General features: G+C 40.8%; 2 protein-coding genes, 2 long non-coding RNA genes and 1 other non-coding gene across 8 annotated transcripts; all 5 read right to left on the bottom strand.

Moving 5' to 3' along the window:
• Positions 1-11,302: 11,302 nt before the first annotated feature.
• Positions 11,303-17,585, bottom strand: LOC134470940 (uncharacterized). Its single transcript, XR_010040209.1, has 2 exons — positions 11,638-17,585; positions 11,303-11,551 (listed from the first exon to the last, which is right to left on the bottom strand). It is a non-coding gene; the product is annotated as an uncharacterized LOC134470940 (long non-coding RNA).
• Positions 17,586-90,395: 72,810 nt separating this feature from the next.
• On the bottom strand, positions 90,396-107,572 carry LOC134470939 (uncharacterized). Its single transcript, XR_010040208.1, has 2 exons — positions 107,224-107,572; positions 90,396-91,018 (listed from the first exon to the last, which is right to left on the bottom strand). It is a non-coding gene; the product is annotated as an uncharacterized LOC134470939 (long non-coding RNA).
• A 46,497-nt stretch (positions 107,573-154,069) lies between these two features.
• On the bottom strand, positions 154,070-252,448 carry Ttc17 (tetratricopeptide repeat domain 17). 3 transcript variants are annotated; one of them, XM_003465213.5, is made up of 25 exons: positions 252,254-252,448; positions 236,338-236,427; positions 234,993-235,162; positions 234,255-234,366; positions 233,873-234,004; positions 229,649-229,758; positions 228,953-229,097; positions 228,418-228,557; positions 225,868-226,028; positions 223,459-223,571; positions 221,476-221,622; positions 220,036-220,151; positions 219,714-219,879; positions 218,489-218,566; positions 218,132-218,356; positions 214,950-215,136; positions 199,310-199,480; positions 187,159-187,418; positions 186,276-186,429; positions 181,949-182,069; positions 179,744-179,903; positions 178,783-178,866; positions 158,649-158,768; positions 156,613-156,767; positions 154,070-155,163 (listed from the first exon to the last, which is right to left on the bottom strand). In XM_003465213.5, exons 1-25 carry the CDS (start codon positions 252,410-252,412, stop codon positions 155,121-155,123), a joined length of 3,519 nt encoding a protein of 1,172 aa, XP_003465261.3. In that variant the 5' UTR covers positions 252,413-252,448; the 3' UTR covers positions 154,070-155,120. The 3 variants fall into 3 exon arrangements, with proteins under 3 accessions (XP_003465261.3, XP_005001616.2, XP_013002869.2); XM_005001559.4 differs by having other exon boundaries at positions 156,624-156,767; XM_013147415.3 differs by lacking the exons at positions 154,070-155,163; positions 156,613-156,767; positions 158,649-158,768; ... (1 more) ...; positions 179,744-179,903; positions 181,949-182,069 and adding an exon at positions 183,173-183,766 and having other exon boundaries at positions 252,254-252,447.
• On the bottom strand, positions 242,267-242,373 carry LOC111755518 (U6 spliceosomal RNA). Its single transcript, XR_002790072.1, has one exon. It is a non-coding gene; the product is annotated as a U6 spliceosomal RNA (small nuclear RNA).
• Positions 252,449-254,649: 2,201 nt separating the features above from the next.
• Api5 (apoptosis inhibitor 5) lies at positions 254,650-278,461 on the bottom strand. 2 transcript variants are annotated; one of them, XM_005001557.4, is made up of 14 exons: positions 278,248-278,461; positions 272,978-273,139; positions 271,744-271,837; positions 271,158-271,223; positions 270,557-270,708; positions 269,081-269,287; positions 268,398-268,502; positions 267,213-267,302; positions 266,062-266,243; positions 264,934-265,027; positions 264,452-264,508; positions 262,355-262,431; positions 261,657-261,793; positions 254,650-256,659 (listed from the first exon to the last, which is right to left on the bottom strand). In XM_005001557.4, the coding sequence occupies exons 1-14, from the start codon at positions 278,314-278,316 to the stop codon at positions 256,577-256,579; spliced, it is 1,575 nt and encodes a 524-aa protein (XP_005001614.1). In that variant the 5' UTR covers positions 278,317-278,461; the 3' UTR covers positions 254,650-256,576. The 2 variants fall into 2 exon arrangements, with proteins under 2 accessions (XP_005001614.1, XP_003465235.1); XM_003465187.5 differs by having other exon boundaries at positions 254,650-256,654.
• Positions 278,462-288,358: the final 9,897 nt, after the last annotated feature.

Raw genomic sequence — 288,358 nt, 5'->3', positions numbered from 1 at the left:
CCCTAACCCCCTCTTTCTGCTTTTGGCCGCCTTGAGGTAAACATCTTTTTTCTTCCCTTCCACCATGATTTTTGTGCTTTGCAGCCACCCAACAATGCACTGAACCCTCTGAAACTATAAGCTAAAATAAATTTTTCCTTCTTTTAATTTGCAAGTATCAGATAGTGTATTTTGTCTCAGCAATGGGAAAGTGACTAATAGAGCCATATTTGTATTAGATACATTCAGGAGAGGAAAAAAAAAGCAGAAGTACAATTTCAATAGCTCTTTGATACCAGTCATTTGGAAATAAAACTTTAAAACTAAGATTTAGTTAGGGAGAAACAAATTTTGTTAAGACACAAGTAATTTACACTTCTGTTTCCTATTTCCAACCTACATACTGAATCTTTGATATTTATCCTTCAGAATTATCTTATGGAAACTTATTTTGTTTTACGTTTATATTATATTAATGAGACAAGTGAACACTTAACAGAGGTCTCTTTTTGGTCTGATTTGAAGGAAGATCAAAATGTTCAACTGTATTATTTTCATAACCTTTTTATAAATAAGCGGCTTCTTCATTTCATGAATGAGTTTGTGTAGCGGTTTTGTTTGCTGTGCAGTATTGGGATTGAACCAAGAGCGTTTGCACTGAGTCACATCCTCAGCTCTTTGGAAAATTTATTTTAACACAGGGTCTTGCTAAGATGCCCAGGCCAACTGTGGACTTGCCATAACCTTCTGCCTCAGCCTCCTGGATTGCTGTGGTTATGAGTGTCTGTCACCACACACAACATTTGTTTTTCAGTACTGAGAATCAGTTCTAGGGGCTTACACACACTAATCAAAGGCTCTATCACGGAGCTACTGCCCTCTCCCCAGGAATATTTAATCACTTAAATGAGAATGTTAAAAGACTCATCTTCCTAGTATATTTGAAATTATGTTCATGGCCTATTAGGCCAACTTGGAATATTTCTTATTCATAAAATATATTCAGTAAACTGGGCCTAACATAAAAGACCCTACTTATAGAAATCCAATTCACTGAAAGTTTATACAGAAAACACTTGTCCGCAATATTATAATTTCCTAATGTATTATCCTGGAGAAAAACCAGGGCATTTGGTACCATGTCCCTAAAACAGAGTACCATGTTTTTTTTTTTTTTTTTTTTCCTAAGACTCTCACCAAGTCAAAGGAGTCTAAGTAGAAGGGACTGGAATGTCTGAGTAAGCATTGTCTGAAGAACTTTGGGAACAGGGCAAACCAGTGTAGGAGATACCTTCCTGCTGCATGCTAAGCTAGTTGTTCTTTGGGGTGTTGGTCATACAATGTAAAAAGAGCTAACAATCACTCGTCTGTATAGTTTAATCCATAACCACTCCTGCATACAATAACCTAGCAGCTGCTGAGAAATTTATCCAACTGACAACAACTAAACCTGCCAGGTGATTTTTTTTTTTTGAGATAGGGTCTTATTATGTAGTGCAGGCTGGCCTCTAACTCACAGTGAACCTCTTGCCTCAGTCTCCTGAGCGCTGAGATACAAGCATGCACCCTTACATCTGGCCAGGTATTGTTAACTGATACGACTTTCTCTCATACTTGGCTGCATGGCACTGTGAATCTTGTACGAGGACGTACCTGGAATTTTTCCAGGAACTGCTACTGGAACTCTGTGCTTCTTCTGGGCCCTTCTCTGATAACAAGTTACAATGAAGATTTTACTTCCTTTTGTTGAGCCTTAATAACCTTATCTCTCACAGAAGCCATCACTACCTGTGAGTTTTTTATTTGATTTTTTAGAAACCTACTCTACTGCCCCAGGACAAAGGGCCCTGGACAAGACTTTAAGTATATAAGAAATATGGGAATCCATAAAACAAATTCAAGCAAATATCTAAGAGAAATTCCATTGCAAGTATTAACAGAGATTAAGCCAATGTGAGAACAGGATCTCAGATATAAAAGACAGGCTCGCAGTTCGTTATCATGAAAAGAAAGATTTTTTTTTTTTGAAAATAGCAAGGGATCATGAGAAATCAATCCAGCAGCTGCTAGATGAGACAAAGAAGAACAAGATTGATTGAAGTCAATAAAAAAGCAGGACATAGCACAAATGATTTTTTTCTCTTTTTTTATCGGTACCGGGGATTGAACTCATGACTGCCTGCTTGCAAGGCAGGTGCTTATGCCACTGAGCTAAATCCCCAGCCAGCACAAATGATTTTTTAAAAAACATTTTCACAAACATCGTAACAGAAAACTGTAGTAGAGAAAAAGAATTTGACACACAGATAAGTGAGGCATATAGAACTCTTAAGTAGCCACAATCAAAAAAAAAAAAAATCTACAGCCAGGCATATCATAGTCAACATTCAAGAAATTCAGTAGAATCTTAAAAGCTGTTAGAGATAAGAAACAAATAACCTATAAAGGAAAGCCCATAATAATCACAGCCAGCTTCTAGCACAAACTCTCAGGTGAAGGAGAGCTTGGAGTGAAGTGTTTCAAATTCTAAAAGAAAACAACCTTCAGGAGCCAGGGATCTAGCTCAGCAGCACAAGTGCCTGCCCGGAAAGAGCAAGGTTGTGAGTTTGAGCCCCAGTACTAAAAAAAAAAGAAAAAAAGAAAAAGAAAACAACTTCCAACCCAGATTTATGTATCCCATAAAACTATCTTTCAAAACTGATGGAGAAATAACATACTTCCATAAAAAAGAACATCTGAGGAAATTTATGACCACCAAACCAGCACTACAAAATGTTTTGAAGGACATTCTAGAAAGAGATAACAAGGACTTCAACTCCATGAACCCCAACAGAAGGAATCCAACAAGCAAAGCAAACAGTTAAACAGAGTGAGGGGGGAAAGAGAAGGAGACAACAACAGGAAAATAACATGACAAGGATAAATCAATACATATCAGGTACACATCAATACACCAATGTTAATGGTTTCAGTTCACCAATCAAAGACATACACTAGCAGAATGCATCAAGAAGCAATATCCAACAATATGCTGCATACAAGAAACACATTTAATTCAAAAAGAAATTCATAGACTGAAATTTAAAGGATGGAAAATAATACTCCATGTAGCAGAAGCAATATTCTCAAATTCATTTCTGGAAGCAAGCATTACTCTGGTACAAAAACTGGAAAAGTACCCAAGTAAGAAGGAGAGTTATAGGCCAATCTACCTAATGAACATAGATGCAAAAATCCTCAATAAGATACTGGTAAACAGAATGCAGTGAATCATCAAGGTTATATGCCATAACCAAGTGGAGTTCATACCAGGGATGCAGGATGGTTCAACATATGTAAATCAATAAATGTAATATACAATATTAACAGAGGCCATAAGTAAAAACTGTGTGATCATCTCAATAGAAGAAAAAGCTTTTGACAAAGTCCAGCACCCATTCGTGACAAGACAAAAACCCTTAAAAAGGAAGAACCAATATAGTGAACGTGGCCATAATTCCAAAACTGTTACACAGATTTAATGCAATTCTGATAAAAATTCCAATAGAATATCTCACAGAATTAGAGATAACAATCATCCTAAAATTCATCTGGGGCCAGAAGAGACCTAGAAAGGAAAGGCAATACTGGACAACAAAGGCAAGGGTGCAGGCATCACAATCCTAGACTTGAAATTATACCATAAAGCTACTGTGATAAAAACAGTATGGTACTGGAAAGAAAAGTCCCAAAGGTCAATGGAACAGGTTATAAGATGAAAAAACAACTCCAGACATACTAACACACTTACCTTTAACAAAGGTGTCAAACACACTCACAAGAAAAAAGATAGTCTTTTTAATAAAATGGTGCTGGAAAAACTAGCTTTGTACATGCTAAAGATTAAAATTGGACCCACATCTTTCACCATGCACTAAACTAAATTCCAAATTGATTAAAGATCTAAATATTAAAACAGAAACGTTAAGTCTGCTGGATAGATAAGACTCTTGAAAACATTTGTGTAGGTAAAGATCTTACAAATAAAACACCGATTGCACAGGAACTATCACAAAGAAACAACTGGGATTTTATCTTATGAAAAAGCTTGCACAATAAGAGAAGCCACCAAAAGAGTGAAGAGACAACCTAGAATGTGGAAAAAATGATTGCCAGCTGTTCCTCAGACAATGGATTACTATCAAGAACATATAAAGAACTAAAAAAAATCGATCTCAAATTTAAATACCCAATCTAAAAATAAGCATCTGAGATGAATACACACTTCCCAGATGAAGAGATACAAATAGCAAATAAATATGTGAAAAAATGCTCAGAATCACTGGTCATTCAAGACTTGCAAATTAAAACACTTCAACCTGGAAAGAATGGCTATTATAAAGAAGTCAACCAATAACAAATGCTGGAGGAGCTGTCAGGAAAAAGGAAAACTTCTCCATTGTTGGTAATTGTGTTGACTGGGGCAACCACTGTGGAAATCAGCATAGAGATTCTTCAGAAAACTAGGATTGTAGTTTCCATTTGATCCAGTTTTTCCCCTTCTGGGTATCTTCCCAAAAGAATTAAAAACATCATACCACAGAGATAGGTGTGTTCCTATATGTATAGCAAAACAATTTGTAACAGCTAGATCCTGGAAACAACCCAAATCAACTGAGGAATGGATAAAAAAAAATGGTCTTTTTATACAATAGAGTACTACTAAGTCATAAAGACAGATAGATTGGAGACGTTTATAGGTGAGTGGCTGAAACTCCAGACCATACTCATAAATGAAATAAACCAGATGTGTAAACATTATATTGTCTCCCTTGTGTGAGAGGCTGAAATAGTAAACAAGATCCAAAATGTACAACAGATGTTATAAAATGGGCAGAAGCTTCAAAAGGAAAAAGAAACCAGGATGGAGCAATGGAGGAAAGAAGGGAAAAGCAAAAGGAAACAAACAAAACCCTATATATAATATATATAAGTAGATAGATAGTTATACTGCTAATTTCTCTTAGGTCATTGAAAACAATTTCTCTTAGTTCACTGAAACGATGGTTTGTGCTAATTTGCTTGGACAATTAAATGTCAATTATCTTATGCTCTGAGTAACTAATTTAAAGATAACAATATACAATGCATTAATCATTATAACCCTCTAATGATCTTGTTTTGAAATTTTATATTTTTTCTCTTTACAGAAAAAAAGGTCCTCAGCTTGGGCTTTTGTGTATATTGGCCTTTATTCCACAGGGTAGGTAAAATCCCCATTTACAGTAAAAAAGAAATGATGAACTTGACTTACCTTGTTTCTAAAAAAAAAACAGCAAAAAGAAACTCTTTGGTTTATATGTGAGGCCCTGTGTTGATCCCCAGCACCTCAAAACAAAAAAATATCTTACTTTGTTTCTTCGTGTATGCGGGCGTGTGTGTGGTGCTGGTGTACAGAACCCAAGGGCCCACACGTGTTAGCTAAGTGGTGAGAAAATGGTACAGCCCTTTCGGAAAACAGTTTGATAGCTTCTAAAAGCCACATCAGAGCCACATAATTTCAGCCATTTGCCCTGAGGAGAAAGCATCATTGTGGTACTAGATTTTCAAATGAGCACGTTACCACAGAAATCTCACTTAACTCATTCTCAACAAGCTAGTGAGTTATTTTCAGTTTCTTAACTGCTAGTCTAAGAATAAAAATTAAAACTACAGTGTGTAGTATATTATAACCTGCCTTTTTTACTTAAAATATTAAGCACCTTTCCAAGTCACAATTCCTATGTAATTGTTACTGCTTTGGCAGATTTCATGCACAAGTACATCATAGATTTAAACAATATGCCATTCCTGGTTTTTTTAGCTACTATAAATAATGCTGAAATGCACATGCTTATGCAAGTATTGTAGGTATATTAAATTCTTTCATATTAAATTCTTAGAAGTACACTTAGTGGGTTAAAAGGCATGAGCACTTTTTAAAAGGTTGTTTCATTGAAGGACAAGTTACATGTCACAAACCTTAAGTGTAGCGTTGAGTGATTTTTGTGTTTTGTTTGTTCGAGATAGGATCTCACTATGCTGACAGAGCTGATCTCGAGTGATCTTTCTGCCTCAGCCTCCAAATTGCCTGGGCCTACAGGTATGAGCTGCCCCTTCCATCTTTGTTCAATGACTGTTTATAAATGTATGCAATTGTGTTATTACCACAATCAAGATATACAACACCTCGATCATCTCCGAGTTTCTTCATCCCTTTACATTCCGTGCCCTCTCTCACTCCATTTAGCATAATCACTGACTCTGCTAGTTTTACCTGTATAGAAATGCACATACATTAAACCAACATGTAGTTGTGTCTGACTTTTCACTGACCACAATACCTTTGAGATGAATCAGTGGTCATATAGGTTGGTATTCTATTCCTTGTTATTGAGCAGTTTTTGATTGGTTATCAGTTCTTCTGTTAACAGATATTTGGGTTCTTTCCAATATTTTTACTATTATAAATAAAGGATAAGGACATTCATAAACAACTCTGTGTGAAAAAAAAAAAAGCTTTTTCCCCCTTCTATAAGTAACCCTGAGAAGCAGAATAATGCGTTATAAGCTATACTTGATTTTATGAGAAATTAAACTGTTTTCCAAAGTGGCTGTACCTTTTAATTCTTATTGGTCCACATTTACACCACTGCTTGGTATGATTATTCTTTTCATCTAGTTGATATGTACCGGTATGTCAATCTAGCTTTCATGAATATTATTTATTTTTTCCAGTTAGAAGTATTATTTAGCATTTAACTAGCATTATTTTTATTGTAAAAAGTTAAATCAAAATAAGCGTCTTTCTATGTGCTTATCTGAAGTTAGTTCATGGGGTGTCTGTTCAAATCGTGAACACAGTCTGCTTTGGAGGCTTATCAAGGAAAGAGGCCAATCTAACAAAGCATTTGCTTTCTATTTTTTTTCTTTTTTCCCCTTTTTTGTTTTTTGTGACAGGGTGTCACTATTTAACTCAAGCTGGCCTCATACTTGCAATGATCCTCTTACAGCCTTTTAAGTGCTGGGTTTACAGACATGTGCCACCACACTTAGCTAACTCACTCTTTTAATAGATTGTTTTATATTTATTTTTTGATTCTTTTTTTTTTTTTTTTGTCTTTTTCGTACCAGGGATCGAACTCAAGACCACACACTTGCAAGGCAGGCGCTTATGCCGCTGAGCTAAATCCCCAGCCCCTATATTTATTTTTTAATCATTGCGTTGTAAGAGTTAATTCTCCCAGAGGAATATTCTTCATCAGATATCTTGCAATTATTGTTTTCCCCTAGTTTGTTCCTAAGCCTTCTTCTTTCTTTCTGACAGTGCTCAAGAATCCAACCTAGGGGGGCTGGGGATTTAGCTCAGCGGCATAAGCACCTGCCTTGCAAGCATGTGGTTGTGAGTTCAACCCCCGGTACCAATTAAAAAAAAAATAAAAAGAATCCAATCCAGGGCTTTGGTCATGGAAGACAAATACTGTCCCACCGGGCCACAGCCCCAGTTCTAATGCTTAATAGTGCTATCTTGATTAGAAGTTTTTAATCATGTTAAATTTATTATTATTTTATGGTTCCTGCATTTTGTATCTTACATGAGACATCTTTGTGTTACCTAAGATTAGATTCTCCTTGCTTTCTTCAAGATTTTTATTTTACTTTGGAGTTTTTGCTTTTTTTTTTTTTTAATCGGTACTGGGGATCAAACTCACGACTGCCTGCTTGCAAGGCAGGTGCTTATTCTGCTCAGCTAAATCCCCAGCCCCTTTAGTTTTCAGTTTTAGCTCTTATGTTTAGGTTTAGGACTCATTTTGAGTTAAAGTTGGCCTATGTGTGGGATAAGACAAAGGAAAAGATATTTCTTCATATATGGATATCCAACTGTTCTAGCATCAGTTGTTGAAGATATTCTATGACTTATCTTGATATTTTACTAAAAATCCCTTGATGATACATTTGAACATCTCTATTTTATTGTGCCCTTTTAAATTATGTATTTATCATGATGTAAAAATCACACTGAATTTTTTTTTTTTTTTTTTGCCTTTTCCTTCCTTCTTTCTTTCCTTCCTTCCTTTCTTTCAGACAGGATTTTACCAGGTAGTTCCATATGCCTTAAACTCACTATGAAGTCCAGGCCAGCCTAAGTTCATGGCGATCCTCTTGCATACATGTCCTGAGTGCTGGGATTACAAATATGAACCATTTGGCTTAACTGCTTATGTTTTAAGTCTTATACCCAGGTAGTCCACTGCTCCAATTTTGTTCTCTTTGTACATTGGATCTTTTTCATTTCCATACAAATTTTAGAATCAAGTGGTATTTTCATTTGGATCACATTGAGTCAATATAATTTGTAATCTTAACAGTATTGACACTTTCAATCCATGAAAATGATACAGATCTCATTGTTTGGGTATTTAGTTTTTGCAGCAGGTTTATAGTTTCAGGGTACAGGTCATGCACATGACTGCTTAGATGTATCCTTGGTGTTTTATATTTACTGATGTCCATTCAAACGGTTTTGGTTTCTTAATTTCAATTTAGAATTGTTGCTGGGACATGAGTATTTTTAAGGAATCTGATACTGTCTTCTATAAAGTCATACCATTTTACATATCCAACAAATGATGGGATGGTTTGACTACACTTTTATAATGATGTCATTTAAAATGTTTTTCTCTGTATCTGCTCTAACATCCCTAAGCATGGTGTGTATTTTGGTAATCTCTGTAGTTATTTGACAGACTATTTCTGATTTCATTTTTTCCAGAGCTTCATTCAATTGCTTTGTTGTTTCCACTTCAGAGAGACCTGGTGGAAGCTTTCGGATTATCCAATGTCATTGCCTCCTAGGTTTATCTTTGGTGAACTGGATGTCTGGAGTTACATCTTGTTAAAGTGTCTTCTCATTTCTTTTCTTTTAAATTTAACTTCTGAGGTGATGCTTATAAATTGCTTTATTGGTGGTACTTAGGACACTTAGGTGATGATTGCATCTCTGAGGTAGCTTCCAGGTATAGCTGGTTTTTGAGTTTTGAGTCTGTTAAACATCTTACCTCTTGGGTTTGTTGGAAATGAGCTGTTGCTCATTTGGCCTAATGCCTGGTTCTTGGGCACTGTGCCACAGTATTTTCTGTGACCTTTAGTTAATCTCAGTTCTGGATTATCAGGGCCAACAGCTATTTAGAACAATTATGTCAATTTTGGCTATAGTAGTACTAATAGCATGAAATACAGCCTATAAAACAAACTGAGCTAACCCATAATTTGCAACTTTTAACCGTATGAACTAGATTTGTGATTATATAACAAAATGTAAAACAAACCAGATAATTATATGCAATATATAAATCTGTAATATGTAAAAATTTCCCCCAGGATTAAAATTTAAAATGGATTTAGGAAAAAATAGAGAAGTGGAAGAAAAAAGATTAGATTAGTGGAAAAAAGATTAGAAATAAGGTTGGAGGATAAAGGAGGCTCATGCCAACTTGGGGAAACTGGTGCAGAAGATTGAAGGAAAAGAGATGGAAGAGATAAAAGGAAGACCAGAATGGAACCACTTTCACATTCATATATAAACAATGAAGAAGAAAGAGAAAAGAAAAACAAAAAAACCCATCAACAAACAAAACAAAAAACAAATAGTTCACTTCCAGGATTCCCGCTGGGTTAACTAGTAGACAGCCTGTGGAGAGAGTCCCGAATCGTGCTGCTCTATCCCAGCAAGGCAGCAGGTGCTTTACAGTGGAGCAGTAGATGAACTTATTGGGCCTGTCCTGAGACCAGACTCATTGAGCTCATCACAATCCAGGTAATTTCCACGGGTCTGCACCCAACTAGGATCTCCTAGAGAAAGTCAGCAGCAGTTCTGGTTCCAGGATTCTATGGTTCACCCCCAAAATGGCTCCCAGCTAATCGCTCTCTCCCGCAGGACTGAATCCTTTCCACTAACAGCCAGCCAGTGCAGTCCTCCAGGTTTGCCTCTTTCCTCCACCACCGTGTATTTCTGCAGAGGCCTCTGGGGTCATCAGCCATCACTGTCATCGTGACCATGTGTCCCCAGGTCCCAATAGCTCCTCTTGCATAGTGAGTCCAGATCAGGAGAAGGCACCAACAGCTACCTCCACATACTTGGTGGGAAGTTTTTCCTTTTACTCTCTGCGGGCTTCAGTTTGCACCTCAGATTGTTCCTGGGTCCAGGGAACCCACTTCTTTCCTTCTTGTCTTCCTCACGATGCTGTATTCCAGCATCTGTATGGTCACTCTCAGAGAGGCTGTTTTCTCTGCTGCTTACCACTCCACATCTTCCTGGAAGTCTCTATAAACCTCTAAAATACTTATTCTTAAGTGTGGCAGACTTAAAAGATAGTTCTGTTCTTCCAATTTACTTGAGAAATAATCTTCTCTTCTTGGAAAAGAAATATTGTTGGACCTCCAGCACAGAATTTGGTCAACTGTATTTTTTTGATTTACAGCACACTCGTAATACAGCACACTGTCATCTTGTGGTCGTTTCTCTCATTCTCCACTGCTATTCTCTATGAACCCTTGTAACCATTCCAAGGTGTTCAACACACTGCTTGATCATTTCTTTGCAAAACATCTTTGTATGTTTTAAATTTATACCCATAGTATTGAGTTAAAGGTTCTATTTGTTTTTATTAAACACTAATTTTAAAATGTCTTGTGTTGTGGACATACACAATTCTTTGCTTCTATATTCTACATGTGCACACCAGATTTTACTTGATTTCCCATGATGGATACTAAGTTGGATCCAAGCCTCTGCCATCAAAAATGTGTCATTTGCATATTTCTTTATAAACTTAAGATTTCCAGAGGTCACTTATCCAGGAAAATTTGATTTCTATATCCTTTTAACTAATATTGTCCTCCAGAATGGTTCTACCACTTTATACTCTCACCAGTAATGTACAAAAGGTTCCTATCTCTTTGACCCCACTACTTGGTATCATCCACCTTTCTAATTTTTGTTAGTGTATTGAGTTTTGTTATTGTTTTAATCTGAATTCTTTCTTCTGATTACCACTAAGTTTGAACATTGTCTTTTTATGTTATTAGCTTGTAAAATTTACTCCTCTAAAAAGTGTTTATTACCTCGGCAAACTTTTCTATTGTGTGTGTGTGTGCATGCTGTGTGATCAAGTTAAATTGCTAGTTACTGGTCAAATTTAGACACAGACATGCAAATATGTTCTCTCTTACTAATATTTAATATATGAACATTTCCCCCAGTATTTGTTTTAGTTACTTACATAACAAATCACCCCAAACCTCAGAAGTTTACAAAAAACACTTTATTTTGCTCTCAATTTTATGGACCAGATACTGGGAAGGGTTTCTGGATGGCTTATATGACTTACAACAACAACTAAGGCAGCTGGGGCAGAAACACTCATTTCCCAAGTTACTTATCCATCTACTTCCCACTTAAATGTCTTCTCATCCTCCAGAGCATCTTCATCTGACTTTGGTTTCTTTCAACATCATGATTTCAAAGTAACTGCATTTCTTACATCGTGATTGCCTTCCAGAGGAAAAAGCAGAAGTTGTGAGGCCAGTTAAGGGCAAGACCCAGAACTGGCACACTATATAGTCAGCTTTTCATCATACCTGACATAATACCTGATACCCACAACCTGAAGGAGAGGTTTACTTTAGCTCTTGGTTTCAGAGGATTCAGTTCATGGTCAGCCTTCTCCGTGGCAGGAACATCACAACAGAGGAGCTTGGCAAAGGAAAGTATTTCACCTCATAGTGGTTGAAAAGCAGAGCAGGGGATCAGTGCCAGAGAGGAACAGGCCAGGGTCCACATATAGTACTCAATGTCACCCCTCCAGTGACCTACCCAGACACAACCAGTCAAGGCTTAACCCAATCAAGTCGACATCCCAGTGAACAGCCATACACATCATCACATTCCTTTGGTTATAACAGATTCAAAGAAGCAGAGTCACCTATCTACCTATCTTATATTTGGTACTGTGGATAGAATCCAGAGCCTAGAGAATGTTCTGTGCATGCTCTACCACTGAACTAAAAACCCAGCCTGTGACTTCATCTTTTGATCATAGAGTGACGTCACATTGCAGAAAGGCATATTGAGCTAGGGGAAGATGCTTTAACCATATTTGGAAAATATATTATTTATTGTCATTTTAATTTTTTACTTTTATAAATAGCACAAACATTCACTGTGCCTGTCCATCTTTTTCTTGTGATTTATAAAAACTGTATCACATACCTATATTTCTATGTATTTTCATATTTTAAGTTTTAGAATACTTTCTCCTCAAATAGAAGAACATAACAGAAGTCAGTTTCATGTTAATTTACTAACACTGAACCACATTCCCAGCTTATCTTCATCTTAACTCACTGGTACAATAGGCACAGGAGGCTCCATAGTACAACAGATGGTGCAGCGGACTCCTCGTGCAATGGGTACTCTTTGCCCTCTCTAAACAGTACCTACTCTGTATTTTTGGTCAGTACCAGAAGGATTAAATTGGCCACTCTTTTAATACAACTTTATTGAAAATATGTGGTTCTCTCTACAAAAAGAAAAAAAAATCTCATGTTTTATTTTTAAATTTTTGAGACAGAGTCTCACTATGTAGCTCAGGTTGGCCTTGAATTCACTGTACTCCTCTTGCCTCAGCCTCCCAAGTACTAGGATTATAGGAATGTGCCACCACTTTCTGGTGAAAAACAGACTTAGTTTAAAAAAAAGAAAAAAGAAAAACAAAAAACTGTAAAAATGGCTTGCAAATATTTTCTAGATTAGTCAACACAGTTTTCTCCTATTCTTTTATGTGCATTAGAGGACTTCTTACATTATCATAATAAAGTTTTCACAGTATATTTTATAACTATGTCTGAAAAGCAAGAAATGCTTTTCACATTCCTTTGGAAAAGGACAAATCATGTATCTTTTTCACTAATGAAACCCTGTCAATAACAGAAAAGTAAATCATAGTCAAATTTTTAGGCCACATTCTGCCAGTTTGTGGTGAAATTCAGGAAAGTTATATGCAGTCAAATGTAGTGGCACATGCCTGTAATTCCAGCCATCAGAAGGCTTAGACAGTAAGAGTTCAAGAGTCCAACCTGGTCAACTCAGTGAAACCCTATTTTAAAATAAAAAAAAAAATTTATAAAAAGGGGAGAACCACTTGATCAATGAAAATCATTTTCAAAAACTGAAACAATGTGAAATCTTTTCTAGCAGAAATAAAAATGTATAAATTCTAGAACCACACAAATACAGTAAGGGAAAATGTTGAATAACAAAAACAAAAATAAGGCAGAAGACAAAATGCTTTCAAGACTTTTGTGGGGAGCCGTTAATGCTGGAAACTGAACACAATGTTCAGGGCGGGCATGGCCAGGTACAGCTGACCCAAGAACAAAGAGCCAAACCAAAGGGCAAGATAAGGCCAAAGCTGAGGACACCTGGCTCCAACCCCAATTAACAAGGTACGAGACTGTAGCTGCACACATTTTACTCCTGTAGTGAGTCAACCTGGAGACTTTCTCCTAAAATAGTTCTCCTAAATTAACATAGTCTGCTACTTGGAAAAGTCCTCGAACCACTCGTAAGGTCCTATGTTTTCCACTCTAACCCTTTCCTTGTTTGAAAACTAAATAAATACGGGCACCCTGAGACACTTCTTGTCTCAGCCCCCAGAGTCTCAAACTCTGCTAGAGGGTTTTGAGCCTTCTGGAGCCCTAGACTCATACCACTTGTCTCATTTATTTAAGCTTTTGCTGTATACTGGTTGGGAGACTGAGGATCTTGGCTAGGTCCCCAGTAGATTTTGAAGTGTTAAAATATAGACTCTCTGCTATCATATGCATATGATCCCACTTTCTTCCAATATAAATTAATTAATAGCTTTGAGTCTGCACTTAGTATTTTGAAATAGATCCTTTGTCCTGCCCATACAAATTATATAATAAATAATATGGCTTTAAAAAATAGGGCTCAGGAGATCAGCAATAATGTATTGTCCTGGAAATGCATGTAGGTTGAATCAAGAAATAAGAATCATCATTGAAAGGTATAGAAATTTAAAAACACCTTATCCTTTTCTGCTAGAAACCTTATTATTTTTTGGGAAGGTGGAGGATTGGAGATAAAAGTAATGTAGTATAATACCAAAAGTAAAAAAACCACGCGTGAATGTACAAATTACAATAAACAATTGTTCCTCTTCAAATAATGTAAGTGAAAAATAAAGATAAGATTCTAAATGGGGTTGCACATGGCACTGCATACCTGTACAAATCCCAGCACTTTGGGAGGATGAGGTGAGAGGATAGCTATGAATTCAAGGCCAGCCCGAATTACTTAGTGAGACCTGTCTCCAAAACAAAAACAAAACATTCTAAATGGGTAATGTGGTGTCCTGTTATGCAGTTATGAACATTAAATTAACTGTCAATTTGACTGGCTTTGGAGTTGCCTAGAAAATACCAAAGCACATTTCTAACTGTGTCTGGGTCGTGAAGGTGTGATCTTGAGGTCTGTATCTGGTTCCTGCCCCTTTTCTTGCTGGTGCTATTTCCTTCTGCTGCTTCCTAGCCACATGAACAAAGCAGTTCGATCCACCATGATCCTTCTGCCTTGGAACCAGTCAGCCACAGAGCAAATCTTCTGAAATCCCAAGCCAAAACAAACCTCTCCTCCTTTAAATTGTAGTTATCAGGTATTTTGTATCAGCAAGAGGAAAGCTGACCAATACAGTTTTACCATTCACAAATGCTCACAGATGCAGAAATACAGGAATAAGAGCTGTTTACTCTCAAGGATGGGACTAGTTACGTACAAGAAAACAAGAGATTAGAAAGGATCTGAGTAAAGGCTACAAACATTTCTACTGGAATCCCTCTTTAGTGTCTCTGTATTTTGGCTATAGTCTAAAAGTAAAACCACTTTTTTAGCATCTTCCAAATCCTATTTGGAAGTAAGTTTGCAATTCTTTATTAGAATAAACATTAAGACCAAAACTTTCAAATACTAGAACCATAAAACTGTTATGCCTTGATTAAGAAAATTATCCTTTAGTGTTCTATCGCACTGAAAAGTATTTCAGTGAGATAGAATTATGTTACGCACAACATAAGTTTCAAAGAGAAACTTTGATGTGTTTTTGGCACATCTATCAAATACGTATATATAATCTTAGGAATCATGTTCTCCAGAAAACAAACGGACCACATTATATTTTTTTTTCCTCAAACAACTCCTGTTGTCTTCGTTTATTACAAAAAAAATTTCACTTCAGTAACAGAACTAAAGATAGAAGTAGAAAGCAGAGTACCAAACAGGTCTCAGACATTAAATAATGGAATTCTTGGGTGCAAAGCGTCATTGCATGGCAGAGAAATGTGTCTACTTACATAAATGTCCACATAGGTGCAAATGCAAAGACCAGTTTATCTCTAAACTTACCAAGGTACCCTTCTTGTCTCAAAACAGCTCCAGGACACTTTAATAAGCTGTTTGTTTTAATTAACTCAAGTGAGAAATCACTTGGAAATGAAAGATGTATGCAGCTTCTTTCCAACTAAATGAACACTGGTTGTGGCTGATTGTGAATGATTCTACAATCTACAAATATAGACATTCAGCCCTCCTAAGATTAAAAAAAAAAAGTTCACTAGAATGGCATTTTGCCACATCACCAAAAAATAACAAAAATGAGTAGAATGGAGTCTTCATAATAAACTTATCAATCTTTTTAAACTGGCAAATGAGTTAATATTTTAAGATGAATTAGAGTTTTCATGAGTTATCCTTCAAGTTATGCAGACAAGATCTCGAGCATAGAAGTAAGGCAGGACTGATGCAACAGCACACACTGGCAGAAAAACTGCAACTGAAGTTGTGTAGACAGGCTAGGCCAGGTGCTAGCCTGTTTGGCAATCTGATATGATCTTCATATTGTAATGTAGGCCAAAGGAAAGAAAATGCATTCCTGAGAGCTAACAAGCCAATCAATATCAGATTATCGACCTGAAGCCAAAACTTTCAGCAGAATCACATGTACAAATCTAACAGCTTTGTTCTTTTCTCTACCACAATTACATTCTCAAGTCCTAAGCAAACCCAAAGATAACATCTATGAAAACCTCACTCATTATACACATCAAAGAGCTTTTTAATAATATATGAAAGCAGTCTAACATAATGAGAATGAAAGTTCTATATCCTCTAAAGTACCAAAAAAAAAAAAAATACAGTATTTTCCCACTTTTCCTATAAACCATTGTGTTATGCGGTTGCCTATTAAAACTGATGGCTGAGTATCAAACCCTGTATTGGACCTTAATTCACATCCCTTATTTCATCAAACTTGAGGGTAAAACTTTTCTAACACCAGCTCTATTTTCAGGGGTGAAAAAAGCTTACAATAATGTCTGAAAAATGACTTTTTATTACCAGTTATGCCTAAAGTTACACAGACAACACTCAAGATCATAAAAATACGGGGAGAATTTATGGAACAGTACATAGTCTCAGAAACACTGAGACCAAATGTGTATGAACAAGTAACACAGTTAAGACAGGTACTGACATACCCAGTAATTTGCTGGTACCCTGAGAATCTGATATATGCAATTACATGTCACATTTTGCCTCAAATATGCAAAGGGTACCCAACACCATTCAAAGAGTCCAATACACAGAGGAACCCTATAAGCCAAGAGTAAGGTAACAAAGGTAAACAGCAAACGTGATTTCCATAAAAATAAAAAAGCAAGTTTCATAGCATCAGGGAAGCAAATGGGTTTGCTACCTAAAACTAAAGATACCTGTGATTCTGACATTTTACATACAGTTTTGCACATGTATATTTCTAAAAAACCACTACCAAACACTCCTCCAGAAGCTCCAAAAAGTATAAGAACTCACTCAAATTAACAGAAAAGGATTTCACAAACGGGAACTGCTTGACACTGCCTCCCACAATTAGCAAACTAGAGCAAAGTTCGCCACATGCAAAAGAAAGCCAACCACACCTTCAGACACACTTATAACTCATGCAAACACTCCAAAACACACACATAACACCCAGGACACGGTGTACAGCTCTAATTAAGTTCCACTAAACCCAAGAAAAGGAACCCAATGGGTCGTGAGCACCAACTACTGACAAAACCAGATGCTCTAAGCACAGGACACAAGTCACATCAACACAAAGTACACACACACACACACACACAAACCCGGGTATTGGCCACCCCGATACTGCAAAGGCGGCCAGCCAGGCCGCCAGGGTCCAGCCGGCTAAGACCCCTCACCGAGCCCACAGACGCCACAGGCCCCCTGCTCGATGGACCGACAGCTGGTTTCAATATTAACCTCTCAAGCCGCTCGCCCATCTCCCTGGGACACAATTTACAGGGCCTCGACAGCCTGGGGGCTTTGGTGGCCCTCTGACACCACAGACAGCCCCCAAGACTCCCCAAAAAGCAGAAACCCATAACTCCATGCCTCCACGGCGGCCATCACGGCCAGAAAGCGGACTTTTTACGACAACTCCCACAATTCCCGCGGCCTACAACTCCCAGCGTCCACCGGGCGGTGCCACAGTTAACCCTGTCGTGGCGAGCCCTGCACTCTTCCTACTCCTAAAGCCAAACTGTTGCATTTACTTTCACCCGCACTATCCGAAACTAACTTAGGACGTTTTGTCAAACAGTTATAGTTACGATATCTCGCCTCCTTGCCTTATCACACAAGCAACTTCAGATACATAAAAAATTATCCTTGACAGAGTACTAGTTGTTAATCTCCAGAGAACTCTTCACAGTATCAAATGTTTACCATTTAAGGGGTACTTTTAGGTTTAATTTCATTTTCCCCTTCCCCTTTATAATTTTCCCACATTTTTCTAAATTATTATAGCCCAGAAAGCCTTGTTCTTAACACCACTAATTTAAATGTTTTCTAAGTTCTGAGAATCATCAAAAAAGACTATCCTGTAACAGCCCAACAATACTTGACATCTCTCTTATTTTATAAGTTAAATTCTTTGAATTATATTGAATTGAAAAATTCATGCGATTCTAAATAAGTCCTAATAAAACATTTAATTATGGGCAATATATTTTTTCAGTTTCCAATTCAATTTTTTTAGGAGAAAATCCTGTTTGACCAATAACAGACTTTGCTTTCCCTTTGACTCTCTCGATAGAGATAATCAAAAATACCATACATTGATACTTTATTCCTTCCTGATTTCAAAATTCCGACAAATAACAAATGCAGACACATTTTAATAACAGTCAAAAGATAAATTGAGAGTTTATTTTTTCAAAAAACTGCACAATTACATATTTCATTCATGAGTCAATTCTTTTAAAGTCTTTCTCATTTTAATTAAAAATGAGGCATTTAAAATGTATTTCTCTTAAATATTTTGCCCATAATTTCACTAAAGATCAACAAACATTTTTAGATATCAGATACCATCAATATAAGTTCAATGTCCAAAATTTATACAAAAATTGTAACATACCCTGACATACAACTGACTGACAGACAAAACAATTGTTTGGTATTTGATGTATGCACTAAAATAACTACAGTTTTCCTAAAGTATATGCGGTTTTAACCGCAGCCAAATATAACATAAAATGTTCACAATATCTGATTTTTCCACAGAAACATTTTGCCATTTGAAAGGGCAATCAAAATATATCATGAACTCCAAATCACAAAACTCAGAAAACCAACAGTAAAACAAAAGCCCAAAGAATGATTGGAGATAATGTCCCTAATAAAATTCTACAAAATTCTATTTTAAGTGTGTCCCTTAATGTTACAGACAGCTTACTGTTAAAATTTTTATCTTGTAAACTACAGTGAGAAAAATCCCCCATCATTTTTTCTCATTTGTCATAAACAGTTTCATAGACAATTAAGAAAAATGCTTCACCCCAAGATATAACAATTACATATCCATATAAATATGGAATTTTAGTTCATTATCTTATTTTAGCTGCTGTATTTTTCTAATTTTCACTTAGCACTTTTAGTTAGCATCTGGGAAGGCAAAGTTGCATTTTTCTCTCTATTTTTAATAGTTATTAAAATATAGAAATACGTATATATTTTATATATTATTCTCTTGGTTTAAAATATATGATTCATATGGAAGGGTAAAAATAAGTCAGAAAGGAAATCTATCTCATATACTGTTTTTATTACATGCTTACAATTCTCTTCTCAGTACTATGAAATTATATTTTCCATTAACAGGTTAGTATGTTTTTCTCTTATTTTTACCATCAAAATAAAAGATTTAAAATTGATATATTAAATATTTTATATTAAAATGTTGGAAATAGCTTCATAATTTTTTCAGCTTAACATAATTCTTAGACTGCTAAGAAGGAATTCTAATTTTGAAGTTTGATATACCCTAACTAAATAATTTAAGTAAGTTTTAACTGATATGCTTAATATTAATATAAATGCTTTCATAAGAAGAAAACTAATTTATTCTAGAAATGAATTCTCCAAATTCATGCCAAAACATTAGTATTTTCTCCTAAAGCTTTTCGATTCCATTTTATCAGATGAATTTTAATGTGTATTTTTTAAGAACTTAAATTCTTTACTAAGATTTTTTTTAAATATCCAAAGGTAACTATTAATATATTTAAAATGAGGAGAAATCTTGTGTACTTTGAAATTATATACTTGTCAATAGAAGACGAGCTTGGCAATCTATTTCCTTTTCCAAATGTGGTACTGGTGACAATGTCAGAATGTCCAAATTTCTATATTTAAAAAAAAATCTATGTACAATTTCTGTAACTATTTCTTTTATTCTTTTAATTTATATTTAAAAGCATCTTAAAATGCTTGTCAAGACATATAAAATGCATTTTTAGTTTTTATTCTTTAAAATATCTGATTTCTATATATGTAACTTATACTACTCATGAAAGCAAACTTCACTGAAAGAATTGTTGCCAAAAATAGAATGAGTTGTTAACATTATGCTATATTCAAAAAGCTAGTGTGTCTTGTCTTATATTACCAACATAACATAATTACCAAAAACTGAAAAGAGATCACACACAAAGTATAAGTTCTTGCCTGATTAAACAAATTATTTTTATTTACATTCTGACCCTACAAAACAATAATTTCCCAGCATGTGAGTATAGCCCATAGTTTAAATTTCTCTGTTACAGCTCAAATCTTAATTAACTTTAATTCATAGCCTGCTGTTAAAGAAATGATTAGTCTTTTAAATTTAGCAAAAGAATCTCCTTTTTATTATCATACTGGTTTACATTTATGTTTCTGAATATTTTAAATGTCAAAAAAAATCCCTTTTTTCTGAGTTTGCTAAGTATTGTTTTAAAAACTTTGCATCAGAAGTTTAACTTTCATTTTAATTGTATATGTCTTAACTACTCAAAAAAATGGATCATGAAAATCCTATTATATTAGTCTATAGAAAGTGCAAAAAGATCTGTCTCATATCTTACCAAAAAATCTTTAAAAAATATTTCTATCTAATTTGTTTTATTTAACTTAAAAATCCTGCTTTTCCTCATCTTCATAAAGTTTGTATCAGTTAAGTTTAGCAAAATTTAAGTATCTGCTATTTCTTTCCTCTAACTGAAATATTTTCTTTTAAACATATGGATAAATAGAAAACATTTTCTTACCTAAAGAAGAAAATCCAATTTTTAAAAAATCTCCAAAGAGGAAACAGAAGACTCTTGAAATTTCTTCAGACGATGAAATCACAGTTTCCTGTAGGATAAAAAAGAAAGAAAGAAAGACCACAGTAAGTGAGCATGATAATTTCTATTCTATGAAAAATCACAATGAAATGATGAATATTTCAATTTTTGAGCCTTAATTTTAGATAGCAAGGCTTTAATATAATCCAATCAAGTTAATGCTGCCAATTTAAAAATCCGGTTTTCAATTTTGTCTCAAGACTATCCCAGGATAGTAATTGCCTAAATCTTTACTTGTCTTGCATTAATTCTGCCACTGACACATCATGGTGGTCTTATTTATGATTCAGTTGGGTCAGCGCTTTCACTAGATTGAAGTTATTAACAATTAGATGTTTTCTGATAGGCAATAATGCCTGTTTAATACATAGACTACATATATATGTTTAATATATATATTTTAAATCTTAAAGTTCAAATAAAAATGTAAACTAAAAAAATCAAATCCTAAAATTTCAAACTTTTAAAAGCCCTGTCTAGCTTCAAATCAATTTCTTCAAAAAGAGATATTAGTAACATTATATACTCTAAGATAAAAATACTAAATACCCTAAGCCAGAGTGTGATTTAGGCTGAATTTTTAAAAACAATTATCCTGCTTCTCCGTCTCCCTCTTTCTGCCCGCAATTTTCTATTTTAATGCAGGTGTGCATTCATTAGCTCACCTGCTTCTCTCCAGGGAAAAATTAGCTGTTTGGGAAACCTGTAGATACCTACATGTTCCCTCCGTTTCCTGGAGGGATGCTATGCCAAACCCTGGAGCTGGAAATTAGTATTATGCTTTTTTTCTTCCCAAGTTCCTTATCTTACACCTATTTTCTAATTCTTCCATCTGTGTGACTCTACCGTACCCCACTTAATTTTTTTTCCCATAACAGACTAATAAGATTTACCTGACATTCTTCTCCCCAACACTTGAGAACGTTTTCTGGTTTGGTTTTAGTTCTCGGTTTTGATATATAACCATGGTTCAGCTAAGATTATCTCTACCATACACCAGAATTAAGCAATATTCCCTCCTCAGTAAAGGATTTACAGACTTTCATTTTTCAGACCCTATGAATTTCTTGTTCACCAGGTATTATCATATTTGGGGTTCTGTGTGGATGGATGAATAGAACCACAAGAAAGAATCTGAACCATTGATACAACCCCTCATGTCAGTGAAGATTTCTTGCTCAGAACATCAATAAGAACTTTAGAGCAACACAGGACCTGTAAAATCCATATGCACAGACACGAAAAAATTCCTCTCCTGTATGTCACTTTCGGTGACCTTTGATTATCTAAGCCATTTTTCCCAAAGGATCTGACCTTTATGATACAAATAATTTTGCAAGTGCAAAGCAGAGGTTTCTTTTTATTTAAGAGTAGAGGAGTTGATCCCTTACAGACTCAATCAATTTCTGGGGGGCGATCAGCAGGACCCACCAAGCCTCTACCCCGACCAGAAGCTTGAATTCTGCCTGTCCTATTGCTTTGTCACATGTTTCCGGGGCCTGAAGATAAGCACACAACCACAACCACACTGTGTCTGCCTCAGTTTCTTCTAATTGGATTCCATCAAGCAATACAGCAGGGCTGCATGCAGTAAAAGCGGTCAAGTGAGGTAGACTGGAAGGGCAAAAAGAAAATAGACTTAATCGAAGATGGCAATCGTTTTCAGCTCTAGCCACGTTCCCACCACCTTTGATCCAACATTGGAGGTGGTCCGAGTCCTTAGGAATGGTTGAGGGGTACAACATGGAAAGTTTCCAGTATACCCACACCTTACAACAGCCCACACGGTAATATGGTATAAGAGGTAAGTGCAATGTTTTTAAATTAAAAATGCCAAAGTAAAAGCCTCTTTCTAAAATACTCACAGACATGGTAGGTGAAAGGTGCTACACAGAACAATACATAAGTGGGGACAGGGCCATTAAGTTATCTTATATTTGCTCATCCTCTGTGTTCTTGGCTTCACTTTCTCCATGAAACAGACAAACCAGGGATGTAGACTTCCACACTCGTTCTCATCCAGAGCCCCAGTGCTATTGTCATTGGGGAACAAGCACAGTGGGGAGTCTTTAAACTCTTTAGAAAGACTCCCTCCAACCCAGCGCTGGCGGGGAAATTGTAAAGGAAACTCAGTGAAGCATTTTCAGTGTTCTGAAAGAGGATTCCTGCCCTTTCCCCCAGTCAGAACCCCATGCCAAATTAATCGGACTCGTTAGCTCTGATTGAGACACTCGGTTAAAAGCAAATACTAAGCATAAACTTAGTTCTAAGTGATTATTCAAAAAGCCAAGATTTATTCATCCTAAACAGTAACAGATTAACATTCACTGCTGATCAGGTTCAACACCAGCTGTAAGTGGATTCTTAACTGCCAATGTCACCAAGTTCTCTCCCAAACTCAATCTGAAGGAACGAGAATTTTCTTAATCATTAACTTTTATTTATTTTTTTCAACTTTTAAACATAAACTACAAATTCAATCTAAGACTATGTAGCATAAAATTAGATTCTTTTTCTCTCCCGTCTTGCCTCTTTCTTTTCATCTCTTTTTAAATTAATTTGGGAAAATTCACTACCTTTCCACTCTACTTTCTCGATTAGGCACCACTGTAAAATAGAAGGACTCTCTGCTTTCCCCTCATGCTCTGTAAACACCCCACGGGCTTCCCTGATTTCACTGTACTGCAATCCTGGCCAATTTCACTGAGCTGTATCCTCACAGAAATGTAAAATGTAAAATGAGGGGGTTGTACCGGACAATCTCTCAGGTCCCATTTAGCTCTAGCATTCTATATGTGTCCATGATGATCCACAGAAACTGGAATATTTCCATGGAAGCACCCACATTTGGACCTCATTTCTATATGTGTTACTGCTGTCTGTCTCTGTGTTTCCTCCCCCTCCCAAACACTGAAAAGCTGCATTCTGACTAATGCCACAGACGCTAAATCTCCTGTAGCTTCACCAGTGTACCCTCAAGCACACACATAGAGCCACAGGGCAGCTTTACTAATTATACCTCATTGATTCATGGAATGCCAGACATTGAAATATAAGCCCACCCCACCCAGGATGGTATTTGCATGTTCCTTTCCCTCTTACATGTTATTTAAATATCACACCTTTAAAGGACACTCTAAAAAATACACCTATAATAAACTGCATCTGTGCAGTTTATGGACACTATTGCTGTCAACATTTTTGTTGAATTATAATTTAATGTCCATTTTTCTGGACTAAGGTTCCCCTCGTCTCTACTTTTTCAATCTAATTCATTTCTCTTTTCCCCACCAGTCGTCCAGTTTCACTGATGACAATAACTTCATTTTTTTCTACAAAGACCGTCACTCTCACCAGCACCTTTTTCAGACCCAACTGAACAGTTTTTAATTCTTCTGTAAAAAATTTCTTCTCAAAAAACCCAATAAGGACAGCTTAGTTACTTTTGTCTCCTCATCCTCATCTTTCTTTATTAACTGCCACATTTACTGAGATTGTCCTAGACAATAGACAAGGTTTCAGCACTACACAGCTGACCTAATGACCTTACAATGCAAATTCTATTATGATCTCTATTGGACAGACAAAGAGATTGAGGCAAACAGAAGTTAAGCCACTCACGCAAGGTGTGTTCGATCGACTGAACGATCCAGTCTGAAACATCACACTTTGAGCACAGAGCTGGGATCCTTAATCACCATATGCATTTAATCCCAGATTAAATGATTCTCATGATCCTCACCTCCAGAACTCTCTGATTATAAAGAACACCTTTACTTCAGAACATCTAGTCTCCTGTTGATGGACTAGCATAATAAGAATATCAACACAGTTGCTGTGAAGATAAGTAAATGTAATATAAAACATACATGACAGTGCCAAGCACAGAGCAAAAAATTTAAGAGTCAACATATTCCTCAATAGGGGTCTCTCAATTGGCACATGAAAAAAAAATCACTTGATAGCTGCTAAAAAAATAAACTAGGAATAAGAACTAGAATTAATGCACCCTTCTTGAAAAACATACCTATTATTAATGTAATAACACCTTTAGAGACATAATTAAATTTTAAGACTTTAAACTATCCCATGTGTTGTGTTTTTTTCCCGTCTCTTATTTTGCACTACAGGGGATTGAATCCAGGCCTTCTGCACTACTACTAAGCTGCACCCTGAGCTCTTTTTAATTTGAGACAGAGTCTCACTAAGTTGCCCAGGCTGAACTGGAACTTGTGATGTTTCTGCCGTGACCTCCCCAGTAGCTACGTCTGGCTCCCTGGCTTGTATTTTCTAGTCCAGGACTTTATGGAAGTACTGTCCTTTTCTTGCCAAAAGGTAAATTTCAAGGATTCGAGGGCTCTGGATTGGCTTGCTCTATTTCTTCTAACATCACTCCAGCTTTGCTACCGGTAGATCACTAGTTTGGTTAAAGCAAGTAGTAACAAAAGCCTCAGACCTATAATATCACCTCCATGTTCAGTATGGGTCTTAAGTCTTTTCCAACTGCAATTTTGATTTAGTGAGACCAGTGTCTTACCAGAGGCTTGCTATTGCAAAATAAACCCATTTTATATTTATTAACTAGAAAATAGATAGGTGTCCAGAAAGATACAACTCCTTTGTAGTACAAATAAAGGTAAGTGAGGCTGGGGATTTAGCTCAGCGGCATAAGCGCCTGCCTTGCAAGCAGGCAGTCACGAGTTCGATCCCCGGTACCAATAAAAAGGAAAAAGACAAAAACACAAACAAACAAAAAAACAAATAAAGGTAAGCTTGAAAGGGTTATACAAACGCTTTTTTTTTCTTTTGTTGTTGTAGGTCCTTCTGTGGGTATAGTTTGCACTGTGTCACTGAACTATACCCCACCTCAATATAGCAGATTGGGGCAGGCATCTGTGTACAGCAAGAAATCAAAAGACCTAAAACAACACTCTTGAGACTGGCTTCTGCATCCCAGAATATTACATACAAATAACTCTTTAATATTGAAAGTATATATATATATATATATATATATTTGGTCTTTTTCCTTTTTATCGGTACCGGGGATCGAACTCACGACTGCCTGCTTCCAAGGCAGGCGCTTATGCCGCTGAGCTAAACCCCCAGCCCCGAAAGTATATTTTCTTTCTGTGGCTTCATGGCAGTAAATAAACACATAATTTGCAATTAACAAATGCAAATTTTACATGTCAAAAAGTATAGCATTCCTAAGATTGTACATAGCTCTACAGTGATAACTACTAAAAAATAAAAAAAGTGTTTTAAAGAAACACATTGATCTAGTAATTCAAAAAAAGATTAAAATCTAATAAGCCCAGCCTAGTTTATGTTTTTATAGCTATGAATCTAAACAATAAGGACATTTTCCTACATAACCATGATGGTATCATCACATCTACAAAATTAAAAAATAATTCTCTAGTATCCAGGACATATTTTGATTTTTTCATTCGGAATCTAATTTACCTGATATTATCTGTCTCTGCTCTGTCATCAGTTGCAGTACACATGTGTTTTTAAATCAAAGTCACCTTTAAAGTGGCTAATTCCAGGCAATTCTGTTGAGGAATCAGTGCCCTTGCGGAGCTGCTCTGAACCAATTTTCTGCTGGACCAACATGCACCATCCAAACTTGCTCTTATGCCTGTTGAAGACCTCACTTTAAATCAAATATTGCTGAGAGAAAAGAGACACTATGGTAGCTACTGTTTCGTCGGGTTGTCTTGTGGTGAAACACTATGTTGCTTAAATTGTTCTGTTCTGACGTGTGTTGTTATGTCCTCTTTTATCTTAATCTTTCTTTAAAATAAAAGTAAAAAAAATATTGTTGAGAATGGGATAAAAGATGGTATGGAATCCCATGAAGATATTTTCCCTCAATAATCTTTGCTTTCTGTGGAAAGCAAAGAATGTACAAAAAGGAGATCACAAAACCTAAATAAGTCACATGCTTTAAAACGGGGTTGTTTTGCCTAATGGTTCAATATGGGTCATGTAACCAAACCATACAAAATATAAAAGGGGTCATATTCTACACAGTCACATTCACGGAGGCTCAAAGGAAAAATCTATTTTACCTTTAATCATTGAGTTAATTCAATAAGAGTGGAATTGTTACAGCTCGTGTGGGTAAGGATGGGGAGGTTGTTTGGAGTTAGGATAAGGGAGGATAATGTGACATGAATTTTAAGCCACGTTCAACCAGAGACACTAAAGTGAAACATCCTTTGTCCTTTTGCAGGGAACAATCAGAAGAATAGGGAAATTGGATAATGTAAGTTTATCTTTTCTCTTTGGTTCCATCTGTAAATTTTGCTTCTCTGACTTTGTCTCTGTCTCTGCCTCTCTCCCCACCCCCCGCCCCATTTCCTTTTTAAAAATACTAAAGCCCCCTATGTATGACTCTCTCAAAAACTGACGGGACAAGGGAAGTCAGGTAAGGCTTTGCCGTCGCTGTCACTTGGAGCTGGGTCAAGGCTGTCCTTCCACGCCATTTAGGGTGAAAACTGTGGGGACAACGCAGCAACGTCCTTTCTCAACCTCTGCCTTCAGTCCTTCCCTGTCCCCCGGATTCCGAAGCCCATGTTAAAATGTGTACTGTGTTGCTGTTTTAAATCGCAAGCATACTGATTTACATATCACTGAATTAAAGAGACACAAATTTTATTTAATTTTTTTCACCCAAGTAAAACTGTATGGGGAAAGATAGATACTTCCTTTCATTAAACCAAAGCATTCCACATTATGCTTTTCTATTTTTTTTTACATTTTAAACAAGGGAACTATAATAGAAGTATGAGGTAGGGAACATTTATGCTAATAATGTCAGAATGAAGTGAGAATGTCATAAACTCTCAGATGTATATGCAACTCCTTTACAAACCTCGTTCTAAGAGACTGTTTCATGCATAAATGTGCACATACAAAAATGTACATGTAGAAATCTTACATTTCTACATACGATAATTTACCTGAAAATTATATATCAATTCAAAGGGACCAACCCCCAAGATAGAGTCAAAGAACAGCAGAATCCGAATAAAATAAGAAAAATTAAGAAATAAACAAGTTAGTTGTTAGCTGTTTCTCTTTGCCACTGTCTTAAATAAAGCTTTTAAGCCAAGAAATTTGGCAAATAAGCAAGGAATAAAGAAGATAAAAACCAGGAAGTCTAGTCCAGACTGATGACATCTGTTTTAGACCCACCCAGCATAAGAGCAGATAGATAGGCAGGCTGTGCAGTGTGCCTTCTGATACCTTAGTGGGATACCACAGTGGATACCTCAATGGGGTGCCCCCATGGGATGCCACAAGAAACAACACCCCTACCCTGACCTATACATACACACTACAGAAAACTAAGTGCCTCACAGGGAATGGATTTTTAAGTGCCTTTAAAAATAAAATTTACAGTATAAACAGCTCTGATTATGCCATCTTTATAGATATTCTGCTGTTCATGAAACAGAGTATCAGGAGCATCATTTATGCAGTTAATAAATACTTATTGATTACCTCTACATGCCTGGCACTAAAAATATTGATCTTAAAGTTGAAAGAGTCCTTAGAGATCTCAAACTCAATTCATTTGCTCTATAGATGAAGACAAGAGAAATAATCTTACTACCCAAAGACACATGGATTGCTGAATTGGTTGTTTTTTTTAAACAGGTCAGGAAGATCTCAAAAGAGGAAACTACCAAGTAGTAATCAGGCTCGTGACAGACAATAGCTACCCAAACTAAAAGGTGACAAACTGTGCTTTCTGACAACTTTTCAGATGGAAAGGACCAGTGATTTGTCGACACACACACACACATACACACACACACACACACACACACAGAGAGAGAGAGAGAGAGAGAGAGAGAGAGAGAGAGAGAGAGAGAGAGAGAGAGAGAGAGATATCCTCCCAACTCGGAATGGTCTTGAGAAGAAGATGAGACTAGAAAAGACTGGAATCCTGGCAGTAGGAAGCAGAGGCTGCTCGAGACCTAATCCAAACCACAACTCAGAAAAAATGACTGGCTCATTAGAGTTAAGTGTAAATATAAGACCCCTAGGGTGATTAGTTTCTATGTAAATCCATAGTTCATTGCAACATACAGCTGCAGAAATTCTTTAGGTCAAAACAGCTAAGGGGTTAATAAAGAATAATTCTTAAAATAAAAAATGGAGGGAAAATAAGAGAGTAAAATCAGGGGGGAAAGTCTATCTTTTTTCCTCAGTTCATCCTGTCTCCTGATATGGGACCTTATCTTCTCCCAGCATGAGCTTTTACAGTCTCCTCTTAGAGACGGCTCAAAAGGAAACCATTAGAACTGACCATACTCTAAACAACTTAAAAGATGTCTTTAGGGAGTTTGGGGAGAAATGTTCGGTACATCTTCTACCAACATTGAGGTCTCTTGCTAAAATACTTATAAAGAGTTTGAGATCCCTTACTTTGTGCCTGTTTGTTCAAAATATCTTAGAGACATTTTTCTTGGCCAAACTATTCACCATTGCTTTCCGGTGGCTCTGAGTCCTGTGTTCAAGAAAGCAAGAGCCCCAAAAATATAATTTTGAAAGACAAAAGTACATTTAAAAAAAAAAGAAATCTAACTAGACTATTAAGATTCCATTTTTAAGGCCAAGGCTGCAATAAAGATTACATATTAATTGAGGCTGTAAAAACACAATCATCTTGAACTTTCATCTTTCTAATTCTTTTATGCAATTTGCCTCTCCCCTAACCATTTTCTGCCCCATTTGATTTTTCAAAGGTGATAAGCTTTACAAAAAAACAGAAGTTGAAACGGTTAAATATCCAACCTTCTCCCACAGTTTAATCTGTGGCAAGCTAATTTAGTGTTGGGTGGTGATTAAAGAGGCTCTCAAATATACCTGGGGGCACTGGGGCTTGTTATGTTCTGGAGTATCTTCTAGGACAATACCCCTAAAATGTCAGAGCAAAAAAGCTAGATGTGATGGTGTATTCCTATAATTCCAGCCCTTGGGAGGCTGAGGTAGGAAGAGAACCACAAGTTTGAGGCCAGTAGAGGATGCGTAGTGAGTTCAAATCCAGCCTGGATTACATATCTCAGAACCAAACCAAACCATACCAAAACAATAGCAAACATAAATGTAGGGTACTAATCTGAGCACCTAGGATATAAAGGGGCACCCTACAATTTCCCTCTTCCAGTATGGCTTTGTTCTTCTCTGTCTTGTCACTGGCAGACACCTCCCCTAAAACTCATCATCTCAAAACATAAGTTGTTAAAGCTCCAATAGGATATAGAGACCATCTAGTACAATTTTGTATTTTGTAGACAAGAAGACTGAGATCCAGAGAAAGGACGCCATTTGCCCCAAACCATATAACCAACAGGCTGCAGATCCAGGATATTTGTCTACCCTATCAATTTGATAGTTTTACCTTCCCCCAAAATTACCCAAATGTCCTCTCATTCAGTACCATAACATAACCTTTGAAGGAGATAGAGCACTTGTTCCATTTCCCAGATAAAGAAATTAGTACAAAAATCTGTACCAAGAGTCACTGCCAGATCCAGAATCAAAGTCAGGTGCCCTGACATGGAGGCAGATGTTGGTCCATCTGGTGTCTGAAAACAAGACCCATATAGCACCTGAACAGGGGCTTCCCCAGACAGACTCCATCAACTCTGAGAATGGACTCAGTGTCTCCACTTCCACAGTAAATATCAGGATTTTTCTTTCGTGTCATGACAAGCAATAAAACAAAACAGGCATGTTGTTTGGAGATCAAACTAAATACAAACATTTAACCTTGAAAAAAAACGTAATTCCAACACTGCATCCTTTTCACTTAACAGTTCACAAAAAAGGAGAAAGGTATCAATTTCTAAGTTCCTGTCTGGACCTAACATTATTTTTTCCTGCGGCTGAAGTCCAGTCCCATGGATTTCCCTATTTAATAATGATCATTCAATACAGTAAAGAAGTAGCAGTAACCAGTGATTCACCAAATGAAATCAGTGCAAAATACCCACTGAGCCTGTGACCAAGAAGTATGTCTCCAGGATACCTGAGGAGGGGATTTCAGCAGGAAGTCTATATCACCTGCATGAGAAGGATTCACAAAGCTTTGAATAATTTATCACTGGACATTTCTAACTACAACCATCAGCATTTGTGTTGGTTATAAGTTATTCAATACATTTAATGCTTAGAAACAGAGAAAATTCAACAAATATGAATGGCAAACAAAAATATAATAGTAGATTTCCAAAAGTACATTCAGAGATAATAAATCCATCCTAATCCTGTCATGAATATCACAGGGAGCAACAACTTGAATATCAAGTCCTTATAGAGGACCCTGTTAGAATCATGCAACCCTAGTCATATGGGAAATTGTAACAAAAAATGAGAATTATATTTTTTAGAACTCTGTTTAATATGCTCAATGAAAAGGGGATCTAGCTATTACTGATAGGTTTTGTCAGAATTGATAATTAGTCCTTTCCACATTCTGCAGACAGACAGGAAAAAGATGAAATTTCAGATATAACAACCTTGGGTAAGTAAACTTCCAAATCCACCAACATGGGGGAAAAAACTGGTAAGGGTGGGATCATGTTTGACCAAATAACTATTTTATATCAATTATAGACATAGACCTAGAAGCTGGGTGAAATGTGGTTATAAGATTAATGATTTATCAGTGAGGATAAAGTAACATTCTTAAATCATTTTATTATCTAGCCAATAACCTTTGACTCAGTGGTCAAATGATGATACCAATGATGTAAACAACAAGGATTGTTTGAAAATTATTTAGATGAATCTTAGACCTTTTAAAAATATTTTTAGTTAATGTATAATTTGCTAGTAATAATTGTACTATACAATGGACTATTTTTATATTAGCTTTTAAAAGAGATGTTTGGAACAGCTTTATCCACAGCATAGTAGATTAGTTAGATCCATAAGTAGAATAAACACATCAGATCTAATGTATGTTATTATGCTTTTATATATTCATTTATTTCTCCTTTCTTTATTCATGGCTATAATGCAGGATTTAAGAAAGAGATTTAGAAAGTGAACAGAGTTAAGCAGACTACCTCTTCTCTGGCCAAATCTAAATTAGGACACAATGTTTTTAGGTAGCCTGAAAAACTTGGTAAGGGTACAGTGGTCTTCTTGTCTATTTTTAACATTTATATTTGCTCAATCTCTTTCGGGGTAGCTGATTCATTTTCTACCGGTAAGCTGCGAGTCCATGCTTGTCTGAGTGCCTGACAAATCTTGAGAACTAAAAATGCTTTTAAAAATTATAGTTAATAGTGAAAGTAATCATGACCAGAGAGTTTAATGTTTCTGAGGATTTTTGGATAACATTTGGACAGCAAAAGAGATATTGTCTATAGTTGTCAAGGAAGCACCCATAACGATGCCATTGAGAATGCTTAAATTAAATTTTTTATTTGGGGTAGGTTACAAATAGAAAGTTCTTCAGCAATGGAATATTACTATAAAAAAAGGAAGTTGATAGAAAAAAAAGAAAAAAAATTTGTTTCTTTTAGAAAACTTCATTGGGATAGGGTCCAATTTCTTTATAGTCATTTAAAAAATCACTATGTTGTATTTAGTTTATTGGGCATGTTGAAAAATATTTTAAAATATAGTTTTATATTTCTTATAGGCATTTGGATTAAAAATGATGTCTTAAAGTAAAAATGTAAGGAGCAGCATTGAGAGTATTAAAATAATATTATTTACATTAAAAGTAGCAAAGAAAAAATTTTGCCAGTGAATTTAAATTTTTTCTAATAATATTATTTTAACATAAATTTTTTATAGTATTGTGCAGAATCAAAGACTTAGTCATGATCAAGATGTTAAAGATTAGTATATATCAGAATTCTTCAATTAAAATCCAAAGACTATCATATGGAATATCTGAAAATTTATTTTGAAAATAAATATAATTTAATTGCTATGTCTTCACTGATATTAGCAACTACTTTAAGAGACTGGAACACAGATTTCTTCAATACTATGAAGTTCTTACAAAATTAATTTAAAATTATGTTAGCAGATTTAACATTATTTTTAAATGGTTTAATGTATCTGGCAAATGTATAACAGCAAACAATAAAATAGTAAAATGCCATTTTAGTTTTCATCTATGGCTTTTATTTAATAAAATATCACTACAAGTTTTTTATTAAATCATGTCACTATTAGGTTAACGCATAAACATATTTTTTTCTTAACTGTAATTCATCATAGTTTTTTTTTAAATGAAGGGTTAATCATTTCAATATTTAGGTAAGAAATTCAGGTGATAGTAAGAAGTTTCTCTATTTTTGCTACTGTCTATAAAGCTCTATAGTAAAACTTCATAATCAGTGGTTGTTTTGTACCTTCATAATACCAGACGTCTGGACAGAGATTTTAAAATGCTGCCTGGGTGATGCCTAAGAAGTGGATGTTTGTAAACATCAGACAAAGCTGAGTCAGATAACTTATTAACACATTCTAAAACTGTCTCTCCTTAACTTTCAAAAACTGAGATAAATTAATTAATAAAATAAATGCAGCTACACAGCTATAGATTTGAAGGTTCTAAAACTGTACTGAAATTTTCTTTGCTTTGATTCTTCCTGTAATAGTTCTGATTTTCTGTGTAATCTTTTTTTAACCCCATAATATATGTGGTATTTATTTTTCTTTAGCTTATTAAGCTACGATTTCGAGCTATGTTTGGAGTTACATTTTGCATCAGAACTGTAACTGGCTGCAGCTGTTTCATTTAAGTCTGAGAGTTGGCAAGATGCAAAATTTATAGAGTATCATTGTTTTCTCAAAAAATGTTAGTGAAGATATTATGGTTTGAGGATTAAAATAAAAACATTCTTTTACCTAAAACTATTGGTTCAGCAACTTTAAAAAAAAATAAGATGTAGTAAGTTTACTGTGCAACACAGTTTCTGTTTCTTAGTAGTTCGTTTTATGTATGTAAAAACCAAATATGCTTTATTCTTTTATTATTTTTCAAAACCAACAAATAAATGTGTGTCAAATTTTAAATTTTAGACTCTGTTTAGAATTTATAAACAAATTGAAATAAATATGAAGGTACAAAAATTTGAGTAACAAGATACCAAATTGCTTAAATGGTTAGAATTGAAAGTAAAATTTTGTTATTCTGCTTTGTAAATCTAACAAGGGTCTCAGTAAAATAATTTCTAAAATTTTGTGTTTGTTAAAATTGGCTTTAGTTTTATCAAATGTTTTAAGATAATATTTCTATGCAGAATCCATACTTTTCCATTGTCTTACAAATGCTGAATTTTAAAAACTCTATTAAAAAATTAAAAGTTAAAAATTTAAGTAATCAATACCTTTTTAGTTTGCTTTTTATGAAAATGAAAGTTTATGAAATAAAATAACTAGTGAAATTTGCTCATCTTTTTAATAATATAAATAGCTGTATACTATCAAATATCAAGATTTAAGCTGTTTTTAAAACTACAAGTAGGGTTAACTATTTACAATAATTTTATTCCTAACTAAATACATTTATCAACTAGAAATATTTCATGCTAAAATTAAGATAATAAGAATATTTTCTTTCATAATAATTTGTTATGAAAGAAAATAAATAATCACATTGTTTTCCTATCATATCTTATGTTGAATGATAAGCCAAAATTGTTTGTTTTGATCTTCTTAATATTTTTATGAACCTGAAACCCAGAAAATCAAATAGGAAGAAAAGCCTAAACTTATAAGGGATTTCTACAGTGATCAAGTTCCCCTCAAGAAAATACTCCTAATTGGCAAAAACTTAAAACAACATACTTTACAAGAATAACATAATCCTTGTATAATTTGGTTATTTTTTAAAAGGAGGTTTATATGAATAATATTTAAACAATATATACTGTAGATACCTTTTAAAGCCTTATGTATTTTTAATTGCTATGCTTTTTTTGTGGTTATATCCAGAACTATGGTATATGATTCTCTTCAAAGTATTTCAACTATTATGAGTGCTTTGGTTTAGATGTGCCAAGTTAACAGCAAAACAACAAATATACTACTCATAAAAGATTTTAAAAAGTTCACATAAACATGTGGTAAAATGTCTTGTAAGTTTATAATATATTACAAAAGATTCTGTAAGAACATTTAGACATACCTGCTTTGTTTCTGAACTGTAAATCAATTGCCAGATTATATTTAGAAATACTTAAAATTTAGTTTTTAAGAATCTAGATACATTTTCCAAGTTGAGTTATTCTAGAATTATCCATTTTTACTTTAATTCATTCAGGTTTTTATTGTTCAATAATTTTTAAGAATGCCATTAGATCAGCATTTAGTAACTATAGTTAGTATGCTGCCACAGGCTTTATAAAAGTCCTCACTTAAGATCTCAAAATATTTAAATAAGCCATTTTGAAAATATTTTCAAATGCTACAGAATTGCAAAAAGAAGTTCTGAAAGCTGAATTTGTAGAAAAGTTAATTTTTAATTTATTTTCTTTTTTTTTGTATTTTGTCTAATTTCATAATGTTTAAGCTTTTGTGCATAGATAAGAGCCATTTCATGGCTGGTATTTGGAAATATTGTTTTGATAAATATTTGTGTTTTTGGAGAACTGTCCTTTAAAGTTTTAGTGTGCCTAAGTGTTTCTTTAAGGTAGTACTAAAAGTTAATATGATTCTATGGATGTATTCCACAAATCTTTATTTGAAGAACAAATGAAAATAAATTTTGACTTACTTCTTGTACTTCTTTAGCTGTTTCTGGTTTAAATAGTATGCTTCTAATTTTCTACTATGATGTATAGCAGGGTTTTGCAGCATTAATTCTGGCATGAATGCATTTCAAATTTTACTTTAAATATCTGATACATATCGTGGGCTATCAGTCTGTCTGACATTTGACTCAAAATTTGCAACTCACTTTAGTTTTTATCTATTTACTTTTAAAAGTTAAAAAATATGTCTCCATAATGGGTTTTCAAAATAGTTTCAAAAGGTCATCTATCTTGAACTGAATTTCTAAACCTTAATAATGTTATAGCTCGACTGTTATTTGAGCACTTATCAGTGACTACCCTGCATGTCCGAAGTACACAGGTAGCACTCTTGCCCTTATTTGAATTGTGTAATTTGCAAGACTATACAAGTACCGCATCATCTATATCATGAGGCATCAGAGTTTATAGCTAGCTTAATGGGTCTGTTTCTCTTTTGTTAAATCTTGTCATCTCGTCTGAAAAAGAAAGGTACTTCGAAGGTTAGTCTTCAGAAAACTGTTTTTTGAGGGGAGAAAAGGGAGTCATTATTAATGTAACATTTGTGTATCCTTTTTAAAAGAACTTTATATTTTCTTAAAAAGGGATTTTCCAGACTTTTACTTTTTTCCTTTAAATTATACATATTTCATTGAGGTTGAATGAGAGAGAGAGAGACATAGAGAGAGAGAGAGAGAGAGACAGAGAGAGAGACAGAGAGAGAGACAGAGAGAGACAGAGAGACAGAGAGAAGAGAGAGAGAGAGACAGAGGGAGAGAGAGAGAGAAATGTCCATGGAATTTCTCCACGATTCAAATCCTGTGATCCTCTTCAGACTCCCAGGGTGAAGAGCAATTATCCAGTGAATTGAGCTGGGAAGACAAACAATCCATACAGCTCGGACTCCCCAAATCTTTTTTTTTTTTTTTTTTTTTGTTAGGGAAGAGATTTTTTTCTTTAAATTATCTGAATAATTGCTTGAAATCTTCAGTTCAATTTGCATGTCTAGACAGGTACTGAACAAGTCTCGGAAGGACTGTGATTCTGAAACTGCATTTTTTAAAAAAATTGTATTTTGAATTGTAATTCTTATTATCTTCCACATGTAACCTCACTGATATATCTGAGATCTTCCAGAAATCTTGTGACATTTTAAGCAGTTATGATTCAGAAATATGTGTATATGTTTCACAACTTACCAAGGATATCCTGCCCTCTTTCAAAAACCCATCACAGAGCTTCTAAATTATGAATTTATATGCAGGAAAATGTCAGTTACCATCTTCTTTTTCCCCTAGTTTCCATGAACAAATAAAAGTGGTTTGTTTTCATTGTACAGAAAAAATAAAAAATAAAATATCTGTATTTTGTTAAAAACAGCATTGCTGAATTAGTACTTAAAGATAATTCTTTTTCGAAAAGAAAGTGATGTAGAAATGACTTAACTTGTTAAACATAGGATTTGTTCAATTATATTTGCTAAAATCCTTTAAAGAATTTAATGGTCATTTCACAACACAAAAATTAAAGATTGTCTTCTAAAAATTGTATTGCATGAGAAATATGTAAAACAAAACAAAATTAAAACCATCTAAAATCCAAAGTTTTATTTGTTATTTTCCCAAATTGGGTAATGACACCTAGAAAGAGTTAAAAATATGATTGCATCAGAAACTCCAATATGTCAGTTTATTATTTCAACTGCTATTATTATTATACTGTTAAAAGACTTGAATGGACTCCTTCATTTTCAGTCATTTTAAATAAATTACATTTTCTTTCTCCAGAGTAAAATCTGGAAAATAAAACTTTAACTACATGATCTAAATGGCATACATCCATTTGAATTTTATTAATTGAGCTTACAACATTCCTTGAATAATATTATTTTTCCTTTTTGCTGTTGCTCTAACAACAACAAAAGGCCCCCAAATGCTGTGAGACATGCTTTTTGGTGTCACAAATGGGGGCCATCTTAACTATTAAATACGTTCAACTAATCCAAAGAGGCAAAAAAGTCAAAGTAAACAAGATTTTGATCATAAATCTGGTAGAAATGTAGAAATCCCAATGTTAAACTTCATGAGTGCCTTCTGATTTTTTTTAATGAGTACTTTTTGAAACTGGCCTTTTCTTTAGCCATCAATGAAGGCTCACTTGAATGTATTCTTATAATTCCTGGCAAAAATATTTCCCAAGAAGATTAATTTTTCATTCCTCAAGTGATGATTCCTTAATCATACTCTCTCTTTTTATTTTTTCCAAGATTTGTGAGTGAACCCTAAGCCTTCACACTGAACTATATCCCTAGACTTTCTTTTAAAAAAAATTAGTTATTTTGTAAAATAAATTTATTGGTACAGTAAACTAAGCTAAATCCCCAACCCTTAAAAAAATTTTTTGGAAGACCAAATCCCACTCAGAAAAAAAAAATCTCCGTCAGTTGCCAGGGTGAACTTGAACTTGTGCTTCTCCTGCATCAGCCTTTCAGAGTGCTGGGATTACAGACATGCACCACAGTGCCTAGATTCTTTTCTTCTTAAAACGTATGATCTAAAATAAATTCTCAATCATGTTCCATGATGCAATGGAAGTGAGATCTAACTTGACATAGCAAAACTGACCTCTGAGCAACTGGGGGCCACAGGGCCCTAGGAAAGTCAGCAGGAGCCAGTAGGGACATAAACAGTGAAATTTTCTGTCCCCCAGATGGACAGAACATTCAGTGCCTTGTCTGCCTGTCCCTTCCCAGAGGAATCTGCCTCCATACTGCTCTCTCTAAGGACAGGACTCTTGCAGTTTTACAAAGTCACCTGAAAATGATAAGGGTGTGAACCTCTTCCAACTTCGGGACGAACAGGGAAAGGCTAGAGCACCAGCTGCATAACTGATCCTAAAATTCAGCCATTTAACAGGCCCCAGCTTCGGTTTTCAGGAGAGAAGTTTTTGCAACTCAGTAGAGATCAGCTAAAAACTATGAGTACGGAGTCCATTCTGTTCATGTTCTGGTGCAGCCCCAATTTCAGAAGATGTTATTCTTTTCAATAAAAACAAATCATTAACCATACATTAAATGTGATACAAATTTATAACTGAAAGATTTTCTTTTTTTCACTAACAGACTTTTAGTTCAGTACTAGTCAGATGAACTATCCCCATTTGTAGTTAGGAAATTATTCACCATTAAATGTAAAGATTTGAAAAAGATTTCTTTATAAGGGACATAAAGATGAACTTTAAGTTTTCAGTCCCTTTGCAAAAGGTTATTCTATAGACACCTTTTCCATAATAGAATATACTCAGCAATACAGTCCCTTTGCTATTGACCTAGCTGTTATTTACATTCATATTTGTCTGTGCAACCCTACATGACCCATCGGTTTATCAAGCCCCTTTAGTGCTGTGGAACCAGAATGAGGCAAGTCAGTTGCTGGATGCTGTTGGAGGTGTGGCTGCCCAGGATGCTCCACGCAGTTGGTGCACGGAGCCCCAGCCTCCAGCTGAGGGCTGGAAGGTTCTGCTGGATACCCGGGTGCAGCCAATGGAAAGCAGGCAGGAAAGGACCTCTGCCTTCTCTCGTGCTTCATCCACCACCTGTCAAAAGAATTCTGACCAGAGGAGACAAGTGCATGGAGTGGAAGCCCATTGCTAAGCATGGACTTAGCGTGAGAAACTCATGAACAAAAACACATTTTGGTTTTGTTTCTCAAACATTTAGGTTTTAATACACTGTTGAGAAAGGGCATATGACAGATAAGTCTTCTGAAATTTATCATGGTTTTGGATTTTTGTTTGAATTGTGGGGTTTTTTTTTGTTTTGTTTTTGTCTTTTTGAAACAGGGTCTTGCTCAGTAGTTCAGGTTGGTCTTGAGCACACTTTGTAGCCCAGGCTGGGTTTCCAATTTGCACTGATCCTGCAGATTCAGCCTCCCAAATGATGGGATTACAGGCATGTGCCACACCTGGCTTGTTCTTCACTTTAAATCTATAAAGCATTTTGACTACTGTTTCTAAATGTAATGTTTATAAGGGCCTCAAACTTTGATTTAGAAATACAAAAATAAATTAGTATTGTGCATGCTTTATAATGGCAGAGATTTAAAAAACATTATGTCTGTGTTTCATACAACCTGGTCTCTTATGCCCTACGAGTAAACAAACAATACCTCCCAGATTTTTAGATATTCACGTTCTTGTTCCTGGTTTGTCAGGGCTGGTCTTCTATAGAATGAACTCCATACCTTAAACATTTAAACTTGAATATTTTCACATTTAACTTAAATGTATATTGGCTTAGAGAAATGGACTGTGGAATGGCTCTCCATTCCTGCCTTACTTATGTTAATGTAACATATTTAATATTTTGATGTGGCAGACACTGTCAAGAAAACAAATGTATTTAGAAAATTCTAAGTTAGTTTACATAGAACTGGTGACCTCTAGTTTACAAGTATTTAGGTGTACTTTCCCATTGTCATGACACGTAAATTTTTCTGTTTTCCATAATTTTTTATGATTTCCTTTTTTAAAAAAGTGATCTCATTCTAATAATTACCACAGTTTACATGTACATGTGACTTAGATCTTTTATAAAGGTTATGTCTTTTGACCTCCACAGTGTTAAGGGTGATGTTATTAAGACACATTTCAGCGCTCAGAGATCAGACTCCCTTGTGAGACTGAAAAGAATCTGAACCTGTAGTTTTCTAGTTGTATATCCTTACCACGCTTCATAGCCTTTCTGGGCCTCAGTTTCTTCATCTATAAAATAGGGATGATGATGTTTAATCCATGGGATTGTTGTAAGGTTTAAATGAATGAAAGGCTGAGTATAACAAATGCTCAAAAGGTGTTGATATTTAAAGGGAAGGTAAATAAAACTTGGAGACTGGACAGGCTTTTTCCTGCTGACTTCAAAGCCCAGGATACAGCCCTCTCTCATTGTGTTTGCAGTGCTCCGGCCTTATAGCGTGACTCAGCATTGTTTCTAACTACCTTCATACTGATCAAACACAAAAGCACTTTTCCCTTTTAACCAGTGGATTTCAAAACTTTCCGTAGATGCCTTCATGAAAGTCAATGGGCAAGGGAGCCATGTTGTGCTCCAGGAAAATGCAAAAAGGTTCAAAAGGCAAATAAAAGCAAATCACTGAGCAAAAACATTTGACAAAGATGAGCTTTAGTACTAGCTCACTACCCTAAGCAGGAAGCTTTCCAAGAAGCCAATTGTTAAGGTAGGATTGAGGAAAAGTCTCAGGGTCTTTCCACCAACATATTAGCTTTGTTGTTAAATGGACATTCTCAGTCCACATACCCCAGCTATTTTGATGGTTTCAGAGAAAAAAAAAAAAGCACCGCTTGAATGAATGCGAAGGGTCCAGGAACTTACAGAATACTATACTATCAAATCATCATCCATATGTATTTTCTTCTCCATCTGTTGAGGAAGTTTGAAGTTAAATTTATCGTGGTACTATATGGTCCTTCGAGTTTTCCAATGAAGTTTTCTCCCTGAATTCTAGGTGGGGTTGTTCTCAGAAACAAATTCCCTTTTTACCTCTGGGCATCTTTGCTACATATGTGCCTTCTGAGTCACTTCAGTTTAATTAATTTATTTACCTTTTGGCTGCATTCAACACACGTTTAAGCCTTTCTGACATTCATGTGGTGTATATCATAATCAAAGGCACTAAAATATGGTCCTCTGTTTTTAACCTTGGAGCAAATAACATTGCAGCTCAGAAGTTTTTTCCTAGGCCCCTTAGCCCTGAACCATGACTTCTGGATGACTTCTAGTCCTGGGATCTTCAGAAACTGATGGTGATGTTTGACACTTTCAAGTTTAGCATTGACCCCATGGAACTTTACAAGCAGTGTGCAAAGAGAGCAATAGGCCGCTTTATTTTTGAAAGAACTAAAAAAGGAAACAGAGTCAGTAATCAACTGGATCTTTGGTAAGACATATTGAGTTATTATTATTACTGTCAGTGAGTCTCAAAATCACAGTTGTCAAATGTTTAATCAAAAATCTATAGTCCAAAGTGGCTCAATTTCTTTGGTGCAGTGTTAGTTGGGAGAGATTTTTAACACATACATCATACAGTATTTCTTGGTTTTGTAGGAGGCATAAGTTGTCAGGCACAATCTGAAATTCTTCATGAAACAAACAAAACCCCAGCATCACAGTTTGAGATTCTTCTTCAACCAGCATCAGGAAAATAAAAAATTCTAACCCAGGATCTCTGAAGAAAGCACACATTTTCATGGGGGGGGGTGATGAACATAAACAAAGTCAAATCTATCTTGGTGTTATCAATCTTAGAGGAAAATTCCCTGGAACTTATGCATCGCTTTAGAGACTTTCTTCAGCAGGGGATGCCTTCCGAAAGAAGAAAGAAAAATAACAATTATAATAACAGCTCAGTTAATTGCAGAACTGTGCTTGATGAGGAAAAAAAGGCACTAGTTTTCTTATCCCAAAATGGGTCCAGGTCTTCTCAGTAAACAAGATGCGATGTCCCTAAATAGGAACTTGCCTATTTTGTTTCATAAATTATAATGTCTAGTGTAGTTGCTTTACATACGAGAAATAAAACATGGCCTCCAAAGTAGGTGGCCCCACCATATATAAAGATTCTTAGGGCAATGGCTCACTAATCAGGACCTTGCAGACAGAGGAGGGAAGTGGCAGTGGCGTCTCCTGTCTGTGAAGACTTCAGATTTTAGGACCTGGGATGGTTCCTGCAGCACCTGTCCTTGAAGTCCACAGTTGCTGCAAGGGGTCGTGCTGGCATGACTTCTGCCCCAATTCATTGCGGTCTGCCTGCCGTGTGCTGGGTGACTCAGGGGCTCGGTTTTGGCACACGCAGTCTTTCCCTTCTGAATCTCAAAGGCAGTTTCATTCGACAGCCACTGAATTGAGTAGTTCATGACTCAGGGAACAACTGCATAGTGGCCAAAGAGAAATGATCCTGCTGTAATAACAACCTGCAGTCTGCTAGCTCTTTCCTCTCCGAAATCTCATAGATCTCAGGAAGAGCACATCCCAGGGAAATCTCAACTTTTAGGTAAAAAAGAGAAAACAAAAATTTTATGGAGAGCCAGTTCATATCTTCATCCTTATCTGCCCTCCTAATGTCACCCCCAATGCAGAAGTAGGATGAAGCTGAATGTCTCTTAGTGCGAAATATTGGGGAAGTATTTTTTTTTCCAGTAAATGCTTACATCACGAAAAAGATGTGGGTCACCCCCACCATCATCTGGTTTCCTAAGAAGTTCAGGTTGAGAAACCAGGCACTGAAAATCATCCTGAGTCACTCATCAACTTTTATCCATACTTGGATGTCATTTGTGCCTCAAAAGAGAGCACTGATGACTGAAGTTAACAAATAGAAGACGCTGACAGAGCCCAATGTGAAAAGCCCACGGACCCACAGAAGGCCTGTGTCTTCCACTTTCAAGCATCTTTTGCCAGCACCAGCTCTCAGTGAGGATTTTTGTAGTTCAGCAAAACTTACGATGGTATTTTTTTTTAAATTTTGCACAGGGGAGTGGTCCAGGGGACAACAAATGAACAAATAAAAAACAGAAAATAAAAATAGTAGTCAGAAAACACGTAATAAATTTTGATCTGGTATTGTAACTCAGTGATAGATGCATGAATGCAAAGTCCTGGCATTCGTCTCCAACACCATTAATAAAATAAAATAAAATAAAATGTTAAACTTTTGGAATAAGGCTTGACTATGCTAAACATCTAAAATTTTAGCTCATATTGTGAGTTAAGTTTTTTAAGTTTTTAAGTAGAACATCATTTGAAAAAAATAAAGGTTCTGACCATTCCATCATACCTTTCTACTTTTATATTTGTTCAATTTCTCTTTTTTCCCTTCTCATATACATTTTTTCTCTCCCTCTATTTTTTCCTGTCCCTGAACACACACACACACACACACACACACACACACACACACGCACATGCACATACACACACAGAAATAAATTTATAAAAGTACACAAATATATTTACATGAAAATCATGTAAAAATACCTGGAATTATTATGCACAATATTTTGACCATGTTCTTGGCCTATAAAAAAATGCATCTAACTTCATGTGTCATTTTGGAGAAATCCCATTTTTCAAAGACAAAATGATGGCCATCTAAAATGGAGATGGATAAACCCTTGGAAATGTATTCTTCAGTTGTACTAGTGGCTTCCACTGCCAGCCATGATGAAATAATTAACACCAGACTACTGCTGTAAACAAATATAAAACTGATGCAGATGTTTTCAAAGGTTAGCAAATAGAGAAAGAATGCAAGCACTGTGAAAAGGAAACACACAATGTCAGCCCACAATCACCCTGAAGTTTCTGCCTGGAAGACTTTTTGGGCTACAGTGCAAAAGTGGGAACTTAATCGGCTGACGACGATCTTGCTGAGTCATGAGGTAGAAAGGAGAATTTAGACTGGATGAAGTAGCTGGAATTTGGATAGTGGATACTGGACAGAAGGAGTTGTCCAGTGAGAGAGCTCCAGAAATGTGCACTGAGATCTCCATGAGCTGAGGATGCAGCTCACGGAGGAGTGCTTGTTTAGCATAAGTAAGTCCCGGGGTTCAATCCCCAGCACTGCCAAAAAAAGGAATAAGTGTTTCTGTGAATATTTAACTGCACACTATATTGCTCATGTTCAAGGAAAGATTGTGAGCTGCAGCATAGATGAAATACTAAAAAGTTGTAAGCTGAACATTTTCCAGAGAATTCCCAGAACTAGGAAGCACCAGAGATCTGAGCAACCAGTAAAAAGAGATCATAAAAGCAAGATCTTAAAAGTAAAGCTAGCTTAGCTTTAGAATAAGAGCAAAATTCTCCCTCAGAAACTTTAAAAACAAGCCAGGAATCATGGCCCATACCTGTAACCCCAGCATGAAGAGACTGAGGCAGGGGGATCACAAATTCAAGGACAGTCTGGGCTATGTAGCAAGCTCAAGTCCAGTCTGAACTACACAGGGACACCTTTCCTCCAAAAATAAGCAAACAAGCAGAAAACAAACAAAGCAAAATTTAAAAATCTATAAAAGCAAGCCCCAAAAGGATCAAGCTATTTGTGAGTAGATGAATTACCTTGCAGGAGGAAACAAGATATTTTTCAGAACAGCTTTGCAGCAAGTGTAGCCAACATAGAATTCACACTGCCCGGTGTACAATAAAAAACATCACTGGCTATGTAGAGACAGAAAAAATGTGACCTAAACACGGAGAAAATGGTCAAATAATCTAGAAATAGCAGAGATATCAGGATTTATTGACAAGGATTTTAAATCATGTAAAGAGTTTAAAGAAAAAAATTAGACAAAACAGGTGAATGGATGAAGAATCTCAGTACAGAACTAGCAGCTATACAGAGTCAAATGGAAATTCTAAAAGTAAGAATTATGATGCCTAAACTTAAAAATATATGGAATGGGGTGAATATCAGATTGTACACTGCAAAAGAAGTGATCAAAGAATTGAAACAGTAGATACATCTCAGAGAAGGTAGGGACATTAAAAGTGGTTTATTCGGGTCTAACTGAAATTCCAGAAGCAAAGGAAAATTGAGTCAGAAAAAGTAAAGACTGTTTCTAAACATCCGATAAAAAATGTTAATCCACAAATCTAAAAAACTCAACAAATTTTAAGAAGCAAAAACCATACTTACTTACATTGTAGTCAGATTTTTGGAATCTAAATATAAGTAGAAAAATCTTTTTGGTGGGGGTAACAGGTATCAAACTCATAACCTTGTGCTTTCCAGGCAGGCAACTTATGCCACTGAGCTAAATCCCCAGTCCTAAGTAGAAAAATCTTTGAAATAGGGTCACATATAGAAGAACAAAACTAAAAATACAGGTGATTTTTCATCAAAAACAATGAAAGCTAGAAGACAATGGAAAGTCATCATGAGAATACTAAAGGAAAAAAATTGTCAATTGAGAACCATAGCCAGTGAAAATCAACTTCAAAAAAGGCAAATATTGACCATTTTAAAGATCTGAGATAATGCAGCACCAGCAGATCTGCAGTACAAGAAATGTTAAAAAGAATTTCGAATTGAAAAAAATATGCATACAAAGGATTGAGGAACATCAAATAAACATGTGAGTGTCCTAAAAAGTAATTATGTAAGAGTGTGATTTACAATACATACAGAAGTAAAATACAGGAAAACATATTGTAAAATTCTTTTTTTTTTTTTTTTTGAGACAGAGTTTCACTATGTAGTTGTAGTTCAGGCTGGCCTTGAACTCACTTTGCAGCCCAAGCTGGCCTCGAATTTACAGCAATCCTTTTGCCTCAGACTCCCAAATTCTGGGATTATAGGCATGCACCACCACATTCGGCCTGTAAAATTCTTAACTTTTTTTTTTTTTTTTTTAATCGGTACCGGGGATCGGACTCACGACGCCTGCTTGCAAGGCAGGTGCTTATGCCGCTGAGCTAAATCCCCAGCCCCTGCTTAGAGGAGCCTCTTTCTTGATCACACAATTTAAAGTGAACGCATACCCTGTCCTACTTTCTAACTCCCTGTCTCTTGAGCCATTTCATTTTCCTTTATGCAATCTATATTGTTCTTACTTATGCACTGGCCGCCTCCTCCTCCACCAGACTCATGGACCCATACAGAATTAAGGGAAGGGGGGCTTTTAAAGGCAGTGTCATTTGAACCTGACTTGGAAGGATGGGTAAAACATGAGATTACTCTTACAGTATAAGTAGAAAAATACAAAATATTTAGGATCCCATCTATGTATTTTTGTAAATACAAAATACAAAAGCACAGGAAAATACAAAATATTTGGGATCCCATCTATGTATTTTTAAGGTGGGTTTACTTTTCTGATACCTTGTTATTAATGGTGGTGGTCTTTTTTTTTTTTTAAAAAGATATTTAAGTTCTTTGACCAATTAAAAATATCACAGGGTGTGTGCATGTATTCTTTTAGGTCTCAGGAATAAAACAGGCTGGATTCATGGTGTGAACTACTATATATCAAATAAGCAGTCTGTATGTGAATAACAGTGAGCCAAATGCACTAAGTTTTAGGAAAAACTAAATTTTAAACCCTTAGAACATGGAACTTTCTTAATGAATTTCCGAGAAAATGTGCTCCTGTCTGCCAGGTGGCAATCTCTGGAAATGCTGTAAGTATGCCCACAGGAGGAAAAGCAAAATGCTCATGTGGAAGCCCTTAAATATTCCCCAGGCATTATCTACAGAAGAGAGACAGGAGTGGGTGCTTATCCAGTGTGTTCTTGCAGCTTCATGCATACGTTCTACAGACACATACAGCAGTGGAAAACAAATACACTTCTTGGTGGTCAAGAATAAAATTTAAATATGCCAAGAATAAAAGTTCCCAAGGATTTCCCCTGCTGTTCACGGCCCTCCCAAAATTGCCTTGTAACTTCTCCTTTCGTGATGTGGAACCCAACTTTAACGAGCCCCAACCATATACCAGTATCGCATTTATCAAAGAGAGTGAGATAAGCATTACGATCTCCATTTTGCATATGAGAAAACTGAGATTCAGGCCACTTCACTAGCAAGTGTTAGAGCCAGAATCTGAACCCGTATATTCTGGTTCATTTAGGCCTGTTCCATATAACGTGCACCTTGTGCTTTTTATGTAATTCCTAAAACTCCTACTGAGCTTGTTTCAATCTGAAACAAATATTGACTAGAAGTCAGCCACATTCCATTATGTCTGTGTATCTGTCTACTTACCACCTAACTCTTAATAACAATAATCGTTGATCACTGATTATGTGTCAGTCACCTTGTGCATCAGATCCTGTGGATATGTGTGAGTAGATGTTTATGATATCCTTGGTTTCAAAGATCTTGGAGGGGATGAGGAGCTCCCAGTTTTATGCTGGATATCTGTGACATCAAACGTCTTTTTAAAAATCTGTTCTCTATCTGAATTGATCAAGCTGAGATATATGGGAGCAAACCAAGTGGCAAAAAGGGACAGAGAGGCGTAAGGGACCCTTTAGGGAAAAAGATTGAGAAAACCACGGTCCAAATTTTTCCTCGTAACAATCAGAAGGCATGACTCTCTTTCTATCCTTCACTACCATCCTTGCAGAAAGGAACAGATAATAGCATGAACTGAGCCACTGCAGGCCTGGATTTATTCTTTCTGGATCTTGTTTTCTTCACGGACAAATAATTCCTGTTCAGAGTCTGTATCAGAGTTGCTAGAGGATCACATAAAAATCTCGATGGAAGCTTCGTGGTAAAAACTTTCTCACGTTTACAAAGGAGGAAACTAGTTCCAGAGCAGGAGAAAGCAATTTGCTTAATCAGTCAGGGGTGGTTAGAGCAGGTCCGAGATTGGAGTCCATTTCTCTTGGTCAAGTTGGGGATCTTCTTTACCAGCAGGGACTACAGGAGGTTAAATATGTGTTCAATTGCACCAACTCTAGCTTTTATAGGTAAAGTTTTCCAAACTTTCCAAACCTCAAGGGGAGTTGCGCTTACGTCAATTTTGAGATTCTAAACTCAGAGGTTCCCTGCAAGGCAGTAAGGGGAAATATTATTTATTCCCATTTTACTGTTGAAGAAAACAAGACTCATGGAAATTCTAAGATTTTCAGAGGCAGCAGAGATAGAGGATTGACTCAGGTGTTTCACTTCAATGCAAACCCTCATGACCCCTACACCCTGAGCTTGGGGCAGGCACAGCCAGGCAGTATCACACAAAACCTGCTCTTGAGGCTTCAGAGTATGAGCAAGAACTTACACATTGGACTATGTCTGGAAACGAGATATCCCTCAATCGAAGGACTTTTCCATTTAGCTGAAGCAGTTCCACTTATGCAATCCTCTTTCTTCCTTAACTCTCAGTTAACTGCTTTTCATATGCTTTCTAAAGAGCTTCACTATTTGGAGCAACTTTTCTGAAAGACAATTTGGCAGTGATTTCAGTCTAAGAAATAATTAAGGGTGATTACAAAGACTTAGCTACAAATATTTTCGTTGCTGTATTACCCATGATCTCCAAAAAATCTTTTTTGTTTTAGATTGAATTTTTTCCAACACTAAAGAATAGTTAAATACAATTGTGATGAATGCATATAATGTAGTTCTTTTCAGCCATCTGAAACCTAGTATGGGGCTGGGGGGAGAGCTCTGCAGTAGCGTGAGTGCTTAGCATGTGTGAGGCCCTGGGTTTGATCCCTAGCACCAAAAACTGTGGTAGCAAAAGGCAAGACTGTTTTCACTCTTGTAAATGAAAGGTTGTTTTAAAGCAAACAAAACTATTCACAGTATCACACACTGAGATGCTCTTTGTGAATGATAGTGTGATGGGTATTTTTCTTCTCTTTGATCCAACGTATTTCATAATGCTTTCCCAATGCAAGGGTATCGTTTTTAAAATCAAGAAAGTATTACTCTTATTTCTCTAAGTGCATTCCTTTTTCTTCAAAGGTACAAAGTTACATCACTCCATCTCCCAATGGCTGACCATCAGGACAAACCCTGGGCCACATACTAACAACACAGTGCAACGTTCAGAGTTTGTTTCCACTACGTTATGGAGGTGCATAGCACTATACTCTCTGAACTCTCATGAGTTCTTGTATCTTATATTTTTTCTCTCTGGTATTTCAAAACCAGTTTTTTTTTTCTTTTTCTTTTTTGTTACTGGGGCTTGAACTCATGACTTCATGCTTCCCCAGCAAGAGCTTGAGCCACTGAGCTAAATCCCTGGCCCTCAAAACCAGTTTTCATCTTGTCAGCATCATTAGTGGCCCCCAACTTGCACTCACAGCTTGTCATCTGAAGGGAACAGGGAAAAGATAATCAAAATTATAATCAGGGGCCAGAGATGCAGCTTAGTGGCACAGTGCCTGCCTGGCAAGCGTGAAGTCCTCAGTTCAATTCCGGGTATTAAAAAAAAAATGTAATCAATCATAAAAGAAATGTTTGTGAAAGTCATCAAGAAAGTAAGTAACACTATTAAATAATGCAGTTATTATTGCACAATATGCTATATTTACATTACTGTGCTCAGTTGCTCGTCTGTGAGATATAGTCACAGTGCCCACATCTTATGGTTGTTGTAAAGATCACATAAATTATGTTTGGTGGGCTGGGGATTTAGCTCAGCAGCATAAGCACCTGCCTTGCAAGCAGGTGGTCGTGAGTTCGATCCCTGGTACTGATAAAAAAAAATTATGTTTGATGAAGCGCCTAAACCAGTGTCTGGTAAGTATTAATAATGAATTTTTTTAAAAGAAAATAATATTGGGGGAAAATAAAAGCCCATCGTTTTGAATTGCAACAATACAGCTTTCATGGGTTAAGTGCTTGGCATTCCTTGGACATTCTTTGGCAATCTCTTTTCTCTTTTTGGAGACTTTTCTGGTTTCATTGTTCTCCAAACTTTTATACCAGATGGCATTAAATCACACACGCACGCACACGCGTATACACACACAGTGTGACACTGAAGCCAGCCCTTCCATCATCCTGCTTCTGCTCTCCGTTCTATGACCCCCTGTACTCTCATGTTTAAAATTCACAAAAAGAAGCAAGATAATTTAGGGTGTGATATCCCACCCCAGACGTTTTCATGGAAAAGCAAAAACATCAACAGAGTAATAACTGACATAATATGTACCATGCATTAAACATGCTCACTCCTATCTGGCCTGAGCATTAGGTCATCTAACTTCCTCCACGATCATCTGAGGCACAGAGTACTGTTGTTCCTATTTTGCAGATGCAGAAAGCAGGCCGGAAGAAGCTAAACATTGTGCCCGACATCACACAGAAACCACTCACACCAACTGCCAGAGCAATGTTCGGAAAGCACGTGCTTTTTGGGCCATCCTCTGGTAAAGTGAGTGCATGTGATTCCCTAGAAGAGGCTCAGACAAGAATGTGTATTGGTTACTTGGCCTCAAACGGGAAGGTTCTGGTGATTCCAGTTGGACTTCTCCTGTTCACACTGAACACTGGCTATCCTAGGTGGGCTGAAGAACCAAAGGGAATATGGGAAATGTCCCTAGGGACCCTTGCTTAGTGTTCTGGCTTGGAGACAGAAGTCCTGAGTATGGTTCCATCTCCCGATCCTTCATTGCTAGTGGGTACCGTGATCTGATTTAAGCTCTTTATCAGGTTCCTTATACTCAAAGCGGAGACAGTGACAACTGAACCCGCTGCACTGGTTGTTTGAGAAAGTATCTTATGAAATCTTTGTGAACCACATAGATACAAATAGGATGATTGTTTACTGGGGAAAAAATCCTCTGGCTGTTCCTCAGCTATAGTTGTGTGGTGATCATTGATAGCATTTTCAAAAAGTAACCTTTTTGGCCATGACAGTGACTGCAACCCAGAGAATGTCATAGTTGGGCTGCTTTTAAGAGTGCTTATGCCTGAGTGTAGAACTACACAGCTGGAAGGAAGGAAAACTCTATGACTTTAGTGAGTAAAAGAGTACAGCTCAAGGTCAAGCTCAGGGGTAGAAAGGTTCAGCAACACTCAGATAGACAATGGGCTGGCCCCCTAATATAAAAATTAAAGGGGCTAAAAAAAACATACGAAGCATCTTGAGAAGGGGAAAGGTGAAAAAAAGCCTAAAAAAAAGAAGGCAGAGGTCATTGTTAATAGTGTATCAGGATTTAAAAGTCACAGTAGTCTTATTGCTCTGTTTAGTTTGATTTTATTTTGTTCTGGTCTGTCCATTCATATCAGATTTGAGGACACAGACATCTAACCCAAAAATAGCAGGTTATACCATGGTAACTATCCTTAACTTCCTATTAACTTAAACTGAAACCCTATATTGCTTACATTGTTTTACTATGATTGATCTTATTTGAATCTAGTTTGTTAGACTGCGGTTTTGCCTTGACTGATTTTATTCCAATTTGGTGTGTTTGATAGTGTCAAGTCTAAAAGTAGAGGCAACTACTCTGAAGATGACAAGATGTAAAAGATATCCATCCCAGTTTTTATCATTAACTGCTCTCAAGTCCTATAGTGTTTTCAAAGTTGTGTTTTTATAAAAATAGCTGTGTAATACTATGCTTAACTATATTAAGCCTGATGATGTGGACAAGTCTGTTGAAAATAACAAGAGAAAGTATAGTAACTACGGTAGTCACCTAATATTGTGGTTGTATGTGTCTTTTTCATTGCATGTTTTTCTAGGAATTTGTTTTGCTGTCTTGTTATGATTTGTTTTTCCCTATAATACAGAGAGGATAGATATACATGTAGAAATTCACACATGGGAAGAATTTTTTAAACTATTTGTGGGAACAGATTATATAATGCAAGATGTAATGAACAGATACTCTGAAATAGAAGACACTAAGAAACCCAATGCTAATTCTGTAGCATTATGATACAAAATCTAGCAATACTATTATTCACTGTTCAGAGTGATATTAGTCTAGTCTCTTAAGTTCAGTTTCAGCATACGTAAAGATAAGGACAGCTACTTTGAAGAGAATGAGGGACACTATGGTAGTCATTACTGTCTTCTCCAATGTCAGATCTTGAAGGCCTAAAAAGCCTTCATCATCCTGTAATGATTTGATTAGTTCTATAATATGCGGTATGTATTTAATGCGTGTGAAGATGGGGACAACTTTTTGGAAAAAAACTAGAGACAATAAGATAGATAGTGAAAAAGACAAAAAAAAATTAAAAAAAAAAAAAGATAGATAGTGAAGATCTCCAGTGGACTTGCTTTGAAATCTGTATTTCTTTAAAGTGTTTCTTTTTGAACTGTTTTGTTCTGTTTTGATATGTTTAATCTTACCCTCTTTAAGATAAAAAACAAGTGTGTAGGACCAATAACCATATTACTAAGTTTCTGTTGGATCGTTGAGCAGAACTGTTGGCAGTGTCATTATTTGAATGACACTTTACATATTTTAATTTTGTAACATGAACAACTATTTCTAAGATGACAATATGTAACTTATCAACTGATGATTTCTTACTGTTTATTTTTCTGTAATTCTGTATTATTTCTACCTTCTTTTTTTTTTCTCCATGGTTTTTTTTGTTTGTTTCTTTCACTTTAAATTAAAAAAAATGTAATGGTAAAAAAAAAAGAGTGCTTATGCCTGGAGTCAGATTCCATCAGGATGGAGCCTCCCTATCTTCAAAGCACCTGGTCTGCAGAAATGTGCTTGAATTTTGCAATAATGGGCAGAGCTAGGCTTCAGAAAGATCTTCTTCACTAAGTAGGCTTAATTGTTTAAGTACTGCTCCTTTCATGGGAGCTCCCTTAATGGACATCTTTAACAATATAAAGCACAATTTGTAATAGCTAAATCTTGGAAACAACCAAAATGCCCATCAACTGCAGAGCGGATGAAAAAGATGTGGTATTTTTATACAGTGGAATATTACTCAGCTATAAAAAGGATGATCTTGAGGCCTTCATACTGAAATGGAGGCAACTTGAGACTATCCTCATTAGTGAAATAAATAATCATATTTATAAATATCACATTGTGTTTCTAGTGTAAAAAGTAATAAGAACTGTAGGAGTAATAAAACCCAAAATGTGTAATTGCTATTGTAATAAGAGAGGAAAAGAAAGTGCTCTAAAGGATATAACTGCATGTATGTTTAAGTGTGTAAAATTGATGACCATATTACTAAGTTTTTGTTGGGTCATTGAGCGGAACATTTTTGCAGTCTCACTGTTTGAATATCCACTTTGTATGCTTTAATTTTGTAACTTGAACAACTATTTCTAAGATGATAGTATGTAATTTATCAACTAGTGATTTCTTAGTGTTTTTTTTTTTAAAATCCTGCCTTATTGCTATCCTTTTTTCTGTCTTGCTTTTTTTCTCTTTAAATAAAATTTTAAAAAATATAAGGGGTCTTTGTGTCTTGAATATCTCTGGAAGTGGCCAGAGGCAGAGATGAAAGTCACTGGACGAAGCTAGAGTTTGGATGTCAAGTGTCCCCCAGTGATTCCTGCGGAGGCAGTAGCAGATGGTGTGGGCCAGCCATGGAGACAGGGCACTTTATAAGAGATCCTTAAATTGTTGGAGGCTTGCTTGCCCTTGAAGGAGATGGTGGGATCCCAGCCTCTTCCTATTTCTTTTTTGTTTCCTGGACATGGGAGTAGTGACTTTTAACACCACACACTACACAGCACTGCCATCGGACATGGCCACTGGTGGCCAAAGCAATGGGTCCAACCAATCCTGGACAGCAGCTTTCAAAATCTGAGCTAAATTAATCTTTCACAAGTTAATTACTACAGGTATTTCATTATAATCTTGGGAAGTGGATATAACTTACATTCCTCTCAATGTTCTAGCACCAAAGTCCTTTGCTTAGTGTTGTCACTCAGAGCTTAGGGATCTATCGTCATTAGACCAGCAGTGCTCCCAACACTACCATTGAACCATCTAACTTCTCTGTTATATTTTCAAGCACAGTCTCCAAAGAACCCAGGCCCATTTTTACATACTTCAGTATAGTTTCTGCAGGAAGGTCTCTGATTCTTACCGATGGTAATAAACACCTCAAATTTGTACACTGTTTTATATTCTCTGTTTTTAGATCTCAGAGCGCTGATTATTATATGGATAGATAATTATTATGGTCCATATTTTACAGAACACATGACAGAAATAAAGATATTTAGCAAGCTGCCTGACGTATTACTGCTTGTTAGTAGCTGGTTCATGGATCCAGAATATTTTCTACACCTCCCAGAAAAACATCCGCTTTCATTTCATGGACTACCTAAGACAATAAAAGAATGAGAAGGGACAGAGAATTCCCGATCAGTGCTCACACAGCTATTTATCTGATTTACCCCAGAAATTCCAGGGAATTGTCTGTAATCGAGATTTGCTTTCCTGTCACAAGACTTTCTCCCCATCCTGACCACAGAAAAACTGGCCAAGCATTATGCACCCTCTCTCAGGATCCTCCAGCAGCTCCACACAGCAAATCTTGGAATTCCTTGCAATTACTCGGAGAGATGACCTAACTCTAGGAAGCCCAAATTTCCATTCTTCTTTAACACTCAGAACTAGTAGCAGCCTTCTTCTATGTAGCTTGACTTTTAATAAAAAAATGTAACATTGTATCATTGTAGAATACATCGCAAGCATAAAGATGGTATTACAATGTTTTCCATTTTAAACAACTTTCAATTCACACATAAGAAGTAGAAGGAAGATCACATAAATATATTCAAAACTAGGAAACACAAATTCTTCTTGAAGTATGAGCTGGTACACATCCAAGATGCAGGAGGTTTTGGAATCATGGTGTTCGACTAACTCAATAGAAAAATCCTGTATTCGGTACCATAATGGATAATGATAGAAACCTTAGCTTTAACTATTTTCCCCATTTTGTGTTTCAATTTTTGACACCATTATGTTATTAACAATAGCAGCTGCTTTCAAATTACTTTTGGGCCTTTAAAAAAATAAAAGCGCATTAAAATCACAAAAATAAGCTGAAGCACACAATTTTCAGACAGGCGGACATTGACAAATAACAAAATTTCATAATAGTAACTCAATAAAATGGGCTTTCCCCATATCAACCCATTAGTACTATTTTAACATTGTCTTCCTTTATAAACTAAAGGATACCTAATTTAATTAAAGGTTATTTGCCCAGAAACTTTTGAGCATTACAAAATTCAACCAGTCTAGGCCAAAATAAATACTTGTCTATGTAGGATCAATTTCTAATAGTTCAAAAGAAGAGAAATGAGAAATTACTCAATATTCAGAATTATGATTTATTTAAAAATAATACATAATTTTTCATGTACAATACATATTATAAGATATATCTGGGAATTAATAAGGTTAATGAAACATGTTGAATTGTTACAATTCAAAATAAGCCTATGTTACATAATGATGAATTTTAAACACAAAAGTTCTATGTTATTTCATTTATTTCAAACATTTCTTAAACAGCATAGCAATTTTTAAATGTTGATCACCAAATTGTTAGGTTGGTACATCAGTAATATGTATTCTTCTGTAATAACAGATTATGTCTATAATTTAAGAGGCAAATTTGGATTATAAATTCTTATGTAACTTTACCACTGAGCTAGGAATAAGTATGGAAAAAATTGGTCTGATTTTCTGAGGAAATTTTTTTTATTAGAAATGAGATATTGTAATAAAGTTTTATATAAACTTCATATAACAACTAAGGCAGTGATTACACGGAACACACACACAAAAACAAAAAGTCAATCAGCTAAAACCAAAACCAAAGTAAAATAGAATAAAAGCAAAATAAGGTTTTGTTTTTTGAGATTAAGCCACGGAATTTCAATGTATAAGCAATAATCATTCTCAATTTGTTACCTGTCGTGTAAAACATTTTTCTTCAAGCTGCCCAACAAATCTGCACTTAGAAAACCACTGCTCCCCTGTATCCGTTCTCCTAGTCAGGATGAATTTTTCTCAGATCAACATAATTCCTTTATGATTTTGATAAGAGTTTAAAAATGCAACACCTTAGAAAGGTAAACTGGTTGGAGACCACATATTTTAAAAAATAAAATTACAACTTAATTTTTAATAGCAAAGTTAATAAAATAAACCAAGTCACATTTATGCAGCACTTTTTCATTCAAAAAGATAGCAACATTCACCAAACTAAGACTGGCTTCAGCCATTACTGATGTGTGTTGACTCCTGCAGAAAAAATATGGAATCTGATTAACAACAAAATATAAGTTTTCAGGAACTGTTGTCCTTCTGGACCACGAAACTAAAAATAAAATAAAACAAAATAAGTCTCAAGAAAAAAAAATGTTAACTTGGAGTGGCTTGTAGACAACGTGCCTTAAATTCCCTGAACTAGCATTCTGGAATTCCAGACAAGTTGTACTGCTGGTGGTGGGCACAACATGTTGTATGATCTCACGCCCAGCTCACTATGGCTGGGAAGCAGGAGCCTCTCAGAGGTTTGGATGGCGGGAATCTTGTCTCTGCAATGGAACAATCTACCCAGGGTTGCCCTGTGGATCTGACCTTTCACAGTAACCCTCTAACGCAATGAACCTAAAGACCGAGTCAAAGAGGAAATCACCATTTCTGCTTTTCAGGGGAACGCAGGTCAGGACTCAAACCTCTAATCTGATCCAGTCTGTGTCCCTTTGCGTCTCCCCATAGAAACCCACAAGGACCACAACCAAGTTGATACAGCTGGACCACATACATTAACTCAAATTGACACAGAGATTTTCACAGTTTCCTGGCCTTATCTATTGCCCTCCAGCCTTATAAATGGCTTTAACATAAAAACACCCGAGGCTTGTCTTTCATTCATTTGCTCAGTTATTCAGCGAACAGTACTGAGTGATGCTCCCAGCTAGCTGCTGCAGACCCCGAGGACACGGTAGGAGGAGGGACTGATGAAGCCCCCACTGCAGAAAATTTACGTTTTTCCTTGTGTTGTCTCCCCATCCACACTGGGAATACCACACTAAATTCACTAATCATAAACGGGTTAAATTTGTGTGTGTGCTGGATCAGCACAAGGAATTCACATGCCCCTTTGTTCTACAGTGCTGTTGTGTTTTTAAAGACCTTACACCCTGAGGTGCCTCTTCACAGAAACAGAAACGGGTGCTAGAGGGGGCCAGGGATATGAACTTCATGTTTATACACCCAGGTGTTATTTCACTAGTAACAAAGAGCATGTGTCCATTTTCTGACTAAACACATTTCAAGGGATGAAAGTTATTTTAGACCATCCTATCCCTCCCTCGATATTCTCCAGAAAAAGAAGCAAAATGACAGTGAAGAAGGCCCAGAAAAAAGATCCAGCATCAAGCAGCAGGAATAGCATTGCCCCACAGAAATGCCTTCCCGAACACCAGAGGCAGCAAGAACCAAGTTCACCAGAAGGGACCCACCAGGAAAGTGGGGCGTGGTGGGAACACTAAGGCTCAGAAGAGGCCACTGAGAGATGAAACTGGCTCTGTGCTAGACTTGGGCAGCAGTGGGCCAGGGCTCCCAGCTGCTCCTGAATCCTCGACAGCTCTGGTAAGTCAAGCCAGTCCTGAGGATTCTCACTAAAAATGCCAAAGCCTTGGAGAAGCAAATGGTGAAGAAGCTTTAGGGGTTTCTTCTTCACAGGGAGGTAGTGGAAGGCTGATGATAGAAACAGAAGTGTATAAGGAGACTGACTCTGGCAGAGCTAAAGAGCACAGAGCTGTGGCCCAAACGGCATGAGTTTTAAGCCTGATGTCATCTGTCCACCAGAGAGGACCCCCAAACCTCTGAAGGTGGGGTAGCACCCACGCTGCCCACCATAGGTGAGTCCTCCTCTGTTCTCTTGCCTTCAGGCTATATAAAAAGTCAGACAGATCTTAAACTGTAGAGCCTAAGAAGAAACAGATTCTACTGGGGGAAGGAGGATGTCCCTCACACCATAAAAGTAAATAGATAGAAAATACAATATGAATCGAACTGCCAAGATATGCTCAGAATAAGAAACTGACACCAATGCATCTATGTGCAACAGATACACACACACACACACACACACAAATACTGCAAGCAAAAAACATAAATAACGTCAAATAAAATTCAAGAAATAAAAGAAAAATTCTTCACATATGCATTTAACTAAATAATTTAAAAAGGAAATAGCAAATCAGAGGCAACAAATGGATGCCAAACAGTATCATTAAAAAAATTTTTTTTGTGGTACCAGGGATCGAACTCATGACCTCGCACTTGCCAGGCAGGCACTTATGCCGCTGAGCTAAATCCCCAGCTCAATATCATTAAAAATTAACAAATAAATAAAAATATCAAAGGATAGAGTAAATATAGCATAAAATACAGCACATATAAAAGAAATAACAGAAATATAGTAAAAAGAAATAGCAAGTATATAATAAAGAATAAGTGTGGTATAAAAGACAATATCTCAGCCTTTGGGAGGCTGAGGCAGGAGGATTGCTGTGGGAGCTATAAAGGGAGTTCGAGGCCAGCCTGACTGCACTGCACAGTGAAACTCTGTTTCAAAATGACAAAAAAAAAAAAAAAAGACAAAACAGTCACAAGCTTATGGATTCAAAATTTGTGCAAACGAAAGAAAAATAAATCAAATCAAGGAAAAGGCAACAAACATGATGGATAAAGATTATTATAATAATAATTTCAAAGTATTATACTCAACAAATAAGGTGGAAAAAAGTATTAAATGAACTAGCACAAGAAAATTTGCCTTTGAAATAGTAGCACAATTTTAAGCAGTGCTTCTTATGTACCAGGCCCTGTTTTAATCACTTTACTTATATCAACTCACATTATCCCAACAGCCCTTAAAGTGTGCCTAATAATTATTTGCATTTTTACAAGTGAAGAATATGAAACACAAAGAAAGAACTTGCTGACTCCTAAAGCAAATACCAGGTAGAACAGACCATGCCTTGTAAAGGAGGCACCTGGAATTCTAGAAATATAAAACTGTAATGCTCATAGCTTCAAATAGAACTCCATGGATTCAAAGTACTTTCTAGATATTCCATCAGAAAATGTAAATCACCAGCAACAGGAACGAATCAGGCTGACAGCCTTCTTCACAATAACGTTCAGTGCCAGAAACACAAAGGCAAGAGGACTACGTCCCTCTTCTAAAATACCGTGTGACCCGAGAGCAGTATTGCTATTCAGACATAAAGGCAGCAAATAAAAAAGAACTCAGTGAAACAGCACCAATGAGCTATTTTAGAAAGAAAAAAAAGTGTTTGCCAAGAAATCCAGCCAATTAAACAAATAAATCCAAATAAAGAATTTGATGAAAAAAATGGTTAAAGAATATAGTAAAAGAATATATTAGGCGATAACTCTGAAGTATAGCCATATGAAAAAATAGAAATGATACACAGCTTGATATAGTACAAACAAAAATAATATAATCAAATGGCAATAATAAAATGACTTGTGATATAACAGTAAACATTGAAAAAGGGGAGAAGCGGGTGGGAGGAGAATAAATTGCATAGCAGAGAGTAACTCAGTACAGTACTGCCTAAAGCAGAATTATTTAGGGGAAAAAATAATGACCACAAGCTCTTAACACATTTCCTAATCTCTCCATAGCCTTTGAAGGAATATTTTATAAAGTGATATCTCCTGTGATAAAGAAAATCTTATTTGAAGTTTAGTAATTTCTTCAAACCTTTTTTCTCTCTTGAATTAAATGTAATTATTTTGTTTGAAGCTGGTAGGTTAAGTGTGATCTCATTTTGTTTGTATCAGAGTAATAATATCACATCTATTAGCCACGCATGAGCATGTACCCACTCACCCATCATTCTATTTATATCTTCCTAGAAGCTATTATTAGATTATTATGTATTATTATAAATTATTAGAAGCATCCTAAACTATTTTTAACAGTAAAAATACAGCAGGTTTTTGAGATGGAGACTCATGATGTATGTAGCTCAGACTGTTCTCGAACTCACTTGTAGTCTAGGCTGCCTTGAATTTGTGAGGACCTCCTGCCTTAACTGCCCAAGTTCTGAGATTACAGGTGTGTACCATCACACCCAGCCTAATAAAATGATTCTTGTATAAATAAAAATCATAGATTGGAGAGAAGCACGAGACTTTTTAAAATTTCTTTTTTTATGTTATGGACAAAGAGAGAGAGAGAAAATTAAATACTAAAAGTCACACATGTTGTGATTCAAACCAACATTTATTCTAGTCTAGGTATTCTGATCTCCCAGTTGAAATTCAAGTGTGAAAAAGAGAACAGAAAGTTTATTTCAAAAATTAGGAGCTGGTGATATAACTTAGTAATAGAGAGCTTGCCTAGCATGTGCAAGGCCTTACGTTTGATCCCAGCACCAAAAAAACAAAACTGACATCTAATCCTTCATTGAGAAATAATAATTATTACCACCAGGTGACTAGCATTCCAGACAGTTTTTTTTTAATTCAGATATGATACTTAGGGGATGGATAGAGAGTTGTTCAGATAGAAATATTTAACATGGAATGAGAGTATATGTGCCATTTTCTAACAGAAAGATTCTGTTTAATTCCAAAAGTATGGTTCAGTATTGCCCAAAGTGATGTAAGAAACCAATGTCTGCGCTGGCAATCCTGTAAACTCTGGTTTTCCATTTCTGTTGAGGATCAGTATCCGGAAGTGTACCTGCTTCTCTGACACATGCACTCAATTGGGTCCATGTGCATCTACAGTATTACAGACTCCTCACCGCACACGTACATCTGGTCTACCTGCCTGGAGGGCTTACACCTCTAAGGTCTGACTGAGTCTTTTCTGTGCCTGGCTTGTTACAGTCCCCTCCGACATAGAAGCCTAACACAGAGACAGCAGAGCAAAGAACTGAGATACGTGTGTGATAAAAGTTTCCAAATGAAGTGCAGTTGCAGTCCAGAGGACCAAGGCAGGAAGAGGACTGGGGACAATGGTGTAAGTCACAGGAGAGCAGAGGGAGCACAGGCAGGCACAGGGTCCAAGAAAACGAAACACAAACAGAAGAGAGCTGCAGGAGGGAGACACAGGAATGGAAGAAGGGTCTGGTTTCCACTCTGAGGTCCATAATGATCCTTTCCTATTGGGGAAGGAGGTTCTAGTTTATCTAGGCAAGGGTTCAAAAGGATCACGAATGACTCCAAGGCTGGACACATAATACACAACTGAAGGTCATGACACTGGGTATTAGAAGGTCCTTCTTTCTTCCATCTATTTTCCAATCAGGATGGACACTTCACAGCATACAAGATGACAAGATGCTTAAAATCTTGGCTGAGTTTTTTGGAGAGGACTGATCAGTAGTTGGTACCTAGAATCCTATAGAGAAGCCCAACTAAAATCTCGACTTGCTCAGATCACTTCTGGCCACGTGAATCATGTCATCATCCTACTTGAATTTTTTTTTAACCTCAACGTGTGAGAATGGATCTCAAGCATTGTCACAACACGTCTGACTCCCCTTGAAGCAATTACAAAAAAACTGGACATCTTTCTTAATGACCAGGACTAACCTGAGCCACCTGAAGCCTTCTGGCCCTGTCTTCTTACCCTTCTAAACCACTTTAGTATTATCACCAGAGATAGTTTTAACTCTTCTGGTTGAAAGCCTTCAGTGTCTCTAAAGCGTTGGAAAATTAGCACATAACCCTTTGCTCAGAATTCAAGTCTCTCGACAATCTGGCACCTAAGGATCCTTGTGACTTTCTTTTCTTCTTCATTATAGCCATCAGCCAATGTTCCCATCATGACACATTTCCCAGAATTTTCAGTATAAATCATGCACCCAGCATGCCACACCTTTATTGTTGAGTTCCCATGCCAGACATCCCCTTAGTCATTATCTATGAAAGCGCCACTCATTTTACAAAGCAGAGCTCACACACTCCTCACCCCCTGAGCTCCCATCCTTCATTTCAGAGATGCAGGACTTGCTTGGATCTGTAGTTAGTCCCTAATTCATTTCACCATGAGTTAGCTGCTGTTAAAGATCTGTCTTGATTTAAATCTGTCCTTAAGGTGATAGAGAAATGAATCTTTACTGAACATCTTCTGGGAGGGGTGTGTGTGTGTGTGTGTGTGTGTGTGTGTGTGTGTGTGTGTGTACCAGATACTCTTTAGGCATTATTTAATTGATTCTGGGTTGCTAATATGTAGCCGAATGCTCCATATATTTCACATCTCATGCATGTTGTATTATTCTATGAAGAGATGGGAGACAGAATGCTGAACTTCTGCAGGTGAGAGGTCATCAAAGTATCTCTCTCTTTGATGACAGAAATAAGAAAAAGTTAAACTAATCAATCCAGTTGAATGGTACCAAAAAGTGTATGACAGACGATTCTTTTTATACTTTTCAATAGCCTCTCTTAGAAAAATGCCTTAGTCACAAAAACGACATCATCTTTTTTTTCTGCTTGTTTTGTTTACCCTACCCAGGATTTCAATAACCCTTCTCCAGGACCCTGCTCAGAAAGAGACTTCCTCAGGGCATATGGCTCTAACCCTGGACTAGCCGTGAATTTTCTAACTCTGCGGACCTTAGCAAAGATGGCCTCCCTCATACTGGCTCAGTTTTCCAGGGAGTCTGGGAGTCTAGGCTGAATGGTCTTCCTAGCAGGTCTATAAAAATCGTAAGATTCTATATTGAATGAGTATATATAAAAGGGTTTGGGCACGGGCTCATTCTTCACACCAATCTGCAAACACTGATGTAAGATTGTGTAAACAGGGCAGTGCACTCAGAGTTTCTGTGCATGTTTTTGGTGTGTGCTGTGGGAGGAGATCAGGGATACTGCATTATCAAGAATTGTTGATGGGGGAACTGGGGATTTAACTGAGCGGCATAAGCAACTGCCTTGCAAGCTGGCGGTCGTGAGTTCGATCTCCAGTACCGATAAAGAAAAAGAAAAAGAGAGAAAAAAAGAATTGCTGATGGGGATGCAGCTCAGTGGCAGAGCACTTGGTTAGCACGGTACAAGGCCCTGGGTTCAGTCTTTGGCACTTACAAAACATTTCGTTTTTCACTTATTCTAATGAATACCTAACTAGTAAAAATATTGTTTGATTATCCACCACCAAGGGTTATCATTTTTTTTATTGTTGTTGATAAGAAATTTGTGAAGTTAATTTTAAATGCATTCGTCTTACAGTTGAAGATCTCTTAGAAATTCACAGATCTAGAGACTTAAGGGAAAATGGCAATTTGGTAAGCAGCAGCAAAGTAGCCTCTCTCAGAATCAAAACCCAGACATTAGAATAGACAACTTGGCACAGGAAAGGAGGGAGGTGGATCCCTAGGACCCCAGAAGGATCTAAAGGGAGAATTAGTATTACTCTCATATCAAAACTAGAGAAGAATGCAGTCAAAGAAGAGAACAACAGGCCGATTTTTACATAGATATAAAAATTCTCAATAAAACACTGAAAACTACGGTACTCTGAAAAAGGAGATCAAAGAGGACATCAGAAAATAGAAAGATAGGCGCTGGGGATTTAGTTCAGCGGCATAAGCACCTGCCTTGCAAGCAGGTGGTTGTGAGTTCGATCCCCAGTACCGATAAAAAAAAAAAAATAGAAAGATATCCCTTGTTCTTGGATAAGTAGAACCAATATACTGAAAATGGCCATACTTCCAGAATTGTTATATGGATTTAATGCAATCCTGATCCAAATACCAGTAGTATATCTCACAGAACTAAACAAAACAATTCTAAATTTTGTTTGGAACCAGAAAAGACCTAGAATAGCAAAAGCAATTCTGTGCCACAAAAGGCAAGTCGGGGGGCATCACAAAATTATACTACAAAACTACCGTGATAAAAGCAGCATAGTACTGGCAGGAATAAGCAAATGAACAAACAAGCAAATAAATAAAAAACAAACCCAAGGATCAGTGGAACAGAATAGAAGAGGCAAAAATAGCCTGAAACACACTCAGCTATCTTTTCTTTGACAAAAGGACCGAACACCTTCCCTGGAAGAAAGATAGCCTCTTTAATAAATAGTGCTGGGATGGTTGACTTTTCACATACTAAAGATTAAGCCTACACTCATGTCTCTCACCACGTACTAAACTAAAATCAAAATAAGTCAAAGATCTAAATATTAAAACAGAAACATTTAGTCTGCTGGAAGATAAAATAGATAAAACTCTCGAAGACAGGTGTAGGCAAAGACTCTGAGCAAAACCCCAATTACACAGAAATATTACAAAGAATCAACAAGTTGGGTCTTATCATATTAAAAAGTTTTTGTATCACCAACAGAGTAAAGGGAGAACTCACAGAATGGGAAAAAATTTACCACCTATTCCTCAGACAAAGTGCTAATATCTAGAGTACATAGAGGACTCAGAAAATCAGACATTCCAAATTTAAGTACCCAGTCCAAAAATAGGCATCTGAAATGAATACACTCTTCTCAAATGAAGACGTACAAACAGTAAATGAATATATGAAAAAATGTTCAACATCATTGGTTATTCAAGAGATGAAAATTAAAACAACACTGAGATTCCATCGTACTCCCGAAAGAATGGCTATGATCTATAAACCAACCAATAACAAATGCTGGTGGGGTGTGGGCACAAAGGAAGCCTTCTCCCCTGGGGTGGGAGTGTGGTCTAGTGCAACCACTGTGGAATTCCGTGTGGAGATTTCTCAAAAATCTAGGATTACAGGTCCATGTGGTCCAGTTATTATCCTTCTTGGTATCTCTGAAAAGAGTTAGAAGCGTCATACCACAGTGATATATACACACTTTGTTCATACAGCACAATTTGTAACAGCTAAGTCTTGGACACAGCCTAGATGCTCATCAATGAACAGCTAAAGAAAATGTGGTTTTTGTGTACAATGGAGTACTACCCTGCCATAAAGAAGATTAAACCTGAGACATTTTAGGTAAATGGGTGCACTTTGAGATCATACTTTCAAGTGAAATAAATCCAACACATGTTTAAATATTGCGTTGTTTCCCTTGTGTGAGAAGCCAAAGGGTAACTAAGGAACAAAATGGGTAATAGATCTTGGGAAGTAGGAAGAAAATGTTCAAATTGGAAGAGGGACATGGAAGGGACAAGGGGAAGCGATGGAAGGGAAGAGGTAACATAGAATATAGAAGGGAAAAATAGAAACAAAGCTTTTGTAAATAAAGGACGAAGAGTTAAAGTGAGGGGAGAGGAATGGGTGAAAACAGAAAGGTCAGGCTATGTCATGTACAGGTACAAATTCCCTATGATGAATGGGATCATTATGTATGTCAAAAGTGTATCAATTAAATTACATTTTAAAAAACTTCACAGATCTATGGAGTACAGTGATGAGCATTAGCAAGTAAGTTCTCATGTCCCTCTAATGTCTAATGAGCCAGAAAGAGATATATTCTGTTGGATAAATCAATGAACAAATCAGTAGGGTTGAATCAACTTCTGGAGGAGCAAGGAATCAGATAAGAGCTGATTTCAGTCAGATAATGATGAAGTTTTACTGCTTACTAGCTGATCTGAATTTAACTACTGTTTGGAAACTATCAGTCCAGACTAAACCTGCCTTCAGGTTTAGTCTCGGGTAAAAAGACTCAGGTTATACACAGGCTTATGCATTGACACATTGAAACAAACTCCATTTAGGGGTTTCCATTAAAAATGCGACACCCTTCAGCTTGATGTTGGTGGAACCCACCACAGACGTCCAAGCTCTCTAGGTACCGAGTCTTTTGACCCTTCTGCTGCCTCTGAGAACCAAGAGCAACCCAGGGACTTCCGCACTGTTAGAGGCAGGGTCACCTTAGTTTACATCCAAGGTTGGTAAATGCTACTGTTTCACCAAGAGTGTTTAACTGGTGCCGTATGAGAACAGATGTCAAATGTAGGCATACCATAGTGGTCCCGAGAAAATGGCTCTGGCTACAGAAGGATTATTAATTTACTATAAATACAAGGTATTTGTCTATGGGGGGGGGAATCAAACAAGAAAAGAAAAACAGGAGGCAAAGAGTCTATTCTGGTCAGGTGCTTTGGCAGGGTGGAGGCAGGATTTATATCATGGAATTCTGGAGAAAAAGAAAATATTGAGAAAGGAAAAAATAAAAAACAACAAATAACTAATGTGCTCCACAGGGCCAGCTATATTTTTAATGCAAACATAAAACATGAGTGCTCTTTTAAAATACTGACCATCCAGCTGAATATGATCAGTTCATAAACTGCTTTTCATTTGCTTGTTTCTTTTGGTGGTGCTGGGGCTGGTACCCAATGCCAGACATGCTGGGAAAGTATTTTACTACTGAACTGCATGCATAGTCCCTAGTTTATTAGATCTTAGAAGATAGAACTAATAACCAGACTGCAAGCTTTGAGATCAATGTTATCCTATCAGTATAATTTTTAGAACGAAAAAGAGATAACCAAACTGGTCAACAAAATTTTGAGCAAAAAATTCAATAGAATATTCTTAAGATTCAGTTTCCTCAGAAAATGGAGAGGGCTATTTGAAAAGTATTTTTCACTATTTTAAATGCTTTTGTTATAAGTCAAATATATATTTTTATTTGCTAAAGTTGGTTCTCCAAAGAACATTTTCCTTCAAATTTTCAGCGTATTAACAAAATGGAAACAATCTGAAATCCTGAGATATTTCTGTAGAAATTGCTAGAAAATTTTTTTCCTGAAAGAAAAGCTCTCCCCAATATTTTATTTTTTTTCATTCAGGACATTTAAAAATGATTAATATTTTTAAAGGTTTCTGTAATTATAGGGCAATTAAGCTTTTAAAAAGTTAGCTATCTTTATGACTCAGAAGACCCTTCGTCCAATTATTTGGGTGAAAGATGCTTTGACCTTTTCCTATCCCAATCCTTTTCCTAGATTGGAGGGAGGAAGAAAAGCCTTTTTCTAGAGACACTAATTTGTATATTTACCAAAATATGGTGGCAATTTTAATAGCAGTGAAAATTTAAATATATCTAATGTAGCAATTAAAAATACTTCTTGTGCATAAAATTTAGATTTATATACAAGCATTTCTAGAAAAAGACAGTGGCAAGAGATTTCATTTGATACTTATACTATATGTTCAGATCTACCTCAAATAGTCCTCTAAATTTAATATCCTATAGTCAAATTTTTCCTCCTCCTCTTTTGTCTCTCCTTTTTATTTTTATATTTTAATTGAAAATATTCTGGAGTTTGTTTTCTTGTTTGGCCTTTTGCAACACCATTTAATAAAAACTTATCAATAAATGATAAAGATTATAACATGAAAAGTTATAATTCTATTACTGTTTACCTTCCAAGGATGCCAAGATAGTTTGCAAAGATAAAATCAGTTTTCTTTCTCTTTTCACAGGATGTGAAAAACTTGGCAATTACAAGTTTTTAAACATGACACTGATGCTAAAGCATTCTAGATGGTGCCTGTCCTAGGTCATAGTTAGTGTTTTCTTATATTCTGGATATTAAAATTTTATTTAAAGATATTTTGGTTTAGGCACAGTTCTGTAATCAGCCTTTTTAAGGAGAAAAAAAATGGTTCTGAGGTTTACTTCAGATTTGTGGGTAACTTACTTTTAAAAGAAAGGCTATCCCATGTCAAAAATATTGCCAATGTTCAATTTATTTATGTGCTCAATAGGCTTCACTCTGGTCTTAAATTAAACTTCAGGAATGTGTATCTTCTAGATTCTGGTCAGCCTGAATCAGTCTGGACTATATTTTTATATCAGGTTATTTCCAGATATAAATAGGTAAGTGTGAATTTCTAGGTGGAAAAGATAAGCTAGGATCTTTGCACATACACACTAGTATGTGTGTGCACATGTATGCTGTGTCGCAAACTAAAAAACAGCCTTTGTGAAATTAACAGCAGCAAACAGGCCAATGCTGAGCACGTGATGTCAGGGCTTTTACCACATCACTGATCTAAGATGTGGGAATAAGCTTCCTACATCTCTCCTTACTCTGGCCTCTCTGAGCTACTTCCTGTCTGGTGACATATTTCTCCCTCATCCACTGACGAACGTCTGAGATCACAGCCTCCTTCTATACTCAGTAACTATACATTGGCCTTTAAGAGTAGTACATGACATAAAAAAAAAATTCTGACCCCTTAAAAGAGAAAGAAGGATAAATAAAAACCAACTTCCGGTCCTGTCATACTATTTCCCTTAAAAAATAATCATAAGCCATATTTTCTTCATAAGGATGAATATTAATAGCCAACAGGGAGAATGGAAAAATACTGTATATAAGGAAAGACTGCACCCCAGATTGTGCCTTTCTGCTCAGAAAAATAGCAGTGAGGAAGAAGCAAGCAATTGTATGATGGATTTCACCATTTCTATCACTTCATGTCTCATCGATTCTCTTCTAAGGCAGAAAACATTTACATGCAACAGGTGGGGAGCACAGTGAAAGACATACAAAGCACAGATTTATGAAATTTGGGAGGGGAAATTAATTTGGAGCAGTTCTGAGATCTGGATTTTTATATTATTTCTTAAAAAATATTTGCTTGTTGGAATTATAATTATGTCTGGGTTTGTTTTTATAAAATTAATTAATTCATAATATGAGCCTTCAAGCAACTGTCAGAATTTACCATTTAAATTTATGATGAGGCTATTATCATTTAAAAAAAACAAAAAAATTTGCCAAAAAGCAAAGCAATGAATAGTCACTATTTAATGTCACATATAACTCCTTTATAAATATAAATATCATAATAAAACAACTGTTTTGATATGCTATCTTGTCTATAAATTTTATAATCTATAAATATATACTGAAAGGGAAAATAGAGATGAAATCAACCTAGTGCTAAAACATGAACTCTTAAAAAATTCTAGTGCTTAAAAAATTATGCCCTGTTTAAAATTGTATCTGGAGAAATATTTTATCAAGAACTATTTTTCTAACAAAAAATTTCCTAAACAAAAAATTTCTAACAAAAAATATCTTATTTTCAAATTAAGGAATGAATTTAAATAGTGGAAAGTAGCACAAACTCCCAGACAAACATATTAATGAATTATCAAATGACTGTGAAGAGTTATATTTTCTTTGTGTCATATGAAAAATAACATTTTATAGTCATAAATAAAATCTTCTTAAATATCTGAGTTGTGATTAAATGATGCTCTTTACTGAGATACATTATCTTTAGCATTGTATAAGTTGACTATACAGAAAATAAACATACAAAAATGAAACATAAAATTTCATTTTGAAGCTCAGATTAGCTGAAAGGCAGATAACTGAGAAACAAGATTTTTAAATTCTAAAATGAAAAAAAAATAATTGTATGGTTCTCATTTGAAAAGGGTTTCTGTCTTCTAAAAGATTTTCTTTCTCCCAGAATGTTAAAGCATCATTTAAAAAATTAGGCTAACAGCTAATTCTCAAAAAAACAATAAGCTTGCATTTGTATTTTTAAAATCTCATTTGTCTGCTAGTTGGAGTGATAGTCACTGTTTTCATTACTGTTTCATATTTAGAGGCAGCTGTTTCTTGTGTAAAAGTACCTGAGACAGCTCATTTTTTCTGAACAAATTTCCTAAGGAATAGCATTGGGAGGGAAATATCTACGTTTGGAGGGTTTTATAAACCTGTAAATACAGAAAAACACTGGATTAAGTTTCTACTTATATGACAGCTTAAACTGTTTCCTTGCAAGTTTGTTTTATAAACAATATTGAGCAAATTTTAATTCAGCAAACCCTCAATAAAATGTTGTCTTTCTTTTCAATATTTATTATAAATGACAGTTTTCTACTCCTTTACCTATCTATATTTAAAAAAATTTTTTTACTTACATGTAAAGATATTCACTGGCTGAAAACTGTTTTTTTTATTTCCTGTTATTTAAATATTATTTCATTAAATGTGATGTTAAGATCCAGAGTTAAACGAAAGGATAAAGTTTGGGTGGCTGTATCTAATTTATCTCTGCCTTTCAAATTAATTTACAGGTTGCTAATTTCCTTACTGACCCTTAGTCAGCTGAGAATGGCAAGATTTTCCAGACTATTTCATTTGGGTTCATACAAAGAACCCCCACCTATATCATGCACCCCTTTTGCTTTCTTTCTGGTCTCTGGCCCTTATCTAACTATTCTCCTTCCAGGGGAGAGGAGACCCCTCACTATAAATGGTGAAATTACTTTTTTCTTGATTTTTTTTTTAAATCAAGTCTAAATTCTAGGTTTTAAAGATGAATTGCCTCCGGGGAGTCGTTTCTTGTCAGTTTTAAAAGTTCATGTTTTAAGGTTCACTGTGGAGTAACTCACAGCCTTCTGACCCACCAGAATCTACTGTACAGAAGCCAGGAAGCCCTGAGCGTTTCCTGCCGTTTCATCCCCATTTGTTGGGCTCCATCCAAGTGCCCAGCCATACTGGATTGTTTGTAGGCACCCCTGACTCTAGACTCCAACTTTATGCTCACTATTCTGCTTCTTTATTGGAAACTTGAACTCCTCCAACCCTCCAGGACTCTCTCCAGCCCCCAGCCTTCAGGCCCTGTCTTAATAGTCATGGTTAATACTAGCTTGAGTCTGTACTCCAACCTGAGCTCCAGACTGTGTGTTTACCAACATCTCATTTCATCTTCCCAACATCCTTATGAAACAGATATTTACAGTATCCTCAATTTACAGGCAAGGAAACAGACTCCGAGATGTAACTTGCTCAGGGACAAGCCACCAATCGAGAGGCCCCTGGCAGAAAAAGTCTCACTGGTCTTCAAAGGCCCATTGCACTAGACCATTAGTTTCCCTGCTTCTCAGACTAGGCTACCTTCATCCTCCTCCTGCAGGTTACAAAGAAGAGACACCATCACTCTTCGGGCTGATACGTGTCCCTGAGCTGCTGTTTATGCTTTTTAAACAGGAAAAGAAAGAAATGTCACTGAGTAGAAGCAATGGACAAGGGGTACAAAAGTTAAAATATGGACGGGACTATGGAGGAGCTTCCAATGTCTATGAAAAAATGGGAGAAAAAACAAAAACAAAAACCACCTTCCTGCTCAGCTGTGCTTATCAGGTTTGAGGTTCAGTGGTGGACCTGACCCCTTTTTGTAGTATTTCTCAGAAAAGCTAGAGATTCCATGGCTTCTTATATAATCACCCCTGAGCTTTGCAGTCAGGACTTCAGAAAGAAATGCCTGCTGGACGACATGAACGGATCAACAGGAGAAGAGCAAAGATGCTGACGATGAGGAAGGAGACCCTAATCTAATGAAAAGACTCCGAAGACAACGTGACATCAGAAGAGGGGAAGAAGGGAGATATGACATGCATAAAAAAGAAAGGGGTGGTGTCATTTATGAGGGCAGAATGTCACCCATTTTTGCCCCTTCTATTTTTCCTCTATTCTTTCCTTCATTGAAATTGCCTAAACTCAGTAAACTCAGAACCAGATACAAGCTAAAAATCCAAGGTGAATGCCAAGAGTCTTAAGTGAATCCTTTTGTTTCCTGATCAAAGAGTGAGAGAAAAAAAGATATTTGCAAAAACAATCGGGATTAAATCCAGTAGATTTAAAAAAAAAATACCATGAAAGCAAGGAATTAAAAGGGAGAAATGAAACTAGAAAGAGATAATCTTTGTATAGGGACTTACAAGGTAGGAAGAAAGATTTTCGATTCAGTCCTCCTGATTTGCTCCCAGCTGGGTAATCCTCAGCACTGGCAGGCTATGGGGCAAATGGACAGATGCTTCCAGAAAAGATTATCTTTTATCTGTCACTCTGGGAATAGCTCTAGTCCTATGGCTGCTGATTCTGTGATCTAAGCCTTGTATGACATTACTGTATCTGTCCCGCAGGAAAAAAGTCTAGCCATAAGTATAGGAACCATCATACTATTTTCTGAGCCCTGACTAGGTTCAGAGCACTTTCTCGCATAATCTCATTTAATCCCAGTCAAGATGACATGGCAGAAGGTGTTAGTATTATTAGTCCCATTTTACAGATGAGAGCCTGAAACAGACCACTTTGTATTTGTATGGATTTTCCTGTACTTTAACCCGAGCAGCAGCAGCCTGCTGCTTTCTTGCTAAAGCAGAGATCCACATCCTTCCCCCTATCCTCCACGATCTGACACAAAGCTTTTGTGACTTCAGGTCTTCATCTGTCTCTTTCAGAGACAGGCCCCCTCCCTTCCAAGGTCACCTCTTCCCCGCCCCCCATTACATCACTGCATCAGCGTCCCAATCAGTATGGCAGTCACTGAAAGCCCACTTTCCTTGAATGAAAATCATAACCCTTAAAGGACTTGGCTCATTTTGAGGAAAAACTCTCAGAGTACTAGACACAGGGGAAGAAAAAAAAAACCAGCTGAAAGATTGAGAAGCAGGAGGAGACCTCCCCATGTCTGGGTTGAGCCATTAGGACTTCCATTTCCGCCCCCTGGGGACCTAAGAGACCAAGCAGCCATCAAGCCGCCTACTGTGCTTCCAGGAAGTCCTCCGGCCACCCAGCCCCCAGGGCCAGAAAGGGCCTTGACCTTCCTTCCCAAGGAATCCTGGCCTACAGTCAAAAGCCCCTGAGGATCTACATTTGTGCTAGGAGCCCGGGGACTGTGACCTTACACTGTCCGGTTCTAACAACACAAGCCTTCTTGCCTCCACTAAACCAAGAACTCCTAACCTAGAAGATGGGTTGTTCCTTAGGAATTCTGCAGGACCAGTCTGGGTTTGATCATCAAGCTTCTCACATGTTCTGACCCTCAATTCCCCATCTGCCTTGTCTCTCAGTTATTAGTAGGCTGTTCGGGAATATAGCTCAACAGCACAGTGCCTGCCTGGCGAGAGCAAGGTCATAAGTTTGATTCCTGCTATCAGGAAGAAAAAAAAAATGAGCCACAATTAAAATGTAACAAGAGCTATTGGAAGGGAAAATATCCCCCAAAAGAATCACTAAAAACCAAGAATTGGTCACATGCCTTAAATTTCAGATCTTAATATTGCAAAATGTAGGCGTAGGCCAGATGAAAAAAAATAGTAAATAAAGGTTTGTGGAGACTAGGGAGGTCATACATTTCTTAAATTATTTAATTAATTTAATTTTTTTTTTGAGACAGAGTCTCACTATGTATTTCAGGATGGCCTCGAACTAACTGTGTAGCCAGCCTTGACCTTGAAGCAATCCTCCTGCCTCAGCCTCCTGGAATTACAGGTGTGGACCTTCACATCTACCCCTTAAATTATTTTAAAAATGTTTAGGTTTTCTTTTTCCCCCTGTTTTGCTGGAGAGCAAGTCCATAGCATCCCTTAGACTATGCAAGGGAAACTAATTTGTCTCCAAGGCCTACAATGAGGCCTGGCACATAGTATAGGGGCTCAGTGGACATTTGTTGAATAAACACTCAACGTTCATTGAGTAAATGCATGAACAGAAGGGCCTGAGCTTCCAGCAGTACTTTATAGAGGCCCGCTGGGGATATAACTGGCTTCTTCAACTTCATAAACTCAAGAAGTCAAAATGGGGTAGAACTAGCTCTTTCAATTCTTTGCATGGTTAGTTGCTTTTGTTTTGTTTTTAAGTCTGTTGTGCTTTTACCCCATTTTATTCTTCTTCCTCTGGACCTGCCTCTCTCTCCTCTCTCTCTCTCTCTCTCTCTCTCTCTCTCTCTCTCTCTCTCTCTCTCTTTCTCTCTCTCTCTCTCTCTCTCTCTTTGAGACAGAATTCTGCTATGTGGTTCAGGTTGGCCTTGAACTAATATGATCCTCCTGCCTCAGCCTCCCAAGTGCTGGATTACCAGCATGTACCACTACACTCAGCTCTTAACCTGTCTCTGTTTAAGTAGAAGAATAAATCTTATTTCCTAGTTAGAGGTTGCCAGTAAATCCACCTCCCAAAGAGGTGGTGGGAAAATTATTCCAGTGGAAAAGGCCGCTGGAGTAACTCATTTGTGAAGCCCCGGAGCAGGGCTATCCTCCCACATTCTGAGGACATGATTACATTAAGTGGCCATCCTTGGTGAGGGAATGCAAAGCAGAAACAGTGAAGTTAGATCCAGGGGCTGGCAGTATGTCTGAAGCTTCTTTAAACCGGAAGCTAAACTGACTGTGCCAAGCAGCCATCCCACCAGCAGGCGTTCTACAGCATGCTCAAAAGTGTACCAGAGGGCCAAGGATCTGCAGATCTGCCTTGGTGCAAGGCTTCTGAAGGTTCTTTTTGTGTTTTGTAGCACTAGGGATCGCACCCAGGGCTTCATGCATACCATACAAGTGTTCTACCTCTGAGTGACACCCCCAGCCTGGCTTCTGGCTTATAAAGGAGATCCTGAGAGAATTCAAACTGGGCCATCCTACCCTCTTTCCAACTCACAATGAAGCCCAGCATGAAAAGGATGCTAGTGAAATTACTACCCATAAGAGAAGACAAGAGAGAGAGAGAGAGAGAGAGAGAGAGAGAGAGAGAGAGAGACCTGTGCCTTGTAGACTTGCTTCCAGCTAGCTAGCAGAGGTTTAGAAAGAGACGACTTGGGGTGTCTATGACACAGCAAGTTTCTAGTGCTGATGACTTTCTCAGCAGCCCAAGCAATCAGGAGGCCTTGAGGTCCAGGCAGAGTGGAGGGGAGAGAAGAGAGGGCCCTGCTTACCCTTCTAGTGATGGTGAAGCCCCAGAATGTTGCTTGCTAGCAGAACAGACTTTTTGTAAACACTTCTTAAAACCCTGACACCCCAGAGGCAAGTCATTTTGGATAGGAATCTGTTATACCACCCTGGACTGTGTTTATGAATTGCCTTTGTTATTTGGTAATGATAGGAAATATTTAGTGAATAAGCAAAAATAAAACAAAAACAAAACTCAGAATAGACAATAGACAATGTCTATCTGGGTTGGAGCCTATGTTGTGCGATCTTGGTAAAAATCACTTAACCTCTCCTAACCTGGTTCTTGACTTATAAAACAAAGAGATTGGTATATAGGCATATACTCTATGATTCTTTCCAGCATGCTACTTATTACATCTAAACGTGATGATTACCCCATTCATGGATGCTTTAGATATAATTAGAAGAGATTATCCCTTAAGCAAGAAAATCATCCCTTTCCATTATTATTTTCCTAGATTTCTTTGCAATGCAATTAAAATACCAATGCTTGGGAGGAAGGGGGAGGTCTTAAGACTCCTGGAATTAACAAAACACGATTGTCCCAAGACACATGCTGTAAACTTCAGATCCCTATATCCAAGGGATGGGGGTTAAAAGAAAGTCACAGCCAATCCAACAACCCAACAGCCATGGTGAGAATTATAGAAGACCAAAAGCCATTATTAGCTGAGTTCTGCTCTCAAGATACAAAAGCCTTTAAAATATCCACGAGACAATCATTGAACTAACACAGCAAACAGGTCTGTGACATAATCATCAAAAGACTTTCCCAGTTCTGCCATGAGCTTAGAGTTTCCCTCTAGGATTTCTGACAGCTTTCCATGTTTGGCTCCTCTGATATACAAGAGCAGCCAGGTGGTTTGGTTCCTCCTTTCCTCACAAACCAGACAGGCCTAGAGTCTCAAAATTCTCAGCCAAAGCACTGAACTGAATTCTCCAGTAAGAACCACAGGACGACTCTGAAGCCCTGCAAGGGAGCTAAGCAAAACCTCTGCAGCAAGTGACCTTGCTGGGTAACAGGAAATGTATGTGCATTTAGGTGTGTACCCCTCAAAAAAATAAGCTAAAACTTTTCCTATCCACCCTATGCTGAGCCCATTAGGGAGAGTAACTGAGCTCAGCTCAAGACCTCCTTCATGTTACACCTCCCTGGGGTCTTAGAGGCTTGGAAATGGCCAGAAAGTAGAGGTGGAGAGGGAACTCTGAGTCCCATTAGTAAGGCCTGAGCTCTGTGGGCCTGAGGCCTGGGAGCTTCCAGATCCCAAAATGCCACCAGGGGGCCCAGGCCTGGAGGGGAAAGGGAGCCCACTTCAAGCCATGTTCTGTCTTTCTCTTTAACTTCTATGAGCATCTTTTGCCAAAGGCTCAGCCTTCTATAACTAAGCCTTATAACTAAGCCTACAACAAGAACTAAGCCTTCTATAATGTAGGAACATATTGGAACCCTAGCTTCCCTGGGTCTCATCATCCAGTAAGTAACATGTGGAAGCCCCTTGAGGCTGCCCATGCAAAGAGGCCAGGGGCTGAGTCTCTTTGCACTCACCTGGGATTGCTGAGCTCATTGGTTCAAGCTCTTCCACTTCTGTGACCTCTGAAGACAGTCACCTCTTAGGCAGACCTCTGGGAATAGTACAAGCTGACCACCTACAAGCAAGAAGATGGACATGGTTACTCTGCTGGCTTGGAAGGAGCAGAGGAGAAGTTGGGGGCTGGGGCATTTTGCAAAACACAAGGCTTGGAGAGGCCAAAGGAAAGGGACAGGGCAGAGGGAGTGATCAAGGCGGGGTGCTGATGCCAGAGGAGAGTTTCTCAGAGGTGCCCACACAGCTTCCCATTTAAGAATTCCCCAGGACAGAGAAGAGGGAAGAGGGTCCTGGTCTGAGTTTGTAACAATCTGCCTAGAACTTTAAAAGCAATCCTGGCCTTTGCGTCCAACCTGAGATAGACAAGGCAGAGGGATTTAAAGCAACAGAAGCAAGAGGACAAGGTGTGTGGGGGTGCTGTCTCCAGACCCTGGGAGGTGGGGGGAGAAGCTGGTGCTGGGTTACATCTGGAGGAGCAAACAAAGTGGGCTGGAGAAAGTGGGCACGAGGACCATCTCGCCTGGCTGGGCTGCCTGCCTCTCTGGGCCAGGAAGGGTGACCTGGAGCTCCCAGGAGGGGCTTCTGTGGTCTCTTCACCCCTTTGGGTCTCCAGAGATGACCACTCATCTTGCTTTTTAACACAGGCAGAACTTCAGCCAGTTGGCTGGGCCTGGGGGACTAGGTTTTCCCAGCAGCTTTCCCAATACTTCCTGCCCCCCTGAGGAGAAGTAGATTAGGGTGAGGAGGGGTCCCGAGGATGTCCCCTCTCCTACAGGACCCCCAGAGGCTGGCATCAGACATAAGGGCAGGCAAGTTTCCATCAGGCCCCTGGCTCACTAGGTGAGGTGACTTTTTCAGATCTGAGAGTGCTTTGGCATTTTGAGAGTTCACGAGGATCAGTACCCCCACTGCACCCCGTGCCCCTTGGGGTTCCTTCTGTAAAGGCAAATGGAGGAATAAGGGGCGATCAGACCCCACTGGCCTCTAGCTGCCTGCCATGAGCGCCCTAAGGATGGAAGGCAGGACAGACACAAGAAGCTACAGAAAAGCCAGTGATCTTCACTTGTGCAGAAGGAAAAGGAGGAGGGGTCCTTTCCTCCAATCCCACCAGAATCAGAGACCCCTCTCCGAGAGTCCGCAGCCCCGACCTAAAGCGAGCAGCCCCAGCCCAGGCGCACAGCCGCACGGCCGCAGCCTCGGCAGCACCAGCCGCTTCCTGCAGGCAGCAACAGTTGTCAGGCTGAGGCGAGGCAGGCGAGGCGAAGCGAGGGCTCGCTCTAGTGCCGCACGAAGCCGGCTCCGGCGGGGCGCTCCTGGGCCCTGGAGCCCCAGTCCCACACCTAGCCTGGGTGGGAGAGATGAGGGGGCTGGGGGCACAAGCACCCCAGAGCAGCCTGCGCTCGGGTCGCTCCCGCCCTTCTGCACGAGCTCACTTATCTTAGGTCACCTCTATCCCAAATCAGAGGAAGGTTGAGGCTTTTGGAGACAGAAGGGCTTTCTGGCTGGGGAAAGGAGGGGGGATGTAGGAAGCAAAAGACAAAAGAGGAGAGGAAGGGACACAGGGTGAAGCTATTTTTACTCCAACGTGGCTTTTTCTGCCTCTCTTTCCGCAGGGCTATCGCTCCACCGACGGCCCCAGGTGAGAGGCAGGAGGAAAATCCCCTAGAGCTTTTCCTCCTCCTCGGGCTGCTGTGCAGATCTTAGGAACTCTTTTACTCTTTCAGAAAATGCCTTCGGGGAGAGAAAATCTCCTTTATCTGGGGAGGAGGGCCCTGATTTATCCCTGGAGCTTTCAGTCCTCGCCTTCGGTGCCTTCTCACGGGCTGAGCTAGCTCGGATTGCCTCTGTCCAGCACTGTCGCACTCCGGAGCCCTTTCTGGTTGCGAGAGGACAGAGCCCGGTGTGCGAGAAACCCACAGGGGAATGAAGGTGGGCGTTTTGCTTGTTGGAAGAAACCGGTGGCTGAGGTGCGGGGGAAATTCAGGCCCTCCCCAAAAATGCCAGGCTTTGCAGCCCTCGGGGTCTGGACCTTCGCTTCCTTAGACCCATGCTCTGTCCATCCCCATGCCTGTGGGCAGCCTTGTGTGTCTGTGTGTCCTTCGGGCCCAGTCCCTAAGGGCAAGGGCGTCTAGCAGTGTTTCTAGCTGGCGAAGGGCACGGGGCGCAAAACGTGTGGAAGGCCTGATTTGTGCCACTTGTAACCGAAGCGGTCACGACTGCAATGAGCGGAGGGGGGGAAAGGGGACCCACAGACGCTCCCCACTCCTGTAGCTCTGCCTGCATCCCCAGGACCAGGAGCCTCGAGAGGCCAGGATGGGACTGCTTTTCCTGCTAAGCTGCAGAGCCGGGCACAACTGCAGCTCTAAAGCGCCGTCCCCGCGGGGATTTCCCCGCTGTAAGCCCGTTTTACCCTCTTCGGTGCCACTTAGTTTTGAAAAAGGGGAGATAGGGAGGGGAAGACTGGAGCTTGTAAAACGCCTCCAAAATAGCGTGGAAGCGGGCGCGGGAGGAAGACTCCGGCGAGCGGGCGGTGCCCGGTGTTTCCCTCTTTTTCGGAGCTACCGGCTACCGGCTCACCGGCTCGCCTTGCCTGCCTGCGGGTGTTGCGCACCGGGACAGGGGAAGGCGAGGGCCTCCTGCCCCTCCCTCAAGGGCTTCCCCACCCCCATATTGCAGAGTCTGATCCATCAGGGTCAAAAAAAAAAAAAAAAAAAGACTGTAAAATGTCCTGTGTCCTAAACTGATTCATATTCCAGGTTCCGAGTTGTTCCTAGGACTGTGCTGTGCCCCCTACTCTTGCAGTGTATGAATGGGGTTATTCGGGATGTGGGGAGGGGGCGGGGGGAACAACACAAGTTCTGTAAACTTTTATTGCATTTTAGCTTCTTCCCACTTGTCCGCATATCCACGCACCCCACCCGGTGCAATTCCCCCCTGTGACACAAAGTCGATTAAAAAGTTGGGGGCGGGGGACCCACGCTCAGGGACAGTGGGTGACCCGCGCCTCGGGGAGCGCAGAAAGGACTGGAGGAAGAGGACTGAGTCTTCCGTGGCGAGCGGGGGGTGGGGGTGCTGGGGGAGAAGTCTCGGACGCAGCCGCTTCGGGGAGGTGCGGGCTTCGGCGATAGCTCGCTCGCTCGCTCGCTCGCTCTCTGGTGGCTGCCGCGTTCTCGACGAGAGCGCCCTCCGCGAATGCTTTTTGGGGTAAGGGCTTCCGGCTATTGAGTTATGTACAGCAAGCCCAGACCGCAAAAAGATTCGCGAAGGGCAGTGTCTGCCGGCTTCTCCGGTCCGCCGCCGCCGCCGCCTCCAGCCCAGGCTGTCTCCGAACCCCGGCGCCCAGCGCGCTCCATCGCGCTCGGCTCCCCACCCCGCGCGCGCCCCTCCTCGCGCCCCCAGCCGGGCCCTCTTCTTCTCCGGGCAGCCGTGATCCCCCAACTCAGCCCCGCGGAGCCGAGAAGGAGGCGTGTGGAGGACGAGAAGGGGAGCTCGGAGGGGGGACCCGGGATCCCGGAGCCCAGCCTCCACCCCTCTCCGTCGCCCCAGCACTCTGAGGCTCCCTGCTTGTCTGTCCTATCACCCCCACTGTCCTATCGGGCTCCTGCCAGCCCTGGCTGCAAGGTCGCGGATCTCCGAACAGGTACAGTTCGGATTCCCCCCCGAATCCCCTCTTATCCCTCCTATTCCCCCAGCAGAGGTTCCAGCCGTGACTACAGGCGCTGCGTAAAGAGAAAAACTCCCCCAGAGCACTAAATAAATACAGACGAGGCCGCCAGCTGATTGGTGTGGACTAAAATCGTCACTCACCAATCAGAAGACAGCTCACATTTCCCTTTTTTTTTTTTTTTCAGAAGGGGGAGGGAGAAAAAATATTTCCATTTCTAATTATTCAACAAAACCTAGACTGGAACGCGTTAAAACATTGTTGTTGCAAAAAAAGCTCTGCAGGAACCCCCCCACCCACTCTCACATCTCCTGTTCCAGCCTAGAGGAGGGGATGGCGCCATAGACTGGGAAAGGGGGGTTGAAGAGAGCGACCTCTTCTAACGGGACCCAAGCCAGAAGGTCCAGACGGAAAATGACAGTCAGAGATGAACATAAACCCAAACTCCACTCTAATCGCCCCATTTCTAGAAAATGAGACTGTCTCAGCCCCCTCCCCGCCAAAGTTCTGAATGTTCAATAAGGGTGAAGCTGGTCCCCCCCCATCCCCCCTGAAACCCTTCCAGACGTCGGGTGTCCAGTGGCCCATTTGCCTCGGGTACCCTTCCATCGCTGCAGCACTCCCCTCCCTACCCATTCTGCAGGATGTTGGGGGATCAACAAGGAGTAAGCCCGTCTTTGACAGCCAGCTCCCACAACGACGGGAGATTCACGTCTGCAGAAGTGAAGAGGAGGAGGGACAGGAGCCTAGAGAGAAAGGAGCGAGGAAGACACCCCATCGCCCGCCAGGGTTCCCCTTCTTTCCTCTGGGCCTCCTCCATCACCCCTTGTACCCAAACTTTGAAGGGTTGCTCTCTTCTTTCCAGCGCAGCGCACCCCTTCCCCGTCCTCTCTCGCCCCGCCCCCATTAGTGCCTAAGGTGTGAGCAAAGAGCCCTTGGACTGTGGGCCTCCCCAGCCCTCCAGTGGGAAAAACGTAAACCCTGGGTACGATCTTGCAAAGGCTGCAAGAACTTAGGGGGAAAAGTTGCCTTGTTTTTTTTTTTTTTTTTTTTTTTTTCCCACCCTGGAATCGACGTGCAGGCGGGGGGCGCGCGCGCGCACAAACACACGCCCTTGCCCAGCATTCCCAGGATTAAAAAAAAAAAGAAGAAGAAGAAGAAACGAAAAAAGAAAAGACTCTAGATGTTGGAGTTGCCGTCTACAAGTCCCGGTCCGCCCACCCCCTCAGCCCATCCAACACCCTTCTTCAGTTCTGCGACCCACCCACTGCAGCCCCTCGGCGCTGCTCCCACCGACAGACGCAAGCACACACCCTCTGCGCGCCGGCGCGCCCGCCCGCCAAGTCTTGGGGACCCCGGGCGCCTGGGGGAAAAAAAGTTCTGCTCAGCCAATCAGTGAGCCTGCGGACCACCAGGCGGCCAGGACTCCAAAGCCCCTACTGCTTACCTGGGTCCCGGAGGCCGGGGAGCGCGCCGGTCCCGTCTGCGCCTCTGCGCCGCAGCCGGCTGCAAGGAGCCCTCTCCGGCCGGCCCGCTCCCCTCCCTGCCCCCCACGGGTGTTTGCCCAGCGGCAAGCGGGCTCTTCCAGGTAAGTATATAAGTTACTGTACTGTGTGGGAGGGTCACGATCTTGGTAATTGCTGCTTCCCGAGCTTAACCCCTGCGCTCCTGCCTTCCTCCAACTTGTTGAGGACTCGTCGGGCAGCGGGAGAGCGAGCGAGCGAGCGCATCGGAGGGAGCGCGGGGCGGGAGGGGGGAGAGAGGTGCGCCGGGCAGCGAGGGGACCGCGAGACAGCGAGCCGCGGAGTTCGGGTGCCCCCCTGGCAGCGGTTTTCATTGGATAGGTCTTCCCCCCACCCTCGTCCCCCCCTGGTTTTGTCCCCCCCGCTTCGTCTCCCATGTAGGGGACGTCTCCAGGCGAAGTCACGATTCCTTCTCAGTTCGGAATGAACTGTGACTAGAGCCATGACGCAGCCAGCGCGCATTACTCACTTTTTGCAGTCACGACTTGGGAATCCGTGCTGGTTCCAACCAAAATCACACTGCTACCATTGAATTATTTAATAGGATCCAGTTCGGGGGAGGGGGGCTAAACTTGTGCATGGTGCCAAGCAAACGGGAGGGGGAGGGGAGGGTGCAGTGGAGGGAAATAAGGACGGGGTAGGGGTCCCTCTGTCTCCTGCACGACCCTTGCAACCCCATCACCACCAGCAGGCTCCACGTGTTGCAAGTGCTTTATTGCACTCCCTCCGCTCCCCACCGCGACGCTCCCCCAACTCCCAGCTATTCCCATTGCCAATGTGGCAGAATTTGTAAACACGACCACGCAACTTGCGGGACCGAGAGGAGTGAGGCTCGGGAAAGCCGAGGAATAGGTCCCTTTGAATGAGGAGGAGGCTGAGGGGTGGGCCGAGAGGCTGAGTTGTTAAGACAAAGTGTAGGTCGCAGCGTTATTTGTGTTTTTTTTCTACCACATCAGTTAACGGCCCTTGTTACTATTAGGAGTTGACGAATACTCAGCCTCTACAAGGGAGCTTTTCAGAAAGGGACAGCTTCGAACCTAAAAATAATTCGACCCACCCTCTTCTACCCACTAGGGCTTCGACCCAGCCTGCAGGTCAGGTCGCTAAAGCCTGGGGCTGCTACCACGTAGACAGTGTAGAGAGTACCTCGTCTGCCCTTCTCTACCTCCTGAAGGCTTGCTCACCGATACTTACCTTTAAAAAAAATTCTGTATATAAAATATCCCTACATGCACACAAGCTTACTGCAGATCTGCAAAAGTGCTTCATTTCCCCCCCTGCCTGCAGCCCACCCTTGTGGGCCAGTCTGAGGACGCACTTTCATTATCTCTCTGGAGTTAATCAGTAGGAATGTCTTTGTGTGCGCGTGACACTCATCCCCTCTCGCCTCTGATAACCTTCCTCCCTCCTCACCTGTCTGGCTACAGGTTCAGCCAAGTGTCTGGAGCTGATTGCAATGAGTCTCACTCTGGGCCGAGCCCACGACCCTCAGAGGGTTGATGCCCTGCACCCCATAACGTGTGTTAACTTGGGAAATACCCCTACCCAATTTTCCTCGGAGCTGGTTTGCAACCCTTTGGCTTTCAGGCACCCAGGCGATGTTCCCAAGCCTGGATTCTCTGCGCATGGCGCCTGCGACTCCTGTGCTTTGGCTTCTAATTCACGCATTCTACCAAGTCATCTTAGGGCTTCTAGGACCAGGATGCAAAGGAAGTGGGAATAATAAGAAAAAAAAAAAAAGATCTATGATACACATCTCTCCACACCTCCCAGGAATTGAGGAATGGGGGAGACACATGAAGTGGGAGGGGATGCGGGCCCGAAAAAAGCAACCTATAGTCTCTTCTTTTGAGATTCACCATCACCAGGGAAAAATCTTTCAAACTCACTGGCGGGAAGGTGTGGGAGCCTGAGAATGGAGACCCAGACAGTGCCCAGACTCTGCGGGGAAAGACGGCGAGCCACTGGCCTGCCGTTCCTGGAGCGCTGGGCCTTGGCTCATCCTCGAATCTAGCACTTCGCTCCCTCTCCTTTAAATTTTTCCCCCTCTCTCCTTCCCACTCACCCCTCCTTTCCCCAAAGCTCTCACCGAAGTCACGACTATCCCCTTTGAACATCCTTAACTCCCTCCTCGCCGGATCCCTCTCCGGCATCCAGGGCGGGGCCAACCGCTGCTGGCGCCACCCCCGCCCCCTAGCGCTGGGAACGGTACTCGCAGAGGGCCGAGGAATTTTCAGCACCTATCTTCCGTGGACAGCGACCAAGTCCTGGGCCAGCCTAGACCGAGGTCTCGGTCCTTGGGTTCCCAACCCGAGCAAGCCCAGAGGTTTGTGAAAGGAACCGGCATTTCCCACTCTCTCTACCTCCCCAGCCCCATGCAATTTTGATCTGTATTGCACTGCCTCCGTTAATTTCGCGGAGAGATGGCCCGTTAAGTCGTGTCTGGCCACCTTTTAACACAGGGAAAGCGGGGAGGGGAGGGGCAGTGGGGAGAACCGAGCTCAACAGCGCCGACCCATAACGATAGAGTTGCAGCCGCTATTGATTCAGAGATTTGTCCGGGTGATTCCCGGCTCTGCAAGAATTCCCTCTCTCCGTTCCTTTGCATGCAGCCCCAAATTCATTATATTTACGTATATAAACACAGCTACACCCTCACCCCTACTTAGTTTCCTCTTCTTTAGAAAGGGGTAAAAAGACAGCAAAAAGAAAAAAAACCCAAAACAAAACAAAACAAAAAACCCGGAGCATGCACAAAGTAAGCATCAGCTCATACTTACAGTCTGCGGCATGCACATGACATAATATTACTTACCTAAACGGGAACTCCTTAATAGAGAGAAAGAGAAACATAGGGGGAGGGAGCAGAAAGTGGATGAAGAGAGGAGAGAGGAAAGGAAAAATCCAACAATTAATTTCCAGACATAGTTGGGGGGTGGGGAATGCGGTGATGTCCAGGTTTTCTTCCACCCGCGCTGGCTTTTTACCTCAGTACAGCCCTCGGTCTATTTCTGGAACACGATCAAACCCTGATGCTATTTTTAGCAAGTACTGAAAAAACCTCCACACACAAAGGCATTTCGCTGGAACGCTGCGTCCAAAACATTAAATGTGCATTAAATTCCCCTTCCCCACTTTCCCCGGCACCTCCAGACTCACTTGCATTACCGCAGAGGGTGTTTTTCAAGGTAGAAAAATACCCAAATATTTCTTATATTCTCCCTCCCTCCCGTTCACTCCCGCCTGTCTCTGCCTGTTGCAAGCTCCTTGCAGTCTTCCCCGGCAGAGCAGAAGGCGTTGGAGTGGTTGTATTCTTAGAGCTGCACGTCTCCATTGACCAGATTCCCCAGTGCTGGGGAAAGGGGGTTGCTTAGCCCCTTTCCTCCAGGAGCTCCCCAGGAAAGCTCTGGAGTCTAATGTTAACCACGATGGAGATTCCCAAAGGAAGGGGGGAAAAATCATCCGTACCCTTCCCACGTTTCCCACCCACGCTTTGCCAAATCGCGTGGTGTTTGCAACACACCGCCTTTGGAAATATATATTTTGAAAGCTGTGTGTGTGTGTGTGTGTGTGTGTGTGTGTGTGTGTTTTGCGTTCTAGTAATTCACTACGAGGGGGCTGGAGAAAACAGACTCATGAAGACAGCGCGGAGCAGCCGCCTTGAGTCTCCTTCGCCGGCCTGCGTCAGTCATCAGCCACTGACGTCACGTGCAGATTCTCCTCTTCGGTGGGTCTGGCTCCACCGAGAGGAGGCTTTCTGCTCGGAGACAGCGCTTTGTGCTCGGCGCAGCCACTGAGCGGGCGCGGCGGCCGGCCGAGGGGGGCGCCACCCCAGGCTGGAGCCGGGCAGCTGCTCACTGCAGCCTGGCTCGCGCTGGGCGCGCGGGGCCCGAGGGGCGTGCCCAGCAGGGACAGCCCCCTCCCCAAACGCCACCCGCCGCCCCGGGCGAAGGCGAACTCGGCCGGGCGCGGACTCCGGCGCGCGTCCTCTCCCCGCCCTTTCGCATCTGGCCACTGTAGCAGAGACAGCCGCGGCTGTAACTCGGATTAATTCTGCGTGTTTGTCGGGCACATAGCCCCGGCTCCGCGAGTGACGCAAATAACAGATTCTAGGCTCCCGCTCTCGCTCGCTCTCTCCTGCGCCCTCTTCCTCCCTCCCTTTTTCTTTTTCCCTCTTGTTTCCTGCGCCCACGCATCCTGCTCGGTCTCCCACGGAATCAACCAGCTACAGCTTCGGAGAGAGCAATCATCCGGGTTACAGACAGAGACGGACAGACTCCCAGAGCAGGGACAAATCAACCTGCAATTAAAACATACATGGACACAGTCTTTTGCAAGTGACCAGCAGCCGTTTGGGGGCGCCCTTGTCTGGGGGTAGGGCTCACAAACCCGCCAGCTCCAAGGAGGCCTTAAGAGGGGAGGGTCAGAGCTGGCTGCGGCAGTTTCTCCCTCTCCTCGCAGGCGAGGAGGAAACCCACCTCTATAAATACCCAAATGGCAGGGTATTATCGAATGAACAACTTTATTTCAATGGGAGGAGGAAGTGGAGGAGGAAATTCAACAAAGACTGCAAATGCTACCTCCAGCGACATTATCAGGCCTTTTAAGGCAAGGTGACGGTTTACCCTTTCTCCCTCTCCAAGACCAGGGGATCTTTTTTTCTTCTTCTTAAAATAACATCCCTGAAAAATGAGCTTAATGGATGAGTGCTATTTTAAGCCAAATCGTCGCTTGTTTCATGAGGGTGACAAAAGTCTCTGTACGTGTGTCTCAGGGTGTGTGATGTGTGTGTGAGTCTGAATCGGAGGTGGTCGGCAGGAGAAATGCCACACCTCAGCATGACAAAGGGGTTTATCAGCTGATGGGTGATGGAGGTGGGAAGGGTTCTTGCAGACTGGAAGAGCTGAACAAAATTACATGCACACAAATCATCTTCCCCGAATGTACCCAGCATCCCTCCATCTGGCATGACCTTTGCCCTTGGGGGGGCAGGGCAGAAGGCAGGGAGTAATATACTTACTCCCTGAGACAGGCATGATCTGTCTCATTTCTTAACCCTAATTAACAGCTTTCCCCGTCAATGGTTTTCCTGAATGCTGATAGACAATATCCTGAAGTTACCACCAGAATTTGGGGCACAAGGCCTGGGAGAGAAGGATCCCGAAGCTCAGCCTGTGTCATCTCCCTTTTCGGGCCTTTTGTGACTTGCCTTAGAGATTCTGGTTTAAGCTTAAGCTGTCCAGTCTCAGTTTCTGTCTGTGGCTTAAGCTGTGACTGCTACGGGGAGACAGAGGACGTCCGCTCAGGGTGGAGGGCACCCTCTGGCAGCCGTCAGCAGTGGTTTATTTTTAGCTCTATGAATGCATGCATGCTTGCATGCGAGAAAGCTGCTGCAGAGGGGCGTGAGCAGTTAGGAGAAATATCAATGAGAGGGAGGCGCTGAAGATGGCTTATCACATGGGGTCATCAGATGGCACCAGGAGACAGGAAATGCCGCCAGGCAGGGTTTCAGTGAAGTCTTCTTGGATTGATGAGAATGTCAGGCTAAACATGTCTTTAAAGAGTAAGTTTGTTTTTAGGTGTGCAGCTAGATGTGTGTACACATTAATTCATGGATGTGGGCACAGTCACAGAAACTGTGTAGGTTTCTATGTGGAATTACATGAACTGCAAAGAGAGGCAACTTACAGGCAATAAAGGTGCCTGTTTTCTATACTAGTCTGTATATATGGTGGTTTGGTGCTGTGGCGTCTGATGTTCAGACCAAGGCAGGCTCATTCATGATCCTGGACAGCTTTCAGCAAACCCTGAATACGATAGATCTTGAAAGGTCAGAATGAGTGCAGGCTCTGCCCGTTTTAACTGTGAGAGAAGAAACAAACATTATGCTAAGCTAATCCCAGTTTGGTGGACTCAGCGTCTCTGCTCTTCCCTCCCAGAAGAGGGCGCCTGTCTGCCTTGTTCCTGTCTTGCAACAGTAATCAAGAGGACTGCCCAGGTGGAATAAGCAAGGCTGAGGAGCTCAGTAAGCTAGAAAGTTAGTCCTCCAAAGCCAGCATCTCCATTGCCCCTACTCCTCAGCCAGGCCCTTTGGGGCTCCAGGATGGAGCTGGTGACCCTGGTTTCCCAAGAGGTACCACTCTCCTTTGTTCAGGGCTGTGGTACCCATTCCCTGTCTGAGCAATCAAACCAAAGACTGAGGGAATTAATAGACTGCCATGGAATCTGTCCAAGATGCAAACCGCCTTCTGCACTGCCAGCCCATCCCTGAGCATCTCAAGCATGATCAGGACTTCTTTCCCCAAGGCTCCCTTTAGAGGGCTTGTGCACAGCAGGCTCTTTGTCACATAGTCCTCGAAAAGAACCAAGCCTCCTGTCTTTTAGGGTTGGTAAAGCCAAAAACCATCCTGCCTATGTCTATTGTCTCCTCCCCACACACCAAGAAAAATGTCATTAGGTAAAGAATTGGATTTGCAAGAGGAAATAAACCTAACACTCAGGGAAAAACATCTATCCAGGGGAGTCTATCAGGAAGGAAATTCAGGAAGGGATTTCTCTAAAAATGTCTTCAGTGGGGAAGAGCAGAACTGGGTTGGGCTAAGGAAAGGAGAGAGAAGAAACTGGCAGCTTTGAGAACCAACTAACTATATTCTGTACAGTGTGCTGGATATTTTTACATAAATGACCTTATTGAATCATTAAGGCAACTGGATAGGTGCCGTTATGTTATAATATGGGACAGGTACCTACTCCATAGGCTCATGGAGCACACGAATCACTCCCACAACATTAGTCATTACTGTTTCCATTTTAGAGCTCAGGGGATAGAGATCAGAAAGTGCAAATGACTTGTCTAAAAGTCTTGGAGCTTAAAGATAGAAGACTAAGGATACAATCAGATTCATTGCTACGTGTCTCCAACATTCATGTCCATATCCTTTCATCACGTTTGGGCTTTTCCCATCTATGCTTATCAGTAATCAAGTTCTATCTGCCACCATTTGCAGTTGGAGGTGTCTGGGACTTTCTCAGCAATAACCTAAAGAATGAAAGTAAATGATTTATTTCTGCTAAGGAGATCTGTAGCTGATTGACACCACCCTACTCCCCCCTACTCCCATGCATGACTACCTGCCTATGAAAAGAGATCCCTCAATCCTATTCCAAGGAAGACAGGCACCTACTGGCCAGAATAGCCTTCTAAGAAAGTCTTCCTAAGGTAGAACAGCACATCTGCTCCTTGAGTTGTCTTGTCATCCCTAGGAAGCTCTTCTTCACTCCTAAAAACTGGCATCCCTGATCATTTTCTTGGTTCTGAAAGTTTAAAAAAGGCTGAGCCATTAGTCCAGTGCAGGGAGGTAAACCACAGCATGCACAATACAAGCTATTCCACCATCCCCTGCCTCTGTTAAATACAAGTTTTCATCACTTACCCTGATCAAGAGTCTTGGGAATATATTTAGTCTTTGAAATTGCTTCTTAGAGCCCAAATTATTCGGAGACACTTGGATGCTTGAGGGAAATGACAGGAATTCCACTCCCCTCCCCCAGTTTTGGTTGCTGTAAGGCCTTAAAAGTCTCAATTCTATTAACCAGAAGGTAGTTACATCGTTTGACTGCAGAACAGGTAAGACAATATTTGCTGTTTGCACAACTTAATTGTCAAGGGGGACAATGCCTTCATCCCTGCTTTAAGCCATTCTAACTGCTGGACACCTTAGAAAACCATATGCTAGGTCCTCCCATGCCTTGCTGATGAAAGGCACATTTGGGAGAATGAGGACCAGAGGGTTATTCGGGAATATCTAGAGTAGGTCTCATGGTGGGGATCTAAGCAAAGACAGGGAAGCCAGAGCAAGCACATGATAGGGGGCAGAGGCCGAGGATAAAGGCTAGGGTGGGGCTCAGGAAGCCAGCGTACTTTAACTTTAGCAGAGGCCAAACAGCAAGGTGTCAGAGTTGAAAAAGCATGCATCATAGGGAGAAAAGAACGGGGAGGTATGTTTAGAGATACTTCCATGACTTTAGCTAAATTTAATCTTGCACTTGATAATTGTCTACCTTATCTGAATTCGGGCTGAAGATGGCTCAGTCACAGATTGATTCTTGGGGATCTAATAGGTCTGAATTAGCAGAACTTTATATTCATTCATAGGTAAAGCAGTTTTACAATTAGCTTCCAATCTACTAAGCTTGGATTGCACGTTTGGGAGGTGAAGAGTAAAGACTGGGGATGTATTTCAATAACCCCAGACCAATAAGTATAGGCTATGGAACAGAGAATAAGGACCAAATAACACATTTGTTGTATTGGCCAGGTTTTTTTTTCCTTCTTGGGAAGGTTATTAGTTAAATAATGAATTGGATCTGAAACCTATTAAAATTCACATGTGGAAACTCAGCATCTTCCATCAGTCCTAAAGGCATAAAGGAAAGGGGAGGTGTACTTTCTAGGTAAACTGGGTTTTCAGAAAGCCATACTCTTGTAGTTTAAAAAAAATATTTTTAAGAGGGTACAATGGTCTCACTAAACCCTAATTTGATCAATCCCTTGAGTCTGTTTTGCTTTTGTAGAGCTCTGGATTAACACTGTGTGGCTGGAACTAACATTTATAGCTGGGCTGGAGACTCCTGGAGAGCACATGGTCAACAGGAACCAATCTAGGACACAGCTGAGGGCCTTACCAGGGTGGACCCACTCATCAGCACTGGGTTTCTGAGATTGCTACAAATCACCGAGACAGTGCTGGCTAATGTCACTTACCTCACCGTGCAGGAGCCTGTGGCTCAGGACCCGTGAAGAAAAGCCTTGGGTCCCAAATGGAAATGTTTAGAGTGAAGCCATTGCAATGTGGTAGAATGAAATGCAAATTTAATTGGAGAAAAAAAAATCTAGATGATTCCATTCTGTATTGGGGAGCATACAATTCTGAGGCTCTCTCTCTCTCCTCCTCGCTGCCCCCACCTTCTCAATCGGTCCCAAAAGTCATGAATAAGTTTTTTCACTGTATCTGAGCGGGACTAGGGGATTCCTGATCTTTCCATCGGTTCTCAATAACATCACACTCAGATATACCTGGGGTCCCTTCTTTGAGTGTGACTGCTGTGGCAGAGTATCTTGTCACTTCATTTTGGAAGAAGTAGGATTTGCTGTGGCTGACCTGACCAGGGGCTTAGTCTGGCACCAGGCAGAGGTGGAGGAAGGGAAATTAATGGTAGCCATCTGGATAAAACTCATAGGGAAACTTGCCAAAGAGAGACCAAAGCCATTTCCCAGGGAGAGGCATCTCAAAGAAGGAGCTGAGGGATGGTGACGGAAAAAGTGATGCTCAGGAGGGGATATTATGGCAAGGGTTAACAGGAAGATGAACGTGAGCAGCGACATTGCAGAAAGCAGGAGGCAAAGGATGACATGTGTCCTGGGTGTGTGAGGACTGCCTTGAAAACTCATCTGGTCTCCTCTCGGTCGTTGGCGCGCCTACAATAAGCAAGAGGAAAGGGACACGGTGTCAGCAATCCACATTCCATCACTTGTGATTCCTTGTGAGTGTTTTGTTCCAGGCTGCCCCTCCCCTCTTTCAGACACATTTTTTAGCTTTCTAGAGATGGGAAGAATGTGAGAGGCAGATGGTCAAGGCTGCAACTGGGTGAAGGGGTGGTCAGCCTTTACCTGTAAATGGCCAAATATCAGTTTGCTCCCAATTAGCTCATCTGCATCAATTATTCATGAAGAAGTCACATTCCTAGCCACGTGGAGTTTGTGGTATTAACAGGTTAAACCAGAAAGAGCTGTTTGCACCAGTAGCTGAAAGCCATCATGTTATATCATGGGCAAATATTTTTAATGAGCCACTGTTTAGAAAAATGTCAACCCCACAAATCACTCAGAAGGTACTGTAGGGGCCAGGGATATAGCTCAGGGGCCCAGTGCCTGCCTGGCAAGTGCAATGTCCTACTTTGATTCCCAGTAAAAAATAAAACGAAAAAAGAAGACCTTATAGGAAGGCAGCTTCTGTTGTCTGTGTTACCATCAATAGGTCTCATTCTGATCCCTTTATGACCTCATTCTGCCTATAGGGAAATAGAAGCCAATAGGAAGCTCTGAATGGGAACAGAAGAACTGGGTAATATCCATTGTCCCATTGCGTTCCTCTAGAGACATGTTGGCAGTGAATGTGGAAACCAGCCAACCTCTCACTCAAAGTCAAAATAGGCACCTATTACTTGCCTATTACCCATTACCAATGTGGAAAAACCAATGTGGAATTGCTGGGTGCACTGTAAAGGTTTATAACTTTACACAGTACCAATGAGTTAAAGAAACATTTGGTATTCTCCCAAAGACGTAACTCTAAAATGTACACTGGCAAGAGACTGACCTTAAAAAGAGACCACCCTTAGTAATTTCTAATTCCCAAATGGCTCAATATCAAGGTAGTTTAGTTATTAACCAACCCCAGGCAGAGGAAAAAGTAATTCAAGAAAGGATCTGCATGGCCAACAAAGAAGTGACTTTATAGTTTTCATTAACTAGCATTAAAAAGCACAATTTAGACCTCCCTTCCAGCCACCATAACCACAAAGTCAGAATTTAAGCCCAGAGTGACAGTTCTGGTCTGGATACTGCCAATAGCCCCTAACCAAAATCTGGAGCAAGTCACTCCATATCTTACATTTCAACCCATAAAGTGTATGTGGCTGCCTGCCCTACCTCTCTCATAGGACTTCACCTTTGAAAGACAGGTGTGAACATGTTCTACAAACCTGGGAAGCCCTCACCTCTGCAGTGGAAGGCATCGTAGTCACTATGCTGGTTACCTTGCTGTCTGCAGTCTGGGGGTCACGTTGGTGCACCTGGAGTGAGCTCTGTCATCTAATTTATTGCCTCGTGGGCTTGTTTTCCTAAAGCAGGGCTAAAACACTCTGGAATCCGGGAAGTTTGTGGAGCAGTCTCAGACCCAGTCCAGGCCTATTTATGTTAGGTGCTGAGGAAAGTTCTCCTCCTCATCTCACTTTGACCTGTGGCTCTTGCTTCTCTGAATTCTGGCTCAGAAGAACCCTAAGAATGATGATGGTCACTAAGGGCCAATGGATACTAGCCCTTACTCAAGCTCTGCAAGATGCCTCATTTGCAAAACCCAGCCACAAGGGCCGATGGTGACTGGTAAATGCAACACTGCAAATAAAATGCTTAGTAGTGTGTTGGCATTCACTAAACATCAGCTGAAATTATGAAGGGGGCAGAAGAAACCAGCCTCTACTGTTTCATCTTCCTATTTATTGCTCCAGGATTCCTCTTTTTCTCCTTGCTTTCAAGTACCACGACTAAGAAGCTCATAGGCTTCAAATACCCATAGGGCAGGGTGGAATGACTGCCATGGGATTTCTACAAAAGAGCCAGTAGAGGGAGCTCCTGAGTAACATTGTTCTCTAGTCCATGATTCTTTCAATTCTGAAAAAAAAAAAAAAAAACAAAAACCAAAAACACCCTGCCCAGAGGTCAGGGCTTTTTCTCCACCGCTCCATCGGCGACATTTCATTTAGAGAAAACCAGAGCCCTCAGGACCTAGTCCTGCTTTCAGACAGCCTATGAGTTCTTCTTTAACTTTAGAGACATCATGAGACTCAACTCTTGGGCTCCATGTGCAACCTGGAATAGAAGAGATAGTTCCTAGAGAGTGGATCCAGGAGATCTGGGGCTGTTTTAAAGCTAATACTTTTCTAGTCCTTGGAATTTTGAATATGTTCTGGTTTTCTAGCAAATTGTTGTCTCACAAATGTCCTAGATTCCCAGCCACTTAGAAGTTTTACTATAAATTTGTTACAAAGACATCATGGAGTCTGGACATCCCTCCTTCCCTAAAATTATTTTTATCAATGTCGTTGTGTATTCTACTTAGTAGCAGCAATGTACAAGAAACAGTCCTTTCTTGTTCCCAGGAACCTTTAAAAGATGGGCCTGGAGGGCTGGGGATTTAGCTCAGCGGCATAACCGCCTGCCTTTCAAGCAGGCAGTCGTGAGTTCGATACCTGGTACTGATAAAAAGGAAAAAGAAAAAAAAAAAAAAAAAAAGATGGGCCTGGATTCCCTCTGAGACAAAAGATCCAAAATGACTGCCAAAGGTGGCAAGATGGACTCTACGGGGGCTCTCTGGCAGGCCTTTCCAAGGTTCTTCCCTCCTCAGATTCCTCAGGTCAGCAAGTTGGTTGGCCTATTGGGCACAAACCTCCCCTGCCTCCACCCCTTCATACTCACTCATTTTCTGGCTCATAGTTAATCAATGCAATAGCCCAAGAGATGATAAGAGATCTTTCTTACAGTTAACATGTGCTCACTGTCTGGTTTTGAGTAGCAGGGGCCTCATTTCTCTTAGTGAACCCAAGAGGCTCTGCACTTCACCTATTTACAGCATGATACATAGCTCAGAAGGAACCCAGAATAGACAAAGCTTGTCATCCATGAAAGTTAAAAACATTCAGTGAAAGTTCTTCTCTTTTCTGCCTATGTGATATCAAGAATAGCAATCCTTATTGAGTATTCACTAATCTTCAGGTGCTAAGCTATACACTGGTAGGCATACATTGCCCTATCCAACTCTTACGACAATCCAGCGAAACAGTTTCTGAAGCATGGAGAGGTTAGATGACTTGCCTAAAGTTAATCAGCTGTTAGGCATAGTAACCGGTAACCTGAAATACAGGGCAACCTCTCTCTGGGCCCTGATCTGTTCTCTAGAATAGATAGTAGTGGAATGCCCTTCAGTGTTGGAAGAGATTTCCGAAGGTCAGAGAAACCGACAGAGTGAGACTCACCATATAAACTCTAAACCAGGACCTGGGGCAGCACCTGATATCCCTCCTTACTCCCATCATCTCATTTCCATAGGACAGGCACAGCTTATCTCAGGAGAAGGAGCTCACCACCAAGATGAAGTATTTTGCCTCCTTCTTCCACTCAGGTGATCTCCGAGTTACCTGACTAAGGGACCCAGAATAATGGGACTCATTATGTTTTTGGAAAGTGCATTGGATTTTCATAATCTGAAAATGAGCTGGAAAAATGACAGCTGGGCCCTAGTTCCAGAATAGAATTCTTTAGGTCATTTATCTTAAAGGGAAACACTCTCTAGGAACTGCCACCAAGGGCTAGATAATGGGTATTATCAGTAGTGACCAAGTCACTGCTTGTGACTTTGCTGGGCCCTGTTCACCCACCCCTGATTAAGGGTCAGAGTGGAATCACTTCTGGCTAAGGGTAAGTAGACCCCTTCAGTATAGAGTTTCAGACCAGTATAGAGGAAGCAGAGCTGCATAGCTAACATCATGAAAAACACATATCCTTAATCACAGCTGACAAAGACTCTGACTTCAGTCCTCCGGTGAGCTGGGCTGTCCAACTCACCCTCCACTTCCTGAAGTCAACAGACAGAACTGCCTAGTAATTACAGGTGCCATTGATCTCATACCATTGACTATAAATAAGAAAAGTCTCAAGAATCAGGCTCTTGGGACTGGGGATTTAGCTCAGCGGCATAAGCACCTGCCTTGCAAGCAGGCAGTCGTGAGTTCCATCCCCAGTACCGATAAAAAGGAAAAAGAAAAAAAAAAAAAAAAAGAATCAGACTCTTGCCCACCACGGTCTGTTGTCTCATCTCTGCAGACGGCACCAAATGGTTTCTATCTGAAATGTGAAGTGCTTCATGATTTTGCACATTATCCCTGTGCAGACCCCATACTAATCTTACTTTTAGTATATATGCTGCTGCAACAAGCGTAAGTTCCAAATGTTTTTGTGCTATTTGGGGATTGAGCCCAGGGCCTTCACACTGAGCTACTGCAACAGCAAGCAGAAACACTGAAATGACATCCAGGATTTGGAAGCAGATTTACTTTACGTTGATAGGTACCAGTCAGGATCATCCCCAAAATATCAGGCCCTAATCTTTGGTGGTCTAGGGCTTATATGGGATAAGCAAACAGGATGTACTCAGCAGAATGGCTTGTCAATTGGGGATTGACTTATACATGTGCATCACAGTGACCAGATGTTCATTAGAGACAGAAGCAACCAGAACTGGAATAGTAACAATTACCTGGGCAACTAAGAACCTGAAGTGTGCTGGCGTGGCAGGTGGCGGGGTGCAGAAATTCTCTGTTACATTTCCCCACTCTTTTTGTTTCCCCAGCAAATCCTTGCTGGGCATGTTATATGTGATCTTCTGTGACAAGCCCCAATTAGAAGGGGTGAGTGATCCTAAGATGGGCCCTAGTCAAGCTCCCCAAGATTGTCTTATTACAGAGTTTCCCTAAATTGTTTTTAGGAAGAGACATAATTCAGGCCTGTCTGTTCTGTAACATTATTCTGACAAGGAAGTTAACCTGATCTAGAAGAGTGTCCAATGTGCCTTGCATGCTCATAAAATCTTGGTCAAGTGTTTGACTGATTGTTCTATTCTCTTGGGACAATCATCTATACAATTTAAGGCATAAAACAGCTAGCAGGGGCCAGTGAAGCAGGGACTAGGGTAAGCAGCCTAAAAAGACACAAAAATCAAGGACAATAGATACGGAGTAATTCTATTAACTGTGTTCTCAAGCTTCAGCCATGCGTGGACTGGTCAGCATCCAGAGTGACCAGAGCAGGGCTTTGAGTGCATCTTCTCTTCAGAGTGAACTGGTCTGGTCCAGGTAAACTTTTTAAGCGAATCTAAAGCTGGATGTAGGCCTGTTGCAGGTCAGTGACAAAGACACTAAATCCTGAGCTGGCTTCAGGGGTACAGGTACCAGTGCTTGGCTTGGGTTTGTAGAACATACAGAGGGGGCAGGTCTGGCTGTGTGTTGTGGAAGATTTCCAAACAGCAGCTGGAAGCAACAGCAGGAAAGCTTTGGCCAAAATAACTTTGTCCAATGTGACCACAGCACACCTAGCCCATCCTAACAGAGCTACTGCCATCTGTAAACAGGGCGTGCTCAGCTTCTATCAGGGGGTTTGTTTTTTAAGTCTGACCAGCTTGAGAACAGTTTATCAGACAGTGCCAGGCAGTCATGGTTTGTTGGGCCCAGCTCTATGGGCAGGCACATGGTGGAATTTAGTGGTTTTATCACCATAAGAGTCAGGTCAGGATTTTTGCATAAGAGTCCTTGGTAGTGGGTAAGATCCAACATAGCATGTCACACAGTTAGGTCTTGGCTTAGGTGAGCTTGTCGGCTTTCTTTATCAGAAGGACAGCGGCTATTAGAGTGTGGAGGCGAAGGGGAAGGAAGCCCTCAGTGACTGGATCCAAGTATTTGCACAAGTGGGCCACTGGGCACCCCCACGGATTGATGGATGAGTAAACATCATTGCTTTTGTGAACTCAAGGATCCAGAGTCCGTAGACACCAACAGCTTGAAGAAGTTTGCAGTTTCCTTTTTGTGACCAGTTTCTGCCAGATAATATAGCAGAGTTTTTGTGGCTTTCCAGTGGGGAGCTGGGATATCATTAATCAGAAGTACTTTTTAAAAGAAGAAACAAGTTTTTGAACTTCTGAGAGATTGAGTCCTGTTGAGTTGGCTTTTGAGTCCAGAGGTCTTTGCAAAGAGAGGCTGCTGATGGGAGCCAACCAAAGGTAGAAGAATGTATTCTTTAGGCCCAGGTGTACCAGCAGGCTATGGGTGGCAAGAGATTGAGGCAACATTTACAGAGGGCAATCTAGGTGGCACTGGAAGCTCAGAGATCTTTACAGGCAGGAGAGGTATATTTCAGCAGTTTGACAATCTATAAACATTTCATGGTTTTGAAACCTCTGGATGTATGGTTTAATCTCTAGCTGAGTATCTCATGGCTTGGGATATCGTTTGATGTAGCTGTGGGGGGGTTGCCCCAGGATGCAACAGTGACAGAATTGTGGAGCTGGAACAGAGAAATAAGCTGTCTCAGAGTGGCCAAATCTGTTGCCAGAACCTCCCTGAAAATAGTGAGTTTCCAAACCTTGGCAACTGGGTAACAGTCCAAAAGGAGTGTGTAGGTTGGGAATCACAGAATGTAAGGTGATGGCTGTGTTTTTGATGGCACAGATTGTCCAAGGTGATTAACAGTCTATCAGGCTGATGAGAGGCGGGATTCCTGTTTGTGTTTCCTATGACACTTTACAGCCAAGGGGGAGAGAGACACAGTGAGGCAGCATGGTTGATGGTCAGGCCTGGAAATGAGTCTTTAATTTATACCTGTGATAGCAGAGGTTTTAGAACTTCAGGATTGTAGTTATCTGTCTCAGGCTGAGGCAGGCATCATCTGTCTTTTTGGGAACAATCAGAATTGAAAGTGCAGGGTTAAATGAGAGTGAGGCTGACTGGCTTGGTGCAAAGAAGATAGTTGTTTCTAACTTGAAGAGATGAGGGACTGGTTTATGCAGGAGATGTCCTCTCAGGCTGCAAGTTTGTGCCTGGAAGAAGGATCAAGAGGCAAGGGCCCTGGTTACACTGATGATGGTACTATGGGCTTCCAGTGGCCCAGCTGAAGAAGAGGACCTGGTCTGGCCTAGTCTGAGCCTGTCAGACCAATAAAAGGATTGTGGTCTGATTCAGACTGAAGTTTTTGAGGGTTCTTATATTTTAATCTGAAAGGGCATTTATTTTTTAGTATGTATAGTCTTTATAACTCATAACCAGAGGGTTTGATTGTCTATCAGGCTGGATTTTCTTATGGATGTCAGGTGCTTTTTTTTTTAAAATCAGGTTTCTGGTCGATGGGCTTTTTGTCCTCCTTTTTGATATCTCTGAGAAGCACTTGACTGAGTTATTTCTAGGCAAGGTGACCATTGGGAAATGCCATGGCAATTCATTCATCAGGGCTGACAGTCCAAGTTTTTCTGTCAAAATGTGGAACTCAGAAGGAATTGCTGTCATCTCAGGTGGGTGTTAGATGACTCCATCTGACCAAGATAGGTATGTCTCTGGAGGGTGTGTGTGTGTGTGTCTGAATGCAGGCAATTAACTGGAACCAGTTCAACTGGCTGAAAGTAGAATAGTCAGGAATGGGGGTGAACCCATAGGTGTGGGCTGCAACTTTGGTGGCCAACAACAGTGCTAAGGCAGGATTCTCAGGAAGAATGAGCTTTTTTTTTTAAGATGCAGGGAGAAGTTTGGTTTCATTTTTAATTCTGTAAAAGCCCTTTCTCCTGCAGTCAGGAACTGTGGGTTTTAACTAATTAGTTCCCATTCTGGCTCCCTATGGTGTATGTTGTGTATCATTGAATAATGATGCAACAGACAAAAGGCAGGTGCCCCTCTGAGAGAGATATCATTCAGATGCCTCCCTAGCCATGCCCCTTATGGGAACTTGGGTGCAACTTAGCTAAGGAGGGTGTGAGGCCTCCATTATCTTTTGCCATGGAAGTGCAAGTTGGGGCTCAATCAGTCACAGCAACCAGTGCTTTCCAGTCTTGGCGCACACATGGAGCAGCCTATTGCTTACACTGACAGGTCCACTCAAACAGTCATTCAGCAGATCCTCAGAGCTTAAACATTCCAACCTCCCTTCCCTTGAGGGTGGATTTAATTAATAAGAGTTGATCAAGCTCTTTTTCTGCTCAAACTAAGCAGGGCTAACAGACTGACTAACTAGAGCAACCCAGGGTCTTATCAGAATCCAGCAGGCAGGCAGATGAAAGACAGACAGACAGACAGATTGCATCTTCTTCCCTTTGGGGTCTGATGTGAGCCACTCAAGCAGGGAGCCAGGAATCCTCCTCCAGACCTCTGAGAGGACTTGTGAAATCTCGAGGGTGTGCCTTCCCATTAGGACCTGGAGAAGTTCTTGTGACATCCTTGAGGGTCACAACTGGTGACCAAAGAGGTCAGCAGGGTTGATTTTCCCAGAGTCAGCAGATGCAATGGCAAGCAGAAACACCAAAACAACATCCAAGTTTCAGAGGCAGATTTATTTTACAACAATGGACACTGATTTGGATCATTCCCAAAATATCAGGCCCTGATTTCAGGTAGTCCAGGACTTACTTTGGATAAGCAAGCAGGAAGTACAGAGGCAGAATGGCTTGTCAGTTAGGGATTGGTTCATACAGTGTGCATCATAGTGACCAGCTGTTTCTAAGAGACAGGAGCAACCAGAACTGGAACAGGAACCATTATTTGGGCAACTAGCAAACTAAAGTATACTGGCTGGGGGTGACATTTTCTATTACACTACCTCCCCAGCTATGCTTGTCCTTGCAATCCTCCTGCCTCAGGGGTGCATCACCACACATGGCTAGCACCAAATGTTTCAAATCATACATTATCTTGCCGCTTTAGGCTATCAGTATTAGCAAATATGTGGGCTGAAATTTATTTGAAATAATGTCAGGTTACAAATCAAATCATGGCTTTGTCTTGCATTGTAAATCACGGGAATTACTAAAGTTTTGATAGGATCAGGGGTCATGCATAGGATGGGTTAATTACGATCAGGGATTTGTAGTCAAGGTTACTTTCAGGCTCTGATAAGAATATACCAAATCCTTAGCATGACTCAGTATTCATAATTTTGAAATGCTCAAGATATGAGTGGTTAATGTTTTGAACATCTGACAGTTTATAAGCCAGTAAGTTAATAAAAAGTAAGAGAAACCTTCTTGATTTGGTGGTGGTTATTGAAGAAATTTTAAAGGGAGGATTATGGATACTTTGCTCTTCTCATCCTTAATGTTTGTCTCCTTGAACGATTTGTGTTTTCTAAGTCTGCATAAACAGTATAGGAAAGGACGTAGAACAAAGTAGCCTATAAGTGCTTTGGAATCCTATGCCTGGCCCCACATAGGATAAATTAAAGTTACTCCCTGACAATCAAGTCTTCTCTTGCTCTACATTTCTTAATCCCCAAGATACGGTGGTTCAGGTGAATCCTGTAGTTTTGGAACTCAGGCACCCTAACATAATGAGCCCATTCCATGGGCTTTCTAATGGGATGAATTGACATATATTCTGATTTCTTCCCGGATACTAACAGGGATCTCTGGAACTAAGAATGTTTGGATTTTAATGGCTAGAGCTTGTTCTTTCCCATCTGGCACGTCAATTAGCATGCTCACATAAAGTCATGGGTGAAAGGGCTCCTGATGGAAGGGGACAAAGACAGAGAAATCTGGAAAAGGGAGCCTCTAGCTGGGAATGGCGACACACATCCATAACCCCAACCCGGGAGTCTAAGGCAGGAGGATCTTAAATTTTAGGATGGAATGGACAACTTGGCGAGAACTTGTCTCTGAAAAAGGAATAGGGTAGGCAGCTGGGAGGCAGCTCAGTGAAAGGCCCCAATTTCAATTTCCAGTGCTGCAAACACAAAAACAAAGCCATACCACCATCAGTAACAAAAAGGAACCCTATGGTGGGATATTGATCAAATAAGGCCATTATAATTGTGAAAGAACCCAGGGTTGGTAAAAGTCTCACCAAAAGAAGATTATAGACTACTAAAGGCATCTTTTACCTTCTGATTGTTGGCAAGTGGGATGCATATCTAATTTATCATTGGCTCCTCAGTATATGTCTGCTATCTAGAGGATCATACATAATTTTTTATCGTGTTCCCTTTTTTTTTTTTTTTTTTTTTTTTTTTTTTTTTTGCAGCTATAGGGACCAGGTAAGGCATTTCTTTCTTGTGTTCTTCTTTAGAGAATGAAGTTTCAGTGACTGGATCTGGATCAAAAGTAAATAGTCATACTTGCCTCCTAGGAATTCATGAGGAGTTCTCATAAAGTCTAAGGAGAACTTGGAACATCTGCTTCAGTACAGTGAACACCCATTTTCACCTCTAGGCTCTCGTGACTCAAATACAGACAAATGCCATTGCACAAGTGGTCCTGACTCGTGCTAAGCATTGACTGGGTCCTTTTCTCCTCATCTCTAGATGCCTCCTCTTTCAAGGTTGGTGCTACCAGGATAAAAGGGCAAATAGATTTTAAGTTGAGATGAAAGCTCCACGGAAGTTACCCTGGCCTTTCCTTGCTTGGCAGTCAATGACAAGCAATTCCTTTGGCTTTCAGCAGAGAATGAGAAAGACAGAAGACTCTAGCCTGATCTCCCAAGACAAGCCCCAGTATGTGTAGAAAGGGCTAGGAGCTCCTCTACTAGCTTCAGAAAAGGAAAAGTCTACACAGGCAAGAAAGTCACAAGGTAGAAATGCCACCCTACAGCATGCCTCATGAGAAGATATTCCCAAGTCACTTTTCTAAGTTTCCTGAGCTCACAAATGGCCAGACGCATAATAACGCACATAACTATAAAACTAAAAACAGTATATTAGACACTTGGTATGTGAGCCAAGCAATGTCTAAACATAACAATGAATCATCATCAAAAAACCTTTGAGCTAGGTACCCATTTCAATTGTCAAGAAATGCAGGCTTAGGATGTTTAAATGACTTATCAGAGGCCACATAAACAACAAAGTACAGAAATTTGAACCAAGATCTGTTAGGCTGCAAAGCCTCAACTATTCACCAGTGTGTTTGGGACACTGTCCAGCCTACACAACAGGAAAAAGAAGGTGAAATTAAAAGACATATAAAAGGAAATTTAGTATCTGTCTCTACATATGCCTAAGAATGCTTTCCATGAGATATCTCATTTCATCCTCACAATAACCCTGTGGGGTGATGATATTGTGAATTATATTTTGTATTATAATGTGAGTATTTCCATTGCTCAGGTGAAGTAAGTAGGTGAAGAAGCTAAGTGATTTACCCAAGATCATGCACCTACTTGATGGCTTAAACCTATGTAGTCGATGCCACATCCATGGCCTTCTTGCTATAACACATTGTCACCATAATGGTACATATTTATAGTCAGCTGTCACTTATCAATCACCTATCATGGGTCAAACACTGCTAGACTCATTCATAAACAGTATATAATAAGTAAATGATGGGTTTTTCTAGTCCACTAAAGACTAATTCCCTCTCCTCTTTTCCTAGGTACTTTCAATAGTTTAGACCAATATTTCACAAAAGAGTTTTACTGTCAGGGGCTGAGGGTTTAGCTCAGCGGCATAAGCACCTGCCTTGCAAGCAGGCGGTCATGAGTTCGATCCCAGGTACCGATAAAAATGAAAAAGACAAAAAACAAACAAACAAAAAAGAGTTTTACTGTCGCCCAAAGGATGAGACCAAAAAGGAAGCTAGAATGAGGCTGAAAAACACAACTCTCAAAGTCCCTGAGCCAATGCTAGAGGGTCAATAGTGTCTTCAGTTTCTAAGTTGGATTCGTTTTTAACACTATCTTACTCCCCTTTAGTTCACCTCACATCTCTAGCTTTGTTCCTGAAAGCGTAAGGAGGAGGAAGGCAGTTGATGTACGAAGAAAAATTCATTTTTTATTGGGGCCCATCAGCTGTTAGGACTGTCTTCCCTTTGAGCCTCAAGCCCTACTGCTTAATTTCACTATCCACTGGATTCACCAGCAAAGGAATTTCTGAGACCCTGTCATTCTGGACTAGGAGATCCATGGACAGGCTTCAGAACATGGTGGAATAAGTAATAATTAATAAACACTAAATCAGTGGCACAACCATTCCTGGAGCAGGCAGAGTATAAGGAGAGATCAGGCACGGTTTCTCCTTAATGGAATCAAGTTGGAATGTGATACAGGATTAGAGTGAATGCTTCATCTCCAAGCCCTGGCTATAACACAAGGTATCACTGGACACAGAAAAGATCCACAGATGAATTCACTCCTCCAAGGAAGTGGTGAACTTCTCAGAATGGGATACAACAGCCCCAGTGTGTCAGTAAAGGCAATGGTGACATTTTCTGCCCTATAAGGAATTATTCATTTGATAAAAAAAGATGAATGATAGGGTTCCTTGTTACATCTCACCTCTCTTGCCCAGGCAAGCTTTGATAAAGGGGTGAAATGTATCTTTACACATGGTGTCCTGTGCTCAGAAGAGCTGTGTGCTTGGTTTAACAATGTACTGTCATTATCTTGAAATTTTTAAAATAATTTTGCCTTTGAACTTGTGTTTTGTAAGCAAAATCTATAGGACAAGGGGGAGTGAGCAGAGATGAGCCCGATGCATGCCCACCTTTTCATGGTGTCCTATGTGTTGCGTGGATACAGAGTAATATAGGAGCTCAGTGAGACTCAAGACAAGCACACTGTAAATCTGCGATTGAGGACATGGGGACACGGCAGTACCGCGACGTCATGCCTCCTGTCGGGCAGGATGCTCTGAATGCAGAACGGCAGTGGGTCTCTAAACAACACTAGTGACCAAAGAACGCTAGCCCATTGCTTCTCAGACATTCACATTCCCTGTGTGTGCCACCTGCCTATGTAATGCTAAAAATGGTGCCAAAGAAGAAAAGGAAAAAAGAGCAACCCGTGGCTCCTTTCTTTCAGATTTTTTTCCTACTCAACAGCAAGCAGGTTGAGAGTGTCAGTGGAGTGTACTGGGATCAAGAAGTGAAATAAACATAGTTGAGTTGGTTTTATTCAAGATCTCCATTGTTCTGGCATGAATGAAGTAACTACGCACATATGACTTCTTGGTTGTATAATTTCCGTGACTCTGCAAATGAGTTCAATGTGTTTATATCTTCATTTAAAATTGGTGTCATGCAGTATAAAGATGAATAGTGAAATTCATGCTACTAATAAGAATTTAATTTTTATTTAGGATGACATTCAACAGCAAATAAGGAATACCAGGACATGTCTACAGAGAGATTATGGGTGAAGGAAGGTTTTACATTGCAGTGCCTTTAACGGCACTTTCTTCTGCCTCCTACATTTTCTTTGTGCTGGGCCCCACAAATTATGTAGTTGGCCCTGCGTCTGCCCTTATTTTCCTTTTGGGAAACAGAAGAGAAGCATCAGGGATCATTCATGGTGATGGCGAGAAGTTGGGCTTCATTCTTCTCATGAATGGGTGGACCTCTGCTTGGAGTGATGCTTTCCAACGTCGTGTGCAGGGGCGACTGACACTCCTGAATGAGTATGAGGAAACCCAAGGCAAATTCAGGTTCACCACATACACTCAGGGACGCCAGATCCACCCCTAAAACTGGATGTGGCACCTTTGGACTTGACGGAAGAGGAAAGAGGTCCACTTCCTCACATATTGCTCGTGAGCTCACGTGTGGAAAGAATCCTGGGCGTATGCTTGAGTATGGTTGTGGTCTCTGCACACGTCTATGCATGGACTCTAGACGTATGTGTCTGCATAGAACAATAGTCTGGGCATGGAAGAACGCTAGACAGATGGATTTCAAGGGGCTGGTTGATGGGCATGGAACATCTTTAGCAAGAAAAATGTGGTAAAGAGTAGACACTGGTTGAGTGTCCTACAGGAACTTGGTCCTCAGAGACCACAGCTGAGGAGAGAGACTGATGGATCCCTGGATCCCTGTCTGTCATATACTGTAAGGCTGAGTTTCACCATTTTTTTTCTGGTAACCACTATCCTCTCCTTATATGAAAAGGAAACAAATAGCCATTGACATGCTAATGGAAACAAGTTTCTTCTGAGAAAAGCAATGGTGACCTTCATGTATTCTGGGCTGTGAAAGATTATCCTTCCCTTCCTCTACTGGTCAAAAAATGACGGACAGGTCCCTTAACCAAGACCCTACATAATGTGGGCAATGGGTGCTGGGCATGCTGGCATGGCTTTCCTCCACACCAGCAGGGCCCAGAGGCTGCAGTCCCCCTCAGTTCTGCTTCTTCAGCTCAGTAAGGACTGCAAGCTTAGATGCCAGCCTGCACCTGTCTCACCTCCCATTTCTGGGTCAGTCCTCCTGGCCTTTTGGTTATCACAGCTCTGGAGGTCATGGCAATGGTCTAAATTCCAAACATCCTCCAAATATCCCACCTTCCCTGCTGCAAGAGACTCCATTCTTAGGCTCATTTGGTGACCCAGCCACCCCCCCAGGAGCCCCCCCCAACTTCCTCCTCTTAATTACCCCAGGTGGGATAATTACCCCCCCCCCAGTGGTCTTCTCTACTACCAACCCAGGCCAAAGACCCCTTGGCTTTTATCTTCCCCCATATTTCCAAAGTAACCAGACATTCAGATGGCAGCCCCATGTCTATTTAAAGACCGCGAGGGTATTCCGCCCCCACCCACACACACACACTTGCGTTCCACATCCCACAAGTGGCTGCTCCTCAGCGTGAAGGTGATTCAGCTTTCCTAGAACATCGTTTGCAGGGTGGGGGTGATGGATACAATACTACAGCTGAGACTGCTGCTTGCTTCCCTCTGTTTAAAAAAAAATCCTGCTCTCAGACACATGGAATTCCCATTGATGAGGTCTGGCCAACAGCAGGCACTGCCTTTTCCTCATTAAACATAAAGCTCAGGGTGAACACTGCGGGGGCGGGAGAAGGGATGAGGACACCTTTTAGCCTTTTCGGTGCTCTGGACGATTTGAACTCTGATCCCCAAGGTCAAATGGCTGATGTTCAAAAGCCTCCTCCTCTGCTCCCCCCTACTCTTTCCTCCAAGCTCTTTCCCAACAAAGAATGAATCTCTGCCACACACAATAAAGCCCTGGTGGATTTACCCAGATTAGAAAACCCCTTGAAGTCGCTGTCAAAACTAATCTTCTCAGGAGAAACACTTGTTGATAACCACTTGGCTTTGTACAACAGCAGGAAAGACCAGGCAGGCAGGAAAACCTGGCCTCTCTGACCCCCTCCCCTTCCCCCCATCTCCACAGGACACCAGCACCAGACACCCATAACCTCACAGCACATCCACCCCACAGCACTCCTTGCAAGACCTGCTTCCTGCTCTGCTTGGGGGTTTGGGCTCCCCCATCTCAACACAGGCTCCCCAAGCAGAGAGGCCAACTTTGCGGCTTCCCAGACGGGCAGGAACCTGGCCAGACTCCAGCCTTCCCTCCTCCCCAGCTGCCCCCGCGGTTTAACCCTTCGCCCTGCAGGGCCAGCCTCTCTGGTCTTCTGCAAACTTTGCCAGGCGGTTTCTTCCACACACCCGGCCCTGAGAAATCAGGCATACAGATTTCCCTCTACAGGTGGTTGGGAGCTGTAGCAATTTTTGCTCTTGCAATGCAAATGGTTTTGTTATTTTTTAAAATTCCATTTTACTCACTAATAAGGTTTTTAACAAACATATGTAGCTTTATACCCCCTAAAGACTTACCATTTTCTCCAAACAGTGAGAAAAGAGAAGATGAAATTCTCTAGGCAAGAAATAATGCCACTAGCATCACCACCACCGTGCCCTGACTCTATTCCCCCTAGGCATCCCCCACACTTTGTTCTGACTTCATGAATCCTTTTCTGAACTCAATTTTCATGTGCAAAATAACGACAAGAATGAAGACCCTTAATCAATGAAGATCAATCCCAAATACGACCAGGTGGAAGAACAGAATCCCCCCCACTACAGAATCCCCCCACCCTCCCAGCCCTGCAGCACAGAACACTCCAAGCGGGAGGCAACCCCACAATTCACACCTAGCGCTGTCCAACTGGCATGCTCCTGCAAAAACCACACACACAGGACCCCAGGAAAGTGTGCCGGAGAAGTCCAAGCAATTTGTGCAAATATTATTGTTCCATGAAAAAGAGAGTAATCATGGCCAGTCACACAGATCGACTCCTCCAAACATTCAGCAACTGACATCATAAACTTTGCAGAAAGCCAAACACAAGACAGTGCACGGAATAACCTACCTTGGCGAGCTCCTTCACTTTTTGTGCAAATGTTTTCCCCTCCGCATGCTTTACACAGATTTCTAGGGAAATTTGGAAGGACTGCTGAGGGGGTGGGAGAGGTGAGGGAATGAGGGTAATATAAATAAGGAAGCATTTTAAATGCACCACGCAAAAAAGCTCGGGATTTCACGTTATGTGTCTACACTCTTCCCGGAGCAAAGCAAAACAGTTCGTTCAGTGCCAGACTTGGAGGGAGAAGGAGAGAGTGGGAGGGGAGAGAGGGAGGGAAGAGCGGGAGGGGGAGAGAAAGAAAGAGGGTGGGGGGTTGCTGAGAGAGAGAGAGAGAGAGAGAGAGAGAGAGAGAGAGAGAGAGAGAGAGGAGAGGAGCAGTGTGGAGGGAGGGAGCGAGGGAGAGAGAGAGAAAGAGAAAGAGGGAAGGAGGAGAGAGGAGGCAGCCCCCCTCCCACGCTCCCACCCCCACACATTCAGGCACCTCCTGAGTAACTGATCAGAGCAAAGAACTCATCACCCACGTTCGAAAACCCGATCAGGGACTAAGTCCCCAGTGCACACACGCTCTGCATCTATTTATAGACACACCCTGATGTTATGCATTGCGTTCTCAACGTAAATGTGTGTGTGTGTGTGTGTGTGTGTGTGTGCATGCAGATTACATACGGTGCTTTTGACAGTTTTTTTTTTTTTTCTTGTACCGCAGTGTGACTGATTATATCGGTTTGGATTTTTTCTTTCTTTCTTTCTTCTTCTTTTTTTTTTTTTTTTTTTGCATCAAGAGAATATGCACCAGTTTTGAAGATGCTTTGGAAAATGGTGGGGGTCTCAGTGCTTACAAAACCCTGGGTTTTTTTCCCCCTGCAAAGCTGGGATATTTGCAGAGTTGGGGCTGTTTGGAAAGGCTCCAGCTCTGGCTTGGTGTAGCACGCCCAGTTCCAGCAGTGTGTGCTATTGACCTGCATTGACGTCAGTGCGTCATTAGGTCTCCCTTAGAAACACTGACTTTCAAAAATAGTATCAAATTAATTCAGTTGGAGCCTGGTGAAGAAAGGCTACTAGCTAGAATCAGCCATAAAACTCCAGAATTTTCAGCCCTGGATCTTTCTTTTTTCTAGGAGCCAAATAGAAATCAGATTGTATGGAAAATGCCATTGATGAGATTTTTTTTTTTTCTTAAGAAAAGGGACCAAATTAGATTGCAAAACCCAGAACTGCCTCTTTTTTTTCCCATTCCCCTCTTTTTTTCTGATCTAAAAATAACTCCCTGCTTGAGCTGACTGCGGTATCTTTTGTGTTGCAGCCCTCTGTTTTTAGCAGTCTGGCCCCAGGGAAGGGTAGAACACAAGTAAAGACACTGATCTATTGATATTTGCAAAGCCAGGAATTAATTTTAATAAAACAGGTGTGTCTTATTGTGGTGGTGGGCATTGCAGTGGAAGGCGCCATGGGAGACATTTTTGCCATTCACACCTTCCTGGCTTCATTTTTTTCCGATTCAGTTTTTTCAAAGACATAATTCCCACCCCACGTGTCTCACGTGGCCTCTGACCAGCACATGCAACCCCCATTCATACAAACACAGAGCGGCGGTGCATTCACACTTAGCGGAGACGGTACATTCATAAGCTAGGGCTCTGGGATGTTCTGCTTCCCATGGCTGCTTGGCAGAGAAGGCACAGCAGCCCCCTAAAATGACTGGATGAATGAGGATGAATCTGGAGGACTTAACATATGCAGTCTGATGATTAGATTGCAATATTAAGATCTGCATTTATTAAAAATCTTTTTTATGGGCGGGGAGCACAGAACTAACAGTGTAGTCTGAATCAGCCTATTTTACACGCATGCATTTTCTATATGCCTACAATATACATGTGGATATAGAGCGATTTCCCCATGGCAGCAAATTAGGTAATGTACGTCACTTTCAGATCTTGGGGGGAGGGTCTTAATTTTTTTCTATTTTTAGAGGATGCAGCTGATCATTGTCTTATGGTCTGTTTCCCACATTTCTTACTTCTAGGTCCTCTCTCCTTGTCTCAACATCCCCTAAGGGGCTGAACTTGTGTTTTGGGGTGATTTAAAGAATTTGATTTCTTTCTCTGAACTGTATGGTCCTTGGCCTGGGCTGAGACAGCTAATGAGGGGACTAATTAGCACCATTGTGTACAGAGGCCCTTACAGATGACAAGGGGGTATGGGAGGGCTATGGGCAGATGAGGAGAGCCCAAATGCATTTAGCATTTAATTCATATGACTTAAAATTAAAGTCAACCTGGGGCTGGAAATGCAGTTCAGTTGGCATAGTGTTTGCCCAATATGTACAAAGCACCTGGGTTTGATTCCCAACACTACAAAAAAAAAAAGGTACTCGATCAGATTTTTAAATTTGTAACCATCCAATAATTTTTGCATATTATCATTTTGTGAAAGAATGAGGCCCTTTTATCCATTCACTAAAATCTGATTGGGAAAAGACAAAAGGTAAGATCATGTGGATCTCCACACCTCACAGAGACGGAGCATATCAAATCCCACCATGTCGGGCTAGACAGTCTGGAGATGGATGTCAGAGACAATCATGTGCCAGCTACTACCTACCTGGCCCTTGCTCAGCCCTGGCGAGGCACTGAGGGCCACTTGGTCGGTGGTGGTGCTAGAGTTTATCTAAGGACAACCGCTGGTGACTAGAGGTGACTTCAGATGATGACTGCCTGGCGTCTCCCATTGTCTTTCTCCCTTTCTCTCTGGGGTTTCAGGGAGAACAAGGCAGTGACCTGTGGTTCCTGTTGTTACCCCAGAAAGAGCAGCACCAAATGGAGGTGCTATAAGAAAATTAAGTCTTCTCCTTCCCAGCCCCCAAGCTGATACTCAGAGATTTTGTAATAATGACACTGATCTGTAGATGCTTCTAACCATCCAGGTATCTGCAAACCACTATCCCAGTTTACGAGGGCTCCCCTACACCCTCATCACAAATGCATTCATTTATAGACGCTACAGTCACTCACGTACCTGCACACAAACACACTCATTCATCTTTTAGCCACAACTCCAGCCACACATTCAACTGCGAAGGCTGCACAAGTGTGCACAGTAGGAACATGCCTTCAGAAGGCTGCATTTGTACTCCTTTCCCCCTACACACACACACACACACACACACACACACACACACACATACACACACTCACTCACTCTTTGTGCTGCTTTTTTTAAAATTTCTGCCATTCACACAGGCAAATCTCTAGCTTGCATCAAAACCCACTGACCTTCCTCCATGATCAGATCACAGACAGGATGCCCAAACATTAGCAGTAATGCAAACGCTTAGGTGGGTGAGGTGGGCCAGTTCTTTTGATGCCCTGGTTTTCACAGAAGGCCAAAGGAGGGACTTGCAGTGTGATTCAAGAATGCACTGTCCTTTGGGGAGAGCTGACAGCAGTGGTTGGCAGTCAGGTGCCACAGGAGCCAGGACTCTGCATTCTGGGACCTTGGGAAGCCTTGGTTAGTCTATACGGTGCAGAGGATGGCAAGCTGGGCATTCTCCAGGTGCCCTTTAGACCCTCCCTGTACCTTCCCCGCCTGTTCTGTGCCTTTGGAGGTCGACCTCTAGGCACTGTATCAGCAGACCATCTTAATCTCTGCCTAAGCTAATGGTGGGGGGTATGGCAGGGAGGTCCACAGACAGCAGAATACCACAAAAGGATATTCTCCTGTCTCCCTCTTGGTCAAGTGAGAGGTCATCTGTGGCCATGTCTCTCTACTAAAAGCACAGCCTCTGTCAAGCGGCTCTCTTGTATAGCTATGGCTCTCTCCAAACTGTGTGTGTGTGTGTGTGTGTGTGTGTGTGTGTGTGTGTGTATGTGCACGTGTGTGTGTGTGTGTGTGTATGCACGCATGTATACCTACACCTAGACCCATGATCTTCAAATCCCCTATATCTGCAGAATCCTTAAGCAGGACAAAAGTCCACACATATCCTTGATGCCTACGGGCTAGTCTCCCCCTAAATTTCCCATGAAAATCCTGGGAAAGTACTGTATATTTTCTGACATAAGCCAAGGGGACCTTTTTAAGTTAATTACAGGAAATCACAAAACACATGCTGGTGGGGGTTTCACGTGTGGTGAGCAGGTAACGAGAACCTATTTACCTGTTTACCAGCTTTGTTATCACGGGGGAGGTATCTAATTTCTCTTATCCTTGGTTTCCACCTCTGCAAAATGAGAATAATCATCATATAATAATAGCACCCTACTCTGAGACCTGTTAAGAGGACTGATGAGATGAGGCATGGGGAAGTAACCCATAATGTACAGTAGCTCCCTAACTACTACTGGTAGCACTATCAGTAAGCTTTCAGTGTTTAGAACATGATCAAAAGTAAGATATGAAGATACATATTCATATTATGACCGAAGGTACATACACACAGTTGAAAAATAACAGTCTTAAAACCTGCAATGAACTCAGATATTTCCTTATCTACTTTACTTCATTAAAACATGTCGGTTATAACCCATCAACAGATATCCACTGCGGAGAAATAGTTAGCTGGTACATCTCCCAAAGGTCAGCAGTCATCTACCGGCGGGTAACAGACCACGTAAAGACCACTTCCTGATGTCTTTCAAACAGCTAGGTTTTTGTTTCACTGGTTTTGGTTCCTCAGAGTCATTCTTGGTCCTAAAATACTAAATGGCAGATAATTCACACATTTTATGTTGTGAGCAATGTTAGCTTAAAGCCTTACCTAGCATTATAACTTCTATACTAGATTTAAAGCCAGCTAACTTTTTCAATACCTCCCTCACTCTATTCCATCAGATCAAAGTCCACCCCTATTTGGCTGAAGTCTCTACTTCAGATCCCAAACATGCTGCTGTACTTGTCATGCTAATAAATCTTTCTGCCTGGATCAGTCATCTTTGGGTCTTTTTTTAACATTTTTTTTTTTTTATTGGTACTGAGGATCAAACTCATGACCACGCGCTTGCAAGGCAGGTGCTTATGCCGCTGAGCTATATCCCCAGCCCTCATCTCTGGGTCTTAAGGCAACCAAATAATGGCTTTTGAGGTGACTGATCTCTAAGGGCGCCTTTGCCACTATGGTTCTTCCCATGCAACACAGGCCATCCTCTTTGACCCAGGCAGCCATCTCCTCTGTACTGAGTTTCCAAGTTTCTTCTGTAGAACCTTGTCATTTTCTTCTGTCCACTTAAAAATCCTAGCATTGGGTCTTGGTTTCCTGGCCTAGGGAACTGTCTTCTTAGCCTGGAACCTCAAGAGGCACGGAACACCGTGAGAAAACTCTTCAGACAGGAGATGCCTGTGTTTCTGTTGGTTTCTCTTCCCTTCGCCTACGGCCTCATCCATCCCACTAAGGGCAATTCCAATTTGGCCACCCAGCTGGCCAAAGACTTGCCTTTGTTCTATCTCCTTAAAAATCTAAAAATCTTTTATCTGAGAAGTAGAGATATTAAATCAACCAAACCGACAAAAAATATTGAAATACTTATTTTCTTCTGTAACACAGTATAAAAGCTAATAATAATAACCAAAACACAGAACCACGGCATTTCAAATTCTTCTACTCTTAGAGATTTATTCTGCTCAATGGCAAGGGGTCTGAATTTCCTCAGTGTGTGGGCTCCTTTTATCTGCTCAGTTAACTTTCTTTCAACTCTGTACTACTTTCAAATTCTCCTTCACAATAAGTCTAGACCTGACTCTAATTCTATCCAGCTGACCATGCACCCTTATGGCTGTATAGGCGTCGATGCTCTTCACCTCTCCTTCCCGCTTTACCCTCTTTTTCTCTGCCCACTATTGGCTCTTGCAACCATTAACTTTTTTTTTTTTTTTTTTTTTTGGCGGTACCGGGGATTGAACTCACAATCTTGTGCTTGCCAGGCAGGCTCTTATGCTACTGAGCCAAATCCCCATCCCGCACCCATTAACTTTTTCCTAAACCAGAACTTCAGCTGGCCTCTGTCCTTCCCTTCTAGGATGTGATAGGAATAATGTGTTATTCACTTCATATTCCTTTCTAACTTTTCCCAAATTAAAAATGCCTGGGTTTTAGCCACCCTCAAGTCCCAGTTCAACCTCCAGTCTGTCCCCTGCCAGAAAGCTTCCTTTCTGCCTTCTCTCAACTGTAACGCTATACTGTTAAAACAACAGAAACAGATCTCTTATAAGAGATCTCTATTATGATTCACTTCAAAAAAAGTACAATGGTACACCTTAGAGAGATAATTGTCTTATACATTTCGTCTATTTGTCTACCTCTGAATCTGTGTTTATAATAATCTCCTTGTACAAGGGAAACTACCAGACAAGACTCTCTCCATGGCTGAAACTGCAGTGGCCTGAACTAGTGTGCTTTGGTTTCTCCACAATGGGTAGTTTCTCTAGTCCTCCCCCTCCCAGGCTCTTCAATCCTCAAGATCAGTGGAAAATATTGTTTATTCATGAACGGTAAAATGTAAAACATATCTGCATCGGATGACAGAGGCCATAGGGTGGCCGCCTCCACCCATGGCAATAACGACAGAGACTGCACTCCAAACTCCAAGCCTTTATCAAGTAAATATGGAAAATAAAATTAAACTAAAATAAAATGTCAATGCCGGGGAAAGCACTGCCAAAAAGATACAGATGTTAAAGGGGGTGGTGGTAGATCTAAGCTGAGACTGAGTTCAAGCTGGAATCTAAACCCAAGTTGATAAAGATGTGTCAAACTAAGAGCCAAATGTCAGGCACTAAAAAGTGGCACTGGGTCTACCCCGACTCCTGGCAAATAACAAGGTAAGACTGAGTCGAGTCTTAGGGTGCCAGTCTCCTGGCCTCCCACAACAAGGTAATGAGAGCTATTAAGAAAATATCTTAACTGATTGGTAAATTTACCCTAAGTTCCATGGTTTAAGTTAATATTTTTGTCTGATCAATGTGCGTAGAACACTTTTATAAGAAAATAAACAGGTTGGGAATGATTTTTCAACTACAATTACAGGGTTAACTTTTTGTTGGTTTCTGTGTGTGCTAAGATAATTTGTCATTCAAGGTCACATAAAGTCAGCCTTAGCTAAAAGGTAACATCTTTGCTCTTCTTTCTCCTTTCGGCTGGTATTGAAATAATTTACTGTTCAAGGTTACTTAAAAGTCTGATATTTGGCCAGCTCTAATGAAAATGTACATCTGCAGTTAACTCGGAGATAAAAATGTACCAGGAACGTTTCAAAATCCAAAAAGCTACTACAGTAAGCTTGTTACAAAACAAAACGAAATAGTAAAGAAGACCAAAAAATTTCAAAACTAGGAGATCCAGGTATGTCAAAAGTATGAGATGAGGTTTATAAAAAGCAATATGCTTGGTTGTTTTATTCTCCTTCTTGTTGGTTTGGTTAAGCCTAAAATCTATTATTTTTAAACATCTTTGTTTAAGGGGGGGGCTGTGATATTAACTCTAAGTCATCAATCACTTTTCCTCCAGAGCGGGACCAGAAAGATCAAAAGCCAGAACAGCATTCCAGGAATGAGGGGTAATAATAAATGATGATTAATTAACAATGCCTTCAGGACAAGAGGAGGTATAAAAAAGCAGGAAAGCTGTCAAAATAAAAATGAAGTCACTTGTGTCAACCCTACCAAGAGATAAATAGAGCTGAGAGAGTATAAGGAAGGGTTCTTATCCCTAAGTGATGATTTTAACCATCACAAAAGATACGACTTGGGTCTGGGCTTCAAACTCTTCTTGGTAAAAATAGCTGACAATGATTATTCTTTTTTTTGTCTTTTTTCCTTTTTATCGGTACCAGGGATCGAACTCACGACTGCCTGCTTGCAAGGCAGGCGCTTATGCCGCTGAGCTAAATCCCCAGCCCCTGACAATGATTATTCTTAAGTAATTCTCTTTGGTCTATGTTTATGCAACTCTTTTGTCAGTTTATTCCTTTCAGATTCCTACAGTTCTCAGTAACAGGCCTCAACACCCAGAGTAGGCTCTAAGCTCAAAGTCACCTCTGATGATCAACAAACTCAAGAAAAGGGCTCCAATGATGTCCCTACTCCGCCGAAAGCAGTTACAGATGTGACCAGTCCATCCTTCGTCAATGAGTTGTATTTGCTGATTCATCAGGAAAAACATGGTAACAAAAGGGTCAAAATTCCCAGCACACAAATTTTTTATAACGCTTTTCTGCCCGGCACTTACTGGAGAGCTATAAAACACTACATTAATGGGGATTAAAAATAGCACAAGATAAAAGTAAATACAAAAACCATCCTTTCCTCCCATGAGCTAAAGGATCAGACAGATTATCCCCAGACCTTGGAACTGGTCCAACTGTCCCCACTCCAAGGCCAACTCCAATCTGTCCTTTCCCAGTGTACTGGGATTTGCTGCTGACAGCCGACTAGGCCCTAGTTCTAAAGCTTCTGGGACTTCCATCACAAAACAGAACCCAGGGCTCTCTAAGGGTAGCAGGTAAGCTGATCTCTTTTTCTTTTGGATATGGGAACAATGCATTTGGCTTTACAGAAATACACAGGACTTTTAGTTTTTTCCTCTGTCTCTATTAAGGGGGTCGACGGCCTCATTGCCAAATCACACTCTGTACCAAGCCTTGCCTTGTACCTTAAAGAGTTTCTACACATTCCTTTCTAGCACCCTCAATCTGTCCCTTCCCATTAACTGCACAAGACAGACTTTCAAAATCACACTCCACCACTGTTCCCCAGTGCTCCCCAACCTTAGCTCCTCATTTTTCTCAGCCTGCCCTTCTCCCCTGATGGCGATTACATACTTTACTTCCCATTCTACTCGGTAAGTCAGCTCCATTGTATGGAACACAAAAATTTCCCCAGTCGCTTCTCATCGCAATCCCGTCAGCATCACCCTCCACGATCTCATCTCCTTCTCTACCAAGGCATCGTATCTCCTTAACCCATGGGCCATATGGGGACTCTGGCCCACACTCTCCAAACTCTTCTCTGCCCAGCTTCTTAAACTCACCAGTTCTCCTTCCAACACTGCTGTCCTCAGCATAAAAAACCAAATGGAACCTATTATCTAGTCCAGAACCTACACTTGATCAATGACCCTCCCTACCCATCATCCCTCTGGTGCCTAATCCACACCAGATTGTTTCCTCGATCCCAGCAGATACCTCTCATTTTATACTTCTTGATTTCAAAGCTACTTTTCCCCCTGTCCTTCCTGATTCAAGTTTCCCAAATACTTTTACCTTTACAAAGACAGATCCTGACACTGAAGGCTCCCAACAACTCCCAACTGTCCTTTCTCAGGGATTCTGCAACAGGTCATATGACTTTAGATATAAACACTAGCCAGAGCTGTCCTTGTCACTTACCCTAATTCCCAATTACTTTATCCAATATGTTGATGATATTTTATTGTATGTATTTTATTGTACAAATTTTTCTGAATTTGTGCATAGCAGACCCTGCTCAATTAATTTCCTAGCAGCAAAGAGATATGGGTGTCTCCAGACAAGGGCCAGTTCTTTCAGACTGAGGTTACCTACCTTGGACTTCACATCACCCCTACCATTACGGAATCACACAGGACTTCAAAACACTCATCTCTCGGATTCTCTTACCCCAGTCAAAATCTGATCTCATTTCCTTTTTGGAGCTCACTAATGAATTACTTCAGTGGTAGGTCTCAAAGTTTGGTGTCATAGCTAAATCCCTATAGGAGGCCTCCTTGGGTGGCCCCAGTCACCTCTTTCTTCCCTTCTGTCTTCTGCTTCCAACCAACTCAAGTTGGCTTTTGTTGCTGTACCAACATTCAACTGACCTGACCCCAATGATCCTTTCCACATATATGTAAATGCTAAAAAGGGATTCGCTTTTGGGCTCCTAGCTCAATTTCCTAACAAAAGAAATATAGCCTATAGCCTACTTCCCAAAACAAGATGGTCTTAGGGCACCCAAGCTGTCTCTGCATTTTAGTGGTAGCAGTTCTACTTATATAAACCTCCAAGTTCATTAATTCTAACGTATTACAGTCTATGCGTCTCATTCTTTACAGCCTATACTGACTCACCAAACTCATGCTACGAACCCAAGGACATGAGTAGATCTCTGACCCACTGCCCTCCAACAGGTCCACATCCCAGCCTGCTCACCCATTGCGTCAGCCCATTCATACTGCTATATGGACAGCTCTTTGTTCTTGGCAATACTTCGCTACCAGCTCATCCTCTTTCAAAGACTACCTTCCACCACTCTACCTACTTGGCCAACTTTTGCAATACTTTGCTAAAACTTCCCTGCAAAATCCTAGTAACAATCTCACTCCTTTCGCAGTTCCTCCAGGAGACAGGGTCTACCTCTAACCCATTCACCCCAACCCTTACAACTAAATGCCAGGGACCCTATACAGTTATCCTTATCACACAAGCAGCCACAAAACTTTGGGTCTTCCCTCTTAAATCTATTCCTCCAGACTAAAACTTGTCTCACTCCCCTCCAATTTAACTCCACTTATTCCACAAGGTAAAAATGCATGCTCCTGACTTCAACATATCCCTGATTTACAGCCATTTGAAAAAAAAAACTGATCAACAGGATCAAATTGACAAACCATAAGCCAACCCATGAGCAGTCTATGACCTAATTCTGCTATTCCTCAAAGACTATCAACTAGGGACTCCACAGTTCTCTCCTGATAACCTCTTGGCCAGAATAGAGGCCCTTCTATAACACTGGGCCTCAATTCCTCCAGCTTCAAACTCACCAACATCTACACACTCTTCCTTACCCACCTCTTCTTTTTCTCATTAACCTTAGCCCCTATAAAAGTCTACCTCTAGGGGCTGGAGGTTTAGCTCAGTGGTATAAGCTGCCTGCCTTGCAAACAGGCAGTCATGAGTTCAATCCCCAGTACTGATAACAAAAAAATAAAAGTTTACCTCTAGCCCAACATTGGAATTTATTTATTGTTTTTTTGAGAAAGGGTCTCAGGGCTGGGGATTTAGCTCAGCAGCTCAAGTGCTTGCCTGGTAAGTGTGAGGTTGTGAGTTTGATCCCAGGTACAAAAACAAAACAAAACAAAACAAAAAACAAAAAAAAGGAATCAAGACAGGGTCTCACTGCTGGCCTTGGGTTCACTTTGAAGCCCAGGCCAATCTTGAACTTGCAATGATCCTCCTGTCTCAGCCTCATGAGTGCTGTACAGAACTGTACCACCACACCTGGCATAGCCCAGCATTTATAATACCCTTCAGTCCTCCTTCAGCCATTTAAAGTACAAATTCCTCTCTGGCCCAAAATTGCCAGCTATGCCTATCTCTACCACCATCAGCTTACATGACAGTTCCAAATCTGCCTGGATAAACACTTGGATACAACTTGCTCAACAAAAGACTCAGTTCTCACCTTTAAAAATCAGACCAACATCCTCCTTAAATCATAGCCAACAGCCTTGGCAGACAGATCCACCCAACTCTTTCACATATTTCACTAACTTGACTACCCACCAATTACCAGTCCGTAACTCTTGGTATTTACTTCTTATGTCAAGCCTCTCTCTACATTTGCCATGAGCCAGCATTCAAAAATCCCTGGGACTCAAAACAACCACCCATCACTGTTGAGAGCCCCAAGACTATCAGTCTGTTTAGGTCAATTATGAGACAAATAAAAGTCCACTCAACCCCTCCTTTTCTCGGACCACACACAATCTCCATCTCGCACCCCAGCCAGTCAAAGGTAAGCCCTTTAGACTTTCTCATGGGCTCTCATTAACACTTCACTCACAGGTTCATGGCCATCTGCCTCCCAGAACCAGTGTCTCACAGTGCTTAGGCTTCATCGTGATTTCTATGTTGTCACCTTGCTTCATCTCATCATATGGGCAGTGTATTGTCTCTCACGGGTGAGGATATTTTGTGTGACACCAAATTCACATAACTTTATTATAGTACATTGTTATAATTGTTCCACTGTTCTTAATATTTATCATGCCTCACTTATAAACTGTATATATAGGATGGTAGATATGCATAGGACAAATCATAGTACATACAGGGGTATTATCTCTGGCTTCAGATATCCACTGGGGATCTGGGAAAATGGCCCCATGTAAAAGGACTACGATAGTTGTGGTAAGAAGGCGTGGGAGTCAGGTGGGAATGCTCTTTTCACCTCATAATCTGAAATTCACTTGGCAAGCATCTGAGTGGACTTGTGTGTAAGGAAGGAGGACTTGGAGAAGGAAACCGTGGTGTGTCCTCACAGAAATCATGGCTTAGTAACTTAGTTAAAATTCCCTTATTTGTTCATTTAATGAACCGAGCAAACAAGACAGAAATTCACGACCTCACAAAGCACACTTTCTCATGGAAGTGACACATAATAAATAATAATTCGATGAACATAATATCTTCTGTTAGTGTAACAGCACTGCAGAAACAGTAAAGAAATGGAGAGCGATTGGTAGGAAAGTCCAGTCTAGAGAAGGTAGTCAGTGAAGAGTTCTCTGAGGGGAAACTGGCTAGAGACAGGAATGAAGTGAAGGAGCCATATAAATTCTTACATTTCAGTAAGACAGGCCAGTAAGCACAAAAGCTGCAATCAGAAATGACCTTAGAATATTCTGGAAACACAAAGAAAGCCAGAGTGGCCACAGCTTCGTGAGCAAGGCAGAGTAGGATGTTTCTGAGAGGTAGGTGGCATCAGAGGATGTGGGGTGCGACCATTACACCAAGTCTGGACATAGGTTTGGATGTGTTGGGTTTGAACAGGAGAGGGATGTGACCTTGACTGGTTTTACAGAACCATGTGCGTTGTTGTATGGAGAACTGAGTGACAAGAGCAAGGGGGCAGTGCCAGAGCTGCCCAGGAGGCTATCAGAGGGGCCCCGACCAGAGATGACAGTGACTGGAATAGGTCGACACTGATGAGCCTGTTGGCTCACTGATGGAGGCAGAGACAAGCGGCCAGACAGCAGTACCTGCACGGAAGGCCGAAGCTTCTTCTGATCCACAACACAGTGCAGAACGTGAGGTGCCAGGATAGCGTACACAACATTGTGGGAACTCAGATGAAAATCACATCTGCTGGGGGATGAGCTTGGCACTGGAGTTGTGTTTTCAAGGATGAGTGGGCAGAAATGCTGAGGACATTCCAAAGAAAGGGAAGAGCATGTGAACGTAGTCACAAAAGGGGGCCACAGAGGGCACAGAAGGTTGCTTTCCTATGTGGATATAGCAGGCCTGAAAGGGCGGCTAGGAGATCAGCCTGGATGGGTAGGTTTGGGATAAATCACAAGGGGCCTGGAGTGCCACACTACAGTTTGGGTGATGGAGAGTTACTGTGTGTTTCTAACAAGGGTGCTCAGAATTAGACTGAGAGCAGAACTTTAGAGGTTACTGGGCACCCAACGGCTGCAGGAGAACCTTGACGCCTGGGCTTTGGGCCTCAGTAGACTGCTTGGTCAAACAGATCACCGTCCCTACCTCACTCTGAAGCCTGTTCCAAACCAACCATTTGTCTGACCAGTGGGATGGCCATAAGCTGCCCTTCCCTCAGCCTCTGGTCATCCAGTGCTTCCAACTAAAGCTCCTGCCCAGCTATGCAATCCCCCCACGCCCTCTTCTCTGGCTCTTGGGCCTCTATTGCTCTCTCCCTCCTATCAAAGCCCTTGTCTACACCACTCGTGTTGGTCTTAACCTCAATTACTGGCATTTCCCTAAGTGTGTATTTTTCTAAGAATATAAGACTCTTCCTATGAAATTTCCTATGAAACAAATTCTTCTGGGTTAGGGACCTTCGCTGGCTTTCCTTTTATTGTCCCCAAGGTGTCTGGCACTGGACAGTCCTTCAATTATGCTGATCATTTCTATACCTAACTGTGCTAGGTTCCAGAGCCAAGTAGCTCCTGGAGAGCCAAGGATAGAAAGCCAGAGGTCCAGACAGACTGACATCTGGTCGCATAGTCTAAGGGGACTCACATCCCTGGCCTGGATGCTCTTCCCAGTTTCGCTCAGCCATCTCAGAAATGAATGCACTAAGGTTAGGACATAGGTAGATTGTGCCTTGTGTAGAACTCTCCTAATAGCACCTTGTTCTCCTAGAGATACCCACACTCATGTAAACGCACTAACACCAGGCTTCCCTTTAGGGCCTGGGTCACATTAGGGTCCTCTGTGAACTCCACACCCTGGAACCCACCAAGGCTTGGGCACTGGCCTGACAGGTGGCCTCCCTGGCTCTCCTCAATCCAAGCCCCGTGGGACAACATTGTTGGCCTTTCACAGAGAGATGTTACCATTATTAGGAGTTTAGGCTCTGGAGTCTGCATTCCAGGCGGACCCCTATTTCCCCAATTCACCAGCCAAGGTAAACAGCAATCAGTGGACATGCAAGCTTTCGGATGTACCAGCAAGATGGTATGGACCTCCTGGTACCTGACACCTGGCACAAAATCAGTCACTTAAGGACATATCGCAAAGCCACAGATACGGGCTCTTTCTGTCTTGTTGCTGTGGAGACTCAGTTTGCCAATTGGCCTGGCATCCGCCTCCACTCCTCAAATCTTTCCCCAGTCTGCCATTCCCGTGAGGAGGACCGAGCGGGCAAGGCAAAGAACTCCGTGACCCAGGAAGCACGAATACAACTGAAATCAAGCTCTGTGCCAGGCCCAGGATCCCAAAGACAGAACCTTTGACCCATGGGCACCCACGGTCTGGTCGGTGCTCGGGGAGGGGCAACCAGGTCACCTGTGCAGTGCTAAGACTGAACAATGCGGTGGGGAGCCCCATACTCCCGATTTCGAAAGCCCCTCTCCCCAAGCTCAGGTCTACACCCTATCTTCCTGCAGAGCTGCGGTCCCTTTGCTCTGCCGCCTCTTTGTGCAGTGCAGAGTTGGTGAGGTGGATGGAGGGAGCCCTCCTTGCACCCAGCCTGCCCACCTGTCCCCACATCCAGGCCATCGCAGAGCTCAACGCATTGCCCCCTAACTGCAGAGTACAGAAAAGCCCGGTCCAAGGCGGCTCGGTTGACACAAACTTTTCGGGCTGCAGCCCACCCCCACTGGGGAAGCCAAGCGCGCCGCCGCGGAGGTGGTGGCGTCACGCGGGCGGCACGTGGACTTGCGCTGCGGGCACGTGAGGGGGCGGGGCCGACGCCTAGGATCCCCTCTCCCGCTGCCTACGTAGCTGCGCAGCGGCTGTGGCCCTCTCGCCCCCTCCCCCGCCGCCACTCCGCTCCCGCGCAGCTGCGTTCGCCAACCCCGCCCCGCCCCCACCCCAAAGCTCCCCCGCGGGGCGACCGCGGATCCCGGAGCTGGCGGGGGCGGGGGCTGAGCAGCAGGCGGGGGTGGGGCTGCGGGGTCTCCAGCCGTCCCTGGGAAGCCTCTTGCCCAGGGTCTCTGGGGACTGCTGTTTCAGGTGTGGGGTGCGGGCGGGTGCAGGCAAGGGCAGCGTGCAGTGGCGCGCGAGGCCACTGCCCCGCCGCCCACGCGCGCGTGCTCTCCCGGCGCGGAGGTGTCCTGCGCGCGCTGCTGCTCCGCTGAGCTCGTGACTCTGCTTCGTGCTGGCAGCGTTCCGCAGCGTGCACCGGGGGACGGGGGCGGGGTGGCTCTGAGCCAGCCCCAGGAGCAGGTCCACCTCCGGCCCGTCGGGCTCTGGGGCACCCCACTCACTAGCCCCTCACCACCCGGAGCTGGCTTCCCAAGCCAAGTCATCCCCTGTCCGCCACCAAGGTCCTGCCCTGGCTCTCCATCCTGCACCAAGCTGCTCCCCAAGGCATCTTCAGTGTTCATCTTTTCTGGAGTCCCCTCTCCCCAGCCCCTTCTCCGTATCCACGCAGCGGTGGGCAGCAGATGGGTGTGGTAGGGGGGGACAGGGCAGCACGCACACACGTCCACGTTACCCATTCTAGGAACGCCTTGGAACAAGGCAGTGGAAAAACAAACAGGAACTGTGGAGCAGGATGAGATGGAGCCAAAACATAGGCCGTTTCCACCCTGTCTGGATTGGTCACACAGCATGTGGTGTCTCTGGGGTAAATATTGTGGTTCGGATCAGCGCAGCACCCAAAAGACGCCTGCTGCCCCTGGTAAGGGCAGGATGGCCTGGTTCGGGCGCTGACCCCCGGGATGCAGTGTCTCTGACGCAGGGTGTGAGATAAGGCAGTGTGTGTTGGACACACAGAGAGGTAGGGTGAGAAAGTAAATATTATGAAAAGCGTGAGATGCTGCCCTCAAGACATCAGACCTAATGCGCACTGTGATGCAATTCCCAGCCCTCGAGGGTGGCTGCCCACTACGGCCCTAGCCTGGGGTTGATTTGAGGTGTAGCCCAGAGGGACCCAGGGCCCTCTCTTCTAGCAGGCTGTCGCCTAGACTGAAATCTTTCCAGGAGAAAGTCTACAGGGCCAGGCATCAGAGAATGTCCCGAGAATTCCACGTGCCGACAGTAGAAGCCGCTTGTATGGTGGACCTGGAGAGGCCTGGAAGCTGCCTTGCCAGCAGCCTCTGTTGCCATCACGGAGGAGTTTGAGTGCGTGGCCCAGGGTTTCCTGCCCGCTCCTCTGCTGCCCTACAGTGGGTATGTTGAGTCTGGTGGCTTCACAGAGCTTCTGCTTCTGTGCCAAACTGATGTCGCAGTGTTTCATAAGGTTTACAAACAACTTGTTTTTGGACTTAATTTTGTCACTCACTGTGTCAACTTTCTGGGGCCTTTGAGAGTCATGGCCGCTTGGATCTTAGCAGCCAAACTCCTTTGTGACCTGGCCAAGAATGGCTGTGTCCCCCCCCCCCCCTTCACTCTCTCTTGCTTTAGGTGTCAGCTGTGGAATGAGAGCTGTCTTGGCCATGATGTGACCATGACAGTGACCCCTCAAGTGCTACAAAGCAGGAACAAGTTACTGAGTCCTGAACCACTAGTTGAATCTTCCACTGTCACTTGGCTTTTCCTGCATGGTATCTTAAGGGCCTGGTGTGTACTCCCCACTCTTTCCTGATGCCCTGGGGTTCCAGAGCTGCCTCGGGAAAGTCTGTTAATAGGTGAATTAGTCGGAAAGCAGCCATGCTGAAAGAGTTGGAGTTCTTGGGAATTGACCAAAAATCCAACCTGAATGATTTAACGTGGCTTTTTTTTTTTTTTTTTTTTTTTTTTTTTTTTTTTTTAAAGCACGTAACTGAAAGGCCTATAGGGCAGGTTCAACTTCAGGCATGGCTTCATATAGAGGCTTAAGGTAGACACCTGGCATCTCTCTCTCCTATGTGTATGATCTCTTCTTTCCTGTGGGTGTGCTCCAGGCTGCAGAACCTCCAATCTTACGTCCTCCCAGACATCTAATAGGAAGGAGGATCTGGGCCTCTCTGGCCTTCACAGCAGCAGCTTCACCGGGCACAGGACTCTCCTGCACCGATTCTGGTGATCACAGGGTAAGCTTCATTGTTTCTCCTCCCAATGTGTGGGGTGCATACGGTGTCTCAGCTTCAGGCTGGTCCAGGTGGTCTGAGTTTGGTTCCAGAGTATGGATTGGGTTTGGGACTGTTTTCTGTCACTCTTCAAACAAGAGCCATCTGCACTAAGTCTGATGCACGGTGGGAGCATGTGGGAGGGGCAGAAAAACCACCCTGCACTTAGCTCTGCCTCTGCTCCTCTGACCTAAAAAAAGGTCACATGGCCAAGTCCAGCATCACTGAGGCTGAGAAGTATGTGGAGAAATAGTCCATTTATCACAGTGTCACACAAGGCGAGATCAGCAACAGGATTGGAAGGGGCTGCTTCAAATTTCCCCATGTCTGCCTGGCTACGGCTTTATTCACAACTGCCCCATGACCACGTGGATGTGCATAGAAAAGGCCTGTGGAGTACGAGACACGGCAACTGGTTTCGTCCTCCATAATTTCCCCTTACGCTGCCTCCAGCCTTCGGGCCTCCTTCAGAATTCCCTGTGCCAACTGTGTGTGATTCATGTTGCCTGTCTTTGAAGCTGGGAGGGGTGATCTGGGAGCCATGCTGGTGGGTGTGGATACCAAGTGAGTGCCCACCTGTCTGGAATGCTGCAGAAGGCATTCCTGCTGTGTGTGGGAGACTGGATACGATGAGATTTCTTTTTGAGGTTCTTTCCACTCCAAGATGCTCTGATTCTAGGTATCCTGTCTCAGTGTCTTGTATTTTAGGGTACAGGAGTTGTCCTGACAATCTTTGGTTTCTTTGCTCCCAGTAACCTCAATCTGGGACCCATCTGGGACATAAGACTGCTGTAGGTGCCTATACCCAGAAAACCCCCACATCTGTCTTCCTTAAGGAGACCCAAGAGTATGGGAACCAAACCAGAAGACAGCAAGTTTCTTCCTGTTGCTTACCTTTTCCTCTGGTCAGCCTCAGCTGGGTGAGTCATCCTGGAAAAATCTACCACAAAAAATAATCAACACACACACACACACAAATTCCAAAGGAGAAAAGGAAAGAAGGCGCTCTCAGCCACAGGAAGATCTGCTTAGTGTCTAACTTGACTCTCTGAGCCAGTGACTATGGCCATCTTTTCCTGCTTTGTCATCATCTTTCACATCTGGCCTATGGCACCACCCATCTCTACTGTCAGGGTTATGGGCACCTCTTCACTTGGTGGCTCCAGAAGAAAGGGCTGGTATTTTTTTCACATCTATAAACAATTATTGAATGAATGGGAGAGTAGCAAGCCCTGCAGTGGTTGGAGGGTTGCATTTGGAACCAAACCATCCGGGTTCTGGCTTTGTCATTTTCTAGGTGTGTGACCTCAAACAACTTATTTAGCCTATCTTATCCCTGGTCTCCTTCTCTGTAAACCGTAGCCAGAATGGAACTGCTCACAGAGGGTTTTCGTAAGAGTGAGTGAATTCTTCTGCTTAGGATAGTCTGCAACAGATGTGTTCAATAAATGTTGGCTATTATTATCCTTACTTTGAGATGAACAAGTTAGCCACTGTCTTCAAATAACTCAGACTGCGGGGAAAAAAAATGGCCCTGGCCACATGGGAGGATACAACTGTTCAGTTGTAAGATGGCAGGGAGGTGTGGGTGGCTATGGGAATACCAGGAAAGTTACAAGGAAGAATTTTAAGACAAGCTAGATCTTCCTGAGAATTACAGTTTATAAAAAAAATTAGTAAATAATGAACCCCTCCATCTCAGAAGCACTCTGCAAATCCTCAGTACGCCTATGTCTGGGATGGGAAGAGCAGCATTTGCAGGTGAGTGGTCCACTGGCCAGATCTTGCCTGCAAAGTTTTGTTTGGATAACAGTGTGTTTTAAAAAAATTTCAACAGGGGGCTGGGGATTTAGCTCAGCAGGCATAAGCGCCTGCCTTGCAAGCAGGCAGTCGTGAGTTCGATCCCCAGTACCGATTTAAAAAAAATTTTTTTCAACAAGTCAGCCAACAGATGAGGAGATTTTTGCTTCACAATCTAGACTTCTGACTTTTGTATTTGTCTTGTGCAGAATTAAACCACCTGGCAACCTTGAGCCCACAACCCTGCATATCGTTAGTGGGTTGAGCTGTGACTACACCCTAAAGCTAGAGCTCGTTGTAAATGTGGGCGCGTCTTATATGTGCTTCTGGGGCCACTGCTCTTGCTATGGAACTCACCTGGCTTCCTGCGGTTTTCAGTTGGCAGCATTTATCACAAAGGATTTGAATGGTGTGTCCTCCTAGGCTTTGTTAGAGGGGGTCACCCTTGGGATACGCTGATCCAAGGTGAACTTACTCCTCACTGTGAGAGCCTGTTCCGTGTCCTTGGGGACACCACGAGAACCCTGGCCTGGGGTCACTTGGTCAACAGGCCCTGCATATCTGCTCAGTGCTGATCCTTGTGGTCCATACTAGGAAATACATATACTGATGCAGGTTATCTGTGTTATCTCCATAGCATGCAGATACCGGGTGTGTAGTCAATCTACATAATATAACATCTACCATTTTAAGTGTACAAATTAATTGTATTAAGGCCTTTCACAGTACTGAACACCCATAGACTGTTTTCATCCCTCCCTGTGTACCTGCTAAACATTACCTCCCACTTCCCCTTTCTGTCAGTCCCAATAATGTCCATGCTGTTTTCTGTTTTTATGAAATCCTAGAAACTTCGTATAAAAAGATCATAATATTTGTCCTTTTGTGTCTGGCTTATTTCTGTTGTACCACATGTAGAGTTTGACTCCCTTTGTCGACTGAATAATACTCCATTGTATGAATGCACCACATTTCCCTTCTCCGTTCACTGTGGATGAACACCTGGGTTGTTCCCACCTCTGGCTGCTGCAAATGATGCTTCTGAGAACATGAACAAGTGTCCCCTAGACGCCTGCTTTCCATTCTTTTGGGTGTATGTGTTCCTGCCGTATTTTAATTTAAATTAAATATCCAACTTCTGGCATGTTCTTCTCAGGGCCCCCTAAAGAGGAAAGAGCACCTAAGGCTTCCCTTTTACAGAAGCAAAATTTTACAGATGCAGAATCAAGTGGCAGATCGAAGATGGAAATGAGACCCAGAAGCGGGCCGTCTCCAAGGACCAAGGTCGTGCCTGTTGTCAGTGATGCATCTCGAGGACAGGTGACCAGCAATGCAGTCTGTATATTTGGTAAGAATAAATGAAATCTTTTTGTACTTTACACTCTACCAGAGCCTTCTGTGTGGCCTCCTGGTGTCTGTGGCTTTTATTCATCTCTTTTCCGAAATCCCTTTCCTGTCTAATAGACACATCCTTGCCCATGGGAACCGGACAAACTACTGACCCTAGTCCACGTCTTAAATTGTAATGGCCCCAGCTTCAGCCAGGTCTTTGCTTTCCAAAATGCTGCCTGGAGCCTCAGAAGACAGACACACCTGTCCCCAAGAGAGTCAGAACTTCCCCCGGGGCTCCTGGCTGCTGTGAGAAACGGGATGGCAGCAAGAGGGGGTGCTTGAACACTTTGGGGGGCTATTTGGTCAGAAAATGTCACCTGAGCAGGCTGCTTGACCCCAGTCCTCTTATCCTGGTTGGCTGTGGTGTGTGGGAAATTCAGGAACCTCAACTCAAATTCCCCTTTGTTTAAAAGTGAGACAAATTTAATTTTAATGGAGTGGTTAAAATGCTGCTACTGGGAACGTGCCTCATGGACTTAGCAGCTGGTGGAGAAAATGGGGGCCCTGAAGGGGACACCCTACTCCCTCTACAAAGCCTCCACTGCTGAGAGGAGGTTAAGGGTGTGGCTTACAGCGTCAGGGGTCCTTTGTCCACAGCTTTGTGCTTACCCAACAATAACAATAAGAGCTGTCACTAAGGCACAGCCAGCATGCAGGAGGCTCCGGGATGGGGATGTCTCCCATTTGCGGGGGCCAGAAAGCAAGTGGCGATGAGAGAGAACACACTCAAGGCATCTGTTCCACGCTGTCCCCCACTGGGTCGGGTTTGTGTTTCAGCGTCACAGGGGAAATTCCTTTGGCTCTATGGTGCAGGATAGAGATGCTGAGATTCAAGGATTGGTAGGGAGAGTAGAGGAAGGCTTGTGTAGGTTTGGGGGTGTTGGGGAGAGGGAGACAGAGAGAATGAATATGAATCTGTCTCTCCAGAGCCCAGCTGAAGACAAACCACTACTCCTCTCGAAGTGGACAGGGCGGAGGAGAGGGAGCCGAAACAGGGAGGTGGCATCCCACGGGCAGCAGAGGGTTAACTGCAGGCACCCAAGGACGTCAGAGGAGTCCTTGTCTGTGGCTTAGATGGAGAGCTTTTATCCCTCCTTATTTTTCCTGATGCCTTTGCTTTTATTGTTTTGATTTTGAGATTTTTTTCCTCTTTAATGTTTAAAATATTTAGAGGGGATTAAAAAACAATTCATGCCAGTGAAGGAACAGAAAAGCAAGCAGGCCTGAAGGCAGGGTGTTGGGAGCACCCCTTGGGAGTCCCTGGTTCAGAGGAAGAGCAGGGCAGTCACCTTATCTGAGTCCCCTCCATCCCCTCTGGACCCTTGAATCCACAGCACTGCCACCTGGACACTAGGGCTTCTTGCTGGGATCCCCTTTCATGGATGCTGCTATGAGGATAGAGACAGTGACATCTCCCAGGGGTGCTCCTCGAGAACACAGCAACCTCTGGAATAGCCACCCAAGCCTCTGCTGGGCTGGGGGACAGGACACTCCCTCTCCCTCCTGGCTGACCCAGTGATGGCCTAAGATGAGGACTCGACCTCTTTACTGTCCTAGTGAGGCATAGCGACTGCAGCTGCCACCAGGGAGGATGGAGGAGAATGAGGTTAGGGGAATGGTGAGGAGGTGTAGCATGGGAGGGTACAGTGACATGTTTGAGCTGCTACATTGCTCAGAGCTGCAGCTGTTTTATAAAAGGCGATGCTGTAACCTGGGGAGGGAGGACACATTCAGCCTGTGGCCACATGGGTCAGAATTCTGCATAGCCAGTGTGCTCCATGTCAGAACTAGCTGGACGGACGCAAAGGTGCCAAGCACTAAGGTCAAGTGAGAGGAAGGTGAGACAGAACCCGAGTGTGACACTTCAGAGCCGGACACTGAGACACATCCACCGAACCCCAGAGATGGAAAAGAGCTCTGAGGTGTCTGCTCTCCCAGAGCAAGGGCAGGAATTGTGTTGGTGTCTGTCCCTGAAACAGATACTTCCTGTCCACATGTGTGCTTTGGGTCCCAGGGAGATGACTGGGGAGTGGGGAGTGTTTACATGGAGTACTTCATGACTCCAAAGCCCTGGGAAGCTGCAGAAATGGCAGGCGATGGGTTGGATACTCAGAAGACAGGACCAAGGAGCATTTGTTTCTCTTACTTATTTTGCAGGACTGGGAATTTAATCCAGAGATTTCACATGGAGCTACATTCCCAGCCCTTTTTCTTGTTTTTAAAATTATGGGACAAAGTCTTGTTAAATTGCCAAATTGTTCAGGCTGGGCTCAAACTCAGATGCTGCTGCTCAGCCTCCTGGAATGCTGGGAGTAACAGATGCAATGCCACTGTACCTGGCTGCTTCTCTCTTTTCTACTCCTATTGAAACAAATCTAAAAGAGAGAACAGGCCGTGTAAGTGGCCAGGTAGTATTGCAAGACCAGAGCTGAGAATTCTGTACGAGGACTTACATGATATAGAGTGGACTTCCCACCAGGGACAGGATATCTGAAGGGGCTCATGACCATGGCGATTGATAGAAAAATCTTCCATCTGCGCAGCATAACTGTAGGAGAGACTTCAAACAGAAGCCTATCATCAGTGAAGCAGAGAAGCATGAAGCTCTCAGTAACGGTGGAGGGTGTCAGATTTGGGCAGGAAGCCTTTGCTTTCTCCTGGAGCTCCTCTCCTCATTCACTTCCTCTCTGCATCCTGGAAGCTGACCTTCGTGGGCCCATCAGCTGGCTCTAGTCTCCTGGCTTCCACTGGTTTCAGCCACGCAGTGGAATGGATGAGACTGAAAGGTAAAGAGAGAACAGAGTTGTGATACTTATTTTTGGGCGCCCTCTCTTCCGGGTCTGCAGCCTTCAAATCAGCAGCTCTTGGCAGGCAATGGTGGACCCTAGCAGCTCTCTTTGGTTCTGACATCCACCCCTTTCCGTGCATCCCCACTGCGCTCAGCCCGTCCCTTGCTGGCTTCCCTTAACCCTACTCACAGCACTTCACCAACTCCTTCACCAAACTGTCCTCACTCTCCCCATCTGGGAGAGTCTGCTTCCTGCTGGGACCCTGAGCAGCAAGGTAACCTCAGAAGCAAAAAAAAAAAAAAAAAAAAAAAAAAAATGGAAATGGTAACAAGGCTGATGATCATAAAGTCATCAGGAGTCTTGTTTGGATGAGATGTGAGACATGAGTTTTATGCTCATCCAAATAAATTGGTTGGGTTTTACCGGGGTAAGGAATAGAACTCAGTTTCATTTACTGAAAGAAATTTTAATTGAGTATGTACTTTATGTTATACACTGTGGTGGGGACTGACAAGTGGGGGGGGACAAGCATCCAATCCTCCTGCCGTTTTCAATCTGGGGTGGGAATAAACATCAATCCCCCAACCACATATATAAACGCGTGGCTAGGGATGTTACTGGATAGCGAGGCCTGTGGTGTCTCTTTCCAGGTTCTTGGTGTTCCAAATAAAGAATGAGAAAGACAGGTAGAAAAGGCAACGAAGGTGTGTATTTATTAGAAGAAAAGATGTACATCCTACAGAGTGAGAGTGGGCTGGTAAAAAGGCTCAGAGTGGCCCCAACCTGGACAACATAAAGAAAAGGGGACTTTTATATTCAGCATTCCTGGACTGGCTTCTTTCTCATGCAAATTAGTCATTCAGGCAGTTGTCCTATCAAAAACTCACTTGTCCCACTGCCAGATTTAAACTGCCCTATTGAAAGACCTGCTTGGCTTCCCACCAAATATAAATGAAAGACAGGAACGGTGCCTTTTGATTGGTTGTGCCCACATGTAAATGAAGGATTGAAAATAGCATCTTCTGATTGGTCCTGTGAACAGCATCAGATTCAAATGAAGGATGGAAAATAGCACTTTTCTGATTGGTACTCAGTACTCAGCTTTAAGCCTGACATCATGTGGGGCCCCATGTTTGGTGCAAGTTCTCTCATTTCAAAAACTATCTCGTTCAACTTGTTAGCCTTGTGTTTTTATTACTTTTGACCCATTCCATCCAGTTAGTTGTCTGGTTTGCCCCAGTCCTGATCTCCGATCTCGAAATCTTGGCAAGATAAAGTCAAATTTCTCTGAGAGTGGATGTTCTTAGAGAACGTGGAAGGTCAGGAAAAGGTTGGAGGAGGAAATAACAGTGAGTTTAGCCAGGTGACAGCAATGGAGCTTAGCCCAAAAGAGCATGGTCATCAGAGGCGCTGAGGCACAACAGTTTTACCGAGGTGTCTGGTGAATCTAGCAGAGGCTTGTGCTGTGGAGATTTGGCTTTGTGTGTTAAGAGGAGGTGTTTCGGAGCTTTGAGCAGGAGAGTAGGGTGATTTAATGTTATGGAAGTTGGTGGTAGTACGATGGGGAGCTCTGGTGGGCACGAAAGGAGAAACAAATAACATTGCTGTGTTAGGTACTGAGCCCCGTGTGGTTCACGCAATGTGCCGATTTTCTTGTCCAGGAAATCTAAATCCAACTGGGAGGCAAGACAGCACCTGGGCTCATGTGCACAGCCATTAGGTGCACCGTTCTGTCGTCAACCTGCAGTGAATTAAATAACAATAATAATAAATAAAATTTATTATTATTTTGCAGGGCCTTCTCACTGAGTTATATCCCTAGGCCCTCCTTAAAAGTATTTTTTTAAAAATGTTGAGATAGGATCTTGCTAAATTGTTCTGGCTGGGCTTGAACTTGTGATCCTTCTGTCTTAGCCTCCCAGAGTGATTACAGGTATGCACCACTGTGCATGGCTCAATTTTCTTTTTTTTTGAACACTGTCTTAATGAATGATTTTTGTCTCCCAATAGGTCATATTGCAAGTAAAGTCCTGGATTAAGACTCCAACATATCTGTTTCTAGGGGACATGATTCAAACCATAAAGATTGATAAATGAAACTCAAGTAAAACTGAAGTGCTCTGTCTACACCAGGCACACTGTTAAGTGTGGCTTTGGTCTTGAAGGAACCCTGAAGTGCTAAACACGTCACACAGGGAAGGGGGCTTGGAGAGATATGTTTTGCCTCCCTGACACCCCGACATGTGATAGTGTGATGCAGAATTAGAGCTAAGTTCTGAGTAAGTGAACCGGAGAGGTGACACAAAGAAAGTGTGTTCAGCTGTCCTGAGAGGGCCAGGGAAATGCTAGTTGGAGGAGGTGATGAGCTGAGTCTCAGGAATGATGATGGAAGGCCAGGTGGAGGGGCAGGAAGGGACATCTGTGGGGTGACAGCTTTTCTGTGTGTCAATGCACACGGTCTTTTGGATTGCCTGGGCTGCACTGAGCAAAGAGGAATTGTCTTGGACCATGTACAGAATACACAACAGAGTGTATGTGAGTAACAAAACGTCCTTTATTTCTTATGATTGTCTTACATTATTTTATGAAATTACAAAGGAGGCCCAAGTTTAATAATTAAGAAAATTTACACATCTGCTTAATGACAGTAAGTGGCAATCTTCATAGATATATGCACATAAGGAGGTTGAAATGCTCTTAATGGGAATCACTGGATTTTCCTGGTCAAGCTGCACAAGTGCACGTAACATCTGATATGCAGGAGTCTTGATTCCACTGAGTGTGTGTGGGGCAGAGTTGTCTCTGTGCCCCCTCCCACATGCCTTCCACTGTCACCTATGTGTTCTGTGTTAAAAATTTATGGTGGGGCCACATTATTAGCTGTCCAGGGCTGCATGTGGCCTACTGACACAGGCTGGACCCACCTGAAAGACTTTCAGGGTCAGTGGAAGGAGATGAGTTTAGAGAAGCCAGATCATGAAGTGCCTTGTGTCTAGGACATGGAATGTGAACTCCTGAAAACTTTGTCAGGTGTGAGAGTGGAGAAGGATCATGTAGGAGATTTAAGGGAGAGGGCGACATGATAAGATGTGCTGTTTGAATGGAGAATGGATTGAAGGGGTCGTGAAGTGAGGGAGAGAGACTGGTGATTGGGCAGAGGGAGAGAGAGAGACAGAGAGAGGGGAAGGGAAAAGAGAGGAAGAGGGATGGGACAGAGAGAGAGGGAGGAGGAGAGAGAGAGAGAACAGAGCGTTGAACCAGTAGGGGTGAAGGGGGCATTACAGCACATATGTGATGGAACCGAAATCTGCTGGTGACAGTTTGGTTGTGAGAGACAGAAGAGAGGGAAACTTGAAATGATTCCTGGATATGTAGTCTGTGTGTCTGAGTTGGCAATGGTGGCTGTCACGGCACAGTTACATAAGGGAATGTGTAGATGTCGGGAGATGAGTTCTGTTCTGGACTTGTTCAGATTGAGATGTCTGTGGGACCTCTAGGTGGAAAATAATGTCAAACGTTATTGGACATAAGAGTTGAAACTTATTGAAAAAGTAGAAAGCCATTGGATGGATAGTCTGAGAGAGGTCTGGGTTAGAGATGCATACCTGGAAGATGTCAGTAGTTGAAGCCATGAAGTTGTAGGAAGTCATTTAAAGCAAAGCATTACAGTGGAAAAAACGAGGTCCAAGGGACAGAACTTTGAGGACCTGAGCATGGTATGTGTGCATGGAAAGAGGACTCTCCAAAGTTGACTGAAAAAACCAATCAGAACTTTCTGGAGAAAGACCTGGGCATATATTGTCATAAAGGTCTTGGGATGGGGAATTAACACTGTCAGATGCTCAAACAGATCAAAGAAGAAAAATACTGGAAAAGATCCTTTGAGTTTGGCTATAAGGTGGTGATTGCTTATGTCAATGAGATCACTTTCAGTGGAGTGAGAAAATTAACACTAAATTGGATGGGTAGAGGAACGAATGGAAGGGCAGGGAGTGTGGATGATTCTCTTGGAAAGCTTAGTGGTGACTCTAATTAAAGTGGGCAAACAATATTGAAGTTGTACTGCTTTCTTGTTGCTGGGACAAAATACTTGACACTTGAGACTCATAGGAGGGTAGGTTTATTTGGCTCATGGTTTCAGAGGTTTCAGTCCATGGTCAGCTGGTTCCAAAGCAGAAGCATCATAGTAGAAAGATGTGGTGCACCAAGCACCTCAATTCATGGCGGCTGGGGCTTCCAGAGCACCAGAAGTGTACCAGAAAGGAGGAGTATCAGATAAGGTCACCGAGGTCCTGCTTCTAGGACTCATCTATAGATATTCAGAAGTGTGCCTTGCTAGTCTTCTAGGGTCTCTCAAGACAAGAAGTTAATTTGTTTTCTTTTCATGCAGAGGTCTTACCTCTGTTTCTATAGTGAATGAGCAGAGTAACAAGAGGAAAAGGTCTATGATACCCCAGGTAAGGAAGCATTTATAGAAATGAGAAAGGATGAGAGCCAAAGCAAAGATGGATGTTAACTGTGCAGGAAAGACAGACGTAATGGTGGTGGTGGGTCCAGAGATGTTAGGTGGATTGGCAGGAACTTGATGTGTGTTTTCCCCCAAAGGGTGAGAAATGAGTTCATTTCTTGGGAGGAAGATGAGAGGTTTCTGGATAGGATAGAAGAACACTTGAAAAGGAGGTTTATTATTCAAGTTCAGTTGCATATCATCCATTATAGTTCCTTTAAGCAGAAAGGATATATCTATTCAAACACTGAACACTAGCACTGAAAATATATATTCCAACCAAATATTCAGGGCTTTGAGAAATATCTGCAGGGTGGATATGCATTATATGCATTTATTTGGCCCACTACGAAGTAGTTTGGGCTCAAACTCCATTTATTTCCTGATTCCTGTTAATTCCCACTCAACCCACGCCAGGGGATTTGCACTAGCTCTGAGTTAGTAATAAGCCCCCAGGAGTCTGGTATTTTTCTCTTGTCAGCATGCAGTCACTTCACTAAATGACCATCATTCCTTTGGGGGAAAACAGGGAGATTTACAGTATAAACTTGCAATGCCCTATCCTGGCGAGTACAGTTTTTCTCTATACCTGACCTAGTCTGGGGAACGTAATGAAAACTTATGCCTTTCTGATGTCCTCAGACTCTTGGTCAGCTCTCTAGTGCTCTAGAATTTTTTTTTTTCAGGCCAATAGGACCTTAATAAGGTAACCCATACACTTTAGTTCCTGGTAACCATGATCGAAGATCTTCACATGCCAATCTATTCTATCACCTCCATGCTGTCTTCTATCCCACTTTATTTGTGGTCACTAAGTGTTACTACATGACCAGTGCTGGGACCTCATTAAGTTTGTTAAAACGCAGGAACATATTTCAGTAGCAGAATTTTCTATCATCGTCTCCGGTAATCACACACTATCCTACGACTGTGTACCTTTGACAAGGGCTGATACCCTCCCTTTCCTCCCATCCATTCTTCCCCCCGGCTTTTGAGTCTTGAATTGTGAATTTAAAGCCCTGAACTTATTACTGTATTACTTTAAACTCTCCTGGAGGGCTAGAAGCAGCCAACCTTCTTTAAAGTTTACACAGTCTTCAGGGATGGACCCCATGTAGGAGCCCCAGAGTCACATCAGTGAGGAACCTTGGGTTGGAGGAGGTTCTGTGGACTGGTCAAATGTAGAGGAATGGAGGTGGGTGGTGGTATCAGTGGATGGCCTGGTTTTATAAGGAGGATGTGCTCGCAGAAGAGCCAGAAGTGGTATAGGAAGCCACGAAATACTCCAATTCTTCTCACCTTCTGCACAGAGGCAAAGGGTGACTTGCATTAGGGAGCTTTGTGAGCCATTGAGCACACCAAAGCATTAACCAAAGAACCCTTGCAGAACACATAGCCAGCACTCAGTAAATGTCAGCCCTGGTTATTATGAAAGTAAGGGATCAGTGAAAGGAACAGGAGATGGTTGATGAGGAGGACAGGAGAGGCAGCTCCATAAGGGTGCACGGTAGGAACAGCACGGACTGGTATCTTCCAACACGGGTCAGTGGGGGTGGGACTGTGTTCTCTGCCCTGAGAGGCCTTGAGGGAGGGGTCAGAAAGGCTGCAGTTTTTGGGGTAAGGCAGTCATCAGTTTAGATCTTGGCTGCACCCCTCCCACTGTGAGACCTGGGGAAAGTCACTTTATCTTCAACTGTCCAGGATTGATGAAGGGTCCTCCCTCCCTCTCCTCCTCTCTTTCCTTTTTTACCTGCCCCACAACCTGCCCACACCCCCCTTCTCTGTTTTTTGGTGACAGGTTCATCAGCATATAATTCACGTGCCATATAAGTTGTCAATTTTAATTGGACAGTTCAGTGGTTTTGAGGGTATTTGTGTAAGTGCGATCATCACTACAATCAATTATTAAACATGTTCACCACCTCAAAGACAAAACAGTCTCTTCCCATATCCTCTTAGCCCTTACCCCACCTCCATTACCCCTGGCCCTAGGAAACCACCTATGTACTTTCTGTCTCTATACGTTTACCTATTTGGGGCATTTCATATAAATAAATGAGAGTGCATAATAAGAAAATTCCTTTCTTATACTGCTTTTATTTTAGCTGCAATAATACTTCAACAGAGGAGTGAGGCAGGCAGTCAGGCACTAGTAACAGGTTGTGTGCCTGTGTGGTGTGTGTGTGTGTGTGTGTGTGTGTGTGTGTGTGTGTGTTGGGGAGGGAAAGCAAGAACTGGAGACTCAGATCTTCCTTCCTCCGTGCATAATGCTATCCTGCTTGTTTTTCCTCTTATAACGTGCTTAGAAGCAAAAATGTCAAAAGCCAACCAACAGCAGAATCCAGGAGGCGGCTAGTGAGTCACCGCAGTGGCTGAGGCCCCGCTGAGCATCGCACAAAGCTTGGCTGGGGAATCTCTGCCCTTGGGGTCCCCCTCTGGAGGGGAGACCAGGTGACTGTGTGGAGTGCCTTGTGGAGACTCTAGGAAGAGACAAGCAGGGCTGATCTGGATGAGGCAGGTGGGCAGCAGAGAGGACATGTGACAGGGGAGCCCACAGCACCGATATCATTATTAAAGCACAGGATCAGTGGAAGGGTAGAGGACCAGACAGAGGACTGCACAAGGAGATCATCCAGGGGCCCCAACCTGCCCTCTATGGCGCTTTGTGACCTTGTAGGGAGAGGCAGGACTCATTTGTGTGTTTTAAACTGTTGGTGGCACAGAGCAGCCTCCCCAGGTGGCCTTAGGTGGCTGTCACACGCCAGTCCCTGGGTAAGATCCAGTGGCCCACCAAGAACAGCTTCTCCCTTTCTCTTCCAAACCTTTTAAATCAAAGAGAAAGAATCCACGTGGTTCCCACATGGTCCTATCTCCCACCTTGCTTCTGCCTGCTAATTCTCCTGGTAAATAAAAAGAGTGGGTCTCAGAATCGGGGGCAGCGACTTTATCTCCTTAGAATTTCACAACATAGTTTGGTTTGTGATGAGTCTGTTTTATGATATAAAATATATGATAATGAGGTCGAGTTTTCACTTTACGTTTTTCAGGGTTTAGGCTGTGTAAGGGGAAACCTCAGTTGACTCACGGTGGGTGGTGTGCAAATATAGGTGAAGATAGATCTAGTCAGGGCAGGAAACTACCAACAGCAGGCAAAATTGGAGCTGGATGGTTTCATGGGGAATTTCAGGTCAGGTGGTTTGTGACTCAGAACATGGCATGGAAACCGGCCTTCAGAGCTTCTGGCTTTGGGGCAGTGACAGGCTGGACTGTAGGACTATGGCTCTCCCAGCACCTGGACCACAGCTCTCATCCCTCCTCTCTCCAGCCCAGGCTCAGAACGAGATATCTGTCGTATGTCCTCAGAGCCCATCGCCGGTGCCCGTCACACAGAAATCCTTGGTGCTTATTGACCAAGTATGTGAATGAATGAAGCAGGGAATGAATGAGCGAGCTGCGGTCTTCAGGTACAATACACTCAGTAACCACGCGGAACGGGCACTCATTCATCGCAACACTTAGCAAGCTGCTGCAGTGGGCAAGACACCCTGCCCTGGCTTCCTTGTCAGGGTGTTATTTTGGTCAATGATCCACTCACTGAACACAGCAATACTCAGGATGCTACTCAGTGGTGAGGATGTGGAGCCAGGTGGACCTGAGACCGGATCTTGCCTGTGACACTGCTTCCCCAGGCGCCAGGGGTTTTAATAACATTTAACTTGCAAGGTGGTTCGGAGTCACCTCAGCAGATGCTGTTGAACAAACAGGAGAGCCAGAGTGAGAGAAGAAGTGAATGGGGTTGGCACTGTAGCCCCAGCCCTGGCAGGGCACAGCTGGGCTTCTCTCCCATAGCTGAGGACTGGCCTGTCGGCTGAAACTGTGTAACCGAATGGAAATGGAACAGACTGGGAGAAAACCAGAGACTGAGGGAAATCCTCTCCCCCAGTGGATCCTCAGGCTTGTGGCTGGGCTCTTGTGCAGCTGATCCAGCAACACGTTGCCTGCTCCTGGACTGCAGAGTGTCCCCCCCCTTCCCTTCCCCCTCTGGCATGTGGGCAGTGTGATGTTGGCATGGTGACCGGTCAGCCTCTCCCCCCCTTCTGCATCCTAAGGTGACAAAGAGGCCTCCAGGAGTAGAATGGGGCCCTGCCGGTTCCTCCAGTTCAAGAATGGTAGGGAGAGCTGGGTCCAGGAGCTGAGGGGCCTGGCGCTAGGGAACAATGGAGCTGTTGCCCTGGCAACCGAGCAAGTCCGCTCCCTGGGCCTCCAGGCTGAGTCTGGGAAGAGGTGTCCTTAGGAGGAGGGGAGCAGAGGGGGGTGTGTGCTGCTCTTCCAGCTGTCTGGGCCCCAGTAGAGTGGCAGAAGGCCCCTTTCCAGAGAAGCTGATGGGTCCAGAGGCACTGGGGGAATCAGGGGTGGAGACCCTGCCGTAGCCAAGGAGGATCTTCCTCCCTGGGCTGGCTTAGAGGTAGCAGCTGACAGCACAAGAGCTGTGACTCTGCTGTGGTCCTGAAAACTGCGATGTGTGGGGATGCTGGGGTACAGATGGGGAGTGGGGTGGGCAGGACTGTATTCTGCCCCCAGAGCCCCCACGGGGTCCAAAAGCCCGCAGCTTCTGAGTCGAGGGGAGGCAAGCATCACGTCAGATCTCAGCTCCAGGGCTTCTGCTGTGAGACTCAGGGAACCCACAGGGGTGATACCAACCACTGCATGCTTGTGCTGAACACAGACACTCCTAGACCAAGGCACAGACGGGGCAGTGTGCATCTCCTTTCTTTCCGACCTGCCTGGTCTACTTTCTCCTCTCTCCATCACTGTTGCTTGTGAGCCTCCGGAGGAGAGCTAATCTACGAGGGCCTTGGGAAGGACATCTCCCTGCGGTGGTGATGGCTGCTTGGAGAAGGGGTGGTTACAGGTGTCCTTCGCCTGTCTGCATGTGTTTCCCTTCCCCTATGAGTTTGGGTTGCTTTACCATGCATAAGACTAAAGGTCACGAGGAGACAAAGTAGACCTTGCTAAAGGCCTGCGGGGAGCTCAGAAGCATTGAGGTAGACACCCTTGGCCTCCGGCGTGTCCGGGCCTACTCTCCTTGCCAGCATGGAGGCAGGCAGCTGCAGCAGAAGTTGGCCCACCTGAGCTCTGCGCCCGCCTGCTCGCCCACCTCCACCATCGCACCCAGCACCGCGATCCCGGAGCTTGCGTGGGTGTTGGGGGAGAAGGCGGGAGACACCGCCCCGCCAGGCTCCATGTCCTTGCAGAACACATGGCTCCCTCTTGTGGCTGCGAGGCCTCATGGCCAACCGTTTCCCATCCCTGTGTCCTTGGTGGCTGCCCAGAGCAGACAGACAGTGGGGAAGGCATTCTCCGTGCTCAGAGAAGCACCAGGACTCAGCAGATCTGGCCTGGTCCTTGCGCACCCAAAGTGAAGATCATTCATTCCAAGCCTGGGTCCGAGTCTGACTGGAGTCCTAGCTTGCTGAGATGGCACAGTTGTGCTGAGGGCTGAAGAGGAGCCGGCCCAGGGATCTGGTCCACAGAGGTCATCTCAGAGTTCACCTACACTTCTGGAGAGCTGTCAGTCCCTGCCCTGAGCTGGGCTGATTGTGGCATGGGTGGGCAGACACCAAGAAGCTAAAGCAACCACACTTGTCGCTCTGGGGGCTTCAGTTTGCTTTGTGAGTGCCTTCCATCCAGAAGTTCTCAGCCTAGGATCCATGGGTCCCCAAATCATGTGCAAATTACGAGCTCATGAGATGTTTTCTGCAGGCAGCGCTTTCATCAGATTCTCAAAGGATGCAAAAGACGAACAACCTCAGCTTAGACAACGGAGACCAGAATGTTCTCGCCAAGGTTGCCCGGGGCCCTTCGCAGCGCTCACCTTGGGAGGGGTGGACTGCCCTCAAGACATTGTGGCCTTTGCTTCCTGCTGGGGCTCCTTTGAGGTGTCCTTGGGGGCAGTTTGAAAACTATGAGAGTCTGAGGCTTGCTACTTCTTTAACACATTTCATTTTTGTCCCCAGGGTGACCCGGCTTGATCACCCACCTTAGTCACCAGCTTTGGATCCAAATGACTGTTAGCTGTTTCCAAAAATTCCATCCACCCTAACAAGGCAAAGATTTGTCACCCTCCAGGGACTCAAGCGAATGCACTAGCATTGCAGTAGGAGTTCCACAAACTCCCTTTAGAGCTTGGAGCGGGGAAAGAGCACTGGAAAGCATAGTCTTTTTGTGGTGATTTCTTTGTGAGGTCACACAGATCCTGAGATGTCAGCCACGTAATTCTACAACTGTGAATCGTAGATATAGCACAGTTACTAGCAACTGCCAGAAGCTAAGCTCAGGGCTCAAAAGCATGTGCAGAGGAAGTCAGAGAACGGGGAGGACACAGGCGCCTGCAGCACTCAGGTGTTTATGGACACCTCCTCTGAGGCCTGGATGACGGGACAGGTGCTCTTGGGATGACAGGATCTGCGAGGCATTACGTCATCACTCAGGAAGTGACGTCAGAAGTTCATTCACAGTGGCACAAGATTCACCCCAAAAGAGACAAATTCTCGAGTGAACGGAGCAGGGAGCAAGTATCTTACTTATTTGGCTCATTGAAGGCAAAACTTGAAGAAGACTGTGGTGGTTTTTTATTTGGGGGTTTTTGTTTTTGTTTTCTTGTTTTGTTTTTCAGAACTGGTGATTGAAACTAGGGCTTTCACATCCAGCTACACCTGGAACTCTATTTTTTATTTTAGAAAGACACCTTCTCACTAAGTTGCTGAGTCACTCAGGCTGAGCTTGAACTTGTGATCCTCCTGCCTCAGCCTCCCAGAGCACTGGTTACAGGTGTGTGCCACCATGCCTGTCTTTTAGGTCCCAATTCTTCATTCCTCCCCACAGCTATGCCTATTGCCATGTGACTTTTCTTTGAGAAGTTGGAATGTCCGGTCTTCCAGGCAACATGATATTCACAGACGTGTGACACAGCAGGATCTTTAAAAAGTGACTCAGTTTGGATGATCTTCTAAAGGCCTCGTGATTGCCATGTGAAGAATATTCTAGGCTAGCTTGGTCCCAGGAAGAGAAAGAGATATATGTGAAGCAGAGTAGTCCCAACTAAGGTGCCAACCTCTGCTCACTTGGCTGAGAGAGGAGCACTGCACCAGGACTAGCAGAGGCCTGATCATTGTTCAAGCCCAGTCTTGATCCACCTACTCCTCATCAACTCCCCAAAAGGCAAGATGTGAGAATAAATGACTGTTGTTTTAAGGTAGTGAGATTTGGGCTTGTTTGTTACTCAGTGACAGCTAACTGATACAAAAGACTCTTTATCAGAGATTTCATCAAATTTCCCCCGTATAGCTATCTGAAAGGCCAGGCGCTGCTCATCCTTCATTATTTATAAGAAATTTCATTCATCAGGGAGGTACATCTTCCACCTTCCTTGCTGTGTGCACTCTGGCAAGAGAATATTTGTAAGAAGTTTGGATCCCAGCACAGGAAATTCTGTATCAATATAAAAAAAGGAGGGTATGATTAAAAAATGTCACAAAAAGATCAAGGCTGCTACTTGTAAGGAATTTGGAGGAGGTGATTAGGAATGAGATGTGAATTAGGAAGAAAAGCTAGAATTTTAAAGGACATTTCCCGTAGAAGACAATGAGAGCTGAGCTATGGGGACTGGGCTTTGCTCCTCAGGAAAGCCGTGCTCAAATTTGCTGGTCAAATATCTTATATTCCAAACTCTTGTTACAAACGAAAGAACAAAACAAACAAACCAAAAAGACTATGTTGCAAGCCTCAGAGAAAATGTTCCTTCAGTCATTCAACAAAGCTTTACTGAACTTTGCCAGGCCCTGGAGATGGCTTGAGTGACTTCCCTGAGGCCTGGGTATCCTGGAAGCTGGGGTAGAGGGACAGATGGACGTGCGGACACATTAGTATAACCAAGTGGGAGGCGCTGGTGCAGAGATGGAAACCAGACATTGCAGGGACCCAAAGGAGAGGATGCGCCACTTGTTAAGGCTGAGGAGGATGACACAAGAGCCAAGGCTGAGCCTTGATGGGGAGACATTGTCCAGGGGACACAGGGTGAGGCGTGAGGCGAGAGGACACTGCTGTTTGCTGGGGTTCCAGTCACAGTCATGATTTTCCTCTGTCTCTCTGTGCTCTCATTCTGGACTTCTCGGCCCCTTGCTTTAGTTCTCCCCTGGATGTGGATGGCCTCTACATGTATCTCCTCAGGCCTTACCGCTGAGTCAGCTGCCTCCACACACCACTGTGGAGCCCCACGGCCGCTCACCTCGGAACTCCTCACCTTCAACCCAGAACCTGGGTTCTCCTGGGAGAGAGTTTTCTCAGCAGACGACTCCATCTTCTGCCTGGTCACTCAAGCCGGTTGGTACACAGTTCCCAGGACACCACCACCTGGGGGACGACAGGGTTTATTAAAATCCAGATCGCTGGGCCCACTCAGAGTTCCTGATTCAGTGAGGCCTGAGAATGTGGGTGTCAAGTTCTGGGGACCACAGTGGGAGAGTCAGTGAGCTACAGGCACCTCCAAATCATGTCCTGACTCAGAGCTGTCATCGTTCCCTCACAGCCACTCCCTTTCCACGTTTGTGTTGCTGGAAATGGTGGCAGCACCCAGACACTTTCTAAGATGGAAACCTAGGGGTTACCCAGAAGTCTTCATCTCCTTCAGGCCCTCTGGCTAAAAGATCCCAGATCCTGGCAGCTGTCTTCCATCAGCCTGTCCCCAGTGCCTGGCTCTATCTGCTCCCTCTCCTGTCAGCATCTCTGCCTCAGCCTCCCCTTGTGGGACCAGAGTTTCAGGTTCCTTCTCCATATCCCTGCCAGGTGGGCTCTGTGCGATGCTGCTAATCCTGTCTGTTACCCCCAGCTCCCCGTTCACTGTGGCCGAGCTCCTGTCTGGAGCTCCCGGGATCCCCCTCCCTCATCTGTCAGCACTCAGTGTAACAAACACCTTCCTCTCCCTGGAACTGTTCCTTCTCCTCTGCCCCCCCCCCACCTGTGCTGGTGTCTCTCAGGGGCTCCTGACAGCCCCCTAGGTCTGGTCCCAGGGTTGCCCACCCCATCATCCCCTGCCCGCCTCTCCTGCTGTGCAGCAGACCCACCAGGGAGGAAGTGGGTTTGTTGGTTTTAAAAAACCACTTTGCTTCCACGCTTCCCGCTGTGCCTGGCATCGAGAGTGCCCTGGCCTTGCCTTGGGTTACCCTGGAAGAAGGCTCTGAGGGTTTGAGCCAGTCATTCTGTAGGAAGTGCCTAAAGGAAACCAGTAGGGAAAGGAAAGAGAAGGAAGTGGAGAGAACCAAGTGTCCCCCTGGGGGGCAGGAACCACCAAACCTCAGTCCTTCATGGGACTCTGGGAATATAAAGTACCCCCCAGAGTGATCTCACTCGGAGGTGTCTATGGAACTGTACTCACTATCTGAGGCCTTAACTCTCCAGTCTGTTCTGCCTGTGTGAAGGATGAATGTCCCAGGGTCTCCATCCATGTGGTCAGCAGCCGTGGGCATGCATCCATGGATGCCGAGGGGGGTGGGCAGCCACGGGTGGCCCTGGCACAGGGCTCACTGAAGGAGTGCATGTGATTAAGCAGGACCAGGAGGCAGATCGGTGTGCATTGGAGCCCTGAGAAGGGCCCTTCTCCTGGATGACTTCTGCAGCAGACCATTCGGTGTCCGCGTTGGAGCACTCGTGGTGGGGGCTCCACTCTCACCGTCCAGGACCTGAGGGTGTCAGCTCTGCACTGCCTGACACAGCAGCCACTGTGACTGTGGAGCACTTGAAATGTGAGGAGCTGAGGAGCTGAGTTTTAAATCGCATTCCACTGAATGAATTTTAGTGCAAACATCAGCAGGCATGGTAGGCAGGTAGTGGTGACTGCAGTCAGAGCAGGGTTGGGGTTCCGACCACTTCTCCACCCTCTGTGTCCGAGGCCAGCAGCTGTGGGTGTCTGAAGTCACAGCCATCGGGCTTGCCATGCCATTTGGGGCTCAGCTGTTCAGTCTGTGTCCAGCTGCCCCCTGCAGGATTTGAAGAGCAATGGGGAGAAGCCGAGGTGATCGCTCACCCTGGCAGCTGCCGAGCCTCCTGGTCCCCAGGAGCCTCTCTGCATGGAAGACGCTCTCTCTCCCAGGCACTGGCTGCACAGGATGACGGGTGTCAGTGATTTTGGCTTCCCTCTCGGAACTCTCGGAGAGGGCTTGGAGGAGAAGCCATGGGGTCTCGGCCACCTCTCTATGGATTTAGCATAGTTTAAGAGGGGGTGCGCATGGGCGTCCCCCAGCCTGTACAGCCTGAGCAGAGCAGAAAGGTGGAGGGAAGGTGAAAATCAACCCAAGTACTTTAATCAGGGCATCAATCTCTGCCGGTCCTCAGTCCTCCTGACTCTCCGGCCTTAAGACTTGGACTCTGATCTACACCACTGACTCTGTGATGCTTAAACTCACCACCAGCTTTCTGGGTCCTCAGTTTGCAGACAGCAGATGGTGAGATTTCTCAATCTGCATAATGGTGTGAATACACACACACACACACACACACACAAACATGGGGGTGATCAAAAGATAGTGTAAATGTGTAAATTAAAAAAGAACCCGATTGTTGTAGTAAAAGACACATTGCCAAGAACGATGGGACGTGTGTTTAAGAGGAGGAATATTCTGGGGCTGGGGATTTAGCTCAGTGGCGTAAGCACCTGCCTTGCAAGCAGGCAGTCGTGAGTTTGATCCCTGGTACCGATAAAAAAATGAAAAAGACAAAAAAAATCTAAAAAAAAAAAGAGGAGGAATATTCTGCAGGGAATTAGTGGCACTGTGGCTTTTACTATAATGAATTTTAATTTGAAAATTCACCATATTTTACCATCTATTTCATGGATCAAACATACAGCAATTTCCGTCAAATAAAACATGACAGTGCGGCTTCCCCACCTTATTCATGTGTGGCTTTCTGGCTGTTCCTCAAAGGTAAAATGAAGATGAAAGATAGACATTTGGAAGCAGCTGAGTGGGAAAAGGCACAACCTGAGACGCTTATAAAAGAAGACTTCCAGAGCTGCTTCAGAAAGTGACAGAGATGATGGGATGTATGCAAAATAGGGGGGTTAATGGCAATGGGTACTGTAATGAAATTTAAAATGTAAACATTCACTGTATTATCGCACTGCATTTATATATACACACATATATAAATATAGAAACATATACACATAACAAACCAGTATCAGTGTGTGAGTGTAGGAGATTATCTACTTACATTCCCATTGGTTCTGTTGTTCTGGAGAACCCTGATGAATTCAGGGCCCGTTTTCAAATTGTAAAACAAACCTCCCCAAATGAGAGACATTTCCAGAGAAGCAGGGCTTCAGCCAGTGCATCTAAGCCTTTCTTCCTCTCCCTGTCCTCTTGATAGATATAATTTATGGCTCTTGTAGTGAAGCTTCCCACACACGAATTTATGCCACCATAAACCAGAAGAAAAGATTTCAGACTTCAGGGGAGAGCTCGCATGTGGCATAGACCTCACCCCTTGAAATGTCCAGTCATTGTGGCACATAAAGCACACAGGGGCATCACCTGCCTCCAACTCCAGTGCTTACAAGGGCAACATGGCACAAGCCTTTAATCCCTGCTGTTTGGGAAGCTGAGGCAGGAGGCTCACAAGTCCAAAACCAGCTGGGGTAACTTTGTGAGACCCCAACTTGGGGAGAAAAGAAGAAGAAAAAGAGGAAGAGGAAGGAGTCAGAGGAGGAAGAGGAGGAGGAGGAAGAAAATGATCAGTGATGGATCTCAGGGCAGGGCCCTGTCTAGCATGTGGAAGGCTGTGGATTCCATCCTGTTACTAAAAAAAAAAAAAAAAAAAAAAAAAAAAAAAAAAAAAAAGAAAGAAAGAAAACAAAAACCAAAAGAAGGGAGAGGGGAAGAAAGAGAAATTACCAGGCCCCCACAGTGGGGTGGGCCTGAGATTTCTGACAGAGGCTGTGGTCTTGGCCCTCATGGAAGGATGGGAATCCGGTCTTGTATACAGCTGGGGGATGCAGCTGGGCTCACTATGAGCTCAGGAACTGGGGACAAGCCAGACCAGACAGTCCCTGTCTACCAGGTGAACATATAGGACTCTGAGTCTCCTGCCTGGCAGAATTTGGAACCCTAATTCTCACACTGCATAGTGTAGAAATCCCAAGTTGAGAAACGAACATAAAAACATGTTCAATTTCATAAGGAATTCAGCAATCTCAAACACTTCCCCATGCGATGGTGTTATGGATTGAGAACTGGTGGTCAATTTAAAAACGTCAGCTGGATTACATCAGCATGCATTGAGTGAAGCTGCTCCACCTGAGGAAAGTTGCCAGGATAAATAGAGAGAGGAAGGGAGGTGTTTAAGGGTTGAGGCGTTAAGGAGGCCTTGTGGGTTCTCCTATGAGTTGCTGTCCGAGCTGTTGGTTCTCCTGGAGAAGCTTGGGTCTTTACATTGAGCACTGCTTCCTGGCTCCGGAGGGGAAGACATGTGCTGCTTGGTCTCCAGGATGAACTTGTCACGCTGCTTCCTGGCATGTACTCAACTGTGCTTGTCATCGGAGGAGCTCAGGGCCTCCGTGTCACTGAGGACAGCTGTGGTGCCTTTCAGGACAGCCCTGGTCTTTGTTGTGAGTGTGACTTCTCGGCTCCAGCGTAGAACCCTCATCCCACTAGCACAGCTCCTTCATCCTGCTGGCATAGACTTTCTGGCTTCCACCGCTGACCCTTGGGTCTTCCCGGCACAGATCCATAAAAGAGACTGGCGTGAGTCCTTTTTGTGGGCTCTGGGCCTCCAGTTGGACTCGTGGGAGGCATTATCTTGAGCTCTGGGTTTTTATCTGGACTCATGTGGGACATTGCCGTGAAGTTTAGGCTCTTGACTAAATAATCTATGTCTTTGGTATTGTGGATAGATTTCCTGCATTTTCCTGTGTTAACTTCTGGTGACTATTATAAAAATATTATAAATTGAATGTCCTAATCCTAGTTGTTCTCTGTGTACAACCCCTGATTACAATAGATGGGGTCCTCAATTCCAGATGATTTGTGGAATTAGCTCAGCCATTGATGCTGAGAAGGATGACAAATACAGTGCCTATGAGGGAGTCCGGCAACTCTCATTCAGTCACGCAGTCAGTTATTCAGCAGGGATCTCTGGGCACCTACCTTGAACTGGGGCTTAGAGACAAAAATTGCAGTATTTGATCTTGAAGGTATCAGACAATAAATAACACACAGAATAGACCAGTAGTGATGAGAGCAATGAAGAGGAGGAACAGGGAAGGGGATGAGGAATTTATGGTGGAGGATGCTATAGTTTAAAATATCAGCCAGGAGCAGTGGCACACATCTGTACTTCCAGCCATTTGGAGGATCTCTTGAGTCCATCGGTTTGCTGTCAGCCAGGGAATTCTGGCAAGATCTCATCTAAAAAAATATGATCCAGGAAGCCTCACAGAGAAAGGAGGTGATGAGCTGAGTTGAGTGGATATTGAAGGGGAGAGTATTTCTAACAAAGGAAGAGCAAACACTGATGCCCTGGGATGTATGACAGGTTTTAAAATATAGGCAGGAGTTCAGCAGGACTGACGGGGCAGCAAGAGGGAGAGGAATGGGAGACGGAGCCAGCGAGGTGAACTGAATCTGATAGATGTTTTTCGTGTATTTTTTAGGAGTTTATATGTTACTGTGAGCCACTAAGAAGAGGAATGACATGATCCGATTTATGTTTCCACAGGAGTCAAGGATTAGTGTAGAATTTTTTGACCTGAAAAATTGGATGGGAAGAGCTGTTATTAGCTCAGGTGGGGGAACAGAGGTTAAACAATAACTTTTTCTGGGGGAGGGGAAGACGAGATTCGGTTATGTACAGAGGACATAAAGATATTGAGTAGACACTTGGAGCAAAGCATTTAGAATTAGTAGAGGACATCTATGTTGGACATGTATTTTGGAGGCGTCCTACCCAATGATTTAAAACCCTGTGACTAGATGCGATTGCTAAGGGCATAAGAGAATACAGAAAAGAATAATCCGCTGACTAAGAACTGGAGATGTCACAATGTTATGGGGTTAGCCTGTACACACATCCAACAAACAATGCATTCCTGTTGAATAAGAAGTAATAGACCAAGTTGAAAATTAAATATGCTGAAATTGTTCAAGTGGTTCAAAGAAAGCCTAGGATTCATATAATGAGGAGAGATTATGAAACATAAACAGGTGGATATGATACAAAGAACCAGGTAGAAATCCTGTGAATGAGAAACACAACTATTAAAAACCTTGGCTGGGAATATAGCTTAGTGGCACAGTGCCTGCATGTGAGTTCAATTCCCCGTTAAAACAATAACAACAACAACAAAAAAACCCCTGCCTGTGAGTTCAGTTCCCAGTAAAAAAAAAAAAAAAAAAAAAAACCAAAAACAAAACAAACAAAAAACAAAACCTCAATGAATGGATTAAACACTAGACTGTACTAGACACAACAAAAGAGAAAATTAGTGAACTGGAAGGCAGAATGGAAGAAATCCACCATAATAAAGAAAAGTCTCCCAGGTGTTTCTATTAAGTGTTCTTTTGGAACAAGCTGCCCATTTTCTAGGCTCAGAATCACTGCCTTGAACTGTTAAGCTTTTGAATTAGAATGCAGAAATGGAACAAAACTCTTAACAAAAAAGGGTTAATTTATTTGTAGAATCAGAAAAAGGTTCAGTGGTGGGACTGAAGGTCTGGATTAATAAGACCTAACAAGTGTTGATAATGTAGTGTGTGCCTGTCCCTGTTCAAAGTGCTGTACATGGGTTGGGAGCAGGGAGGGGCTTGGAGGTAGGGGTAAAGACCAGGTGGTACCTCGGCAAGTTGAGTGACAGTAGCTTTTCCACACACTGGGTAGCGTTTTCTCTGATTTTTTCTTCTCTCTACTTTTTTGTTTAGTTTTCCAATCTTATTTTTTTATACAATGCTGGGGATTGAACCCAGAGCTTCACACATGCTAGCCACATGCTGTGCCACCAGGCCACACCCCAGTACTTTTCTTTCCTTTCAGTAGTTCCTAACCCCAGTCTCCTCTCCGTGATGTCAGTGTACCTTCTTTTTTTTTTTTTTTTTTTGTCTTTTTCATTTTTATCGGTACCGGGGATCGAACTCATGACCGCCTGCTTGCAACGCAGGTGCTTATGCCGCTGAGCTAAATCCCCAGCCCTAGTGTACCTTCTCTTGGGTTTCTGGGTCTACTCAGCAGTAAGTCAATTGTTTAGTGACTTTTTTCTATTTTTAAAATCAATTTGTGGTTGTTCTGGGACTAAACATTGTAAGAGCAGGGATACACACATTGATTAGACATGGAGCTAAGCATCTTACTGGAGACAAATATACAATCCCCTCATTTCAATATAGGTGTGATGAGTGTCACCACAAGGACTATGACAGGTGCCCAGTAAGCATGACATCCTGTGCGCAATGCCCACAGAAAAGAAGCAGAATTAAGTACACGAAAAATGGGAAGGGAATTGGCATCCTAGACAATGGGAATAGTGCGATCCTGGGCATGGAAATCTGGAAATTCAGTGGCCACGTGGAAGCATGGGAAACATTTAAGTTGTAGCTAAATGGGCCAGCTGGGGTGGCTCTGCATTGCACTGGGGTACAGTTGAAATGTCTTAGCTCTCCTTAGGTTGTCTTGCATGATTTGACCCGTCTCGTCTCTTACCGTCACCTGTACCCCCCCTTCTTTTCTTCTATCATTCTGAATTACCTGCAGTGGCCTGCATAGAGCTTAGCGCACTGCTGGCATTTGACACATGGTTGTTGAACGAGCGGCAGAAGAAAAGCATGGGAAATGCAAGGAATGGATGAGCCATGGATGACTCTGCTTAGAGTAGAAACTGAGGTACCTGCACCTAGAAAAGGCTACATCACCTCAGAGGACTCAGACACTAGATACAGTGCAGAGTTCAGTTTGCGGGTGTCTTAGTTAACTTCTCAGAGACACAATACCTGGTACCCACCAATTAACGGAAGTGGGGTTTATATAGCTCACATGTTCTAGAAGTTTCAGTCCATACTCTGCTGGCTCTAAGGCAGAAAGGGCATGGGAGACTTTGGGCAGGGATCAGCTCATGAGGGTGCTAAGTTCTTCAGTGGATTAGTTCTTTGATGAGTTCATAGCCAAATGGGATATTAGGAGGTGGGGCAGATGAAAGAGTGGGTCATGGGTGTGGGGTCTTGGGAACTGTGTCTTCCGTCTGGCCCTTCCTCCCTGTCTCTGTGTTTGCGGGGTGCTAGGAGATGAGCAGCTTTCCTCTATCATGCCCTCTGCCGTGATGTTTCTGCCTCCCTGCAGGCCTACAAACAACAAAGGCAAATGACCATGGACTGAAGCATCTGATACCATGAACACAAACAAGTATTTCTGCTTTTATATTATTATCCTCAGGTATTTTGTCACAGCAATGAAAAGCTAACATATACACTAATTCTTATCATTCTCATGGTATCTTCTCAGAAAGCTCAGAATAAGAGATTTGCTGTAGATAATTTACTAGTAAAAGTCAAGACTAAGACATGCATTTAGGTTTTTTAATTCCAATATGGGTTTTCTGAATCAGGCACAGCCCACCATGAAGGAGCTGCTCCAGGGCTGGCTCCCTATGACATGGCCCAGGTTCTGGAAGAGTCTTTCCTGGAAGTTCCTACATATGTGGAACAGAAGGGACAGTAAGTGTCCCTTATCCTAAAGCTTTGGGTTCAGCATTCCACTTGAGCAGATTGGTACCAACGTCCCAGATTAGTACAAGTCAAATCTTAGACCTATATAGTGAACAAGCCCCAGAGAGTTCTGGGTTGGCAGTACCAGGGCACAGAAGCTGCCAGGCAGGTGGAGATCAGCACCATGTGAGCTGGTGCTGCCAGTTCCCACCTGCCTTTTCCTCTTTGCATCATGATGGTTCTTTGTCACCGACCATGAAGCCCACCTTCCCACCAACCTGCATTGAGGCAGCACCTGCAGTGAGACTGGGAACAATGCCATGGAGCAATTATAAGTTATTCCAAAGAAAGACCGAGCTCTTGCCCTTTCCTTTAAGATAAGCAGATCCATACTTGCCCCTACCCCATACTCCTCGTGTATATGGCTGACTTGAAGCTGCAGCCATTGAGTGCTGGCCGACTGTACCTGATCTCCAAAGATCTAGAGCAGGAAAACAGCTGCTGCACTATTTACCCAGGAAACCTGAAAAGCTAAGTGCTCACAGAAATCTCTACATGAATGTTCATTGCAGCTTTATTGGTAAAAGTGTGAGACACTGCATTGCCCTCTGGCAGGCAACTAAATGATGGAACACTACTCAGCAAAGAAAAAGTAATGAGCCACTGATTTAATCACAGCCTGGGTGAACCCCAAGGACATTACATAACTAAATAAATAAAACTCAATAGGATATATATCCTGTAACTTCCCACTCTTTGTGGTACAGGGAATTGAACCCAAGATCTTTGCTGGGGACCACAAATTTGCAATGGCTAATTTTACTTCCCTAAGGGAAGGACAGAGGCTTGGGATTTCTGGTACCATCCTTTTGAGGTGACCCATTATCCCCTTAGGGGTGGGCCATCCTATCCCACCTGCTAAGACCAAGACCACTAAGACTAAATCTAGACTACTAAGACTAAAAGTGCTCCAAGGCAAGACCTTCCCCCGCATAAGACGGCTGCTGCCCTCTGAGTCATCTGATAATCCCCTCAGCCAGGAAATGCCAAGGTTCTGGCTGCCTCATGGCCTTCTGTTCCCTGTGAACTGGTCATCCAGGATCCCCGCTGTACCACCCTTTTGCTCTCTCTCACTGACCGCTGTAACACCTGGCATGAATTGAAGCTCACTGCAAGGGTCTTCACAACCTTCACACTGAGCTACAATCCCCAGCCCATTTTTTCATTTGGAGACAGGGTCTCCAAATTGCCCGGCTGGCCTTGAATCCTCCTCAGCCTCCCAAGCCACTGGCATTTCAGTCATGTGCCACGGTGCCGAGTTTGTGTAATCCCAAGTGTAAGACACTGTGGTAAAGAATCCACGGTAGGGAACAGGGAACAGGGTGGTGGTTACCAAGGGTGGGGAAGGTTTCACTAAAAAGGGACAGCGTGAGGGAGTCTTTTTGAGGTGATGGGAATTTGGGGTATCCGCATGACTCTGTGCACTTGATACAAGATTCATAGAACTGTGCCTCAAAGAGTGAACGTCATCATATGTCAGTGTAAGAAAACCAGTAAACCACTGTTTAAAACTCGCAGTGGTGCGAGGCAGGGAAGCAGATGACAGATGCGCTAACTTCTGAGATTCTTCCTAGTGCGAAATGGGTCACTTCATTCAGTAGCGGATGACTCCAGCATGTAAAGGGCAGAGCTGAAAGGATGTCTGACCACTGCGCTGCTTCTAAGAAATCACAGAGTGAGTGTCAGAACCACGGTGAGCCAGCATCTGAGATGAGCAGAGGGAGGGAATATCTACAGAATGCAGTTTTTGGAGGATCCTGCCGGAAGAGGCCACCCCACTTACTGCCAGCGTGACTGCCCCTGGCTCTCTCTGACACTTCCTGGGATGATGCTTCCCATCAGTTCTCATCAGGGGAGCCGTGGCTTTGTGGTTGGCTCGTCTTTTTCTGGGAAGGTCACTGTACACCATGCTGAGCATCTGCTGACCGTGCGTCTTTCCCTGTCAAGTGTGTCTTGCTAATGATCACCCCCCTGAAACCTGGGTGATGGATGGTTTTGCCTCTCACCTTGCTTGTGTGGAAAGGAAGATAAAGGCTTGCAGGGTTCTGCTGTGGTCTAAATTATCCTGGTTCTAAAGAAGAACCACACTGAAGACCTATTTTGCTCATAAACAACTTTTATTTTTGTTCTCAGTATGTGCCCTTGACGATTCCAAAATGTTGGGAGTTTCTGATTCTCCTGGGACCACGGGCAGAGGCACTGCATGGAGACACTAGACCTCCGTCCCTACTCTCTCCCAAGGAGCTTGGTGGGAAGGCCTCAGAGAGGAAGCTGACAGTCACACCTATCCCAAGGTGGGTGATACAGTGAGCAGAGAATTAGTAAACACAGACTCAGTCTTAGAGGGCTTCAAATATACATATTCTATATATATAACCTGTTATATAGGATTGCCATGTATTGGTTTCCTTGTGATTGGTAATTAAAAGTACAAATGATAAAGATGCTGCACACTGCTGATTCCCCCTTCTCAGCCCCCCTCCCTCCCCAACATAAATAACGTCACAAAGGCCAGGAGACCCTAAGAGTTTTTGCTGTTGTAAATATTTTGATTTTAAAATCAGTTTTCCCCTCCTCCCCTGCAAACTACCTCTGAGAGCGCGTAACACAGCAGCATGGAATGGACAGGCCCGGGGAAAGGGGAGAGCTGGTGGGCTTGGCGCTCCCCCTGCCCGCGTGGGCTGCAACAGAAGCAGAGAATGTGAAGTGTGGCTTTGGCATCCTCTAGGGAGGAGCTGGCTGGACCACAGAGAGAAGCCCTAAAGGCCTCGAGGCTTTGGAAACAAACCAAAGCTCCAGAAATGTCTTGGCTCAGTATTTACACTGTATCTGTAAGCTGCGTTTTCCTTTTTAAGAAATCTGTGTTTCTGAAGGTGCCTCTTTTGAGGCCAGCTGGGGAAAAGGAGGAACTGAAAATCACACCAGGCGCACTCCCACATTTGTCCAAGTCCTGTTCCTCGTCTTAGCCATTCTCATGCGCCGTCAGGAGGAGATGCTGATGGCTGGGTTCGCGGCAAACTCTGCTGAGAGCGTGAGGCAAGGGAAGACAACAGCAGTGCACTACGGAGAACGCCGTCCCTTCTTGAGCATTAAGTGACACTGAATAGTCTGGATGCGGTTCTTGGCTGGGACAAACTCGGGCTGCAGTTTCAGGGTCGACTCGTACCACACCAGCGCTTTCTCAAACTCCTCCTGCGAGGGCCAACGGCACATGTGAGACGGACGGACGGCACGCAGGGCGGCCTGAACAGGAGCTTGCCCTCTTCTGCAGGGTAAGTGGCCCTGGGCTAGTGTCAGCCCCCAGTGTCACCTCAGAGAGTCCTGAGGTGGGCAGAAGCCCAGAAGCATGCAGAAGGGTGCAGATCAGCTTTTACAAAGGTGAGCCCCAGCAGTGTGAGTGCTGGTGACAGTAGGGGGAACTAACATTACCAAGGGCTTGAAATGTGCCAAGCACCCATCAAGCTAGGTGCTTCCGGAATTAACCCTTGCAGACATCTCCAGAATCAAGCCTGGTGAAAGCTCATTATGCATCTGCCTAGATTTCGTACTATAGCTGGAAAGATGGAAGTCAAGTCAGGTACCTTCCCTTACACTCGTAAATTTTAAAGGTTTTTAGTTCTCTCTAGTATTTAACAAAACCAACAGGGTTTGAAAGTGACTGCCACCACAATGAAGGTGTTAATTATTCTACTCGCAAGGATCCTGAAGGAAGAGCCTGGACCAACTGGTTAAGCGATTCTGTCTAGCCCGGTGAGAGACACAATCTTCATTTACAGCAGCAAATCTCCCACCTACTGGGGACAAAAATAGATTCCTCAATTTTAGGAAGCAGAAAGGAAAATCTGCACATTCAGCACTACTAACCTGGCCAGATTATACTTCCTGCCTCTGAAGTCAAGGACGATGCACAAAGCTTCTAGCGCAGGCCTGCCCATTCTATTAGCTGTTACTGAAAATACGGGGTATAGTCCCATGTGTGACTCCATGCTTTAAGTGGATGGGACGATTCTCATGTCAAATTCAGTTATGACAGATTTAGGGGGCCCTGCAGGGATCTGCGTTCTGAAATGGGTCTTTGTTTTTGCCCAGGATGAGGAACCTGGATGATAGCTTTTCCAATTTCTCTGTAAAGTGCATCTGCGAAACTACTGGGATTTCATTGTTCTTGAAAATTTGATGAGCACCTACTAAGTGCCCAACAGGGTAAGGTTCTAGGAACAGAAGGTGATGAGGAGTTTAAAGGAGACACAGGATTAACAAAAGCCTGTAAATTAACAGTGTCAAGCGAGAGCAATGTCAGTACCTCCCCCAGGCTGGCGGAAGAGGTGTGAGTGCCTGTCTACACAGTGTTAGCTGAGGCTGTCTGCAACAGGCAGTGTCTCCAGAAATGCAGAGGTGCATCTGATGCTTCTACCAGTATCACACTCATGATGAGGAACTCCCAAGCTGCAAACATTTAGACAAATTCCATATGTTGCTAAAAAAAGGCAAACTCTCAAACCTCGTCTCATAAAATTTATGCTCGGTGAAGCTGGCTGTTTCAGACATCAAACTTCTAGGAAAAGGGAGGACCGTGACATACTCAGACAAGTTCTGAGATCACGGATGTGCTGCGGTGGGGTTGGAGGGATGAGCTCATACCCCAGTCTCACCATGGCCACGTAGACGTTGCCCAGCGTGAAGTGGTTCACGGCGAAGTGCGGCGCGATCTCTACTGCCATGGTGGCCACTATGACGGCATCGTTCCAGAGCTTGGCGTTGTGTAAGATGTTGGCCAGGCTGATCAGGGGCACATCCTGAAGCAAGGAGGGGAGTGGGAAGAGCGAACAGTGAGCTTCTGCTTTGGGTGTTTTGGTCATAAAGAATGCAGTGTGTGCTTCTTGGTAAATGCCAGAGAAGTGCAATTTCCAGAGCTAACCTGCTGCTCGCTACTGGGCTGTGATGGGAGACCAAAATAGGAGTTTGCACCAGAATACAAATTAATTACTCCTTTCACTGACAAAGCTGTGCCTCAAATAAAACAAAACAAAATGAAAACAGTTTCCGTAAACAATCTGCCAAGTGATGTAGCTGATTTATTCTCCTGCGAGCTCTTGTCTTACTGCAGACAGACATCTACCCACAGAGCACACTTTGAGTGGTGCTGTAACAGGCACCTTGCTTTGTGCAAGGGCGACTGTATCATCCAGAGCAGGGGCTGGCAAACTGCCACAGGCCAAATCCAGGCTCCTTCCTGTTTCTGTCAAGTTTGACTAGAACACTATCGTCTGTATTTGGTCTGTATTTCTAGTACAGTCCTCATATCACGGTGGCAGAATCAACTGATTGCAACAGAGATTATGCAGCCTGCAGCATCTTACCATTTCTAGCTGGCTCTTTATGGAAAGTTTGCCAAACCCTGATGGAAATCCTTGGCCCTTCACCACTGCCTCATCGTAAAGAGCTCAGAATGAGGGATGGAACGAGCAGCAACAGTATCACGATTTCTTCCCCTTTAAACATGTTACCTGAGCAACTGCTGGCTGTACCACACTGTGCTGGGTTCTATAAGAGACATAAAAGAAAAAAAGGGACCCATCTCTGTCCTTTCAGGACATCCATAGAGTACGCTTAGATGGATAAGGCCTCAGAAGTTCAGTAACTCACTTAAGGTCAGAGAGCTAGGAGCAAGCAGAGCTTTATAACCCAGCAATGCCCTGCAGTAAAGCCTGAGCTCCCTGCAGCTTTCCATGAACTTCCTGGACAAACAAAAAAGGCAAAGGCCACATCTTAGGAAGCACGAGATCTGGGTTAACGCAGAACTAAGCACATGGGGACACAGACTGTGGTACAGTCTCAGCCACTGTCACAATAACTGACCAGTCTTTTGGAAAAAGATCACTTATCACACGGGGTTGGCAGGCTGGTTTGTATGTGTGCGTAGGCCTGCCAGAGGGCAAGCACAGGGCTGAGGATGTGGCCTGCTGGTAGAGTGCTTGCCTGGCATGAATGAAACCTTGGATTCACTGGAAAAAGAGCATGCATGTGGGGGTGTTAGGTAAGGATCAGAAACTGGCTGAACTACATGAGGGTACAGCAATGTGCTTCTGTCTCGGACTCTGGAAGCAAACTTCAGTGAAGAATCTAAGAGGACTCCAGAGCTGGGCATGCTACTGCACCTTAATTCTACCATTCTGGAGGCTGGGGCAGGAGGATTGCAAGGTCCAGCCCAGCTTGGGCAGCTTAGTGAAATCCTTGTTCCAATCAATCAATCAGTCAAAGGCTAGGGGTGCAGCTCAGTGAACAGGCCCGGATTCAAGCTCCAGTACCAAAAGGAAAAAGAAAAAACCAGTGTTTCCAGCTTCGTAGGAGCAAGAAAACCCAGAAAGACCTGCAGGGTGGCGACCTGCTTAGGTACACGGACTCACTTTACAATTAGTGACACTGACTACAGCAGAAGAGGCACTACGTGAGGTGATGGGCCACAGAGATCTTGGTCTTCCCTCAGATCCACCTTGCCAGGGCAGGGCCACACTGCAGGGGACAGTTCACAGGCTTAATGTGACACAAGCCAGGTCCTCCGCTCTCCCACCCCATCCTGTCCATGCACACTGTCTCCCTGGCTGAGCCTCAGATAAGCCAGGGGGTGATGGCACGGAGTGCAGGGTGAAGTTCCACCCTGGGAGTCCCCTACTCACTTTCATTTGGTGCGGAGCATAATGCAGGGCCTGGCGCAGGCAGTCTATGGCCTTCTTTCCTTGGCCTTTCACTCGCCAGTAGAGGGCCGCCATGCTGGAAAGGACCCAGGACGTCTGGTTCTAGAAAAAAGGTGAGCCGGTGGGTGTCTCTTCAGTAACATAATCATTTATTACCAGCCTCGAGCTTAGTCACCGGTCACCACCACTTTCCTGCGTGTTTACTGGGTGCTGGCACTCTGCTGAGTACTTTCTTGGTGCTCTTGTTAATCCTATGAAGGATCCTAGGAGCTTTCTAATACTATGAAGCAGCCTTTTCATACATGAGAAAACTATGGTGTAGGGAGGGTAAGTCTCCTACCCAAGAACACTTAACTACTACTTAGCAGAACTGTATTTCTTTGCCAACAAATTTCTTTTTTTTTTTTTAATCGGTACTGGGGATCGAACTCACGACTGCCTGCTTGCAAGGCAAGTGCTTATGCCACTGAGCTAAATCCCCAGAACTGTATTTCTTGTTCATGCTGTTGCTCATACTAACTTTTTAAATAAGCAACTCACATTAGAAAACCAGGCAAGTCTACAAAGTACACAGAAAAGTTTTACTGACATCTTTGTCTCTACTGTGCGTAAGTAAATACTGTTTTTAGTTTATTTATCCTTCCAGGATTCATGCTTTGCACAAGCAAGTGCAAAATAGAATTATAGTCCAAACCTCCTTTAACAAGAGGTAACCTACTGTTTATATAAGGAATGACACTTAATAATACCCTGGAGGTTCATCCACTGATGTATGGGAAGCATCCTTCTTTGTTAACAGCTAACTGTATTTCTTTTATGGATGTCTCATTATTTATTTAACTTGATCCTTATTAATGAATAGTCTCCTCTCCTTAAATTTCTCCCTATTACAAACAATGCTGCACAAATAATCTTGTTCAGGTGTAATCTTAACATTTCTGCAAATGTGCTAGGGGACGTATTTTCAGATGTGGGCCTGCTATATCAAGAGGACACACACTTCATTTTGATGTCACACTGCTCTCCCAGACTGGTAACAATGTAATCCGCCAGAAATGTGTGTCTTCTTTTCCTCATACACAGGTCACAGAGTCCATTACTAATCTCTTGAACTTTTGCCAATGTGATAGGAGAAAAATATGATTTTAATCTGTACCTTCCTACTTCTGTGTGGAACTTACCACCCTTTCATGGTTTATAGCTTTTACATTTCACTTTTTATGAACTATCTGTTTAGTAATTTTTCTGAGGTCTTTATCCTGTTATTGGGGAAGAAAGCTCTTTATGTATTAGGAAGACAACTCCCTTGCTTGTGATTTGATATACAAATGTGTCCCCAGTTTGAAGTGTGCTTTTGGACTTAATAATGCTTTACGTGACGATGGTTATGATTTATTAATTTATCTCTGATGGCTTCTGAGTTTTGGCTATAATTAGAAGGCCTTTGTCACTCCAAGGTCACCAAGACATTTTATTGTTTTCTCTATTCCTCAGAACTTTTATGATTTCATTTTTCACACGTACCTCTTTGACCCATTTGTAAACCTGAGTCATTTGTAGGAGAATGGATGCACCTTGGGATCATGTTAAGTGAAATAAATCACACACACAAGTTTAAATATAGAATGGTTTCTCTTATATGAGAAATCCAAATTATAAATAAATAGCAAAATAAAAGATACTAGGAAATAGGGTTATAGATGTTTCTCAAATGGGAAGGAGATCAAGAGATGAAGGGAGGGAAGAGAGGAAAAGGAGATGAAAAAGGAATTAAGGTGACTATGAACACATACCAACTCTACACAAGGAACGTATGCGTTATATACTGCAAATGTGTACTAATAAAAACAAAAATAAATCATTGATCCATTTGGAATTTAACCTGATGTAAAGTGAAAGGTAACGCTCCAACTTACTATTTTTTCCAGATGGCTACTAAGTTGCTCCAATGAAAGTGGGTATGCTATCTTCACCATATACAAAATTCCATCACTCGATTTAAGTCTGACTAGGTCTATTTTGGATTCTTCTATATATTTTGCCTGCCACTTTTGATGGATGGTCTTTCATTCCCAGCTGTTACAGAAGGGGCATTCAGAAAATGTGCCATTTCCCTTCTCCTTTCTTTCCATCTAAGTTTTGGTAATTTCTCGATCGCAGACTGTCAGGGTATATACTATTTATACTCTGATCTGTCGCTATCTGCCTCACCTGCGTCAGTGTTGGCTTCAGTTACATGTACTCAGGGACTACTGACTATTAATTTGTGTGGTTTCCACAGTCATCTCCTGTTGGCTGAAGTTCATCTTCTAACAGTTTCCTTAAGAACACCTGGGGAACTGTATTCTCAGTCACTTGCAAAAGGTGAAGTGTATTCTCCCAAGATTCGTATTTTAAATCCCAAGCCCAGTTGTTCAGAATGCAACTGTACTTGGAGTTCTTTAAAGAGGAGAGTAAATGAAAATGAGGTTATGAGCACAGGCCTAATCCAGCACAACTGAACTTCTATGAAAGACATAAGAAGAGACAGACCAGGGGCCTGCGTGAATAGTGCAGGAAGAGGCAGCCAGAGTGGCCAGGCACGGGGAGGTCTTGTTGGAAACCAACCCTGCCAGAGCCGTGGTTCCACACTTGCAGCCTCCAGAACTGTAAGAGTCTGTGGTGGTTTTTTTATGGTCATTCTAGCAAAATGGGACACCATGTAAGTGCAAAACTTTGCTTGCCTTTATGCCTGAGATAGAGATTGGCTACAGCAATTTTTTTTTTTTTTTTTTTTTTTTTTTGGTATTGGGGATTAAACTCACAACCTGTGTTTGCCAGGCAGGCGCTTATGCTGCTGAGCTAATCCACAGCCCCTACAGCATATTTTTTCCTCAATCTGGTGGCATTTCTCTACTGAGTCACGGTGCAAGACACTGTCACAGAGCAACCTGAAGCTAGCCTGGTTTACCAGCCCCAACCCTTTCTTTTGGGTGGTGCTGGGAACTGAATCCACAGCCTCACAAATGCTAGGCAAGTGGTCTGCTACTGAGCTATTTCCCCATCCCAGTTCCTCCTTCTGAGGATCTTGACCTTTTTGATTGGCTTCCCAAAACGATCTCTGTTTTTTAAATAATTGTTTCTTAATGTCAATATCTGACACATAAAACATGTAATATATACCTAATTAGGTATGTATATAGACTAAATATATAATTCTATAACATGCATAATTATAGTATATAATTATATAAGCAAACATGATGATGTAAATATTTTATATGAAACATACACTGATGCTGTAAAGTTTAATGAATAGCCCAGCAATCACAACTTTCTGAGAGAAGACTGCATCTGTGCATACGCCCCTACACTACTCCATCCTCTTGCATGTTTTCCAGAGGCATGCACTGCTGTAAATATTGTCTTTATCATTCCATCACTCCTTTTAAACACAAGTCTACCACTTGCATACGTGGGTATTTGCTTTGACAATACACCAGTTTGTTTTTCTGAGCTTTGTAAAAATGGCATAAATTTCCTGCAGAAGATTTGAGTTGTTTCTTGCTTTTACATTTCCTGGTGCAAATAAATGGACAATTACTCTAATCTAGAGCTGATACCTAAGAGAATTGCTGGCTGAAAGGCTGTGCAAGTACTAAAAATCCAAGAGCCTGTCAGATTGTTTCCCAAAGGCAGTGTGCCAATGTACAATCCCACCAGCGCTGTTTAAAAGTGCCTCTTGATTCAGATACTCTTTCTATCCCTTTCTATTATGTGGGGGGCTAAAGTGGCATCTACCTGTGGTTTTATTCTTCACATCCTGGTTATTATGAGACTGACAGTTGTTTCTTGTGATTATGCCTCACATATATGTCTTTTATGCCACGTGATAATAAAGAACGTTTTTTTTCTTTTTTTGGTCTTTTTGAGACAGCATCTCACTATGCAGTTCAGGCTGGCCTTTAGCTCATTTTGCAGCCCAGGCTGGGCTGGCACTTGTAACAGTCCTTCTCCTAAATGCTATTTCTTTTTCTTCTTTATGGCCCTATTTGGGACTGAACACATGGCCTTGCACATGCTAGGGAAGTGCTCTACCACTGAGCTATAAACCCAGCCCCAAGGTTTTTATTCTGTTGCTTATCTTTCTCACCAATTTGTGTGTTCCCTATCTAATCTTCATGTAGGTTAACTATGTTATGTATTTTGTCTCATTTTGGTTTACTGCTCTTTACCTTAAACATTTTAAACTTTAGTGTAACTGAACGTAACATTCCCTTTTATATTTAGTGCTTCTTTGTCTATTTTAAGAGACCCATCCCTAGTCTGTGGCTAGGAGTATCATTTTTTATATTTTACTCTAATTTTAAAAATTTTGCTTGATTCTTAGTCCTGTATTCCTGTGGAGTTGTATTTGTGTAGAATTAAACTGAACCTGGCTAAGTGCCTGCCAATACTTATACAAGAATATCGTGTCTATTCCTTACCCTTCCTTATAAATTCAATGTTTACTTTTCAAGCATTATAAAAACCTTGTTGCATTTTTACGTAATTGCATTAACTCTGTAAATCAGACTGACAAGTTTATAGCATGTCTTCCTATCCGTGAGCATTTTATCTGTTTGGGTCTTCTAAAATGCATTTCAATCAAGTTTTACCACTTTCTACACACAAGTCTTGCTATTTTTTTTGGTGAATTTATTATTGAAAATGTTTTATTTTTGTAACAATGTAAACACATTTAAAATTATGTTTTGTTGCTGTAAAGAAATTCAACTTATTTTCAAGTCCTGACTTTATAGGTAGCTACCTTGACAATAATGTTACTATTTCTAAAAATTTGTCTTTAGGTTATTTTAGGTTTGCTATGTGAATAACAACAACATCCTGTCTGAAAACCATTTTTTCTTTCTAATCCTTAATGCCATTTCTTTTTATTGATTTACTGTATTTGTAAGGATTTCCAGTACAAGGTTGAAAAGAAGTATTAGTGGTCTATATTTTCTGATTTCTAAGAATATTTTTAATATTTTCTAATGAAGAACATCTTTAAAATTATACTGATCCTTTTAATCAGAGTAAGGATGTTCCTGTTAATTCTTAATTTGTGTTTGTCTTACATCATGAATGGGCAATGAATTTTCTCATACACAGTCTACTGAAATGATTTCATAATTTCTCTCCAATTTGGTGAATGAAATCTTAGATTTTGTTCAAGTTAGACCATTTCTTGGATAAACCTAACTTTGGTCCATATGGATTTTTAGACACTTGCTGCTGTATTTTGTTTTGTCTTTTAGGATTTTGTTTATGATTCTGATGTTACTATATAGAGATTAACTGCATTTTAAATTTACAGATATAAAATATATAATTTTCGTTCTCAGAGTATTTAGGTTTTGTTTTCAGGGTAATATTTGTATGAAAGAAGTGACTCAGGTTTTCTTTTTTATATTGTTCTTAAGTCTGTGGATATGTGAGGTACAGTATTTCTGAAAAGTTTGATGGCATTAATTTATACAATTAGATTTTTTTTTTTGAGACAGGGTCTCACTATGTAGTTCAGGTTGGCCTTAAACTTACCTCAAACTCATAGTGATCCTCCTGCCTCAGTCTCCCAAGTGCTGAGATTACAGGTGTGTGCCACCACACCCAGCGGCTGTTTTATGTTTTGAGAGAATATTTTCTTAATCTAGTGCTTCAATTTATTGAGAGTTGTAAGATCCATGAGATTTTCTTCTCTTCCTTGAATCCATTTAAGATAAATTACATTTTTCTATGAGTTTGTCTATTTTATGTTTCCAAATTTATTGACAAAGTTCTAACGATACCCTTTTCTTCTCTTAAAAATGTGATATGGGTGTAGTGTTCCTTCCCATTTTCCCCAGTGTTAGTTATTAGCGCTTTCCTTCTCCTTGATTAATTTTTCCAATATTTTGCTAAATGTTTTAAATAAACCACTTTTGAATTGTTGTCTGCATTCTACCTTTGTTTTGTTTTTCTTTGGTTTCCAAACCTAATGACAGAACTTAGAAATACACAAATCAAAACTGATAGAACTAAAGATATAAACATTTATAATTATAGCTGTATATTTCAGCATGCTTCTTGACAATTAAAAAAAGACAAGCAATTAAAGATAAAGAAAACACAAATATTATCAACTAATTTAACCTGACATTTCTAGAACACTGTATCATAGATGTTCTTCTTTCTAATGCACATGACTTACCAAGATAGATAATATTTTAGGCCTCAAAGCAAATCTGAATAAGTTAAAAAGAATTCAAACTATACAAAGTAGGATCATTTACTACAAAGTACTTAAACTAGGTATCAATTAAGGAAGGATACTTGGAAAATATCCAATTCTAAATGACATCTTCACAACATGTCACCTCATGCTTTCTGAACGACAAAAGGTCTTTCAACATACCTTAATTTCAAACGTCAATTCTGCTCTGATCCTCTGCAGTATTTGTTTAGTCATTTCTTTTAAAATCCACGGATTACTACTTCCCATGGGCAATGTTCACATTTACGTTTCTGTTTATCATTTTATTTACTTAGCAAATCTTGTCTCAAATAATTGGTGACAAAAGTCCCTTTATGGCAGTCACTAGTGGACTTTTCCTAGTTCTTCCTGCAAACATCAATATTCTTCCCTCACCAAATGCCTCACAATGCACGATTCTAGGGGGCCTGGCATGCTTTCAGAATTATCATCTGGCTTCCACAGTTGCTATAAATCAGGCCTTTTTGCTATAATTTCTCTGTAGGCAATCTGTTCTGTCTCCAAGAGGTCAAAATATCTTTCTGTTTTTTCTCACTGATTTATTCAAGGCACTTAACAGTAAATGGCATATACAGTGGTAAGTAAGCCCTGCTATGTATCTATATGAATGAACGGCTGCTGGGAACTTAAACTACTCTCTCTCGGGCCCCAATCCAAATGCTGTAATCTGCACTAGGATATTGTGGTTCTAATTTTGCAAGTCACAGTTTTCCTTTGTGAGCAAGCTTCCGTTAGGTCTTGCAAATGTGTGCACTAGGAGGCTGGAAGGGAAGGGTCTTCTTTCTTCCTGTTTGCATGCTGTTCCTACCAGTGTCCTTTCAGCACTCCAGGCTCTGCTAATCTTGTTGATGACCCCCTCCTCCATGGCAGCCCACCAGCATCCGGACCTGTGGCCCCTCTTCAGGAGCAGAGGCGGTAGCTTCCTGGAACTTCTCCTTGGACTTCTCAGTTCTCACTGCTTATCTTCTCTGATCCCCAGAGGTGGCGGGACACACTCCCTACAGTTCTCTCTGGTCCACCTCAGGGTCTCCTTTTTTTCTTTCTGCTCTCCACAACCACATGATACATCCACCAAATTAAACGGGGTTTTGCTGAAATACTGAGCGTTATTTCTGTCTTCCTGACAGCACTCTAACTGAAACAAATCCTTTAAAGATACTGTCGTCTTTGCTGTTCTGCAGTGTTATTATGTTTCTGAGCATCGATTTCTTTTTATTTATTTAGTTTGGGATACATGGTGCTTCCTGAGTCTGCTGATTCACTTATCTGTCTATAACATTTCAGGCACCTTTTAACATTAAAGTTGGTAAGTCACTACTTATGTAATTATGACTAGTCCATCTAACCCATCCATCTACTGAGTATCTGACTCAAAACCTAACTGTATTTTTAAAAATGTGCTGGTTGGCTCCTATTTATCTATTCATTCTGATACCATTCGTTTCTCATCTTTGTGACATCTTTCAAGCATTTTATAATGAGTTATATTTTATATATACCACACATACACACATACATATACCCACACACATATATGAGAATGGGAACTCAGTGTGAGCTCATTTAAGTTGGTTCTGTGTTCTTTTGGCACAATCTCTGTGGTTTTTGGCAGTTTGCTTGCTTTTTTAGACTTGGGAGAAGGTGCTTCTAAGAAACCCTGGTTCCTTTTAATGGAAAATGATACCTAAAGATCACCACCTGGCACTAAAGGTGCTTATTAGTGCCAGGCTGGCCACTGTATCTAGTCTTTTCAGCAAATAAAGCCAGGAAACGTTTAACTTCAAAATGATAAAAATGCATCAGAAATCATTACTCATATTTCCAATTTGAGACTACAGATGTTTATATTGGTCTCACATCTGTACTTCTTCCCCCCCCCCATGCCACACATTTTTGTTCCTAATAGTAACAACATTTATTGGACTAAATGTAAGACTCAAAATTACAAACTATTAGAATAAAACTAATAACGAAAATGCTCTGTGACACTGGCATGGGGAATGATTTTTGGGTAAGGACTCAAAAGCATAAGGAACAAAAGCAAAATCAGACAAATAGGATTACAGAACTCAAAAGTATAGGCAACAAAAACAAAGACAGACAAATAGGATAGTATCAGACTAAAAGTTTTCTGCACAACAAAGGAAACCATCAACAAAGTGAAGAGACAACATTACACAGTGGAACAATGTGTCTGCAAGCTACGTAGCTGACAAGTAGTTAATATCTAGAATATATAGGAAACTGGCTTAATTCACAAAAAAAGCAGAATACCCAAATAGATAGTTCTCAAAAGACACACTGTGATCACATGAGGCACTCACATGGTCAACAAGTATATGAGAAAACGCTCAACACTACTAATCATCAGAGAAACTCAAAACAAAACAACAATGAAATATCATTTCCCTCCAGTTAGAAAGGCTGTTAGAAAAGACAAGAACAGAAAACAATGCTGACACAGACGTGGAGAAATGGGGATTCTTAAACACTATTCATAGGAATGCAAATTACTACAGCTGTTAAGGAAATGTACGGAGTGTCCTTAGAAAGAGAATTACTATGTTGATTCAGCAGCCTGTACTTGGTATATATTCAGAGAATACGACAGCAGTATGTTGAAGAGACAGCACTATTCACAACAGTCAGAGGATGGAATCGTCTAACAGAGAACTGGATAGAGAAAATGTGGTACGTACACACAATGGAATACTCTATCTAAGAAAAGGTTGAAATCTCATCATTTGCGGCAACATGGATAACCTGGAGGACATACGGGAAGTGATGCGAGCCACTCACAGAAAAACAAATACTGCGTGGTCTCACTCTGTGGAATCTAAAAAAGCTGATCTCTCAGAAGTCTGGAGGAGAACTGTGGTTACCGAAGTCCGCAAAGGGTAGAGGGAAGGCGAGAGAGACTGGTAAACAAATACAGAGGTACAGGTTATAGGAAGAGTCTGTTCTTGTGTTCTATACAGAGCACCATAGTTAACAATATCATATTGTATATTTCAAAATAACTAGAAGAGAGGGCTTTGCATGTTTTCACTACAAAGAAATGAATTTGAGGTGATGGATATGCTAAATATCTAGACTTGATCATTACACAGTATAGTATATACATATATAGGAGTAACACACCACATCCCATAAATCTGTACAACTGTCAGTTAAAAACAAAATTCAAAAACAACTCCCCACCAGGTATGGTGCAGCATACCTGTAATCCTAGCACTTGGGGAGTTGAGGCACGAGAACTGCCACGAGTCGAGGCCAGCCTAGGCTACATAGTGAGGTTAAGGCCAGCCTGGACTACACAGCAAGACCCTGTCTCACAAAACAACTCTCCAAGTACTTACTGATTTCATAATACATACACATACAATCTCAGAAAAGCACTAGTGATACTGTTAATAACAGTATCCCGGAAAACAGCGTAAGATTTTCTTTTGTACTTGGGGTAAATTTCATTAGGGGTGTACAGTCAAATGTTTTGAAGTCATTTGGAATAGTTTCTAGTAGTAGTATTATTTTTTCTCATTGGCTCATGGGTTAGATGTACTAATGTTACCCAAAATAGCTGAGGTTTCTGTATATATCCTTTTGTCTTGGACCTCTTTTTAAACTTAATTCTGTTATAGGCAGGTAACATATTCTAAGTAAATTCAATGTTTTTAGATTTAATTGAGGTTTGATTTATGACAGATTATGATCAACACAGTAAGTGTTCTATATGTATTATTAAAATTTTTATTATTTATTAGTGTACGTTTGTAGTACATTTCCCACGGGAACTGCTACATGCATAGAATACATTTTAATTCCTTTTTAAAAAATCCTCCTTTCCTTTCCTCCCACTCTACACTCATTTCTTGATCATCTTTTTTTTTTTTTTTTTTTTGTACATATTGCAACACATGGAATTGGTGCAGGTACATAACACATCTTTTTGTTGGTACCGGGGATCGAACTCAGGATGTCGCGCTTGCCAAGCAGACACTTGTGCCACTGAGCTAAACCCCAGCCCAATGTAACGTATTTTAATTCCCTTTCTTCATCCTCTATTGCTTCCTTCCCACCCATATCCTTCTAAAAAGACAACCTACAGAACAGGAAAAAAGTTTCACCTGCTATTTCTCAGAGAACTCAGACCTAGAATATATAAAGAAGTAAACAACAACGACGACAAAAACAACAACAAAAAACCAAAAGCCCCCCTAAACTAAGATAGCCAATCAAAAAAAGTGAAACGAATAGACACTTCACAGAAGCACAAATGGCCAGTAAACACATGTAGAAATGCCCAACATTGCTGGCCAACAGAGAAATGCAAATTAAAACACAGATTCCATCCTACCCCAGAAAGCAAGCTTATCATCAAGACATCAAAAAATATATCAAATAATAACAAATGCTAGTGAGGTTTCAGGGAAAACAGGGACCCTTCCACACTGTTGGGGGGCATGTAAACTAGTATAACCACTATGGAAATCAATGTGGAGAGTCCCCAGACCACTGAAACCAGAAATTCCATTTGACCAAGCTATTCTCCTTGTAGGTATCTTCTTGAAAAAGTTAAAAGACATCATTTTATAGTGCTACTGCATATCTATGTTGATGGCAGTACAATTTATAACAGCTAAATCTTGGAAGTGGCCTATGTATCCACCAACAGATGAATTGATAAAGAAAATATGGTACTTACACACTATGGAGTACCACTCCGCCACAACCATAGAGACTTAAGGTTGTTTGTAGGAAAATGGGTGCCTCTTGAGACTACAATGTTAAGTGAGTAAAGCAGACACACAAGCTTTAATATCAATGATTTCTCTTACATGAGAAACCCAACATACAATGATTTTCTTTTACTTCTGAGCTTCCATCTGAGATAATTTTCCTTCTGCCCAAAAATACCCCATTAGTAATTTTTAGTGTAAGTCTGTGGGTAATGTATGTATTTTAGTTTTTGGTGGCCTAAAATATTTAATCTTTTTCCTTATGCATTTTTAAAGCGAGTTTTGTCACCATTCCCTACACATTTAAAAAAAAGTGAGTTATTTTGCCATAGAAACAAGATTAGATAAATATCCGGTCATTTATTACTCAGATGTTTTATACTTTTACTGATTTTTTGTCTACCTAATTTTATCAGCGTTTTAGTGGTGTACTGTTTTTTATGATTGTGGGTTCACTTATTTCTTCTTTTAGATCTATCAGCATTCAGGCTAACTCTCTATAATTTAGAAGTAAGCTATTGGTTACATATAGATTTATGATTTTCCACATTCCTGACATAATCATTAAGAAATGCCTCTTCACGTGTAATAATGCTTCTTGCCTTAAATGCCATGCTGTCTAATACAGTACAATCACATCAACTTTCTTTGGTGCTTGAGTGATACCTTTCTTGTACATATGTACTGCTCCATTTTAATCATTTTCTACCTAAGTATGTTGCTTTTCTTCTTTTTCATCAAGATAAGATTTCATTGTGTCGGTCAAGATGGTATTGAACTTGTGAGTTCAAGTGCTTCCTACCTCAAGCTCCCAAATAGATGGGACTACAGGTGAGTACTACCACACAAGCTAGAGTGTGTTACTTTTAAGATGCACCTAACTGGATTCAGGTTTTTAAGCCAGTCTGATCTGATAATGTGAGTACTCTAATTGTAAAACAGTCTATTTCTATTTTTGGTGCTTTCCAACATACTGCGTTTATCTCAATCATTTTACTATTTGCCTTTTATTTTCCTCATCTGTTCGTTTTATCCTGTTTCTTTCTTGAATGCTTTCTTAATAAAGCATTTATTATTCCATTTTTCCTGAAATATATCTGTTATTGTTTTTTTCTTTTCTTTTTTTTTTTTGAGACAGTGTCTCGCTCTTGTAGTTCCAGCCTGGCCTAACGTTCCAGGCTGGCCTCAAAGTCACAGTGATTCTCCTGCCTCAGCCTCCAAAGTACTAGGATTACAGGCATGCGTCACCATGCCCAGTTTGTGTTACTGTTCTTTTGGTGATTATAACACACACCTTCAACTTATTACAAAATAAAAAGTATTACTATTTTATTATTTTCTTGATAATCTCACGTTAACGTTTTAGCTGTATTTCCCTAAAAACTGAAGCCTAATCAAAGCAGAACATCACTTGTGTTATAGGCAGCATCACTCATACGCAGACTGGAAGATCTGTGAATGACCTGGTAGAAAGCCACGGCTCTAGGCTTTCCCAGTGGTGATGCTTCTTGGGCCTTGCTGGGATGGAAAAGAACTTGAGATCTCTAAGCCAGAATATTCCCACACTTGGTGGTCTTGAGCTCCTTTCTGTGAGTTGTCACTTGAGGGGAGGGGAAGGAACAGCCCTCAGGGACTGCTAAGACAGCACTGGGGCTCTGGGAAACGCACATGAAAAGCTGCACTGCTGGCTTCTTGTATCTCTGGTCATTCTCAGTTCTTAGTGAAGGCAAGGCCACGTGTGGCCTACTGAGGTATACTGAATATGAATAACCTATCTATAGAGCTCTGAAGCACTGGGAACAGGCATTGTAGCATAGTAGAAAGACAGAACAGACCTTCATAGCTTAAGTTCAATACAGCCAAGGCACTGGAACATAAAAGACATGGGCAAATAAGACTGAAACCTTATGTGTGCAAATTTTCCCACAGTTTGATGGTGGAAGCTTAGCATCATGTGACAGGGGATAGCCTTTCCATTGTGGAAAGGGATAATGGCTGGAGCCAGCCTTTCACAGAGAAAACTGCCCAATTCTCTGCACTATCCTCGAAACGGACTCAACCTGAAACCCAGTTGCAAGAGCTAGGCTGGATGGCAAGAATAATACTGGACACTGATGGCTTAAGAGGGCAGGGAGGAGGTTTGCATATGAGCTTGAAACCCATGTCTGTGGCTGGGCCTGTGGTCAGAGCATTCGATACCGTGTACAGGCCTAGAGCTGTGGAGCTGGGGGCATTCATGGGAGAACTACTCAGGTCACAAGATCAAGTAGAACTACGTAGAAACCTTGCATACAAACTGCAGTGGCATACAAGCTGTAGCTTGTGCAAATCTGGGACACAGAGGAGGAGATTTCGCAGAGGCTTCTGAGCAACACGTGCATACAGCAACAACCTCAGTGGCAAGCTGAGGTTCTGACAGTGCATCACTGATCTAACCCTAAAAGGAGTCTGTTTAATGTCATCCGCTGATAGTGATGAAGGCAATGTAAACTCAACTTCCTGGAGACAACTATTGATCAGCACCTGAAGAAATAATAATAATGTTTAAAAGATGAAACCAAGAGCATATGGAGATTCTTGCCAATTTTTTGAAATGCAAATGGGAAAAAAGCACTTCTATTATCACTGCTATTTTCTAAGGCACTGGTTTCCTGAGGGTAGCAGTATAGCCTAGGGAACTTTCTAGAAATATAAATTCTTAGACCTAGTGAACACTGAAATGGGGTCATAGGGGTCTAAGGATCCTGCGTTTTGTGTGTGTTACTTTTTTTTTTTTTTTTTTTTTGGTATTACTGTTGTCAGGAATTTTAGCTTTAGGAGATCTGTCTTTGTTTTGTAGTGCTGGATCTATTTATGTGTCCTCCAGTATTCATTCTTTTAGTTGCTCTTTGTTATTTCCTTTTTTTCTGAGCTCCCATCTGAGATAATTTTCTTTCTGCCTGAAAAAACCCCATTAGTAATTTTTAGTGCAGGTCTGTTGTTGGTAATGTATGTATTTTAGTTTTTGGTGGATTACAATATTTCATCTCCATTTCTTTTAAAAATTGAGGTATAATTTACACAGAGAGAAATGCTGAGAACTTAAGTGTAACATTCAGTTTCAACAACTGCTCAAAGACAGAAATATACAACTATCTATAAAGTTCTTTCGTGCTTCTTCTCAGTCAATGCTGTCTCCCACAAAGCAATCACTGATCTGCCTTTCCTCACCACAGGGCAGTTCTGATTACAACTGCATACACTCAGAATCAGACATTATGTGCTTTTTTGGTGTGCCCAACTTCTTTTGTTAGCATACTGCTGAGATTCATGGTGTTGGTTCTTTCTTGCTGAACACTATCCAGTGTATGAACACACACCACTGTTTATCCATTCATCCACTGACAGGCATCTTACTGTTTCCATGTTCATTGGTTATTATGAAGAAAGCTGCTGTTAACGTTCTCTTGTTAACAAGTATTTTTGTGGAAATACGTTTTCATGTCTCTTTGATACACAGGTAGCAGTAAAATTACTGGGTCACGTAGGCTTAACTGCCACTTGCTTACAAAATGATTATCCTACTTTACAATCTCACTAGCAATGTATGAGAGTTCCTGTTGCTCCAAACCCACCTCAACATTTGTCATTATCGATTTTTTTCATTTCCAGAGGTATTCATGTGGTACTACACTGGGTTTTAGTTTGTATTTGCAGGAATGGTTTTTTTTTTTTTTTGATTATTTTATCCCAGTCTGTGGCTTTTTCTGTTGAAGAGTTGCTTTAATTTTGATGAAATAAAATTAATCAATTTTCTCATGCTTTTTATGTGTTAAAATTTTTTTTTAATCTATATACACTAAGCACTTGAATATATTTCCTTATGTTCTGTCCTGGTAGCTTAATTGTTTTAGTTTTACTTTCATGTTTATGTCTATAATTCATCTCAAGTTGACTTTTGTGGATGATGTGGGCTACGGGTTATTTTCTTCTTCATGAACATCTAGGAGTTCTAAAAACATTTGTTAGATTTTTACTGCTAACATTCAAACACTGTGGTGCTTTTGTAGAAAATCATTGACAATACATTTATGGCATCCCTATTCTGTTCCACTGACCTATTTTAATTTTTCTGCCAATACCACAGTGATTATTCCATTCTTCTAAAATACTTGCTGAGTACAGAATTCTGGGTTGGCAGTGCTTTTACTTAGCAATTCGGCCATCATTCCTTTGTGTTCTAGTTCCACTGCTCCACTCAGAAGGCCTGCTGCCAATCTTATCATTGTTTTTTTGAAAGTGATTCTTTTTTCTAAAGATTTTATTTTTCGTCTTTTTAAAAATAGTAGTTTGCTATAATGTTATAATGGGGCTTTTCTGTATTTATATTTGTGGCTTGCAACTTTTCTGACTCTGTGGAATAATGTCTTCTATCATTTTTGGAAACTTAGTCATTACCTCTTCAAACATTGCTTCTGCCCCCCTCTTTACTATTTCCTGGTACTATGTTAAACTTTTTCTTTTTTGATGTGCTGTTTTATGTCCTTATCTGAAGCACCCTTAAACTCCTCTATGCTTGCTTGCTTTGGTTTGGATATGTTCTTGTGATCTGTTACTTATCTGTTCTTCAGTGAGAAGTTCTATATTATGAGGTCTAATCTGATATTAAAAATTATGGTAAAAATAGCATCATATAAAAATCACCATCTTAATAATTTCTAAGTGTAATGCTCAGCAATGTCCAGTGTGTCCACATTACTGTACAACCAATCTTCAGAACCTTCTCACCTGGGAAACCTGAAATTCTACAGTTTAAACAGCAGTCCCTGGCAGTCACTACTGTGCTTTTTGAGTCTATAAATTTGACCATTCCACATATCTAACATAAGCGGGACCATTCAGAATTTGTAATTTTGTGGCTAATTATTTCATTTACAATAATTCTTCCAGATTTATCTTTTTTTTTTTTTTTGTCTTTTTCATTTTTATCAGTACTGGGGATCAAACTCATGACCGCCTGCTTGCAAGGCAGGTGCTTATGCCGCTGAGCTAAATCCCCAGCCCCAATTCTTCCAGATTTATCCATCTTTGACAATTTCCTTTTTCCTTAAGTGGAATGTGCACTGTGTAGATGCCACAAATTGTGCATTCCTCTGTTGATCTGAGTTGTTTCAATGTCTTTGCTATAGTGAACAGCACTACTGTGAACCTGGGTGTGCAAATATTCCTGAGATGACACTTTTCCCCTAATACACCATCACTTTATTAGTGTAGAAGGAGAACAAATTTCAAACAATTTTCAGTTATCCTCTTGAAACACCAAAAGAGTCCTCCTTTTAGGTGGTTCCATTGCTAACATAGTAACAGCATTTACTATGTCATTACTGTTGTTCTTCAAGGCTCTGACTGTCTCTGCCTTCCACACATTTGCTTGTAAACAATTCTATGTCCTTAACCTCACACCTATTTATCAACTTCTTTTTCATTCTTGTACAGTTGGAATCTGTATTTTCTTGAAGTCTGAGACAGCTTCACCTTGAACTCTGGATTTTGCAGTAGCTGCTAACTGTGCTTGCTGAGACAAACCCTCAGTCTTGGCTTCCTTTAAAATTATGTAGGCATCTGAAGCTGGACTCTTGTAGACATCTGGTTTTGGGACAGCCTTAGGCTTCTGGATAGTGATTCTAGTAATCGCTGTAACTTTCCAGTGATCTAGCTTGGAACCAACCTTCTGTGCCTGCTTGTTGCTTGGACTGTTCTGCTTTACTGACTGTTCTTCACGGTGTTTTATCACTGTCAGATCTGTTTCAGACCCTGGCTAAGCCTGGGGCTATGGCAACTCCTGCTCAATAGCAGGGATGACTTCACCATGCATTTTGTGCAAGCACAAGGAACCAAGATGGTGGCCGAAGAAAGAGAAGTGGAATTGGAAACAGAATTGCTGGCCCATATGATAATTGCATTTTTAGTTTTTACAGAAATTATGATACCTTTTCCACAGCAGTTTCACAATTCTGTTTCTACCAACACTACACAAGGATCCTGATTCCTCTACATCTTCACCAATCTTTGCTACTTTGTTTTACTTTTTAAAATATAGTCTCCCTAATGGTAGTAAGGTAATTCCTGAGACTCTTAAAAATGCTCATTCTTTCTTATTCTTCCATAGAAAAATGCCTAGATAGCGTCTAGGGAGGTTCTGGCATTTCTGCACACGCGCGCACGCACACACACACACACACACACACACACGCTGAGAAGTAACTCTCAGTGGAATTAAGAGAAGTAACTCTCAGTCCCTAACTTACCATCCTTGATGTTAAGTTGGTGCAGACTATATCCAATGTTTATTCAAGTTTGAGAGTGACTGTATGATTTTCCCCTTTACCTCTGTGAGAATGAGGGATATTGATAGTTTTCAAATAGCGAATCAGTTGTGTATTTCTGGAATAAAGTCCTTGGACATGATTTGCTGTTTTTTAAAATGCGCTGTTGCCAATATTCTGTTCATAACTTTTTTTTTTCATAACTTTTGAACTGATGTTGAGAAGCGAACAGGCTTTGTAGTTTTTTAGTTTACTTTTTTTTTTTTTTTGTCTTTTTCCTTTTTATCGGTACCAGGGGTTGAACTCACAACTGCCTGCTTGCAAGGCAGGTGCTTATGCCGCTGAGCTAAATCCCCAGCCCACTGTAGTTTACTTTTTGATATTAACTCTTTCACATTTGAGGATCAATAATTTATCGCTTCACAAAATAAGTTTCTCTGTGTTAGTGCTGTACAATACAGCAAGCTGTCATTTCTTACAGTTTAGTGGAAATGTTCCACCAAGTCTTCTGTGTCCAGTGAACACAGTGGGAGCTTACCATGGTCAATTATTGTAAGTTGTATTCTGTCTTAAAATATTTCACCTAGGTTTTTGAATTTATCTACATAAATTATATATTTTCTTCTTTTTTTCAAATCAGATTTTGTTTTTCTTTCTTGGCAGTGTTCAAATTTGAATGTAGGATCTTTTCCTTACTAAGCAGGTGTACTACCACTAAGCTACATCTTCAGCTCTAATCTGATTATTTAAATATCCTATTTTGAGGCCAAGTGTGGTGGCACACACCCGTAATTCCAGCGCTTTGGAGGCTGAGGTAGAGGATCATCATGAGTTCAAGGCCAGCCTGAACTACAGTGAGATCCTGTGTCAAAAAGCACAGCAAACCAAACCAAATCCCCTCATTTCTGCCTTCTGTTTCCCTTGGGAAAACATTCATTGTGTTTGCTTGCTCTTGTGTTTCTTGAAGAACCGCTTTGTAACTTGTTCCAACATTATGCTTTCTTTTCAAATCTTCCTTTTACTCAACTGCTTCGTTTTAGTCTTAATTCTATTTTACACTGTTCTTGTGTAACTTTCAATGTTTGGGGGTCTGAGGCTCAGCTCAGTGCTTAGCTACCAACTTCTGTGCTCACTCCAGCCCAGGTTTCAGTTCACACTGTATCTGTCTATGCCCTCCCTCCCTCTCTTCACTGAAGAGCAAGGTCTTTAGAGACCTATTTCTTTTGAGACCAGTGACAATTCCTCCACTCCCATTAGGACCCAGATGTGTAGGATCCAGCTGTTCCAAAGTGGAAGCACCTCTCCTGGAGACTAGCGAGCTGTGCCAGTAGTGTCAAGGACAACTCTTTTCTTTCTAGAGGTACATGATCTGCTTGGCTAAGCACTGTTGCTGGCTATTTTGCATCAGTTTTCTCTGACACACAGTATGGCCTTTTAGCTAGGTATAGTTTATAACACTAAGACTTGCTAACTCTTATGTATTTAATTCTAGCTTTAAATATATTTTTACCTGTTTATGTTCAATTCTTTTTAACTGTATTTTATTTAGGTCACTTTGGTCATTTCTGTCCTACATGTTCCTTTCTGTGTTTGTGTTGTATATATATATATTTTTGTGGCTTCTTCCAATTTTGTCATCATTGCTATGATTATTTTTTTCTACTTCTCCAGATATTCTGTGTTTTAGTTTTCTATCTCCTGTTTTTATATCCTTTGCTAATCTCTCTGAATTTTCATATTCTGCTTATCACTATTCATAAAGACAAATTAATTTTAAAAATTCACAGCAAAGTCTAGACTCTGAAATATAATCTGTCCCATGACAATACTTTTCTGCTGGGTGTTCTTTGGTAAGTTTTGCTGTTCTTTTCTATGTTTCTCTCATACATGTGTACCAAAGTCATGTTTGTTCTATTTTTATTACCAGGAGCTTCCTGGCTGGGCTATCTGCAGAAAGTTCCTTTGTGTAGTACATTTTTGTTGACATATTTTCAAGCTGCTGTATCAGCTTAGCTTCTGCTACAATTTATCCTGGATGACATCTTTGTTGATCTTAACCACTTTTGGCAATTCTTATTTATTTGCAGTCTGAGGATCACATCTGCTCCCTCATTTCATTATAAATGGAATCTGCTGATGGTTTTTCCATGTGTGATATCCAAAAGAGAAAGAAACTGTTATCCCATGTTGTCTTATTCATGTGGAAAGTTGGGTGGTTCTCCTAATCACTGTTTTATAAACTTTTCAGTATCATATAATAATAGATGGAGAGATTCTTTTCTATAAAATAATCAAGCTAAAATTTTAAAAATTCTTCTTCTTTACACAAATGTGACACACAACTTGATTTTCTGTATACATCTTCTGTAGGCTTTATGAAAATGCAATTTGATGAGTATTTTGTATCATGATGTCAAGAGAAAAGATATTTCAAGATACGTTTCCCACCTACTATCCAAAATTCCACCAGCACAAGAACTCCTGACACCGTATATACCTTGACTGTGTGGCTTCCAGGACCCCCACCTCTACCTGCTCATGCAGCAGCGAGAACAGAAAGCCGAGTGGGGAAGCTGTACCACTGGAGGTGGATGAAGAGGCAGAACAGAACACTAACCAAGTGATGGGGAAAGTAATGGAAAGGGACTGGAACGCCTGAGTGTGCTTCTTTCCATTATTGTTTTGGTCACCAACTGTCGGTAGTAAACCAAAGAGGTGTGAGCCATTCAGGAACAAAAAACCTGACAAAGAAGTCAGGGGTGGGCAACAGTTTCCAGTGCTTTTGTGGGGTGACTTACTTTTTCCAAAACTTTGGCAATTCGGGTGCCAATTTGTTCAAGTGACTGCTGTGGGTACTGGTCTTTGCCAAGATTCTGCAATACCTGGAACAGAAGGGAGACCGCGGGTGAGATGAGTGAAAAGGAGGCAGGGTCCACGTGATGCTGCTGGACACTGTGCTGGACACTGGCTGCCTCTCTGGGACACATGCTGTGGACCTGTCCACTCCCACTTAATAACAATTATAAATGTGTAGAAGACATTTGTTATACCAACATTTGAAAACAAACGGTATAGGGGCTGGGGATTTAGGTCAGCGGCATAAGCGCCTGCCTTGCAAGCATGTGGTTGTGAGTTTGATCTCTGGTACAGATTAAAAAAAAAATAAAATAAATGGTATAAAAACTAGTTGCAATCCTGTCATCCAGACACAGCCAACGTTAACACCACTGTACGCACACATACTCTTTCAAATACTTTTCTATGCATACATATAATCCTTATAAAATACGAGATTACATGGTGTACTATAATGTATGTTTTCAGGTATTCTGAAAATATTTTTATTTTGATAAATGTATTTTTCCTCTTTCCTAATGTGCCACTGTATATTATATCTGTGCCATAACTTGTTCAGCCCATCTTCTTTGCTAGGGTCTGCCTCTCTTTCTTTCCTTTTAAAGAATCACAACAGGAAAATTAACTGCCTCAAATATTTCTCTTAAGGAGCCTCTGTTGATGGTGCGACAGAATACCATATATCTTGAGAGGTAAATAAGAGCTAAAAGTTCAGTTATTAAAAGAAAAAGAAAAAAAAAAGGTGGAAGCTCATTCCAAGGGCCCTGAAAGAAAGTTGGCTGGGTCTGAAGCCACCCAGCAAAAAACCAACAGAAATACAGAGGCAAATGTGCCTTCCACTATCAGCTGCACCGTAACTGTGACTCTCAAGACACAACAGGTTGAAGGAGGCCGAGCACGCACCTCTGTAAGCTGACTCTCGCCCGTGTAGTGCAGGCTGGCTCGGTTAGACACGCCGTGCAAGTGGTCCAGGGTGTGCATGCTCGTGGGGAGGTTACCATTGCACAGGGGCTCTGTCGCTGGCTGCTGTATGGGCGTGGCAAAGTCGATGTGCTCTGTGATGCTGGGAAACAGAGACGACCACATTAGCCGTGGGGATGCCCAGGGGATGGAGAAGGGCGCCTTAACCACCAGCTCATCAGAGCTCCCATTTACCACCCCTCTCCCCAAGGTGGAATTGAAACAAGTGAGTTTTCTTCCAGCATTTCACTTTTCCTGTATGCATAGCATACTTGTCCTCAGGAGTCATCTAAAGTCATCTAAAGGTTAGTCAACTTTACACAGCTACAGCTGTGCATCGTACTGTCGACGAGACATAAGTACTTCCCTTCATGGGCCCAGGGGATCACTTTCTCACTATACACATGCTAACTGGAATAGACTATCTTGTGAACTTGTAGGGCAAAGTGGCTCTGCCAAATTTACCTTAAAAATTTAAATTAGAAAGGTTATAAACAGAGTTCAATATATATTAGGCATTCATTTATTCACTGATCCACTTGTTATTTATCTATTCTGAGCCTACTACGTGTCAGACACCAGGGCAGCACGAAAGAAAACGTACATAGTCCCTGCTCATACTACGCTCCTTGCTCTGTGAGGATGTAGTAGTCACAAAAGGTGAAAATGTGGCATAATGGAAATATATTGTAGGAGGGTAAACATTTCCTCTGTCTGTGGAAGGGCAGTGGTTGCTACCGGGTTCCTTGAAGAAGCGAGACTTAAGGAAAATCAGAAGGATGTGAGCATGGATGAAGCAGTGAGATCAGGGAGAACATCACAGGCAAAGGCCACACCATGTGAGAAAGCCAAGGAAGGGCAGAGCTGAAGACAGAGACAGGCAGGGAGCAGAGCAGGAGGCTCTGTAGGCTGCTTTAAACAGCAGAAGATGTCAGTGGAGAGCTGGAAGAGCATCTGCCCCGTATGCAGGAAGCCCTACGTTTAATCCCCAGTGCTGTACTTAAAAAAACTTACTGAACTGTTTTAGGGGAAAAGATTACTAAGGATGACACCCAAGTTAATGGCATTGGTACTGCTGGAGATATTTACTAAGAATATGAAATAGAAAAACAAACAAAACCAAGACTCTTTTAAATGGTGTTATAATTTAGATCTAAAATGGTCCTTTACAATCTCATGAGTTCAGACGTAGGGCTTTTGGCAGACGCCTGGACCACGGGATGGTGCTGAGTTCACAGTGGAATGTACTGATGGGACCTGGGCCCGGGATGTAGGAGGTACCTACTGGGCTGTGCCTGCGGAGGGCAGATCTCTATGGTTCCCTCATCCCTCTCTGCTCTCTGGCTGCAACTGGTGGAGCAGCTTTCCTGCCCCATGCTTTGAGCTAGCTAACCATGGAATGAACCTTCTGAAACCTGAGCCACAAAGACACATCTCCTTTAAGTTGTGGGCACTGGATATATTGTCCACACAACAGGAAGTGATTAACATAGTTGGACAATGGGCGGGAAAATTATGAATTTTGTTTTCTTGAATTAATGGAGCCTAACAGAGGTACAGACACAAAGGTCTTAAAGATGAGGCCTTGAAGAATGGTCTGGAGGTTGATTTGGGAGTTGTAAATACATCAGTTGGTGACTGAAGTTTCTGGGACTAGATAAGTCTGACCAGGAGTGATTATAAAATAGGAAGGCCTGGGGCAAATTCTAAAGAGGGCAACACAGAGCAGAAAAAAAGTCATAAAATAATATGTGCAGTGAAGAACAGGTGTTGTGTGAGACATGACTCTGTTCAGTTTGCATCTTGGTACATGTTGCTAAGTCTGGGTTTGCTCTGGCTGCATTATAAGCGCATGATGTCCATGGGAGATTGACGCTCAAACTCACACAAAGAGGGACACGGGGAATTGAGTTCAAACCACACTACAGGACTGTAGGTGACAGAACCAAGACAGGAGGCACATTCACTGCATCTGACAGTGATCTGATAGTGCTGAGTCCACCTGTGGGCTGTGACCAGCACTGCCATCCTTTGCTGACCACAGCTCCAGAAGGGTGACTCTTGGGAGAGCTGCTGACACAGAGGGCTTCCCTGTGGGCTCTCTGGCACAAGAATGTTGTGAAGGAAGGTCAGGCTGAAGATACTCACTCAATGTTTTTTGAAGAAACTGCAAGCCAGGTACTCACGATGGCAGTCAGCTCTACCCAGCGGAGTTTGAGGCATTCGTCGGGGCTGGGCCATCCTAGACTCTGGTAGTCACGTTTTTTTCCTAGAAGGAAAATATGCTGTGAATAGACACAACTGCAAAGGAACAGAACACAAGCTCCCGTGTGCCATGGTGCTTACTTCCACCCAGAGCGATGTGTCTGGTGGTGCCAGTCATTCTTGCAGTATTTAGAATTCCCACCATCAACCAACAGGTCTTATCAAAATCTTGTCATCCACGGCAATAGGAATAAAATCATTTTTGAATAAAGCTTTATTCTGGAGACAGTGATGTCAAATTAGATCCTTTAAGATTGATCAATATGAAATACAAAGGGGTATGATATTCTTCAATTTTAACTGTCTACATCCTGATTTTATAAGGCCAACCTTAACCCTGTGCAAATATGTGTCTCTAAAGCAGGGCTCCTCAACCAGGACCTGTGGACAGTGAGGTGTATCACGATTTGCCCCTGAAGGGCATTCACAGCTTCCCTGGCCTCTACTCAGCCCTGCCCCCATCTTGACAACCCAGGTGACACTGCTGGTTCTCCTCTGGGGCAGAATCACCTCTAGTAGAGGACCGCTGCTATAAAACCAAGCATCAGGGAGGAAATAATGATAACCAATGGTTACCATTCACTTTTAAGAGCATTTATTGTGTGTCTGGGTCCTATGCTTAAGTGGTTTTCATTTGTAACCTCATGAGGCAGGTTTTATCTTCACGTCTCAGATGATGAAACAAGGTGCAGAGAGGTTAACTGACTTGCCCAAAGTCAGCTGGCCAGTAGGTGGCAGCAGACCTGGAATCCAGACCCACCTTGTAGGACACTCACATTCACACTCCCAATCACCACGCTACTTAACGCTATTCAGGGACTTTTACAGTTCTATTTATTGGTATCTTTTTCATGCATAACTTTTTGGGTCCAGGTTCATCACTGAGTGTGATTCCTAAGAATGGAACCTTATCTGGGACGGGGTCTTCTGAAGGAACAGAATAGAAAGGGCAAGAAGGGGAAATTCACTTCTGTATAGCACTTTTTATCCTTGGGGAATTTACTAACAAAAAGTGAGATTGAGATTTTTATACAATAGAACAGTTTGGAAGACTTTCAAATTAACTTTCAATTAATCACTCTAAATGAATCATACATTTCACAAAGCTTATTCTCCTCTTTTATATTTAAGAAATTCATTTGAAAAGTTATTTATTGAGCACCAATCATAAGGGGCTGGGGATTGCGGACAACACTGGGGGTACAGACAGGAAGAGTGCGACAGCCTGCCCTTGAGCTCACAGTCTAGTGAGGAGGGTAAACATAACAGATCATTGGGATACTGTAGGGTCAGAGCTGGAATGAAGGAATAAAACAATTGCACCGAGGAAAGCGCAACTGATTCTGCTCGAAGGTACAAGGAAGAGATGGCACTGGAGTTTGAAGTCTAAGGATGAGTGCTATCTTAGACGCGGAGGTGGCATAAGGGCATTCCAGGCAGAGGGAACAGATGTGCAAAGGCACAGATGTAAATAAGAGCACGGATGTTCAGAGTGGTGCCGAAGGGCAGAGAGGCCGGGCTGTAAAGGGTCTTGTGCACCACACTAGGAAGTCTGTGCTTTTTCCTGGAGGCAATGGGAAACTTCGAACCCACATCTCTCCATCTTGTTCACAAGGATATCAAGAGGCTCTGTTAAATGCCTTGCTGAAATCCAGTTACATTATGTCTATGGCACTTCCCTGGTCTTCCAGTCTAGCAGCCCTAACCAAAAAAAGGAAATGAAATTAGTTAAGCATTATTATTAGTTCTTAATAAATCTCTAATGGCTCTTAATGATCTCCATTCTTCCCCTGCAGGCTCATGATCTATCCGTTTACTAATTAGGTTTAGAACTTTGTCCGGATTTACTAGAAAGCTCACTAGGTGACAGGGACAGAATCCATATTTAGAAATTGGGATAGTGAGCCTCTCTAGAATTTTTCCATCTCCTCCAAGCTTTGACGTTTTCACTTGAATGATAGCCAGTGGGTCTGTGATCTCCATTGCAAGGACATTTGATGCCCTGCTTGCACCCACCAACCTGAGTCTCCCTTCAACTGCTGAAGTGCTTATCACTTCAACCATACATGATTTTAAATTTCACTATTATCAGACAGTTCTAGTTTTTGTTTATAAACCACAATACAGAATTACTGTAGATTATTTCGAAAATGGAAAACCCACAGAGAAAAAAAAAATAAAAATTACCTACAGCTTTTTCAGCTCCCAGGGTTGATCACTTATAACATCATAATGATTTCCTTCTTGATTTGCTTATTATAGTGAATCAAATATTTCATCAAATCTAAGACATCATTAATGGTGAGATATAGATAACATATAATTTAAGATAGAAAAAAGCCTATCAGCCATTATATAAGACACAATCAATTGTATCTCAATAAAAAGGTATAAAAATGTAAAAAAAATGTAACTGACAAAACAGCATATTTATCACAGAATAAGAACTGGAATAGTCTCCATTTTATAAATTGCTTTTGCTCACTTAATGTACGTTGGTTGCATAGTATGCAGCACTGACCTGCTGTTATTTTTTAGGCAATTAAGTATTAAGGTTGTTTATAATCTTTTACTATGGTGACTCCATGATCAATATCTTTGTATTTACATCTTTGGCAACTACAAGGTGATTTATTTAGGCTAAATTAGTACAAGCAGAATTACTAGATATTTTTAAATTTTCTGATGTATCTTGTCAAACTACCCCAAAGTTCATTTTATTAATTCTCACCACGTGTTACAAAATTGAAAATGTAAGAAGCAGAAATGGTAACTCACTCTTCATGTCTGCATTCCTGATTGCTAGTACGCTAAAACTCTTTCACATCTTCAGTACCACATATGTGTGTAATATGTTACAAATTTCATTAAGATATTATAGTTTTCATACTGAGCTGTAGGTACTGCTCTTTAAATGATATCAGTATTTTTTATTTATATATCTATATACATATAGACCACATTAAGTCTATCAGTCCATTATCTTTTTATTCTGTGGTGTTTTCTACTGCCAGAATTTTATTGTTTTTCATTTATTTATTTATTTTTGTGGTACTAGAGATCGAACTTATAACCTCGTACTTGCCACTGAGCTAAATCCCTGGCCTGTATTTCTTTCTTTGCCTTTGAAAATTCTCCACCTGAAGCGCATACAAATATTCATCTAAATTTCCTTCCATCATGACTTGTTACATCCAATGTTTAATCCAGCAATTTTTCATTTCTGTGTTTTACAATTTGAGAACAGTTTCACTGAGACAGAGACAGACCTAAAAGAGGGAAGTTTCTTTCTTGTGATTTGTTAACAAATGCCAGCTTCCTCAGTAGGCCGACTAATTCAAGTTTTTTTTTTTTTTAACCGCTAGTCAGACCAAATACCCTTCTTGGTGCCCTCAGAATTTTTTACGAGCTCACTTTGAAATCTAGCCAAGCTGATTTTCTTTTTATTTTATTTTGTGCCTTCTGCTCTCAGCTTTGGTAACTAAACAAGACATTTTAATGAACTGAAATTTCATTTTAAAAGGACAATATAAGTATCCTTGTAAAAGAATACAACATTTTTTTAAAAAAGGAATTCTATCACCACAATTTAACTGTTGGAAGTAAAAGTCTACTGCATTCAGGGTGCTGGCCTTAATTTGGGGCTGCAGATGAGCTTCAGGATAACTGAGTGCTTCAAAATACACATTAAACTTTGAGGTAATGGGTTTTTTTCTGGGAAAGAGCTCTAAACATTTATCCAATATTTAAAGGAGGTATGTGGTGCACAGACACATCCTAGACAGTATTTACTGAGGCCGATGCGCCCAGTGCATAAAGCACTTCATGTACACGGTCCTCACTGCCATCTTCTAGTGTACATGTGATCATTTTTCCTGTTTTATAGGTAAGAAAAACCAGGAACAGAAAAGTAGATGGCCAACCTATTGGTTGAAGGCAGGGAACCTGCCCCCACTCACACTTTTATACATATTACAACGGGTTCTTGTATTAGAAAGAACAGGGTATTTAAGCTTTAAGTGTTAAAGAGTACAAGCCAAAGAGCCAGTGGTTCAAAAAGTCAAGTAAATGTCAACAGGAACGTTTTATACCAATGCCCAGTTCTGCCTTTCACCTTCTCATTTGAACTGTTCTAAGGCACAAGACATCTTGCGGAGAAATAAGAGTGAAATCTAAGGGAAGAAACTGGCATCCTAACACTAGAATTTACCCTGTGGCCCTGGAGATGCCACCTTTGGGCCGGTGATCTCCAGGTTTGCTTGGTAACGGGGTCCATTTTCTGCTTGGTTCGATTCTACCTTTTTCCCAGGAGTTTTCTTATGCTCTCCTTTGGGTTTCTTAACTCGTTTGACCTGGAATGTGATCTGTGAAACAGAAACATGTTAGGGACAAATGACACTGATGATCAGATTGGTCACTTACTGCGGATACCAGCGGCTTCCAGAATAACCCAGATGGATAAACAACTTACTGCTCTGATCACGGCACACGGTATACTTGAAATATCAATGTATTCCATGATTATGTATAACTATTATGTATCCACTAAATTCTAAAATATATAGTTTGAAAAGGAAAAATCTCAGGCTTGTGCTAGAGTTAAGATCTCTCCTTACATTTCACTGTTTTCCTTTTTTTTTTTTTAAATTGAGATAGGATCTCACTAAGTTGCCTACCCTGGTCTTAAGCAATCTTCCTGCCCTGGGCTCCCCAGTGCTGACACTAAAGGTCACTGCACTCTAGTAAGCTGAATTCTTACAGGTCTAACTAAAAAATGATTAACAAAATGAACAAAATCACCAGTCCTTAGAGAGTACAGAGCAGACACTGAAAAGTGAGATCTCCGACCTGGGCAGTTCTAGGTCTGCAGGCTCTGACCACAGCTTTACACCCATCCCATCCTCCTGCCTCCCCGAAGAGCCGGTCTGAGCAGTGTGAAGAGCTGCCCGAGCACAGCTCCAGTGTGAAGACTGTCCTGTACTGTGGAGTAAGTAGGGGCACAAACTACACAAAAACTTCAGCCTTTGCACAGTAGGAGCCCTCGCAAAGACTCAGGCTACAGTCCTTCAAGGGCTGCACTGGCGAACTCTTACCCATTCTGTTGCTTCGTCGTCTTCGCTTCTGCAGTCTCCATAGCAAGAGCTTCTGGCCACTCCATCCTGGGGACCTTTCTTCAAGACCCGAATCCCCTGTAAGTCTAGACGCCTCCCCTTCATCTCTAGGCCTCCCCCAAAGCCTTCCAGGGGCCACGCCTGTTGGAATTCATCCACCAAAGCCAGTATCTCTTCTGACATCTTTGTTTCATCTGAGTTCTCCATTTCATCAGAACCATTGCTTTCTTCGACCACTGTAGCTGAAATTCAAGGGTCAGCATATTACAACAGCTCCACATAGCTCACTCAAGTACTGTGCAACTCTAACCGTGCTTCTACGAAGACTGTCCTACTTTGGGGCATTTTTGTAGCCTACCTTCAGAAAAATGCCATCATTATCTTCAAAATCCCTAATGGTGCATCATTTCTGTCATGCAGCTTTGGTCAAAAGCCTGGCTAAGAACGATGGCAGTAGACAAAGGGTAAGCATTCACAGAGTATGTCTCTAGTGAAGATGGAAACAGCTGTGCTATGTTTATTTTTTGAGAGAAGATTCACGTCCAGATGATAAAGATGAAGTTTACTATGGGTATGTAACTTAACACGTGGGATTCTTCAAACTTTATTCTAGTGTCAAGAAATATGACAGCTGCATAGCAGGCCGATATGGTTGGCTTACCTACCTTAACTGAACACTGAACAACAATTTCTTTTTTTTTTTTTATTTTTTTTTTTTTTTTATTTAAGAGGAAAAAGAGAAAAACACAAAACAAACCAATGCGGCGTAAGGGTACACGCAATACAGAACTACAAAACAAAACAAAACAAAACAAAACAAAACAAAACAAAACAAAACAACATAACAGTAAGAAATCACCTGCTAGTAGATTACACACTATCTTCTTGAAAATAGTTCCTCAAATCACAGTATCAAAGAACACAAGGTGGACATTCAAACAAGAAGACTGCAAACAGCTGTGTTCAATGTTCCAAAAACATTGATAAAGTCAGCTATTTAACACTCCCAAACACACTTGCTGTTATATCCGTTAGAGCTCTTTTTCTTTTTTTTTTTTTCCCTCTCTTTTTTACAACAAAATTTACACATCTTGGATTTTATTACTCCTTAGTGCTTATTACTTTCTTTGGGGGGGGGGAAGAATACAGTCAAATATGGCAAAACAAAGCTGTCAGTCAATACCAAGGATAGACATAGCACATGGTGTAGAACAGAGTACAAGTTTATCAACAATGGTTATCAACGTTGTCCCTTGTTTCTTAAAAAGAATTGTCTATCTTATTAGATATTATAATGTTGGACAAAACAGTAGAGAACAAGACCAATAAAACTTAGGCATTGTAAACATTACAGGACTTCCAAAGAAGACAATAGTCAAACCAGAATGGGTATCTTAGTGAATCTTATTGTCTTCAAAGTAGTTGCCTATTTCTTCAAACTTGATACTATCATATAGAATGGAACAGAGTCTAATCAGTCAAAACAAGATCGTGGGAGTACTACAGGACTTCAAAACAAGTTAATAGGAAATCGAAAAGAGTTACTATTTATATATCCTAATTTTTTTGAATTTTTTCTTTAATTAAGACAAACATAAGAAATGACTAAATAATTTTTTTTGAAACAATAAGGGGGAGATTGAGATAAAGCAGGACATAACAATATAACAATAGAGGTCACAGCATGACTGTTTCAACAACCTAGTACTTCACCACCTTATAACCTGACTTAATAGTAGTTACCATAGTGTCTTTTTCCTTGAAATATTTGGATAAAACTTCATATACTCTAGCTTCAAATATTTTCATATCAAGAAGCCCAGAATAAAGCCTTTCTAATTAATGAGTGAAAACTTTATAAGGCTTCAAGGCCACCTAATGGGGAATCATGATTACCACATATTTTTATATATTTGAATCATTATTTACATTAGGGAAACTATTCGGTATTCACACATGCGAGATTGATTTATTTCACTAATGAGTATGGTCTCAAGCTGCGCCCATTTATTGATAAATATCTCAATGTGATCCTTCTTTATAGCTGAATAATACTCCATTGTATAGAAATACCACAACTTTTTTATCCATTCCTCAGTTGATGGGCACTTGGGTTGTTTCCAAGATCTGGCGATTACAAATTGTGCTGCTATAAACATAGGTGCACATATATCACTGTGGTATGATGCTTTCATGAACAACAATTTCTTCAACAACAAACCACCCTAATTCCACATGAAGATTTCTATTTTCATAATGACTGATAAAAGCAGTATCAATACACTAGAATAATATTTTTCTAAAATGTTTATTAAGATAAAATTTATGCTGCTCAAGTATATAAAGACTCTGATGGATGTGTCGCAGTGCAATGACATAGCAAAAATCCTCTCTCCTGAGAATGCAGCATGTTTTCTTTATCACCCCATGCAGGCCACACAACCCTCCAGGTTCCCCTCTCTGCTTAGATAACGAGGGAGCTCAGGGCAGATAATTGTGAGTTCTGAAAAACAATGCTTTCCTCTGCTAAGTTCTTTACCAATTACATTTTGTTGTTTATTTTGCATTAAAGGTGGCACCTTACATTACATGCTCAATGAAAGTTATCTTTAATTGTTTATGTAAGTAGATAAAGTACAGAAACAAAATGCTTCTGTTAGAAAGCAAGTTTGAGCTCAGCGAGGTCAACCTAGTGACTTGGCAAGAACTGTCTGGGGTTGTGGAGAGAGAGAGAGAGAGAGAGAGAGAGAGAGACAGAGAGAGACAGAGAGAGAGAGATTCAGATGTAGCTCAGTTCCAAGACCCTGATTTTAATCCCCTGCACCAATTTTTTTTTTTTAAAGCCTGCTTTTATAACTTGCACCCAGATACCCTGAGAGCTGGAGCTTAATGGCTCACAGTGTTACCTGTGATTCCAGGGCAACAGTCTTCAGCTGGCAAATTCTGGCTTGTTCAGGGATTCCTAACATGGTAGTAATAATTTGGCCCATGTCAGGATTCTCATACTGATTAGGACAGTCAGAGTAGGCTCAAGGCCAGGGAGGATTTTTTTTAATAGCATGCATACACAAGCTCATGTACACACACAGCTACATACATACAGGGATAAGGAGGAACTGTATGAAGGCATTACTGATTTCAAATTAATCAGAACAAAGAGTGTATGTGAGGATAGCAGTAACTAAGATTCTCAAAGAAGGTGGGTATGGTGGGTTAAAAACTGGTGGTCACCTTAAAACACCAGCTAAGTGTACATGGTCCACCCGAGGAGAGTTGTCAGCACAAAAAGGAGACCTGGAGAGGAAGAGTAGCCTTGTGGATTCTCCAGCACTGATGGTGTCTGGAGCTCTTGGTTCTCCTGGAGAAGCTTGTCATGTTGGCTTCCCTAATATGAACTCAGCCATTATCATCGGAGGAGCTTAGAACCTTGTCACTAAGAATGGCTGTGGTTCAGTTTTGGAGACTCTGTTCCTTACTTTGAGCACTGCTTCTGGCTCTGGAGGGGAAGATGTGTGCTGTTCAATCTCCAGAAGCTTTTTACACTGGCTTCCTGATACAAATTTGGCTGTTTTTATCCTCAGAGCAGCTTGGGACCTCATTGTTGCTGGGGATGACTGTGGTACTTTTCAGGGAAGCCGTGCTTCTTATTTTGAGCATTGCTTCTTGGCTCCAGTACAGAACCCTCAGCCTACTGGCACAGAGCCTTCACCCTTCTGGCATAGATGTTCTAGTTTCCGCCACTGACCTTTGGGCCTTCCCAGTGCAGATCCATGAAACAGACTTGCATGAGTCATTGTCATGGGCTCTGGGCCTCCAGCTGAACTTCTGGGGGGCACTGTCACGGGCTCTAGCTCTTTACCTGGACTCATGCAGGATATTGCCATGGGATCCAAGCCTTTGGCTGGATTCTCTAGGTCTTTAGCATGTGGACAGATTTCCTGCACTGTTTTTGTATTTGATTCCTTGGGTAACCATTACAAATAATACTATAAATCATGTTTCCTGTACATGATTGTTTACCTGGCAATCCTTGACTACAATAAAACTGATACCAGGAGAGTGGGGTTACTGCTGTGATGCTGCCTGGCCATGTGGCCTAAGAGCCTTGGGAATTAATTTGGAAACGTTTTTAAGAGGCTGGCCAAAGAGACAGCTCCTGTATGCTGTAAACTATACTGGAAACTCTGATTGGAGCCTGGACAATCAGAGTACTGATAGAAATGCTGCCAGTTAGGATGAAGCTCAAGAAACTTCTATTGAGAAGGATTGCTTTGGTTGCTGGACCCCAGGTGGTATACTGTTTCTTGGATGAAAGTTGGTCTGCATTTTGCTTGTGTTTAGAGATATTGTTTGGGTGAGAGAAAAATTTCAGTGCAATCTACTGTTGAGATGGTAGCATGGTTACTGCTGAGAGCTTTTGCCCACATCTATGATGGAAATTTAGAGCAAAGAGCCAATAAAGTAATTCGAAGCATTTGGCCAGATAGAAGGCTCAGTGGAATTATGGGCTGCAAGGTTGACATGGAGGAGAATGTGGTTGTTTAGAAGAACAGGACAATGGAAAAATGAACTGAAGTTTTACTTGAAGGGAAGAGTATATTTGAACTGCAGTAGATCCTTGTTTTTCAGTCTTGCCGTGCCATGTTAAAAGCTAATGGGAAGCAAGGACTGCGATTGTAATAGTTGTTTTAACACAATTTTAATGTTGTATTTAGATATATGTTTGTAATCAGGTTAATCAAAGTACTGTGTTTTAACCTTAAATTTTGGTCACCCTTTGAATATTTTGCTTTTGGTGTGAGAATGAGTGCATTAAGAATTGTATATAGGTAATTGTAATTGTTAATATAAATCTGAATAGACCAAGGTATGTTAATTTTTCACAAATCTGCCACTAGAGACTATGGTTTAAGGAAATAAGTATGGTTATCAAGTTGACCAGCAGTGGACTGTGGTAGATTAAAAACTGGTGGTTAACTTAAAGACCAGCTGAACTGAATCAGTGTGGTGCTATGTGTAGGTGGCCCACTTGAGCAGATGCCAGCACAAAAAAGAGGCCTGACAGGGAGACTAGTCTTGTGGTTTTTCCTAAGCACTATTGTTGTTTGGAGCTGTTGGTTCTCCTGGAGGAGCTTTGTAATGCTGCCTTCTCGGATATGAAATTGGCTTTTACCACTGGAGGAACTTGGAACCTTGTCACTGAGAATGCCTGTGGTTCAGTTTTGGAGATCTCTGTTCCTTACTTTGAGCACTGCTTCTTTGCTCTGGAGGGGAAGATGTGTGCTGTTCAATCTGCAGGAAAAGCTTGTCATACTGGCTTTGTGATATGAATCTGGCAGTTTTCATTCTTGGAGCAGATCAAGACCTCATTGTCACTGAGGTATTTTTTGGGGGAGCTCTAGTTCTTATTCTTATTTTGAGCATCGCTTCTTGGGTCCAGTGCAGAACCCTCAGTCTACTGGCACAGAGCCTTCACCCTTCTGGCATAGACTTTCTAGTTTCTGCAACTGACCTTTGGGCCTTCCCAGCACAGATCCATGAGACAGACTTGCATGAGTCATTGTTATGGGCTCTAGGCCTCCAGCTGGACTCGTAGGAAGCACTGTCTTGGGCTATAGGTCTTCACTTGGGACTGATGCAGGACACTGCTGTGGGCTCCTTGGCTGCATTCTCTGTGTTTTTAGTGTGTGGACAGATTCCCTGGACTTCTTGCATTTGACTCTTAGGGTGACCATTATAAACAACACTACATTATGTGTCCTGAATTATTTTCCTTGCAATCCCTGACTATAACAGTGGGAGACATTTAGAATGTCTGGGAAAGTCAGGAAGAAGATGCCTTATATAGGGAGCCTCATGTTTCTTATGCAGAAGAGTAACAGGATAATAAAATGAGGCCATGAGGGGCTGGGGATTTAGCTCAGCGGCATAAGCACCTGCCTTGCAAGCAGGCGGTCGTGAGTTTGATCCCTGGTACCGATAAAAAGGAAAAAGACAAAAAAAAGAAAAAAAAATGAGGCCATGATAATGCTGCAGGTCAGAGTGAGAGGAGCATTCAGTTGGTACACTGGGTGGGGGAAGTATTGTAAAAGAAGAGGACAGAAGACAAGGAGCTCAGTTAGAAAGGTGTTTCACAGCTGAAAGTGGGCTTAAAACAAAGAAAATTTTTTAAAGGGAAGAGGAGAGAAATGGGAGGTGTATGAAGAAAAAACTAAATGTGGTAGGCTTAAAGATGATTTCAAGATTCTAAAGTCTAATACGAACTATGGGTTTTTTTTTTTTTTTTTTTTTTTTTTACTATATGAATGTAGGTTATAATCTGAATGTTAACACAGAATGCTATTTACCAAGACAACATAGTTAGGATAGCACAACAGGATAGAGAATAAGGATTTTAGGCACTTATCACTTATCATTTAATAAACAAAGGATGGAATGTCATAACTATGTAAGGTCTTGACTAGAAGGAATAGAGGAAATGTCTCTAGATACTGCCCTACATAGAAACGGTCCTTTACAGCTGGGGAAACAGACTTCTAGTTTGGCAGAAGAACTGGCTTCCAGGTTTAAATTATATTTGATGAAAGAAGTAAATCTCAGGCTTGCTGCCTGGGGAGCAGATGGTATGACAGAAAATAAAAACAGAGACTGAAACCCACATCTCTATTTTTATTTTGTCTTCTTAAGATACCAGGTACCATTTTCACACTAGAAGAAGGAAAATAAATATTGTGAAGCTGCAGTAAGTTTGCATGAGTTCACGTTTCTAACTTGGATGAAATCTAATCCAGGGTACCAGGAAAAGTGCTGAGAGACGCAGATAAGCTGATGTGGCCCTGCCTAAAATACAGAGCAGATCAGCACAATCCTGCAGCAAGCCAAACGCACCTGGAAGTTGGTGTCTAAGCCTGGCACCTCTGTTAAAGAGCCTTCTGAAGCAGAGTAAATTCACAGAACAGGAAACTTGTGAAAGTACGCCAAATCACATTAAATCAAGAAAGACCAAAGAAACCAAGGGTGTTGCCAGTGATGAGAACAGCAGCTGATATACTATACCAAAAATCAGGATTGAAAAGACTTTTGCTAGAATGATACGGAAAAATTCCTGAGATGACTTCAAAGTCGATAATGAGATTAAAAGTCATCATAGGCTGGGTATGGTGGTGCACATCTGCAATCCCTGCACTGCAGAAGCTGAATTAGGAGGAGGAACACAAGTTCAAGGATAGCCTGGGCTACACAGTGCATTCAGAGCTAGTCTGGAATATATATCAAGACCTTGTCTCAAAAAAAAAAAAAAAACACAACATAAATAAAAATAAAATAAAATAAAAGCTATAACATAAGATGACTTGCTGAAAGAAAGGAAGACATTTAGCTGAAAGGACACTACAGATGGAGGAAGGTGGACAAGAACAGTAATCATCTTCAAGCACGTAAGCAGATATGACATGGAGGGGCAACAAGACTAACTTGGTTAGGCAAAGCTAGAAATGAAACGCTGTATTCAACTCAACATGAGGAAGGAGCTGAACTGGAGAACAGGCAATGAATGGGTCATCCAGGGAAAGACTGAGGTCAGGATGCCCGAGATAGAAGCGGAAGTCAGTCAGTGACTTAACAAGGGATGCTACTAAGAGGTAGAAAAATATCAGAGGAGCTAGAAAAGTGACCGTATCTCTTAAGACTCAGCACTAAGAGTCCTGGGAGATGAGTATTAGGGAGCAAAGGATACAAAGATGGGTGCTAGAGTCAAAACAAAACAAGTAGACAGTAAAGAAAGACAAAAGTCAGACAGTCTAAGAAATGACCAGCCGAGCGAAGGCCTCCTTCTAAAATCTGACCCAAAACATTTCCTCCAGACCATCTTGATGAGTAGTACCGATGGCTTTGAGTACTCAAGGGCGGTTCTGGGAGGATGGCAGGGCACATTTTGCCTTTAATAGGTATCATAGGGGGAACATGTCCCTACTAAGGACTTCCGAATTAGGACTCTGCCACCATAGGGCCTTGTGCGTGCTGTCTGGAGCTAAGAGTTCTCTTTAAATGGCAGTGTGATCTCATTTGAGGTGAGACTATAAAGCCGCAGATTTGCTTACAATTTAGTAATAAACAATAGCACACATTTTCAAGCCAGTAATCAGAAGGCACAAAAGACTTAGATTAAATCAGACTAAGGTAGGTAAAACATTCACTTCTGGGTGGAAAATAATAATCGTGAGTTTTAACTTCCATATTTTTCCTTTTTCTAATTGAGTCAATATAGTGAGAAAAAACAGAGAACTTCAAGATAACCAAGAAAAACAAAAGGAACTCCCTCAGTAATTAACACGCAATAGGTTAGGGTTCTCTTAAATTCAGTAGTTGTTCACTGAGCAAATACTATGTGGACGTGCTTGTGAGGACTTTAATTAACAAGTGGCCTCTAAGTCCTGAAGCCTTAGTCCTGTCTATGTTTGTAGACGTGGACATTTACTGGATTCCAACTTACAAACCTGCATAAAGTAAATGCTTGTGAAGTTTTTTCATTGAACTACTCAAGACCACTCTTTGGGACATTTTTTGTTTGCTCAATTTTAAATTAGCAAAGTAAAGAAAGCTGAGTAGATCTGACAATGCTCCAAGTACAGACTTGCGTTCTTCCTTGCATGGATAGGGTTTGCCAGGGAAGAAGACCCGAGACTAGATGAGATAAAGCACTGATTTTAGTCAGTGACAAAAACTGATTTTGTCAATTGACAAAATTTTCACCAACCTTTAGCAAAAATGATAATTTTTTTTTAAAAAAACCTTTCTTTCTCTTTGATACATATTTACCAGTATAAGGTTGCCAACTATCTATTTTTGACAAACCACTCTTTGAGGGCATTTTCATACTTTTTTGACATTCAAGTGTTGTTTTATAAAATAATGGTAGTTTTCTTTAAAAGTCACTTTACTGATTAAAAAATGAAATTTTGGCCCAAATTACACAGGGAAACCCTGTCTTAAAAAAAAAAAAAAAACCAAAAACAAAACAAAAAGGTTCTAACTCATCAAAACCTCTTCATAGGTAAGAGTAACACATGCCAGAAGCTCTAAGGATGAATTTCACCTGCTGTAGATCTTAGGCAGGGTATCCAGCTTCTAAATCTCAATTTTATCATCAATATATGACTTAATAGTGTTTCACTATTCATAGACAACGATTCACAATACTTTAGTCAACAATTCATGATACTTTATACATTATAAAATACCACAAAAAGGTGATGATAGTTTTAATAGTTAAAAGTTATTGGAGGAGACTTAACTATATTTCTTTGTATTTTCCCCTTGAATTAGATTTTTCAAAACTTCTTAATGTCTATGTTTATCTTTTATTATAACACACTATTTCTATTAAAAAGTCAGAGTTTTCCTGACTCTGCTAATTACGTTATAGAAAGTTTACTGGTATGAACATGGAAACTTTTATACCTATAGTTGCATGGATCTGTTGTCAGTACCTAGGGAATAAGAAGAAGGTATTCCTAGAATTTAGAAACATGGTAAAGACAAGTTCATACCTGAGAGTAAAACTAGTGAAAAGTCATTATCATACTATGGACTGAATTAGCAATGTGAAAAGGAATCTGCGTTAAGGGATGGTCTGTATGTTGCTGAAGGGACCTGGGAAATGCCTTGTTTCAGACAGGGAGACTGCTCTTTATCTCTAGTATGAGACAGAACTCAACTTTAAAGCAACTTAAAGACTATGTTATTATCATCTGTCCAAATGATGTGTTCGTGAAGAAAGGAGACAAAGGACAACATTTTGGTTGAGTTCAATTCTGAATTGTCCTAAAAAAAAAAAAAAAGCAAGACAAAAAGAGATTAATTTATAGTCATAAATATCCTAGTCATTAGGGAGTTATACTGTTTTGGAATAAAGACCCTTTCTACATATGGAATAAAGTCTCCTAACATTACCTAATTTTGTCTGTTGATTCTCAGTATACCACACAATTTCATGGTATTCATTTGGTTATGTGAGTCTCTTGACAGCCTAAATAAATAACAAATGAGGCTACCAGGGACCAAAGAGAACCTGTGCCACTGAAGTGAACAAACTGACCCCAGTTTAAGGAAGAGTTTCTTCTCAGTTGGTAAATGGGTCTGTGTTTCCTTAAAGTTCATAGTTTCTGGTAAGGGATTAAGAAGTGCTCTTCCCTTTTGCTAGATGTGAGTTTTTAAATATATAACATTAAAAGGGCAAAAAAAGACTTAGTAATTGCTAAATATGTTATTCTTATGTATACAGGAAGGAAAATATATTTAACAAACAGGAATATAAAGTTATGTAGAACACAGCATGTAAGAAGCTCATGGTCTGATGGGACATAGACATAAAAGCAATTAGTGTGCTTTGAAAAAGTAGGAGCAAGATAATAGACTGAACACCTAACTGCTTGCAATGCTTCATAGAGGAAGGGGCATCTGTACTAGACCCTGGAGATGCATGTAGGCACTTCATCTGGAGCAAAGTGTATGCCCCCAGCCTGCCCAGGAGCACAGGCAGGCTCACAAGGGTGTTGTAGCAGAGGGGAGGAGAATGGTGAAAGTGTGTACTTCCTGCTGGGTAGCACACTAGGAGGCAACAGAGTTGCAGAGGGAACTGGGGGACACCAGTGCCTTGCATTTCTCTCCAAGACCCTTTGATTCTTCCAACAGGTAATAAGACAACCACTGGAAAATTTAAAGCTAGGCAACTTACCTGACCAGAACTAAGTTTTAGAAACGAGTCTTTGGACATGCACCATTAAGAGTCAAGCTTGACTGTCAGCTTGAGTGACTTTAAAGTCACCAAGGTAATTAATAAAGCATACTTCTGGGTGTGTCTTGGAGAGGTCAAGGAAGTATGACCTTGGGTAATATACCTGGCTGCAGGGCCCTCTTCTCTAGCATTTTCTCTGCTCTGCCTTTCTGGCTGCCATGAACTGAGCACATCTTTCTCCTGTCATGTTCCTGCCCTGCAGCCAGGCGACCATGGATGAAATCCTTTGAAACCTCTCTTTTAAACTACAGGTGTTGGATATCTCCTCCAGCAACAGGAAAGCTGACCATACACACAAAGAATTGGGAACAGTATCTGCTTCTGATTTTAAATTTCTGTATCCATTTTATTGTATTCTCTGGTCACATCTGTCTCCCTATCTTTTTCTTGGTATATAACTATAATAATAGACCACAGCTAGGAAACCAAATTAAGAGATCACTGCAAGAGCAAAGGTAGAAATGTAGAAAGTCTAAATTCAGGCAATGGCAGAAAGAACACAATGGATTCGACAGGTCTTAAGAGATTAACTGGATATAGTGCTGTCTGGGTGAGTTGTGACACATTAACAGATACTTGACGTATAGGAATTGGAAACAATTGAGGAAATAGGATAAAACAAAGTCAAATTCAATTTTGGAAATGTTAAAATACTTGTGGTACATGAAGACATTTTTATGTTAAAAAGTAGAAGTAACATTGGGAGCTGTAGAGAATTGTTAGCTGAAAATATAGATTTGGAGTCACTAGTGTGTTTAAAGGTGCCGAGTTCCCATGAGGCCAGACAAAGAAAGCTAAGAAAACAACACCAAGGCTAAGATACTGGTACCCCAACAAATAAAGGGCAGAATAAAGAATAAGGGAAGGAAACTGAAAAGGACAAGCTGAGAACAGGTAAAAGCTAAGAGCAAGTGATTCTGGAACCCAAGAAGTGGGGACTTGTGCAGAGTTCACAATGTAGTCATCAAGTGGAAAGTGAGGAGAAGGCCTGGAAGACATGCCTGTTATTCCAAATCTTCACATTTTACTGGGTTAGTGTGAATATACCCGGCCTCCTCCCATGCCCGAGGAGTCATGACACTGAGAAGACAAACTAGTCCATAAATGAATCACGTTTGTTCTAGTGAAAGACAGCAGTGAAGCAGAAGAAAGAAAGTGAGAAGAGCGTGTTTATACTTAGGGCTTGTTTTCTGCCTCACCATCTGAAGGTCTTGCTTGTGATTCTACACGAGTGGCTCTTAAAGAGGGAACAAACTCTTGAAAGGAGAGAAAATCCTAAGCTCAACGCGTGAGAGTTGATTTTTCCCCAGAAACACAGCTCAGGTCAAATCAACTTACTTTCAAGTCTAAGGGCATCAGGGCCCCTCCCTGAATTCTCAACAGAGAGTCCAAGATCGTCCTCTGCTCCTCTTTCCGAGGGTTCTTCTTGGGCAGCATCCAGGGACTGTGGGTTCTCAAAGTATTTCTGTTTGCCATGGCTGTTGTCCAGGGCTTTCTCATGACAATTACCTGAATGCCAAGAGACACAGAGATCACATTAGAAACGTCTCTCTTGCATCATCCCATAATGCAAGGCCCCCAAACAAGAGCAAAAAGCTAATAATGCTAGTATTTCTCCAGTAGAACATGGCATCCACAGGCAGATCATTTTTGTGCTAAGACTGTGCACTAAAGTTCAGGTGTCAACTGCTAGGCTATGGTCACCAACCATTTGGGAAGAAAAACTGACAACATCGGTCAAACCTCAAGATATTGTTCCATTCGTAACAGCAGGAAATAGTCCACTGAAGTTAAAAATATCACCAAAACCTTTTCCTTTTATATGCTGTCCAAAAGTGATACTTGACAGATTATTACCTGAGTAAACCTGAGTTAGATGAATTAGAGCAGAGAAATATGTCATTCTTGCATCACAGATAAAATTAGATACACCAAATATGAGGAGTTATAGAAAACGAAGGGCTGCAGATATAGCTCAGTCACACAGAGCTTTCCGGGCAAGTGTGAGGTCCTGAGTTTGATTTCCGGTACCAAACCAAACTAAACCAAACCAAACCGCAAAACAAACAAACAAACCAACCAAAACAAACAAACAAAAAACCAGTTAAAAACCAAAGTATTAAAAGACATAACAGGCAATAGGAGAGATTTTAGTATTCAAGACTGTGGTACCTATTTTTCTTCCAGGAAACAAATTCCAGTCATGTGGTTAGAGATTTAGTGAAGCATAAAATTTCGAATCTTGAATACAGTCCTTGCATTTTTGAAACTATCTGGATGAGTGTAGTAGATCTGAGTTGTACTATGGTTTTGTTGTGAGACAAAGGATTTTTAAAAATTACTGCTTATCAGTTACACAGAATAGTTTTGTTTTGGTGTATTTGTACACTGATCATGAGTCAAAGGGTTTCGATCCTATTAGGGAGCCTATGCTAATATGGACAAAACCCAATATGTAGATCCACTCCAGCGTCATTTTCTGGGTCAGGGAAACCTAGGATCTTGTATGTGACATGCCAGCAATATGGCTATGCCATGTCGCTCTGCCGTCCCTGGTTTATTTAGTCGCTCTGGATCGATGAGCTGGTATCTTCTTCCTCTTTCATATCCTATTCCCACTGTCACTTAAGACATACATTTGGTGGAAGGCCACAAACTTCCTGTCAGAGGACAATTATTTGATCAAGACTGTGTAAGCAAGTTTTCCTTGACCAGGACATTCAAACATGTTTTATTTTTTTTTTTCAGTTTTCAAACACTGTACTATGTGTATTTATTGCCTAACTGACCTTTACTATGGTTACTTATATCTTTTAAAAATCCATTTAATTTCTTTTTTTAAAAGAGAAAAAAAACCAAAAACAATACAGAATTTCTTAACAATAGGAAATTAACAACGGTTAATGTATTGTGTGTTGTTACCTTCATCAAACATGCTCTAAAAGCTTTTTTTTTTTTTGAGACTGTCATCTCAAAGAGATGTGTGTATCCAACCAAGCTCTCTCTGCAGCGATGAATGGTCAAGAAGTCTTTTTCTGGATGTGATGGCTTCCTCTTAGGTTTCATAATTAAAGAAATAACATCTCAAGCTATTTCCCTTATTGTGCCAAGAAATGCACTGGGCTCAACACCTTTTCCAAAGTAATAAATTTAGAGTAAGGGGACCCTTTGCTTAGGGACTTGCTTTGTAATTTTCTGGTTCCATACTCTATATGTCTGAGGCTACTACACAAAAGGCAGTGTCAGAAATAGAGGAATCTTTAAGAGTTTTCCCTTTTAAGAAACTTACAAGAACTTGGGAAGACTGTAAGCACAAAACAATTACCATCGCAGCAGCGTGCTGTGCCAACTGAGTGCTTCAGAGACAAGCTGCAGAACTTGAGTTTTGTAGAAGACACAGGCCCAGAGAGGGGAAATGGCAAAGAGGGAGCCAACCTCTGTTAAGTGCTTATTTTTTTCCTGCCACTTCTCTGCTATGAAAACCTTGTAAAGTATTATTAATCTTCATTTTGTACATAAGAAAATTTCAGCAATTTGCCTAAAGTCCAACAGTAACTAAGTGGCAGATGTGGGGTCTGAATCTTAATACAAAGCTTCTTGGCTTTTTATTCCAGTGCTGCCCCTAACAAGAGAAGAAAAGGCAGCTTGGAGGCCGGGAAGAATCATGAAGAGGGCAAAGCTACGGGAACAGGAATGCTCCACAGCGTTTGGGAAGCAGTGAACAGTGCAATGGGACAGTGACAGCGGGTGGTGCGAGCGCACATGTACCCGTGGAAGGGCAATGGGAAGGCCGTGGGGAGCGGCGTGGCTGTCTTTCTCCGGAGTCTCCCACAGAAGGCCAGAGGACGCTGATTTGCCTCCATTTCTGCTTTTGCCATGCAGTTTTGATATGCAGTTAAGTATGAGAAGTTAAACACAAAACACTAAAACAGAGTCATGACCACAAACAACTCTGAACAGCCAGCGACTATAATTTACTACGAAGAATATTATACTCCTCGGAGACAACTCTTAATTGGGATATAAATAAGCCTGACTATTAAAAGCAGAGAGAAAATAATGATGACAATGATGCCGATGAAAGCATTTTTCACACTGACAGTATGTACTGGGTGATATTTAACATTACCATAGCAAAGGACAAACCTGTAACAGAGTAACCTACTGAAATTCTGAGTTTTGTGAAGTCATTTTCCTTCTGCAATCTTTGTATCTCTTATTTCTCTCTTGTCCTTTTCCTATTGTAACATTTAATTGGTCTCATCTTTTTAGAGGTATGCAGTTTTATAACATAGTGTGCATAAAACCCCGATACTATAATTCATTAGTCCTCTCACATGGCCTCAAACCTGGAACCTAGTGAAGTGAGCCCCATGCATCAGAAGGGTATCTTTGTCCTCCAACTCACAAACCTGGGGCCAACATCTCTCTAAGGAGAGCAGAAAAGGTCCCAGGGAGGAGAACTAGAGGAGCAAAGGGAAGAACAAGAGGTTTACGTTAAGGTATTTTCTTGCAAGCAGGCAACATCAAATGATCAGATAAAAGCTACATGTTTTAAGATTAAGGATTCTTAATATTAACCTTTTTTTTTTTCAGGGCTGGGGATTGAACCCAGGGCTTTGCGCATGCTAGGCAAGTGCTCTACCACTGAGTTACATCCAGCCCCAAATAGTAACTTTCTTATACTAACAATGAAAACTTAGGCTGATTTAGCGTGCTGGTGTTCCTTGCATAAGTACTAGGCTAATAATAGAAAGTCAAACTGCCTAGTTTTAAATTACTTTATCCCGTTGTCTAAAGGAGAAGCAAAGAAGTTCAGAATGAACTAATTATTTTCAAGACCGCAGTATAGGGTTGCTTCAGCTCAAATGGGAACTAAAGTTGCATACATAGAAAAATACTACTTAACTCCCTGGCAGAGGTGAAGATGTTCTCATTTAGAAATCAAAAAAAATTTTGAAGAAGGAAATGTAAACACACCTGGAAAGTTAACAAGTCATTTTCCAGGGGTGTTACTCCTAATTTCTGCTGATGCAAAAACCAGGAGACTGCATGGCTTAGACTAATCTACAGAAGTATGTTTCTGTTTTATTTTTAAAAAAGGAACTACATGATTTAGATGAAATGTTTTCGATAATAAGGTCCCAAGTGAAAATGGAAACATTTTTTCCTATGCATAATGCTTTATATTTGCTTGCCAAGCATTTACATCTAATTCAAATTCTGGCAGTTTGTTTTGTTTTCTTAGAAGCAAGAGACTACAATTTAAATACCAACACACTATAAAAGTGCAAAGGAAGGTATTTCCAGTTCTGGAATTGCTGTGAGATCAGACACATCAACTTCCTTTCTTGTGCTCAGAATTTCTCCTACATAAACTGGGTTGTTAGTGTGGACCTATCCTACAAAGGTGTTCTAGAAAACAAAAATATTTAATATACTTTGTCAAGGTAGAAGTCTGCTCAGAGATAAAGGTACAATTTATCCTGTGGCTAGAAAGTTTTTCAGAGTAAACTAGATTCTTAGGAACTCTTGTCATTTCTAAGGTAGAGGACATTGTCTTTCTTCTTATATTAATTCTGTTTACATAGTTCCTAGAAGAATATCCACTTTCTAGAGCTGAATTACTATCTTTGTGCTAAAAAGGACCCTTACCTTTGGAATCTCCTAAATTGGTAAACATACCTCAGGCTGGGTACTTTATACAGTTTGCTAAAGTTAGTTATAATAAAGAAATACTGCATGGCCTGGTAGAGCATGCCTATAATCCCAGCAGCTGAGAGACTGAGGCAGGATGATCGCTGTGAGTTCGAGGCCAGCCTGGGCTACATAGTAAGTTCAAGGCCAGTATGAACTACAAAGCAAGACTGTCTAAAAAAAAAAAAAAGCAAAGCAAAACAAAACAAAATAACAAAAAGAAACGCTACACATGAAAAGCAAAGCATCAAACTTTTTAAGAGCTCAGCAAGTAAACCTAATGTCAAGACCAGGTCACCTGGGTTTTTTAGCATTATAGCACAGCAGTTAAGAGCACAGACTGGAAGATTACATGAGTCCAAATCCTGTTTACAACACTTTTTAGTTCTGTAAAGCAGGAGTGGTTGCTTTTAACCTATCCTCACAGATAGCACCACTTCATTAGGCTGTTGAGAATTAAGTGTAATGAACTAGACCACCGTCCAGCACAAAGTAATCTGTAGTGCTGCCCCTCTGAAAATTGCAGTTATAACTAAGAAGCTATCCCAATGCAATCTTTTCACCGGGCCTTTTGGCCATCTCAGAATCTCCAGCGTGATGAACTGGCTGATAACAGTGATTAGCCACTGGGCCACCCACAGAATGAGGCAGAAGGACCTCCAAGTTTGAGGCCAGTCTAGGCAAGTTAGGAAGCCTCCATCTCAAAGGAAAAATAAAAGGGAGTGTTAAGGTAGTTGCCTGATTTCAGATTGTGTGCACACGTACATGTACACAAACACACATACGCACAGAGGCTGCTGGAGGCAGTACCAGTCATCTCTACCAGTTGTTTAGAGGAAAGCAGCTATTTGTTCAACTTAAAATACTCAGCAGATCTAAGAAATTTAGTATAAGAAATTAGGATGACTCTGCATTCCCTGAAGGATATTTAATAGTACAAATTCATTACCCCAAATATGAAAATTGACTACAGATGTACTACAGTTGCATCTACATTTGCTTCATGTGGCTCAATAACCTGCCAGGCTGCTGGCTTTGCTTCGTTTTGTCCCCCAAACCTCTCTCCCTCTAACATACATTCTTTTCTCCACACAAGTAAGAGTAAAACTCCTATGTTATCTATCATGTAACAAATTTCTAAGACATATATAATACACTGATTCATAAGAGGAGGGAGAATTGGAATTTGAAGGCACCAGTGACATGTTAGAAAAGTGGTCTTTTTGTGAAGAGTGGGATATTCTAAAGGTCTCACCACTAACTGCTTTAATAAAAGGCTTCGATTATACTCTGCTGTCTCCTTTCTTAGAAAAGCTACCTTACAGGAAGCATTCTGATACATTCAATTAATACAAAGCACTTGGGAGGAGAGCAGCTACCTTTATTCTTTCAACAAACACGAACTGCCTTTAGTAGCATTTACCAACTGCACTCAAAATTATGCAGTTATAAAACTGAAGTTTGTTTTGTAAATAGGTAACTCAAAAATATGTTGTAAATGTTTCATTTTATTATAATTTAAGTTTCCTCACAGTATTATTTTATGGTATTTATTTCTCTAGTAAAATATAGCTTGTCTTTTACAAAGGTAGTAAGATAAATCATAAAGTGAATAAAAGTCTGTCTTTCAGTTGTTTACACTGTTCCACCAAATGACTTTAAAATAGTATCAGGAAGCTGTTACTAGGGTTGCCCGTGAGGCTTTGTACTATGCACAGTTAACAGCTAAAATGCTAGAAGAAGAAAAAACCTTACTGGGAACAAATAAGTTAATTTTTGCTTTATTCTTCCAAGGACAGCAAGAGGCCAGTAGACTTTCTACTAAGTGAAACATTCCAGGGTGTGAATTCAAAGGCCCCCTTCGTTAATGATAGTACATGAACCTGGGCAACTCAACTTATGTCTTTACTCAAAATGAGAGGTGAACTACCATCCTATGATAAGGAGATTGTTGGGAGACACCATTAATGTAATCACTGCTAAAATAAGGACACAGAATTTAATTTTGGGTGAGACTTTGGTTGCTGATGACTGTACCAAGGAGATAAATGAGGACAATGCACCTTCCTGGACCTGTGTTCTCTACTTGGGGAAGACAAAAGAAATTATTTTAACAGAGAACTGGCTCTTCAGATATTCAGCAATTACTGCTGAGTAGAACTCTTTGCAGGAACATTTACAGAAATGGTTATGTGCTGATTGACCTTAAAAGCGCAACACCACAGAGAAAAGGGATCACATTGGAGACTTGAAATCGGCAATTGCAGGTGTACACCAGTATCCCCTCCGGGTGAGAGAGTCAGAAAAGAGTCGGAAGGGGAAGCAGAGGAAGAAAGAAAAGCTTAAGATCTGCTGTCTCTCGTATGTATGTGTGTTCCCCTTTTATGACACAGCCTCACACTCAAGTCTATTTCGGCGAATTCTCTATTTACACATGGAAAGGGAAACTGCTTCGCCCCAGGGTTTAAGGCTGAGTTGGTTTCTGTGGAATATACTCCCTTATCTCCTTTTCCAGCAGAAAAAGGAGAACTGGCTGCAAATATGCACTCTTCCTCTTGCCACGTGGCATTCTCCTAAATAACTACAGCATAGGAAGCAGCGTGAGCGAGTGTCAGCTGAGACCGACACTGCTTCAGCAGCGGAAGCCAAGTTCTCGCAGTGTAACTTCCTCTAAAATGTGAAAGCCCAGATTAAATCTCTAAACAAGAGAATTTAAACATTCATTAGAACTTTACAATGAGAGAATTTTCCATGGAGGAATTATACTAGAAAAGAGAAAAACTAACTCTGAGCACTATTTTGTTTAGAATTTAAATCGTTGGTACACATAAATCTAGGAAAATGTTTTTCAATACTAAAGGGAGCAAAACCCTACAGACCTCCTTGGGTTTTACTCATTTACTTACAGATGTTAATTCTGAATGAGGATCAAAAGGGTCTTTTTGGGGTAACTTTCACTAAAGACTGGAGCCTGGAGGTGAGAAAGTATCTATTAGCTGTGCTAATTTATAATGGATAAGGTTCTTTCTCTTCTCCCTTTCACGGTGGGAGCTGTAAACTTTAAAAGGAGCTCTGTATTTATACGTGTGTATTGCATGGGGATTCTCATACCCCAGGCAAACATTAGGTCTGTACAACTTAGTCTTTATTACTTTTACTCCTTCACTCTTCTGAATAGTTCAGACTGGACATACCATCAGTTACTTGCCACTGAAGTATAATTTGTGTATCATATATTGGAGGGGAGGTGTCAAGGTACATGGTGGGTTGGGGTATGAAGATTAGAAAAGCACTGGCTCCCGCTCGCAAGGAGGCTGGAGAGCCTGTTAAGGTAGCTGTGTGATGTGCACACACCCCTATAATGGCAGGTCACAGGAAGTGAAGGAGAGCATGCAAAGTGACGGGTACATTATCTGTAATTGGGGTCAGGTATGTCATAGGGTTGAAGAGGGCCCCAAAGGAAGGGTAATTGTGTGGGGTGGGGACCTGGGGAAGAGCTGCAGAGAACATGTGTGAACACACGGAACCAGGAGGCATGCAGTAATGAAAACAAACTGTCTACACGGCTCAGTATACAAAGGGTTTGGTACAGTTGCCAAAGACTGCAAAAGGTAGACATGAAAGTTCTTACGCAGTCAGTGAGCTTCAACTCAGCACAGCTCTTTGATTCAGCTTGCAGTGAACTGACTTCAAGTCTTAACTTGGAGTAAGTCTACATACACATAGGAAACGCTTAGGTCTCCTAGGGATTCATAGTTTTAAGGTTTGCACTTGCTTTGCTCTTCTCCTGCTGCAAGTTGAGAAGTCACCTGCTAATACTGAAAAAGGACACTAGGAGGAAAACAAGACTTTTATTCTGGTCCTTTTCCTCACACTGCAAATGGAGGCAAAGAGGTGTGAAGATGAAGGGACCTGTTGCCACGAGTATCAGTCAGGAGTATCAGCCTTGCCTTTTTTCCTAGAGCAAAGACACAATGCGAGACCAAGAATTTAACAAAATCTCACAGGCCAGTAAGACTTGGCCTGTCTTACTCCTCTGATTAAGTTAATGGTAAGGATATCATTTCCAAATGAGAACCCAAGATCCTACTTACTCTAGAACTGATCTTGGGTCCAGTAATACCTCCTAGGACTGAGGTATATACACAAAGCGTGGGCACTAGTATTTGTCTTTTTCATTGGTATGGGTAACACAATACTGAAATCAAGGTTAAAAAACTCATCTATCAAAGAACATATTGAGCAGAACAATGTGGACTTCAGTAACTAATCCCCTGACCACAGATCCCACTTCAGAGGCCTTGGATTTGAGCCTAGCTGCACTGACACCAAAATACATACATCACTGCCAGGCAAGTGTTAAAAAAAATAAGTTATGATATCATACCATTTCCTCTTGCTTTATGTCACCAGATTAAATCACCTAGAGGTACTCACCCTAGTGGCTACCTTGCACCTCATGAGATGGCTTCTAGGACCATACTTATTCTCTCTCAAATTTTTAACATATATGGTTTTTAGACAGGTACTATGAGAACCGTGCTGAATGGCTAATTTTCTGTTCACAGTGGGGTTTTCTGTAGCTATACTTCCCACCATTAAGAGAAACAAGGCTACATTACCACAGAAACAGCCGAAATCTGGAAGCTCATTCAATACCAGGTACCCTATCACCTGCCTCTGATGTCCAGTTCTTTTTTAAAAAATTTATCATGCTTACCACTGTCTTCTAAAACCATCACTTTGGATAGCTGTGCTATGACTGGATTATTAAAACAACACGTGACAGGTAAAAAGCTTTAAACTGTTGTAAGTTCTCAACAATAAATTTAGTTTTGTTCATTTAAAGACACAAAATGAAGCCAGGTGTAGAGGAACACACCTATAATCGCAGCACTTGGGAGGCTAAGGTAGGAGGATGGCTGTGAGTTCAAGGCCAGCCTGAACTACATAGCAAGACCTGCTACCCTGTCCCCCGATACAAAATGAGAAGACAAATCCAAATTGTGCCCTTTCAATGGTTGAGAAATGCAATTTAAATTTCTCCTGTACCTTTGAGACCATAACTCAATAAACTCTCATGGTTAAAGAGAAAATTACTTAGCTTTTCCCAAAGAGTGAATTTGCTTAGTATGAAATATATTCAACCACAAGTAATAACTACAAACAGAGAAAGAGCAAAGGGGGAGAAAGACCCCAAGTAGCAGGTTCACTTGCACACAGACACTGCAGCTGTCATCAGTTGTACACACTTTTGAACCTAACACCTTGTCCATTGATGATCAGGTTCACTGCTTTATCTCTGCCAGGCTACCGAAAGGAGCAGAGATCATCCAGTGATCAAACTTACAAAATAGCTTAAATATCTGGTGCTCCCTTAGGAAAAAAAAAGGTCCAAACTAGGAATTTATTTCAGCTTCTCACAGCACAATAAAGGATTTCCTGAGACACAAAGCACTTAAAATTTTTTAGAGTCCATGCTCCTATTTATAATAAATAGTGCATATGTGTATTCTGCCAATTAGGATAATCTTTTTGTGGACTCATGTAAATGTCTACTATACATATGAGACAGCAAAACTTAACACTTTATAAACTTAAGTAACTCTTTAAATACCTTGAGTGAAGATAGAAAACTGAAGATTTAAAAGATGATGCCCAATGTTCTTGCCTGACTTACTATACATGAATGTGTGTAACTGTAAGCCAGTCCTCAGGAAGCTGCAGCAGCCTGCCTCACAGAAAGGATCCTAGTCCATGATTAACGGGACCTCTAGACAAGAGACCTCGTCTTGTTCATACTATCTATTTTTTTCCCCTGTTGGTGTGTATAATCATGCTGTCCTTGTAACTTTCCAGCCCAATCAGTAGGTAAATGGTCATAAAACACGATAGACAATGCTTTTCTGTGGATGTTCCCACATACCTGGAAAGCAGGAAGGAACTGTGATGGAAACTTACTTTAGTATTTCAAATATACAATGGTTTGCTTCTAGAGACTCAACACAGTATCACTAACACTCGCACAGACCATTTCCACATCTACAGTGCTAGGCTAATTCAGAGAGGGTCAAATGGTACCTTTTAAAATTAATGAATGTGAAGTATTCCATAAGTGAGTGACAGTGTTATCCCAACCTTCTACCTCTGCTCCTTCCTGAGACTTCACCAGCCCTAAACAGCCGGCTGTTCCTGTCCCCCTCTGAGGAGATGCCCCATCTCTACCTCTTTTATTCCCACATCCCCTTCCCCTGGTGTCTTGTTATATCGGTGAAGTGATCCCTTCTCAGTCTCTTCCCTCCTGGGCCACCGGCCCAGACCTCATTATTTCTTAGCATCAACACCGTGTCTGCAACTGTGTCCTAACTGGCCTTCTTGCATCCTCCCTTACCCTGTGCTCAGCTGAACAAGAGGAGTCTTATTAAAATGTAAATCACTCTTCTCTTCAAAATCTTCCAGACCATACACCTTACTTTTAGAAAAAGAGCCCAAATTCTTAGAATGGTCTGCCAGGCAGCAGAGATGTGGCCGTACCCCACCCCCACCTTACCATCATCTCTTAAACTTGCACTACAACCACACTGGGCTTCCTGCTGTTCATTCCTTGACCTGAGTTTCTGCAGCAACTAGTCTCTTCCTTCTACTGCATGTCTGTATGGCTCAGAGCACCCAACCTCCTTTAAGTCTTTGCTACCATGTTACTTTTTCAATAGAACCTCCCGTGGTGATACCTCCTGATGAAATTTTTTTCCTCACAGTCATTTTCTTGTAACATGCCAATTAATTTATGTTCACCCTTTCTTTACTCTCCATTTTTTTTTTTTTTTTTACTAGAATAATGCTTTATAAGAGATGGAGGGTTTTGTGGTTAGTTGATTGGTTTCCAGTTCCTAGAATAATATCTGGCACAGATATTATTAGTTGAATGAGTAAATATGCCAGCTTCCTTTGGTTGAAAGAAAACAAATACTTCGTTGCTTAAGGATTACATCCACTATAAAATTTCATTTTTCTTAATAAATCTTTTGGCCAGGCCAATCAGTCTCTGTCTCTATCTTGTGGTAGTGCAGGATGGAACTCACTATCTTGCATATGCTAGGCAAGCACTGAACTATTGGGCTACATCCCCAGACCAGGTTAATAATTTATAATGATAAGATGGGATGGTTCTGGAAATATCTTAGGCAAGAACCAACAGGCTCATCCCTCAAGGGAAAATGTTTTTGCATGCAAGACAAAAAAAATTCACATTAAAAATTAAAAACCAATAAGTATTTATATGTAGTATCCTTTAGTACCTAAAGTGTTAAACCACTGGTCACGAGACTTGTCATGGTTTATGTCGGTGACCCCAGACTTCATGTGTTTGCATTATGTACTTGTGATTGGTTCTTGTCTAGTGCTTGGATTGGGAGTATGAGTGCTACACTGGCCTAGGGGTGGAGCCAGGGTGTGATTTAATGGCAAGAAAAAGGTGTGTCTCTCTCTCTCTTGCTGGTTTCTGCCTTGCTATTTGCAGCCGCCAAGAACTGCAGCTCCACCATGCCACCCTGCCCTGGAGCCAACTGAGTATGGACTGAAACCTCCAAAAACTGTAAGAAATAAACCTTTCCTTTCCCAACTTGGTGCATCAAGTATTTTGTCTCAGCGACGAGTAAAAAATAACTAAGACAAGACTCTATTAAACACCATTATAATTCTGCAAACAAAGGTATTTGTTTTGTTCATAAACGCTAAATGCTGGGAATTCAAAAGAAAAATATTGCCTATTGAACTAATAATGCAAGTACAGTCATCAGATTTTCTATGTAAAATCCAAATCTATCCTTCCCCTAATAGGAAACTAGTGATGCAAGGTTCAAAAAGGATCAAGGTACCATGCTAAAGTAAAAGAGACTAATCAGGTATGCTTTTAGTGTTCGTGATAGTTCACTCCCAGAGTCTAATCAGACCGATGCTTCATGTAGGGAGGTATGTGCCTCTTCAGAGGTACAACATAAAAAGTAAAGTGACTACATGACTTTCAAAAAATGTCCCAAGAAACTACAAACACAGATTCTTCCGATCATGGCCATGGGGTAGTTTATGACATATGGGGTATGAAAGAATTAATGCACGGGAACCGCACTGGCCTTGGAAGGCAGAGGACTCAGATTTTAGTTTTAGCTCTTCTGTGCCTGGAGAAAATTATACTTTTGCTCTTAGATCCATAAATTTAAAAAATTTTCTTATTTTGCCCTCTATCACATAGATATATATCAAAGAATTAGCTACTAATCAAGTAGTGACAGCTCTTTTAAAGAAACTATATAAAAATCTAGACAGTTAATACATATAGAGTTACATTTGGCTTTGTTGCAGTATACACCCCCACCTCAGGACTGTGAAACCTGTAATGAATTAATCAAAAGTTAAATTTTGTTTACTTAATTAACTGGAGGTGGCCCAATCGCATATTATAATGCTGCCAAAACTGGGTCCACTGGACCATCTCAAAAGTAAGCAGCTATCTTTGCTAACTCTTATGAGAAAGTAATAAACAAATGTCTTTGAGCAGGTAGCATATGTGGAACAGTCCACAGGAGGGCAGCAAAATGCAGGATTTGTTTTTCTTCAAAATTTGAATAATATGTAAAATTCCTTTAAAGTGTAAGGTGTAACTATGCAGAAATTTAAGGTGAGGAACACAGACTAAAAGCACAGACAATGCAACAAGCTACATTAAAAAAAAGTTTACATAAATAGATGCTATAAGCATAAAAACACCATGCAGAGACTACAAGCTAATATACCTGCACATTCAAAACAGATTTTAAGTTTTCTATACATGATTTGAAAATTATTTTTTCTCTAGATATAAAAGCTATCAAATATATATTATAAAAACCTGCACAAAATTTTAAGAAAACTTAGACATTAAAGAGTGAATTCTCTATAGAACTCCTATTCATAATGTCTAAAGACCTGGGCTAACATTTTTAAGTGAGCAAACATCTCAGTGAATGAAAAAGACAGAGGGCTCAGAAATCTCGAGTTTAACATTTAATTACATTAGATAAATATCAATATTGTTGCTTGTGGCATGTCTATAAGCATCTCAAGCAAATAAAATCTGATAAATACAAACTACCATTGCTTTTTTGAGTAAAAGAAAAATAATACTGAAGAAAGTTAAATTACATTAGGTTACAAAACAAACCTATCAACGTGAAAAACAGTATATATTTCTAAACTACCAAACTATGAAATGCTTGATCAAAACTTGAGGGCCTGGAGGTATTGTTTAGCACGTGCAAAATTCTGGGTTCTATTCCAGCACTGTTAAAACAGAGCAAAGCTAAGCAAAGCAAAACAAAAAAAGATAACTTGAATGGACAATTAAAGAGTCAATCTATTAAATTCTGCACAGCATCCTTAAAACTGTGGTGATGATATAAAGCTAACCATGACTGTGAGGAATTAAATCCTATTCAAAGGGAAGTGTGCCAAGAACACAGCGGGAGCGCGCCAGTGGGTTCACTCCCCAGTCCTGTAAGGGCTGTGGGGAGGATCTTTATAGAAAATTTGTTGAAGAATAACAATGGTGGTTAGAAAAATTATCTTTAAAAAGTTTTCCAAGAGTACTTAATTTTTTTGATCTTAAATTTATGTGAAGAGCTGAGGGCTCAGTGGCAGAGTACTTGCCTATTGCTTGTAAAATTCTGGCTTTGATCCTTAGTATTGCCACCCAGTAAAGAATAAATTTTGAGAAATTGAAGTACTAAACCAAAAGATGTGACACTAATGCTAAGATTTTTCGAATTGAAAAAAAGATCACCGTGTACATCTAAAACTCTTTCCCCTCATAGTTTCAAGAGATGTGAGAGATGATAGTAAGCAAGAGTTTCTACTAACATCAGAAACTCCTTGAAGGAGTGAAATTCTGTTACAAGACTACTCATAGATGACCTACAACATTTAAAAGAGTGTATTTTCTGAGACTAAGTCAGATGACAACCCCATAATGTTCACTGTTAAAGCTCTGTATGCTTTGTATTTACTATGAATTTCTGATGGGTTACTTTTACCTGATACCTAGTATCTGATAAAAATCTTATTTAACCCTCCCAGCAAGTACAGGATACAGGCTTCATTGTCTTTCATGTTCTTTACTGGGACCAGAAAGTGATGGCGGAGCTGGGCCTCAAACATGAGTCCATGTCATGCTAGCAGTAGGCATTTTATGGTCCAGCCTTGCTAAAATGCCAGTTTAGGCCTTCAGTATGCATACAAGAAATCCAATTCCTACTGTGCTCCACGGTAATCCACAACTGAGCTATACATTATATCACTGAGAGATTTTCTTTTTTACTAAATAATTGGATTCTGATACTTTTAAAAAATGGAAATACCACATTACATTTATTTATTGTTTAACAGTCCATTGAAATCCTAAGACAGTCTGGTATAGTGAATCAGGAAAATCAATTCCTGGTCCTATATTACTAGTAAATACCAGTGTCCTTTAGTCAAGCCACATGAACAAGTGGGCGTCAGGTTTTATCTTACTTGGTTAAAAATCCAAGGTGAAGGAGCTGCAATGACAGCTTTGTTTAAACACTGCAACCTAACTTGAACGCCTACTTTATTGCAAACTTAGGTAGCAACAGACAGGTACTGAAGATTCACACTATGTACACTGCAGTGTCAAACATAGTGAAGGTTAAACAAAAAAATACCAGGTGATTCTTAGAGGGTTCTAACTGATGAGTTTGAAAAAGGTTTAAATATCAACTCTGCCGAGAAGCATACACTTCACATGTAAGCACAGAGAGAGGCACAGGGAGACAGCTACCTCTTCACGTCAAGTGACTGTTTTAGAGGTGCAGTAAAGGTCTGAATCCTAATCACCGCATGGGAAGGGAAGGGGCTGCATTTCAGAGGCTGCGTACACAGAACTGCTTCAATTCGTATTACATTCTTGGGCTTCATGAACAGAAAAAATACAGTCTCTACCATGAATATTGGTTGTTATTAAACAGATTTTGGGGAAGAGGAAGAAAGCAATCTATCGATCCAGCTGTATATGCTATATATTTTCTTAACTCGGGCTGCGGGGGAAAATTAAGTTGTAAAAGTTTAGGGCATCTATACTAAGTAATGACTTAACGTCCTTTGTTTCCAGAATTGCACTATCTAAAATCTTTGAGAAAAACTGAGAGCATTATTTTCTGTATTTTGTTGATCAGAACAGAAACTCTAGTTGAACTTGTGATTTTGCCAGCATTTAGTGGCTCCTTACCACTGCAAACAGAAGAGCTGATGTTGTACAGAAATGGGTAAAACTGCATACAGCGGATCAACTTAAGGCTGTTCTCACACTCTGGACATTTGGTAGTTAATTTCAAAGCCTGTCTGAAGGCTTCAAGTGCCCCACTGATATTCTTCAAAGCAAGGTAGGCATTTCCCAGGCTCAAAAAAGTCAGGGGCTAAAAAGAAGAAGAAGGAGAAGAAGAAAAAGTAAATTAAAAAAATTCAGCAAAATGTTCAAGAATGAGTATTTCCTGAGCATGACAAAAGCTGTATAGTGCGTCTTTTGGCTTTCCTTAGATTACCTTGGTAAGGGTTATTGCTGGTGTGTTTTATTTACACCAGCTGATTATAAACTATGTAACATATATACATGTATTTTTTACCTTTTTACTAAAACAAATACTTATAAAGATGAGTATACTAGTTTTAAGTAAACAATTCAATTAATTTTTATATCTGAATATACCCTCATACGTTAACTATTTACTCAGCTCAAGTTATAAAACTTTAAGAATTTCGGTTCTGTTTTACCAGGAAGTTCCTTAGTTCACCCAACCCCACCCCAAAAGTAAGTGCTGTTGCTATGTTGTGACTTCCATCACCATAAATTAACTTCCCTTGTTCCTGGAGTTATAAATGGGATTACATGGCATGTTCTCTTATATGTGTGTAACTTTTGTAGCTTCTTTCACTCAATCAAAAATTCACTGATGATTTTGTGTATATGATAGTTCATTCTTTTCTTCCTAAATGATTTGTAATATTGTAAGTATGACTACACCATTGGTGTTCATCCATTCTGTAACACACTGGCATTTGCGCTGCTTCTAGCTTATATGTATAAAGCTACTAGGAATAGTCTATATATCTTTTGGTGAGTATTTTATGTTCATTTTCCTTGGACAGATAATACCTAGTGCACCATAAAGTTGGCATATACTTAGATTTAACAGATACAACCAACGTCAAACTATAGAAAGAAAAACAAACTAGTATTTTTTTCAAGTTCTTACGAAGATACCTTATAATAAAGTCAAAATTAAGACTGAACAGTTTAAGAGCAATTTTTAAAAGCTAAGATAAAAAAGGAAATACTTTTTAACATATGACAGAAAATAGCTGTGTAAAGCTTTCATACAAAACAAGTTCTAATAAAGTAAATAAAATGAATATACAAATTTTTACTTTAAAAATGACTGAAAAGTAAAAAAACTGTAACAGAAGTGATATTTTTATTTTTTTTCTTTTAACAGAAAAGCAATACTTTTATTTATTTATTTTTTGGTACCAGGGATTGAACTCAGAACCTCATGCTTGCGAGGCAGGCGCTTATGCTGCTAAGCTAAATCCCTGGCCCGAGAAGCAATATTTTTAAACAAGCAAATTTGTTTTATAAATGTTAACTGAGACAACAATGTAACATCACTAGAGTGTGAGCTCTGTGACCAGTTTCTCTGAGTTCAAATCCAAGCTCAGTGACTTGGTAAATCTCCTCATTTTCCTATTAGTTCCCTCATCTACCAAATAGGAATTCCATCTTACAGGGTTGCTATAAAAATTAAATGCAAAATGCTGGGTATAGTATCTGTCCCTAGCTTAAAAAAAAAGTTAGCAGTTACTTCATTTGTCCAATTCAGACGAAGACAGAGGTGAAATTAGTATTTGTAGGCCTGAATCATAACAGTAAGTATTGGCCCAAATTCTTGGTACACTGGTTGGCATTTTGTAACAAAGGTAACAAAATATTCATTCTTTCACTGGTTAGCAACCCTACTGCTAGTAATCTTAGCTAAGAAAATTATCTGGAAAACAGAAAAAGAATCCTGCAGAAAACCACCTAACTAGTAATAGCTAAGCACTGTCAGCACCAAAAAATAACTTGTGGTATGTTAATTCATTAACTTTGTCTACAAACATTTAAATTGATGGCTTTAAAAACCATGTAGCAATAAATTTATTAAAAAAGTAAGCTTTAAAAGTCACTAGTATAGTAGAGTTGCAAGAGTATGAAATATTTTCATAGAAGACATGCTTACAAATTAGTTCTTCCCAAAGTTGACAGGTGGGAAGGAGGTGATGTTCAAGATATACTCTTGATGAACCCATCCTGATCCCAATTTGGCTTTGTATTTTTGTTGCAGTACTACAGTATTTAACAGCTAAAATTTTAGTTCTCTAAGGGAATTCTTCTTTCTTCACAGAAATACTGCCTGAGAGCCTTGGCTGACAGCAGTGGAAAGTGAACTGTAAGGGGTATCATGGTAATAACTGCTGTACTGAGCACTCCATTTGGACACCTAATTCATCATATCGTGTATTCTATATACTTATATAATCTGTCCTTGTGCCAGCAAGTAGCACAGGGTAAGCGTCACTTAAGTATCTGATGTACTTATTGGGATCTTGACCTATTAAACAAATATTATAAGAATTTTGCTTGAAAATTCAGTTGTTTGTGTATAGGGATTGTAAACTTTGCTTAAAATCCAGCTACAAATTTATGTATTTCCAAGGAAACTCCTTAATAGGTAATATTATGTTTTTATACTTAAAATTTTAGTTTTGGAATATCTTAAATAAGCATAAACAATTTACGTACTTTTCCAAAGGTTTTGAAGAATAAAAACATATAAACCTTTAGGTATTAGGTGAGATCAATTTAATTCATTTTTATTACAACAGTTTTGCATTCTGATTTCAGATATGCTAAAGTATGAGAAAGAAACAAAAGTGCTATCTTTGATATTAGAACCAGTGACTCCGGGGGAGGTTCAGGGCATGAATATTAATCTACTTATTTATTCTTATCAAAACAACTTTGAAACTGTGCGCTGACTTGGATGTTATAAATATACCTATAAATTAAAGCTGTAAAATAGTATAATATTAAGCAGTGATGAGTAGGATAAAGTAAGAACCAGGTGTTTCTAACTGACATAAAAAAAGGAAGCGTATTTTTACAGTTGTATTATTCTTTTTAAAATGTAAGTTTAAGTAGTTAATAAATTTTACTTATTAAAATTTAAAAAGATAAAAGTATTTATGTTCACTCTTGAAACATGCAGATTCTGCTCTGGAAAACAAAATATGACACTTTTATAGGCTTTCTGGAAAAATAGAAATTGTACTATAAAACTGAGTCCCCCATATAGTGAAACCATCCATCCTCACCTCTGAGCTATTGACGGCCAAAGCCTGAAGTAGCAGCTTAGTGGCATCAAGATGCAGGCCATAGTGAATCAAAAGGTTGGCTAAGTTGACAAGAGGAATGTCCTGGTATTGAAGCGGAGCCAGATTCAAAGCTCTCTGGAGACAAGCAATGGCAAAAGTGCTGTTTCCCACTGCTCTCCAGTAGAGCCCAGCTTCATTGAGTATGAGCCAAACAGGAGCATTGGGCTGGAAACGTCAGAATACTTCGGTCAGTTAGAAAATACAGCATTTGAATAGGATCTTTAATAAGTACATTTTAACTTTTAGTTACAATTACTAAGCACTGTAAGATTAAGGTGTCCAAAGTTGATGACTTACCTTATTAATAGCATGAAATAAGAAAGAGCCAATTTCTTCTTCTGGGATAGTATAGTTGTTAATACGGGAAAGCAAAATCTGAAAACATCAAAAGGAAGACTGACTCAACTGAAAATAAAAGGGAAGACATTTGAAAGAATTTCTGTGGACACTAAGTCTCTACTTGGAAAGGAATAGCTTAGGAACAGTGACTTTGAATAAATATTTATGATACACAGAACATGAGCCCGTTGACATACCAATAGCTATTGACCTATTCACATGTATGCGCCACTTTCCTTTAACTAAAAGAAGCACACACCTACACACACCCATACCCAAACACTTGCACATATACATGGTAGTTTACCTTATCCCAGTGAAGTCAACCTAAGCATCAAGAACCTAGTGAGAAATTATTACAAATATGTAATACTCAATGCGATAAAAACCTGTCTCACTGGAAAGTACCAAATTTCCCTTAATCTACTTTTTGTTCTTGCAGTATTTAGGTTAACTGTGAGCAACTCTAACACAAAGACCATAGTCTATATATCTCTGTATTCCAAATACACAAAACAGTACCTGGAAAATGATACTTTGTGGCTTAGTAAATATTTATGGAATATTAACTGCTTATAGTTTTGAACTTTTTTATAAAAGGTGGGCATGATGGTCTGGCTTTTTATGTCTTTTTCTTCAGTATAAGGCTGTGACATAGTATTTAGCATAGATCAACATTCTGTAATAAAATATTCTTAGCCGTACATGATATGAAGAAAACAGAACTTATTTACAGAGTGGTTATCAATTGATACATATATTCCTAAGGACCGCATATGGCCAAAGTGGGGTTGATAAAGCCAGGGAAATGGAACCTTCAAACTTAATTTATATAAACTTCTGGAGGGCTGGGGAATACACAGCTGAACTGAAGTGGTCAGAACAGCCTCCGAGACATAGGCTCTGTCAGGCAAAGCATTCTGTGCTGTTCCTCTTTGGCACTCTCTGAGTAGAGGAATAGACTGCTCAGATGGTCTATGCAAGCAGCAGTCCCAAGGACCTGGCTGGCACCCTCTTATGAGTATGACTGACTTTTTAATTATATCAATTATTTAACTCTATCTTTGAGTTTTATAAATGTAAAGATCTACAGCTGAGCTCTATCAGATTCTTGTTCCATCAAAGCGGCTTGGGAAGTCACCCAGAATGGACGGCAGTAAACACCAGCCTGAGGGAGCCTTACTTTTCGTGCATGGTCATCTGGTATTTTGGCTTTCAGATCCATGCGGACCTCTAATTCTTTGACTAAGTAGGACAGAGTGTGGCTTTTTCTGAAGTCAGTTATGGAACAGTCAGGGGTTTGGGCCTCTTCTTCTGAAGAATAATCATCACTGTTGAGTTCGTGGATCCTGGCACAAGAAAAAGGAACAAGATTCACATTTTCAAAGTTTGGGCGAGTTCAAGATAAAGACTTAACCTTTCAAGTCCAAGGCTGGTGCTCTCAAAGAACCGCCAGATGACAATCATGCAGAATCAGGTGCTTTGCCAAATCCATCAGCACTTGCCTGAGTCCTTTGTTCTCCGGAGGCAGAAAGTATGTTGGCAATTCCCCGCCAGCAGGGACTCTAGGGTAGCTCTCTGCACAGTCTGCTCTTTTAGGCCACAGGATATGCTGTTTGTCCTAGGAAGGAAACAAAGCTGCTCATAAAACTTCTTAAGATTGACTATTTCAATACGCTAAATTAACTGCTATACCCATTTGGGTACAGTAGGATAACGGAACAGAAACGTAGTATTTTAAGGTAAATGTACTGTGGCTGATTCTACAGCTCCTTCTACTGCAGGTCTTTCCACCTGCTTCACCACAGACTGGTTCAAGGTTGTGCAGACCTAAACTGCCCAAGCCAGTGAGACAGTTGTGCTTGGGGATTCTGGGACAGTAAAACAAGTCTTATTTTCCTCTGTTATACAGGAACAAAAAGGATGTTCAAGTTCCTGCTTGTGCTGTCATCTTATGACTATCAAGAAGACAAATGTTCTGATGAAACCAATTTTGTGGATAGCAGTGAAGAAAAAAGGAAAGAGATGAGTCACCGATGACATTCTGAGCCAGAGCCGAATGAACCTGAAGTTTAACCCCACTTCTGGACTTTCCATAAATAAGGACAATTTTCCTTCTTAAGTCAGTTTTGGGTTTGGTATGTGACTTCTACCTGAAAAGCACACATATGTTTATAAAATTGGCATAGAAAATTATTTTTTTTGCAACACCAAAGTGAACAGTTGCTTTTTTACTTATAAAAGTGTTCATTTTTCTAAATGCGACTATACCAGAGGCCTGCCAAACTTATATCCTGAGTTTATATTATATATAATTAAATCTAAGTGGCTGTTTAAATTTTGTTAGAGTAACATACTCTAGAATTTTAATGGTGAATAAAAAAACATGGCCTCTGTCCTCAGACTGATAGCATTGCTATCAGTCAACATGTAATTTCTTCACATGCAGGCTAGATGTGTGTCTGTCAACTTGTTCACTGTTATCTTCCACTAGAAGGTAAGCTCCAAGGTATCAGGAACTTGTCTATGACATTCTTAGCACCAGTCAGCCACCAGCGGGAGTGCAGTAAAAAAATGCTGCCTAAATACGTACACATTCAGGTCCATTTCAGCTGAAGTTATGCCCAGACAGGATCTGGCCATGTAGCCTGGAGCAGCCTCGCACTCATGATCCTACTGTCTCCTGACAGCGTGCTGCAAAGCTATGAATTGCAAAGCTATAAAAGGAAATCAGCAGTTCTCTCTGCCCACTTGGTTGGGAAGAACTTAGGGCAGAGCCCGTGTCTCACTCATCTCCCAGCTAACAGATGGCTTCCATCGGATAAATATTTGGTGCACGAAGCTCAGCCGTGATGGGTGCCATCTTCATCACCGAGGTTGGGAGCCACTGCTTTATGAGGTCTTGTCGGTGGGACAAAACTCATCCCTCACCTCTACAAACTTACCCTATATGCATCAGAGTCCCGGCCCCAGATCCAGAGAACAGAATGGGCTACGGGGGAAGATGTGACTGAATCACTGGTATCACTCTGATTTGCTGGAACATCAAAGTTCACAGATGTCATACTGGAGGTCGATGAATCCTCTCCAAACTAGAAAATGAAAAGAAAAGCTTAATCCAGTTGTGACTGGAAAAGCAGTTAAAATCACGTTTTAACTCAAATTTTAAAAGGCTGTTACATATTCATAGTTAGTAAGAAATCAGAGCGAAGCCTGACAATGAAATAACCAGCTCTTTTAATTTTAAGAACATTATTCTCTCATGGAAAATGCAGTTACTGATTTTCAGTCAAGTTTGCTATGAATTGCCTTTCTGTTCCCTTACTTCCTTTCTATGATTTGTTCTTTTTAGGTTTCATGATTAACTAATTTAGATATTTGGTTCATTATGCCCCTCTCTCACCTAGACAAAAATGATTACTATTCTATATATTATAGTGTGCTGGGGATAGAGCCAAGGAAAAGAACATTCTTAAGGGTTCTTATAGCTGTCATTTAGATCATATGTGCTTGTCAATCAATTCCAAAGACCAGCTTTAGAAGTGCTGGGTGAAGAGGAAATCAAAGGACACGAACATATGGTCTTCCTCTAAACCAAGGGAGACAATGTCAGCTACACTGTAAGATATCACAGTTCTTGTGTATTTCTGAAACTTCACTAGATTAGGAGAACTGTACCGAGAATGGAATGGAGTAGGAAGGACCCGAGAAAAAAAGAAATGAATACGATGAATTTGTAGCTCTAGGTCTTTAAGAATAAAAACACTTTCATTATAGAGGGGTATGGAATTTTATGAATATAGATTATTGGAAGCTATATCAGAGCACCAGACAGTTTTGAAACCATAAAAACATCCCAAAGTCACAATGGGCTTCAATCTATTTCATTTCTAAATACTCCTTTCTTCCCTTAAAATGCTTGTATTTGATTTGATTTAATTTTTAAATTTTTGGTACCAGGGATGGAACTCATAACCTTGCACTTGCCAGGCAGGCACTTATGCCACTGAGCTATATTACCAGTATTATTGGTTTCTTCAGATTAAAAAGGCTCTATCTATAGTTTGTGATTTATCCTCCGATAGACACTTTCCTGATTTCCTTTCTAAGCTGCTAATCTCTGGAAATTTCTGCATCTCTGATTAGGTGTGACAGGTTTTACCCAAGATAGTATGAATACTGTTTTATTTCCAGTACCTTTTTGTAGGAGACTTGGAATTCTTCTTGTGTTTATTTCCTGTGATATTCAGCATCAGCAACAGTTTCATGCTAACTTGTATCACTGTAGTTCACATATTATTTCTTTCCAATTTGATAGAATACGATGTGTGTGTATGTACAGATGTGTATGTTGTGTGGGTACATATATGCGTGTGTGTGTGTGTGTGTGTGTGTGTGTGTGTGTACGTAAATGTATACTCTCTGTGTGTGCATGTTTTGTCTGCATACAGAGACTAAAAGGTGAGAGAATGTCCATATCTAGCAATGGTGCTCAATAATCATTTTCTGTAGGTAATAATAATTGTTTGTTTTTGATTGAGGCAAATTAATCAGACTGATGACTTCAAGGAAGAGGTAGCTCTTTCAAATGTTACACAGGTTTACTGTAATAGGTTCAGAGGTAGATAAAAGTTTTGAATTAAATAGTAACAGTTCAATTCTAGTTCCCATGGTAAAGGTGAGAAGAATCAAATACATATGCACATATGTTAACAGATGGTGCTTCCAAGAAACAGGACAGAACCATGGGGTGAGTACTCACAACAAAATCTAACTTCACAAAGGCAACAGATACTCAAAAATACAAAAGACTTAATTGACACAAATTTTAGGGATCAGATATACAAGAAATCAAGGAAAGAAAACATGGTATTACTTTTGTTTATACAAAAGTTAGTAAGGAGTAGAGAAGGGATCAAGAAAGAGACCTGCACATAGTCCACGTTTTCAAAGATATCGCCCCGATGGTAGCGCACAGGTTGGTCCCACTGGCAATGTAAACTATGCTGCTGGTTGACCAGCCGGCATATTTGATGATTTCCTGAAATGAGACAAAAATTATGCAATGATGAACATGGTCAGCAATGCCCGTGTGCTTTTCTTAGTCCAAGTCATTCTGTTTCAGCACTGTATGTCTCAGAGCCCAGTGCAGTCCTTATTCAGGTTATTTGCATAGAGGAACACTTGTTACTAATGAAATCAATTATTCCAAAGGAGTTTCAGTTTCACCATCTGTAAAATAAAAGAGCTCCCCTAGATGATCACTGAGGTATCTCTGCCAATTATACTCTGACTGTAAAAGCTACCGATTACGTAGTTTCAAAGGACTTTGGCTATGTCTCTGGAGAGAATGTGCCCCATATATTTCCTAATTCTGCTCTAAATTTATATGTAAGAGCTCTGATTATATTTTAGAATAGACTCAGCAATAAATCATCTTAAAGACTGAACATATTCCTTACACTCAAGATAGATTATAAAATGCTCACAGCTAAGGTTCAAAGGTTAAGAGGCGTGTGAGACCAATGTGTTTACCCAGGGAGGAGGATGCAATTTAAAAGATTCTATTAATCTGCTCTCTGGTGTCAACTTGCCAGACCTGCTCCTTTTGGGATTTATCTGAAAGAAATATTCTGGAAACAACCAAGTCTGCCAACCCAAGTTCCCCTCTGTGGTCACTAGAGATTCTATTTTCTGGGTCACAAACACTAAAATTTTAGTAATAGCCATTTACTATTTTCCAGAAAAAAAAAAAAACTGTTCATAAACAACTATAGATATAATTTTGGAAATGATTTCAGAGCCTCCTGAAATGAATCCATTGATCACGTTAAGAATTCTCACAAGAGATGAATTCTAGTTATTAAGCCTTATAAAATGGTGTTTGATTTTGGGAGTACAAGGAAAGCAAAAAGGGTATTTAGCTTTCTTGCCCAGGTTAGCCAAAGAGTACACATGGGCTGTTTCTATATGTATCTGGCTTGTGTTTGCACAGTGTAGGGTCTTGTCAGTTACTGGACAGTTCTTATTTTTAAAATGTATTTATTTATTTATTTAGGCGCCTTGTGCATGCAAGGCAAGAGCATTATCAGTGAGTGCAGTTTTTTTTAAATTTTGTTTTAAAAGCAATAAAAACAATGTTACAGAATTTCAAAATAACATAAAAAGATTAACAATGGTTAATATATTGGGTATTGTTATCTTCAAAGTAGTTGCTCAGATTATAAGATACGGGCATGAATAAAGGATCAAGTAATGAAAGCACAAACCATTATTTCTGATGAACTAACAGAGATTAGTAGTGTAATTATTCGTCTGGTGTATATACTCTGTTAACTTCTTTCTTTTCTCCTGGTCACCCATCCCAGTGTTCTTTCCTTTGGAGCAGTTTCTTCCCTTTTCATTTGCATAATACCTATTGTACATTTTGGATCCTATTTACTCTTTCAGTTTTTTACACTAGGGAGACAGCATGACGTTTGCACACTGCGAGTCTGATTTATTTCACTTATAAGTATGGTCTCAAGTTGTATCCATTTACCTATAAAAGCCGCTAGTTTGTCTGTCTTTATAGCTGAGTAGTACTCTGTTGTATAAAAATACCATATCTTCTTTATCCACTCTGTGATTGATGGGCATTTAAGTTGTTTTCAAGACTTAGCTATTACAAATTGTGTTGCTACAAATACGGGTGCACATATACGTTGTGGTATGATGTTTTCAATTCTTCTGGGAAAATACCCAGAAGGAGAATAGCTGGATCGAATGGAACCTCTGAACCTAACGTTTTGAGGAATCTCCACACTGATTACTTCAGTGGTTACAGCAGTCTACACTCCCACCAACAGTGGAGAAGGATTCCTTTTTCCCCACAGGCCCTCCAGCATTTGTTATTGGTTGATTTCTTGATGACAGCCTTTTTTTCTGGAATGATAGAACCTCAGAGTTGTTTTAATTTGCATTTCTTGAATGACCACATGGAGGGCAGGTTTTCAGGCCACCAGAACTTTAAGATGTGCAAACATCTTAGGAAGGCAGACTCTCAGGTTCTTCCTCAGGATTTGCATTTTAACAAGATCTCTTGATTAAAACTGCAGAAATACAAGACTCCTAAACTCTAAAAGACTTGGGTTTTGTTTGTAAATGTGAATAAAAAAACAAGGCAAATGGATCCAACAGGCCTGCTTGTATAACCATGATGAGTCTTGATCTTAAGATCTAGGAAAGTCATAAATGCAACTCCGTATTTCTTTAAAGCTGCGTGAAAATTACAAAGGTAAGCCATGCTATCAATGAAATTACCTGACCTGTCTTTAATTATGTGAGTCACCACTTACCTAACTGTGCTTCTTTTGCCATCTGCGTCTCGTGGATAATATTTCGTAAGATCTGTTCCTCCTGAATTAGCTTGTGCTTCTCTAGGATCTCTTGCTGTCTCAGGTAGTGGTCATGCTGCTTCTGATATTCTTTTAACTCATTCAGTGTTCGCTGGAGGGATCTTCACATTTTTCAGTAGCAGAAAAAAAGATCTTTAAAATCATGAATTTTAAAAACTTACTTAGATGCACAGCATTTCTGGTTCTCAGCAGGAATTGTTTTTTCCTTTTATTTAATCTAAAACCCTGTACTACAAGTTCAAGAATAACATGATGTAATGGTTGATACATTCAACTTGGGAAGTTTAGTTAATTAAGTGACGCAGCAGAGGACCAGGGTCCTCACTGTGTAAACATTCCGAGCCTGTGCAAGAGGAGGGCAGGGAGATGGTGTAGTGCTACACCCACCCCAGAAGGGAGGGTGGCCTTCATACAATATAAGAGATGAAAAGACGTTCATTCTTCCCCTCTTTGCTCTTGGTGCTTTTGCTGTCTTCTACCTCCTTAAACTGTTGCTCCTCAACCATGCTACCCTCCCTTGGAGCCAGCTGATTATGGACTGAAACCTCCACAAACTGTGAACTAAATAAGCCTTTCCTTCCTTAATTTTGGGTGTCGGGTATTTTGTATCAGCAATGAGCGAAGAGTGTTTAACATACAAGACTAAATACAGTTCAGTGTTATTCTTTTACTGAACTTGAGGACAAAACATGAATGCAAAACCTTTCTTTTAAAGATCACCATCTTGACATCAAATAGCACACTGAGTTTTTCAGCTGCCATAAAAAGCACATCACACTGCCCTGTTTTCTGACTGGTGCCCGACAGGAAGACCGGGCTAAAGAGGCAGCCAAAGTGGGTCCTCCACAGTTTCTGAGCTGAATGTCGTTTCTCCCCCAAAACCTGATCCTCTGATGCCCCCTTTCTATGCAGTCATCAACAAAATTACCTTGTCAAATATTCACCACATCTTCATTGTGGAATACATACAGTTACTCTGACTTTAACATTACATAACAACATGTCCATGTACCGAAACTTCACATGGTGCCCTATGAAAATGTACACTTCTATGTTTTCCTAAGTTAAAAGACAAATGTAGGGCTGGGGATTATAACTCAGTGATAAGATGCATGTGTAGTATACATGAGGCCCGGGGTTTCATTCCCAGCATTGTTAAGTAAATAAGTGGCTAAATAAATAAAGGCTATGATTTAAAAAAAGGTAGCCAGAGACGTAGCTCAGTGGTATAGCACCTGCCTGGCAAGCACATGGTCCTGAGTTTGAGACCTTTACCCCCCCCCAAAAAAAAAGAGTAAACAAAAGGTAAAAAAGAATAAACACCATGAATAAAAAAATCACAATCTACTACAAACATTTACAAGTCTAAGAAGTCCATTTCCTTCCACAAAACTTGTATTAGTTCCACTGACATTCAAAGCTTTCCTAGGATTCTTATCTCTTTTTGCTTTTTCTTTTGATTCTGCCTAAAGGCAAATAGGATTTGGGGCGATGGTAATCTGCTTTCATACTCTACTTTCTTGGTTTATGGACTCTGGGAAAAACTATAAAAACTTTGCATAGAAATATTCTTCACCACCTGATTTCAATGCATCAGCTATCCCACTACATTAAGTCACCAAAACCTTATCACCTATTACATTGTAACATATGGAAATTTCGGATCTATAAAGACTGAGTAAAAATAAAGTTAAGTTCAATTATTGAGAACATAATATTGGAAGAAACTCAACCAGAATAAGTTCTGTGTAGGTATAATAATAAAGCCTGACATAAATAAGCAAGTTATCTTTTCTTTTTAGTATATTTGCTTAAGCAGATTGGAAAATATATAAATATAAAATTTTAATGAGCTCTAAATCTGTATTTAGCCCTATAATAACCAAAATACACACAAAATATTAAAGCTAATCCTGAAATGAATAATTTACTTCTGAGTTATGTGAAGCTTTTTAACTGGTTCTATTATTTATGGAATCAAACATATTTTATTAAGTATACTGCAAGGATTAAGTGTAAGAAATTCTATTACTGTATAATTTAACATACAAGTCTAATTAAAAAAATGGGCCAAATGTGTCTTAATGTCACTTAACTAATAGTCCAACCCTAGGAGCCAAAGAGAAAAAAGATCAAATATTGCATTACATGTGATTTTACTGATACAATAAAGTCTAAGAAAGGAAACACATAATCAACAGGATTACTTTGTGTTCTGCAGCCTACTGACCTCTATCTACCTTGGTAACAGTAATGCATGGTCGGAATTGCAGAGAACTAAATACAAATATTCTCTAGGTCCTAGAATCAATGGATACAACCATTGAATTGTGTTAAAAACACTTGCATCTAGAGAAGTGTAATTGGACTTGCAGTAGTGAAGGGGTTTCTTTCTTAATTCTCATGATCAAGTAAACAGTGATCGTAACCTACAAGTCCACCTAAAGATCTAGGGTGCTAGCACCTTGGGGAAATGTTTCCCCTGATTACCTATGTTGAGCCTCCAATTTCTGCTCCAGTTTTTGCTGACATAGGACAGCATGCTTTCTTTTTATAGCTTGTTCGAATCCAGGTTTGGCTTGCAAGGCATGATCGTAACAAAGCACTGAGTGGTTATATTCCCCAAGCATCTGAAGAGACAAAAACAAACGCACGGGTAGAGTGGTTAGTCAGGGCTTCATTGCATCTGTTGAAAACCCTAACAATTTATGAAATCACACCAACACTTCACTCTACAGTGAACATTACTTCCACCAGTGACCAAATCCCCTTTTATGAACACAATTCTATACTTAAGGGATATTTCCTGCATAGTTTGAATTCCAATTAGTTTAATTAGTTTTCTTTTTTTGTCAAGAGATTAGGACCATTAATGATCAGTACTAACTGGACTGATCCCCGTAATTTCATCTCCACTGTCCAGTTCAAAGGAGGAAAGAAAAACAGAAACATCGCCTTGAGAAGAAAACAAAATCCCCAGAAAGTAACAACTGGTAAAGCCCATGAAACAAACAGAAGTATTTACTGCGTATATGTTCCCCAGTGTGTAGTAGCTGGTGAAGAAGTCACTGTCATCCAGAGCAGCATGGACCACGACAGCAGCATCGGCAGAGAAGTGCGCTCTGTGTAGAACGTTCGCTAAATTGACCAAAGCAATGTCTTTATTGTGCCTAAAAGAGAAATGTACGTAGATGTTAGGAGAGAATCATGTGCACCATGATTATGCATCATCAACCGACAAGGAAACCCGACACTTAAGGTCACTAGGCTTAGGATAATCATTTCAAGTACGTTACTGGGTAGAGGAAATAAAAATCATGTTTTGTTTGTAAATTACTGATGGTGCTTATTCAATCTCACAATTATATGTTCTGCCACAAAGAATAAGGTCTGGCAGAAACCTTAGGACTTTACAACTCATTTAGGGGTTTTGTTCTAAAAACAAAGTTAAATTTATGATAATTGCTCCAGTCAAGGTCCTTAAATGCAAGTCTCAAGTGAATCGTAAGTATACCTTTTACTCATTTTTCTTTAATGGAAATTGGAAAGTGTATTTATTACACAATTATGATTTTGAACTTTTGTGATGAGACTAATTTTGTTGATAAGAGATGGAGGAGGAAGTGAGTATAACACAATGCTGCTACTTTCTTAGTCTCATGTCTTTAACCATCCTGAGAAATGTGGAAAGTCAGGAGGTCCCGGTGCAGAGAAATCTTACCTGGAAGAGAAGTGGAGCGCTCGCATGGCACATTCCACTACTTGATATGGTTCATTTTTTATTCTCCAGTAAAATGAAGCCATGTTATATAGTACCCATGAGGAAGAGTTCTAGAGATTAAACAAAACAACAATCGATACAATTCAAAAAGTTTAACTGAAAAGGATCAAAATGAACAGTATTAATATTCCGCCTCTTTTGAAACTTAAGATGAAGAAGTATGAGACTAGTTACAGTCATCATAAAGCAGAAGTATGAATAAACTGTCTTTGTCCACAGAGCCCCTTGGTCATGCTACTGAGCACCCAGAGGTACAAACCTGCAGAGAGGTTATCCAGCTTCAGATGCCCTTCGAGGAGGAAACAGCTGAAAAACTCATCATGTAGCACAACCTGTTGGACCCTACTTCAGGGCTTTACAAGTTAAGGCTTAACCCATTTCGAAACGCCGGTGGCTTAAATATGAAATTAATGTTTTACAAAAATTTCTACTTACATAATACTTGAAAGAAGGCAGAAATGTTAGCAAGTAGGGTTATGCTTTGGTGAAAGATGAATTTTTATTTGGCATTTTCTTATGGGTATTTAGAATCTGTTACCTTCAAACTGTTAACAACTAAATGTTAAGTATACGGTAATTAAGTGTATTATTGAGCCAAGTGAAACAGAAAGTTCAGATACACTTCTCCCTTTGTGGCTCGGACTTTTTGTCCTCTATCAGATTTTGAACTTTGATCATCTAAAGGTCAAAATATAGCTGGGAGAGGTGGTGCACACCTGTAATCTCAGCTACCTGGGAGGCGGAGGCAGGAAGACTGCAAATTTGCGTCCAGCCTGCGCAATTCAGTGAAATTGTGCCTTAAAATAAAAATAAAAAGGGCTAGGGATAGTGGGAAAGGACTTGCCTACTATGTAAACGGCCCTGGGTTCAACTGATAGTACCAGTACTACCCTCCTGCCTCCCAAAAGTCCCCAAACTCAGTTTAAACCCAAGTAGACAAAGCTTCAGACTTCTGCTTAGGTGAAAAGAAAACCATAAAGTTTAAAATAAACTGGGAAACATATTTGCAATATACAGAGTCTGCCAAAAAATGGCAATTCACTGTATGAATACATGTGTGGAAGCTAATGGTCACCACTTTGAGTGCCTCTTGTAATTGTAGAGGCCAAAGGTAATTTGTATTAATCTCATGATGTTTTAATAAAGTTAGCATTAAAATATTTATAGAAATTTTTCTTTTTATGATATGTACATGTTTTTGGTATATCCTGTACATGACAGTCAGGTTTAGTATCTTTATAAATCTAAACATAAAGAAACAAAAGAAAGATAATGGGTCAAATTTTTATTTTAAAAACATTTTTAAGATTGAATAAGAGCACCCTGCATTATTTATTCCATGTTTAGGTATATGATTTCTCAGCTAATGCAATCACAGATTTTAGTTCAGCTGTGGACTTCTGCTCCTTGTGGTTGCTGAAGACACAGCACCTGCCTTCATCTCTGACTTGTGGCAGGTTTTGTCTTCTTACTGGTAGTTTTACTGAGATCATGTTTTACCCTCAAATTGACAAATGCTTTTACTTTTAGCTTTCATATTCAGATTATATAACATAAACTGCAGCAAAGAGTTCAATTAAAGATTCTATGTGAACTCTTAGATTGTAATAGGAGAGTATTCCACATATCATAGTACCTGGAGACAAGGGAAAAATACATATTTAAAGAAAAGTCTTTCTGGGGCTGGGGATTTAGCTCAGCGGCATAAGCACCTGCCTTGCAAGCAGACAGTCATGAGTTTGATTCCCAGTACCAATAAAAAAAAAAAAAAAAGAAAAGTCTTTCTATAGGATTGCTTATAAAATCTCCCCAAACCTTTACATGGTCTGATGTTACTGTAAATGACTCTCTGTTTTCTTGAAACACTTTTCCTCAGCTCTTAGGGAGCTACATTTTTTGAGACACTGTTTTGTCTTTTTTGCTTGCTTGAGAGCCACAGGTGGGAGGCCCTTAGATCTGAAACAGGCTACTCGGAAACCTCATCCTCCTGCAGACTCACTCTACGCATGCAGGGCTCTGGACAGTCCCCATCTAACAATCACTCTCTATCTGACCAGAATCCTAATTCTCTACCAGAATCGTAAACCCCCACAGGAATTTCAAATTCATCCTCCAAACCCTGCTCCTACTTCAGGTTGCCCAGGTCAGAAGTTAAGCTAGTTATCCTTGTCTTCTCCTCTGACTGTGACTTACAAGCTTTGAAACTCCTAAACATACCTTCATGACCTGCAGTAACCTGCAGTTATTTTCCCGTACGTAATCACAGTGATCTTTTAAAAACTATTAAATTAAATTGCAGCACTCCTCTGCTCCAGCTTCTCAGCGTATCTAGAACAAAATCCAAAATCCTTACACTGGTTCTTAGCACTGGTCTATTCTCTGGGTTCACTCCTTATCGTCCTCCCTCTTGCTCACCAGGCTCAGTCACACTGGCCGGAATTTGTTATAGTACAGCAGCAATGGACTGAATGAATCTCTGTGTCCCCAAGTTTATGGCGCTGAGGAGGGGATGAGGGCTAAGTGAGGTCAGAAGCAGCAGGGGCTAAGTCCAGTAGAGCAGGTACTCTCAGAAGAGGGGAAGTGACAAATCCTCTCTTCTCTCTCTTCACACATTTCATGCACGTGCCCAGAGAGCAGACCACGAGAGGACACAGTGAGAAGGAATTATCTGAAAGCCAGGAAGTCAGCCTCCAAGAGGAGGCGAACCGAGGGCTTCATAATCTCGGATTTCTTGGCCTTCACCACTACAGAAAAAATATTTCTGTTGATCAGACTGCTCAGTCTATGGCATGGAAAAATACATGTTTGTTTTTGTTGTCAGTTCCTGACACATAACTTCTGAAACCACTGGAATCCAGGAGTGACAGGAGTGTTTTTTGTATGGTAAGGTGATGAGCTGGCTGGGAACCCAGGTGGTTTTAGCAAAAGTGCTGGTCCCAGGAAAACAAAGCCCTGGTCAGAGCTGAATGTTCTACTCACCACAATCTCCAGAGAAGGAGAAAGGCTAGAGATTGAGTTCATCACTACACGCTGATGATTTCTCAGTAAAACCTGCTAATGCCGGAGTCTGGATGGTTTCAACCAAGCTCCTTAACACAGGGAGGCTCTGAGAACACACAGAATCACTGTGCTCTCCTGCATCAAGTTCTGCCACGCGAATGGTTTACACTACCTTCAGGAAGACGATAATTTAGCCTCAAAAATAATCATAGGATACATTTAAAAATCAAACTATTTTCTTACTTCTATCTAAAAATTTCTTTTGAGATAGAGAGATATGTACTTGAATAAACAACGTAAATGTTACAAGCATTTTATTTAACATGGCTATAATACTACTTAGAAAATATACCATGCATTTTATGAAACGCGTTATGCATGCAGAAGAGCAAAAATTGTTTTCTAAATTCCCACATTATCTTGAACAATACATTTACGTTCTTGCTACATAATCTCCTATTTCTTTTACTTTACTTTCTTTCCTTTTCTTTTTTTTCCCCTGAGATGAGGATCTCCCTATGTTGTTCATGCTGCTCTCAAACGTTTAGGTTCATATGGTCTTGCTGCCTCAGCCCCTCAAGCAGCTGAGATTACAGCTATGTGCTACCATGCCCAGTTCTCTACTTCAGATTTTTAAAATAGATTTTTCCTTAAAAAAAAAAATTACAGAAGATTTTATTGCCAGTGGTGATTCTTTTTCTGGTTCAGAGAACAGTTATAATCTATGTATTATGTACAGACACATGACTGTTAAATTTTCTTCCACACTCAATCTATAGAATCCAGACTATTAAACCTTGTTGTGTGTGTGTGTGTGTGTATATAGTTTGTTTTTAAAATTATTTTGATAAAACTTTGTATCTCCTCTTGATAAAGGAAATTAGCCTATTCATGTTTGAAACATAGTGTGCCTCAACATTACAATGGAAAGGTTTTTTTTTTTTTTTTGAGACAGGGTCTTGCTATGTAGTCCAGGCTGGCCTTGAATTCACTATGTAGTCCAGCCAGGCCTCATGGCAATCCTCTTGCCTCAACCTCCCAAGTGTGACATGTGCAGCATTACAGTCGTGTGCCACCATGCCTGGCAAAAAAAGATATTTTTTGAGAGAAAAACATTTTCTGCTTGCACAGAGCCTCCAGCTCTCTAAGTCACTGATGACTTACCTTCTGCAGGCCCTCATGAATGAGGTGACCTATGTCATCTATACTTCTTCCTAGTCGCTTAGATAAATACGTGAAGATTGGATCTTCTTTAGGCAATAGAGGGGCAGAAAGATTGACTCTCTCTTGTACACCCTTGAAAAGAAAAAGATTGAAAAACAAGGTGAAAGGAGATGGTAGGACACAAAACATCACAAGTAATTCCATATCTTGTAGCATTTATTCTGAAGGCATTTTAAGAAGTAGGATAGGTCTGCCAAATTATAAAGCTGTTTGGAAGAAGAAAAAAAAAAAAAACAGTTTTTATAAGCAAGAGACCAAAGAAAAGGAAAATGCAACAAAGTAAAGCTAAGTAAAACAGAAATCTGTAAAGTTCTCCACTTACTCGCAAGTGCTGGAAAGCATGTATACTATACGGAAGTTCTAGAATTTTAGTGCAGTCAGGTTGCTCGGGGTCTGGAGGGACGGGAGATTCTGCATCTATATAATCTTCAGGGCTAAAATCAAGGAGAAGCAAGAAATGAATGAAAGGTATCATAAACAGTACTTTAAGAAATGCTAAATTTTCCTCATATTCTCATAGCATCTTAACTTTACAACTGATATTAATCAACATTCATACCTTTTCACACAGCTGTGTAAGGAGCTCAATATTTTGGGAATTCAAATTAAAGAAGTAAGTCAAGAATTAGAAAACACCAGTAGCTCACAGAATGCTAAGACCACAGTTTTCAAAATGGATACAGTGTAAGATTGCTAAATTTTTCCTAGAAATGTTAAACCAATTTAGACTTCCAATTACAGCCTCTTTACATTTTATAGTTACTGAGTTTTAAATACTTTTTCCAATGGGGCAGATGAAAACCACTGTTCCAACAGCATTTAAGAAATGTTTTCCTCTCTGTTTACTGGTGATTTATATTTTACTAAAAATAGCTCAACTTGCTACAGTGGTATTAAATAGTCTTAGTTGATTTATAAGAACTCTATATATAGCATCTGGTTTGAACTTTGAAATTTCAATAAACTCACCTGTGAATAGGCCTTATTCTTATTACAGAAACCAGACCAGAGAAAGATTGTTTAGAAAAACAACTTTATTTTCAGAAGAAAAGTTCTTCACCTGATGTCTTTGCTCTCCAAAGTTATGTATGTTCCATCATACAGATCCAGGTCCCCTAAGGGCACCTTGGCTTTGATGCAGTCTGGGTCCTCTTTATTATGTCTCTGTTCCAGTCCTGTGTCTCTGTCCTCATTCTCCTCTATGTGAATTTTTTGAGCAACTAACTGCTTCTGTTGAAAAGAAAATAGGAACTGAATGGATTCTTATTTCACTCTGCAGAACACTGGTGACAAAGGAGAACGTAATGAAGTCAGAGAATCTTCTCTAACAGGAGACAGGGATTCGGAATAAAAAGATAAAACAGATGCTTGATTCATTTATTGAACAGCTTTTATTACACTTGTAAGTGTCAAGCTTTCAAGGTACAATGTGATTGAGACATTTTACTTCAACCACAGCAAGAACCTAGTTTTCATTACTTGCAAATGAACATAAGCTACAATGTTTTGGTTATTAAAACTTCTTTTCTTTTCCTATTTTACCAATTATTCTTCTAAGAATATCATCATAGATTATATCTGTCAGGCTCGATTCAGGCATGACTCTGCTAGCACCCAAGCTGTCTGTCAGCAGCAGCATTGTTTGCAGTGAAGACACAGCTCTGTACCAGGACAGTTCTCGGCCAACATGGAATGGTGAGCATGGAATCTTCCAAGCACTGGGACATCTGAAGACACCCAAACGTTTACGGCAGATGCTTTGAGGACTCTGCCCACTGAGGCATGGGACATTTACAGAACTCTATTGATAATTACAAGGTTTTCCCACCTAGTGTCCCGTGTCTTCTTTCAAGCCCTGTAAGGAACTCTGCCTCTTTTTGTTCCCTATTGGCGGCCTTCTCACCCTCTGTCTGCCTGTACCCAGGTATTAAACTGTATGCCTTGCTGTTTTCACAAAAGCCTACTGAGTGGTCTCTGCTTCATATTGTTCTTTACAATATCCCCTTTATACTGGATGGAAAAACAAATACACAAATTCTCTTTAATTTCATGTCTGAAATCCTAGCACTTGGGAGGATGAGGCAAGAGGATCACTATGAGTTTGAGTAGATTTAAGGCCCGCCTGAACTGCATAACAAGATCCTGTCTCAAAAAAAAGGGATAAACAAATGATAAGTCAGGCATATACCTACACTAGGTTAGTCAGTCTTATTATTGCTTAAAAATCACTTTGCTAAGCTAGTTTAAAAAAACCAAAATGTCATTTAAAGATAGCATATTCCTACAAAATTCAGAAGAATCAGGCTTAAGAAATGGTATGTTGTACTCCTTCCTAGAACATAATAATAGCTCCACTAAGCTGTAACAACAGTTTTAGCTGCAGGGCATATGCCCAGTTGTCTCACCTCTAATTCTTTGAGGTAGTTAACTGTGGTTTCTTGTCTCATTAATATGACTAAGTCATGGGGATGCTTCAAGTTCATCGGTGAATCCACCTGTAAGCAAGCAATAAATATAAATAAACATTTCATCAATTCTGTTTGGATTAATAAAGTCTTTTATGACTCATTCAATTACCATTATAATTAGCCCTAGTTGCTCAGTAGAAATCAAGGCGTATTTCAAAAGTGATTGCATGCATGGCCGGCTGCTAGCACATGCTTACCTGTACTAGGTACTCAGTTCAATTCTCAGTACCAGAATAAAAAATAGTGATCACATGATATAAATTTTAGCAAAGGGCATCAGAGGTTCAATAGCTGCCCCATGAACTCCAACTTGAAATGGCAAATGTCTCAAGTGAAAATTCTGACTTGACAGGTCATATAAAAATATTTAAGAAGAGAAATATTTGGCAATGAATGATAAAATAATTTTCTTAAAAGATGGTTCATGCCTGCAATACCAGAGGAGAGATTGTCTTGTTTTGATGGCGCACTCTATACTCGAATAGGTTTGGAAGCAATAAAAAGAAAATATTAAAAGCACCTATTTTTGAAGGCTATCCGTAGAAGGGATAAATCAAAGATAATGTAAGATACCCTTGAGATTTATTACTTATAGCTCATGCTCTCTAGACCAATAGATCAAGAGACTATGTTGTTGAAGACGTAGGCAAAATGAACCTTCCTACATTGGCAACAGGCTTATAAATTTGCTCTCATTTTTTGGAGGGTTGTTTGACAACATATATCAAAATGTTAACAGTACATAATCTTTTGCTTTAGCAAAACAAACTCCAGGAAACTATCCCTAGATATTCTCAGGCCAGTAGGCAAACATACAAGCATTTCTTTTTTTTTTTTGTCTTTTTCGTTTTTATAGGTACCAGGGATCAAACTCACGACTGCCTGCTTGCAAGGCAGGCGCTTATGCCACTGAGCTAAATCCCCACCAACATACAAGCATTTCTAGTTGCAGAAAAGAAAAAGAAACATCAAGCAAAAGAGAAACAAAGAATAAATTCAATTTCATCAATAGAGGAATGGGGAGACATGACCTGCTGTCCAAAGAAATAGGGTATAGGAGAAAATTGTAAAAACCATAGCTTTCCATAGGAAACCAAAGATGATCAGCTCACTTCCCAGTGTTGGCTGTTCAGACCTACAGAAGTACTAACTTAGTGCATGACTTAATAGGTGATTTGTCTGTTTGTCTATTTACTCGACAGAAGGTCTGGCTATTTAGTTTAGGTTGGCTTGGAATTCACTATGTAGCCCAAGCAGGCCTGAAAGAACCACCTTCCTGCCTTAGCCTTCTGAGCTCTGGTATTACAGCAGTGTGCCACCATGTCCAGCTCTGTATGTATTTTTAATGAGATTTTTAGAAAACAAATTGGTAGTGGGGGAAGATAGGAAAATAATATTTCCATTTCAAAATACCAAACAGCTCTGTTTACCTGACATTTTTGAGAAGCCCTAAGAATAAGAGATGAAGATTTATATTAGAGCAATACTGAAATAATAATCTTAGTTTTAGATTAAAAGTTACTGAATAACCAGGATTTTATCATATGCAGATAACAGGGCTCTGGGCTGCACTGAGTTGTGATGAAGTGCTTTTCATTTCCTTAAACTTTTTGTTCAGCAAAGACCAGTGAGAGGCGGGCTATACACAGGTGTGTCTGCAGAAGTGAAGGGTTCACTGACAACTGCGTTTCTTTTTGAGGTGACAGCAAATGGCATGACTCTTTGCCAGATTATGGGTTAGCAAAGGGAGGATTTATAACCTGACATGTATTTTTATTGCAGTAACATCAGGTTCTTAAATGTTAAGACCTGGTAACTGTATTTGGCAAATGGCAACCTGAATTTCCTTCTGGATGCCTCTCTTTGGAAGATTATAAAATAGGGTATGTTTAATAGCTCAGCAAATATTACAACATTCATACAACCAGCAGTATTTATTATCTCAGGTCTACCATTAGTATTTGGAGCCTATGTATCCAGTTATATACAATGCATGAAGAAATATTGTGTTTTAAAAATCTGATAGTAAGCCTGGCATGGTAATACATGCCTGTAATCCTAAGACTTGGGAGGCTGAGGCAGGAGGATCAAAGTGAGTTTAAGGCTAGCCTTAACTGCAGAGTGAGATCATCTTAAAAAAAAATTAAACAGGGGGCTGGGGATTTAGCTCAGCGGCATAAGCACCTGCCTTGCAAGCAGGCAGTTGTGAGTTCGATCCCTGGTACTGATAAAAAAAAAGTTAAAAAAAAATAAAAAAAAATTTAAACAAATTTGATAGCATTGCAAAGAGGCTATTGTAACAGGTATTAGAGAGAGGGGGGCTTTTAAAAAAAGATACATACAAAAGATCTTAGAGCACTTTCTGATTTTACGCAACTCTGTAATTTTCTGTACTACACAGAGTGCAATAAATGATGCCCATAATTACCTAAATCAAAGAAAAAGTAGATTTTCATTTGCTTTAAGAAGGTAAAGACATATAAAATATATTTGCACCAAAGTTTATACAGCAGGAAAAAAACTGACCGAATATTTGGAAATTAGGCCATGTGCGAGTCTATTATTGAAAAATGATTTATTCTCAAGACTCCATGTAAACAAAGTTTCACCATTACTTTAGTAATGTATTTCAGAAAGGACAATGACAGAGGGTGTGGTGGCACAGGTCAGTAACCTTAGCATTATGAGAGACTAAGGAAGAAAGATCAGAAATTCCCAGTCTGGGCAATTTAGCAACTCAGGGAGACTGTGTCTCAAAATACACACACACACCAAAATGAATCACAATCAAAACAGCTGAGGACCTAGCTCAGTGCAAAGGCCCTGTGTTCAATCCCCGGTACTCCCAAAACAAACAAAACAATAACAACAAAAAACCCCAACAAAATAACTCATTTTTATTTTCCTTTGAATAGCTAGTACAAGCATCTAATTATATACGATAGCAGCAAATATTTTACTCATATCAAGTTCATTTTCACAAATTTCATTTTTTTTGCTTTCTCTAATTAAAATACTATTAATATCTTCAGTTACAATCTGGGGTCTGATGTTGGCGAATGCAGGAAATTCACATTGCTGTGGATGCAAAAAGCACTGTATGGAGGTAATTACTTCATTGCCACTTCAGACAAAGAGGGCACACTTTAAACAAAATCACCAATCTGAGGGTATGAACTCTTCTCATGTTCTACAAAGGCAATTTTGAATCAAGCATTTCCCAGTGGTCCTTCATGATGGGTAATTTAACATTATTTCCATTATAACTATAATTCAAGCCTCATATGCAACCTACTCTTCATATACACTGAATACTTTTCCCTGTTCTTCTTCTTCTTTTTTTGAATGTTATTCATCTCAGTACATGAAAGTAGTGTGGGAAACTCTTCTCCCAAAGGAAGTTAGAAATGGATGAATTTTCATTTGCATTATGCTATACTTATTTAAAAATTTTCCTCTTAAATCAAGAACCAGAAACAGAATATTTTTTTTTCTTTTTTTGTCTTTTTCATTTTTATCAGTACCAGGGATCAAACTCACGACTACCTGCTTGCAAGGCAGGTGCTTATGCCGCTGAGCTAAATCCCCAGCCCCGAAACAGAACATTTTTATTTTTTACTCAGAATTTTAGATTATGTAATTTAAGACTATGAATTTTGGTTCTGAAATTGTTCTGCATAGTGAATATTTATGCCTTTTGGCTCTTCTGTACTCAATTTTTTTGGTCTTTTGAGACAAGGTTTCACTATGCAGCTCAGGTTGCCTTTGACCTCACTTTGTAGTGCACGTTGGCTTCAAACTTGCAGTGATCCTCCTGCCTCATCCTTCTGAGTACTGGAAGTATAGGTGTGTCCCACCATGCCTGGCCACAAGCTCCTCCTTTTGTGACAAAGCACAAAAAGCCCTAGTCAGTGGATTCCTTTCCCTGGTCATGGTGATTATTCTTGAGATGGGATTAAGCAAGTAAGGTCCGGGGGTACTGAAGACCCTCTGAGCTGTTGGGTCCAGCTATCTTGTATCCACAGGAAGCTGGAGAAAGGGGCGGAAGGCACAGGGAAAAAGTATTTCTGCTCTATTCTTTATGTCCTGGATCATACTATATCTGTAGCATTCAGATTTGCCCAACGTCATAGTGAAAACTTCATAACTCAGAAAGTACTGATGCTGTTTCTAAACCTTGTGTGAACTGGGCATGGTGGTACCGACACCAGTGATCCGACAACCAGGGATGCGGAGGCAGAAGAACTGTATGAAGTTTCAGGTCAGCCTATGCTACAGCACAAGGCTGTGTCTTGAAACAAACAAAAGTAAACAAGTAAATAATGAAAGGTCTACGTAAGTTTCTAGAGACCTTTTGCTAGAATATCTCTTGTGCCTCTGCACATGTTGCTACATCTCTCTGGGACACACTTCCATCTTTATCCTATTGGCAAAAGCCAGATGACATTTCTTTTGTGAAGCCATCCTTCTCTTTAATACTTCTCTCTCCAAAAATCTGGTTTTGTATCCCTATTTTAACTTCAGTGCATAATATGCTTTTGGGTACATGTCAGGCACTTAACACACTGCTGATTATTTAATGCTGGTTTCTTTCACACATTTGTTAGATATTCCACCTCTGCTCCCTAAGGCGTTATCATTCACTGAGGACTACTTGAAAAGGAGGCAAAAGGGCTAAGCCACTAGGCCAGAAGTAAAGTTTGTCCTTGACTACAGAGCCGTGATTAGTCATGTGATTCTAAGCAAGTCATCTGCCTGCCTAGGTGTGTTCTGTCATCTCTATTAAGTGGAAACACAGTCAAATAACTTCTAAAGTTCTGCTAATTTTCAAATTCTACCCTGTAAATGATTTAACACTGCCAGAAAATTATCACATTTTTACTAGCCTGAACTATGCCCAAGTAATGAATGAAATGATCATACTTTGAATTTACTTATATAAATTCCTTCCTGCTCTGGACAGGGATGATTTCCAAAGTTGCAATTAAAAGCTTCTTTTAAACTGCCCATTTGCCAAATTAAACCAAGACTCCAATTAGTGGTATGCCAAATGAAACCATGACTCCAATTAGCAGTTCCTGAGCAGTTATTTCTTGTATCACAGGCAAAGTGAGCTCTCTGTCCTTATGGCACTAACTGGAACAAAGTTCAACCTGAAAAATATTTTTCTAGCTGGGCCTGGGGGTGCATGCCTGTCACCTTAGCACATGGGAGGCTGAAGCAAGAGGATCATAAATTCCAAGTTGGTATGGACAACGCAGCAAGACTCAGCTCAAAAAAACTCCCAAAACCAAACACAGAAAATCAAGTATTTTTCCTTCTCTCCTAGTAAAACATATTTCAATATTAGCATCACCATTTTTAACATGATAGTTAATATACTGAGGTGACTTACTCAATTACCTGCTAACTAAAATTTAGGCTTTTAGTTCTTCTCTTAAAAAAAAGAAAAACACAATGAGAAACATTCTCCTAAATAATTTTTTTTGATAGCTATTTCTTTCCTTGAAAGAGAATTGCTAAGTTAAAAGGAATGTAGTTTAAATTTAGGAATAAGAGTGAGTACATTTTAATCTTTTTGCTGGCTTTATGGTTTTATTTCGTATATTTATGAAAAATCTGTCTCTTTTTAAATGACCATTTACGTACTTTTTTTTTTTTTTTAATTTTTCAGTATTAAAGACTGAACCTAGGGGTACTTTATCACTGAACTACATTTCTAGCCCTTTTTATTTTGAGACAGTCTTACCAAATTGCTTGGGCTGGTCTTGAACTTGCCATGCTCCTGACTCAGCCTTCCAAACACCTGGGATTATAGGGCTACATCACTGCACCCAATGTACATGCCAAATTTTTTTTCTTTTTTTAACATATGGAACGCTTCACGAATTTGCGTGTCATCCTTGTGCAGGGGCCATGCTAATCTTCTCTGTATCATTCCAATTTTAGTATATGTGCTGCCAAAGTGAGCACTTACATGCCATATTTTAAGAACGTGATTGCTAGTTGGTGGTTCTCTAGATGACTGCTCTTCATCTGTCTTCTGGTTTTTTAACAATGAACATTGTATCAAATCTATAAAGTGTTCTTTTATAAAAAATGTGATCCTCAAGTCATCTTGTTAAAATTAAACTTGAGAATGCTATGAAACATTTTATTTTTGTTTTGTTTTATTCTGTTTTGTTGTGAAACAGGGTCTTGCTATGTAGTGTAGGCTGGCCTTGAACTTGTAGCGACCTTCCTGCCTCAGCCTCTGTAGGGCTGGGATTACAGGTATGTACCACTATATGCCTGGCTAATTTTTTAAACAAACTGTAATGACAAGCATAAGCTCAAGTTTGAGGAACAGTCTTTAGCTCTCCCTCAATATTCATTATAGAGGAAAAGGGTTCTGTCATATATGTGAGCCCAGGGAGAACACCTCAAAAGCAGACATCCTCTGTTTTTCTGTTCCTTCCCTTTCTCTCACCTTTCTACCCTTATCTTCAGTCTACTTCCCTGCGATTGCCAAGACTGCCCAAGGAGCCCTTCATCTGCCACTCCTGTTGGGCTAGCACACTGGCAAGCTAGGTGAGCTTTACCAGGACAGGGTGAAGGGAGAAGAACAATCTACTACCGATACTTTGATGTAATTCTGTCTTCAAGTTTAACCATCACAGATTTTACCACCTTACAGGTTCACAGAAGAAGCAAACAAAATACCAGTCCGGTCTCAGCTCTTAACATGGTACTTCATAGGTTCCTGCCTACAATTGTCAAAACTTTATGGTGTAACGCTCACACATGTTTTACTAGAAAATGTAACTGGATGAAATACTACTACTAGCCTTGGTATTGTAGGAAACCAAGTGATCAAGATTAAACTTTAGATAAAGGAAAATGCTGAATCCTGACCATCACATAAATCTTATGGCCTTCTATCTGAATTTGCTAAAGGCTTACCTTCAACTAGATTTTATTTATTTATTTGTACCAGAGATTGAACTCATGACTTCGAATTGCTGGGCAGGCACTTAGGCCAATGAGCTAAAGCCCCAGCCTCAGCTAGATTTTAATTTCTCATCTTCACAGTTCTTGGAAGACACAGTTAGTTGTAAAGGCTTAAACTCCCACTAATACAGATATAGAAAGGATACTTGTAACCGTGGTCTAGATTTGAACATTGATAGTGTAATCCTGCAGCCACATTTGAGAACAGTCATGTCAAACAATCACGACTGTCCTAACAGATAAGAGTCATCATTTTCAACATGAACAACAAATGGTAACATAAAATCTGTCACTCTGTGTTTCCTAACTTATGTCACTGGGAAATATGAATACAAATAACAGACTGAATAAAATGGATGAAAAAATATGGATGATTTACAACTTTACTGGTGTAGAAAATAAAATGTTGGATGAGGACACAAGAGTCACGGATTCTTTCTGGTTTGTTTTATTTCACGCTATCCAGTAACAGTAACAGAAACAATATAGCTGCTTTCTATGTCACCCAGAAGCGACTCTAATTCAAGCAGCAAAATATCTGCTAAACAAAGCAGCAGGCAGATTAATGCCCAGCAAAGATTCCCATGCCTCCACCCCTAAGCCTGTATTACCTGGCAGTAAGATTAAAGGTGCTCATAGTTTCAAAGGAAACATAACCTGGATTATTAGGAGGGCAGAGTACACACAGGGTCCTCTAATGTGGAATGAAAGAGGTCAAAGAAAGAGGTGACTATGGAAGAATGGGCATGGATGCACAACTGCTGGCCCTGAGGATGCAGAGTGGCGGCCCAAAGGTAAGGGTGACAGACAGATGGCCAGTCACTGAGGGCCTTTTCTTGCATGCCATGACTGTGCAGTCGTCTCTAACTAAGCTCAGGGGGACAAAATGTCAGACTTCTAACCTGCTGTCAGATAATAAATGTGGGCTGTTTTAAGCCACTACATTTGTGGTAACTTTTTTTTTTTTTTTTTGTCTTTTTTGTTTTTTCGGTACCAGGGAACGAACTCACGACCGCACACTTGCAAGGAAGGCGCTTATGCTGCTGAGCTAAATCCCCAGCTCCTGTGGTAACTTTTGATAGCAGCAGTAGAAAACTAATATAAGCTCCCACCAAATGCTTGACATAATGCCAGGCCCTGTGGTGGAGAATAAAATAGAATACAAGCTTCAAAATTTGTAGGTGAATTTGAAAAGTTTCAAATTTTTGAAAAGAGACACTGAAGTACGTGCCAGAAACTGAAACTTGTTATTACTCGGATAATGGCAAACTCAGTGGCCTGGGAATTCCTTGCACCCTCACACTGGAAATCACTGCTCTAAGAAAGACAGCTGGATGTAGTTTAGATACTCACTGAAACCTTAGTAGTGTCAACTGAACGGAGAAAGAAAGTGTGACTAATTTATTTTACTGCAATCCCAACAAGGGTGAAATAAATGTCAATAATAAAGGTTTGACTGATCCATGGAGATAAGAAAACAAAACTGAACACAGAGCACTGTTTAGCTAACTGCAATAGCTAAAATAAGCAAGTAGCTTTTAAAAAGTCAGATTATGAACCAATGTTTTGCATATCCCAAATACTGTTGAGTACTTTCCAATACTACTGACACAGTCCTTTAGGAGGACAATTTAGTGATATCTAGGGTCAAGGAGGCTCTGGTGAAAACTATAGATTTTCATCTTCAGGTGTGATAGAAACCATGGAGGGCGCTGTGATGTTTTTTGTTCGCTCACATGATCAGATTTAGGGTCTCACTGCAGCTGCTGTGGGAGCAGAGACCTTACGGGGTGAAAGTGGGAGTCAGGTGGGCCAGCAAAGAAGCCACAGTGCAGGAGGGACAGGCGCAGTCCGGACAGAGGGCACAGAGATGTGAAGTGGGGAGACTAGGCAGGAAGGATGTACCGTGGAAGCTCAGCTGACAGGGCTACTGTGAGACAAAGAAGAGTTAAGAAAGACACCGATGTTGTATCCCTGAGCAACTGGTGGCCCCAGCAGGAACAGGTTTAGAGGGCTGGAAAACCAAGGTATTTGGGTGAGGTGCGATCAAAAATTATGCTCAAGGTTGAAATAAAAAAAAATTACTGCAGTCAAAGACACGTTGCCATTAGTCCTGCCCCCATCCTGTTATTTTTACTGTTTTCTGAAGCTGTGCTGGAAGTCCTCTTTCCTATATGCTGTTAGTTAATCCTGTCACGGTTGCCCCGAAGTCCTGGATTAATTCAAAATGTTACAGTAATTTCTGCCAAAGAAAAACACGAGGCTGTAACCTTACTCACTTCCTTCACTGTACTGGGCACCAGGGGACTTTGGGCTCTTCCCTAAAGTCCAAATGACCCCAGCAGGTAAATGACTGTTTTGAATTGACACAGGACAACGAAGTAGCCAGGACAGCATAACTGAAGACATGAAAGACGACTTGCAGACAAAGCAACTGTGCTTGAAGACAGGAGGAGTATCTGAGGGGGATAAATGGCAATGTGTTTTTAAAAATATTAAAACAGTCACTGCAGTTTTCAATCACCCTGTGCACCTGTGACATCTGTGAGACAGCTAAGTGGAGAGATCTGGCAGGCAGCTGGACACATGAACTGGAGTTGAGGAGTTGCAGGAACTATACAGATAAGGCCTGGGAGTCCTCACATGATAGCTGGTATTCTTGGCCAGGAGACTACACAGGGCCATCTGGCTGCACGGTACAGAGGAGATAAGGGGTGCACCAACATTTAAGACTCATCGAGAGGACAGGCATGATGCAGAGGAGGAGAAGTCCCGGTCAAGGATGGAGAGGAAAAACCAGGAGTGTATAGGCTGGCAGCACCCAAGAAAAGAATTCAGTGAGGTGTAAAGACAAGCACATAAATTACCCTCGCAGGGGTAAAGGTTACTGAGAATTGAAGCAGGCAACATACAGACTGCCGAGTATCCTGACAAGAGCTGCAGGAGGCTGACTGGAATGGGTTTAAAAGAGAACAGGAAGAGGGAGGGACTCTTATGCACACCAACTTTTTCAGTGTCTGACTATAAAAAAGCCACATGTACAGAGGGATTCCCTCCTGCTTTTTTTCCCAGCACCATGAAGTGCAGCTGTGATGTAGGTATTGCTTACACCCTGCTCCCTCCGTCTTGAAGTGCAAAGCTGTGCTAATTTCTGACTTGATCTGCTGGCAGCCCTCTCAGTCCTCTCGGCCAGAGCCCTTCCGGCTCCTGCTCACTCCCCGCAGCGCTGCTTCCAAAATGCAACAGCTGCTGGGGCCCACCGCTGACTCCGCTGACCCCGACAGGCCAACCAGCTGCCACTTCTCATCTGCATCACCTCTGTCCCTCCAGAGCCTTTCCTTCTGCTCTTCTTGTTCATTGTTTCATCCTTCCTTAGTTGTTCCCTTCTCCATCCTTTTTAACGTCTGGCCAAAAGAGCTGATCTTTCCGATATAACATCAGCAACAGAGAGGATTTCCCTTGCACAGCACAGCCTGACCACGGTAGGCAAGAGTGTGGTTTGAAATTAGGGCTCTTCTCACCTGCTGGGCACCTTTGCAGAGGGCCTAGGGGCTGATTCACTGACCCTTTACACAGAGCTTTAATGATTGTTTTTGGCAGGCCAGGTCTCTAGATTAACGATCATACCAGCGAGTACTATGAGCCTTCATTCAGACCACTGTAAATGTCTGAAAGGCAGAAACGGTTTCTCCAACCTGTTGGCATCATCCAGTCAACAGCCATGGCCTGGCCATGGCCATGCAGGGTGGGTTGTGAGGTCCCAGAGATAGACACGGCCCCGCCCTCCATGGAACCTGTCCTGGGCTAGGAAGGCTCCTAGGCAGTGCTTCCAGAACACAAAAGAGAACAGCTCATTCCAATCTGGGCGTTAGGAAAGCCTCCCTGAAAGGGTACCGTGTAAGCTGTGAGGGGTGTGAACTAGCCAGACCGGGGACTGGAGGAAAGAGCAGCATGTGTAAAGGCCTGGAGGCAAAGGAGAACCTAAGGGTGTGCGGCTGAGACTAAAACGGAAGAAGGTAAGTCACAAGAGGGGCAAGAGTTTAGCTCCTATCCTGGGATGTGCACCCAGGTGGGAAGGGCGGGGGCTCTTCATCACTGTAAATGCTCTTACAATATTACAGGCTGACTTTTCCAACGCCGTGCCTCAGTTTTGCAGGGCAAAATTTTAAATTCGAACAGAGAGGCTTTTAACAATGGTATTACTGTAACTGCGCTAGGAAGGTGGACTGGGAGCAGCACAAGCCTAGGGGCAAGGCAACTGTCAGAAAGCTGCAGCGGGCTTGAGGTGGCCTGATTTAAAGCAACAGTGACAGTGACAGGTGTGGGAACAGCAACGGCAGAAAGGTATAAAATAAAACGGGAAGACGGTGGCCAGGGCTAAGGGAGGAAGAGGAGGAGAAGGAAGAGGAGGAGGAGGAGGAGGGAAAATTAAAGATGACAACTGGATTCTGACACAGGCAAATGGGTGGGTGGCGAGTGCTGGTCTTTCACCAAATTAGGAAAAGTAATACATGACACAGGTTTGGGAGTAAAACAAGTTTATGATTTAGTTGTTTTAAGCTTGAAGTATCTAAAGGGTAGTCACACAGAATTCAAAGTTAATAGTAGAGGTCAAAAATATGTAACTTTGAAGACAAGTAGGAAATATGGATATTTCAGGCATATATATACACACATCTGGGTGACCTCATCCTTAGAACTTAGATATCCTCATCCTTAGATACTATATATATACTGTATATATATCTAGTATCTGGAATTTCAGATACTATATATAGATACTATATATAATATACATATATAGTATATATATGTGTATGTATATATATGTATGCATATATATATATATATATATATATATATATATATATGATGAGGTTGCCCAGGTATATGTAGAGAGTAGAGAGAGAAGGCTAGAAGAGAAGCTGGGGAAACAGCAATATCTAAAACTAAATTCTGAAAATGATACTGGGTCACCCTCTCCTGAGAAATCTCATAAAAGTTTGTGGTTCCACCACAAACCTACTGAATCAGATACTCGTGGTGACCAGGGAATCTGCATTTTAAGCCAATATCCCAGATTACTTTTGAGCAAAGTAAAGTTTGAGAAGCACTGATCTAGAGGCCAAGTGGAGGGAGAAGGGAAGATGATTACGGCGCTGAGCTTCCCTTGTCTCAAGAGAGAAATGAGAATCTCATGTTGGTAGTCAGCGGAAAAGAACATACACATCAAAGCACAATGGATTGGTGAAAAGCAAGCAACTGATAAATATCTTCTTAACAAATGCTTGGGAAAATTATTTAAGGTTATAGTTTATCTCTGTGTATTTCCAAGTTGCCCTTACTACTTTCCATATACAAGTACCTCGATAATTTATAAGAGTGGCTATCTGAAGGCGAACAGACTGAATGAGAATCACTTTGATACCACTGACAAGGCTTAACAGGAGTCCAGATTTTTGAAGTGTATAAACAGAAACAGTGCTTTAGAACAAAAAGATGGTTTCCTTTTCAAAAGTGCTGAAGTAAAGCTGTTGATTTCACAGGTCCATATGATGCCCGCTCTTGGATTAATCAAATTACTTAACATCAGACCCAAAATTAAACCAGTCCTCTACTTATAACCTGTCAAAGATTAATAGATTGAGGTTTAGCCTTTCTCTAACTCAATCTGATAGCTCTTCTTTGGGTCAAAGTTGCTGAAATAGTTACTTATCAACGAGTCCTGTGCCAAGACTGCTCAACTCCTGTGGAAAAATTTATGTTCCACAATCTAGTTACCAGCTAACAGAACTCATTTTGTTTTGCTTTTTGTTGCTGGAGGTAGGACCTTGTGTGTAGTTCAGGCTGGCCTTGAACTCATGGTGATCTCTTGTGTGTTTACATCTCAGGTCCAGGATTCAATGGGAATTCAGTGGCAGCTCAGAAACATGGTATCTAAAAACTGGGGGTGGGGTGCTAGAGATGTAAGTTCCCTAGCTGAGGCAAGAAGTGTGGAAACAATTCTCTAAAGCGAGAAGTACTTGACACCTACTGTGCCAGCAACAGCCCTAGCTTTGGCTGTGAAGAGGCTGCCCACAGTAATGTACAATCTGAAGAAAGCCCCATTTCAACCCACCCACAGATACAGGTTTCTAACATACATGTATGTTCACAAGTCTGCAATATGTAGCTGGTGGGTGCCTATCTTTAATGTATGCTAGGCTTTAAAATATAAAAATCGAATGAATATTCACTTCTCCTGGGAAAGACTTCTGGCTGTACTCAAAACATTTTTATTGAGTTTATTTTTTTGGCTGAGCTGGGGACTAAACCCAGACCCTTCTGCACGCTGTGGTAAATTCTCCACTACTGTGCTACATCCCTAGCTCTGTGTACTTATAAGTTTAATGATGAAAAATGTCCTTACTTAAATCTGTAACTTGGGCAACTCTGATTTTAATTTATAAACACTTCCTGGCATTCAATGTGGAAAATAATCACTTATCATATTTAATTTGGGCAAATTGGAAAATCAGACAGAGTTTCAATCAGGGTGGCATTTGCCACTCAATTTGCCTCACTGCTGGGGAGGCTGACCTCTTTTTCCCTGTTCTGGCGATCCAATCCAGGCTCTTGAACAGGACAGGCAAGAGTTCTGCGAATAAGCTACATTCCCAGCCCTAGTACACAGTACGTATATTAAGTTTTTAGTTAAGTATGTTTCTGAATGTACAGTGAAGAACACCCAAACCTATGCACTAATGGTATCTTTCAATTCCTTCAGTATACCCAAATGTGATAATTAATTGCAATCTAAATGGAGTTTGGATTTTGCCTGCATTCAAATTATTGCCAGGAAGGGATGCATGACTAATGCACAGTTATCAGAGTGGAATTCAGAAGCTGACCATGCTATCCAACTCAGGGTTTATTTGTACATACTGATTTTTCTGCCTCAGATTAAATCCTACTCCCTTTCTCTGGCCTCTTGTTGTTACACTGCAAACAGGAACTTTATTTCTTCTGGTATAAAATTTCATGGCTACGTGAATTTAATGCTGCAAATGCTATATATAGCAAAGTATTGGAAAATTCAATGAAAAGGATTATTAAAAACCACACAAAGAAATCCTACTTCTTTAACTGTAAGCCTAAGAACTTATTGCAGGGGTGCCTTGGCAGAGATCCAAATGTTCTCAGATTCTCCCATCTCTGAGGTAAGTTACCAGTACCCCCGTGTTTCCCTACTGAAACATGTGTTCAACGTGCACTAGGAATTTTTTTTTTAAATGAAGCCAAATCAGATTTTACTTTCCCATTGCAATAATCAGCATATAAATAAAACATTTCCACCAGCTTTCATTTTTCAATAGGCTACTTTTTCAGCAGAGTGGCAGGACACCAAAATGGCAAGGAGAAGTCAATGTCGTAGAATATAAATAGCTGTGGCCAAAAAACAATATAGCAAAAGAGCCAATAGGAGAAAGGCTCCCCCAATTGCAGCAGAAGTGACTTAACTCCACTCCTGCCTCCCTCCATGAAGGCCTCAGGGAAAACCATCATCCAGAAGCAAAAAAAGTGGAAGCAACCAGGATTAATGTAAGATTTCCAATCTTAAGTCAAGAAGAAGAATTTACAGTGTTTATTCTAGAGTCTCTAAGACACACAGATGTGTATTTGAAGCCTAGGTTGATATAGCTATGAAAAGGTAGTGTTTTCTAAGAGATCATAATGAAAACACAAAGGCAGACTTTAAACTTGTATTTGTTCAACACTCACTGTAAAAATTTCCATCACCTGTCAACGCTAAATCTAAACCTCAAACAAAAGTAACCTTTGTAATGTGTTCTTATCACCATTCACTACAGTCAACCCAAAGCCCACGTACGCTGTCACGGGACATTGGTGAGAATCTTTGGGATCTGTGAGTTACACTGCACGGAGTGGGGGCCACTATTCATTTCTAAACGTCTGCTCTACATTTCAGGATAGTTAAGTGCCAGAAATCACTTAAGTTCACTAAGATTCTGTGGTTGAATGAACGAACACACATACACTCTCTCTCACACGCGCACTCTATGCTGTAGGCATCAGAGGCACAAACAAAATGCAGTCGCCATAAAGTTATATAAGAAAAGCGGGCTCAACTCTGAGAAATTAGTTCAAGCACACAAGAATCCATTAAGTCGCCTATCCTCCGTGGAGGGCTGGGTCACAGGAACTAGGTGAAGGAACAGGGCGAAGTACACTGACGAAGGAGCGCAGTTACAGCGGAAAAGATGCAGGCACCACTACAAGAGGCATCTTCCAAGCATTCCTTCGGGAGGAGTCAGTGTGTGAGGTCCGTAAGGAGCCCCTGGTAGCCTGGGGCAAATGCACAAGCTGAAACCACCAAACCTGGCAGAATCCCAGCCTGTGGACCAGAAGGCTGGGCGAGGCGCAGGCAATGATCCCGCATCCAGCAGCACCTTAGCTGTCACTGCCCTGGGACTCGCGCGCACCCAATGCTGCCACCTGCTTTCTACTTCCTCAGGGAGGACTGGTGACGCGTGGGTGCCAGAGACGCCGAAGCAGGGTTAGAAAATACATGGTTTCCAGAGCCCAAGCCCGAGAGGAGGTCCCAGGGTCCCTGCCCCCACGGACGGGCTGTTCTGCCCACGCAGCGCGTGGCCCCCTGCTTGCAAAGCCTCTAACTTCCCAGCAGCCGGCTAGAGGGGAGGGGGCGGCGCCAGGTCGCAGCGCTCGGAGCTCCCGGGCCGCCGCGCGGGGACCCTGGGAAGGTGGGCTGGGGGCGGGGCCGCGCGGAGCCAAACCCCGGGGGTCCGGCCGGGGAATTCCCCCCGGGGCGAGGGCGGGCGCCAAGGGACGCCCTGGCCGCTACCTGCTGCTGGATCTTTCCGTCCTCGGTGACAACCCAGTGCGTGGTGGCGAAGGCACCTCGAGCCGCTACACTCAGCAGAGTGGAAAGACTGAGAAGCCAGCGTGGGCCAGAGCAAGGCGGCAGGTCGCACCGGCCGCGGACCCCTACTGCCGCCGCCATCTTGACCCCCCCCGGCCCCGCAACTCACACCGGAAGCGGAAGCGGCTGGCCGCCGCCCGCCATCTTGTGCAGGTCGGCGCCGAGGAGGGAGGAGCCGAGGGAGCGCTGCCCGCAGACAAGCTGCGTCCTCAGCCTCGGTTTGGGGCGGTCTCGAGCGTCCTGTCCAGCGGCGCCTCGGCGCTGGAAACTGCTGTTTGGTTATTGTTTTCTTGTAAGGAGATGCACTCTAAGCGTGGGAACCGGAAGGGGAGAAAAGCAGTAGACTAGCTGGAGTTTACGGCGAAGTGAGGAGACACTTTTTTTAAAAACCCAAATCCTTGCATTTAGATGTTAAAATTTGTTTCCAGTGGTATAAGATAGCTGGGAAACATAAGGCGTGACTTGAAACTGGAGAGGCGTTGCTTTCAGCCTGCGTCTCACACTTAGGGAAGATGCAGAGTGGGCGGTGACGGATGGGGCGGCGCTGGGGGCTCCGCGCGGCCGCGGGCTGAATGAAGACGGGAAAACGCGGTGTGGAGTCTGTTGTGCTGTGTACAAAATGCTTGTTCAAGGTGGAGTCTGTACACGGTAGAGATAGTTTGCTGGACCTTTCAGTTTTTACGGAGTCTTGGAAAGCAGTGTATCGGTTGAGTTTGGGGTGGCCGGGTTTGAGGCGCTTAAGGCCACTTGTTCCTAGTGACTGTGGTAAGCTACCGGTCTAGGTCGAGCACGAAGGGCTTTGGCATCACCTGGAGCCTATTAGAATCAGTTTCAGTGGTAACCTTGCCACCCGACAGAGTCCTAGGTTTGTGAAGCAGAGAGAAGCACGGCAGTGGAGATCATGGGAAGGGCTCCCCGAGCCCGGGGAAAAGTACTCAGGCCTGAGTGTTAGCCTGATGTACAGGCAAACCAGGAGAGTGATTTACCAAACCCAAGAAATCCCAGGGTCAGGGCTCTTTAACAGTGCTGGGAGTTCACAAGTTCTGGGGTGCAGACTGTCGGAACCTGGAAGTTTTGAGAGATGCCATTCTTTAGCTAAGGCTAGCATGACGGTGAAAGCCGAGCATCTTGTGGGTTGTGATCTCAACTGCTTTTCCTCTGAAGGAGGCTGCCTCAGTCATCAGATCTCAAGTGCGAATTAATTCCTGAGGCCTTCTTTGGCCATTCTTTCTGTTCTCATCACACATTAGAAGGCTTCAGTGTCCTCACAGTACTCAGTACGCTATTTTCAGGCTGGTCAGGCTTGATACAGGCTGTAGACGCCGTGACTTCATCTTACACATTGCTGCCTCCCCTGTGCCACATTATCTTCAACTTACTATGAACCGTAGCCTATTAGGTATAAAGTACTGTTGGAGAGGCTGGTTTCTAACAGAACAAAATGCAAAACTTGCTTTTGTGCTATTTTAGCTGTATTCTTGTGGGAGAAACAAATGTAAGCCATGAAGTTGGTAAATAGTACAGAGAATATATAATAGGCCAAGTGGAATCTCGCCTTGGGGTAGAAAGGAACTGTAGCATTAAACAGGATTCTTGAGGACCTGAAGAGATGGGGTGAGGTATGTGGATATAAGGAAGAATGGCTAGAGGGATGGCAGGTGGCTCTGAGGCTGGACAGTTGTCTTTGCTGGCCTGCATGATGTCAAACGGCAGAGGAAGTGACCAAGGGGAGGAGTAAAATAGGGAACCACTAAACAACTTGGAGCAGAGAAGTGGTCGGGTCTTTGTGGCTGTGGTATGAAGTCTGGTATTAATAGCTGGGAGATGAATTAGGAGACTATGAAATGCTAGGCAAAAAAAGTTTGACAGAGTTCTTATACAGATGGTATTTAAAGCCACAAGTGTGTGGATTTAGTTATCTTGTCCTGACCCACTTGATTAAACCTTGGCTTTTGAACATTTGTAACCATCCTTCCAGGAAGACTTTAGTGAAGGCTGGTAGTTAATGTGTTCCAGCTTGCTTTAACTATTACTCAAGCATGGAAATGATTTATTTCATGATGATTTCACAAGTTTCTGATGTTTTGCTTTGATAAAAAAGAACCAAATACTTTTTTCCAGAAGACTGTATTAGCTCATGAAATAGCCACAATTTATAAAAATAAACCCAATACAGTTAATTTGCAAGACTGAACTCCTTGAAGGCAAAGCAGTGTCTTGTCTTACGTATTTTCAGGGACTGATACACTTCTTGGAACGTAAGACACAATCAGTAAATATTCAAGAACCTGAAGTTACAAAACATCAAGACGCAAAACTACAAAAGGAAATTTATTTCAAAAGCGTAAGGGAACATTTACATTTAAACAAAGTGATAAACAGGTGTCCTGCAAAAGAAAAAAATCCATGGCGTGAAGTTTTTCATTTTAATTTTTGAGGCAAAAAAACCCTAACTATTGCCTTAGGAAAAGGAAGGTGAGCAGTCAGTGTTAAGGGTAGGAACAGTGTCAAATCAGTATCAAACTTGAGAAAGTCAAGTCACTTTTGTTCAGCTTTAAATTTACAAATATGCTTAAAAAAGAGGAAAACATTACAATTAATGTTCAAATTTATGTAGCTAGGGCCCCAACTTAAGTTTCTGAAATGGCTTTAGGTCACTGGCTTATCTCTCTGAGGTTTAGACCAGCTAGCAGAAGTCTGCAAATGTTAATTCCATATTCCTATGTCTGTTTGGGTTCCAAGGGAGCTAGGTGCAGCTCAGTCTTTTGGAATGTTAATAGAGATTATTGCCATCACTCCATAGTCAAGCTGACCAATTTCTTAGGCTCACTTGTATCACTCCAGCTTTAAAGAAATATTTTCTCCATAGACATGTGCAGTACATTCTAACGAAGGGATTCTGTTTATTCCCAATATAGAAGTAATGATAATGAAGACACCTGCATTGTAATCACAAACTACTCCTCCAAAAATACATCCAACTACTAGAAATGTCATTTGGGCATCTGACTTTAATAGCAAATTTGGGGAAAGATTAACCGTGGAACAAACATAAATGAAATAACCAAAATGCAGAGCAATGGGTCTATGACATTAGACACTCCACAAATCTGTTGTTTTAATCTAAGGATTCTATTTGCTAACTTATACAATAATTTGGTTAATAACCTGAGAAGTTAAGTTTTGAAAGTGGCAAAAGCAAACAGAGAGCCTCCCTTACTTACTGGTACTATGTTACCACCAAGTCACTTTTCGTGGGTAGCCCTAGTTATTAAATCTTTAAATCCTAAATTACACTATCTCAACCTGTAGAAACCTATATACACATCAGATTTGGCTGTATTTTACTAACAGGGATCTCCAAATCTTTGAAAATACAGCCGGTTTTAGTTTTAAATAACAATAATCATTTAAGTGCAACTGACTCAAAATTCCTGCCTAGGGGGAGAGGAAAAACCTAGAAAAGTCAGCCTCAAAAGGATAATCGCTATGTCAAAGACTACCCGTCCCTGGAATTTAAAATATTGATTTGTGTACTCCTTTTACAGCATGCACATATATATGTATGTATACACACACATACATACAGATACATGCTTATTATACACACACATTTCTATTCCAATAGTAAGATTCCCCTATTTAAAAGCTGTATTCCAGTATACGGAGAAGAGTAAAGGAAGCAATGCAATGCAATTTACTTCCTCCTAAAATTAACCATCACTTGTACGTTTTAAGGAAGCTGGCATTCTATTTTTATGACACTAGGAGGGAATGCTGCACATGTGCCTTAACAGCTTTATTAATTAAAATAACAAGGAAAATGTTGAGATTACTCTTCTTCGTATATTGGACAACAAAACCAAGATGGGAGAAGAAAATCAGTTACCTTTCAAAACTGATGATCTTTGCCAGATTATTAGAACTAGACTGAACTTCGGTTCAGTTTTAGATGCAAACTGCTCTCCATAACAAATTATCCAGATGTTTTAAAAGTAAACAATACAAAATCTGAATGATATTGCAAAAACAAGATTGAGACAAAGCATCCAAAAATATTGTGGTTTTACCTTGGACACACCATGGTCTATTACAAAAGTAGATCATACATACAAAGGTATAAAGAACATTAAGTTTTTAACTGAAGGCAGCAGTCTTTTAAAGGGATATCCCCGGCAATCCAATGAGTAGTAGAATTTAGGTTTATTAAGCTCATGACAATGCTTGGAGAATGTGATGTGTTACTCAGTAGAGTCTTCCTCGACTACGATTTCCTCGGGCTCCCCAACCTCGGCCACCTCTACTTCCCCTGAAGGCTCCTCTCTGCTCTACGAAAAAGCAAACATGGGTTTAGGTTTTGCTCAGGACTTCATGTAGAGCAAACAGAAGAAACAGTTTTCATTTTGAAAATAGCAATGGACCCTATAAAAGCAAAATCAATGTTTTACTAATCCATGTACAAATTCTGCACATAAAACCAGGTCAGCATTTATAATGAAGCACACATAATGACATACTGCAAGGTATAAAATATGTACATTCATAGTACAGGACATTTCATCAACAAAGCTGCTTCAGATGACAATGTTGGAACTATGCTTCTTTATTTTGGTGCCTATGACTACTAAAGAAATAAACTAAATTTCTATACTTAGTATGCAATTTAAAAAGTGCTTAATCTTTAACAGTCAAATGTCATAGATGAGAAACATCTTAAGCTACCAGTTTTGAAAAGGACTGAAAATGTAACTCAAATGCAACAAATAGGCAATTTTGATTACAATACTTAAAGGAGCTGACATAAATACATAAAAATGTAGTATTTTCACTGCTTTCTCAGCCTTGTGAACTTCCTGAAGTGCTGCTAAAAGTGTAAACATAAGCAGACACATATAGTATCTTTCACTGAAAAAAATCAAGTCCTCTGTGTCCCACAACAGAGTAACAGCCAGTGACTTTTATAATACCAGAGAAATATTCCTTAGAAGACTCCTGTGAACAAAACTGACTAACATTATTAGCAAGGGAGGACTTTTCATCATGTACAAATGAGGTTAAACCTCTTCAATGAACTTCCAAACTTTGTACTGAAGTAATCTTGGTAGCAATAGACAGATTGGTTTTGCTCTTTTTGATGCACAATCTTGGTGGCCTGAAAGTATCTTTTTGGCAAATTTTGCAATTAATTTTCTTCTGTCATTACTCCTTGTTAGGGTGGTATTTTAACATTTTTCTCCCGAGAATTCAACTTGGAGACACTAACTAGAGCTTCCTCTAGTTTTATTTTGCCGTGTGACAGAATGAAACCTGACAGAGTGCTATAACATGCTTTTTGTAAGTAAAGTCATATGCAAATCACTTTAAAATGCAGTTCTGTTTGGTACCCTAGAGAATACATTCAAAGTGACATTTCTTGGTTCTTTATTTTGGTGCCTATCCCTACCAAGAATAATTAAACTATAAACATTTCTATGCTTAATATGAAATTAATGAAAAGCCACTGGTTTTTAAAAGCTACCGGCCACATAATGTGAAATACTTTAAATTATCAATGATGTTTTTGGAAAAAAAACAATCAGTGGTGGTCTTTGAGGGCAAGATGTTCTCAGTGATGAATGAGGTAACTGGGTGCATTCAGGAGTACCTTTTTGGAGGCTGTAAATCCAGCATTTTTAGACTGGACCCTCAGTACAGATGTTTGCACTCTATTCCTCCTTTTTTGGGGTATTAGGGATTGAGCCCAGAGTCTTGGCATACTAAACAAGTGCCTTACCCAGGTCTTTATTCTGAGACAAAGTTCATTAAGTTGCTTAAGCTGGCATCAAACTCAGTCTCTTTAGTAGCTGGGATTATAGGCTCAGGCCACCACGCCTGTACAAATGTTTTTTATTATTTTCATTGTGTATATTTAAGGTATATAACTTTTATTTTAAGCAATACTGGGAATCAAATTTGGGGCTTTGCACATGTCAAGTAAGGATTCTATCAGAGCAGTACTCTTCAGACCATAAAATCATTTTCCTGCTTCATTACTTTTTAACATTAATGCCCTTAACACCTTCACAGAATTATTAGCTTTAACAAGCTAACATATTACTAAAATCCACCCTCCTTTAAATATTTTTTAAATTCAGGATAAAAACTAGGTTACCTTAATACTGTATGAAGGTATTTAATGCAGTTATCTTTGCTGTCTAATTGAGACAAGGTGTTGCTGCATTGCCTAGGTTGGTCTTGAACTCCTGGGCTCAAGCAATTTTTCTGCCTCTGCTTCCTAAGTGCTGGGACTACAGATGCATGTCACTGTGTCTGCCTATTCTAGCTATTTCTTTTTGATCTCCAATTGATACAACTATTTCCATAGCATAGGGATTCTTTTTTATTTTTTTGGAAGACTCTCACCCTAGAGGACTGTTCTGCAATTTCATGATCTTTTCAATGGTTTCAAGTTTGTATTAACTTAAAAAAAAAAAATCACTACTCCCTATTAAAATTATAGTTATAGTCCATTTCCTGCTTGAGGAGCTGTATGCAGGAAGGTACTAAATATGGATATATGTTTATAAATAATTTGATTGAAAAAATGCACAGGAAGATGAACTAACTTGTGGGAATGAGTACCATGTTCATAAAGCAATAAACAAAGACATTATTTAAGAAAACATTAAAAGTTAGATACTGAGGGGCTGGGGATTTAGCTCAGCAGCGTAAGCACCTGCCTTGCAAGCACGCGGTCGTGAGTTCGATCCCTGGTACCAATAAAAATGAAAAAGGAAAAAAAAAAAAAAAAGTTACATACTGAGAAATGCTTTCAACTGCATGGGTGAAATGAAGTCAAGAAGATTCTTCAAATCGTTACAGTGACCTGTAACCTTATTATGTTACAAACACCAATGTAGAATACTGAAAAAATGTGTCTTCTTCCTGAAAGAAAAACCTGTGTTTCATCTGCATATTACTTTAACCTTCTCTTACTTTAAAAGTCTACTGAAAGCAATTGAAGGGGTGACTGCTGAATTTTTGTTTTAAATAAAACTCTGACACTGATAAATCACATGCTACAAGTTTTTTTTCACTCTTTTCCGTATTCTATCAGGTAGACAATAAGTTTTGGAATATAGTCATTGTGGAAACTCAAGAGTACTTGGTTTGGCCAGATGAAAAGGAACCCAATTCCCTTATATCACCAAATCTCTTGATTACTATAATAAATGATGTCTTCCTACTGTCTGAGATAATTGCTGATTTTAAGAATGAATTGTTAGCACATTGTATCATACCAAAGTACAGTACTTGGTGCAACAAAGTAAGGAAGAATCATTTTTACTTAAAATATACTTACACAAATATTCTTATTTGAAGCTTCTAAGAGCTCTGTGTTACTCTTTATTTTTCAGGCAAGACATGAAGACACAATTGTATATTGTTATGTGAGAGTGCAGAGATATTTTCTAAAGTTGTTTCCCGGTTAACTGACTAGAGAACAAGGGTTCACTTCTCAGTCTCAACCTGGCTTTCTCCACACCTCTCAGAATTTGGCTACAGTAGGAGGCATTTACTTAAGGTCACAATGATCTCATATTGGAATGAATGAGTATATGGTCAGAATATACTTTTCTTTCTTATTAAATACTACAAAATCAATTCTGAGTGGTGATCAAAACCAACCCCTAGCATGTCTGGTTGCTAGCATTATTAAACTTTTGTTTTGCTACACAAGATAAAGTAAAGGGTTAAATCTTGAAAACATACTCAGTGAGATAAGTAAGAGATACATGTATAAACACCGTATTGTTTCATTATGTTAGTTAGGTCCCCCGTCTGAGAGACAGCACAATCATCGTGGCAATGGTTCAAAGCTGTGTCCTGATAAGACATACATCCTTCTTCCCAGAAGCCCCTATAGCTTGTCCCTCCCAAAAGTCTGTGCCAAAGCTCAGGCATGTAAAAGTTTACTCAGTGCCCTGCACTCACAAAATAAATCAGCTTACATCAGTCCCCAGAGCCTCACCCCCATCAGAGACTGTATCAGGCAGAACCTGCCCTTTGTCTGCAGGGAGAGCAGCCACAGCATTCTCTGTGGTGACTCCCTCTGTGCCTCCCCCCATTAAACTCTTTCTGATCTATTTGCCTCCTCTCTTTAATATTCTGCGCTGCTCTAGATTGAGTACAAATAACTCAATCACGTTAGTGTGAGAAGCTGAAAGAAAAAACATGTATGTGTATGTATATGTATATAAAAAAATAATTAAGACAGTTATACTACTGATTTTTCTGAGTTTACTAAAAAGATTCATGCTGATATTGTTTGGACAATTGAATGCAGTTGTTTTGTGCTCTAGGTGAATGATTTGGGGATGACAATATGCAACGTATGGAAAATTGTTGCCCCAATTGAAGTGCTTTGAAATTTTGTTGTAGTATTTTTTTCTCTTCTTTTTAAAAACATTTTATTCTTGAAATCAAATGGATTTGGGGGAGAGGGGAAGACTGGAAACCTTCGTAGATGTCAAATCTATTCCCAGTGTGATTCTAAATAAGCAAATAAATAGCAATGCTTCAAGAAAAAAAAAAGGATAAAGAGTTAAGCTGATATTTCTTCCCATTATTTTAAAAAATGATCTTTGAGGCAGAAAAGGTAGTAAAAAATAAACTTCATTTCAGATTCCATAGTCCTGGAGTGAATGGATTGGGGGGGGGCAAGACTACACTCTGGGAAAGGGAAAGACTGTAATAGAACATATTTTTGCTAACTGCTGCTTATGTGTGTGACTTCTATGACTTTTTGTTACACAAGATACAGAAAGTAGGATAAGCAATAGGCTGACAAGATCCTGAAGACCTCATTTGTTAGGAAGTATATTCCTCCCTGAGGTAAATGCACAAAAACTGCACTGAAGCTAGATTTGGGAAAAGCAATGGATGATTCATGCCAACTTCCTTTCTTCTGTTAGTACCTCTGAGTACAAGAGACATTATTTTTCTTTTTTAAGTGCATTTTGTTGTTGCTGTTTCTGATACAAGATTTTGCTGTGCAGCCCAGACTGACCTCAAACTCTAGATCCTCCTGCCTCCAGCCTGCCAAGTGCTGAGATTATGGGTGTGCACCACCATGTCTGAGAAGTGTGTAGTGCTGCATGCTCAGTTCAGCAAGACTACAAGGACTGAGACAAATGGGAAAATTGTTTCTTCAACAGCTGTAGTTCTTAAACTAACTCAAAGTCAACTCAGAGCTAGGATATTGTATGTAATTATTAACTAAAATCAGGTATAACCTAATTTCTAACTAATCTCTTACTGCTTATACCCAAACGGAAACGCTCACCATAATTAAAGTTGCCCAAGTTGCTGCTGTATTTCCCACTGGGGGGATTATAAATCTGCCTGGCATCTCTTTTTGGTCCTGCTGCAGATTTCTTGGGTGGTGAACCTGACGTTGTATCTTCATTGGCTCTCTTTTGCCTACAGTGGTAGGAAGAATAGGAATTAAAAGATATTCTATAATGCCAAAAGCTATCAGTACATTAGCTGTAAGAAGGTAGCCAAAAAAGGATAGTCAAATCAGAAAAAATGAAAAAAATGTCCCATGTCATCAAATTAACTGTGGTTTGGTTATAATGGATAGTGTCGGAAGGCGTTCACAAGCCTTTTGAAATGTATTTTTGAGATGGGGTCTTGCCAGGTTGCTAGGCTGTTCTCCAGCTTGCAACTGTGCCTCCACCTCCTGGGTAGCTAGGATTAAATGCAGATGCCACCACACCTGGCAAATTTGTAGCTTTGCAGACTTAAGTGCAAATCACTCATTTTATGAAACTGTCAGAAAAGATTAGTTACGTTATAGGAGTTCATTCTACCAGTGTATTTTAAAAATACAATTAGAATTTGTATTTATTTTTAGAATTTATATTTAAATTGTGCTTCTGTCACATGTTAACATTTTGAGAATCAGGTACCTAATAATCTTAGTGACAACTGCAATCAGATTTTGATAACCCTCAAATCCCTTTGAAATATATTTCTTACCCAATCTCAACTTTCTGTACAGGTTTCCAAGACAATGTCACTGTACTTTTATAAGAAGGAGGAATGTGGAAGAGATCCTGGAGAGACAAAATTAGGCAAGATTCTAATGCATTTGTTGGTCACAAGGAGTGGTGATGAGGATGGGGAGACAAGGAGATACTATTCAACATACTTTGGTATGAGGCCCTAGGTTCAACACTCAGCACTATCAAAATAAACAAATTCCAAAAGATAGTTTTAAGAGAAGCAGCTTTAATTTGTCCTTCTTGTGCTGGTAATTGAGAGAATACTGAACTGTTTTGTTAATGAAACATTAATTAACCAACTAACATAATTTTGTGCATTATCAGTTGAACTGCAGTTGATTTTTTTTCTAACTCATTTCAAGTTTAAAGAAAGACCATTATTCACCAGCTCTAAATATTCACCAGCTCTAGTTAACACATCATCTCTTGCATAAACGCAATCGCTGAGGGCTTTAAGGAAAACACAATGATGTACTCTGCATTTGCTTTTGCAAAATTTTAAGTGGATCAAGAACAAAATTAAAGGACTCAATGCCCCACCTCCCAACCAAAATCTATAAATTACTTACAAGGGAAAAACTTTATGTTAACATTGTAGGAATGCAAACAGTGGCTAAATTTAAATGTTAAAGTAATCTAGAATTGAAATAATCTCATCTCATATCCTTGATTATGAATGAATTACTAAACACAATTACTCTCAAGTTTTTCACCAAATACTTCTTAAATACTACCTCCTCCTAAATAAAATGGAGGTCCAGTGTACCAGGTAAATGGCCAGCAGAATGTGCTCTGAATAAAACTGCTTGAAAGCTGGAGGGTTCGGGCATATAGTTAGCCGACAAAGGGATCCCATGAATAGCAAAGGATAAGGCTTCAATCTTAACATTTTAAATCTCAAATAACAACAGGAAACTGGAGTAAGATTTGTAAATTTATGAGTAAAGTTAAGTTGTGGAATTAGATGAACCTGCCTCAGAAGAAACTGAAGATTTGAAAAATACCAAGAATGGCCTAAAGTATACCAGTTTTTCTTGTGCTTTCCCTAAAACTGAAAAACTGACTACATCATATTCCTATCCAATTTAAAAAATATTTCTGGATTTTGTGCTGAGACAACCTACACACAGGATTCAAATACTATTCATTTCTACTTCCCATGTATCTTACTAGTCACCTTTAGATAACTTACGGTTTCGTGATGAGGAAACTTTTCTGTACATGCATTAGGTCATGTTACTGGCTCAGCTTAAAAATTCTCAGTATTTTGGCATACATTTATATCACTAGTTGAAACAAAGTCAAATCTCATATTTTAATATATGAATTTACCATATTATTTATGTTTAAGATCATTAATAAATGGTGGCTATTATAAAAAAATTCCTTAGGAGATATGTTAGTTTTCTCACCTCTTCTATTTTTAATGTCTTTTCACTTTTCTACTTGGCAGTATGACACTCATTACTCAATATCTAGTTCACTGTCTTTGAAATGCTATTCTTGTTCTTTGAATAAAAATTAGTTAGTTCACAGAAGTTTTACCATATTAGTTTTACAGCACACCTACAGCAAATATACCTATAATTTATACTTGGGAAATATAAATGCAACCAGAGGGTTATGACTTAATGGTAAGGTACAATTTAGCTGATAGAAAATTAAGCTCTGATTTTATTACATAGGAAAGTTTACAGAGAAAAAAATCCACAAGACATTCTATATGCTATATAGTACATGTCCACTCTGAGTAAACAACACAGGCTACTACTGTACTGGCCATTCGAAAGGACCCAAAAGCATTAAGATCACCAGTTAAATGATCAAGATATGATATGTACACATATCATATCCCCAGCTGAATGTAACTACTATGCACTGGAAACGTGCTACTAATAATTATTTTTAAAAAAGATTGCTAGAATTTCAGTCACTGAAATTTCTGAGCATATGTCTATTCTGCTCCAATGCTTTGGATCAGAGGAGATACACATGCCACCTAATCATCTTGCACTGACTTTTCAGCTATTGGGGAGAGTTAGGTATAAGTAAGTAGAAAATAAAGACTCACCTTGATTAAAACATTGATATTGTTTGTTATTTTCAATGCAACAACTTTAATCTTGTTCTGCAAAGGGAAAACATTAAAAGGCCAAAAGCAGTTAGGTGTATATATTCCACTCTGACATAAAACTAATTAAACTTCTCTTTTAGAATCATTTCTATGGGTAGAGAATATCTTGGTTTTAATCTCTCCATAATGCTTATTTCTAAATTTCTTGACTACGCAATGTCAGTGAAAATAAATCACCCATGTTCCCTCCTTAAAATGTAATCTACAGTTTACCTGAAAATTATATAAGGGAGGGATAGCTATACACAGGAGTTGTTTTAAAAGTTTCTAAATTACAACATAATAAACATTCAAAATATTTTATTAGGACTGGAACGAAGATTGATTAGGAGAGACAGGAAAACCTAGAAATCCCAGTACCAACTGATGTACTCTGATATGAAACTGACAGTTTATGAGTTGTAAGATAGTATTCTTACCTCTTCAGTTTTTAAGGCCTCGCCTGTTTTACCCTGGAGAGCCAATCGAAGCTGTCTGATATAAACCTGCAAGCCCCGGGCAAAGTACTGCAGCCTGAAGGAAAAAGTATTTCCTTAGCAATTTATTACTTCAGTTTTGCTCTAAACTTATCATCCAGTGTAGCAAAATGACCCTAAGTGCAGAAAATGGCTACGTGGCAAAGAGTAATTTCTTAAGTTATCTATTTTCATCAGGAATTTTTACAAGTTAAAAATCACACAGCCGGAATTTAGATCAGCGACATAAGCGCCTGCCTTGGAAGCACGCAGTTGTGAGTTTGATACCTGGTACCAAAAAAAAAAAAAAAAAAAAAAAAAAAATCACTCCCTTAGGTGTAGTACAGGGCAATAAACGAGTCACACTGTGGCTCTGGTACTTCAGATTTAGGATGTAAAACTGTCAATGGGATGATTCAATACAAAGTGTGTCTCTTTTTGGAGTACTAGGGATTGAACCTAAGGTCTCTGGATTAAACTATATCCCCAGTCCTTTTTTAATTTCTTTGAGTTAGGGTCTAGGTTGCTAAGCTGCCTGGGTTGACCTTGAACTTGAGGTCTTTCTGCTTCAGCCTTCCAGAGTACTGTGGTTACAGGCATGTGCTACCATGCCTGGCAATACAAAAAGGCATTAATTTCTCTAGCACTGCTCCTTTGGTTACACAGTCAGATGTATTCATGATGGTGGTCACAGTTTACTGAATACCTACTGTGTGCCAGACATGATGCTAAAAGCTTTCGTCACTGTCTCATTTAATTCCCAGATCTCTATGAGGTAGGTACTATTACCATTCACATTTAACACATGAGCAAAATTTCGGGGGGGGGGGACTAAAAGAGTTAGGAAATCTATCTAGTCACACAGAGAAAAGAACTGGGAGTCTATCTTTGTAAGTTCAGCTTCACCATGGGTTTGTTATGCTACAGCTGTCACTTGTTACTACACACTTGCCTGTTCTGGACACTCCACTGTATTCCATTGCGTAACTTGGGGTGTGCGAGATGCTCTCATAAACCAAAACCAGAACCCAGGGGAAGCTTCAAGATGGTAACTACTTTTGATAAAGACTGAATCATCTTATCATGTATCACCTGATTTTGAAATCTTTGAGCTTTTCTGCATTCAGTTTGGCTGTTAAGAAATCTGGGAGTTTTCGGCCCAACTGATGAAAACTGTATAACAAACACTCCACATAACTGAACTGCAATTTGGGTTCTTCATTACCAGCATTCTCCCCATTTTCTGCTTCTTCTGGTGGAAGAGGCATGTACTCCTAAGACACAGTGGAAGTAGAAAGATAGTTTGAAATCTGCTGTAAACACTCATCATAAACAGACATTCAAGTAACTGTAAGGCATGCTTTTAAGACATGGAACATGACAAACAGAAACTTAGGCAACTTTTACCTACTGAATCAATGCTCTATCATATTACATCTCCTTTCTAACCTGTGTTACAGCTGTGACTACAAATACTAAAAATGAAAATAGCTAACATTAAGCACTTACAAAGATTAAATGATTAAAGCCAGGGTTCAACCTAGGTTTGGCATTAAGAGTTGATGCTCTTAGTAATTCTGAAATTCTTTTCTGAACAGGAATCAGTATCGTATCAGGTACTGACGCTATAAAGTGTGACCAAGGGCATTCAGCATTGGTGGTATTATACCCCAAATGTATCACAGATCTGGTAAGCAGCAATTGTTGGATGACTCAACTTGTGCTAAGGCCATTTGGTTTTTCATTTGTCAGTTTTAAGACTGCTCACAACAAACAAGAAAGTCACTCAGCTGACGATGACAATGTTATCATCAGATGGCCTATTTTCTACAGTTCCAACATAAATGGCAGACTTTATTTCCTGGTTGCTAAAGCTACTTGGCCTTAGGCACCTGTCTACTTGGTGGCCTGGAACAGGACCTTGTGTAATGGTAACTTCGGTTCTGAGACTACTTAGCACAATCAATACAGCAACTAGTGTCTTTTACAGATATAGTTATTTTGAGATGGGAACAAAAAAACGATCTACTACCTAAATCCTGTATGATAATTATGTAAAGCATCACTGACAGAAGAAATGCCAAGATTAAAACGATTTTTTAAAAACAGTATGCAACACATGGCCACACCAGCTAGAATCACTGTTTAAATTTTAAAACCTGGGTCTGTCATCTAAAAATTAATACTAGTCTTTAAGATTTATAATCTGATTGTGTCATAAGGAAAGAAAAAAAAGTTCTTACCAATAACTTATCAAATAGTTTCCTTAAATTTGTTTCTAGCTTCTCCATGTCACCACAAAATGAACTCATTTCTGCCAACAATTTTAATACCTAAAACACACAATTATTTTATTATCACTACCATTTTTCAAATGAACAAGTATTCTACAGTGAAAATAACCCTAGGTGACTACTTTAGACTTTATTTCCCATTATGCTATGGAAAAAGCCTTAGAGATGCAAGCCTACATTTTATGCTGAAGACAGTTATGGTCAGAGATTATGACTCAGCAAAGTTACAGCACATGTGAGTAGGAGAGCAGACTCTGAAACTCAGATCTTGTGATTCCAATATAGCTTGAAAAATATGGAAAACAACACACATGACTTTCTGCTACAGGTTAGTAAAGACAGTACTAATTAAAATATAAAAATGATAAACACATGAACTAAATTAGCTTGTATTATAAAGAGACATTTGGAAATCTTAATAGCAAAGAATTATGTACTATCGTTTAAAGTAGACTTCATTAGCTATTAAAAGTCTCTAGCAATTAACTTAAAATATCGGTAATTGTCAATAGACTGGAAGTTTCATCCAGTCTCACTCTGATGAGCCTATCTTATTGTAAGAAAACTCATTGTTAGTACATAGCAAGACTTTCCATCCCAGGGACTTGGGTAGGAAATGGCACTTGCATTTCCACATTTCAATCCAATTCAACAATCATTAAGTGTTCTTTAGGATCAATTCTGTGCTAATTTCTGGGGATACAGAGATGAATGAGGTTAAATTCAAGAGAGATTATTATAAATAACTGAAGTAAAAGAAGTCCTATAGAAAAAAGTACATTTATAATTGAGAGCAGTGAATTATAGTAGAGGATCAGGAATTAAGGATATTCCAAATTAGTTTAAATCTGGTTCTCTAAGTTAAGGGCAGAAATGCAAACTGTCATGACCTAAACCCCTTACTTAAAAATATTAAAGCTTCAAAGGTACAGACTCATGAAACCTATAGCAGTGCTTTCCACACTATAATTGAATCCATGAATCACTCCCCCACAACCAGTCCTGCTCAAGCTTAGTGGCTCACCACTATGAGACATTTAAATTACTCCCTTAGAAATCAAATCTTAGTGGTTTACATTTTTGTGAAGATATGTGAATGTCTTTTCAGTGCTAAAAGCAGGGAATTTCTCTTACCTCCAATTGTATATCAAGACCCTCCACTGGGGTAGTCAAGGTACTGAGGTTAGGGAGAACTTGCTCACAGAAATAAGTCACAAACCTTGTGGAATGGACATTTTTCTGTTAAAAAATAAAAATCAAAACACAAACTTGTCAAAAAATGCTATAAAGTATTACAGCAGACTATCATTCATAAGTGTGAACTAGGCATCAAGCACTCTAAGTACAAAGACAATGCAAGCTTCAGGGCACCCCTGAAATAACCTCAACACACAGTGGATATCCTCTGGCAAAGTCACCTGGAGCACTAGGACAGTTTCCTATCTCTGAATTCTTCCTTGATTTTTAAATCAAACTTAGAGGGCATTTTAGTGTTAGATTTTCACGCTGCACATTATTCAGAAAGGACAAATTCTTTAAACAAGGTTTTTCAAACTGAGGTATGCACATCCCAGATTAATGGCCAAGGAGAATCACAAAGTCAGAGGCACAGTGCAAAATTCTCATCACTTTTGAAAAGTCTGTAAGCAATTTCCTTTGAAGAAACTTCCTGCTCTGGCTTCCATAAAAAAAATATTTACCCACTGTGGAGAAGGACAGTTTTATAGACAGAAGTTTTGAGGAGGATGTTTAGTGAACATCTGCAGAAATACACATAGCAGATAGGAAATAAACACCAGCAATGTAAAAGAGCTCACAGAGAAGAGGGGTACTGCCTGTCGAGTGCACTGTAGGAGCCTGTCCACGCAGTCAGGGTCTGAAGGATTGAAGGTCTGCTCCAGGTCGGCCTGCTCGGCCACCAGCTCTACCAACTGCTGTCTCCCACTCACTGTCTGTAAGCTTTTCAATCCAGACAGTATCTTCATGAACAGAACAAATTCTTCACCAGTCACATCTTCTAGGACCTGGAAACAGACAACTCTGAGTAACAGCATCTTTATGGTTTGAAAAATAACTTTCAGAATAGCCAAGGTTAACCAAGTCAGCTTGACATTAATGCTTTGAAATAGTGATGAAAAAACAATTTCTAGCTTTAAACTATGCGTTTCCCAACGGAGCAAAAACTGGCTCTTAGAAAATTTTACCTTTTGATACCACACAGACATAAATATAAGGTATCCCTGACATTAAAATTTCACATTGGGGCCAGGGATATAGCTCAGCAGCACAGAGCCGCCTAGCAATCGTGAGGTTGTGAGTTTAATTCATAATATCAAAACAAACAAAAATTTCACATGACATGGTTAAGGAAAAAATATATAGAAAGGTTCCTTAGAGGACCTCAGGTGGTAAAAAAATGGCTGAGAAATCTGCAGTAAAGTTAAGTCAGATTCAGTTTCCTTCAATTAACTAGCTTCCTTCACAATACCACGGTAATTGTACTCAAAATAGGAGCACATGTGAGTCTTAGTGTAAGTCTTCTACATCAGCGGGTCTAAAACTTGTGTTCAGTGACCAAAGGAGCTTATACTCATGACACATTCTACCACAGTATTAGCTGGGGCACAGGTAAAATATTCTGATGTTCTCAGCAGCAGACATACTCCTCACTGAAGAAACAGTGTCCGTGAGTAAGTGGTATAATTATAGAGAAAACGCTGACTCTTCTTGAGCATGTTAAAGAAAGAGGACTATTCCTAAACCCTAATACTTTAAAATGAGCAAGACTTTAACCATGACTCCGCTTTGTCTCAGTGTCTGTAATCATGCTAGAAACACAGATAAATATGCACACGTTCACACTGCAGAAGAGCTCATCGTGTCTTGAGAGGGTAGGATAAAAAATCTGCAATAATCAATAATACTAAATTTCATTCTTAAATAATCCAGAATAGCAGGAGAGAGGCGCCAAGGCTGGAGAGAGAAGCAGGACTCAGGGAAAGTTTCCTGAAGGAGGTAGTTTATGCAGAGTCCTCTAGAATATATACAACATTTTGAGGATGACACCACTAAGGATTTAAATGTGATTACAATGCTTTAAAATAATACACCGACTCATCGCTATGACAGGTCAAGTACAAAATATGACTTAAGAAAAACCTGAAGTCCTATGGTGGTTCTAATGGGATGTGTCATTTTATACATAAGCCACACACAGCGCAGGTGAATACTGCCAATTTCAAAGGTATTCTAATGCTTTAGAGCGTGTGTACTAAATGATAACTGAAGCTTACCTTTTTGGATTCAGTTAGTATAAGTTCTTCTACTTCCTTCGTTAAGACTTCATCTGGTAAAGTCTTAAGTTTTGTAGAAAGGAATTTAATTGCTCGTTCTCTAACAATGTCCTCTCCTTGTAGTATCTGGCTGAACAAGCCGCCTAAAGTTCCTGTGAAACAAAAGAGCTGTTTGCAGCAAGTCAACTGTATAAAGTTTGAAATTTATTTCAGTTTATATTTCTTTTCAAGCAGTCAATAAACAGTCATCAACACTGGCTAACGTTAGCTTGAAATGCTTTGTTTCTGTATAGTCAGCTTGAGCACAATTTTTATTTTTCCATTATTAACAATAAAACCTAGGTATTTTGGAAGAATTTCTTTGAAGTGGCAAAATAACTTTTTCCAATAGATTTCTAAAGAAAAGTCCAATCTGTTTTTGCAACTGCTTTTACTGCTTTTTTTCTAGTCAGTCACAATATCTTAAGGATTTTTCAATAAACCTAAATTTTAATCAACAGTATCTCTCTGATTGAACCCCAGACTTGATCTTTAATGAGTAACACCACGTTCCCTGAAGTTTTAGACATCAAATACGATTAAGAATAAGAAATGGCTTTACCTTTTGCATCCATCTTAAATATACTTAACAGGGCATTGTTCACTAAGTTAAATTCTGCAGAGTCATCTGGATAGAGGAAACAGTAGCACAGTAAATATAAAATAAAATCTGATCTTCATCTGCTTAATTTTTCAAACTTAAGATTCTACAGTTTTTCACAGATTACAGGAAACTTATACCCAAGCAATTTCATCAAGAACCAAAAATATATATACATCTTCCTCATAAAGGTAGACAACCCAATCTGGCACACCTAGCAGACTTTTACAGTAAGATGGTACAATTATCCAGTCACAGGGAATTGAGGAAAATGTTACGATGCAATGAAATTCTCAGGGGAATCTAGTAATTATGTCTTAGAAATGGAATGAAAAACAAAACAATAATAAGTTATATAATTGAAAGCCATTAAGTTTAAAAGTACTAAATGAAGTAGTTTAACATCTATTAATGTAGGATCTTCAGCATACTTACCTCAAACAAAAACAAAACTAAAAACATACAAAAACCCAAAGCTAAAACAGTCACTACTACTCCAGAGACAGAAGTTATATTTCACTAAGAAAGTAGTAATAAAATTCCTTACCTGTCTGCAAAAGTTGAGTTAGTATATCTGCTACTCGGGGAAGATTTTCTCCCGTGGCAAACTGAGGCAGCTCTTTAATTGCTTGGCGTCGAATCTGGGCAAGATTGCAAACAAACAAACAAAACAAAAATAACCACATGCTATCATCATTAAAAATAACAAACTCAGCTTTTTAGAAAACCAAAATCACAGAAAAGCCATAATTAGGAGCATATGAGTTGAAAAACATGCAACACAGGATTCTTAGCAGCTTAAAAGTAATTTCCTCCCATTGAGACAGTATTTCTACTCCATGCAGCCTGGCCATGAACTTCTGGGCTAAAGCAATCCTAATGCTTCAGCCTGCTGAGAGGCTTGGGATTATAGACATGCTACAGTGCCTGGCTTGATTTGTTCCAATTTAGTACTCAAGTTTCATAGAAAAATTAAAATTAACATAGCAGAAAGCAATGTTAGACATTTGACTGGACTAGACAGACTTCAGATTACACTAAATTTTTTATGAAACTATTGAATTTTTATTACCTTTGGGCATATAATACAGTATTTCTGAAGAATGGTTTCTGAGGCAATGTCATACTTAGAAATTGTTCTAGAATTTTTAATACTTATTACTTAGATTAGCATTTATGGTAATGATTATTTCTAAATATTCATTTTAACTTACTAGGTTTTATATTTAAAACAAACTGCACAGGGTTTATATCCAGAAAATTCTGCTAGAAATGTTAGTGATTTACTGATTCCACTTGAAAAGCTCTAAGCAAAGAGCTGAAAATTCTTAGAAACCTGTATCAGTAGCCAGAAATGCGAGTGGTTAATACTGTTCAGGGAGAAATGATTTTTTCACTGTAGTAATTATATATAATTATTACTACAGTGACAAATTATTTTTTCTGCCATGCAAAACATGTAAGTATGTTAAAATGATTGTAATAGTTTAATGTCATATACACAATGAACAATACTCTAAAAGAAAGATGTGAGCCACAACCTGTTTTTAAAGAGGATAATGAATAATCCAAACAATGCATTTTGGATTCTGTGCATTTTTCCACAAATAAAGGTGGTGAAAGCACTGATACAATTCCTCAAATGCAGGTCTAAGCCTGGGTATGGTGGAATGCCAGACCAGATGGCTATTCTACTGTGTGATAATGCATTTGTACTTTGAGCGTATTATCCATACACACAGTATGTGAAGGCCTGCTGGACAGTGTTGTCATAAACTTACTGATACATCTTCATCTTCACAGAGGTCTAACTGTGCATTGATAGCAGAATCTGCCAATTCAGGAAAATGCTTGAAGAATTTAGGAATAAACTGAGCTGCTAATCGTTTTTCCTTGGTACCCCCTTTCACACCATCCAGTATTACTTGATAGGCATCTTTATGCTGAAAGAGAAGAGTGAAACAGAAAATACAAGTATGAAAAATGGAATGCTGAAGTGCTTTAAATTTTTATAGTGGTGAAGAAGTAAGATTAATTTTTGAAGTTGGATTGCTTATGTTGAATACCTGTCTTTGCACTGTGTCCTTTTTACCCCAGCCCGTTTTGCTGCATGTGTTTGTGAAAAATGCAAAGTTGTCATTTGGGGAAGAGAGAAAGGTGATTTGAATTTTCAATAGACAAAGCAAGTAAGTTTGCTAAAACTAATACTTCCTCATTTTAGAGATCACTACCTCCGGCCTTGTGAATGTACCATACTGAAAAATGGTAACAAATACAGCAAAGCATTAAGTCCCATTCACTTAATCATAAAAGTATACCCCGTTTCAAATCAGTACCTTGAAGGGGGAAGGAATAGATTTCTGAAATTAAGCAATTCCAGGAAGGTTAGGAAGCACAGCTTAATTTTGCCTCGTATTTTAGGGTATGAAAGGGGTAATAATTTACATCACGCAGCCAGCCTAGATTTGGATTGAGAGACTTTAACATTACAACCTTACATTCAAATCTCCTTTGTTTCCTTAAAACAAACAAACTAACAAACAGCCTTAAGTGCTTTTTTCAGATACTCATAATGGGATATATTCAATGACCTCTATTCCTTATACAACTCTCTGTTAGTCCTTTATTGATTATTGGTAAAAGTGACTAAACTCACATTGAGGTAGATACTCAGCCCTTTTATTATTTTAAAAAAATATTCTTATTTTGAGCCAGTGTCTGGCTGTCCAAGCTCTCCAAGTTAATTCTAACTTGCAATTTCCCTGCCTTAGCTTCCCAGAGTGCTGGTATTACAGGTGTGTACCACCATGCCCAGCTTCCAGTTGTTTCATTAAATGGTGCTGGTTAAACTGGTAAATAGCAGTAATAAATAAGAGAATAATTAAGACAAAGCATTTTGTGATTCCGTGCATTTTTCTACAAATAAAGATGGGGAAAGCACGAGTGTAACTTCTCAAATGTAGGCCTAAGCCTGGGCAGGGTGGAATGAAACTATACATACATCTTTGTGCAGACCATATGAATAAAACCTTTTTTTTTTTTTTTTTTTTTTGGTCTTTTTCGTTTTTATTGGTACCAGGGATCGAACTCACGACTGCCTGCTTGCAAGGCAGGTGCTTATGCCACTGAGCTAAATCCCCAGCCCCAATAAATAAAACTTTTAATAAATAAAAACCCTTAAAATCATAATCCTGACACCAAACATGCACACAGTGTAGTGCTCATTCATACACGGGACAGTCTAAGTACTTAATGTGAGCTTATTTAATAACATCAAATCTCCAATGAATAATGGAATTACCAAGATTTCATTTTATAACAATTGTTTTCAGGGAAAACACTATGTTGAGCAAAAAAATAATACAGAAATGTATTTGATATTCTAAACAGAACACCAACTCAGAAATAAGAGCAATCTCCACTATTAAGGTTAGCCTCCTCATGAAATGCAGACACAGTATCAGTCTCCGGGAGTTATTCAAAAGTGAATCACATATTTCAGGGCAACATTCCTTTACATTACCATGGTTTCGGCTTCTACAAAGAAATAAGTCTTAGCACTATGACATCCTTCATTACAAAGTATAACAAACCTAATTTCCGTAAACTTAAAGCTTCACTTTTAAATTCACTTGAAGAAACATATCACACTCTAATAAAATTACATGAAAATTTTCTACTTGTAACAAACTTTTTCTATCCAAGAGAGAGGAAAGGGTTTGGAATTAATCTGACCAGTGGTATGCTTATAGGAAAACACACATATCTGTGGGTATCTATGAAATAAAAGCTACTTTCTCTTCATTCTCCAGAGACTACCTTTGTAAATGGTTTTTATGTGTGTTAGTTCCTTCCTGGTATACACTTCAACTTTAAGAAATGTCTACTGCAGGGCAAGGTATAGTGAAAAGAGAAAAGCTATATACTTTGAATGAATGAATTTAACTCTTAACCTCAAGACTTTTATGATTTAGTAAGGGAATAACAGGAAGCTGAAGTATTATTAATAAATATAAATATAATGCTAAGGAGGTTCAAGGAAAGATCTGATCTGCTTAAGGGGAATGAACTGATAACATCTTGAAAGGCTTCTGTTTTCCCTCAGATATTCTGACTACAGGACTCAAAAGCCATGTTGACAACACAGGGCTTTGCAGTGGCAGCAACCTGAGCAACTGATATAGTTGCCTCTCTGGCAAGGGTTGAAAATCAAGATAAAATTTAGAAGGAAAGTTCAAGAGGGACAAACAAAGTCTTACACATGTCCAGATGCATACCTGCCAGGAAACTTAAATGTGGATTGTAAATCTCATAAACTGACCTGAACGTTAGGTTTTGCTGCTGGGCAAAGTGAAGCAAGGTGAACACCTGTAATCCCAGCACTCAGGAGACTGAGGCAGGAGGATCACCTGAGTTCCAGCCCTTCCTGACTACACTGTGAGTTCAAGGCCAGTGTGAACTACACAGCAAGGACCTGTCTAACAAAACCAAAATGATGACAACAAAAAACTAGGTTTTGCTATACCAAAATGTAAACAAGTTTTCTTTTCTCCCTTAAAATAGGTCCTTTCCATTAAATTATCTCTTGTCTTTGCTGGTTTAAATTACAAGTAATATCCTAAAAATCACTATTTTTTTCATTCTTTTTTTTTAGACAGGGTTTTGCTACACAGTTCAAGCTGGTCTTGAACTCAATTTGTAGCCCAAGCTGGCCTCCAGTTCAAAGTAATCTTTCTGGTTCAGCCTCCTGAGTACTGGGATTACAGGTGTGCACCATCATGCCTGGTTTAAAATCACTATCTTTTTTTGGCAAGCAATTTTAAGTATTTTCTCTAAAAGGGAAGAAGTATCACACAGAGTATGGAACTGGTTGGCATTACAGTTTGTCTATTTTCAACCCTCCAACCTTGGGCTGGATTAAATCATAGCAATTCATTATGCAGAGATCTGTCTCAAATCACTGCTCCCCAGCTGTCATTACAGTATCAGATGGCACCAATCACCATCCCCTACCGAGAATCATGGTAAATTCCAATGCCCAGCAATGTCTACTACAAGGTAGGTGGTCAAAAAAACCTGTACTGAATCAATGAAATCAGTGGTGCTTGTTAATGTCTAGATAAACAGGTCCTTCTTCCTTTTTTCGCCCACAAACTTTTGTCTCTTGAGCACGCTTCCTAAACAGCAGATTCTTCGCCCTGAAAAGGTCATTTCTGACCTCTTGGGGAGAGCTCTCAATTCAATTTAGTTTTTATAATTAAAGATGACATATGAGAAAATCTGAGCAATCTGTTATTGATAGAACAAGTCATGTTGATTCTCAGTCTCAGATTTTGCAGTACTTTGTATTTCTGATTTGAGATACTCAACCTATACAAGCTATGCAAATATTCTAAAATCTGAAACATTTCTACAGTTCCATGTATTTCAAATATGCAACAGTCAACCTGTAATACACATTACAGTTTGGCTTTCACTTGCCTTAATACACTCTGAGTAAGGTGTCAATTCAACTACAGCAAAAAAGGATGAGGAATGAGACCACACTATGTATACTAACTATATCTTAGTTTTCTGTAGAAGATTCCCAATTTATTTATTTATTTATCTTTTTTTTTTGAGAGAGAGCACTATCTATAACTAGTTTAGAATCACTGGCCTAGTTTCTACCTCATCCCTTCTTGCTGATGTGCAACCAAGTCAAGTTTAAGAAAAGCGTTATTTTACCATCTTCTGCAACTCACCATAGACAAATTATAGGATGACTGAAAATATCTTCACTAGTAGTTCTCTCTAGGAACAACTAATATTTCAAACTGATTCCAGTTTTCCTCATCCTGTCCTAAAGGACGCAAAATTCCTCCTCTACAACTGACCTAACACACCCACACCCATCTATAACAGAGTGTAGTGTTAGTACTGTGCGTATTTCTGATAGTACTGAAATTCCCTACTGAAACGGAAATAAGTAGGAAAGAAAAATAATTTGAGTTCCTTAAGTCGGTATAGGGTAAGCTATGAGATTCCCAGCAAAAACAAAAAACAAAACACTCAAATCCCCCCCTCAAAAACCTAACCCTAACCCTCCAAACAAAACAAAACACTATGAGCCCCAAAATTCCGGCAGGTTCTACTTGAATTACACACACACACACAAAAGGAATAGGAAGGGCACTGTTATTGTTCTGTTGATGTTATTAGCCTCTATGATCTACCCTTTACTCGGTGGGACTTGTCAATAGAAGAATCGCAAAAAGGTCTTAAGCGCTGAATGAAAAGATTCAGCATAAAGTTTCTTCAACAATCCTGATTATTTCCAGGACAGCCTGCTCCGTTTTCTCTAAGCACATCCTCACTCAGTCCCTTTTCAACTCACATCAGTGTTTTCCAGTCTTCGAAAACTCACACAAAGAGTTACGGCGGACGTGGATAATTCAGCAATGCTGAGAAAGCGTGTCTGAGGCAAACAGCAGAGACGCCCTCCCGGGCCACTTTATCCCACTTTTCTTATTTACTTGCTGATGCGTAGTCTTTGTCAGTAAATGCACCTACCGGGAAGCTCGAATCTCTCCACCCGTGTACCTTCAGCGCTCCGAGCAGAGCGGGCGCTCGGACCTAACAGTGAAGAAAACCCGCAATCCCCAAGACGGTCCGCACCGACAGGGTCTCCCCATCCTGTTCCTCACAAGCCTGTGTCTCTTAAGCACTCTTCCTAAATTAACCGCAAACTTTTGCCTCCAGATATGTATTCTTTGACCTCTTGAAAACTTTCCGCTTCATCTTTGGAAGCCTCAGCTCCACCGAAGAGGAGAAAGACTTACACTAGCCCTCCAGGGCGAAGAGAACAGACGGGAGCCGCCAGGCTAAGAAAGGCTGCGAGGGAGGCGTGGACTCTGGGACATCTCAGAAAGGAGCGCGTCTTAGACAGCCAGGGACGCACTGGAGCCGGCGGGAGGCCGAGGCAACACCCACCCCGCCCGACCCGGGAGCGCGGCGGGCAGCGCGTCAGAGGCCGCGGGGCGCCCGGCGCTGCAGGCCGCTCGGGACCCACCTGGCTCACTTGCTCCGTGGCATCGGCGAGGATGCCATAGTTGCGGTAAAGCTCCTCCACCGTCGGCATGGTGAGCGACAAGCCCCGGGCCCGGTCCTGCTGTCGAAGCCGTCGCCGGCGCCACTGCCGCCTCGGAACTTCTCCAAGCCCAAGCCCCACACTATTACGTCTCCAGGTGCCGCCAGTGCTGCCGCCAGTCACCGCGCACAGCGCGGCACCGCCCCCAACGTGTACGTAACGACATGCGCGTAGGGAGCGGCCTCGATCGCAAGCCAACGCCGCGCCTGGAGTTTTTATCGCCCTCTTTAGTTCGGAGGTGCAAACAGCAGCGAGAAAAATTACTGGAGGATTCCCGGATTTTGAAAGGGTGGCTAGGAAAGGTAGGTAGCAGTTGGAGTGGAGGGGCGAAAACCATTGCCATAAAAATGATCTGGTAGGCAATTGAACGAACGGTTAGATGTGCGAGATGTATGAGACGCCACAAACTTCATCTCCTTCTGATTCAAGGAATTTAACCTAAATCTGTGGCAACTGGATCCTTGATTAGCAGAAAGTGCTGAAGCCATTAAAGAATAAAACAGCGGGCCGGGGATTTAACTCAGTGGCCTAAGCACCTGTCTGGCAAGCGCGAGGTCATAAGTTTGATCCATGGTGCCAAAATAATAAAAATAATTAATAAAAATAATAAAACTTAAGTGTCCACCAAACAAGACCAATCTGGTGTCAGCTTAGCCTGCTGGAAGAGTTTGCTTATCATTGCTAGCTGCTAGTGTAAAGAATTGGGGCCATCAGATAGTATCTGACATTCAAGGTGCTGATAAATGCAGTCACATAAGCTTACTGATAAGCGGTTTTAAGATACAGAATGAAAATGAAGTTGCAGGCAATTATGAGAACATTTATGTAAAAGTAAAAACATAAAAAATAAGTTTTGGATTTTCAAGATTCAAACACTAGGCTATAATAGAAGGCAACTTTTGAAGCGCATTCCACTTGTGCAGAATATATACAAGCAGCGATTAGAAAACAAATTTTCTGGGTCTTGTACTTGTCAGCAGGTTAAGAAAATTAAGAAGGATTAGACTATAGAATAGCAGGAATTGGTAAGATTTTTTATTTTTATTTTTTTAAAGAGAGAGCTATTGTCTGGTGAGAGTGCTGGAGAAATTGCCACCTCCTCCCCGCAAGCCTGGGGCCATTCTGAAGAGCCTGACATCCAATTTCTTTAGTTGAGAGAAGCAAGGATCTGGAGACTGACGTGAGTCTGGCGAGTAGTAGTTGCCTGGGACGCAGAGTGCCCTGAAAGGATCTAGTGTGTTGCCAGATTTTCTCAGAGTGAGGAAGTTGGGGATGCTTCCCTTGTATGGAAAATGCAGCCCATGAAAGAAAGATCGTGGGATCATTTTGAGACCTGCTTAGGAGGCTTCTGCCTGAAGATGAGAAAGCCCCCTTGCAAAGAGTCAATGTAGCAAAACTGCATGGTGACTGGAAGCATCTCATGAACATTCTGCTATAGTTTGGATCCAGACAGTCCTCCAAAGGGCTATGGGACTTGGTCCCCAAGGTGTTTTGGGAGGTGGTGGAACCCTTACAAGGTGAAGCCTCGTGGGAGGTATTTAGTTCTTTGGGGACCATCTCCTCAAAGGGAACCATTTAAAGGACCAGCCTCTCAAAGGGGATGGCGGGGCACTGCCAGCCCCTTCCTCTCTTTCCTTTGCTTCTTCCTGCTGTGATGTGCTCCCTTGCTACAGGACCAAAGCAATGGTGCTAACTCCTCATGGGCCAAGACCTCCAAAACTGTGATCTGAGACCAACTTTTTCTCTGTACAGTTGACTAGAGTTGATTATCTCCAGTATTTGTTATGCTAATGAAAGTTGGCTAATATAGCTCTTGAGAGGTCATAGATGGATGTGGCCTCTGAAGGCCTCTCAGAGTAGCACAGGTAGCAGATCTGATTGTTACCTGAGCTGCAAATGGCTATAGTGTGGCACAGTTTCACAACTTTCCTTGTGCTTCCCTTCCCTTCCCTTCCCTTCCCTTCCCTTCCCTTCCCTTCCCTTCCCTTCCCTTTCCTTCCCTTCCCTTCCCTTCTCACACTCCCTTCTCAGAGCAATGGCCTGGAGGTTTCAAAACCTGCTTACCACCTTGAATGGAGGATCTGGACAAGAAGGGCAAGACAGAAAACAGGCCTCTTCCTGACAAGAATCTAGATTGGGTTCACGTGTTAGAATGGGCATTTAATTTTTGAAGCAGGAAAATCATGCATCTACTAGAATTTCCCTCTAGGGCTGAATGGGACTATCTTATCTGCTATGGTGTGAATGTGTCCTTTCAAAATGTGTATGTTTAAACCTAACCCCTAAGGAAATAGTTTCCCGAGGTAGAACCTTGGGAGGTGATGAGCTCAGGAGGGCCCTGCACTCATAAATGAAATGAGTCATCTTATAAAACAGACTTGAGGCATATTTGGTCCTCAGCATGTGAGAACACATACAAGTTACTATCTCTGAAGGACGAGTCTCGCTGGACACCGAATCCACTGTTTCTTTGATACTGGAATTTCTAGCTTCCAGAACTGTGAATTATCAGGTCCTGACCTAGATCCCCCATCTCCCAAACAAGTGTACTGTGGAAGTTTAAATAAAAAGAGACAAATTATATGGTTTTAGGGCTCCAGGAGGGTCAAAACCCTTTAGTTGAGCTCAAGACTCCAAGGGCTAAGACCTCTCTGAATCAGCCCACTTTTATTAGGATCAAGGACAAAAGGTGGGAAAACTGAGGAAAGCATGGGAAATGAGCAGGACCTTGAGTGTCATTTCAAAGACTTCTGCAAATACTAAGTTATACCATTTAGGAGAACTGTCCTATCTCCAAGTTGACATTTATGGTAGGAATGCAACTGCAGGAGTGAAATTCCTTCAGCTGCAGTCTCTGTTTACATAATTAGTGTTGGAGCCACGTGTCCTCAGCAGTGGCCTTATCTTGCCCTTTGAGATATCTCTGGCCTCACAGGCCACTACAGGCCTCAGCCAGGACCAGTGATTCATAGAGATTCCCTTACCATGAATCAGCTCCCATCGCCAGGCAAGCGGCCGGCCGAGGCCTAGGACAGACTCACAGATAAACATAGAAAGCCAGTTAGTATAATTTAAATCCTGTTCAGAGCTGCTTCAGTGGTCTCCAACATCTCCCTTTTGTTTTTGTAGCACCAGCTGGAGTAGGGTGAGGTGTGGTTGAATGTTGTCTAGGAGTCGGCCTGTCTTGGGTCCTCTTTGACAGACTATGAATAGAACAAGGAGAAACACACAGATTACTCCAAGCATACCAACATAAAGCCAGAAAGGTGCCTTTAGAGAGTTGAATGGATTTAATTGATCTAAACCATCAGAAAATTTGTCCCAATTGTGAATTTGTTTATCAAATTTTTGGGCTTGTTTGGACATTGACAACACCTCCTTCTGGAATGTATCAATATCCATAGTAACATTTTGATGGAGAGCTCTTTGCACATGATTTTTTATATCCTCTCAAGGATGTAAAGATTTGTTATAATGCAAGGGAGTTATGCAAGAAATGAGTGGCCTTGTAATGGCACAATTTAGGAAATCAAGTCTAGTTTATGATAAATCTCAGGTGGAGAATCTGCCCAAGTAATGGGTCTAAGTAGTGGTGAATCAGAGACATAAGTTCCTTACTCCACTCCTGAGACAGGTGTTGTGTACATATAGATACTGCCAGCAGAGCCCTTAAGGCAACCAAAAGATTTTTAGGGGTTGGTGGAATTTTCCTTTTGGTGACTGTATCTCTAGCCTCTGCAGTTCCATTGGATCACCTGTCCTCTCTCCTGGTCTCTTGGAGGAGCTGGAAATCGATTTTTTAGCTGATTGGCAGGTCTCCCTTGGCCCAGGTTGGTGGAGCCATCACCTAAGGCTGTCCTCAGCACTGGTTGTCTTCCAGAAAGGCTGCATATTTCTCATGGATTTTCCCCTGTTAAGACACAAGCATAACCTTGCTTCTACTTTATTAGTTTTTTTAAGTTTAAATTAAGCATGAAAAAGGCAAAACTTGGTCTATCAGTGGGAAAAAAAAGAATGTTCAAAAAGCAATCTTTTAAATCAGTGATGATGAGAGGCAGGTCTCTGGGAACTGCGGTTGGATTTGGCAGTCCTGGCTGGAAGCACCCCCATAAGAAGTAAGCAGGCAAATCTTGTAACACCCTCCATTTGTCTGACTTCTTTGGAATAACAAATACAGGAATATTCCAAGGGCTAACTGAGCTTTCCAAATGTCCTAGCTGCAATTACTCTTCAACTAATTTGTGTAACTGAGTTAGCTTCTCCTTTTTACCCAAGCAGACTCCTTAGTTTTCCATTATAAAGGCAGAGCTGTTTGGGGGGAAGAAGTATCAATGGCCCTTTTCAAAAAACTTGCTGATATTTAATACCTTGGTTGTCATTTTTAGGTATAATCTTAACAGATTCTTTGATTCCCTGTAAGTTTTTTCCTAGTTCTTGTCTTTCTGATATCCTATTTTAATCATCATTTTCTTTTTCTTTTTAAATTGGTACCAGGGATCGAACTCACAACCATGCACTTGCAGGCAGGCACTTATGCCACTGAGCTAAATCCCCAGCCCTAATCATCATTTTATTAATTTTAGGATCTGAATCTATTTGTTCAGTTTCCAAATTGGAACTTGTTTGTTCAGTTTTAAAATCAGAGTTGCTAGTCAGCACTAATTTCAACTTCTGTAACAAATCTCTTCCCCACAAGTTAACTGGAATAGGTGCCACATAAGGTAAAAAGAAACCTTTTTGTTGGTCTGGTCCCTCATCAGGCAAAGGTGAGGCACTCTGTAACACAGCTAAGGGGTTCCCAGTCCAATAAGTCACATAGGGGCCCTTTGTGTTGACCCGTGGCAGGCCATTGTTCTAAAACAATTACAGACACATCACATTAGACCTTCAAAGTATTTCCCATTAATTTTTATAAAGCACATAGGCCTGTTTTTAGTCACTTCCCATGTAAAAACATTTCTGTCTTTGTAGTCTTGCTCTGAGGTCTGCTTCCCTCTTGAGCTGTCTACACTTAACAAAAGAAGGCTTCTCTATAGGTAACAAAATCAACTGCCCCACATAGTCTCCCTGTTTAAGAACCCAGAGATCCATAGCACATGCAAGAACTTGTATCTCATCTCTACAATCACCATCCATTACACTAAGCACCATAGTTATTCCTTTTAAATTTAGATCAGCCTTTCTCAGCACAAGACCAACTGTTCCTTCAGGTGAGAGACCCCAAATTCTTGTGGAAATTGAGAGTGACTCTGCAAGATGCAGGAAGATCTAATCTTATACTTTTCTTTTAATGTGATGCAGCTGCAGCATCTGTCCTATTAGATATAACAGGAACTCTGCAATTTTTTCTAGTATGTCCCATTTTTCCATAATTAAAACATTTCATATTATTCCTTTTTGCATTTGCAAGACCAGCCTTAACCTGAGCCATCATAGTTGTCTTATAGGACTCAGTTCCAATGTCCTGACATGCTCAAATACATGTTATTAAATTATTAGCTGACTTTACAGGATTTAAAGCCTGTTTATAATTCTGATTAGCATTTTCATATGCTAATTTTAAAGTTAAAATGTTCATTGCTTCTGTGTTTGATACCTGTTCTATTGGTCTTGGACAATTTTTAAAAGTATTTTATATTTTTCTTTATTTCCAGCTGGTCACCTAAGCTCAATGGCCTAGGGTTTATCTTAATGATGAAGATGATGACGTCAACAATGATGTTGGGGATGGAAATAAAACAGGAGTCTATGTGATTAATAACCAATGCATGTTGAGCAATAGCGAAGTTCTAAGTACTTTATATAAATCAGTTACCAACATCCTATGAGACTGAAAATGGTGTAATCACATCTACTTGACAAATGGAGACTCTAAGATGTGAACTAATGTGTAGATATCCCTTAGCTAAACTGGGCCTGTGTCCTGGCAGATGAATTCTGATGTAAAAACTTGTTATTCAGACAGTGTTTTATCTCTCAGGCAGACCTTGGCTGCACCTCACTACTGCATGCAATCAGTAAAAAGCCCCAATACTACAGCCAAAGTTGATCATGCATTAGTTTCTTTCTCCCTGTGGCTTCTGCCTTATATCAGGCCAGAACACTCTGGGTCAGAGCAGTGGTCAGTCCTCCTAAATTTTCTGGTCTTTAGGTTTCAGGCAGTCCTACTTTTTTTCGCATATATTTTTCTTAGTGCATATTGGTTATACGGAGTAGTGGGTTTCATGTTGGTAGATGTGTACATGTATGTCTTAGTTACTCTTGCTGGGACAAAATACTGGACACCCACAAGTAAGAGGAGGAAAGATTTATTTTAATTCACAGTCTGCAGAGGTTTTAGTACTCGGTGGCTTCAATGCGGGGCAGCACCAACAGAGGGCAAAGCAAAAGAGAAGAAAAGGCAGGCAGGAAGCAGCAAACCTTTCTCCTCCTTTCTCTTTTTATTCCATCCAGGCTACAAGCCTATTGGCTGGCGCCACCCACAGCCAGGGTGGGTCTTTCCTCTTTAGTAAATCCATAGTTCATATCCAGAGCTATGCTAAACCAATCAGTGTCACATACTCATGATCCACTATCATCCCCGTGATCCAGTCTCTCCCTGAAGCCTCACCTTAGAGTGCATGAGGCTTTGGGTGGACATTTAGATGTAGACTGTAACAATGCACACAACATGCTTTGTTCATTTTCACCTCTTCCACATTATCTGCTTCTCCTGTCTTCCTCTAGATTTCACATATTTTGGGGGATTACAATGCATAAAATATATTTTGAGTGTATCCATCCCCATAATACCCCCTCATTATAGGCTTTTCCTTCTCACCTTTATTTCCTTCCACTTGTCTAATTAATTCTACTTCTAGTCAGGTATATTTTTTATATTTTTAAGTTCTTTTCTTTATTTAAATAAGTTACTACAAGGGTCCAATATCATCAAACTATTGTACTTTCAAATACTACAAAAATTTTCTTTTGAAAAAAAGCAGTTTGTCTTCATATCTCCCTTCCCCAGAGGTAACTATGGATGCTGGTGTGATTTATATTCTCACAGACTTTCCCATACAAATGTAATTTTAAAAATATATAAATAGTGCGTTGCATATTTTGTTGGGTCTTGCTTTCACTATTTAACAATACATTTTATAGAGTGTTTTGTGACAGTACTGCTTTGTATTGAGGAACATTAGTTTATTTATCCATTTCCTTCAGTACCTGTGAATCCATTACATATTTTTCATTATTAAATGAAACTCCTACAAACAGGTGAATTTTATTTTCTTCCGTGTGCTTTTATGTGTAATTCAGCTTTCCTACAATGTGTTTTGTAATTTTATGATGATTCTCCTTGCTGTTGGATCTCTGAATAAGCTCAGAGGCTGCTATGGGTTGAATATAGTTGGAGAAACCCCTGATTCAGGTGTTGAAATGTAAGGACCATCTCGCGGTGTGATTGGGGTGTGTAAAAGGGGAGCCTCTGGGAAGTGATTAGGATTAGATGAGGTCATTAAGGTGAAGGCTCAGCGCTGAATCACTGGTGGCTTTGTAAGAAGATCTGTATGTATACATGCTTTTCCTGTCTCTTGCCATGGGGTCCTTGCATTGTCTCAGGAACTTTGCCAGTGAAAAGCATCACCAGATGCAGCCTCTCAGCGTGAGATCTCCAGAATTGTGAGCTAGAATAAACTTCTCAGCTTCAGGTATTTCATTCTACTAATGAAAACCAGACTAAGCAGAGGTCAGTTTGTCAGACTCTTACGTTCATAAAAGTCAAACATTAAATCATAGGGAAGAGAATTGGATTGGCTGAACTTAGAAAACATACATGTTGTGGGTCCAATCTGTTCAGATCAGGAAATCAAGATCCTGCAAAGCAAACAGAGCTGTCAGGGTTGAAAGTGCACAGAACAGAGTGGGGCTGTTGCCAGGAAATGGGGAGGTGAGGTAGGTATTGATCCCTTCTGGGGAGAGCTGCTATCATCCATGCCATGGTGTGAATGTTTATGTTCTTTCCAAAATTCATTAACCGGAACTTAATCCCCAAGGCACTAGTATCAAGAGATTGGGGTCTTAGGGGGTGGTTATTTCATGAGACCTCATCCCTCTTGAATGAAATGAAGATCCTTACAGAATAAGTTTCCCCCACTGCCTTCTGACCCTATGTCATCTGAGGACACACCGTTTACATAGCAATGAGACCCCACCTTGACACACAGAGAGCAACCTTCAGACACCAAGGCACTGCCAGTGCCTTGACCTTGGACTTCCCAATCTCTAGAATTATAGGAAACAAATTTATATTATTTATGAATTACTCAGCCATGGGTATTTATTAAATAGCAGCGTAAGTAGACTAGGCCAGTGTCCTTGTCAGTGGATATGTTTGAAGGCTCTGGGGATTCTGTTTTATCACTGAGTAAGTTGGCTTTGCATTTTGGTTTATTCTTCAGCAAGAATTTATCAAGTCTCCACTAAGAATCATGCACCATTTCAGAATGCAGCAAAGCTAAGCAGGTGTGGTAGAAGGAGGGAAATAATAAATAAAATACAAGAGTAGAATGTATTTGGCTTATAAAAGCAAAGCAATAAATAACATTGATATCCAGCAAAATAGACAATAGAGAGACCTCAGATACCAGCTCTGTGGGATGCGGTTGATGAGAACCTGAAGTTTGTCTTATATCATCTAGAAGAGATCTGGGCTGTCAACTTCTGCTTTCCCTGGAAACTCGTGGTGAGCATCTCTTCCCTCTCACAGTTCCTCTGTGACACTCAGTTCTATCTGTGTGTTGTTCTTTGAATCCAACCCCAAGATATGAGAAATGGTATGATCAGTAACTACCCAATAGATGTTCAGTAAATGCTTAAAAAACTGAAAGAATGAACAGAAATGATTTGGATGCTTTTTTTTTTTTGAGACAGGGCCTCACTTATGTAGTTCAGGCTGGCCTTAAACTCACTATGTAGCCTAAGCTGGCCTCAAACTCACAAGGATCCTCTTACCTCAGCCTCCCAGGTGCTATTACAGGTACACACCCCCACGCCCAGTCTGATTTAAACTTTCTGACCACATTTTATTATTGTCTGACTAAAGCTCTTTGTGAGTTCTTGGTAGCAGGGTTTTTCTACTTTGCTTCTATTTTCCTGATTTTATTTTTGGGAAAATCATTCCCAATTCCCATTCCCATTCTCTTTACGTCCTCTTTCTCCATCTACCTAAGGATACATGGCTTTTGCCTACTGGTAACATTTCAAGGGCTATGAGTATCTTCATATGGATTTATTTTGTAATTTTCAATTGAAATTACATCTCTATTAAGTATATGTTAGAGGACTTGACGAACCACACCTTCCCCTGCCATTTACATGCCTTGTATTTTGGATCAATCTTTAGCTTACATTCTGAGAGCTTTTATTTTAATCCAATTTCTGTCCACCAAGGAGGTTTTTTAAAATTCTAGCAGAAAAAAACAATCATGTGGAGAAAAGCAGAGAAAGATTTTAAAATTAAGGTCTCCCTAAGTTTTAATTGAACTAATGATGATAGTAGCAACTAATACTAGTAGCAAATACCCATTAGGTGCTTTTTTGTGTGCTTAATAACATGTGGGTTACAGTAATAGCTAGACCTTATGATTTTAGCTATTATTAAGCTCTGCTGCCAGCCTTTGTCTTCCATACTTTATGTGTTTTGATTCATGATATTCAAAACACCTTATGCAAAGTATTATCCTCATTTTGTAAGTAGAAAAATGAAGCCATAGAAAGTACAAGCACCTGGCCGTGGTCGTGTAGCTGGAGAATAGAAGTTATGGGGTTTCCTAATCCAATTTTAGGTTTGTCTGGCTGTTAGAAGTTTTTTTGTAGCCGTGATAAAAATTCCTGAGAAAATAATCCCAATGGAGGAAACGTTTATTTTGGCTCACGTTTTCAGAGGTTCCAGTCCACAAACACTTGGTTCTGCTGGTTCTGGGTCTGTGGTGAGGCAGACACATCATGGGAGGAGCTTGCTGTGGGGCAGAGTTGCTTCTCTCACGGC

Source organism: Cavia porcellus, unplaced genomic scaffold (genome assembly GCF_034190915.1).
Source record: "Cavia porcellus strain 051 isolate PalLab524CR breed Dunkin Hartley unplaced genomic scaffold, mCavPor4.1 scaffold_17, whole genome shotgun sequence".
NCBI classification, from domain to species: Eukaryota; Metazoa; Chordata; class Mammalia; order Rodentia; family Caviidae; genus Cavia; species Cavia porcellus.
Note: the sequence above shows the minus strand (reverse complement) of the source record. Positions and strands in the feature narration are given on the sequence as shown.

Bases quoted from the DNA above. Each gene is read 5' to 3' on its own strand.
- Ttc17 (XM_005001559.4), bottom strand. From the start codon at position 252,412: ATGGCGGCGGCAGTAGGGGTCCGCGGCCGGTGCGACCTGCCGCCTTGC. The intron at 218,567-219,713 runs GTAAGGCTCCCT...TGATGTTTTCAG, and splicing joins CAGATGACCATGCACGAAAA to ATTTTGCTTTCCCGTATTAA. The intron at 179,904-181,948 runs GTGAGTATCTTC...TCTGTTTCCCAG, and splicing joins GTTTCTTCAAAAAACATTGA to CATCACAGAGCACATCGACT.
- Api5 (XM_005001557.4), bottom strand. From the start codon at position 278,316: ATGCCGACGGTGGAGGAGCTTTACCGCAACTATGGCATCCTCGCCGAT. The intron at 273,140-278,247 runs GTGGGTCCCGAG...CTTCTCTTTCAG, and splicing joins CCACGGAGCAAGTGAGCCAG to CATAAAGATGCCTATCAAGT. The intron at 271,224-271,743 runs GTAAGGAATTTT...TCCTCTATCCAG, and splicing joins AACTCAACTTTTGCAGACAG to ATGACTCTGCAGAATTTAAC.